Source organism: Balaenoptera musculus, chromosome 17 (assembly GCF_009873245.2).
Source record: "Balaenoptera musculus isolate JJ_BM4_2016_0621 chromosome 17, mBalMus1.pri.v3, whole genome shotgun sequence".
Lineage (NCBI taxonomy): Eukaryota > Metazoa > Chordata > Mammalia > Artiodactyla > Balaenopteridae > Balaenoptera > Balaenoptera musculus.
Window position 1 is genome coordinate 40,062,540 of NC_045801.1, and position 288,358 is coordinate 40,350,897.

The window sequence follows — 288,358 nt, forward strand, 5'->3', positions numbered from 1 at the left end:
AAAAGTTTTTTAAGTAATAAAAAAATAAAAAGAAAAGAAAGAAATAAAGAAGAGAGCAACCAAACCAAAAAAGAAATCCACCAATGATAACAAGTGCTAAAAACTATACTAAAAAAAAAAAAAAGGACAGACAGAACCCTATGACAAATGGTAAAACCAAAGCTATGCAGACAAATCACACACAGAAGCATACATATACACACTCACAAAAAGAGAAAATAAAAAAAAATATCATTGCTCCCGAAGTCCACCACCTCAATTTGGGATGATTCATTGTCTATTCAGCTTTCCACAGATGCAGGTACATCAAGTTGACTGTGGAGATTTAATCCGCTGCTCCTGAGGCTGCTGGGAGAGATTTCCCTTTCTTTTCTTTGTTCGCACAGCTCCTGGCGTTCAGCTTTGGATTTGCCTCTGCCTCTGCGTGTAGGTCGCCTGAGGGCGTCTGTTCTTCGCTCAGACAGGACGGGGTTAAAGGAGCAGCTGGATTGGGGGTTCTGGCTCACTCAGGCTGGGGGAAGTGAGGGGTATGGATGCAGGGCGAGCCTGCAGCAGCAGAGGCTGGCATGACGTTGCAACAGCCTGAGGCGCCCAGTGTGTTATCCCAGGGAAGTTGTCCCTGGATCACGGGACCCTGGCAGTGGCGGGCTGCACAGGCTCCCGGGAGGGGCGGTGTGGATAGTGACCTGTGCTTGCACACAGGCTTCTTGGTGGCGGCAGCAGCAGCCTTAGCGTCTCATGCCCGTCTCTGGGGTCCGCGCTGATAGCCGCGGCTCACGCCTGTCTCTGGAGCTCCTTTGAGCAGCGCTCTTAATCCCCTCTCCTCGCGCACCAGGAAACAAAGAGGCAAGAAAAAGTCTCTTGCCTCTTCGGCAGCTCCAGACTTTTTCCCGGACTCCCCCCAGGCTAGCTGTGGCGCACTAGCCCCCTTCAGGCTGTGTTCACGCAGCCAACCCCAGTCCTCTCCCTGGGATCCGACCGAAGCCCGAGCCTCAGCTCCCAGCCCCCGCCCGTCCCGGCGGGTGAGCAGACAAGCCTCCAGGGCTGGTGAGTGCTGGTCAGCACGAATCCTCTGTGCAGGAATCTCTCCGCTTTGCCCTCCGCACCCCTGTGGCTGCGGTCTCCTCCGTGGCTCCAAAGCTTCCCCCCTCTGCCACCCGCAGTCTCCGCCCACGAAGGGGCTTCCTAGTGTGTGGACACCTTTCCTCCTTCACAGCTCCCTCCCACTGGTGCAGTTCCCATCCCTATTCTGTTGTCTCTGTTTTTTCTTTTTTCTTTTGCCCTACCCAGGTACGTGGGGAGTTTCTTGCCTTTTGGGAGGTCTGAGGTCTTCTGCCAGCGTTCAGTAGGTGTTCTGTAGGAGTTGTTCCACATGTAGATGTATTTCTGATGTATTTGTGGGGAGGAAGGTGATCTCCACGTCTTACTCTTCCACCATCTTGAAGCTCCCCTCCTATAATCTCTTCAAATATTTTCTCAGTCCCTTTCTTTTTCTCTTCTTCTTCTGGGACCCCTGTAATTTGAATGTTGGTGTGTTTAATGTTGTTCCAGAGGTCTCTGAGACTGTCCTCAATTCTTCTCATTCTTTTTTCTTTATTCTGCTCCCTGGCAGTTATTTCCACCATTTTATCTTCCAGCTCCCTTATCTGTTCTTCTGCCTCAGTTATTCTGCTATTGATTCCTTCTAGAGTATTTTTAATTTCAGTAATTGTTTTGTTCATCACTGTTTGTTTTGCTCTTTAGTTCTTCTAGATCCTTGTTAAATGTTTCTTGTATTTTCTCCATTCTGTTTCTGAGATTTTTGGATCATCTTTACTATCATCACTCTGAATTCTTTTTCAGGTAGGTTGCTTATTTTCTCTTCATTTATTTGTTCTTGTAGGTTTTTACCTTGCTCCTTTGTAACATTTTTTTTTTTTTTTGTGGGTGTCCCTATATTCCTGTCTTGCTGGTTGTTTGGCCTGAGACTTCCAGTACTGGAGTTTGCAAGCAGTTGGATAGAGCCAGGTCTTGGTGCTGAGATGAGGACCTGGGAGGCCTCACTCCAACTGATATTCCCTAGGGTCTGAGGTTCTCTGTTAGTCCAGTGGTTTGGACTCAGCCTTCTCTGGCAGAGTTTCAGAAACTACCTTCCCCCCTTTCCTCTTCTGGCCCAGTTTGGTAACAGCTCCCAGCCATTGCTAGACCCAGAGTGCTGCTGCAGTCCTCCTTGATTCCCTTCAACTCTATCTACACAGCTCTGAATGATCCTTTTATTCAACAATCCTCAGTTACCCTGGCTGAGTGTGCCAATTGGATGCCTGTGGGAACCCTGACCAATACAGGATGTGTGTGCATATTTGTGTGTGTGTGTGTGTGTACAACATTGTATAGCAAATGGTAGACATTTTCTCTGTCCCAACTCATGTTATCTAAAGCCATTGGAAGTGCATAAATTAAACTTTGCCATGTCCAAGAAATTCAGAAGTATTCAGAATAGAGAGAAAACTGAGGGTATTTTTCTTTAAAAAATTTTTTTTTTCTCTACAAATGAGAGAAACTGAGTTTTAAAGACTCTTTCCACTTAAGGTTGCTTTTAGGTTTTTTTTCTAATCTTTTGTAGCATTATGTCCCACGATTTAAAAGGTGACCATTCTCCAAATGGGTTAACATTTTCTAAAAACTCCCATTATTTTAGAAAAAAACAGACTTCGAATGAACAGAGTTTTGAAGTACACAATCTCTTTTATTATAAAACAAGAAAGCACATTTCAACTTGGGGATACTGATTGCTTAAAACGACACACTTTTCAATAAGCCTATCTAAGTTTAATGAACTTTTCCTGTGATTAGTATAATTTACTGCAATTGTGTTCAAACCTCAAATTATGGGTATTATACACATGAAATACAGCACTGGTGTAAGGCATTTAGTTTAATCACTTTCCTGATGTGAAATGAAACAGGGACTCTACAGGGCAGGGCTGCCCATTAGCACATGATCTAAAGAGGCCAGCCCTCCTTATTGGTCCTTGCAGTGCAGATTCTTACTTTCTCACAACTGCCACTGCCCTTGCATGTGTAAGATGCACATTGTATGTTACAAAGCAATGCTGCATATAGTGGTGCTTGTTGCTGTTAATCAACATCCTCAAGCTGTGTAGTTCAGGCCTTCCTCATCACTCACCTGGACAACTGCCAATACACTTCCTCATATGATCATGCACAGGGTTCATTGCACAAGGATGCCTGGGCTGAAGCAGGGCTTAAATCTAGTACACTCTGTTCACCAAGCTTGTCTGCGCTGCTTCTATGAAGAAAAGTTGCCTTTTTAAAATTTACTCAAAAGTGGCAACAGCAGCCCTGTTGCTAGTGTCTCCTGACTGGGCTCACTTCCACTGGTCTTGCCTTCCTTTCATTATCCTCATTCAAGAGTAAACTTCTAAAATGCAGGTTTGAAAACATTGATGAAAGTAATTGAAGACACACATCAATGGAAAGATATTCTGTGTTTAGGAACTGGAAGAATTAATATTGTTAAACTGTCCATACTACCCAAAGTGATCTACAAATTCAATGTAATCTCTATCAAAACTCCAGTGGCATTTTTCACAGAAATAGAAAAAAAAAATTCTAAAATTGACAGGGAATCACAAAACCCCTGAATAGCTGAAGTAATTTTGAGAAAGAAGAACAAAGCTGGAGGCAACACACGTCCTGATTTCAAACTATATTACAAACCTATAGTAATCAAAACAGTATGGTTTCTGGCATAAAAACAGACATATAGACCAAAGGAACAGAAAAAGAGAACCCAGAAATAAACCCTCATATATATGGCCAGGTGATCTTCTATGAGGGTGCCAAGAACACACAATGGGGAAAGGACAGTCTCTTCAGTAAATGGTCCTGGGAAAACTGGATATTGATATGTAGAAGAATGAAATTAGATCCTCATCTCACTCCATATATAAAAGTCAACTTAAAATGAATTAAAGACTTAAATATAAGACCTGAAACTGTAAAACTTCTAGAAGAAAACATAGGAGAAAAGCTTCTTGACATTGGTCTGGGCAATGATTTTTTGGAGATGACCCCAAAAGCATAGAAAACAGAAGCAAAAATAGACAAATGGGATTTCATCAAACAATAAAACCTTCTGCATAGCAAAGGAAACATTGAATAGAGTGAAGAGACAACCTAGTGGAATAGGAAAAATATTTGCCAACCATATATCTGATAAAAGGCTAATATCTAAAATATACAAGGAACTCAAATAACCAATAGCAAGAAAACACATAACCCAATTAACAATGGGCAAAGGACTTGAACAGACATTTCTCAAAAGAAGACATACCAATGACCAACAGATATATGAAAAGATGCCCAACATCATTAGTCATCAAGGAAATGCACAAAGAGATATCACCTCAAACCTGTTAGAATGGATATTATCAAAAGACAAAAGATTAATGTTGGAAAGGATGTGGAGAAACAGGAACACTTGTACAATGTTGGTGGGAATGTAAATTGGTTCAGCCATTATGGAAAGTAGTATGGAGGTTCCTCAAAAAATTAAAAATAGAACTATCATATGATCCAGCAACTCACTTCTGAGTATAGTGTATCCAAAGGAAATAAAATTAGTATCTCAAAGAGGTATCTGCATTGCCATGTACATTGTAGCATTGTTCACAATAGTCAAGAACGGAAACAACCCAAGTGTGTCCCTCGATTGATGAATGGATAAAGAAAATGTGATATATATATATATCACATGTATATATAATATATGATATATGATATGATATTCAGCCTTTAAAAAGAAGGAAATCCTGTCATTTGCCACAACAGGGATGAGCCTGGAGGACATTATGCTATGTGAAATAAGATGGGCACAAAAAGACAATTCTATCTCTACTCATAGAAGTAGAGAGTAGAACGCTGTTTGCTGGAGGGGTGGGGTGGGGCAGTGGGGGAAATGGGGAGATGGGGAGCTGGATAAAACAATGAAGGAAAATAAGAAAAAAAATGTGAGTTTGACCATGCTGTTTCTGCTTAAACCATTCAATGGCTCCCTATTCTAGAGTAGCGGTCCCCAACCTTTTTGGCACCAGGGACAGGTTTTGTGGAAGACAGTTTTTCCACAGACAGGGGGTGGTGGGGGGAGATGGTTCAGGAGGTAATGCGAGCGATGAGGAGCTATGGGGAGTGGCAGATGACGCTTTGCTCGTGGCCCGGGGTTGAGGACCCCTGTTCTAGAGAGCAGTGCGTCTCACACTTCTATGTGCAACATGAACCACCAGAGGTGGGGTGGGGAAGTGGGGTGCATCTTGTTAAATGCAGATTCTAATTCACCGGGTCTCGGGATCTGAGGGTCTGCATTTCTAACAAGCTCCCAGATGAGGCCAATGCTTCTGGTCTGCTGACCACTCTGAGTAGCTGGGTTCTAGAGGAGCACTATCCAATACAAATTCCTACGATGATGGAAATGTTCTCTATCGAACTGTCTAATATGCTGGCCACTAGCCTCATGTGACTATTGGGACTGAATAATGAAATGTGACTATTGAAATATGGCTTGTGTGACTGAGGAACTGAATTTTATATTTTATTTCATTTTTATTCACTTACATTTATTTATTTTTAATTTATTTTTTATTGAAGTATAGTTGATTTACAATGTTGTGTTAGTTTCTGGTACGCAGCAAAATATTCAGTTATACATATATATATTCTTTTTCATTATAGGTTATTACAAGATATTGAGTATAGTTCCCTGTGCTATACAGTAGGTCCTTGTTGGTTATCTATTTTATATGTAGTAGTTTGTATCTGCTAATCCCAAACTCCTAATTTATCCCCTCCCCCCCCGCACTTTCCCCTTTGGTAAAAGTAAGTTTGTTTTCTATGTCTGTCATTCACTTACATTTACATAGCCACACGAGGCTAGTGGCTGCTGTATTGGACATCTCAACTGTAGAAGATACCACCCATGCTCCTCACTATGACATACGGTGATCTGTATTTTGTTCACTTCTTGCTCCTTGTTTCCTGCCCTTCCGTGTTCCTTATTTTGTATGGTACAACATCACTTAACAACCATGATTTTCCAAACAGACCAAGTGGTTTTATGCCTCTACTTTGCCCATGCTATTCCCTTTCCTTTGAAATGTCCTTCTCCATGTTTGGTGCCCAATAACGTCACATCGTTTTGCTGGTCCAGTCCCAGCACCAGCTCCTCTGTGAATCCTTCCCTGACCTCATCCTGCTAACAACATCATTTACCATCTACAGGTATTGAAGGCCCTTCATATACATTATTTCCTTCAATCTGTACATTAAGCCTGGTATAAGGAAACTGAAACTAGAAGTGGCTTGCCCAGGGTCACAGAGCTAGAAAGCAGATCATAAATTCAAACGTAGATCTGCCTGATCCTGAAGCCCATTCTTTTCCCTCCACGTCATGGTGCCTTCTGCTGGTGCGGTGCAGTGATACGCATAGCACTCATCACACAATGGTGAAATTATTTCTCTTCTCTACGGGATCATAAGCTCCTAGAGGTCACAGATGAGATATTTATTTCTGTATCCCTGGGGCCTGGCACATCATGAGTACTTGATATCTCTTGCAGAATCAATGTGTATGTTTCCGCTCTCCAGCTCCATTGTAAAACCCCTGAGTGCATCGAGTATGTTTATTTCACTGATGTGCTTGGTGCTTGACAGGCCCCTAGTAAGTGTCTGAATAAAAGAATGAATAACTAAGTGAACCTGTTGACTATGGGCAACATTGGCAAGGATTCTTTTAGGAACCCAAGGGTACAGATTTTTGCTAAGCAGCTTTTGGACTTCAAAATAAAACACTCATTTTCATTCTCTTCATAATTTACCAAATGCCATTTTTCTACACTATGTCACTTTCTATCTCTTGAGATATTTTGGATCAAAATTATACACTTGAATTCAGTTAACTTAGCTTATTTAACAAATGTGTGACCAACAAAACTCTGTGCTAGGCCCTAAGAGCATAGAAGAATATAAATTGAATCAGACATGTTCCTTACCTTCAAACCTGTTAAGACAATGCAAGAGAGAGATGGGTACCCAAATCGTGCCAAGGAGAAAACAAAGAGACAGAATAGAGGGGTGTGAGAGGGCTGAGGATGGAAGGAAACTGGGATGATAAAGTTTTGATGCATACTTCCCTTCAAATCTGCCTGATTAGTATCGCAGTGTTCTCCTGAATTAACATCTGGTAAGGTACACTTTATTGAGAATGTGAGAAAATGGAAATGCTTTTACACTGCCAGCAGGACCCAGGGGTATAAATTGGCATGACCTCTGTAAGGGTAATTTGGAATCCTATTCAAATTCTTTAAAAACATGCATACCATTTGTTCCAGTAATTCTACTTGTAGGAATTTACCCTAAGATAATCATCATGGCTATGGACTGAGTTTTATTGGCAAAGACATCACTGTAACATTGTTCATAATGATTAAAAAATTTCTAAACCAGAGGGAATTAAATAAATTACTCAAAATTCATATGATTGAATACTATTTAATCATAAAAAGTCATACAAATCTATATAAATTGATATAGAACAACATTGTTATATATTTTTAAGTGAGGAAAAGGAGGTTAGAACATAGAATATGCCATGTGATTTCCTAATTTGGGGGGAAAGTTTGAGGGTGCTTTTATATGCACAGATTAACAAAGACTTTAGGGAAAGACCCAGAGTCTCTGGGTGATGGGATTAGCTTATTTGTGTCTATGCTTTTCCTCTGTATGTGCCACTTTTTATGACAGACAAATACATCTACAAAAAACGAAGACACCAATCTGTTCAGTGGTGTCATTTTAGCCTGGTCTCTTAACTACAAAATATCTTCTTAAAGATCCAGGACACCTCACAGGAAATCCCCAGGGGGCCAACTGCTTAGTGAGGTCTCTGGCTTGGAGAAGTCCCGTTCTCTCCTGTCGTCATTCAGTGTCCTCATTCCTCAATTGCCAATGGCCTTGATTTTCCTGTCTCTGCTTTCAAACTCGGCCTAGATTGAAGCCATCTCATCTCTGTCCAGCCTTCACTTGATCACGGTGCCCCAGGGGTGGGCCACCTGTAGCAGGTGTAAGCCTTCTGCTGCCCAAAGGCTAGTGGCCCAGGCACATTTCTCACTGTCCGGTTTCCTTTGACATGCAACTTCTGTCACTGAGGTCTCTTGCTCTTGGTTTGGGGGCTGTTGTTGTCTTTCCTCTCCTGCGCTGTCTCTTCCTGAGCTTCCTAGATGGTGAGGAGTGGGGGTCATACACTAGACCTTAATGAATTGTCCCAGGAGCCCATGAGTCGCAAAGGAAAACAAAGAAGTAATGAGAGCCTATTCTAGCAACTAGACATTATTTGATCTATGAAACAGACATGTAAAAAGAGGGAAACAGGCTAAAGAGTAGCTTCCTGGTTTGTTCCAATAGCATAAGATAGGTTGAGAAGCCTTACATTAGCTCCTTCAAGGAAATTCATGTTATCATCTTAAAGAGTTCTTCAGCTTTACGTAAGGTAGGAGAGAGATTTTTAAGAGCAAAATTAGAAAATGATTCAGACTCATTTTTTGCTGCTTAAGGAGTGTGGCTTCAGCCACCTGCATGCGTTTTCACAGAACTTTTATAACGAAGTCTGACTCCCTGATGTCACTCTGCACAGCAGATTTGCGACAAGGGGATTCAGCAGAAAGCCAGGGTGTGAGGAGAGAGCCGTGTACGTAGGAAGTGCCAACAAGACCGTGGGGGTGGTGTGCACCGTGTTTCTGTTCACCATTTGTTCCTAGCGCCTGGCACACAGGATGCAGTCAACAAATGCTCGCTGAGTGAATGCGTGAACTCTATACCAAGTGCCGACACAGCGACTGCAGTGGAGAGTAAGATCCAGCCCCTGGCCTCATGCAGTTTTCAGTTTAGTGGGGAGACAGACAAGCAGACTGTTGCTGTTCAGTGTGAAAGTGCTGGGAAGAGTCTGAGCAGGGGTGGCGTGTTACCCAAGTGGGTGGGTATGACCCAGTCTTAGAGGTGCGGGAGGGGAGAAGGCAGGTGAGGTTTGGGGGTGGGGTCAGAGAAGGTTCCCTGGGGCAGGTGGCATCGAAGCAGAAGAACTGGTAGGTAGTAGGCGGGTGACGGCAGGAGGGAATTTGAGCACAGTCATTCCTGCCAAAGGGAACAGAGCCGAGACTTGAAAGGGAGTCAGGGACAAAGCAGCAGAGACCCACGGGGACAGAGACACACAGATGGGAGGGGCAGGCCGCCACGCTCAGGGTAGAGGCAGTGAGGTTTACCCCTGTCTAAATTTACCTCTTGTGAAGAGGGGAAGATACTGTACAAAGCCTCATCACACCGTAGAGACATCATCTATGAAATTGCTTTATGACAAAAAAAAAAAAAAAAGAAAGAAAGAAAAGCCTGGTTGGGAGGGCTCAGTTTGTAAGCAGGTGTAAGCCTGCATTTTCTGACTTCAGAAAGGCCCCTTGAAATGTCCCCAGGATCCTTGTTGATGAGAAGCCCAGGCTTCTAATTAGATGGGGCTGGATTCTGCTCAGGGCCCACGTGGCTGGTCACTCTCTCGGTGAGCTAGGCCTGCTGGTCAATGATTAGCAGTGAAGAGAATATTTTTATAACAGGATCTTTCTCCTCCTAAAAGCTAGCTCTGTTCTTGAAAAGCCCCAGTCCTGTGCCTCCACAGCGATGCGAGGGGAGGCCCTCTTTATTTTTTATCACCTTCCCCACACCTTAAGCCTAGCAGTTACCGAACATACCATCCAGGAGTGTTAGGTGCCCCCTTGAGCTCCCCACCTATTTGAGGGAAATCCACAGTATTTGCGTTCCTGTTGTTCCTGGAATTGGCTTAGTTGTACTCTTGAGAGGTACAGAGAAAGCAAAGACAGAGTCCTTAGCATCAAAGAGCTAACATCTAGTGGAGGATATAAAAATGTATGTATCTAAAGCAATTACGGTACAGTATTAATTAAAGTTCTTTTATTTACAGGCAATAGAAACCATCTCTTCCCTCTTAAGCAAAAGGGAAAAACTACTGGGTGGAGACAAGGTAATCACGCAAAACTGAAGGAGAGCTTGACAACCAGGATGCAGTGTGTACAGAATCCGGGGTGGCCCCGGGATCTTAGTAGTGGGAATGCGGACCTTCTCTGTTGAGATTTGTCATATGGGGTGTGCACTGGGGTAAATGGGAGTGGGGACAGCTTCTCTCATCTGGATTTTAGAAAACACTGGAAAATATAAAGAAGAAAATGAAACCCACACAATATCTTACCTCCCAGAGACACCCACTGTTATGCTTCTAATACGTATTCCTCCGGTCTTATATTCTGTGAGAGGGTGGGTGAGTATGTGTATTTCTCACGAAGTTGAGGTCCTCCTACACTTTATACCGTTTTGTGTCTTGCTCTCTTCACTTAACATTGTACTGTAAACACTGAACTGTCATTGAAAGCTTTTTTGAAAATATGACTTTTAGTGGCTGAATAATTTTATCATGTGGCTGCCTTTAATTTATTTACCAGTCCCCTGGTGTTGGACATTTCCAATATTTCATTGCTATAAACGACACTGTAATAAATATCACGGTACATTGAATCATTGAAATTTATGATTAAGAAAAAGGCTATGACCAAGCAGCTAAGATAGATCCTCACATGATTTTAAATACCGGTATCACTTGAAGGATTCTCCCCAGCCAGAGCTCAGTTCCATTACCTTTGCCATTCTAGAGGGGGTATCTTACTCTGCGTGCGCAGGATGATATTCTGTAAATCACTGACTGCTTATTGTTCTAAACAGATCAACAGTCACTGGAAAGAAGGAGTGACCTCAAAGTCTAATCAATAACAGGCCAATTATCTATTCTTGGTCCCCAGAGATGAATCTATGTTGTGGAAGTTAGGGAGAGTCAACTGATTGCCTTCTGATTTTAGTAGACTTTGCCATGGGTCAGGAGAGGAAGGATGCAGATGTGTCTGGAAGGCAGATAAAATTTAGTTGACCATCAGGGACCCCAGAAACCTCTAGTTTGCAATTTTTTATTTAACCAACACTTACCATGTGTCAGGCACTGTTCTAAGGGGTTTACTCATATTCAGTGACTTAATCCTCCTGCCAACTCTATAAGGCAGGTATTACTGCTAATGTCATTTTATGGATGAGGAGACTAAGTCACAGAGTCATAGTAAGGGAAGTGCTGGAATTTGAACACCACCACCACCTTGCTTCCATGAATATGTTAAAGTTTATATTCAGAAATTAGGATGTTTGAAAAATGCCCAAACGTTATCATCAAAGAGCATCAAGACAATGCGCCATTTTTTCTTTCACTGGATTTTAGTATTTCTGTGTTATCCTGTGTAACTCAATTACCAGCAACCTGAGTGTCCTCAGGTTTTCCTGCTTTTACTTTAATATCGTAAGAACTGGCTCAAACCCTAGAGTGAACACTGTGGTTGCTTCCCCAGCATCCATGCACCACCCCCCTTCCTCCATGTATAGAAGCCATTGATTTGAGTGGGGTTGACCCTGCCCCCAACCTCAGGGGTAGGCCTGTTGGTGTCAGCATAACCTTACCTCTCTGCCTCAGAGATGAGGAGTAACCAAGCTCTAAAAGCATCAGTGCTTTCCATTTCATGGCCACAGGGATTGGGTCAATCTTGCACAGTACCAGATTTTCTTTACTAATGGGGGAAGAAAAGAGCTCTCTTTTGCACCTCACCTTTCTCCTTTCTACTTTGCATCTAAAAGGTACCTAGTCCCTGTGGTGTTGGGAAAACTGGACAGCTACATGTAAAAGAATGAAATTAGAACACTCCCTAACACCATACACAAAAATAAACTCAAAATGGATTAGAGACCTAAATGTAAGACTGGACACTATAAAACTCTTAGAGGAAAACATAGGAAGAACACTCTTTGACATAAATCACAGCAAGATCTTTTTTGATACACCTCCTAGAGTAATGGAAATAAAAACAAAAATAAACAAATGGGACCTAATGAAACTTCAAAGCTTTTGCACAGCAAAGGAAACCATAAACAAGACGAAAAGACAACCCTCAGAATGGGAGAAAATATTTGCAAATGAATCGACGGACAAAGGATTAATCTCCAAAATACATAAACAGCTCATTCAGCTCAATATTAAAGAAACAAACAACCCAATCCAAAAATGGGCAGAAGACCTAAATAGACATTTCTCCAAAGAAGACATACAGATGGCCACGAAGCACATGAAAAGATGCTCAACATCACTAATTATTAGAGAAATGCAAATCAAAACTACAATGAGGTATCACCTCACACCAGTTAGAATGGGCGTCATCAGAAAATCTACAAACAACAAATGCTGGAGAGGGTGTGGAGAAAAGGGAACCCTCTTGCACTGTTGGTGGGAATGTAAATTGATACAGCCACTATGGGGAACAATATGGAGGTTCCTTAAAAACCTAAAAATAGAATTACCATATGATCCAGCAACCCCACTACTGGGCATATACCCAGAGAAAACCGTAATTCAAAAAGACACATGCACCCCAATGTTCACTGCAGCACTATTTACAATAGCCAGGACATGGAAGCAATCTAAATGCCCATCGACAGACAAATGGATAAAGAAAATGTGGTACATATATACAATGGAATATTACCCAGCCATAAAAAGGAACGAAATTGAGTCATTTGTTGAGACGTGGATGGATCTAGAGACTGTCATACAGAGTGAAGTAAGTCAGAAAGAGAAAAACAAATATCGTATATTAATGCATGTATGTGGAACCTAGAAAAATGGTACAGATGAACCGGGTTGCAGGGCAGAAGTTGAGACACAGATGTAGAGAACAAACGTATGGACACCAAGGGGGGAAAACTGCAGTGGGGTGGGTATGGGGTGTGCTGAATTGGGCGATTGGGATTGACATGTATACAGTGATGTGTATAAAATTGATGACTGGTTAAAAAAAAAAGAATGATGTTGCAGATAATTAAAAAGGAAATATCTGCATGAAAAAAATAAATAAATAAAAGGTACCTAGTCCCTTTTCCTTTGACTTACCTTCCCAAAGAACCAGTAACACAAGACAGAGTATGTAACAGATGGTTACTGTAAGTTAAGGATAATGGAAGTGGTTACAGACTACACAGAACAACAAACAACATAAGATATTGGCCCATTCTTCAAAGTCTCTGTGCTATCCTTCCAATCTGGCTCTCTTTTCCTTTTAAGTACCAGCATCCACCATCTTGTTTAACACCGCTTCCTCTGGTCCACCTTCCTTGCATCTTCTTTATTCTCCTCATCTTCCTGGGTCCCTCACCCTCTCCCTCTGTGCCCGCTCTGAAAAACTAAACCACTTTCATTTCCTTTGCAAACTAGTTCAGACTTCCTTTGCCCTAACTTCTTCTTCATATCAAGGCCTATGTTTATTCCCTTAACCTCCTAGAGAAGGACTCGAAGTTTTCTAAACAAAAACTTCTTTGTTGCTTAGGAAGAATTCTAAGGTAACCTCCAGCTTTCAGAATTTTTTTTTTATACTGGACAATTAAAGAAAATATTATCTACCCATCACGCACATAGACTTCTTCCCTGGCTTCACATTCCACATCCCATCAGCCATGACATTCTATTGATTCTGCATCCGAGAACACCCCCACGCTGAGCTCCTCCATTCCCACCTCACCCCACCCACGCCACTCTGCTGCTCTAGTTTAGGCCATCACTGTCTCTTCCCTAGACTGGGGCTTCCAAATATCATCCCACAGACTCTGATGAAGTTTGCACCAATCAAAAAACTCAAAAAATGAAGCTGGACTCTTACCTTACAATATATACCAGAATTAATTCAAAATGGATGAAGGGCCTAAATGTAAGATCTAAAACCAGAAAACTCTTTGAAGAAAACATACGGGAAAGTTTCATGACATTAGATTTAGCAACAATTTCCTGGATATGATTCTAAAAGCACAGGCAACAAAGGAAAAAAATCGATAAAAATTGGACTTCATCAAAATAGAAAACTTCTGTGCATCAAAAGATACTATTGAGAGAGCAAAAGATAACCCATGGAATGGGAGAAAATATTTGCAAATCATCTATCTGATAAGAGAGTAATATCCAGAATATATAAAGAAGTCCTGCAATCCAACAACAAAATGACTAGATTAAAAAATGGGCAAAGGACTTGAACAGATATTTTTCCAAAGAAGATATGCAAATGGCCAATAAACACATAAAAAGATTCTCAGTATCACTAATCATTAGGGAAATGCAAATTAAAACCACAATGAGATATCACTTCACATTCATTCAGATGGCAGTTATAAAAAATGAAACAAAACAGAACAAAATATCAACTGTTGGTAAGGATATGGAGAAAGTAGAACCCTTGTGCATTGCCCGTGGGAACGTAAAACTGTGCAGCCACTGTGGAGAATAGTATGGCGGTTCCTCAGAAAATTAAACATAGAATTATCAACATGGAATTATGATCCAGTAATTCCGTGGGAAAGAACTGTCCACTGACAGATAAATGAATAGACAAAATATGGAATATACACAAAAGGAATATTATTCAGCCTTAAAAAAGGAGGAAATTCTGACACATGCTACAACATGGATGAACTTTGAAGATATTATTCTGAATGAAGTAAGCCAGTCTCTAAATGACAAATATTATATGATTCCATTTGTATGAGGTACCTAGAAGAGACAGAAAATAGAATGGTGACCGCCAGGAGATGAAGGGATGGGAGAAAGGGGAGTTAGTGTTTAAGGAGTATAGACTTTCAGTTGGAGAAGATGAAAACATTCTGGAGATGGATGGTGGTGATGGTTACAGAACAATGCAAATATAAGTAACGCCACAGAATTGTAAACTTAAAAATGGTCAAGATGGTAAATGTTGTGTTATGTATATTTTACCACAATTTAAAAAAATCTATTAAAAAAAGAACTCACCTCTAATCTGAGATTGTCCTTCATATATTTTTGTTATGAAAATGTGTTTCATTAAAAATAAAATCTCAAATAATCTTTTTCCCCTTAATCCTTATTTAGCAAAAACAAAAAAGCTGACAAATTGAAAAAAATAATAGTTGATGATACTACTGTTATTACCATTACTGGTCCATGAAATCCTAGAGGTTCAGGAACTACTGTTCTAGTCTACCTGCTAACTTGCCTTCTGGTCTCCTCCACACCACTCCAGAATCATATTTCTGAGATCTCATCATGTTACTGTTTCAAACCCTTCAGAACCTCTTATTACTCACACTGCTGAAATCCAGGGGAGGTTGCATGCATCCCAAGTGTAACAAGATGATCCATGGGGTGCAAGAAGAAATCTAGAATTACAATTTCTATTAAATTTTCATTCCGTCATTAATAAGTATTTATTAAGTATTTTTCTGTGTCAGGGGCCAGCTAGGTACTGGGGATAGGCAGTGAATAAAAGAATAATTCCCTGCCCTCAGGGAGCTTATACTCTAGTGTGCAACTTATAACCCACCTGGCATATTAGTGCAGTATATCAATTATAGGTAAATAAATAAATAAATATACACTAGGGGTGTACCCTCCAAAAAAGATTTTTATTGAATAAAACTACACAATCAAAATGTTGGACATCCCTGTCTTAAAGCATAACATCCAAATGCCTTGATATGGGACATGTGTTTTTCATCATTTTTCAACACTCTCTACCTCATTAGTTATGGTCTAACTTTTCCAAATTGCTGGCCATTTCTTCAGCAGGCCCTTCTGACCCACAGATCTGCATATGCACACCTTCTGCCTGAAATGCCCTCATTCATCTGGCAAACCAATGCACTTCCAAGAGTCACTTTGATGACCTTTGCCTCATCCCCAAACACAGATTTAGTTGGATTTAGGCACTTTGCTTCCATGATAGGAACTGGAGTTTCCAAATGTCATGCCACAGACACTGTGGACACTATTATTGTATTATCTTGGCAGGTATTATGGATCAGATACTCAAAATCCCCTTTCCCCCTTGCCTATCTGTACAATAAAGCCTGGAAACTTAACTTTCTAGACTCCCTTGCAGCTAGATATAATCATGCAGAACAGTCTATCCAGTGAAATGCAAGTGAGGATCCCTGAGGAATCCCACTGGCATTTCCTCCAATAAACCTCTTGCACATCTAATCCCAGGTGGCATCTTCTTCTCAGAAGACCCAAACTAACATATCAGAAAATTTGAGTAATTTGCCTGAGCTAATGGCATGGGTGGAATTTGAACACATGTGTTTTTCACTCCAAAGACCAAAAAAGTTCTTTCCAACACACTGCATTATAATTTTGTATTGAGTTAAATAGTACCCTCCCCCGCCCCCCAAAGATATGTCTACATCCTAACTCCTGGAACCTGTGAATGTGACCTTATTTGTAAAAAGAGTCTTTGCAGATGTAATTAAGTTAAGTACCTTGCGATGAGATCATCCTGGATTACGTGGGTGGGTCCCAGAACCAATGACAAGTGTCCTTATAGACACAAGAGGAGAAGACATAAACACAAGGAAAAGGTCATGTGAAGACCAAGGCAGAGATTGGGTGATGCAACCACAATCCAAGGAACACCTTGAGCCACCATAAACTGCAAGAGGCAAGGAGATGTTCCCCTAGAATCTTCAGAGGGAGTGTGGCCCTGCCAACATCTTGATTTCAGCCTTCCAGTTCTAGAACTGTGAGATAATAAATTTCTGTTAAGTGACCGAGTTTGCGGTAATTTGTAGCAGCAGCCAAGAGAAACTAATACTAAATTTTTCTTGTTCTCTATCTTGGTACTAGCACAGAACCCGACACATAGTATATGTTTTAAAAGAGTGAATTAGTTAATAGATTAATACATGGGGATGATGAAACAAAGCTTGACATTGTTTCCAAGTAACTTGGACTGAACGTTATAAAACTGTACTTGATAGATTTCCAGTATGAGGTTATCTAGGAAGAGAACTAGTATTTATTGAGTGGCTGCTGTGTACCAGAAACCAAGATAAGTTTCATAAATGACATTACAGTAGGACTATTATAAATTATAGCGGTAAAGGCAAGGTTTTGGAGTCAAATTTGAACTCTGATTCTTATTAGCTGTATGACCTTCGGCAAATTACTTAAACTGTCTTAGCCACAATTTCTTACCGGAAAAGTGGGGAAATGAATCCTATCTGCCCACCCTGTTTTCGAGGATTAAAGGAGATAAATAGCTGAGCACAGTGCCAGGCACCCAGCAAATCTCAACAAACATGAGTTATTATGAGGGTAACATGGTGGTGGGTGCAGAGGGAGGTGCTGGAATTGGACCCTCACCTGAGAACAACAGGTGCTAAGTGCCGGCTTTCTGAGACGAGCCCTGTAGGTCACCTTGGCCTGTAGGAGGCAGTGTGGTTTAAGCTATCTTGCCAGTACCCTCCCCTTGGAAGGGCGCCTAGGGGCGGGAGGGGGCTCTCAGCTGCAGGAAGCTGTCGGGGCGGGGGTTACTTCCGGCAGAGGGCTGATTTGGAGGCAAGCTGAAGCCTCGTCTCCACGCCAGGGAGCCGGCAGAAGGAAGACCCTCACGGAGCCCTCCAGAGCGCGTAACAGGAGAGCTCGCATTCGGATGCCTGCCCATACACTGGGAACAAAGGGCCCGTCGGTGTCAAGTGGAGGCGCTGTCGTGACCAGCGGAGAGGGTTACGAGCTTACAAGCGACAGTCTCGTAAAACGCGACCGGCCTCTCCGTCCTCCGCCCCCCCACGCCGCAGCAGTGCATGCTGGGAAGCGGGAGGCGTTGCTAGAACGGGAAGAAGCCGGACCGCCCTCCGAAGCGCCGCCGTCAGCCCCGAGCGCACGTTCCGGTCCCTCGGGGAAACTTAAAAAAAAAAAATTCTTGGTATGCCCAGATATTCCGATTTAACTGGTCTGGAACGGAACCCAGGCATTGACATTTTAAATGAGCAGCCTGAATTGGGAACCACTTCCCTAAAGCCTGTGCTTGGGAGACGGTGGAGGGTTGCCAGATTTAGCAAACAAAATGAGAGGTACTTAGATGAAAACGTTATTTATCTAGAGGGAAGTTTTAAGTTTTGCAGTTTTAAGAGGGAAGGAAAAGTACTGGAAATGGACAGAAGGTTGAAATTTTAAAATGAACAGGGCAGAATCTTAAGGAACGAAAATAACCGTTTAATGATAAAAGGTGACTGAAACACTATGGAATTGGGCTGATCTGTCACTCAGAGGAGCTGCTACCCAGTGAGAAATGGGGGGTTTGAGAGTTTGGGAGCAATTTCAGGAAAAATAAACCGTTTCATGTTTATGACCCCAGTGAACTGAGATTCCCAGTAAACCAGTGATATCGCTCTGACCTTGCCCCAGAGATGAGCAAACAGAAGCCTGGAGAATTTACGTGATTTGTGCAAGTTCAACACAGCTGGTAAGTGACAGAGCCAGGATTTGAACCTAAGTTAACTTGGCTCAAAAAAAAAAAAAAGGAGTGGGTGGGAGTTAATGGAGTAGAAAGCTCTTTCTGCTGTGCCATAATGACTTTCAGAAGTGTTTTTTTTTTTTTTTGGTATTAGTAATATTAACAGATTGATTCCCTAAAACCATAGTTAACCCATAAAATAGCCCAGGGAAACCCAACTTCATTTGACGTAGGGGCTGGAGTTGTGCATTCTGGAGCCTTGGGGGCCCAGACCCTCTGGACTGGCCTGTTCCTGCCTGCCGGCCCTGCCCTGGGTGAGCAGGGTGAGGGGCTGAGCTGGGACATGCCTGTCTCCCGTCCTGTCCTCTCAGTGGCTGCTTGGATGTTTACTTTGCGGCGATTTCTGCTGCTCCATCATGATGCTGACTGCTTAAATTTCTGTATTTTAATTAAATGCCATCTCACTGTGCCTGTACTTGTTGTGCTGGAGTCCTGAGGCTGTTTTAGGAAAGGGTACAATTTTGTAAATGGAATGGAGAAAAATAAACAAAACCACCTGTTCTGCAAGACTGCGTGCTGCCCAGTGGAGCTCTCCCATCCGTCCCTCCCTCCCTGACTCCCTCCCACCAAAGGAGGGAGGTTCCCTATCCCCATCCAAAAGTAACCTTTAGATGGGGGCTCCCAGTCACAGGGCCTTGGCTTTGGGGGGCTGAGAACAAGCTGTCGTGACAGGCGGGGGCAGCGACTCACAGTGTGGGGGAAGGCAGGCTGTTGAGGGCGGCTGGTACCCAAATTGCCTTATGCTCCGATACGTGAAAGAGGCAAAACTTACTAATGAGTAATACCAGCCTTCGGCTCGCCCATTCCCACCACCTGTTAAAGGAAAATGTGTCTTTCCCCCCTCAGCTCCCCTCTTTCCTCACCCACATGCGGAATTCCATGTTTGCCAGCCTGTCTCCTGGGATTTTGAGTCGTGGGATAGAGGGATGGGTGCAGACAGGACTACAAGAAACAGGAGGGAGGAGAAAAGGAACTAAAGTGGAGGGGTTTGCGGACTGGGCTTTCAGCAACGTTTTTGGTAGAGTTGAGAGTAAGATATAAAATAAGTTTTAGGCTGGGAGAGAAAAGGTATTTTTTTTTCTAGATAATTTGTTGAGGTGAAATTCACATAACATAAAATTATCCTTTTTAAAGTGAAAAATTCAGTGGCGTTTAGTTACATTCACCATGTTGTGGAACCACCACCTATCTATCTGTTTCTGAAACATTTTCATCACCTAAAAGTAAAACTCTGAGAAAGGGTAGTTTAAGATGGTCGATATGGAATAGGAATTGGATCCCTTCATGTTCTTTAAGAGAAGTAAGTGAAAATCTCTTGGGGTTTGTTCTTAATAACTTGAGTTGTGGACTTTGGTAGGACTTTGACCTACCCAAACTAGGCCATAAGGTCCCTGAGGGTTATTGGGTTCCATATACACATACAGTGATCCCACGGTTACCCCATTGCCCCCTGGCAGGAGACCTGCAGGAACACTTCACCCTAAACACAGCATTAGGTCCTGCACATCCCAGACTATGGGTTCCTCACAGTGGCCTTGGTATTTGTCATGACATGATTTCACTGGGTCAGATGTTGGGAGGGACAGGAGGCATTCTCTGTGATGTGTCCTGTACCCACATCCCCTAAGGAGGGTCTGGCCTTAGTATCCCCCAGGAAAGGCCCCCACCAGCAGCTTTGGAGTTCAGACTTTGAGTATACCCAGAATCCTTGAGGTACCCTTCAGATAAGTGGAACTACTCACTCCCATCCATATATTCCCTGCAACTTCTCATTTCTTAGTCCTCTCAATATCCACCCCACCCGCCCTCTCCCCCAGTCCTTTACCCCAGATGACCAGGTGCTAATAGCCTTTTAACTTTTTCCATCTTCATATAATGATATAAGATTATATACACATAGATATATAGATTATATATCTATCAGATAGATGATAGATGATAAATAGATACAATCTCTGTATATGTGGGGTTTGGGGGAGTTCATTGCTTTCTCTGGAAAAATTAGATCATGGATTTTGTACATATTCTATTTCTCACTCAAAAATACCTTGTGGAAATCCCTCTGTCACCTGGTATGGTTCTAATTCATCGTTTTGTGTTGACTTACATAATAATTCATGATGAGACTCTTTCATAATTTATCCATTATTTATCTTTCTCTTGAAAGACTTTTTTTTGTTTGTTTTACGTTTCTGTCACTACAAACAGTGAAGCAATAAATATTCTTAAGCCTGTATCTTTATGTACTGATGCTTTTGCTTCTACCGAATAGATTCCAAGGTTGAAGGGCATGTGTATTTTAAAATTTATTATATATTTCCAGATTGCTTTCAAAAAGACCCAAACATCATATTTTCAGTAGTAAAATATGGAGAATGCTTTACCCACACCCCTACTAGCAACAGTCGCTATCACTCTTGTTTTAATATTTTCCATTCAGATCGTCGTAAAGTGATATTTCATTGTAAACTTAATTTGCAGCTTGTGGACTACTGGTGAGCTTGAGCATCTTTTCAAGTTTGTTGAGAATTTGGATTTGCTTTTCTGTGAATTATCTATTCATAGTCTTTGCCCATTTTTTGATTGGGCAATTTGTAGGAGCTCTTTTTATAGTATTGTTATTTATCATTTATCTGTCATCTGTAAAACTTTTTCCCTCCAAATCTATCACTTACCTATTATCTTAGTGGCATTTTCAATTTAAGTCAAATATGTCTTTGTTCAGAGGTTCTGGGTTTCCTGTTCTGAAAAGAAGATTCCCCAACCCATGTATTTACCTAGATTTTCTTCTAAGCTATTTATTGTTTTACTTTATACAAATGTAACAAGTCTTATATATGTCTAAAATTTGTTTTTCTATATAGCATAAGATGGGATTCAACTTGTTCTAGTAAGTTGAGCTAGTATCATTTATTAAATAATCTATTCTTTCCCTGCTATCTTGAATTATCATCTTTGTATTAAATGCTCACATGTACCGGGATTGATTTTTTTCATCCCCTATTCTGTACCTCTCACTGTTGGTCTCTTCCTATACTAATACACAATGATTTAATTACTATAGCTTTTTGGAGTGCTCTGATACTGATAAGGTTAGATGTCTCTTACTGTTACTCTTTTTCCTATTTTTCTTATCTTCTGAACATTTTTTGTCTGTGTAAGTTCTAAGCACATTTTATCCAATTAAAAAACAAAACCTGTTGGAGGCAAAGTAAGTTTCTGGTATTAGAAGTCAAGATAGTAGGTGGTTTCTCCTTGGTGTTGGGGGACACTGGAGGGGACGGGATGGGGAACTTAAGGAGTGCTGGTTATGTTATATTTCTTTATGGGGATGTTAGTTACATGGGCACACTTAAGGTTTGGCACTTTTCTGTATGTACACTATACTTCAAAACCAATTTACTTACAATCAAAAAATCTACTGGTGCTGTGGAGAGAAATCTAAATAAGATCTAAATAAATGAAAGGGGGACCGTGGCTGTGGATAGAGAGACTCAACATAGTAAAGATAACTAATTCTCCCCAAAGTGATATACAAATATAATGCAGTTCCTATTAAAACCCCAGCCAAAAAAAAAAAAAAAAAACCCACAAACTACTGGGATAATAATTGGCATTGTATTACATTTATATTTGCGGGGAGAAGGAATTTGTTAAGATATTAACTCCTCTGAACAAATTGTTTGGTGTTAAAATTTCTTCAGATTTTGTTTTGGTTTTTTTTCATAAGGTTTTTTTCCATAGTCTTATGTTTCTTTTATATTTATCCCTCAGTATTTTATAGATTTTGTCACTATAATTAGTTGAATATTTTTCTCATTTCTATTTTTAGATGAACATGCTATAGTATAGAGAAGTGATTAATTTTTGTATGCGTTTCTGTAAAATTTGTCACCTTACCAAATTCTTCATTAATTTGAGTGTTTTTTTAAAACAAGAGTTTCCTGGGTTTTCTAGGAATGCAGTCATGTGGTCAATGGAAAAAAATATTATCAAATATTTATGTCAGTTACTTAATTTTATGTTCTTATTGTATTTTCTAAAAACCTCCAAGGCAATGTTAAACAGGAACATTAACAGCAGGCATAAATCTGAAAAGAAGAGATAAAACTATGAGCAAAAAGAAATATTCCAATACTTTATTTCTTCTTTCACATGCTTGTACTAATCAGTTTATTTTCTTACCTTATGACATTTGTTTCAATCTCTGAATCTTGAAGAAAATGTTGAGTTGCAGTGGCAATAGTGGGCATTTTTGTCTGGATTTGATTTTAATTGAAGTGCTTTTGGTGTTTGACCAATGAGAATGATATTGGCTATTGCTTTTTGATAAAGAGACTTTATTATATACAACAACTATCATTTCATTCTTATTTTCCTTAAAGCTTTAATATGGATGGCTGCTGAATTTTATCAAATGCCTTTTCAGGAACTATTGATAGGGTATGGTTTTTCACTTTTAGTTTATTGATGAAAATATTTATGTTGATAGATTTCTTGGTGTTGTGCTTTGTAATCCTAGAATAAACTCTGCTTAGTTACAGTGTATTATTTTTTTTGCCACATGGCTAGATTCTATTTGTTAATTTTTTTTTTTTTTAAAGTGCCTTTCAGCTATTTGGGTATAGTATGAGTCATGTCCACTGGCTTTTTTTTTTTTAATTAATTAATTAATTTATTTATTTTTGGCTGTGTTGGGTCTTCGTTTCTGTGCGAGGGCTTTCTCTTGTTGTGGTAAGTGGGGGCCAGTCTTCATCACGGTGCACGGGCCTCTCACTATTGCGGCCTCTCTTGTTGCGGAGCACAGGCTCCAGACGCGCAGGCTCAGTAGTTGTGGCTCATGAGCCTAGTTGCTCCACGGCATGTGGGATCTTCCCAGACCAGGGCTCGAACCTGTGTTCCCTGCATTAGCAGGCAGATTCTCAACCACTGCGCCACCAGGGAAGCCCTGTTAATATTTTATCTAGCATTAAAATCATGCTTGCTTCATAAAATAAATTGAGAAGCTTTCAATTTTTTCCATGGTCTAGAATAAATTAATTAACACTGATATTATCTATTCTTTGAAGATTAGAAAGCTGAGCTGTTAAACCATCTGTCCTGATACCCTTGTTAATGGTTGATATTTAACAACCTTTCTTTTCTCTCCCACTAAAATTGTTATTCAGGTTTTCACTTGGATTAATTTTGGTAATTTCCTCTAGATCTTCAAATTTATTTTCATAGAATTAGCATATAATAAATTCTTATAATTATTTTAATCTCTTCTGTTTCTGTGATATGGCTCTTTTTTCACTCCCAATTTTGTCTATTTTTTTAAATTGAGGTATAATTGACAGAACATTATGTGTTTCAGGTGTTCTTGTTTATTTTTTATTTATTTATTTATTTTTTAATCGTCCAAAATTATTGTATTATTCTTTTTTTTAAAATTAATTAATTAATTTATTTATGGCTGTGTTGGGTCTTCATTTCTGTGCAAGGGCTTTCTCTAATTGTGGCAAACGGGGGCCACTCTTCATCGCGGTGCGCGGGCCTCTCACTATCGCGGCCTTTCTTGTTGCGGAGCACAGGTTCCAGACATGCAGGCTCAGTAATTGTGGCTCACGGGCCCAGTTGCTCCGCGGCATGTGGGATCCTCCCAGACCAGGGCTCGACCCCGTGTCCTCTGCATTGGCAGGCAGATTCTCAACCACTGCGCCACCAGGGAAGCCCTATTGTATTATTCTTAATTAGAGCAACGCTCTTGGGACCATTGATGTCATCTGCAGCTTTTGATCCAACGTCGGCTACGCGGCTGAGACAAATCTGGGACGTGGGGGGACGGGACGTGAGGGGAAGGGTGGGGCATCACGACCCAGCCCGTCCCTGAGCCCCTGAGTCCCTGAGTCCCAGGGCAGATGCTGGCGGGCAGGTGGCTCTGGGCTCTCACGTCTGGGGAGCATTCTTGTTTATTTTTTTGTTCTCACTTTTCTTTAAACAGACTAGGGAAGGGTTTATCAATTTCATTGAACTTTTTAAGAACAAGCTTTTGGATTTGTTCAGTAGTGTCTCATATGATTTTCTTTTCTATTTAGTTCACTCCGCTTTCATGTTTACTAATTCTCTTTTAGAAGACTTTATCTTCCTCCTTCCTGCCCCTTTCTCTCTCCAGAGGAGATATAATAAACGCTTTTGCTTTGTTGCCTCATCTGTCTCCCACTTCTGGGTTTTGCTGAGATACAAAAGAGTTTTTCATTCTGGATTATTATTATTATTAGAATTTCCTTGGAATGTTCCTTGCCTATTTCAAGAATCCTCATTTAGAATTTATATTACACATTCTCAGGCAACCTACTGTTATGGATTTAGATATTACACATATTTATATAAATAGCAAGCATCATAGCTCACTACTCTTTCCTTTTACTTATTCTTTTTTCCTGATCTTGAGGTCTCTGCTATGATTCATTTGTTGTTTAATTAGAGCCCTTTCTTTAGTATTTTCCCCAGATAGGGCGTGGGAATAATATATTCTCTGAATTCTTGCACGCCCCAAATATCTTTCTTTCTCATTGACAGAGGAAGGCTAACTTGGCCAGTAGAGGAATCCTAGGTTGCAGTCCTTTTTCTCAAAAGTCCGTAAATGTTACTCTCCTAGTTTTCAGTGCAACAGAGTTGAGTGCCAATGTGATTCTCCTTTCTTGTTCTTTTTACCTGTAAACCTGAAAGATTTATTGCTTTACCTTTGGAATTTGGAAATTGACCAAGATACACCTGGGTGTAGAATTTGGTGAAAACTTGTAAGACAGGTACTGATCTTTCCTCATCTGTACCAAATTTTCTTGCATCCTTGTTTGTTGCCTCTCTCCAGCTGTTCCTCCTTCTCCTTCTGGAATTGCTGTTTTCCCTATGGAAGCCATCAGTTCTGTGGTTTGAGTTGTTTCTTCCACTTGATCCTCTAGGCCCTGAATTGAGCCTCAACACTGACTATCGTACTCTTTACTTAACTGAATTTGTTTTAATTTGAAAATCACATTTGCCTATTTAAATTCTAGGCTGTCTTCTGCAGGTGTTTTAAAAATCTCCTCAGCACCTCTTATTACTGTTATTTTTTTGTATAGTTTGTAGACGATCTCCTCCAGTAGCTCTAAAATTTTACAAGTCTTTATTTTTTATGTTTTGATTGCTTTGTTTATTATTTCTCTCTCTCTAGCTGTTGTCCTTCTCTGATGTATTATTTTTCTTTGTTTAATCCTTGGGGTTTGGGTATAGTTGCTAAGAACCTTCTGCAGCATCACTTCTGAGAGTAGTGGAAGGCCCTGTGGTCTCTGTTGCAGGGGCTGCCAGTGGAGCAAACGGTGGGTTGTCAGATCCCTGTGAAGGCACCACAGGAAGGAAGCCTTTAGGTTTCCCATCTTTTCATGAGATCCCAACCTCAAGGATGAAATCAGTAACTTCCCTTTTCAGCTCTTGAGTTGGAATATACCAGTGGATACAGACATGCCCCGGGGTGGGCAGTCCCTCAGACCAGCTCCCCCAAGATCCTCAGTGTTCAGACCCTTTCCTGAGTCCTTCAGACACTAGTGGCCAGGCTCTTAGATGGCCCAGAGGGGAAAAAGTCATTTAACTGCACAGGCGCCCCCTTACCAGTTGCCAGCATCTGTCTGGATTAGGTAGGATAGACAGTCTGGAATTGTGGTTGGGAGGGAAGGGAGGTCAGAACATCTTCCCTAGTTCCTGCTCATTTCTACAAGTCAAAACTCTATCCATCCTTAAAGGTTGTTTTAAAAAACCACTTCCTTTACGAATCTCTTTCTGATCCTCATGTCCCAATGGCTCTCAACTCTGGCTGAACATTGGTGTCTCCTGAGGAGCTTTAAAAAAACACCAGTGCCTGGGTCCACCCTGAAAGATTCTGATTTAACAGGTTGGGCTCTGGGATTTGTAAAGCCCTCCTGGCGACTCTACCAGATACAGCCTGACTGAACATCACTCATCTCACCTGATGTGATCATTCCCTCCCACCTTCTCACAGCATCCAGTCTTTCCTGTGTTATACCTTTCAGGAATGAATTTTATCCTCCTACCAGTAAGCTTCTTGAGCTCACATTCATTTATTCATTCAGTAATTGTCATTTCTTTCATTCACTCATTCATATATTCATTCAACAAACATCTAGTGTCTATTGTACTCCAGGTGTCAGACCCTGGAAGATTCAAAGATGAATAAAGGTCTCTGAGAAAATATATTTACAGACTTGTGTGAGTTTAGTTAGGGTTTTTCAAAGCAAGAGGATCTTCTCCTTGCACTTTTCCCTAAAATAAACTGGGAGGGAACTGCTATGGACTGCTTGCCTGAAAAGTGCTTTTGTGAGAAAAGGTGCTATCACAAATTCAATTTTTAAAAATCCAGATAAATAAAGACCGCAGTGTCAATTGTTGACAGAGACAAGTGGGACGAGCCAGAGAGATCTGTGAGTAGGCAAACCTCAAAAGCCACATAGCACGTAGGCTTGTGTCACTAGCAGCTGATGCTTCCTAACCCAGAATCTAAACTCCGGGAAGAAATGATGGCAAAGTTATCTTTTCTTGCCACAAATTTCTCTTTTTTTTTTCCAGAAGTGGGTGTATTCAGCGGCACTATATGAATAACGTTTGCTCTGAGTCATGGAAATGAAAAAACATTTCTGACTGTGAAGTTTTGGGTGCAGTGTAATGTTTGCCGGTCCCCTGTACACACTGGTGAGGAGTGTTTTGGGGGTAGGACTCCCTGCCTGAGAACTGGGTGATGATGCAGTTCTGGCCCCTCTGGGACATTTTCCTCCATGGTCATGAGCACCCCTCACACACAACTGGGTGCCCAGGTGGTCTCTTTTCATCCTGAGTGAACGTTTGTGTGGACCAGCTTTCACAAATGGGCAGATGGAATGCCAGAGGAAGGGGTGTCTATGATGACAGGCTGTTTTAGGCTAAATTCTATAAGCCCCAGACAGAGTAAGGAAAATTGGCTTCTGAGTTAGAACCAAAAATGCCACAAAGTTAGAGTAATTTTTCCCTCTCTTATTTATTGCATTTAGAGTCCCATCTCACCTATCTGGAACCTAGCCAAGAACCAAGAAAGAAACCAAAAAATAAAAATTTAAAAAAGGCTCTAATAAGCGTAGCTGGAGATACTGGAAGTCCTACCATGTGGGCACTCAGGCACTTTCCATCTAGGAAGACCCAGCTCTCACCCAACAGCCATTTTCTTTTCTTTACATACAGTTTTAACAAGTTTGAGGATCTGGTTATCCAAACCTAGATGGATAGTTACACGCTGGAAGCGATGTAACGGATGCTATAGACGTGTGCACTGACAACCGTGAGAAGCAAGCAAGAGACAGAAAAAAGGAAATGTGCATACAGCGGCATGTCTCCATCTTTTCAGCCCACTCTACTTTCAATAAATGTGAACGTTTCGCCTCCTTCCAGAGTTTCTGGCACCTCAGGTAGATACACCCTCCCTCCTTGCCACACTGGCTGGCCTGAGAAGTGGACTCTTCAGTTGGAGGTTAGCACACAGGAGGTTTATTAAAAGAGTGAACATGGCATCCATGCTGTGGAAGGGAGGGCAAGGAAGTAGGAGTCACTTCTGGAAAAAAGAGAGGAATTTGTGGCGAGAGAAGGGAACTTTGTTGTTTTTTTTGTGGAGTTTAGATTCCAGCTTGAAAATTCAAACTACAGTGTAACCCGACAGTAGCCTTAGCCAACTCCAAGGAAAGAGCTGGAGCTAGCATAGTTCTTCTTAGTTGTCCTCAGTTGGATGAAGATGTCCATCTTATATTCCTGTATTGAAGGTCATTGAACATAAGCTGTCTAGGCTCCTTGGGTGCGGAGGATCTCAGAAGGGGCTGGCAGATGAAAGCTCTCTGTTGACAACGCTCTCTGCAGCTGAGGCAAAAGTCCTTCATGGAAGGAGACCTGGGTGGCACATCACAGTGTCCACCAAACTCCGTGACTCATCCCCTGGAGGGCTAGGATATTCTCACCTTCTCTGTGTCTCTAACAATTGTTTAAACAAGATAGATGTTTATTTCTCTTGAAGGACTTGATTGATGGCTATGACAGAGACTGCTAAGTATCCATCAAATATCCATTCCACATATTCTGGTAATGATAACAGGGCTAGAAAATATTATTTTCCTGTCATCCTCGTTAGTACGTATAGCCATTGGTTTTGGCCAGTGAGATATAAACATCAATATGTGTGGAGATCTGGAGAAGCCTTTGCAGAAGTTGATGGCTCAGCTTTCTCCCTTCTTCCTTTCCACTACCAGTGATGTGGACCATGTAGATGGGCTCTGGCAGCCATCTCGGACCAAAAGGTAACTTTAAAGACAGAAGCTATGTACTTGCAAGGTACATCAGAAGAACAGGAGGAACCTGACTCCCCAGTGACGCTGGAGCCGCCAGACCACATCTGAACGGATATGTCTGGACTTCTTTTTATAGGAGAAATAAACATCTATCTTGTTTAAACAATTGCTATTTTCAGTTTTCTGTTTTACAGCCAAATTTGACCCCAGCAGATTCAAGGGCCAAGCTCTACTGGGGATTTCTTATGGTTGAGATAGAGATTTTTGCTTCCTTAATAATTCTGGAATCTGTCTCCTCTCCATTGCCCCTGTCCCTTTAGTGGAAGTCCTTACTGTTTCTCCCTTGAATCTTCACCCCCTCCAATAAGTTGTCTGTACCGCTGCCAGAGGGATCTTCTAAATGACAAGTTTGATTATATCACTCCCACTGTTAAAAACCTTTCAAGAGGCTGGTAAGCTCTAACTTGTTTGTGATAGGATGTTTTGTCTTATGAATTGAATATTAGGATCTGAGCATGTCCTACTTCATATTTGTGTTTATTTCGTTATGCGGTTTATATCATGTGTCCGTATATATCCAAGGAACGTTGCTAGAAACATCACTGGAAGTTCCTGCAGGAGAGGAAGCCACTGGTGAGCACTGTATCCTACAATAGCCAATGAAAGAACATAAATTTATATGCTAGTAAGCTGGGCGTTGGGCACATCTAAACCCACTTAGGAGTCATAGTCCAGCAGCCACCTCTTTCCCCAACCACACAATCTTACTCCTTTTAGTAACATTTCATTGCTATCTGAGCCATTCCATTTTTCCTTCCTGTATCAGTGCTCTGAGCACTCCCAGGGTTTTTTTGGAATGAAAATGCTGATTACAGACCCACAGCTGAACCTTTAGTCATCTCTAAAGCTCCATAGGATGAATTGCTTTCATTGGTTTTCAGAAGTTATCAGTGGGTTCCATTGTGTTGTTCTACTATATCAATATTCTCCTTCCCGTGAAGATGTCTTTGCCTTTATTTTTGTGTGTGGTGCATTTAAAAAAACGTTTGTTCTGAGATCTTTGTAGATTCACATACTGTTGTGAGAAATAATAATAGTAATAATAATACCCTTCACTTGATTTCTTCCAATGGTAATATCTTGGGTAATTTTTGTACAGTATCACAATCAAGAGATTGACATTGATACAATCTGCATTAATTTAAAAAAAAATTTTATTGTTTTCCTTCTTTTAAGATACATTATATACTTAAAAGGCAGTAACTCTTGCACCATCAAGTTAGTAGAAGATATACAATGTACTCTTTTTACTTCTGTTTGTATGTATTGTACAGAGCCTGTGTGCTTCTTGTAATGTAAATAAAAAATTTTCAAGAGCTCCTTTTCCGCCTTGGGATAAAGTCTGGAAATCTTTACATAACCTTCCAGCTGCTCCAAGTTCTGGCCCTAACTCCTCACCCTTATCCATTGCCACTCCTTACTTGCTCCCCTTACACCCCGCTTTACAGATCTCCACTGCCTGAAAAACCCTCTTCTAACTGGATCTAGATAATTCCCATCCATCTTTCAGCTTAAACAAAGTCTGTAACTCCTCCTAGAAGCATTAGCTACCCTCTCTCTCAGGCTGGGTTAGATACCTTTTTATTTTTTACTTCCTTCATGCCTGGCACAAAGAAGATGCCCAATAAATATTTGTCGAATGAATGAGCAAATGAGTGAATAACTCTAACCAGTTTAAGAGAGTTGGAATAAACTGACTACCTTTTTTTCATTACCTAATTCTAGATTCCACTGTTGGGAGGACTCCTGTTTAATTGCCTTCATATGGGCAGCACCTAGCACAATGCCCTGCGTATACTAAGTGTTCAATATGTGATGGTGGATGACCAGAAAGGAGGTGGGAATTGAGACAAGAAGAGCAATGCGAGCACAGGCTAGGAGATAGTGTGTTCCAGGACACTGAGTGGACCGTTTGGCTCAGAAAAATCATTTTATAGGTCATTTAATCCATTTGACCAGCAAGTCTGGCTTATATCACTGGTTATCTTAATAACAGGCATTTTCCTGGTCCCTCCTGCTCCTGCACCACCAAAATAAAATATAAAAGAATCCGCAGCTTCTGCAGCCCTCAGTTCCGTGAACATCATTAACCCCCACAGGCTCAGTTAGCGCCTGTGCTCATCGATAGCTATTCCCGGGATCCTAGGATCCAGAATCAAAGGGAGTGATTAGTTAGATCTGCTACATTCACCTTCAGAAAGGTAAGATTCACCTGAATGCTCATGTAAACTTAAAATGATCTCCTGAATAGCTACACTATCGTTAAAATTTAAAGGGACACTCTCATTCTCTCAGTACAGTATTTTATTTTAGGGCAACGTGACGCTCCTGGAGCTGGAGTCCAGAAGCCAGTTTTGCAGCCGGTGGTTTCTCTGGGCACCTGCAGCAGCGGCACATGCTCCTGCCCGTGAGACGTTCCTTTCCAGGGTGTTGGGTGCACTCCCAGTGAACCAGAGACAGGGTCATGGGAGGAGGACGCCGCCAGTTTTGTACCCTGGTTCTGCTTCTCAACATGGATTTAGCCTCCTCCATTTCCACATGTGTAAAATGTGGAAGTATGATGGTCCTACCTCACTGGGTAGTTGTGAGGATCCTTTGGGGGCAATGCATGGGAACTTACAACAGGAGCAGGCACGTGGCAGATTCTTGATAAATGTTTTGTCATCATCGTTATTATAAAAGAATCACAATTGACCATGGAGTATGGGGGGCTCAGGGACAGAGGTGGGTGTTCTTATAGGCACCTCTCTTTGTTTTTCATTATGTTAGGTCAGTGGTGCATAGATATAATTAATATTAGGTTTACCACATGTGGAAAGCTAAATAATGCCCCATCCCAAAAGATATCTATGTCCCAATCCCTGGAACCTGTGAATGTCACCTTAAATGGCAAAAAAAAAAAAAAGACTTTATAGGTGTGATTAAGGGGGGAGATAATCCTGGATTATGCAGGTGGACTGTAAATGCAATCACATGTATCCTGATAAGAAGGAGGCAGAAGGAGATCTGACACAGAAGAGAAAGCAATGTGACCACAAAGTAATGAAGTCACAAGCCAAGGAATGCCATCAGCCACCAGAAGCTGGAAAAGACAAAGAATAGTTTCTCCTCTAGAGGGAATGTGACCCTGCTGACACCTTGATTTCAGCCCAGTGAGACTGGTTTTAGACTTCTGTCCTCTCAAACTGGGAGAGAATAAATTTCTCTCTACCAAGTTGTGTTTACAGTAGCCACTGGAAACTAATACACCACTTAACTATTTGGTTGAATGACTGCAATAGCTGTGTTTGTAATTTTTATTTTTCCTGTTTGTTTTTGAAGTTATTGCCCTCATTCATTACGTCTTTTTAGGAAAAAAAAAAGCATTAGAAATTAATGGACCCGAGTATAGGCCCTGAACCAAGATGGCGGAGTAGAAGGACGTGCTCTCACTCCCTCTTGTGAGACCACCAGAATCACAACTAGCTGCTGGACAATCATCAACAGGAGGACACTGAAACTCACCAAAAGAGATACCCCACATCCAAAGACAAAGGAGAAGCCACAATGAGACGGTAGGACGGGTGCAATCACAGTAAAATCAAATCCCATAACTGCTGGGTGGGTGACTCACAGACTGGAGAACACTTATACCACAGAAATCCACCCAGTGGAGTGAAGGTTCTGAGCCCCACGTCAGGCTTCCCAACCTGGGGGTCCGGCAAGGGGAGGAGGAATTCCTAGAGAATCAGATTTTGAAGTCTGGTGGGATTTGATTGCAGGACTTTGACAGGACTGGGGGAAACAGAGACTCCACTCTTGGAGGGCACACACAAAGTAGTGTGTGCATCGGAACCCAGGGGAAGGAGCAGTGACCCCATAGGAGACTGAACCAGACCTACCTGCTAGTGTTGGAGGGTCTCCTGCAGAGGCGGGGTGTGGCTGTGGCTCACCATGGGGACAAGGACACTGGCAGCAGAAGTTCTGGGAAGTACTCCTTGGTGTGAGCCCTCCCAGAGTCTGCCATTAACCCCACCAGAGAGCCCAGGTGGCTCCAGTGTTGGGTTGCCTTGGGCCAAACAAGCAACAAGGAGGGAACCCAGCCCCACCCATCAGCAGTCAAGTGGATTAAAGTTTTACTGAGCTCTGCCCACCAGAGCAACAGCTCTACCCACCACCAGTCCCTCCCATCAGTAAGTTTGCACAATCCTCTTAGATAGCCGCATCCACCAGAGGGCAGACAGCAGAAGCAAGAAGAACTACAATCCTGCAGCCTGTGGAACAAAAACCACATTCACAGAAAGATAGACAAGATGAAAAGGCAGAGGGCTATGTACCAGATGAAGAAACAATATACAACCCCAGAAAAACAACTAAATGAAGTGGAGATAGGCAACCTTCCAGAAAAAGAATTCACAATAATGATAGTGAAGATGATCCAGGACCTCGGAAAAAGACTGGAGGCAAAGATCGAGAAGATGCAAGAAATGTTTAACAAAGACTTAGAAGAATTAAAGAACAAACAGAGATGAACAATACAACAACTGAAATGAAAACTACACTAGAAGGAATCAATAGCAGAATAACTGAGGCAAAAGAACGAATAAGTGACCTGGAAGACAGAATGGTGGAATTCACTGCTGAGGAACAGAATAAAGAAAAAAGAATGAAAAGAAATGAAGACAGCCTAAGAGACCTCTGGGACAACATTAAATGCAACAACATTCGCATTATAGGGGTCCCAGAAGGAGAAGAGAGAGGACCAGAGAAAATATTTGAAGAGATTATAGTCGAAAACTTCCTAACATGGGAAAGGAAATAGCCACCCAAGTCCAGGAAGCACAGAGAGTCCCATACAGGATAAACCCAAGGAGAAACACACCGAGACACATAGTAATCAAATTGGCAAAAATTAAAGACAAAGAAAAATTATTGAAAGCAGCAAGGGAAAAATGACTAATAATATACAAGGGAATTCCCATAAGGTTAACAGCTGATTTCTCAGCAGAAACTCTACAAGCCAGAAGGGAGTGGCATGATATACTTAAAGTGATGGAAAGGAAGAAGCTACAATGAAGATTACTCTACCCAGCAAAGGATCTCATACAGATTCATTGGAGAAATCAAAAGCTTTACAGACAAGCAAAAGCTAAGAGAATTCAGCACCACCAAACCAGCTCTACAACAAATGCTGAAGGAACTTCTCTAAGTGGGAAACACAAGAGAAGAAAAGAACCTACAAAAACAAACACAAAACAATTAGAAAATGGTCATAGGAACATACATATTGATAATTACCTTAAACGTGAATGGATTAAATGCTCCAACCAAAAGACACAGGCTTGCTGAATGGATACAAAAACAAGACCCATATATATGCTGTCTACAAGAGACCCACTTCAGACCTAGGGAAACATAGAGACTGAAAGTGAGGGGATGGAAAAAGATATTCCATGCAAATGGAAATCAAAAGAAAGCTGGAGTAGCAATACTCATATCAGATAAAATAGACTTTAAAATAAAGAATGTTACAAGAGACAAGGAAGGACACTACATAATGATCAAGGGATAAATCCAAGAAGATGATATAACTGTCAGTCGCTGTTAGACTGAGGAACAAGTCCTGAGAGCAGGTGAGGGCATTAAGAAGAGATGGGGTCAGGAGGGTGGTGTACAAGCACACACACTTTATTCCCCATCAAAACTCTTTTTATAGATTGCAGTAGGCAATACATGTTTTTGTTAAAATCACAAGACAGAATCATCAGACAGTATTTCCTTAATGTTGAAGTTATAGTACAAAACATTCTGCGAACCAGAATATAAACATGCGTGAGAACAGACTGTGATTACCAAAATATGCCAAGGACAAACTATAGTTAGAGAAACCGCAAGCAACCTCACGGGCCAAGACTCATATCTTCTCTAATAACTCTTTCGGGTCCTGTCAGGAATTAAGCAGGACTTTGCCATGCTTTAAGCTGCAAGGACTGTGTCAGCTTGCAGCTGGTTCCCAACATATAACAATTATAAATATATATGCACCCAACATAGGAGCACCTCAATACATAAGACAACTGCTAACAGCTATAAAAGAGGAAATCGAGAGTAACACAATAATAGTGGGGAATTTTAACACCTCACTTACACCAATGGACAGATCATCCAAAATGAAAATAAATAAGGAAACAGAAGCTTTAAATGACACAGTAGACCAGATAGATTTAATTGATATTTATAGGACATCCCATCCAACCACAGCAGATTACACTTTCTTCTCAAGTGCACATGGAACATTCCCCAGGATAGATCACATCTTGGGTCACAAATCAAGCCTCAGTAAATTTAAGAAAATTGAAATCATATCAAGCATCTTTTCTGACCACAATGCTATGAGATTAGAAATGAACTACAGGGAAGAAAACGTAAAAAACACAAACACATGGAGGCTAAACAATACGTTACTAAATAACCAAGAGATCACTGAAGAAATCAAAGAGGAAATCAAAAAATACCTAGAGACAAATGACAATGAAAGCATGATGATCCAAAACCCATGGGATGCAGCAAAAGCAGTTCTAAGAGGGAAGTTTATAGCTATACAAGACTACCTCAAGAAACAAGAAAAATCTCAAATAAACAATCTAACCTTACACCTAAAGGAACTAGAGAAAGAAGAACAAACAAAACCCAAAGTTAGCAGAAGGAAAGAAATCATAAAGATCAGAGCAGAAATAAATGAAATAGAAACAAAGAAAACAATAGCAAAGATCAATAAAACTAAAAGCTGGTTCTTTGAGAAGATAAACAAAATTGATAAACTATTATCCAGACTCACCAAGAAAAAGAGGGAGAGGACTCAAATCAATAAAATTAGAAATGAAAAAGGAGAAGTTACAACAGACACCGCAGAAATACAAAGCATCCAAAGAGATTACTACGAGCAACTCTATGCCAATAAAATGGAAAACCTGGAATAAATGGACAGATTCTTAGAGAAGTATAACCTTCCAAGACTGAACCAGGAAGAAATAGAAAATATGAACAGACCAATCACAAGTAATGAAATTGAAACTGTGATTAAAAATCTTCCAACAAACAAAAGTCCAGGACCAGATGGCTTCACAGGTGAATTCTCTCAAACATTTAGAGAAGAGCTAACACCCATCCTTCTCAAACTTCCAAAAAATTGTGGAGGAAGGAAAACTCCCAAACTCATTCTATGAGGCCACCATCACCCTGATACCAAAACCAGACAAAGATACTACAAAAAAAGAAAATTAGAGACCAATATCACTGATGAATATAGATGCAAAAATCCTCAACAAAATACTAGCAAACAGAATCCAAGAACACATTAAAAGGATCATACACCATGATCAAGTGGGATTTACCCCAGGGATGCAAGGATTCTTCAATATATGCAAATCAATCAATGTGATACACCATATTAACAAATTGAAGAATAAAAACCATATGATCATCTCAATAGATGCAGAAAAAGCTTTTGACAGAATTCAACACCCATTTATGACAAAAACTCTCCAGAAAGTGGGCATAGAGGGAACCTACCTCAACATAATAAAGGCAATATATGACAAACCCACAGCAAACATCATTCTCAATGGTGAAAAACTGAAAGCATTTCCTCTAAGATCAGGAACAAGACAAGGATGTCCACTCTCACCCCTATTATTCAACATAGTTTTGGAAGTCCTAGCCTTGGCAATCAGAGAAGAAAAAGAAATAAAAGGAATACAAATTGGAAAAGAAGAAGTAAAACTGTCACTGTTTGCAGATGACATGATAGTATACATAGAGAATCCTAAAGATGCCACCAAAAAACTACCAGAGCTAATCAATGAATTTGGTAAAGTTGCAGGATACAAAATTAATGCACAGAAATCTCTTGCATTCCTATACACTAATGATGAAAAATCTGAAAGAGAAATTAAGGAAACACTCCCATTTACCATTGCAAGAAAAAGAATAAAAGAACTAGGAATAAACCTACCTAGGAAGACAAAAGACCTGTATGCAGAAAACTATAAGACACTGATGAAAGAAATTAAAGATGATTCCAGCAGATGGAGAGATATACCATGGTCTTGGATTGGAAGAATCAATATTGTGAAAATGACTCTACTACCCAAAGCAATCTACAGATTCAATGCAATCCCTATCAAATTACCAATGGCATTTTTTACAGAACTAGAACAAAAAATCTTAAAATTTGTATGGAGACACAAAAGACTCCAAATAACCAAAGCAGTCTTGAGGGAAAAAAACGGAGCTGGAGGAATCAGGCTCCCTGACTTCAGACTCTACTACAAAGCTACAGTAATGAAGACAATATCGTACTGGCACAAAAAGAGAAACATAGATCAATGGAACAAGATAGAAAGCACAGAGATAAACCCACACACCTATGGTCAACTAATCTATGACCAAGCAGGCAAGGATACACAATGGAGAAAAGACAGTCTCTTCAATAAGTGGTACTGGGAAAACTGGACAGCTACATGTGAAAGAATGAAATTAGAACACTCCCTAACACCATATACAAAAATAAACTCAAAATGGATTAGAGACCTAAATTTAAGACCCGACACTGTAAAACTCTTAGAGGAAAACATAGGAAGAACACTCTGTGACATAAATCACAGCAAGATCTTTTTTGATCCACCTCCTAGAGTAATGGAAATAACAACAAAAATAAACAAATGGGACCTAATGAAACTTCAAAGCTTTTGCACAGCAAAGGAAACCGTAAACAAGATGAAAAGACAACCCTCAGAATGGGAGAAAATATTTGCCAATGAAACAACGGACAAAGGATTAATATCCAAAATATATAAACAGCTCATGAAGCTCAATATTAAAAAAAACAAACAACCCAATCCAAAAATGGGCAGAAGACCTAAATAGACATTTCTCCAAAGAAGACATACAGATGGCCAAGAAGTGTATGAAAAGCTGCTCAACATCACTAATTATTAGAGAAATGCAAATCAAAACTACGATGAGGTACCACCTCACACCAGTTAGAATGGGCGTCAGAAGAAAATCTACAAACAACAAATGCTGGAGAGGGTGTGGAGAAAAGGGAACCCTCTTGCACTGTTGGTGGGAATGTAAATTGATACAGCCACTATGGAGAACAGTATGGAGGTTCCTTAAAAAACTAAGAATAGAATTACCATATGATCCAGCAATCCCACTACTGGGCATATACCCAGAGAAAACCATAATTCAAAAAGACACATGCACCCCAATGTTCATTGCAGCACTATTTACAATAGCCAGGTCATGGCAGCAACATAAACACCCATCAACAGACGAATGGATAAAGAAGTTGTGGTACATATATACAATGGAATATTACTCAGCCATAAAAAGGAACGAAATTGAGTCATTTGTTGAGACGTGGATGGATCTAGAGACTGTCATACAGAGTGAAGTAAGTCAGAAAGAGAAAAACAAATATCGTATATTAACGCATATATGTGGAACCTAGAAAAATGGTACAGATGAACCGGTTTGCAAGGCAAAAATAGAGACACAGATATAGAGAACAAACGTATGGACAGCAAGGGGGGAAAGCCGTGGGGGTGGGGGTGGGGGTGTGGTGAATTGGGAGATTGGGATTGACATGTGTACACTGATGTGTATAAAATTGATGACTAATAAGAACCTGCTGTATAAAAAAAAAAGTAAATTAAAAAAATTAATGGACCCAAGATTCAAGTTATAAGTAACAAATTTTGATGCCTTTTTATTTGCATTTATTGAGCTGTAAAGAGTTGTTTTGATTAATACTAATCTTTTAATGAGTTCTACAGAACTTCAGTACAATTTACATTTTAATACTTAATTTGTTTTTTAATAAAGAATCTGCATTTAGAGTTTTGCAGATCTGAGGTTTAGGTAAGAAGTTATTTTGTTATTCTCATAGTTGTTTAAAAAACCGATTACTTATAATGATGTTTCTAATAGAGTTAAGTGTTGAAAACAATTGGCTTTTACTTTACTGTGAAGTTTAGATTTCCCGTGGTAAAACCATATGCTGGAAAGCATTAAGATACTTGGTTGCTCTTTTTACTTTTCTGGAAAATGTTCCAGGGACAACTGAGCAGATTGTTGTAAACTGTGTGTACTCAGTGGAGGACCATGAGTTCAGGGATCTGGGGACTGGTCATTCCCTCCACCTAGTTTGTTGACCAAATAAACTCACTTGTTTGTGATGGTCAGAGAATTGCTGTAAAGAGAGTCAATCCTTTTCTCCTTGTAAAAAAGCAAATACAGTTGATTGTCATTATTCGTAGTAGTTACATTCTGTAGAGTCAGCACAAACACTGAATTAGCAAATACTGAACCAGGGCTCCTAGGGGAAATGCAGGGTTAGGTTGCTGCAAGCCCCTGGTCATATTTTCATCAACTGATCAATACATAACCTTATAGATATGTACTGTTGACACCTTACTGAGTATATGCTGTTTATTAATTAATATTGAACTCACAGCCAACAGTACTAAAACTCATGCCTGAATGAAGTTCATCTAACACAGGTATGCATCAGTGCTTCGATTTTTTCTTTGCTCTGCACATGTCTGTGAATGGCTGCAAAAGCGCTGGTGAGGTACAAATAAATTACAGTGAATAGGAAAATTTGAAAATACAGGATCTGTGCATAACGAGGAGCAAATGTATTCCACAGTAAGCTAACAAAGCAGGTTTTACCGGCAATGTAAAGTTTGATGTGAAGGGACTTTATTCACAAGTGTAAACTGAGCCTGTGCTCAGAGGAAGATGTATTTCGTGTTGTGAAGGAGCTTGGAGTCCTGCTAGGAAGCTGGGCATGGAAACAGATGCTTGCCCCTCTGATGCCATCACAGAGCTGGGTCTGACACCTCAGGGCACACCTGAGGGAGCCATGTTGATTCCTCACGATATGCTCCCTCATTATCAATATCAACAGAGTGGTGCATTTGTTACAGTCCATGAACCTACACTGACACATCACTAGCAACAAAAGTCCATAGTTTATATTCAGGTTCAATCTTGGTGAGGTATATTCCGTGGGTTTTGACAAATACATTGTGACATGCATCCTCCATTATAGCATCATACAAAGTAGTTTCATTGCCCTAAAAACCTCTCTGTTCCACCTGTTCATCCACCTCCCCCTAACCCTTGACACCACTGATTTTTTTTTACCGTCTCCATAGTTTTGCCTTTTTTAAAAATGTCATATAATTGGAATCATACATAATGTAGCCTTTTCAGATGGGCTTCTTTCACTTAGTCATATGCATTTAAGGTTTCTCCACGTCTGTTCATGGCTTTATTGCTCATTTCTTTTTAACGCCGAATTGTCTGGACGTACCATGGTTTATTTATCCATTCACCTACTGAAGGACATCTTGGTTGCTTTCAAGTTTTGAAAATGACGGATAAAGCTGATATAAATATCTGTGTGCAGGTTTTCACGTGGACCTAAGTTTTCAACTCCTTTGGGTAAATACCTAGGAGTGTGATGCTGGATTATATAGTAAGAGCATATGCTTAGTTTTGTAAGAAACTACCAAACTGTCTTCCACAGTGACTATACCTTCTTGCATTTCCACCAGCAGTGAGTGAGAATTCCTGTTGCTCTACATCCTCACCAGCATTTGGTGTTGTCAGTGTTCTGGATTATCACCATTCTAATAGGTGTGTAGTGGTATCTCATTGTTTTAATTTGCATTTCCCTGATAACATATGGTGTGGAACATCTCTTCACGTGCTCATTTGCCATCTATATATATTCTTTGTTAAAGCCTTTGGCCCAACTTTTAGTTGAGTTTTTTGTTTTCTTATTATTGAGTTCTAAGAGTTCATTGTATATTTTGGATACCAGTCCTTTATCAAATATGTTTTTTGCAAATATTATCCCCCAGTCTGTGGCGTGTCTTCTCATTCTCTTGACCTTGCATCATCTTTTTAGCACAGTGTAGATGCTCAATATTAATTAAATGAAAGAATTAGCTAATGAAATTCTGAAATTAAAACAGAAGCCTATGATTCTTTTTTTTTTTTTTGGAATTCCTTTATTTTTATTATTTATTTATTTATTTATTTTTGGCTGTGTTGGGTCTTCGTTTCTGTGCGAGGGCTTTCTCTAGTTGCGGCAAGCGGGGGCCACTCTTCATCGCGGTGCGCCGGCCTCTCATTATCGCGGCCTCTCTTGTTGTGGAGCACAGGCTCCAGACGCGCAGGCTCAGTAGTTGTGGCTCACGGGGCCAGTTGCTCCGCGGCATGTGGGATCCTCCCAGACCAGGGCTCGAACCCGTGTCCCCTGCATTGGCAGGCAGATTCTCAACCACTGCGCCACCAGGGAAGCCCAAGCCTATGATTCTTTTCTAGGCGCTGGTTACATGTGGGTGTTCATTCTGTTCATTCATCAAGATGTATACATTTTTCTCTATGCAGGTTATAAACTTCAAAAGAAGTTATAAAAATGGAGTCCACACGAAAGTACAATTTGAAAGAAAAGTGTCCATATTATATGAAGTGTCTACCTTTCTGACAGGAAACTATCAATAGAATGTGGAAGTGATCTTAGAAATAACCTAGTCCAATTTTATAGATGACAAAACTTAATTACAAAGGGACAGTCTGACCTGTCACTTCCACTTGGGCCTTTCAGTAGGAGCAGATTTCCAACAATAAGCCAACAGACGTAGAATCTAATAGACCTTCTCTTTGCACCTCCATTTCCTCATCTGAAAATGGTGATGATAATAACACACTGACCTCATAGGGTGGTCATGAGGATTAACTAAAAACAATGTGTGAGAAGCACTAAGCCTGCACCCGTGCCGAGTGTGTGCTCAGTAAATGCCGTGGCTAATGTCACTGCTGTTGTTACAGCCCCAAGCACAGGACTTTGCAAATAGCGTTTGTCTAATAAATACTGAGTTCCATTCTGTGTGGTTTTAGCATTGGTACCTAAGAACGAATAGGATGGCAACTGTTCAAAAAATTTAGAAAACCTGCTTTGAATCTAAAACAACTGCCAGCTACAAGAGTGTGTATTTGTAAATAAATGGATGGCATTACTTCCAGGATCTTAAAATGTTAATATTTACACAGTGAATGTTCAGCATTTACTTTGCATGCCAAGTCCCTGCCAGTCACTTTCCTGTTCATCCTCCCCCAGAAACCAGCCTTGCAGAAGACTGTCCAGTGGGGTGCGGGGGGGGACCTTAGAGTCCCATAGCTCTAAGGTAAGTATCACATCTCTCCTCCCAGCCCTTGACCCCAAGGCTGCTTCTCTGGGTGAGATCCTGGGGTGGGTGTCGGGTACGCAGAAGCTTTAGAGCAGGCTTGGAGGGAAAGTCAGCCCTGGGCTTATCTCTTGTGTCTTTTGTTCCTGAAGGCATTGCATTTTTATATTTTTTAATAAACGTTTACTAGTGTGAATTTGTTAAACCTAAACATTTAAAATATACCACATTAAAAAAAAAAACTGTTTGGCCTTTTCTCATTTCTACCAAGAGCTTAAAAATCTGAAAGTGGCTTAGAGCCTCCCTCAGCCTCCCCACACCCTGTCACAACGCCAACAGCAGCATGATAATGATAAATGCAGTAGCAGCTAGCACTTACTGAGCAGGAGAGCAGAGGCATGGTGAAGAATGTGGGCTCTGGCACGTGACTACTCACTTTCAATACCATCCTCCTTCTGGCTGGTGACCTCGGACAAGTTCCTGCAGTTTTCACTTACATCGAACATGAGGCTATTAGTAACAATGTCTTCTTAATAAGGCATATGATCCTCACAACTGCCTTATTAAGAGCAGAGCCGGGTACCTAATAATCACACGATAAACAGTCAAATACATAGAGATAACTTTTTTTTAACTTTAACGTGGTTTCCCTGGATGTATAACAACTCAGTGAGTTAGGTAGCATTATCATTCTCGTTTAATAGAGAATGACACTGAGGCTTAGAGGCATTAGGTAACTTGCCTGTGGTCACATCACTAGTAAGTGGCAGAGAAAGTATTAAAACACAGGCCTTTCTGATGGTCAAGTCCGTGTCTGTTACCATCCTGCCTTGCTGCATTGCTTATAGCAGTGGGAAATGGAAAAACAACCTAAAAGCCCAATAAATATGAATGGTTAAAGAAACTATGGTACTTCTGCCTGATGAAATGTAGCCAGTAAACACCACAGTTGTCAACTGGGCAGGCAGACTCCCAGCCCGCTTCTGGCACAGCAACACGCTGCGCCCTGTCTTCACCAGGCCTGGGCGCCCAGTGGCTCTGGCCACAGCGGTGAGTTCTAGCCTGTGAGACCTTCCCCGCTCTGACCCTCGTCTTGCTGCGGTTCTGAGAATAAAGCCCCTGAGGCCTGCTTCTCTCCATCCTGTTGTAGACAACCTCCATTCTTTCCAAAATCTTCTCCATCCTTCCTCCTCCTCCAGGACGTCTCCCCAACGACCTCGGCCCAGGAGTATCTCTCCTTCTTCTGTTCTCTTTCAGAAATTACTGGATGCATTTGCAATTTACTCTGGCACGAGTCTCATTTTCCCATCTCACCCAACCCCACACTAGAATGTAAGCCCTTGGAGGACAGGAATTGTGTCCTATTTTCTTGGCCCACTTCCAGGGCCTAATACAGTGTATTCAGTAAATATTATATAATAATAATAGCTAACATCCGTTAACAGCCTACTCTATACTCAGCCCTGTGCTAAGCATTCTACGTGCTTTCAGGAAGCCAAGACAAATAGAAGAGAACAGGAGAAGAGCCACGCCCTCCCTCAGCACCCACACCCTGCCGGAGAGGCCCCCGAACAAACAAGGAACAACAGAGTCAAGCCAGTTCTGGGCTAAATGCAAAGCATCTAAGGGGAGCTAAGACCTTGCCATGTCGCTTTAACTCCCTAACCCATGTTTGACCTCTCTTGGAAAATGAGTATAGTATTATACCCCCCTCACGGGGTTCATTAAAGTTTTCTGTTTAGCCCAGGGCCAGACACACATTAATTACTTAACAAACATTAGCAATATTTCTGGGGACATAGGGCAAGGGGCCTGATCAGGGCTGCAGGGCAGAGACAGGGACAGTGTGGGATGCCGCCATTTCTATAATCCCCACCTAACACCAGAAAGAGACGACAGGACGGTGTCTAACCAGCGTCCCCAAAATGCAGGCTGATGGCACAAGAGGGCACCAGCCACGGTTAAGAGCCGCCGTGTGTCCCCTCCTCCTCAGTGGTCCCGAGTAAGACACAGGACACACGATGACTGAGCTAAGGGGGCCTTGGACCTTCCCCTGGAGCAGTGCCGATTGTTCTGAACCTCTGTGGTTGATTCCCTGGCCCCCCAGCCTTTCTCACTGCCTAGGGGAGAGGTGGGCACAGCAGCCTAAAGGCCCCTGGCTGTTCTAGAGTTTTACTGGGGCCGAATTGAGGCAGGACAAGTGGGGAGAGGATGAGGAATGGGAAACCTCACAGTTTTTTGTTTTTTTGTTTTTTTTTTTTGTTTTTAATTATTTATTTATTTATTTATTTATTTTATGACTGTGTTGAGTCTTCGTTTCTGTGCGAGGGCTTTCTCTAGTTGCGGCAAGCGGGGGCCACTCTTCATCGCGGTGCGCGGGCCTCTCACTATCGCGGCCTCTCTTGTTGCGGAGCACAGGCTCCAGACGCGCAGGCTCAGTAGTTGTGGCTCACGGGCCCAGCTGCTCCGCGGCATGCGGGATCCTTCCAGACCAGGGCTCGAACCCGTGTCCCCTGCATTGGCAGGCAGATTCTTAACCACTGCGCCACCAAGGAAGCCCCCCTCACAGTTTTTTAAAAAATTTTTATTGGAGTGTTTATAGTTGATTTACAATGTTGCGTTAGCTTCTGCTGTACAGCAAAGTGAATCAGTTATACATACACATATATCCAACTTCTTTAGATTCTTTCCCCATATAGGTCATTACAGAGTATTGACTGGAGTTCCTTGAGCTATACAGTAGGTCTTTATTAGTTATCTATTTTATTAATATATATAGTAGTGTGTATATGTCCATCCCAATCTCCCAATTTATCCCTCTCCACCCCTTTCCCCCTGGTTTGATTGACTAAAGACCCACTTCAGACTTACTCTGTTCCAGTACTAAGTACATAACTCATATTAACTCATTTCATCCTCCTGGCCATGTGCACGAGGCAGGGACTGTCATTTCTATTAATGTTCTTTGGGAGGGAAGGAGGAAACTGAGGCACCCAGTGGCTTGATAACGTGGCCCAGGTCATCAAGCTGGTGAGTGGTGTAGCAAGGATCTGAATCCATAGAGTGTGGCGCCAGAGCCTGTGTTCCCATCCACCAGGCCATAGGGGTGTGTGTGTGTGTGTGTGTGAGACAGAGAGAGAAGGAGAGGACAAGCAGGTTGCGAGCCTGTCACCGGAGCACCTCACACAGTAGTGGCTGGGCAGGGTGACTTTCCAGTACGGGGCCCTGCCACTGTGTCCCGCGGCGCCGGCTCCTGGAGCAGAACAGGGCCCCCTCCCTCCCTCCCTCCCCTGCAACGTCCAACCCTTTCTCTTTCCCTTTGCCAGTCACTCTCCTTCCTATCCCCTCGCCTTGCCTTCGAGTTAGGGCTGCCCTGAGACAGAAAGCTCGCGTTAACACAAACTTCCCATGATTTTCACCGTGAGACAGTATTTTTCAGAGGCCACAATAACCTCAGGGCAGAAGGCAGGTCTGTGAAGTGGTTCCCACAGCCCTGGAGGTGCGTCTAAGGCAGGACGGCAGCCCCAAGAAGGGCTCCTGCAGTCTTAGCCCTAGGATAAACCAGCCACGCTAAGAGCATCTTTCCCAAGCCTTGGACCTCAGTTAATTATGAAGTGTTTTGCCAGAATGTAGTGGATTTGACCTGTTTTAGGTGTTGAGTCAGGACAGTAAGGAAACCAGAGAGCTGTGTCTGAGGTTTATTTGTGAGAAATGTTGGTTCCGTCTGGAGTTCAAGCTGACAGAGCTCAACAAATTTCCTGCTCGCAGCACCCTTGCAGGCCAGTTTCATAGCACGGAGTCCTCTGCTCTCATCACTGGGCCCGACTGGCTTTCTCTGGTGGCTCTGTAACCTCCCTACGCTCTTTCTTAGAAGAAGCAGAGGGCCGATGGGGTGGTAGATTTCAGGAGCAGAACTTGTGTTGACATCTTTTTACACAGCTTATCAGCAGGAGACAAATAAAATGTCCCACTGATTTAGGAGGACATGCCCTCCCCCTGCCCTGGGCAGCTGCTTAAAGACAGGTGCATGCTACGTGGTATGGAAGGGAACAGGAGGCTGTGCAGCTTTTGCCCGCAGGCCTTCTCTGGTGGAGAAAACTGGTTTTATCTGTACCCCTGATGTAAAGACCAAAAGCCTTGACCAACCCTCTGGCCAGTATAGTAAGAATTTGTCTACCTACCTTTGTCTACCTTGTCTACCTGCCTCTAATACCTACCTTAGAGCTAAATTCCGATCTATTTGCCCAATTCTTTCTTTTCAGCCCTTTCTCCTCCTAGGTCCCTACAAGAGCATAAAGGATCTTGTACCTGGTCCCCAGGCTAAAGGCAAATGTCTTCTTTCAAACTTTTTGGCCTGAGTACTCACTAGGGTCAGCAGAGAATATGCCCAGGGAGAGGGGAGACCTGGGGACACAGCAAGGATGCTTGGAATTCACCTGGCACCTCTCATCTTAGAAAGGGGAGAGGAAACCCAATTTACCATGAGCCAGAAAACCCAGTGTGGCCGCTCTTGTTTTAAGTTGAATCAGCCACTCCAAATATATTTAAAGTGTTTTTTTTAAATTATGAAATAGTTCAGATATACAAAAAGGCAGAGATATTATTATAATGACTAGTGGTTTACCAACTCTCCATCTTAAGAAGTAAGATATTACCAGGATGGTTGAAGCCCCTGGGTACCCCGTGTTCAGATCACATGCAACTCTCTGCACTCTGGAGGCAGCCCCTGAACTGGCTTTGCTGTTTACCATCCCATCTCATGTCCTTATACTTTTATTACATCGTTAAGAATCCCTACACAACACGTTTTGTGGTTTCACTTATTTAAAAATTTCTTTAAACGGGATTATTTGGTGTACATCCTTCTGAGATCTGCTTCTATTACTAAACTTTTTTAAAAAGATATCATGCTAATACATGAAGTTCTGGTTTACTTTATTTTATTGGTCTAGTGTATTCCATTGTATGACCGTATTACAATTTATTTGTTCATGTTTCTGTTGATGGACAATTAAGTGATTATGTTTTTGTTTGTTTGCTATGCCAGCCATTGCTTTGTGGTGGGCAGAGGTGCAAGAGTGTCTCGGATGTCTGCTGAGGACTAGAATCTCTGAGTCATAGAGTTTGACCATCTTGAGTTTTGTAAGATACTGCTAGAGGGACTGCAAAAGTGATTGGTACCAATGGGCACTCCCACCAGCAATGACGAGAGTTGGCATTTTTCACATTCTGTGGGGGAGTAAAAATAATGTCAAGATAAGAATTTGCACAAAATTCAGTTCAAGGTTTGTTTTCTGCTTCTCTGAGTCATTTGTCTGTAAGTTTGAAAGGAATTATCGAAAGACTCCTGGGGGCTCATCTAAAGGCTACAGTGTCTGGAGAGGGCAGGGTGAGAGGATGTACAAGGAAGCATGGAATCATCTAATCCCAGAGAGGGAAGGGCTCTAGGAGTAAATCTAGTCTTACCTTCCAGCTTAAGCCACACAGAAATCTATATGGAAGAGTCCCCTACAAAGCCTTTATTCATTCAGCGCATGTTCTTTGAGCACCGACTAAATGACAGGCCCCACACTGGATGTTGGGAAACAGTGGTGAGCAAAACTCTCAAGCCACTTATAGTTTAGTGACAAACTGTAGTGAAATACTCACAATAATACAGCTGCGAGTGGGCATAGCACCACCAAGGGATGGAAATGGGGCTCTGACAGTATGTAGGGTAGGGTGGGGCTACCTTGCTTCCTGAAGGCGTGGAAGAATATTCTAGGCCCTGAGGTGAGAAGGAGCCTGGTGTAGTCAGTGCCGAATGAGAGGAGGTTGCCATGAGCTGAGGCTGGCAAGGCGTGTGGAGACCAGCCACACTCAGGGTTGTGGGCCTTGTTAAAGGTCTTGGTCTTTATCCAAAAATCAGTGGAAGCCACTGAAGTTTTTAAGCCAGAGAGTGACACAATCAGATTTGCATTTTACAAAGGTCCCTCATCTACAGTATGGAGAATCAACTGGACTGGGCATGAATGGATGTGGGAAGACTAGTTGGGAGGCTATTATAAATGGTTCCCAGTGAGGAATTAGAGGCCTGGACTACATGGTGGCAGAGGTAAAATCAAGCTGAAAACCCACTGGGTGTTAATTCTATGTCCAGAGATGTACATGCATCATCTGATTTAACTCACAGTGTGAGACCTATGAGTCCTACTGTCATCCCCATCAGGTAACTGATGAAACTGAAGCTTGGAGAGGTTAAGAAACTCACTCAAGTTGTTAAGCTGTGGTTGAGGGTGGGAAAAAGAGGGGTGAAGGATGACCCAGCGAGCCCCCCAGACAGAATTTGAAAACTCCCAGGAAAAAAAAAAAAACAAAAAAACAGGCTGAAAGGAAATAGGATGTAATCTATGAGCCTGGACCAGGAGGCTGGGCGATCTGATTTGAATCTCAAATCTGTCACTTACCTTCTTTGTCTGGATGACATTCTTTGTCTCTTCTAACTCTAAGGCTCTAGGATGATTCTATGACTTTGGAAAAGTCATTCGATCTCTCAGCATGTCTGTTTTCTCCTCAGTAAAACAAGGCTAATACCTCTCAGCTGAGATGATACATATGCGCGTGTGTTGTAGACTTTAAAGAGATTTACAGATGTAAGTCATTACTAGAATGACGTCCGGATCCTCGGATGAGGGCAGTCCACTCATTCGGGGCAATTCTCCACGTCAGAATGGGTTTCTTCATCTTGATGTGTGTTGGTTCACAAACTGGCCTCTGTACACGTACAGCAAGGAGAGAGGAAAGACAGAGCAGACTGCTCCAGATTGCTAGGCGGCACGTTTAATAAACAAGGGAACGTACTTAGAAGGTTTGTCTCAGGCGGCTGCCAGATGAATAGATCTCTGCACCTGCCCACCAGAATCTTAAAGTTTATATAGAGGGCTTACTGGGCTCAGTCATGTACCCCTTCCAGATGGCCTCAGCAAACCTTACTCTTTCAAGGCCATGTCCTTGGAACAGCTTCCACTGTGGGAATGGTGGGCAGAATGTACATTCCAAGGACAGGGGAGGGGGTGAGGAGCCTCTGATTACCTGGGTGCAGCTTGTGGGTCAACCAGTGGTCACATCCTCTCCATGACCTCCTCCAACAATCTGAGATCAACTTCTCATATCTTCTTCCTTCCACTCTGATCTAGTTGCTGTTGCATGTTAAACCTGACCACACCGCCTCTCACTCATGACAGAGCTTCAAGCACTGGGGCAGCCACTCTGCCTCCGTTGGGCCGTCTCTTAATGCAGGACACCAGTCGCTCCTTTAAGAGCACCTCAGCTGGATTCTGCCCTTCGGCCCCTCTGGAGATTCTCTGGTTTTGAAGTGCCTGGGCTAAAATGTGGCCCTCAAAGACGAACACAAGACCCCTGCTGCTGTCTGACAAGCCCTAAGTATGGTGGACTCAGCTCCTACTTAGTCCCCACTCTCCACTGCTTCCCTTGCAGCATGCAACAGTTCAGATCACACACTACCAGGCTGGCAGAGGGCTCCGATGTGCATCTGAGGAACAAATTCATTTTCACATGACCTCCTCCTGCTTTCCCCAAAGGATGCATGCTACCCATTTTTACAAGATTTAAAGAAAATACAATGTATAAAATACAGGGCTTTTTAAATACGGGACCAGATGGCTTCACAGGTGAATTCTACCAAACAATTAGAGAAGAGTTAACATCTATCTTTCTGAAAATATTCCAGAAAATTGCAGGAGACTGAATACTTCCAAACTCATTCTATGAGGCCACCATCACCCTGATACCAAAACCAGACAAAGATATCACAAAAAAAGTTACAAGGCGATATCACTGATGAACAAAGACGCAAAAATCCTCAACAAAATACTAGCAAACTGAATCCAACAATACATTAAAAGGATCATACACCATGATCAAGTGGGATTTATCCCAGGGATGCAAGGATTTTTCAATATCTGCAAATCAATCAATGTGATACACCACATTAACAAACTGAAGAATAAAAACCATATGATCATCTCAATAGATGCAGAAAAAGCTTCTGATAAAATCCAACGTCCATTTATGATAAAAAAATCTCCAGAAAGCAGGCATAGAGGAAACATACCTCAACATAATAAAGGCCATATACAACAAACCCACAGCTAACATCATACTCAATGGTGAAGAGCTGAAAGCATTTCCTCTAAGATCAGGAACAAAACAAGGACGTCCACTCTCACCAACTTTATTCAGCATAGTTTTGGAAGTCCTAGCCACAGCAATCAGACAAGAAAAAGAACTAAAAGGGATCCAAATTGGAAGAACACGAAGTAAAACTGTCACTGTTGGCAGATGACATGATACTATATATAGAAAATCCTAAAGATGTCAGTAAAGAACTACTAGAGCTCATCAATGAATTCGGTAAAGTTGCATGATACACAATTCATATACAGAAATCTGTTACATTCCTATACACTAACAATGGAATATCAGAAAGAGAAATTAAGAAGGCAGTCCCATTTACCATCACATCAAAAAGGGTGAAATACCTGGGAATAAACCTACCTAAGGAGGCAAAAGGCCTGTACTCCGAAAACTGCAAGATGTTGATGAAAGAAATTGAAGATGACACAATCTTTCCACAAGATGGAAAGATATGCTGTGTTCTTGGATTGGAAGAATCAATATTGTTAAAAATACCATACTACCCAAGGCAATCTACAGATTCAGTGCAATCCCTATCAAAATAACCAATGACATTTTTCACAGAACTATAACAAATAATTTTAAAGTTTGTATGGAAACACATAAGACCCTGTATAGCCAAAAAGAAAGGACAGAAAGAAGAACAGAGCTGGAGGAATCATGTTCCCTGACTTCAGACTATACTACAATGATAGAGTAATCAAAAGAGTATGATACGGGCACAAAAACAGACACATAGATCAATGGAACAGGATAGAGAGCCCAGAAATAAACCCATGCACTTATGGTCAATTAATCTACAACAAAGAAGGCAAGAATACACAATGGAGAAAAGACAGTCTCTTCAATAGGTGGTGCTGGGGAAACTGGACAGCTCCATTTAAAAGAATGAAATTAGAACATTATCTAACACCTTATACAAAAATAAACTCAAAATGGATTAAAGACCTAAATGTAAGACTGGATACTCTTAAAATTCCTAAAAGAAAACATAGGTAGAACTCTCATAGACATAAATCACAGCAATATTTTTTTGCACAGCAAAGGAAACCATAAACAAGACAAAAAGACAACCCTCAGAATGGGAGAAAATATTCGCAAACGAATCAACAGACAAAGGGTTAATCTCCAAAATATATAAACAGCTCATGCAGCTCAATATTAAACAAACAACCCAATCCAAAAATGGGCAGAAGACCTAAATAGACATTTCTCCAAAGAAGACATACAGATGGCCAAGAAGCATATGAAAAGCTGCTCAACATCACTAATTATTAGAGAAATGCAAATCAAAACTACAATGAGGTGTCACCTCACACCAGTTAGAATGGGCGTCATCAGAAAATCTACAAACAACAAATGCTGGAGAGGGTGTGGAGAAAAGGGAACCCTCTTGCACTGTTGGTGGGAATGTAAATTGATACAGCCACTATGGAGAACAGTATTGAGGTTCCTTAAAAAACTAAAAATAGAATTACCATATGATCCAGCAATCCCACTACTGGGCATATACCCAGAGAAAACCATAATTCAAAAAGACACATGCACCCCAATGTTCATTGCAGCACTATTTACAATAGCCAGCTCATGGAAGCAACCTAAATGCCCATTGACAGACGAATGGATAAAGAAGATGTACATATATACAATGGAATATTACTCAGCCATAAAAAAGAACGAAATTGAGTCATTTGTTGAGACGTGGATGGATCTAGAGACTGTCATACAGAGTGAAGTAAGTCAGAAAGAGAAAAACAAATATCGTATATTAACGCATGTATGTGGAACCTAGAAAAATGGTACAGATGAACCGGTTTGCAGGGCAGAGGTTGAGACACAGATGTAGAGAAGAAACGTATGGACACCAAGGGGGGAAAACCGCGGTGGAGTGGGGATAAAAAAAAATAAAAAAACAAAACACCCCCAAACAAATCAGTTAAAAAATGGGCAGGTCCGCGAGCAGCAATGAAGACCCAGTGCAGCAAAAAAAAAAAAAAAAATGGGCAGAAGGACTGAATGGACATTTTTCCAAAGAGGAAATGCAGATGGCCAACAGGCACACGAAAAGATGTTCAACATCACTAATCATCAGGGAAATGCAAATTGAAACCACAATGAGATATCACCTGACCCTATCAGAATGGGGGGTCAGAAAGAACACAAATAACAAATGTTGGCAAGGATGTGGAGAAAAGGGAACCCTCATACACTGTTGGTGGGAATGTAAATTGGTGCAGCCACTGTGGAGAACAGTTTGGAGGTTTCTCAAAAAACTAAAAATAGAACTACCAGTTTTCTAGTCATAGACCCAGCAATTCCACTCTTGGGTGTATATCTGAAAAAAACAAAAACAGTAATTCAGAAAGATGCATGCACCCCAGTGTTCACAGCAGCACCGTTTACAATTGCCAAGGTATGGAAGCAACCTAAGTGTCCATCAACAGATGAATGGATAAAGAAGATGTGAGATATATATATGTGTATAAACACACACACACACACACACACACACACACATATATACAATGGAATCCATTTGCAGCAACATGGATGGGCTTGGAGGGCATTATGCTAAGTGAAATAAGTCAGACAGAGAAAGACAAATACTGTATGATATCACTTACATGTGGAACCTAAAAAATATAGCAAACTAGTGAATAAAACAAAAAAGAAGCAGACTCACAGATATAGAGAACAAACTAGTCGTTACCAGTGCAAGAGGGGGAATATGGGGTGGGGGAGTGAGAGGTACAAACTATTGGGTGTAATATAGGCTACAAGGATGTATTGTACAACATGGGGAATATAGCCAATATTTTGTAATAACTATAAATGGAGTGTAACCTTTTAAAATTGTAATTTTTTTTTAATTTTTAACAATTTTTAAAAAATTTTACAAAGAGAAAAAAATGCAGAGCTTTTTAGATGATCCAAATAAGTCATAATGAAAGCATACAGGCAAACTTCATCCTTCCCCTCATTGCCAAAGTCATGTGGCTTAATTTCATTTTTCAAAATTTCTCATAATTTGTGAAAGAAGGTTTTATTTGAAATTTGAGAATAGAAAGGTAAATTTGGGGCAGGGCATAGGAATGAAGAATGATGGGAAAAGTTTCAGCTGACTTTTATGGATAGTGGAAAAAGTTCATTTAAAAAATGTGATGCTATTTTCCAATATCACCTCAAAAATGAGTTCCAATGTTTGGAACTTCAAACTTAATACTGAGTCCTCAATAAAATGAATGTGTTGTCTAAGTCAAAAAATAAAAAGTGAGAGAACTCATTCCCTTGTTTCCATCAGAGAATTCCTTCTTTTCAACCTGAATTTGAGAAGGGAACATTTACGGTGTCCAAGTAGGTGGAAATACTTCAGATTTTTTTTTTTTTTTTTTTTTTTTTTGGTCACTGATGCTTGCCACAGATCTACTAACTAGAAACCAAGATATTTGATTAAATTTTTGCCCAATGGAGTCCTTAGGTAGTTATAGAGGAGGTGTACATAAAACCAACTGTAGTAGGCAGTACTTCTCACTACAACATAAAACCCAGATACAAGTAATGAAAAATTCCCTTTTGCTTCATTTCCCAACATGCTGTCTTCACATTAGGAGATTTTGTGTGTGCTTTCTCTTCTCCGCTGGTAAGATTATGACATTTTCTCTTCCATTCATTCAAGATTTAATAACTCTAAGTACAGTCAGTATGCCATTTCTGAGGGCAAAGGCTCCGTTTCATATGCTTCTGGCCTACTGAATAGACTTCTTGGAGGAGACGCCAAAAATGTGTGATGCTAACTCAGCTGAAATAAAACAACTGTCTCAGAAAAGTGAGCATAAACCAGTCCTTCTGGCCTTTGCAATTTAAGTTATAGAGTCACTGCCTTTGAAATTGGGCTGGGGAAGGCTGTAGGCCTTGACCCTTCAAGGTGGTTTTCCCTGGACAGTCCCAGAAAGGGGCTCATCAGGGAGAGGCTGGATTTCAGATGACCCCAAAGCCAAGTGACCCCCATTTCACACAGGGCATATTCTCACCAATAAGTTGGGTATTGGGACTCAAGCTACATTTACCCATAGAAACATCAGGACTAAATACCTAACTCATTAATTAATTAATCAATTCACTAAACACTTGCTGAGAATATATCATGGTCATCCTTTCAAAGCCCGTGATCCACAATGCATCTCATCTAGAACTGGAAGGGTTTTCAGAAGCTGTCCACACAGCTAATACTTGGCCAAGTCTCCCCAGGGGCCTAAGTGATATTTGAAGAAAGCTGCCGTGTTTCCCTTGTACCTTTGCTTTTTTAAGCTAAACATATAAAGGTAACCAACACGACAGTGGTTTTCAGACCCTTTTCTCAGTAGGGACGTCAGTCCTGAAATATGGAGGCTGGACTTTATCATAAATGCCCTGTACTAATGCAGAGAATGCCTGACCTTTAGTGCCCCTTCTCCTGGGACTCTGCTCTAGGAAGGCAGCCTAGAAACATGTGCTTCGGGATGTGACATCAGACTGTGGGAACACGTTCAGTTGGGCAACTCACACTTAGGGACACATTAAGAGCAAAATATCTGAGACGGCCCCCCAGTAGCTCTGATAATTACCCGTATCAAGGAGAATTCAAAATGTGATGATGGGAAAGGGAAGAAGGGAATAAACAGTTATTGGAAGTCTGCCATGTGCCAGGAAATCACGCTAAACACTTCAGGTACCTAACCTACTTTACTGTCACAGGGATCCTGGGAAGCAAGTATCATTTTAGTTCCTGTGGGTACCTGTTTTGAGAAGAGTCTGACTGCAAATAGCAGACAAACTGACCAACAAAGACTTAAAAGAGAGGGATCTATTTGAATTGCAACTTATTTTGCAAGCTTGGAGGTGGGCAACCCGGTGCTTGGGAACCCTGTGAGGCGATGAGAGGAGGGTTTTTCCTCTCTCTGTTCAGCCATCCTTAGTGTATAGGCTTCATCCTCATATTTGTCACCTTACGGTTACGGGGTGGCTTGCTGTCCCTCCAGGCATTGTACCCAGGTTCTAGGGGAAAGAAGATAAAAGGCAAAGGGAGAAGTTCATGGCAGCCCAGGCTGTCCTATAGAGACAACCTTCTATCAGCTGTACTCAGTGGTTTCTCCTTACAGCTCATGGCCAGTATCAGATGGGAGAGTGGAAATGAAAAATTTTATCTGGGCACTTTTCAGCTCCAAACAAAATCAGGGTTTTATTGGTTAAAAAAGAAAAACAGGAAATGGATATGGGGTAAGCAGCAACAGTCTGCTGCTCTGTGTTACAAATGAGAAATCAGACCAAGAGACATGAAATAACTGTTCACGTCCACACAGCTGGAAAATGGTTGAGCTGAGATTTGAAGGAGGCTCCTCCAGGTCTAAGCTCTCGCTCTTTCCACTGTGCCTCGTGGCCCTCGAACACAGTACAAATGGATGTCCCTTTCTAACACGGTCAGGAAGCAGGTCTTTTCTTGCTTCAGGTCATTTTACAGATAGGGAAATGGAGGCACAGGGAGGTTAGAAGATTTACATAACAGAGGGTTTGAACCCAGGCAGTCACTATAAAGAGGAAATGTAGTAGTAGCAGCATTAGTCTGAAAACTTAATGTCTCTAAGTACCAGAGAGAGAGAGGGCAAGAGAGAGAGAGAGAGAGAAAACAGGAGAAAAGGAAAGAAATGTGAATTAACATATTAACATGAGCAGGAATGAGAAAACAGACATGAAGAGGATTGATAGCAGCTCTACCTGGGCCATGAGCTGCTTCTAGCCACCAGCCTACCAAGGGGGTGGGTGATGGGGGTAGTGATCTTGACACTCAACCTGGGACTTACAAGAAAGATTGATATAAGGATATCGACTGATATATTAAAAATATATGTGGTTAATTATTGAAACCCTGTGAGTGGTTTCAAGGTTCTTCAGATTGTGTGCATTAAGTTGAGTTTCCAAAGAAACTCATGTTTGGCTTTAACATTTTCAATGTATTGACCCTTACAGATTTAGTTTAGAGCAGAAATACCAAAAGCTGAGTGGAGCCCACTGATCAATTTGTCCTCCAAAGTGGTGCCCATGCAGAGACAGATGACCTAGTAACAACAGGTGTTTATTTGGTGAGAACTTAGTGATCAATGCTTCACATTTGTCATCTCATTTCATCTTTACCCATCTCTGGGGAAAGATTTCTTGTTTTTCTCACTTTTCAAGTGAGAACGCTGAGGTTCAGTGAAGTGACTTGCCCCAAACGTACATGTGTGCCAGGGGCAGGGCTGGGGCTGTGATCTGGGGCCCCCCTGAACCCACCCCCAGCGGCCTGTCTGCGGGGAAATCGGGCGGGGACCAGTAGACTTACTAGTAGATAAACCCCTAAATGCACTCGTGCCGCTGAATTTTTGAAGCTAAGTGAAGGATATTACATTCCTTTCTCCTCATTTATATTTTGTTAATTCAGCCCAACATTTTAGCCAGTCGAGATATTTTTAGACTAGCACACCAGTGCAATTCTGAGGATTAAGCTACTCTAATTCCATTGCACTTTCCTACATCTGGCAGAGGGGGCATACCTTTACGTAAAATTAAAAGCCAATGAAAGTTTGAAAATCTTTAAAAAAAAAAACTGTCAGTAAATCTGTTTTCTTCCAGTTGTTCACAAATGAAACGTGCTGTGCTGGTTTCTGAAAACCAAGACGCCTGGAGAGACATTTATGACTTCAAAACAAAATTTAGAGGTTGAGGGATTTAGCAGTTTGCAAGGAACACAGAGCTAAGCCTGTGAGAAAGGCTGTTCAAAATGTCCTGGCCTGAAGGGCCAAGGTCTCTTTCAAAAGTCCCCGAAGAGGCTCGTAGGCATCTGAAAGGGTGCAAATGGGGAGAGAGCATTTTGAAGACATCTTTCCACTGGGAACTGGCGCTGGCCAGATTGTGCGTTTTCCCACACAAATGTGCTCACCCTTCTGTGAGCCAGGCATTTCCTGTGCACCGCGGGTTTTGTTATCCTTCCTTCTTCTTTTTTTCCTTCTCAGGGAATTATCCCAGATTTGTAGCCAGCCGTCTCTGCCATATTTTCTCTCAGAGCTTAGTCACACACACTCCCATATATGGGAATCCTTATCACATAGCTAACTCCCCAGCTAGGACATTTTATAGGAATTGTTTAGTGCATTGTGGGCTTTCTAAACTAAGTAATCCTCAGGATGGAATGGCAACAACAGGAGCAAGCATGGGTGTGTGTGTGTCTGTGTTTCAATAGCCTTTTTTGCTGCTAAAGCATATTTGACACATTTAAACTCAAGGTTTCATCCCCTTCAGTAGTTTTTGGATTGCAAAGTGAATTTTAAACTATTTAGAAAGGAATCTGCATTTATTGCCTAGGAGTAAAGTTGCAAGGCACGATGGGAGATTTTTTTCCCATAATAAAGGGTTTCAAATCCCCTCCACATTTGGACACTTTCTCTGCCTAGGCAGCAACAGCATACGGTTAGAGAGAATTACTCAGTCACAGGGTAGTCCAGCTTAAATAAACAGAAAAAAAATGAGCGTCACAGAGTGGTCTTTTAGCAGATTTTCTTGCCTTGTGAGGAGTGCAGAAAGGCAAACATGAAATGCTATGGCTCTCATACAGATATGCAATGAATTATGCTGTTCAGAGAATTTGCACATCTTTTTTCCCTTGGGCAACCTAATTCCTCTTACCAGAAACCTGAGATTCCAAAGGACAAGTCATTTGCTTGATGATACACAGCTAATAACACTCCCCATTCAAAAACTCCAATTGTTTTTGTTGTTCAAGTCCAAACCCCTTAGCACAGAATTTAAGGTTTAACAAACATTTAATAAGCATCTATACAGTCAGGTACCTGTGGTTATGCACCATGAGGGGCAAAGGTGAATAAGACTAGCTCTTGGAGAGCTGTAATATAAGGGAAGGAATCTGTCATCAAACAAATAATTAATTGCAGCAATATAAGTGTCTTAGCCAGCTCGGGTTGCTATAACAAAGTACCGTAGACTGGGTGGCTTTATTGGTCACAGTTCTGGAGGCAGGGAAGTCCAAGATCAAGGTGCCAGCAGATTCAGGTCCTGGTGAAAGCCTGCTTGTTGGCTTGTAGACAGACAGACACACTTCTAGCTATGTGCTCACATGGCCTATGCCCTGTGCATGCGTGTGAAGAGAGATTGAGATCTCTCTCTTTCTCCTCTTAAAAGGGCACTAATCTCATCTTGAGGGTCCTACTTTCATGACTATCACCTCTTGTAGGACCCACCTCTAAATACCATCACTTTGGTGGTTAGGGCTTCATCAGATGAATTTTGCAGGCCACAAACATTCAGCCAATCACAATAAGCAAGTGAATGAGGAAGGATGATCTGGGATAGAGATTTGAAAACCCATCCTTCCCAATGGTCCCTCACTTGTTCCTGGGTCAATGAATAGCTTCCTTCCCGTTGATGCATCAGGGAAACAAAAGGTAGAACATCTTACATCACTTAGATAGGAGGACATGTGCACGCTTGTCTGTTAGACTTTCAACCACAAGGTTAAAAGAGGGGCAGAGCTGTGAGTGAGGCTGGGGAGAAGGGGGTGAGGAGGGGCTGGCAGGGAAGACCAACACAAGGTCATTGACAATGACCCTGGAAGGTACTTCCCAAATTTCCTTCAGCGAAGACAGTCTGTTTGTACATTTTAATCAACATTTTGGACACAGAATATATGCTTTTTTCTGAGATGTCCGAAATCTTGAGACCCTCTCCAAAGCCAGATCCCCAGGGCCAGGGGGATAGTTAATATATAAGTGAGATTGACCTCCCGGAGTGGTAAGAACTCTCTTCTATAGTCAGTGCCAGGTTCCGTGAGTCAGGGTTGCCTTCCTGCCTGTGTGCTGTTGGCCCGGGGAGGAGAGTATTTGCTTTGCTCCAGGAGTAACTGACTCCAGGCCCGTCCACATGTGCAGAGTCCTGAAGTGGGCAAGTGTCTGTGCTCGGGGTAAAGCAGACGGACCCAACAGTTTGGCGGCCAGTCCCTCGGTCTGGAGCCTGGCCCCGCTAACGCCCTCAGGGTGCAGTGACGCCAACCTTTGGTGTGAGGACCCTTTGCCCCTTGTGCTCCATAGGCTTGGAGAGTTTCAAAAACAGTTTGAAATAGTTGGATCACCGCATACAATTTTTCTTGGAAGTAAAATGCTGAGAAATTGTACTGTTTGATCAAGTCAGAAGGACACAAGTTAGCTGTTTTCCTTGAAAGGCCCAGCGCTGTGTCCTCCATTCCTCCTCTCTCCCCTTCTTCTCTCCCTTCCTTTCACTTTGATGGAACACCTGCCATGTGCTGGCACGGCCCTAAGCACAGAAGTACACACTGAGGCATGGCATGACACCGCTCCTCTTCGTTCTAGAAATGTTTATCGTATGTGCCAGGCACTATGCTATGTTATGCATTAAATAGGAAACACAGATTCTGCATCATCAGTATATAGTCTAGTAGGACTGGTGTTGAATAAGCACTGAGGAGCATTGCAAGTGAAAAGAATAGGGTTCCGTGAAGGTGTATAACGGGGGACTGAATTGCATTTAGGGGATCAAGCAGTTCATGTTCTAGAGCAGGAGCATGCAGAAAGTGTTTAAAACATGCTTTTAAGTAAGTAGGCTCTGTTTTTTAGTTTACATTCCATCTTCCTAAATTTGGCAATCAGATTATTACTAAAAAATCTATTTAATCAAGTTATTTTGATTACATGAGCCAAGCAACCAGTCTGATAAATGAATTAGTTGCCCAAGAGTTAGGCAGACTTAGTCTTGGAATGATTGGCCTTTTGAAATAGGTCTACTCAAGACGGATTATTTAAACTTCCTAAGCTCATGTAGCAGTGGTAGTTGGCAGAATTCTAAGGGGGGTCCCCAATCCCCACCCTCCCCTCCCCCAGTATCTACCTTCTCCTAGTTATTCAGTCAAACACTAAGCTAGGTACTCTTGCAAAGGGATTTTGCAGATGTAATTAAGGTGTCAAATCAGTTGACTTTAAGATCAGGAGATTATCCTGGGGCCAGGACTGATCTAATCAGATGAACCCTTAAAAGGACCTGGGCTCTTCCTGGTGAAAAAGACTCGAAGAGTGAGACAGATTCAACACTGGCTGGCTTAAAGATGGAGGGGACCGTGTGGCAAAGGATGTGAGTGGCCTTTAGGAGCTGAGAGCAGCCACAAAAGAAATGGGGACCTCAGGTGTACACCACAAGGAACTGAATACTCTACAACCACGTGACTTTGGAAGATGACCTTGAGCTACCAAGGAGAACAAAACCTCGTGGACACCTTTTAACCTTGTGAAATCCTGAGCAGAGAAGCCAGTCGTGCCGAGCACAGCCTTCTGACTTATAGCACTGTGAACTCACAGATGAGGGCTGTTTTAAGCCGTTAAGTCTGTGATAACTTGCTGCATGGCAAGAAATAGAAAACCAGTGCAGCAGCTATGTTTCCCTGTTCAGCATCTTTTCCTTCAACTCCTAATAATATACTCAAATCTTCCTGACAACACAGACTGGGCAAACGACGAGGCAGACCATCATATTTCCTGCCTCTGGGCATGGTGACTGACTCAGGTGTCGGGCGGTGACCCAGGCTGTGCAGTCAGTGTCTTGACCTGACTTACCTGAAGAAGAGAGCTAATTTTCCTTTCTGGTCCTACGCTGCAGAAATGTGAGCCCAGAGCTGTCCATAGCCATGTTCCTCACGATATGGTGAAACTGGTCTAGCCCCTGACACCCAAAGGGCATGGAGAGTCCTGACGGAGTTTGAGTCCCTGAATCCATTGTCCTTTGTCACCTGACCCACGTTCTTTCAGCGATTTGGTTACATGAGCCAAGGCTCCCCCTTTCCAGATAAGCTAAATCACGTTCAGCTTTTGTCATTGGCAGCCAGAGTCCTGAACAACACAGCTAGGAGTCAAGAACAGTTAACTGGAAGATAACATTTCTGCTTGTTAGACAATATCAAAGCATAGAAATACCTCTTTGCACATAACCTGGGTTTTGTTTTGTTTTTAATCAGTGCTGAAGGTCATCACATGATAGCAAAAATACTAAACGCTAGCTCAATCTTTGTATTATTAGCTACCTTAGATGTCATCTGGTTCAGGTCCCTCATTTTCTACATGCAGAAGCTCAGGCCCAGAGAGGAGCAGCTAATTAGGAAGTGAGTGGGTCATTCCAGAATCACTGGATAAAAATGACCCAGGTTGAATGAAAAATGATGCTGCTTGCATCTAGTTTTTCTCTCCTGCTTTCCATGGTTACTTGGCTAGTTCTGCCACCATTCCAGACTGTTTTCCTCAAGTTTCAAAAAATTGTGTCTAGTGAATGCTGTGACTCTCCAGATCCTTGTGGTTTAATTTCAAATGAAACCTTCCAGTCTCTGAAACTCTGATGATATCTCAGTTGATCAGGATGATTTTTACTTGATTCTACTAAGAAAGGTGTAAAACTGCATCTTCCGGTACAGGCTGTTAGAAGCTTAGCTCCAGCACAGCTTATCTTTGTGAAGATTGTATGGAGATAAATTCATAAATGATTATCTCCCTTGAGTACAAATATAAGTTGTTTCCATAGATACCTGTTCACAAAACTAATGAAACAAGTGTTTTCCAAAACCTGCTTGAATGACACCTCTGACATATGAACTTATTAACTTCTTATTTCACTTGACTGCTAGAGCTGGCAGGGGTCTAAGAGATCATTAGACCCAGCCTCTCATTGTTCAGACAAAGACAATGGGCTCCAGAGAGGAGGAGGGTCTTGCTCAAGATCAGATTCTATTTTTAAAACATCAATAAGCAGTCTGCAATGCCTTTAAAAGAGATGAATGGATAGAATTTTTTTTCTTTAAAACTTGCAATTTCTGCATATACACCAAAAAAGGAGCAAAAAATATAAAGATCACCCACCATTTGGATTTTACAGCAACTTGGGAAAGATTTGTTTCCAAAATTAAGAAAAATCTTAACAATAAGATATAATAAAATGACCTATTTGTTATAAATCTAAACATTGGGAGAGAAGGATTGCTTTTCATTATGAAAATTGATACCAATTTATTTTTAAATATTTAGAAAATTTTAAACTGTAGAAAGAAATAAGCAGGAAAAATGATCATAATTTTCATTACTCAACAAAACCACACTTCAACATTTCCAGTGTTTTTTCTTTCAATCTTTTTTTTATATGTATAGGAAATTTAGGAGGATGACAGTCACAAATATTTTCCCATGTTATTACATCTTCTTTATAAATATCTGCTAAGTGCATGTGAAATGTTTTTCTTTTGCAACTTGCTGTTCTATTATGGAAATGCTGGGTTTTAAAATAACCTTACAATGAGCATCTTCATGTATAAATATCCTTTTCCATATTTAGGATGATTTTCTTATTCCTCATAAATGGAATTTCTGGGTCTGTCTTATAGTAGGTGCTTAGCTCAATAGATACTCATGAACAGAATGATATAAGTATATTAATCAAAATAGGTGAGGTGTGCCATGGTAAAAGCAGCTCTAGTATCTCAATGGCCTAACAAAATAAGAATTTACTTCCTAGACATACAAAATCATCTTTGGGTTCAGGTTACCCTCTGAAGCTGCCGTCTTCCTTCTGTGGATTCAGCAATCCAGGCTGTTCAGTCTTTTGGCTCCAACTTCCCAACGGGGGCCTCTTCTGTGATCACATCTTCAGAGGAAGGTTCCTAAGTGCTTCAGTCCAGAAGTAACACACATCACCTCTGCCCATAACCCAATGGGCAGAACTAGTTCCACAGCTAGTTCTGACTCCAAGGAGGTGAGGCAGCGTGAGGAGGTGTGATCTTCCTATGCCTAAGAAGGAGGTGGTTGCTTTCCTATGACGTCACCATCGATTCCCATGAGAAAGTCCTTTCACTATACTTAATTACTATACTCATTGGGTATTACTCCATTTAGAAAGTATTTGCTCTAGTGATGGACAAAAAAAATTTAATTTTCATTCCTTTGATTACCTCAAGATTGACTTTTTCTTGTATTAATTAGTTCATTCATTAAATCAATCATTCAACAAATATTTACTTAATAGGTGACTCAGCACTGACCCAGGCACTGGGGCTGCAATGGTGAACACACAGACATGGTCCCTTCCTCACGGTCCTTGTAATCAATGACTAGTGAGAGTTCCTCTTTTATGAATTGTCTGTATAATACCCTTGCCTGTTTATATTGAGTTCTTTGTGTTTTTCTCATTGAATTGCTTGACTTCTTTATACAGCGGAGAGAGCAACTCTTTATTGTATTTACTGCAAATGTTTTCTTCAGTTTGCCTTTCAATCTTAATTTTGGTGGTGTTTTCTCTTTTTTACAGAATTTTGAAATTACCTATTTAAATCTATTGGATCCTTTCCCTTATGATTTCTTCTCTTGCTTTTAGGCTTAGAAAATAAAGGTTAAAACTACTTATATCCAGAAAAATGGTTATTTCTGAGTTTTCTTATAATTTTTCTCTTGCTGGAAACCACCTTGTGAGAAAACACACACATATGACACATATAATTATATTTATAATTATAGCATAATAATTATGTTATTCTTTTTATCATTTCAACTGAATAGAATTATATATATTAATTATATTATATATCAAATATATGTATACCTGTTTTCTCACAAGAGAAAAATTATAAGAAAATTCAGAAATATATATATTATATATACTCAAAAAGACATATTACATATAATTATACATTTTATGTGTGTGTTATATATGATTGCATTATGTAATATATGTATGTGTGTGTTTTCTCATAAGGTGGTTAATATATATAATTGTATATATTAATTATATGCTATGTAATTTATAAACATATACATATAAAATTCAGTGCAGAATCCAAGATGCCACATGCAGATTATGAGCATAAAATTCCCTTCAGTAGATCCCATGCCCTCTCACCTCTCCTGTTTAGTACAACCTTTTCTCCTCTTGGGGTTCCTACTCTCTCTCACCTCCAGCTTCCCCACTATATTTCTATAGTGTTTTCCTCTCAGCAACCTGTCCCCTTTGAGGTATTAACTCACAAAAAATGAAGACCTTACTTCTGTTGGGGGGGGGGATTGTGTTTTAATTGGGGCTTCCAGCCCTTTAACTGACAATGATTAATTTTCAAAAGAGAAATTTCAGGCAGTGTGACAGTCATTGGGGGGGAGATTTTGAGCCAGGAACTCCTGACTTGTCTCTTCAAACCACACCACAAGATCTGCCTTAAGTGGCACCTACCAAAATCTCATGTTCTTCTCCCACGCTGACATGAAATCCAGAGTCAGCTGTCATTTGCTCACCCTGTATAAGGTTAGCTCCCCTCAGATAGCTGCTTTTCACATTATTTATCTTTTCCCCAAAGACTAGCTTCCTCTCCTGGCTACCATACTTCTATTATTAGCTCTAACACTGAGGCCCAGAATCTCAGTCACTTCCAGCCCCATGGTTCATTCACTGTCCCCCAACACCATTCAGACATCCCTGTGTGTTTCCGTACTCTGGAAACATCTTTCACTGGGACGCTGGTCCACTTATCCAGCGCCTTGCAGGCACGGTCAGTAGTAACCCTTGCTCTTCTGAATCCACAGAGGACCTGTGTCTGTGCCAGGGGTCTCCAAAGTGGGGTGTCTATGGCGATCCTTTGGGGTGCGAGAAAGTAGTGGAATTTTTGCTTATAAAATTTCAACTTTTAAAACACCCATTTTTTGTGTGTTTTTACATGGACATAGTATATTCATTTAGAAGTATATGACCAATTTTGGGGACTTTTCTGGTGGCTCAGTGGTTAAGAATCCGCCTGCCAATGCAGGAGACATAGGTTCAAGCCCTAGTCTGGGAAGATCCCACATGCCACAGAGCAACTAAGCCCGTGTGCCACAACTACTGAACCTGCGCTCTAGAGCCCACGAGCCACAACTACTGAGCCCACGTGCCACAACTGCTGAAACCCATGTGCCTAGAGCCTGTGCTCTGCAACAAGGGAAGCCACAGCAATAAGCCCGGGCACCACAACAAAGAGTAGTCCCCGCTCGCCACAACTAGAGAAAAGCCCATGTGCAGCAACAAAGACCCAATGCATCCAAAAATTTAAAGTAAATTAATTAATTAATTTAAAAAAGAATAAACAGTCCTTAGTCTGAGAAACAGCTGGAGACAGTGTATGAAGGTAAGCTGAAACATTCTGCGCGAGGGGATGCATTGATGCTTGCTTTGTTTCAATGAACTGGTCACATTATTGAGTCAGAGAGAAATCCTCCCTTCCCATGTTTAAAAGTTGGAAGCTTATCTCTATCTGCTTCTCCAAAAACTGCTTTAAACACATCAGTTTTAGACATGTCGTATGCACATGTTTGGTCCCAGAGATATGGAAAAGTACTAGAAAAAAATTCACGGGATAATTTGAACCTCCAAAGAAAATATTCGACTTCACTGGGCACATATGCTCAGTCTCTGCCACCTCTCCCATCTCTTTCCTGTTGGTGACTCCTTCCCCTCATCTGTACTGCTGTCTGTCTCCCCACCTTTGGATTCTGCCCTCCACGGCATTTTGCTGTTTTTGCTCTGGATCTGTAGCTCACTGCCAGGGGCTGGTGAACAAAGACTGTCCTCCACCTCCTCTGCTCAACTTGTCTGTGTTGCTTCAATCCTAGAACCCACTTAAACCCACTCAGGCCCTTCCTTAGCTGCCATCACCCACGGCTCTAGTGGGTGGGTGCTGTGAAGAAAATACTTCTTGAAAAGAAAGGAGCCCAGCGGCTGCCCTCGATTCTTGGTTTCCCAAGAAGAGCTCCAATATCAAGAGTCCTGGTGTAGATGCTGAGCCAAACTCCCTTTGGGACCCATTGGAAGATGTGTTTCAGACCCATGGAGAACAAGAAGCAGGATGGATACACTGTCCCTGGTTTATCCATCACCATTGCCAGAGCTCAGGAACGATGCTTGCCAAAGAGCACAGCATCCCATTAAAGGCTCATAATAAAATTCTAAAATTTACAAAAATAATAACGACTGAATTGGGTTTAAGTAACACTATCCTGTTGCAGTTGCTTCCTTCAGCTTCTGTTATATCTCAGAAGAAAAAGAAATCACAACAGAAAAGGACACACAAAATGTCCCTCCCCAAGTCTCTGTAGGGGAAATAGTACATGTGAAGGCTGCCAATGGAAACCTTAACTCCTTAAAGGATAAGTATGAAATAATCCCCCCTAAGTGTGGATCTTAGATTTATTTGTTTTATAAAGACAGGTTGTCCTGCTGAGGCCATAGGCAAATATGCACCATAGAAACTATCTTTCCTCTTGGCCACACCCGCAGCAGGCACTGTTAGTGGATCACCTACTCTTTCTTGCTAATCCTCAGTAGAATACTTTAGGAGAAACTAATGAATGTTGCCAAGGGAGGTGAAAGCTCTTTTCCTTTCTGACCTAGAGGAAGCACACACCCCTAAAGGAGTGGACTATTATCCAGAGAAGATGTAGCCCTTCATACAGAATCTGGAAACTTAGCAGATTCAGCCTACCGTGGGAGGGAACTCCTGTCTCTCTCTCCCTGTGGGTCTGTCTTGAGAAGTCTAGCTGTGCTGGAGTGCACCAAGTGCAAAGGGAGAGAGAGATGTGGGGATATGCCAGAAGCTAGGCAGAGAGACCCTGGAGAGGAACACAAGCTGGAGATGAGTAAGTTACACTTTGTAAGCCAGATTCCTTAGTTACAGCTAGCTTTCTGGGTCTGTTTTCTCTTTTGCTATCCTTGAGCCATAAGCAAAATTCATTCGTCCATCCATCCATCCATCCCATCCATTCATTCATTCATTTAACAGATATTTATTGGGCATCAATCTTGTAGCAGTCTCTGAACTATGATCTAGAATATGGGGATGAGTGACATAGAGACAGTTCAGGGAATGCAGACCAATGACAGCCATTTATGCTCATTTACACTCAAATGGCCCTTTATGTTGTTTGGGGGAAATGCTGATGTTATGGGATCACACAGTAGGGGAGCCCAGGCTGCCTGAAGTCTAAGTGCTCTGGTTAAGGGGTGTCTATTCTCCAACATGGTCTCATTGGATGGACTGGATACAGAGAGTAGCATTATGGGCAGGGCTTGGGCAGGAAATTAAAGAGGACCTCTTCCCTGGGAGTCGTGGCCATGAGAGTCAGGCACCTTATCCACATAAAGGCTCTTTTTCCACTGCCAGTCTTGGAGGACTGGGTGTGATACTAGCAGAGGTTTGATTTTTACAGGGTGGGAGCTAAATCTGGGATCTGCCAGTTTGTTTTTCTATTCTCTCCCAAAGGAGATTCTTAGAAACCTCCACTCTGAAGGCCTCTTGTCCTTCAATCAATCATCCAGCACATCCTCACAACTCCCTCGGATCACCCTGAGGCCACCCTTCTCACCGTTGACACCACTACCATTATTCCTGACACATGAGGCAGGATGATCCAAGACCAGAAGGTCATCATGATCAAGAGGTGAGCAGATAGTACTTAAAGGCAGAGAGGGTTGGGATTGGAGAGGAATTCCCTAACAGCTATTATAAATGGAGATACAGCAGGTTTGAACAAACGACCTGGAACAGGAAGAGGGGAAGACGGGGGAGTCAGGCAGAGATAATGCCAAGAGGGTATGCCTGGGCTGTGCAGGGACATAAAAGGGGCTCAGAGAGGGCTTAGGGAGCAGATCGGAAGGGAAGATAGTGGAGGAAGGTAAAGACTCCAGTCTTTGGCGTTCAGGTGTGTGGCTGGGGATTGTGAGAGACTGGATCAGGGAACTTGAAGGCTGGGATGTCCGCTGTGTTCTTGGAATGACTTCCTGAGGGCTTCGCATGTAACCAAATATTAGCACTCATTTACTAAATAAAAACTCTTCTGTCCCTGGGCTAGCAGGGAGTGGAGTGTCATGCCCCCCACCCTCATCACAAAGACAGGTCAGTCCCCGTCCCTAAGACTGTCACGACCTAGACCAAAAAGTGCCCCGAGAGCCTGGCAAGATCATCCTGGTGCACAGACTCAGTGTCCAGGGGTCCTGAGTGGCCATAGGACAGCCAGGGCTCCTGCCTCCCATAAATCCAAGCCAAGAACAGTAAAGCACAGAGAAGGGAGGTACGTAGGAGCAGGGAGGAGAAAAGTCCCAGAAATGCAGATTAGATTGTAAATAATAATAAAGCAATAACCTGGCTGAACTGCGTTCAATTCAGTTCAATTCACCAAGTACATGCTGAGTACCCGTGTGTGCCCGTTCTGAGCTAGTATGCTGGAGAGGAGGGCTACAAGAAAAAAATGAGCAGTTTGGTGGAGGTCAGGCATGCTAAAGAGAAGGTATCTTTTCAGGCACCAAAGCTCTGCCGTGCAGATGGCTGCCTTTGCATTGGAGGTCCCCTGACAATTCACAGGAGATTTCTCTCAAAGACCTTCCAAAGCAGTTCCTCTAAGACCCTAGTCTGTGCCCCCAGGCAGCCAGGAGTCTGTTCCATTTGATACAGACCAAGCAGACCCTTTCTGAAGTTTTTGTAGAGATGGAAGTGATCTGATTAGAGTAGGGAATTTTAAAGGTGAAAAGAGGGGCAAGGATGGAGAATGGATTGGAGGTGGAGAAAATGCAGAAGTAGGGAGCCAGTGAGGAGAATACGAATACTCCTGTTTCACTGAGTTGGTGGCAGTGAGTAGAGCAAAGGGACAGAAGAGGATGAGGACACAGAGGCTCTACCAACTGACTGGCTGTAGAAGACAAAAGAAAGAAGAGTTTGAGATGGCCTTGGGCAAATGAATAAGGAGAGTCAGGGGGCTCTGAGGAGAAGCATTTGAAGAAGGAAGGTAATGAGTTCAATGTTAGTGGTAATACAGGATTCCATCCTTCCTTCCTGGATTCTTCCTACTGGTTCCCCTTCTCTAGGCTCAGCCCTCCAGTTCCCTTTTCATGGGGTTTCTAAAAGGCGAACTTTACTGGATCATTCCCTACATCCAGCCTCACAGTGGTTTCCATCACCTTTGGTGAAAGCCCACTGTCCTGAGCACAGCATACGAAGCCTTGGAGCTCTGCCTTGCCTACATCTTAGCCTCGTCTCCTGCCACTCTCCCTCTGGGACTCAACACTCGAGAAATCCTGAAATATTTGCATTTTTTCAAAGAAGGCAGTTTCATGCCTCAGTGCCTTTTAACTGTAATGCCTCACCCTGGAAGTTCTTTCCCTCCTTAACTGCCTGGTGAACTCCTCACCATTTGTTCTCAGATGGCTTAAAATACAACAAAGCATTCCCCAATGGTCCTTCTCACCCTCTCAAAGGAGGTTTATTCAAAGAATGCAAGGCTGTTCAATACTTGAAAATCAATCAATGTATCCACCATATTAATAGCTAAAGAAGAAAAATCACACGGTCTTATCGACTGATGCAAAAAAAATTTTTTAACAAAATTCAACATGTATTCATGATAAAACTCTTAGAAGAAAATAGGAGTAGAGGGGAACTTTCTCAACCTGTTGAAAAGTATCTACCAAAAGCCTACAGCTAATATTACACTTAATGGTGAAAGACGGAATACTTTCCTCCCAAGATCAAGAACAAGGTAAAGGATGTTTGTTCTCACCACTCTTATTCAATATATTATTGGAAGTTCTGATCAAATTAATAAGACACAAAAAGGAAATGAAATGCATACAGATCAGAAAGGAAGATATAAAACTGTCCCTATTTGCAAATGACATGGTTGTCTATGTAGTAAATCCCATGGAATCTATAAACAAACAAACAAACATACAAACAAAAACAACCCAACTCCTAGAACAAATAAGTGAGTTCAGCAAAGTTGCAATATACAAGATAAACATACAAAAATTGTACACATTTGTATTTCTAGATATACAATTGTATATGCAATTGTTATTTCTATATATCAATGAATAGGTGGACATCAAAACTCAAAATACAATGCCATTTTCAATTACTCAAAAAAAAAAAAGAAATGCTTAAGTGTAAATCTAACAAAACATCTACAGAACTTCTATACTGAAAACAATGTTGAAAGAAACCAAAGATCTAAGTAAGTGGAGACATAGCATGCTCATGGATTGGAAGGTTCAACATAATTAAGAGGTCAATTCTCCCAAATGCAGGTTTAATGCAATTCTTATCAAAATCCCAGCAAGATTTTTTATAGGTATAGACAAAAGTATTCTAAAATATATATGGGGACTTCCCTGGTGGCACAGTGGTTAAGAATCCGCCTGCCAATGCAGGGGACACAGGTTCGATACCTGGTCTGGGAAGATCCCACATGCCGCAGAGCAGCTAAGCCCGTGCGTCACAACTACTGAGCCTGTGCTCTAGAACCCACGAGCCACAACTACTGATCCAGCGTGCTGCAGCTACTAAAGCCGGCACACCTAGAGCCCATGCTCCACAAGAGAAGCCACCGCAATGAGAAGCCCGCACACTGCAACGAAGAGTAGCCCCTGCTCACTTCAACTAGAGAAAGCCCGTGCACAGCAACGAAGACCCAACGCAGCCAAAAATAAATAAATAAAAATAAAAATAAATAAAATCTATATGGAAATGCAGATGAACCAGAATAGCTAACATCGTCTTGTAAAAGAATTATACAATGGAAGGAATCAGTCTACCTGATTTCAAGACAGAGCTGTGATGTTTACAGAATGATAGACACATAAACCAATGGAGCAGAATAGAGAGTCCAGAAACACATTAACACAAATATGCCCAACTGATTTTTTACAAAAGTACAAAAGCAGTTCAATGGAGGAAGGCTAGCTTTTTCAATGAACCTCAACTTAAATCTCACATCTTATTAAAAAATTAACTTAAAAGGATCATGGGCTTAAATGTAAAATGTAAAACTATGAAACTTTTAGAAAAGAAAATATCAGAAAAAAATCTTTGGGATCCAAGGCTAAGCAAAGGGTTCTTAGATTTGCCACCAGAAGCATGATCTATAAAAGAAAAAAAATTGAGTTTCATCTAAATTTAAAAATTTGCTTTGTAAGTATCCTGTTACGAGAATGAAAAGACAACCTTCAGACAGTGAGACAATAAATTTGCAAACCATACTTCTGACAAAGGAATAGCATCTAGAATACATAAAGATCTCTCAAAATTCAACAGTAAATAATAAAAGAAAACCAGTTAGATTTGGGGGAAAAGGCATGAAGGAACATTTTGCCGAAGAGGATATAGAGATGATAAATAAGTATGTGAAAAGATGCTCAACATCACTAGCCATTAGGGAAATGTAAATTAAAACCACAATGAGTTATCACTATATATCTATCAGAAAATCTAAAATAAAACATAGTGACAGCATTAAACCTGATCACTTATACATTGCTGGTGAGAAGGTAAAATGGTATAGCCACTTTGGAAAAGTTTGGCAGTCTCTTAAATAACTAAAAATGCAACTACTGTATGACCCAGAGTTTCAATCCCAGAGAAATTTTTGCAGAGAAATGGAAACACGTTCAAACAAAAGGCTGTACACGAATGTTCAAAGCAGCTTTTCTGGTAGCAGCCCCAAACTGTAAACAACCGAGATGTCCTTCAACAGGTGAACGGCTAAACACACTGTGGTACATTCATATCATGGAATACTTCACAGCAGTAAAAATGAATGAACCACTGATACACACAACAAGTTGGATGAATCTCCAAGGAGTCATGCTGGGTGAAAAAAAGCCAATTCCAAAATGTTACATATTATATTAAGACATTTACATAACATTCTTGAAATGACAAAATTACAGAAATGCAGAATGGATTAGTGATTGCTGAGAGTCGAAGATAAATGGGGGAAGGAGATGTAGGAGGCAAGGGGGCCTGGCTATAAAAGGACTACAGGATGTAGTGATGGTATTGCTCTGTGTCTTGACTGTCTCAATGTCAATATTCTGGTTGTGATCTCATACTACAGCTTTGCAAGGTGTTACACTTGGGAGAAACTGGGTAAAGGATACAAAGGATCTCTCTGTACTGTTTCTTACAACTGCACAGGAATGTACAATTATCTCAAAATAAAAAGTTTAATTAAAAAAATAAAGCAAAAACCACACCCCTTTATCGTCTCACAGATCAGAAGTCCAAGCATAGCACAACTGGATCTCCTGCTCAGGTCTCACCAGGCTGAACCCAAGGTGCCAGCCAGAGCTTGGGGGTCTCATCTGAGGCTTGGGGGTCTTCTTCCAAGTTCAATCAGGAGTTGGCAGAACTCAGTTCCTTGTGGCTCTAGGACTGCTCTCCCATTTCCTGGCTGACTGTCAACCAGGGACCATTCTCAGCTTCCTAGGGCCTTCCTGCTATTTCCTGCTATGTGGCCCTTCCCATATTCCCTCTCATGCTTGGAAGGGCTCAGATCCACTTATGGCCTCATCTGAGGTCAGGCCCACCCAGATAATCTCCCTTTTTATTAACTCCAAGTCAATTGATTAGTAGCTTAACCATGGGCGTGATAGTCCATCATATTCACAGCTTCTGCCTGCACTCAAGGTAAAGGAATTGCACAAGGCATGTACACCAGAGGGCAGGAATCTTGGACTATCTTAGATTTCTGCCCACCACAGACCATCTTAGCCCCAGTGCTCCGGGTGGGATAGACTGAGGTCTTTGTTGGGACTGCACCGCAGTGCAATTCTTCTCTCTGCTCAGTCCTTCTGCCTTCATTCCCCATAGTCATTGATCCCTAGAGCACTTGCCAATCAATTTTCTGCCTGTGAGTCTGTTTCCCAAGGAACCTGACCTAAGACAGTAGTGCTATACTAGAGGGCATGGAAGACAGATTGATAACATTTTAAAAATCCCTGAGCCAGGTATATGTGAGACTCTACTTAAAAAGGATGTTGACAGAGCTCTGGGGGGTTATCCCTAGTCTGTGAAGTCAGGAGCACCACATGGGTAATCGTTGACAATGACAACCAAGTCACTCAATGGTCTGCCTCTAGATTCACCTTAAACTCAGTTCTCCTTTAACAGCATCATCATTACTATGATATCATAGTTATCATAGATTGAGAGTTCACTCTGTTTCAGAAACCATGCAAAACATTTCGCCGACCGTCTAATGAGCCATTATAGCAGAGTGGTTGAGAGTACCAGGGGTTAGACGACTCAGCGTTGAATGCCAGCTTCTCCATTTGATAGCAATATGGCTCCAGTTAGTCCAGCTTTCCAAGGCTCAGTTTCCTCATCTATAAAATAAGGATGGTATCTGTTTTATAGAATAACCCTTCAGGTAGAACTCTTAATATGTGCTTGGTACAGAGCAAGCATTCCATAAATGTCAGCAATCTTAAAGCCTCATTTAATTCTTATAACAGCCCTGCACGAGGGTTTATAGCTGAATAAGCTGAGGTTCAGAGAGGTCAAGCAGCCTCCTAGTATCCAACAAACAGCTAAAAGGTGTCAGAGGCAGGATTTAAACCAAGCTCCTTCTGACTACAAGGTCTTAGCCCTTAACCATTATCCTGGCTTGCCTCACTTTGTGGGTATCCACGGGAGCAATGAAGCCAACACTGCCTTAAGCACAATGCAGAAAGAAAGAAAAAATGAAAAGACACACGCAGAGTCTTAAAATCCCTGGGAGGGAAATGCAGGGGGGAGGGAGTTGCCACTGGTTCACCTGAAGGACGTCAGGATTCTGAGCCTGAAGCTGTGTGCTGCCACGTGGCTCCCTAAATGGGGTGGTGGAAAGCAGAGTCTCTCTTCTCAAGACAGCTAAGCCCTTCAGGAAAATGTTATTACAGGTCCATGATCTCTTATTCAAACATTTTGATTCAGACAGCTCTGAATACCAAAAGTTTTTCATCATTCTGACTTGACCCAGATTGACCTGAGCTCTTTGTCGTCTTTGCAGCTTCACAGAGGAATGAATAGTCATACATTTGCTGCAGAAATGTTCGTGTGATCATTTCCTGAGGTGTCAGCTACTGAGTTACCTTTCTAAGATCTGAGAAATCCTGAATTTCGGATGAGGGCTTGGGGGCCTTTAATTATTATCTCTGACAATTTTTTGCTACTTACCAGAGCAAAGAACACAGACACACCAGATTTCATTCACGGAATGACTTTCGTGTAAAGAGCTTTTATCCAAGAGTTCTCCAGAGGATCCCTTGTTCCCCACAAGGAAGAATAACCAGCCCCAGGCCATGCGTATCCATCCAGCTCTACCTGAAAGCAGGCCGGGTACCCTAGGTGTCTGCTGCCCAGTCTACTTCCCAGCACCATGGTTTTCCACTCTGTGTTACAGAATTGTCCTGCATTGTTTTCCCGCCCAGAATGCTGATTCTGGCGTGACTTTGTGTTGTTTCGGGCTAAGGGGGTTGAGGTGGAGAGAATGTCGAGGCTGTGGGTGCAGAAGAGAGACAGGAATCGTGACCCTCCCCAGCCTCCAGTTCCTTTCCTGGAGCCTCTGGGGATAGTAGTCGTTTGCTCACAGTATTTTCCATATAATCCCAAAGTGTAAACTTGGCCTATTTTGAATGCATAAATTCCACGCCATCCTTTCTCCTTCTTCACTATTTAAATGAGGCAAAATATCCAATGAGATGCAGACTTGGTCTTATTTAAAATCACAGGTCTACAGCTGCGAAGGAATAGAGTCCCTATAAGGAATAAACGGGCCGTATCTCAGTATTTCTGCTGGGTCTATTTTCTACCATTGAAAACCACGTGTAGCCACTTTGAGGTGGGCTGAATAGGTGGGGCATCATTCTACCACCATTTGTTTAGCTGCACTTGGCAAATGTCAAGTCCAAGTCTGTGTATTTGGACAAAATGAGGTCAGCAGCCTCCTGATGGGCTTTCTGTCTGGCAGACAGCAACTCACCAGCCTCCTCTCCACTAGGAATTGCAGGACTCCTGGGGAAGCATCAAGTGATTAAGGTTCCTGGTTGCTTTCTTCTCTTCAGGATAAATATCAGAGATCAGCCAGTACAGAAGATATTTGCCGCTACTCCAGCTCCAGAGCCCACCCTGAGTGCAGACTCAGTGAAGACTTGGAGCATTTAAAGTAAAAAACAAACTAAAAACGGTTCTACGTTTGGTCACTTCCAAATTATTCTCATACTTACCGTCTATCCAGGGCCATGTCTCCTTCATTTCCTTCTCATCAGTTATCTATCTTTGGCCAACAAATCATCACTGGTGATTCCTTTTCCAATACATGGCTGGGAAGCAATGAGACAGAAAAACAAAATTGTTTTCTTGTTTGAGTTAAATTCAATTTTACAAACAAATTGAGTTTGTGCTAATGGCCAGGTATTCTGCTTGGTACTAGGGATAAAAGGACTGGGGATTACAGTCAAGTGATAGGGAAAAGACCAGTTGATTCCCAATGATGAAAAGTTAGCACAGATGCTACAGGAGACGTGAGAGTCACTCAACTTTGCCTTGGTGGGGGTAGTGGAGGATCAGGGAAGTCTTCCTGGAGGAGGTGACAGCCATTCTAAATCTTGAAGATTGAGTAAGAGTTACCCAGGCAAATGGGTGAGAAGGGGGTGAAGACATTGTATGCAGAGAATACTTCTGCAAAGGTTCTGAGGTGAGTACGTGGCATGAATTACATACATACAATTTAGTTTCAAATACTTCAGCCTAGACAGAGAGATGTATCTGTTACTTTTTTTCTTTGGATCTGTTACTTTTAATCTACATCCTAGGAGCAATTTGTTAACATCTGAAGTGCCCTGCTCAGGAATACACATTCCAGAGTGTTTGTAAGCTTTGATAGATGCTAACTGGATGTCACGCTCCAGAGGTACCTTCTACCTTCTACCAGAGCTTCGGCCATCTTTTTTCCTTTCCAGCTTTATTGAGATATTACTGACTTATAATATATTTAAGTATAAGGTGTACAATGTGATGATTTGATACATGTATTACAAAATGATGACTACAATAAAGTTAGTTAACACCTTCGTCCCCTCACATAATTACCATTGTTTTTTTGGGGTGATAAAATTTTAAATCTGCTCTATTAACAACTTTCAAATATATAATACGATATGGTTAATTATCATCACCATGCTGTACATTGGATCCCCTGAATTTATTCATCTTATTGCTGGGAGTTTGTACCTTTGATCAACACCTCTTACCTTCCCCACCCCCGGCCCTTGGCAACCATCATTCTATTCTCTATTTGTATGAGTTTGACTTTTTTAGATTCCTCATATAAGTGAGAACGTAAAATATGTTTTTCTGTATCTGACTTACTTCACTTAGCATTATGTCCTCAAGGTCCATCCATGTTGTTGCAAAGGCAGGATTTCCTTCTTTTTTACTGGTAAATAATGTTTGTATATATATATGATATATGTATATCATATATATCATATATATATGTATATCATATATATGATATATATACACATTTTCTTTATATAGTCTCTTTATATGGACACTTAGGTTGTTTCCACGTCTTGGCTATTGTAAATGATGTTGCGATGAACATGGGGACACAAATATCTCTTTGAGTTGGAGTTTTCATTTTCTTTGGATATATGCCCAGAAGGAAGGTTCCTGGATCATGTGGTAGTTCTATTTTTAATTTGTGTATCTTCTTTGGGAAAATGTCTATTCAAGTCCTTTGCCCATTTTTAAATTGGATTGTTTGGTTTTTTGCTGTTGAGTTGTATGAGTTCTTTCTATATTTTGGATATTAACGCCTTATCAGATAGACAGTTTGCAAATATTTTCTCCTGTTCCATATTTGGTTTGCAAATATTTTCTCCTGTTCTCCTTTGTATTTTGATGATTTTTCTCTTTTTCGTGCAAAAACTTTTTAGTTTGATATAGTCTCACTTGGTTGTTTTTGCTTTTGTTGCTAGTGCTTTTAATGTCATATCCAAAAAAAAAATCTTTGCCCAGACAAATGTCAGGGGCTTTCTCCCTATGTTTTCCTCTAGCAATTTCATAGTTTTGGGTCTTGCATTTAAGTCCTTAATCCACTTTGAGTTAGTTTTTGTGAGTGGTGTAAGATAGGGATCCAATTTCTTTCTTCTGCATGTGACGATGCAGTTTTCCCATCACCATTTATTGGAGAGACTATCCTTTCCCCACTGAGTCTTCTTAGCCTCCTTGTCAAAAACTAGTTGGCCATATATGCGTGGGTTTGTTTCTGGGTAGAGTTTCAGCAATCTTTATCTTCCATCCTCACTAGAAAGTTTGTTCATCTGTATAATGGGTTTAGAAATAATTTTCATTGTTTAAATGAATGGTGAAAAAGATATGGTGGATAGCTAGAAATACAATATGGGCTCTCCACGGTTACATGAACAGAGTATAAGGATTTTGCAAGCTCAAGGGCTTACACCCTTCATAATGGCTCGCCATGCCTAAGATTCCACCTAACCTCTGTGCCTCACTTAACAGATGAGGCTGTTGCCTGATTCTGACCAGTAGCCCAGATGAATTCTGCCACTAGAATATTGTCTCTTTATACAAGGTGTGTGTCAGACAGAGAGCAAACTTAGGAAAAAAAGATTGTGCATGTTTGTAGTGCCTGCTTATTAGTAAATATTTGTACGTATAGCAGAATTTCGTCTGGGTCTTGCTTTCGAGGCAACCTACCCAATGCAACCAACTCCTTAGTTGGGCAGTCGTGGTAGAGGATATCTACAATCCTCAGCTCCCTTTAACTATGGTAGGCTATAGATACTCTGCACAAAAAGCCTAATAATTATAAGGAGGCAAATTGGCCGGAGTCAGTTTCCTGCAGCACGATTCCTTTGTTTGTTTTTAACAGTGCTAGCCATCCTTCCCCACCACTCCAGCGGGGGAGGTATCCAAGGCAGCTCAGTTCAACCGAGTGGCAGGAAGGACAGAATCCCATGGAAAGGAGCCAAAGTTCTATCAGGAAGACAACACCAGTTCTGACAAATCTGGAAGGTGATGCAAGGACAAAAATAACACCACTTGGTGACTGGGAGCTGAGAGCAGGATGGAAAGGGGTGTGAGGCACAGGTTAGCAATGAGCAAGTCAGGACTGAGGCTGTGACCAGCAGGTGATTGCCAGTGCACACCTTTGTCATGGTGCCAGAACATACCATGCCTCTTAAAGGAGCCACATGCAGCTGGACACCAGTCAACTCTCCATGGTCACGCTTATTACCTATTGCTTCACCACTCACCTCCCCTGAGTACAATGTGTCTCCTGTGTTTCCCATTCAGCTAATGGTATCACCATCCACTTAAGAATCATCTTGGGCATCTCCAATATCATCTTCCCAATTTTAATCAATCATCAAATCTAAAAACTTCTATCAACTAAGTATCTCTTGACCCCATCCCCAGTCGCCTTGGTTCTGGCTCTCAACATCTCTCCGTGGGACCGTCGCTGCCCACACTGCAAGAGGTTCCTCTCCGGCCTCCTGCTCACAGCATCCCCTTCCTCTCTACCATGGCACAGCTGCCTCTCTGCCCTACACATTAAAACCTTAGGAGGTGCCCCATTGTCCTTAGCAGACCAAATTCCAGAGCATGGCATATTAGAGCAGTTTTATTACAAGTGATAGAAACTTTAGTAGGACTATTTGGGACGAAAGGGGGAAATTTATTAATTTAAATAGCTGAATTGTGGGAAATACACCTGTTGTGTCCCAGATATTTGAATCAGCGGCTTGAATACCATTGGAATTTTTTCTCTTTCTCTGTGTATTGTCAACATTGTCTTTGCCTTTTTCCACAAGCCTGGACCATGACCCCTGGCCCCTTGGAGCCCATATCTACCTAGTTGCTGGTACCACTAAAGTGGGTAAGGCCCCTCTTTTCTTCAATTCCAATTTGAAAATTTCCAGGGAAGAACTCTTACTGGTCTGGCCAGGATGATAGGTCCATCCCTGGTCTAATGAATACTGCTGGGATGGGGAAGGGGAAACCATGGTTACTATACATGTCCCTGGCTAGGGACCAAGAGCATGATGTACCATCAATATTGATGAAAATGGATGTCCTTAGATAATCTACCAAAGTTCTCTGATAATCTACCAAAGAAAACATGGTCCAAATAATTTTCTTCCTGGCCGGCTAACCCCTAGCGTTATGGTACAGGAGTTAAGCCCTTATGCTCTGGAATAATATAGACGTAGGTTCAAATCCCAGCTCTCCCAGTTCCATTAGTTGTATGACCTTGGGCAATCCAGTGAGTCTCAGTTTCCTTATCTGTAAAATGGGGAGGGACATATATATCAAGAGGTCTGTGTGAACATTTAAGGAGACAGGCATCTAGAGCACCTAGAACGGAACCTGGCTCACAGTGCGAACTAGGGGAGCTCTTCCTGCCCACATGAGTGGGCAGCCTTTGGAAGGCAGCAGGGCCTCAGGCTACTGCCTGCTGCCAGGAGAATGAGATCAGGGTTACTCAGAGGAACAGACTGACCTGATTCACAGCACTCCAGTGAAGGGACCCATCTGACACCCCAGAGAAGACAGTGCCAGGAAGAGGAGTTGCTTGGCACACGATATTCTCAAAAGCAGGGATGAGGGGTCCTTTCAAAGCACCCCGTCTCCCTGCCAGAGGAGGACAACGTCTGAGGGGGGGCACTTCTCCAGTGAGATGCTTATAATGCCGCCAGCCTCGCGGATTACAGCCTGGAATCATGTCTTTATTAAATAATAATTAAGAGGCCCCTGTAAAGGGAATCTGGGTATAATTACCTGACTCATTAAGCTGCTCAGTCGAAACTGGGAGGCCGTTTTACTTCAGTGGCCGCACTCTTAGGCAATTTTCGTGTTTCTGGAAGCTGCAAGTGGAGTCTCACTTTTGTGGGGGGCTCAGACTCAAGGTCATGTGTCCTCATCCCTTAAGAAGGCTCCAGCCAAGCCTATGATTCAAAGGGCGAGCCCTCCCCTTTCCTGTTCCGACAGATCTAAATTGGTCTTGGAACAGAACACAAGGAAGGGTGGAGGGACCAACTGGGCAAGGAGTCAGCTCATTAGTAGCCTCTATGGAGGTGCTGAAATGAAGCAAGTTAAAAGCATATTAGTTTAAATGAGACTTTTCATCAATGAGGGGAGGTGTTTAGGTAGGGAGCAAATGTAATCATTTTGTGATGGGGCGTAGTTTGGTAATTAATGGGGAAGTTGTCAGTATAATCTTGAGGGAGTCCCAGGAAATGAAGAAATCTATCTTTATTAAGGAAAACCCAGGAGAGAAAGTTATTGGAATGCAGATAATTCACCAGCAAGGCCCTGGTAGCAAGTTTTTATTAGATGCATGACTCGGGACAGTCTCTCTGCCCCATCTGTGTTTTGTCTTTGCCCAGACCCACTTCTTCTCCTTTTTTTTTTTTTAGTTGAAGTATACTTGATTTACAATGTTGTGTTAGTTTCTGGTGTACAGCAAAGTGATTTAGTTTCTCATATATATATATATATGTTCTTTTTCATATTCTTTTCCATATTAATTTATTACAAGATATTGGCTATAGTTCCCTGGCTATACAGTAGGACCTTTGTTGTTGTTGTTTTCTATTTTATATATAGTAGTGTGTGTCTGTTAATCCCAAACTCCTAATTTAACCCTACCCACCTTTTCCCTATGGTAACCGTAAGTTTGTTTTCTATGTCTGTGAGTCTGTTTCTGCTTTGTAAATAAGTTCATTTGTATCATATTTTAGATTCCACATGTAAGTGATATCATATGATATTTGTCTTTCTCTGCCAGACACACCACTTCTCCTAATGGAAATACAGAGAAGAAAAGAGAAGGTTGCAGGGGTCGTGAAGCAAGCACAGGCTCCTTTCTGCTTCTCAGAAGGGCTGGCCAGCGCCTCGGCCATGCTCCTCAGGAATGGCTGGGAAAACGAGCCTACCTGGTGGGCCAGCCAGGTTCCTGCTACCTGAAGCCCTGCCAGGGCTGTGCAGACTCCCAGTGGCTGGAAAAGGAGTCTGAGGGAAAAGTCCTACAAAGGCACCCGTAGCACAGTGGTTAAGGCAGGGCTCTGGGGGCTTCCCTGGTGGCTCAGTGGTTAAGAATCCACCTGCCAATGCAGGAGACACGGGTTCGAGCCCTGGTCCGGGAAGATCCCACATGCCGCGGAGCAACTAAGCCCGTGTGCCACAACTACTGAGGCCGTGAGCCACAACTATTGAGCCTGCATGCCACAACTACTGAAGCCCGTGCGCCTAGAGCCCGTGCTCCACAACAAGAGAAGCTACCGCAACAAAGAGTAGCCCCTGCTCGCCGCAACTAGAGAAAGCCCGCACGCAGCAACAAAGACCCAATGCAGCCCCCCCAAAAAACAATAAAGTCAAGGCTCTGGAGCCAGAATGCCCGCGTTCAGCTTTCTGCTCGGGGTCACAGTGGTGTGTGACCTCAGGCCAGCGACTCAAACTTTCTGAGCTTCAGTTTCCTCACATGTAACAGGGACAATAATTGTGTCTGTCTCATAGGGCCGTTATGATGATTAAATGAGTCATTCCACGGGAAGCATTAACAGCAGTACCTGGCACTTAAGGTCTGCTCAACAAGTGTTAGCTACTATCTAGGACTTTGCCGTCCAGTATGGTAACCACTAACCACATATGGCTATTGAGTGCTAGAAATGTGGCTAGTCTGACTTGATAGGTGCTGTAGGTACAAAGTACACACAGATTTCAAAGACTTTGTAGCAGAAAAAGAATATAAAATATCTCATTGATAGTTGTTCTGTTGATTAACTGAAGTTGATATTTCAATTGTATGTTGAAATAATAGCATTTTGGAATATACTGGGTTAAATAAATACATAATATAAAAATTAATTTTACTTTCTCCTTTTATTTTTTTTTAATTTTGGTAAAAAACACATAACACGTGACACACATTTATCATCTTAACTGTTTTTAAGTGTACAGTTCAGTGTGTTAATTATATTCACAAATACAGCTCTCCAGAACTTTTTCATCTGGCAAATCTGTAACTCCATATCCATTAGATAACAACTCCCCTTTTCCTTCTCCCCCCTAATCCTTGACAACCACCATTCTACTTTCTGTTTCTAAGAATCTGACTACTTTAGATACCTCATATTAGTGGAATCATATAGTATTTCTCTTTTTGTAACTGGCTTATTTCACTTAGCATAATGTCCTCAAGGTTCACCCATGTTGTAGGATGTGACGTGATTTCTTTCCTTTTGAAGGCTGCATAATATTCCATCCTTTTAATGTTTTTAAGATAGCTGCTAGAAAACTTAGAATTTAATTTGTGGCTTGTATTATATTTCTAGGATGGTGCTAGTTTAGAACCAGTAGTTCTTAACTCCATTAGTCCCAACCCTGCCTTATAACAACTAATTTGTAATACCTCCTTCACTCTCCTGAAAGTTACAGATAAAATAACTCATCTATATGCATAATGTAAAAAAAAATCAATATAATGGCCTAACTATAATGTGAAGGATAAAAGAAAAGAATCTACAGGGAAAAAAATGTATTTCAACTTATGGCTAGACATGAGTACTTGAAGACAAAATAATCAGATGCTTGAATACATATGCAGAATCGCCTTTAATGAGATCACTATTAATGCAGAGAACTAACTCAAATTGTAGCAACCATGTGGCCATCAGAGATGTGATTTTCTGAAATGGAACAACTCAGTCAAATGCCAGCAAAACAAAGTACAATTTTTTATTTTCACTCTTGTGAAACTGAGTATACATTTAAATGGCACAAAAAGTATATGTATATATGGAAACTGTAGTTAGATTCTAAGCTCAGAGACCAAAAAATTACTCTGGATTCCTCTTGATTTCTAAATATTGCATTGGATAGTCATTTAGGTGAAAAACCTATTTACAAGTCCATATAAGTTGTGCAGAACTGTCTCGTGCATGGTAGGACATCTTGTATCCCCGTATACCCTGTACGCCTATTGAAGACGGGTGGCCTCGTCCAGTCACTGGAACAACCGAAAACATCCCTTCTGTTCTCCCATGCTCTGCCTCAGAGGCAGCAGAGGCCCCCCTGCAGTGGTATTGTATTGTGAGAGACACAGGACGTTGGTCCCAAAGGTCCAGTGTCCAGTGGATTGCTCTGCTTCCTTGCCTGGAGGTCCCATCTATGACCTTCAGTACCTCAACACAAGGCTAGTCCTCTGACCCAGCCCTGGCCACTCTCCAGCAAGGACCAGGAGCCTAGACTGCAGTCCTTCCAGAACCTCAGACACAACAGACTCAGTATCTTTCCCTTCAAACCCGTGCCCCTACTTGACATCCACGTTTCAGTGTCCCCAAATGCTTTCTCAGGACCAGAAACTTCTTTTCCTCTCCCTCCAACATTACTCCTGACCCTCGCAGGTGGCAGAGTCACGAAAGCCTGTTCTTTCTTTGCCTGTGGTTCTCTCTCATGTGCCCCGTTTCCAGCTCACTGCCCCTCCCTTGTAGCCAGCTTTCTCGTGGTTCCTCATTGCTCTCCCTGACTCTAAGCTTCACTCCCCTGCAATCCACCCTAACCCTGTATTGCACCTCTATCCAAGCTCCACTCCTTATTAGCTGCCTATGGGCAAGTGTGTTAGCCTCTATGTAGCTCCTTCATCTATTCAATGGGATCACAACACCTGCCTTGCAGTGCTGTTACAGAGAATACCTGAGTGTGTGCCTGTAAGACACCAAGCCCTGGCCTGGAACATAGGAGGAAATATAAACAAATGCAGTGTCCCTAGACCCCATTTTCTCTTCTTTAGCCTGTTCCTTTTCTCTAGGCACCGAGCCAAGTATTTGCCTATTTCTCACATCATCCCAGCCAGGCAGTTGTCCCAGAAAAGACCACAGGGGGCTAAAACCTCATTAGAAATGCAATGAGATGAAGAAATTTATATTTACTAGAACACAGAAAGAGCACTTTGGATGGGTGGTAAGACTCCCAAGGGACATGAGAAGTTACAACTGAAGGTCACTGAGCAGGTGACCAGGTAACTGCACGGCTTTGGGCTTGCTGGGTGGGGTGGGCGAATTTGGGTGGAGTGGAATTGCAGAGGCGATAGAGGCCACGAGCCCTGCCCCTCTTGGTCCTGGACACCCTCTGCAGCGAGTCCTCAGTCTCTCTTCCAGATACACATCAAGCAAATATTTCTAGCTCGTCAATTCGAAGGAGTGTCCAACTGACGCCAGCCCAGGGGACCTTGTTTCTTCGTCTGGGTATGGTCACGTCCATACTCAGGCTGCTGTTCCTGGACTGAAGGGCCCACCTGCTCTGGGACGCTTTTCCTGCTCAGTCCGTCCATGAGCATCCTTCCTTTCTTGGAATACCCAGCAAGCACACTCCCGATAAACTTCTCACTTGTGTTGTTTTGTCTCCCGGTGAAATGATGCCCGTCTCATGAGCAGGGGCAGTACCTTCTGCTTCCTCCCATACCTCACAGTCCCAGGACACAGCTATGCTGAGAGATGATACACGATAAATGTGATATGAATGAAGGATAAAGATACATCTTGGCAAACTAAGGAAGAAATTTCGGCATGCAGGGCATGAGAGAGGTTATCAGGCAGTCCTGACGGATGGCTTAGGTGGTGGTCAACCCCGGTGGTGCCATGGCACCTCATTCATCAAGAGCTTTGTTCTTTCTAACACACATGCTGGGGATCTCAGAAGGATACATCCTCCTCTGGGCAGATTTTGCCACATATTATGAGGGAAGGATCAAAATTAGGTGCAGTCTCTTTTTTTTTTTTTTTAACATCTTTATTGGAGTATAATTGCTTTACAATGATGTGTTAGTTTCTGCTTTATAACAAAGTGAATCAGTTATACATATACATATGTTCCCATATCTCTTACCTCTTGCGTCTCCCTCCCTCCCACCCTCCCTATCCCACCCCTCTAGGTGGTCACAAAGCACCGAGCTGATCTCCCTGGATGCAGTCTCTTCTAACTAAAAAGTCGAAGACCACTTCAGAGTGCCTTAAGAAGATGGACTTCATCTATCTAACAGTGCCTATCAACAGCTGAAGAAGAAATCATTTTGGCATGAAAATCCAAGCATCCATTTGGAGACCCCCCTGCCTTAAAAAATTTAAAAGAGAAAGAGCTCATTCCTAAAGTTGTTTCTCCTGAATATAGAACCTGCTTGAAACAAAGTTGAACATTTCTGGGGTTCGAGTTCACTGATTCTTCGCATATACAAATTCAGCAACTTCTTTATTTCTACGAACAAAGCCTTCTTGAAAAGAAAAATATCTCTGAAGTGTTCTTGGACATCAAATAATTCTTCAGAGGAAACACTTTGATGAGTTACGTGTAAATGAGTAAGAAACATACGGATTAGATTTCTCATATAATACACATGGATTTCAGAATTAAGAGGAAAAATCTTTTTGGAAAATATGGTTTGGATTTTGATTCTGCCTACTCCACACTGATGAAGTTGAAGAATATGGATTTTCCCTGTGTCTCGCTCCCCACCTTCAGCCTTAGGCATTAGCCATCATTCTTTCTAAAGTGTACCATCAGCTTTCATAAAGACCAGGAAGGATTTTTAAACAGGCAATTCACAGATTACTATTTAAGAGCCAAATAGTTTTTGTAACAGATTCTCTTCCCATCAGATGGGTTCTAAAGCGTTTTTCAGAAATATCTCTCCGTTGGCCAGCGCAGCTCACTCACCAGGAGGGGCTCTGAGCCCTGTGTTTTGGTGACCTGAAGACACCGCCCTCTGGGAACCACCCTCTGTGGCCAGCAATCCCATTTCAAGGATGCCTCTTCCTACCCTTGGGTAGATGATTCTACCAGTGGTGGCCTTGATTCGACACTGTGCATATACCACGAGCTGAGCCTGATGGAAAATGCTTTCTTTTAGTCAGCACAAACTTTCACACAGTGTAGATAAGAGATTAAGTGGCATTAGGGATGTGAAAGCAGTTGACACCGGATGTGGCACATCGAAGGTGTGCATTATATGCTGGTTCTGTCTGAGAAATCTGAAAATATTCTCCTATGACCTCTGAGGATGGGAGCTGCTCATCCCACGCAGCCCCGCTAAGGGGTGGGCCTCGCTCTATGGACTAGGCAGCTCTGCTTCCCTGCCACTGGCCCACGCTGGACAAATGAGTCTCCATCCAGGGGATCTGAAATGGGGTTACAGAGATTTCTATTGTCCGGGAGCTGGGCTGGATGGAACGGAGTGTAAGCCTAGAACAGCCCCTTTTTTCCTCGTGCACGGAGAGGAAGGGAAATGAAACAAAGGCACAGAGCAAATAGAGAGGCTTCTCCTCCTTTTCCAAACCAGAGTCAGGTCCTGTCGGCTTGCGTCCCAATATGGGTCTTTTTTTTCAAACAGCTTTATTGCGATATAATTCACATACCATATAATTCACGCATTTAAAGTGTACAATCCAATGGCTTTTAGTATATTCCCAGATATGTGCAACCATCATCACAGTCAATTTTAGCATATTTTCATCATCTCAAAAAGAATCCCCACAGTTGTCTCCTCTCTTCCCATCATCCCCTCCCCCTAGCCCTAGGCAACCACTGATCCACTTTCTGTCTCTATAAATCTTCCTATTCTGGACTTTCATATGAATGGAATCATATAATATGTGGCCTTTTGTGACTGGCTTCTTATATTCAGCATAATGTTTTTAACGTTTATCCACATCATATCAGGACTTCAATCCTTTTTATGGCTGAATAATATTCTACTATATGGATATACTGTATTTGTTTATCCATCCATCAGTTGCTAGGCTTTTGGACCATTTCCACCTTTTGGCTATTATGAAGAGTGCTGCTATGAACATTCATGTGCCCCAAGTATGTCTTGACCCTGCCTTCTCTCCACCTCTCCTGTCTCCACGTTGGTCTAAACCATCGTCTGCAGGAATCCCACCCGGTCTCACCACCACCCCCACGCCCGCCTTCTTCCTCTCCAATCCACTCTCCACCTGACCTCCAGAAGGATCTTCTAGAAATATAAATCAGCTGATGTCACTCCCACTCCCTAGCCTAAAACTCCTCAACGGATTCCCATTGTGTTAGAAAAGAAATCCAAACTCCATTCCATGGTCAACAAGTTTCCATGTGGTCATGCCCACCATTACACACGTCTCTTTTCCAGCTGTTATTTCCACCTCGATCACCCTCCTCCAGGCTCATGGCCTTCTCTCACTTCCTTAGCACACCCTTCCCTCTGCCTGGAATTTTATGTGGCTGATACTTCCTTATCCTTCAAGTTGTGCCTTCAGTGTCATCTCCTCAGAGAAGCAATCAATGATCAATGATGGCAAAGTTGGGCACCCCCTCACCGCCCCCTCCATTATATTCTTTCTTACGGCATTTGCTTTTTCCTTCATACAATTTATAAACTTTGGAATTTCTTGTTTATTTGTTTATTACTCATCTTCCCCAGTGTAAAGCCTGTTTTATGTACAGTTGTATCATTAAGGCCTAGAACAGTGGTGCCTGCTGTTGACAGAATAAATGTGGGTTCTGTAGAGATAAAGAGGAGAACTTTGATTAACTCCAGTTTCTGCATCCAGTATTTCCTGAGGCCCCATCTCGGGTACCATGAGACATCCCTGTGTTCTCATAATAAGTTCCTCTTTTTTTGAGCTAGTTTGAGTGGCTTCTGTTCCTAACACCTCAACAATCCATGACTAATGACTTTTTCTGTCATTGTTAGGTATGACTTGCTTCTTTGTTCCACACATTTATTTCCCCAAATCTCCCCAGCAAACTTGTCCAAACTCTTAACTTCTGTATCCCTTTAAAAGCATTTCTGGGGCTTCCCTGGTGGCTCAGTGTTTGAGAATCTGCCTGCCAATGCAGGGGACACGGGTTCGAGCCCTGGTCTGGGAAGATCCCACATGCTGCAGAACAACTGGGCCCGTGAGCCTCAATTACTGAGCCTGCGCATCTGGAGCCTGTGCTCCACAACAAGAGAGGCCGCGATAGTGAGAGGCCTGCGCACCACGATGAAGAGTGGCCCCCGCTTGTCACAACTAGAGAAAGCCCTTGCACAGAAACGAAGACCCAACACAGCCATAAATAAATAAATTAAAAAAAAAAAAAGCATTTCTGTATTTGTATACCCATGTTCATAGCAACATTATTCACAGTGGCCCAGAAGTGGAAGCAACCCAAGTGTCCATCAATAGATGAATAGATTAACAAAATGTGACTGTCACACACGCACACACACATGCACACACTGGAATATTATTCATCCTTAAAAAGAAGGGGAATCCTGAGAATTCCCAGGAGGTCCAGTGGTTAGGACTCTGTGCTTTCACTGCCAAGGGCACAGGTTCGATCCCTGGTCGGGGAACTAAGATCCTGCATGGCATGTGGCACAGCCAAAAAAAAAAAAAAGAAGAAGGAAATCCTGTCCCATGCTGCAACATGGAGGAATACTGAGCACATTATGCTAGTTGAATTAAGCCAGTCACATATGGTTCCATTTATATGAGGCATCTAAAGTTGTAAAATTCATAGAAACAGAAAGTAGAACGGTGGTTGCCAGGAGCTAGAGGGAGGGGGAAATGGGGACTTGTTCAATGAGAGTTTTAGTTTCGCAGGATGAAAAATATCTGTTGCACAAAACTGTGAATATACTTAACATTACAAAACTTTAAAAAAATTTTTTAAAGAATTTGACTGCGTCGGGTCTAGTTGCAGCACGCGGGATCTTTCGTAGTGGTGCGCGGGTTCTTCATTGCGGCATGCGGGCTCCAGAGTGCGCAGGCTCAGTAGTTGCAGCGCGTGGGCTTAGTTGCCCCGTGGCAGGTGGGATATTAGTTCCCCACCAGGGATCGAACCCGTGTCCCCTGCACTGGAAGGGGGATTCTTAACCACTGGACCACCAGGGAAGTCCCCAAAACTGCACTCTTAAAAATGGTTAAGATGGTAAATTTTATGCTATATATTTTTAACCACAATTTTAAAAAAAAATTACAAAGCATCTTTACTTCATACTCCTTCCCTTCCTTCTTTTTCTCCCTCCCTTCGTGGTCGAGTATCTCCAAGTCTAGGCCACGGCCCATGATGGGCGAGGAACTAACCAAGGTGCAGGCCCTGTCGGGGATGCTGTCGGGGGCTCAGGGCGTGCCTGATGGACACGTCCTGTTTGCAGAGCACAACAACAAGAGGCAGGGCCATTTCCCAAGTGGCCACAGCTGGAGGCTCACTGGGTCTCCAGTGTAGGCTGACTGCACGCCAGGGGTTCCCCATGACAGTCAGGCTGTCTCAGACCAACTCTGACTTTGTCATAGATTTTTTGGCCAAGGTTAAATTGCCTCCACTTCAGTGTCTTCACTTTTGCTTATTTCCAGTTGATTCCTCTTTCCCCCCATCATGAATATTGCAAAAACTAGGGTAATAGACTTAAGTAGGCTTTGGAGCATGATAACCAAGAACACTGTTTAGGAGAAAAAAAATTTTTTTTTCTTAAATTATTATTTATTTATTTATTTGGCTGTGTTGGGTCTTCGTTTCTCTGTGAGGGCTTTCTCTAGTTGTGGCAAGCGGGGGCCACTCTTCAACTCTTCATCGCGGCGCGCGGGCCTCTCACTATCGTGGCCTCTCTTGTTGCAGAGCACGGGCTCCAGACGCGCAGGCTCAGTAGTTGTGGCTCACAGGACTAGTTGCTCCATGGCATGTGGGATCTTCCCAGACCAGGGCTCGAACCCGTGTCCCCTGGATTGGCAGGCAGATTCTCAACCACTGCGCCACCAGGGAAGCCCGAGAAAATATTTTTAAATAAGTATGTACAGGAAGAACCAATCCATCCCTAAGGCTCTTACTGTGTAGTCAGGAAACATCTATTTAAGTACTAAGTAGGTTTAAGTTCACTCTGACAGCAACTACAAAAATAATATCTATTTATTATACACTTAACTGTTTTTCTAAAGAATTAGAATGTCCTATTCATTCGCTCTCATAAAGCTATTATTACAAGAGAGTAACTTGCCCAAGGTCACATGGCCAAGAAGTAGAGCCAAGATTTGAACATATGCCTGTGTGAGTCCAAAGTGTGTGTGGTCATCAGACCATCATAGACCTCTCTTACTAGTCCATCAACATTTATTAAGTTCCCAATAAGGACAAATTCCTGAACTAGGCTGTAATGAGGCCATAAAATAAGAGGGAAAGAACCCATACATAGGGAAAGGTCAAAGAATAATTTTTTAAAAGTACACATAGTATCTATTCAATATATATGAGTGGGAGTTGAATATATATGAGTTGACTACCTATGGAAGAGAACAATAAACAGACTAGCTGAGAATTTGAATCATGGAATAGCAGAGCTGGAAGGCATCTGGGAGTCATCTAATCTCATCTCCCACCCAAAGCAGAGATATCTTCTATAGAATCTATGGTAGTTCCATGGCCAACCTAAAGGTAGCCAAGCTAATATCTTTGTTTTCTAGCTTTTGATTATTATGAAGTTCCTACTTTTCATCAGCCAATACCTCCCTTTGGGGAATTCTCCCATTGGTTCAGTTTTTCCATTGGATGTATATCAAATGTCACCTTTCTAAATGCTATGATTGCCCTTCTTCACATGGAGAAAGAGAAGAGAAGCATGAATTGACCACCTACTCTGCTCCAGGACCATCACAATAACCCCACTAAATGGAGAAGATGATTTCTTATCTAAGGGCTCTGAAGCTAAGATGTTGAGAAACTTGTCCAAGGTCACACAGCCCAGAAGTACTAGAGCAGAGATTTGAGCACAGACATCTCTTTTATACTATACTACACTGTCTCCCGAAGTCAGTTATCAACATGCCCCTTATCATCTTCTCTTCTACAGACCATCTAAATAGCCCTGGTTTCTGCAGAATTTTCTCCTCCGGGCACACGTTCTCCAGAATTCTCCTGATGTTCATCATTCCTTGAACATTTTCCAATCTGTCAATGTACCTCTCAAAATGGAACATAAGACCAGAATACAATTTCCAGTGTGGCCAAACCACCTTGGCTGACTTGTTTGCCTTCCAGGCCATCGTACATGCCCAGGGTGACTTTGGAAGCATGGTAGCCCTATCACACATTTGGCCTGGGCTGGTCTTAATGTAGCTGCAAGCCCAGGTCTTTATCATATGAGCCAGTTTCAAGTCAGAGTTCATCTATCCTTTATTTATACTATTGATATTAACAAGTCTCAGTAAGATTCTGTTTGATTCCTTTATTGGTTTTAAGACAATATTTCAGCGTGTTATATAGCATATTAACTGCCTCTCTCCCTTTAGGGTATCTGAAAAACTTAAAAGTAGGTCTTCCATGTTGTGATAAAATGTTGAACATTCCAGGAGACAGGGCAGAGCTTTGAGACATTACATTAGAGACCCCCCCTATAGGTGACTATTAATCAGTTAATTAAATGCTCTTTAGGTACAGTTGTCTACCTAGCTCTGATTCCAATAACCTATTTTTTAAACCCACATTTCTCTACCTCCTTCACAGTTGATATAATAAAAAACTTAGCAAATTACCTTGCTGAAATTTGTCTAAAACCTCCTTTTCCAAGTGTGTTTTGTGGATCACTTGCTCAATGGGATAATGTTAAATAGGTTCTTCAGTGCAGGACTTCTCAGAGCCTTTAATGAGTTAATGTTCACTGTAACTCTCAGAAAAGAACTATAATAGCACACTGGGTTTCAAAACGCTGAGGTGGGTATTTTTTAAATTTTTAATTCTTTTTTAGCTTAGGTGGGGTTTATGCTCTGAGATTTGCTTGTTTGTGATATTCCCTAGATCTCCCAATCTGGTAATCCTGTGAAAAAAGGACACATCAGCCTTGCATGGCTTGTTTAGTGAACCTCTGCTAATACCCAGTGATTAATGCTTTCTTCTGTAAGTATGGACACAGACCACCTTTAATAACCTGTTCTAGAACTTTACTGTGCATTAATACCAAGCTTGTTGATCTGCAGTTTTCAAAAATCTACCTCTATCCTACTGTTTTAATGACACTTTCTTGTTTCTCTGGGCTTAACACACAAGGCTGTGAAATTCAGCACCATGATATTTACATGACATTTACCTAGAGATGACATTTTTAACACAGTTAGGTGCCATCTTGGGCTTCAGTTCCCTCCCACCAATGCATATTCTGCCTTTTCCAAGTTGAATATCATTCTGTTGATGGAGACTATATAAATGAAATATAAATCACTCAGCCTCATGGTCAAGGCAGATTCCTAACTGACCCTACTTCAGACTTTCATGCTTCCCATTGACTTCCTGGATCTCAGCTAATTCATATCATTTCCTTCTAAATTTAGCTGGACCATCTATCACTTCATTCAAATCTTTCCTGACTAACCACATCTCTCCCTCCCTTTATTTTTTTGTCATGCATGTATTGACTTGTCCTGTTTTCTCTACCATCTGTTCATTAAAGAATTCATTCATCTGGGGACTTCCCTGGTGGTCCAGTGGTTAAGACTTTACCTTCCAATGCAGGGGGTGTGGGTTCGATCCCTGGTGGGGGAGCTAGGATCCCACATGCCTCGGGGCCAAAAAACCAAAACATAAAACAGAAGCAGTACTGTAACAAATTCAATAACGACTTTAAAAAATGGTCCACATCAAAAAATCTTAAGAAAAAAAAATTCATTCATCCAAAAAATATTTGCTGAGTACCTGTGGTGCTAGGTGTTAGATATCTGAGAGTGGGCAAACCAAAACGGTCTGGAAGTTAATAACTTGGCAAGGAAGACAGCTGTTGAGCAGGAACTAAGAGTTACAAAAGGAGATGGATGGTGCTATGGAGGGGATAATCTAGGTTGGGTGTTGATGAAGGTCCTCTCATCGAAGTGATGTTCTGATTGAGAATGAAAGGACATGGATGAATTTACTAGAGGAATAGTCGGGGATGGGATGTGATGGGGAAGACCCTTGATGAATAGTCAAGTAATGAAAATAGGTCAGAATGGCTAAAGTAAAGAGATTGGTGGTGGGGGGGGGGTGGCGGGCAGTGCACAGGAGGGCCTGAACTTGACTTATGAGCCAAAATAAAGAGTAAAGAGAAATCACAGAAGGACCTGCAGCAGGAATAATCATCAGATTGAACTCTTCTTCCAAACAGTGGACGCCATTCTTTTGTTCTCCCCTTCTTGTCCTACATGTGACTTTCAAAAGCGCTCCCCACCTTCATTTGAAAAATTGCTCTCAGCACTTTCTAAACACCTCCAATCACCCCAGGCTTTGGCCACTGTGGATACTCTACTTTTACGGGGTGTTGCCACCCTTTTAGAAGCATCCTTGGCTATGAGCACTCTATTTTTGTATATGCCCTTTAAAATTCTGAACCTGTTAGTCAGTGATAGAAGGCGTCAGAGAGTGAAGCTGGATTCTGGAGGTGAGAAATGTGCAGTGATGGGGCAGGGGAAAAAAAAGTTTGGTAGAAAGGACAAATCCCCTAAATGCATGAAGCCTGAGCAGCTGCACAAGCCACACAGGTCCGTCTTCTTCTTTGGTACTTGTGTACTGGGGCAGGAACATCGCAGCAGGGATCTAGAGACAGCCGGATCCCTGGCTCTGGTATAGCCAGCTGTGTGACCCTAGCCAAGTTGCTTCACTACTCTGGGCCTCGGTGTCTTTCTTTTTTCTCTATGTTTTTTCTAAATTGTGGTAAAATACACATAAAATTTACCATGGTCATTATTTAAGCATACAGTTCAGTGGTTTAAAATACACTCATTGGGATTTCCCTGGTGGTCTAGTGGTTAAGACTCCATGCTCCCAGTGCAGGGGGCTTGGGTTCTATCTCTGGTCAGGGAACTAAGATCCCGCCTGCTGCGTGGTGTGGCCATAATGGATAAAGTACACTCAGAACGTTGTGTTACCGTCACCACCATTCATTCACCTCCATCACTCTTTTCATCTTGTAAAACTGAATTTCTGCATCCATTAAACTCTCCATTTTCCCCTTTCCCTCAGCCCCTGGCAACCACTGTTCCACTCTCTGTCTCTGTGACTTTTTGTCTACTCTAGTATCTCATGTAAGTGGAACCATACAGTATTTGTCCTTTTGTGACTGGCTTATTTCATTCAGCATAATGTCCTCAAGATTCATCCATGTTGAACGTATGGACACCAAGGGGGGAAAGCGGCGGGGGGAGGTGGTAGTGGTGTGATGAATTGGGAGATTGGGATTGACATGTGTACACTAATATGTATAAAATAGATAACTAATAAGAAACTGCTGTATAAAAAATAAATAAAATAAAATTCAAAAATTCAAAAAAAAAAAAAAAGATTCATCCATGTTGTAGCATACTGCAGGATTCCTTCCTTTTAAGGCCGAATAATATTCCATTGTATGCATACCAAGATTCCGCTAATCTGTTCATCTGTCAACAGACGCTTGGGTTGCTTCCGTGTTTTAGCTACTATGAATAGTGCTGCTGTGAACATGGATGTACAAATATCTCTTCGAGTCTGCTTTCCATTCTTTTGGATGTATACCCAGAAGTGTAATTCCTGGAGCATATGGTCATTCTATTTTCACTTTTTTGAGGATCCTCCATACTGTTTTCCAGCAGCTGCACCATTTTACATTCCCACCAACAGTGCACAAGGGCTGCAATTTCTCCACATCCTCACGAACACTTGGTAGTTTTTGTTCTGTTTTTATTTTTTGGATAGTAGCCATCCTGATGGGTGTGAGGGGGACCTTGGTACCTTGACCTGTGAACTGTAGGGGTACAACCACAGGCTGCCCCTGAGCCCCTTCTCCAAACGTCTGTTTCCTCTATGTGTGTGTGTGTGTTACAACATGAAAGTTATGTCATGCGGGCTCTGTGTCATCCAGCCCACAGCCTCCTTCTTGAACAGTTTGCGAGTCAGAAGCTGGACTGAAGAAACAACATCTGGGAGCAAATCTCTTTAGATTGGAAAGGAGGTGAAAATGCGCTATTCTCGGTCATTTCCTCAGCCATCTTTTAATACATCCCAGTCTTTTGGTTTCCATTAGCAGAGGGGCTCTGCTGGCTGATCACGGGATTGTAATTTTGCAGAATGAAGGTTGCCCTCTCCCTGCAGCCAGGTGAGTGATGCATTTTTGGCTCAGTTAACCCCAGAGAGGAGTCAGATTCACGTAGACACTTGCTCAGAAAAGGTGGATGCTCCACATGGGGGTGGCTTTCTTGAGGAAACATAGTTTCAAAAAACACATAAGTGCTCTATTCAGGGGATAAAACACTTTACTCAATGGTCTGTCATTGCCTGTTTGGAAAGCTTGTGGTGAGCAGATGCGAGGGGGAAGAACATTTGCATTCAAAAGCAAAAATAATTCCCCAAACTAAACTGGTCCCAGCAGGATAAAGTTAGCTGGTTGAAAGATAATTTTTTCAATCTGGGGAGAACCACCAATGGAAGTGCGTTTTCTCTGGGGCTCTTTCCTCATTAAAGCAGTCACCAGGCCTTGCAAGATACAGAAGGAAGGACATCTTTCCTAGACACACAGCAGACGCAGCTCCTGGCAGTCCAGACCCTGTGGCTCCGGAAAGAACCCCCATGAACACCACTGTCACCATCTGAGAACCAGAGGGGCTGTCAGGAAGGAAGCAACACATATGGGAGCAGGAACTCCTCTGTATATTGGCAGATATGACTAGGCAGATCCAGGCAGCTCCTCATGGGGAAAGAAGCACAGAGCTGGGATGGGGGCCTGCTTCTGCAACCTGGCAAGGCACCCACTTGCAATACACTTTATTTGCAAGCTGTTCCCAGCAGGAGGGGACAGAGCTGCAGAGAGGGCAGGAGAGGGGCTGAGAGCTCCATGCTTTCCTTTTGGGGCAGTGCTCATGGGAATCTCCTGGATGGACTAAAAGTTGGCCATGGCGGTGATGGATGCTGAGGCCCCAAAGGAAGACTCATCATGAGGGAAAGAGGGGCCTGGCTGGTGAACTTGGTTCCAGGGGGACAAGAGTTGGGTCTGGGGCAGGCTGTATTTGAGACTTGAATGTCTAGTAGACTCCCTGTCCCTGGCACAGTCTCCTGCTCTGAGAACGGCTTTCAGGCATGGTGCCACCTGGCTGCCCAAGCGGGGACACTGCTACTACGGGGTGGGGACTGACAAAGTGTCATGGCCGAGTAGACAATTGTTCACCAGCCTGTGAGGCAGAGTACCTGAGTCAGAGTGCTCCAGGGTCGATGGGACTGCCCAGTTCTTGGACTCAGTTCATGGAACAAATCCTTAATGTTCTTGGAGAGTTTGGATGGGATGGAAAAAAGACTCAGGGGGAAAGGCTACACTTCCTGCTGATAATGGCATCTTGCAGTTTGAGCAATGAATTGGAAGAATCCGAGATGTGGTTTATTTGAACCTGCAGCAGGTGAATCACAATTCGTCCAGGTTCCAGAGGAGGCAGATTCACTGCAAAGTTAGTGACACTTAACGCTTTTGAGTTCCCTTTCACTTGGCCTCTTCCAAGCCTCTGGGAGGTAGCCTAGCATTGGGGCCATACGGCATTTGCTTTTTTAAAAATCAAATTTCAAGAGTAAGAGCTTTTTATATTATTTTTTCTTCAAAAGGACCTCTACAGTTTTGAACCCCAAATGGAGGGCTCTACCAAACTTGGATGAATCAGGAACCAAGGGAGAAAATCAGAGCATTTTGGGGAACCTTACAATATCAAAACGGGTGCTGGGCAGGAGAGTGATTGCCTTTGGTACCTGTCCCAGCCCTTGTGCTGAGAATCAAGAAGTGGTCCCTAGTCATCACCTTCAAAGGAAAGCTGTCCTAAGAAACTTGAAAACAAGGTATTTTCTGATTAACACTCCAAAGGGGCTCTGCCAATTTCCACTGCTGGTGGAAGTTTAAGAGAAAAAAAAAAGGAAACAAGACAGCCCTCCGAAATGCCCGGGTGTGGGCCCAATGCACACAGGTAAAAGCACAGGCTGAAGAAGTAGAGGCAGGTCTATCACACCTTCAGGGAAATGCAAATTTAAACAACAACAAGATACCACTAAATACCTATTAGAATGGCCAAAATCCAGAACACCGACACCACCAAAACGCTGGCAAGGATGTGGAGCAACAGGAACTCTCATTCTTTGTTGGTGGGAATGCAAAATGGTACAGCCACTTTGGGAGACAGTTTGGTGGTTTCTTACAAAACTGAATACACTCTTACCATATGATCTAGCAACAGCACTGCTTGGTATTTACCCAAAGGAGTTGAAAATGTATGCCTACACAAAGACCTGCACACAAATGTTTACAGCAGCTTTATTCATAATCGCCAAAACTTGGAAGCAACCAAGATGTCCTCCAGTAAGTGAGTGGATAAACAAACTGGTCCATCGAGACAACAGAATATTATTCAGCACTAAAAATAAATAAGCATGAAGGAATCTTAAATGCATATTACCAAGTGAAAGGAGCCAATCTGAGTAGGCTACATACTGAATGATTCCAACTACACGACATTCTGGAAAAGGCGAAACTATGGAGACGGTAGAAAGGTCAGTTGTTGCCTGAAATTCTGGGGTGGTGGGGGGGCAGGGATGAATAGGCAGAGCACAAAGGATTTTTAGGGCAGTGAAAATACTCTGTATGATACTAAAATGGTAGGTATTTGTCAATTATACATCTGTCTAAACCCATACAGTGTACAATACCAAGCGTGAACTGTAAGGTAAACTGTGGACTTTGGGTGATACCAATGCATCAATGCAGGTTATCAGCTGCAACAAATGTCCCACTCTGGTGGCGGATCTGATAATGGGGGAGGCTCTGCATGAGTAGGGGCAGGGGGTATGAGAGAACTCTCTGTATATTCTGCTCAATTTTTCAGTGCACCAAAAACTCCTCTTAAAAAAAAAAACTCTTAGATAAAGAGGGGGAATTCCCTGGTGGTCCAGTGGTTAGGACTCCACGCTTCCACTGCAGGACTGCAGGGGACATGGGTTTGATTCCTGGTCGGGGAACTAAGATCCCGCATGCTGCACAGCCTGGCTAAATAAATAAATAAACAAGCAAATAAATAAATGTCATATGAGATGGACGATGGTATCATTTAAAAAAATAAAAACAAAGAGTGGAGGCAGCAGGACTTAACTGCAGACCCAACTGCAGGCCAACGCGCAGCTGGGCCGGAGGACCCCATGCGGGATTCCCGTGGAAACAGAGGGAAGTGGAACAGCCGCCCACACCTCGTGTCCATCCTGGAAGGGGTGGTCCTTGGCCTCTGTCCCACAGCCCCACTCAGTCACGTGCTCATTCAGAGCATTTACCGGGCACCTGCTCTGGCCTGGGTGTTGGGGATGGACACTGCTAGGAGCCTGGGCTGAGTCCAGGAGACCTGAGACAGAACTGCCACTCAGAGGTGGATACAGCACACAGGGAAGGAGCACGTCCATGCCCATCAGGGATCAGGGGAGTTTCACAGAGCACAGGGCGTCTGAGCTGAGATTTTCAGGACGATGAAACTTACCAGGCAGAGTGCCGGGGGCAGACGTTCCAGGCGTGTCACAGACGCTGTGGAGCCTGGAAATGTGGTGTACTTGGTGGGCCATGGAAATGGCGGGCGGGGGTCCCATAGCGCTCTCAGTGGGGGGTGGAGGGCACGAGGGGGGGCAGGGGGTGAGCAGGACCTGATGCTGGACACATGGCTGAGTCGGACCTTGCTGATCCGTGAGACGCCGAGGAGTGTGGGCTCAAGCCCGCAACTCCTTCCTTGCTCCTCAGGTACCAGCCCCACTGCTTCTCTCTGTAAAGCCTCTCCAGTCTGTCCTCCAATAAGGATCTCATGAGGGACGGATCAGATGATCCAGGGAAAGCACCAAGCACGGTGTCCAGCACATAGTTAGCATTAGTTTTTACTATTAATTGTTTTGCCACGTAGGGCAAAAACACTACCTACCAGTCACATTAGCGTCTCAGCAGAAGAGCAGTTGGGTGATGCCAACACACTAAATATAAAGAAATTTATTTGGAAAAACTAAACATTCTTTTCCCCCTCTCTCAGTCTGAGCAGCTGCTCATTAAAGGGTTTTTTTTTAAACAAGATACAACTAACTGTTTGCAATGATTTTTTAGACGAGATCGGGTGCATTCAGGGTGGTATGGCTGTAGTGCAATGATTTTTTAAAAACCAAGGGTCAGAATAGGACAGGTGGGAAAGGTTGAGGCAATGAGTCCAATGTATGATGTGGACTTCTGTTTTTGTCCTTGGGCCACTCTATTATACCCATCTGGGGTAGATTTCACGGCACTGGCCATCTCCGCAGCAGCGTACCAGAAGGTGTATGTATGCCCTTGTTCTAAACTTAAACGGCAATTCTGCTGTTCACGGCAATGTTATCTGAAAAACCAGTGGCAATACAAGTTGATTTACAGGCCAGCAATCACATTTTGGAGCATTCATTACTCAAGGACTCCAATTTTCTCATTTCCCTTTATAATTTTAACTTACAAACCTTAGTCTAAATATAAGCCTGGCTGTATTAGTCAGGGTTCTCCAGAGAAACAGAACCAACAGGAGAGATACACACACACACACATACACACACACACATATATATGTCTATACATATGAGGAGAGCTATTATAGGAATTGTCTTTCACAGCTATGGAGGCCTAGAAGTCCCACAACCTGCTGTCTGCAAGCTGGAGAACCAAGAAAGTGGGTGCTGTGATTCAGTCCAAGTCCAAAGGCTTAACTGTGTGTATGTAGTGGGGCAAAGGGGGAGCTTAAGTCCTAGTCTGAGTCTGAAAGCTGAAAACCAGGAGCAACAATGTCCAGGAGGAGAAGAGGGATGTCTCAGATCAAGCAGAGAGAGAACAAATTCACCCTTCCTCTGCATTTTTGTTCTATTCAGGCCCTCAATAGATTGGATGAGGCCTGCCCACACCGGGGAGGGCAATCTGCTCTTTACTCTGTCTACTGATTCAAATGCCAATCTCTTTCGGAGACACCCTCACCGACACATCCGGAAATAATGCTTTACTAGCTGTCTGGACATCCCTTGGCCCAGTCAAGTTGACACATAAAATTACCCATCAGTTGACGTGTACATATTCTATGGCCATCACCGCTGGGCTTATCTTCACCTTCTCTTGAAATTACTTAGATGTACATACACAGAACCTTCTGGCAGAGACACAATTTTGAGGAACGGACCTGCAGCTGAGGATATCCTGGTAGTCAAAACGTACACGACATCCACTCAGAGATTCCTGAGAACCTTGGCCCTCTCCTCCACGCCCTACATGTGGTCGGGATAGTCCCATGCTGAAGCTGAGCCTGGCATTTTGTGAATCAAATGTGGTCCAAAGAAAATGACAGGAAGACATGAAGGCGAGCGTAGGAGTGAATAGGTGCTTGTAAGCCTATATATTTCTGTGGGTGGACACGCCTGTGATCTCAAGCATCATGTTCTCATGCACCCTCCTCTGCTGTCAGCACACTTCCTGACCACACGAAGAAAAACACAGACCCATCAATTTTAATAGATGCTCTGGCAGACTTGGGCTGTTCTAACAGTAACTTGGGACCCTGGGTGATTTTGCAGCTTTCACCCATCATTTTGAACTGGGACGAGGTTGGGTTTAAGGGCAAAAATGCTGAAGGCCAGCAGAATGATCTCAGGTACTGGATTCTGTGGTCAGAGAAGGGCAGCAGGAATTCACCTGGTGACCAGCGGCTCCTTCCTGCCTCAGAGGAGCAAGCAGCTGCTTCTACCCCGCGTGTGAAATCTAAGCCTGGAGCTGACCCACCCCTGGAATGAAAATTCAAACCCAGCCGCCGTTTGGTCTTCAGGATGAGTTTGCAGTTCAGGATGAGTCTTCAGGATGAGTTTGCAGCTGCTTGCAGCAGCGGTGCAAGTAGAAGTAAGAAGTCTGTTTCCAGTGAGTGAGCAGACCTTGACTGCTAAGAGGGACAGGAAGAGAATTTCAAAACATCTTACAGGAGAAACCTCCTCCTGGAAAGTCAAAATTGGGGGTGGGGTTTGCTAAGTGACAACACCAGGGGTTGGTCTGGAGCAGAGCGACCAGATCGGCAGGCTGATGACTGTGGAGGTGTCACTGTCACCTAGAGTTCTATCCCTCTCCGTGAAGAGAGGCATTTCAGTCTTGGGCCAGTGAGTCATCAGAAAATGCTATTTCTCGTTTTGGAAAAAACACTCTAACCCAGTGGGATATTTCACTGTTATCTGTTCTCCTTAGAAATATGGTGATGGTGGCAGGGGGGGGGGAATGCAGGCCCTTAGAAATTAAAGCCATATGGATACCATATTTAAAGAAAAAAACACAAAACACAACAACCCAGGCCGTTACATTATTGCTGACCATAGGAATTCAGTATTTATAATTTACATTCTTTCCCATACTTTTTGCTGTTTTTCAGAAGTGGAGAGCAGAGGTTTATGGCCTCGCCAGATAGTAAATCAGATTCCTGAGGGCAGAGGGAGCTGCTACGGGCAGGAGGAATTGCCTTCTGACAGTTTGCAGAATGCACCAAAACACCACGAAAAGAACCCAAATGGGGAGAGATGGAACCCTGCTTCAAGGAGCATGAGACACCAGTTATTCCTTCCACCAAGCGTGCAACCAGCTGAAATCACACCGAGGATCAACATCTGCAGTGGCCTGGAGGTTTGGCCATCGCTAGTAAAGCGAGCACCAGGGCTAGGGGAGGCAGAGGCGTGGGCGCCCCCAGGGGCTCCTCATCAGCCATTTGTTGGGGCTGTCTGGGAGCAAGGCAGGGGGATAGGTGGAGGCTCGGGTCCAGTAATGGGGCTTAAGACATGTGCCCAAGAATTAAGACACGGAGCCTGGAGTCGGAGAAAAAGCATAAGGCTCTGGGTTGATCTGACGTCCCCTAGTGGCGGTGTACTCTTGGGTCAGGTACTTAAGCCTCATGAGCCCGGAAAACAGGGATTAACAGCAAACTCACAGGACTGAAGAACACACATACATCCCAGGGGTGTGTGTGGGGGGGGGGGGTCACAGGGACCCCCTTTCCCTGGAATTAGAAGTGCTGCTCTGGCACTTGGCTCTCCAGCAAAGCCAGCTGAGTGCTATGGTGGCCACTGGGGAGACACGAGGGAGGGAGGGGTTTCCCAGAGCCCCATCCAGAGGTCTTTCGAAGGATCCCAGTCCTTCAAGCGCCTTTGGAAGATTTGTTAGCGGTGGCCCTAGTGAACTCATCCCTCTGTTCTTGGCCTGGATTTCATACAGTCTAAGAGAAGGTAGAGGATTCTCAACATTTTGAAGCCTTTCCCAGGTTGCATCCATAAAATACCTAATCAGCCTGTGAATATGCAGTTGGACTGATGAGAATGAGTCAGGCAAGTGGTAACAAGAAGGTTTACAGTCCAGATTTTCCAGTATGGATTGTAACATAAATCCTGACTGCAATTAAGGCTATAATATGTATACTTCAGACATGAGAATGCAGTATTTTAGGTCTTTGGTCTCAGGTTTATCTACTTTTCTTTTAAAGGCAAACAAACCTTATTTCCTGTGCTGTAAAGCCACACGAGTCCCCTTTACTCAGCGTCCAGAAAAGGGGTACACAGGAACACTGGTATCTGAGGCCCTGGGGAGACTGTGTGGAGGGACACGAGGCCAGGAACATCGGAGAAAACCTTCCTGCCATTTGGGGCATATGGGTGTCCACAATTTGCAGGCCCTTGGAGAACGTTTTCAGAGCATTCCAATAACAAAACAAGCAAACAAAATTAACACCTGGGGCTCAGGAGGTTCAAGCATGAGCCCAGAATGGCTAAGGAGGTTGGGTGGTTGGTTGCCATCAGCCGGGAAAGCAAAACTCTTCAGGCAAATTCTATTTTCTGAATGATGTTTCTGTCCTCACTGGGTTTATGAGAAGGGGATGGAAGAAAGGGAATGTCAAGGCAGACAAAACTGCAGATGAATTTCTGAAAGGGATTAAAGGTGATCTTTAGTAAACATAGGTGACAAGGAAAATTTTACATTTCCGCATTCCCACAGACTAAAAAAACAAAAACCAGAAATATACACATCCAACTCTTCTCCCCGTTCTTTGGTAGACATTAATACATAATTCCTCTAAATTCACAGAAGACAGCAAAATAAAAAAGCTGTAGGTATTTATTGCATCAAAGGTAATATCCGAGTTCAATTAAAAAATTTTGTGACCTTCACCTGTGACAGTCCTAGCATCAGGTTTAGAATAAAATGTGATAAAGCGAAATGTTGTAAAGATCTATTATGGGCTAGGAGCCAGACTCTGAAGCCCATTGGTCTTAGCCATACTAATGCTGAAACTCACAGAGAACCAAATCTCAAATATAACCCTCGCAATGCACATGCACAATGAAGGCAAGAGATGCACCTGTAACGAAACACTGATGAACAGAAGTCCTGGCTCTCCTCACATCTTGATTTCAATCATAAAAGTGGGAAATACATTGAGGATTGCAATTACCTACCTGGGGGATACCTGGTTTTCACAGCAATAAGAACTCTGTAAGTGAAGCCCGCCTGGTGAACACGCGGGTAACACTAAGCATAATTCAAAGAGCACAGAGCACACAAATTAATCCCCCCTGTTTAAAGTGCTCACTTCCTCTGGTTTCCAATGGTTAAATTTTTTCTTTTCCACCCTGCATTTAGCTCCCCCTGTAAGGGCCTGACTAACTGTGCTATTATCAACAAATAAGGCAACCCAAGGGTCCAGTTCCAAAGGGAGACCCCTGACAAAAAGAGGTATCACTTAGAGATGATGCAGAGCGGCTTCAGACGGGAGACCAATAGGGCTGAACCTGATGTATTTGGTAAAGAATTTTATTTTATTTCTCCTAGGTGAGTACTTTACTCATGAGCTCACTACAGAAGCAGTCATGGTGAAAATAAGACTGGCAGTTATAGGATGTCTTTTATCATCAAAATGCTTAAAACAGGTCAATGAAGTGTCCTAGCATTGCTGTGGGAGCAGTTTGGCCAAGGCTTTTACAAATGGTGAAAACAGACACAAGAAAGGCAGGGAAAGGCCATGGAAAGACCAAGAATGACAAAAAAGAAAAAGTACTCAACACTCCATGCCATGCTACATACAGAGAAATATACGTCAAGAATTCTTCGCACATTACTTCTAAAACAATGGTGCCTTTTAAGAGGGCAGTTTGTAAATGGCAAATGTGAGATCACTTGCAATCAAATCGTTTCTGATACTAAATGACAACTCTGATCTATTTTCATCAATGTGAAGCCCATTTGCATAGAAATGAATGGAAAAAGTAGACCAAACCCAGCAGCACAGTTTCTAGGAGGAATGGCAGCCGCGGATCTGGCTGGCCAAGGAAAGCACTAGTTTTGGAAACACTGTAGTCAAGAGCTCTTACTGAAAGGGAAAAAAGAAAGATTAAACTCAAAGAAAGGACCCGGGGCTTCCCTGGTGGCACAGTGGTTGAGAATCTGCCTGCTAATGCAGGGGACACGGGTTCGAGCCCTGGTCTGGGAGGATCCCACATACCACGGAGCAACTAGGCCCGTGAGCCACAATTACTGAGCCTGCGCGTCTGGAGCCTGTGCTCCGCAACAAGAGAGGCCGCGACAGTGAGAGGCCCGTGCACTGCAATGAAGAGTGGCCCCCGCTTGCCGCAACTGGAGAAAGCCCTCGCACAGAAACGAAGACCCAACACAGCCATAAATAAATAAATTAAAAAAAAAAAAAAAAAAGGACCCGGAAAGCAGCTGAGGACTTTCCCGGCCGTTCCGTACAAAGCCACTGAGGAAAGATTGTCTCACGTGCACGCTGCTTTCACGTGACCCAAGGAAATCCAAGTCATCGCAGGTGGGCGGGTGCCTCCCCTAGGCCGGCCTTGGAGAAGGAAACGTCTTCTTCAGCTGCACCTGGCTATCGATCAGAGGAGGGTTAAAGCGCCAGAAAACGAACTTGGAGACACTCAGGGAGGTGGCCCAGCACGAGGAAGTGGAGTTGAGGCCAACCATGTACACGGTGTCCGTGAAGCACAGAAGTGCTCGGAGAAGCAAAACGAAACAAACTCACCTACTTTCAAAGCCACACAGATTTTACATTGTACCTCTGTTTAAGAAAGGCCTCTCTGATGGGTGATAAAAGAGCACGTGGGTCTATGGGACAAGCACCTCTTTGCCTCTCTTCAGGACTATCACGGGAAGGATGGGGCCGCTGCTGGGACCGCACGGGCGCACCAGCCCGGTGACTGGCGACACTCACCCCTCACCCCGAGCACAGCAGGTGATCCTCGCTTTGCGTGACTCATTTAACCCCTTCACCCTGGGATTCTTTTGCAGGAAAAGAAAAACATGACACTTCTATGGGTAAAGACTTCCTTAAAGGGGGAAAAGACATCGAAACCTTTGTGCTCTGTGAAATGAGGGAACAAAAGCGTTGCTTTCAGCAAGTTTATATCTGCAGGAAAATCAACTGGATACCGGCCACTTGTTAGAGAAAAAAATCCAACTTGGTTGATGTAACCGTTACCCTAGTAAGAAAACAATGACTATCTTGTTCATTTCCTATTGATCACTTGGGAAGGTTAGGAAAAGGGACATGTGTCTGTAAGCCCTCTAAATTTTCTTTTCTTTTCTTCTCACTATGTAAAACACATACACATTCATATTATCCTAAAGTCACTTGAAAAATACAGTGATTGCTTACAAATAGTGGAAAATACCAATAAGAGGCAAAGAAATGAGCACTTTACAGAGACAGAATTTGATGGGCTTTAACGTGAACCGTTTTATTTAAAACAGGGATCCATCAGAAGTGGTGAACTATCAGGGTCAATGTTCTAGAGCATGGCACGGATGGATGAAAGGGAATACTCACCAGCACCTCACAGGGGACTAAAAGACAATGTCAGCAACACACCATGGAAGGAAAACAAACAAAATGGAAAAGGCACCTGGCGGGGAGGGGCCGCGGTGAGCACTGCCTCTCGGCAGGTCCACGCCTGTGCACTGTGGATAAGTCTGGACAAGCGACATTGGAAAGGGAACAAAAAGGTTCCGATCTGAAGCCCAGGATCCTACGTGGGTAGCTAACCTTTCCTCAGCCTGGTTTCCACCCACCGCTGTGTAGTTTCAGGTCCTAAAAAGGGGAGAAGGCTGCTAAAGTGTAACACAAACTCTCCCCCCCTTTTTTTCCTCTAGAAAAAAAGAGAAACCTCCCCCAATTTAACTTCAGTGGTGGCTTCTGAAGGCCTGTAAGCATCCTGACATAGAAATAAGAAACGACAAAATAAAAGACAGATAAGTGGCCTGGACTTAAATCAGTCAGTCAGACGGAAAGGCAGATTCAGAAAAATGAAACCTGGTGACCAGTCCGTCAACTGGCTGGCTGGTGCCCTGCCTCAGTGAAGATGTTTAAACTGCATCCACAACACACGCAAGCACAGAACTGCTTCTGGCAACTGAGTAAATAGCTACGCTCTCCTTTGAGCGCTGTCCTGCTACCGGTGACCACGTGCCAAGTGCTGAAGTTACAAGAGACACCCGAGTGGCGAAGGACCCCCCGCAATGGTCTGCCCCGTGTGGCCGGGTCTGTGGGCAACAAGACTTATGCTCTCAAATAATGACCCCTCCCAGCCCCCGCTCCTTCCCGTTCACGCTATGCGTTTCCACCTCCCCCCAGGGAGGTCCAGCCGATTCCGTCCCCTCCCAGTTCGAGGCACTCCCTGGAACATCTTTGATTAGCCAGGGTCTTTCATTTCTTTCCAACTCCGTTGGTGACTTTTGACTTGGAATGTCGATTCCTTCTTCTGGAAGAATGGCTCTCGCTGTTGCCTGGATGCTTGGGTGGGCCGTCTTCAGAACCTGGCCAAAGGAATCGGGACACACCGTCACGGTGGGCTGTGGGCTCCCGGCTCGGGCCTCTGAAGCCTCCGATTCCGGCTCTCCCTGCCCGGCCGCCCCACCGCTCCTCCACTGACCCTTGTGCGCCATCTAGTGGCCTCGTCAATGAATCAAGGCACAGAAACCCCGGCGCTGAGCTAGCACAGCTGGGGCCAGGGTGTGCAAGTCAGGGCTCCACAAAGACAGGAGCGTCCCGAGGATGTTTACATTCACACCGTAGGGTGGATCGTGGTCATGGTGATGGGGACCAGAAGTGAGAGCACAAATAACATCGAAGCACAAAGGAGAGACAATGAAAACAAACCACGTGGGTGTCGAGTCTACCTTAGCAATCAAAGGACGCATCAACTAGGTGTCCACACCTTGACCAGCTACACACCACTGTTTCTAAATCCCTAAGTTGGAATGGGTTCTTGACTTGGCAAAAATCAAAGATATTACATGCCCTCAATGGTTTGATCTGGAAGCCACCTTTACAAATCAGGCCCCTGCCGCTGCAGGGACGGTGTCGTCTGTCAGGCTCTATCATTTGTGTGGGAGCTTAGAGAAAGACGTCTACATTGGCTGAGTGCTGGGCAATCAGCAGGCATCACCCAGGTGGAGGCTGGAGCCAGGGTAGTGGTGGGGTGAGGGTGGGCATTCCGGGTAGGGGTGTGTAAGGCCTGGAAGGTCATCGGAATTTTCTGGCATTAGGCTGGCTCTGCCCTCGGGCTGAGCACGTGGAAAGCCTCTGGCTTAGCAGCTAAGCCAAAAGGTTCTCTGCTCCAGGGCTCAGATTTTTTTTTAAACTGTCTATCTTTCATTTAAATATATCTCTACCATTGCTTGTTTCTTTTAATCTTTTCAGTGGAGAACCCGGAATTGCCACGGACTGATCTCTAGGATGGTTCTGAATAAGGGAGCCCTGGGGAACCCCTGTGCCTACCTCCATCAGCATTCTATATTAGGTAGCTGATTCAGGAGAAACCATCTCAAACAGGGTGACCAGCACTCGCTAGTGTTTTCCCCAGGGACAGCTGTGATGAGCTTCACCCCAAAAGGACTCAGGAGAGCAACTGCCTCAGCAGTGCTTTCCCCTCCCTCGTCCCCGCTTCTCTGAGCAATTCTGTGGGTTAAAATTCACGGGCTCTGACATTCAGTTCTCTTCCTTCGGTCAAGCCCACAATCAGCTCATAACTGACATGGAATTACTATCCAGTGGAGCCTCCTCTGGGTCACTGTTCTACAAGTCAAATTCTTTAGGATAACCAGGTGGCCCCAAATCTTTCCAAAATGCTCCTTGGAGAGAGGCCAGTGGGAGATCCCTGACTACACTGTTGAGATCCCTCTTATGCTGGTCTATCTCTTGAATAAACACGATTAAGTCGATCCACCTCTTTGGAAAGGTTTCTCCTCCTGGCACACGACTCTTCCTAACGCTTTTCACTCGCGATGAAAGCCAAGAGGAAGAACATCCCGATCAGGATGCCTGAGACAGTGGGATCTCGTTACGTTTTCCTGTCTCAGAAAAGGCAGAACCACGTGGCACCTCTTCTTACGAAGCAAGTTTCTTGAGCAGAACCTGTGAGCACTTTGCATGTTTCTTAATAAGTAACAGGAGACATGCGTTGAGTAGGTTTGAGACCCTTCAGGGCATATATTTATCAACATTCGGAAGATAAGTATTGATGCTAAATCCCTTTCCTGGGCCTTGGGAGGGAGAGGACCCAGGAGAGTTTTTAACAATGAGCAAGAGAGAGATACCTTTTGTACCTTTCCCGTGAGGCCAGGAGATGTCAGGGCTGTAGGTGCCATCTTCACACTCTGAGTAGGTCTAGGGAGAGAGGCAGGCTTAGTGGTGGAATTTCAAGTGGTCCCGGGAGGAGGGGGGCCAGCAAACAAGCGAGGCTGCTCAACCCTGTCCTCTCCCGGGCTGGGGATCCCCACCAGCAAGTGCAGGACCACCTCACGCTTATGCTCTCAGCTATAAGATCAAGGCTATATCCCAGGTGATGCAGAATAGATCTTCTAGAAAGCGCCTTTAGCTCCTTAGACTAAAAGTATGAATAAAGGATGAAAGCTGTTATTTTTACTTAAAAAAAAATTACACTTGACAAAGACTGCTACAGCATTTTAAGCCCACTCACATCTATCCTCTACCTTAATCTTCATCTATTATGAAGTGGGCAGGGCAGGAGTTTCCGAATGGGAGCTCCAGGCTGGGATACAGGAAGAGGCCTGCACAGAGTGAAAGACCTAGTTTTTCAAAAACTGCTCTGGGGCTTGCCATGCAATTTTAAAAAATATATATATATAAACAAATAATTAAGCTTTAACCCCCTTAAGAAATGAGGATAGAAGTCCTGACCTATTGAATAGGGCAGTCACAAGCAAGGATGGCAACTGATAGGAAGTGAATTCTGAACTGGCTACGTTTCTAAAGCGGGGAGGCTGACACCCGGCTCTCACTGTGCCGTACATGCCACATCCTCATGTGAATGTGCTCTGGGCTAAAGTGCCAAGCAGGACGTGGTTAGTTTAAATAAAAGACCATCTCCACCTTCCCTTCTATACCTTTTCTCGGTGACCGTAGTGCTCTGCATACCAAACCATGCCGTACAGACACAGGAAGGTAGTGAAAGCCTGGAAGAGAAAAACAAGCACAAAACCATTTTATAAGTGAGGGTGCACAAAAAATTCCCATTTCCCGGAACTTCAGGGTTTCAATGGGAATTCATACACGATGGCTCGATGCATTTCTGCCTTCTCTCCCGGGATGCCGGTTACAGAAGGGCTGGATGCGGCAGAGGTGAACCCCGGGGGGCAGCAGGGGGGGCACCCCTAAAGCTTTCGGCAAGAAGAGTTCCGATGAGGCCACAGTTACCACTGTGACTCTACTGTCAGAGTGAAGATCATTTCTAGATGTGGGATCAGGTGGGATGCATTTTCTGAACAGCTCTGCAGGTTCTACCTAAGAGGACGTATAGGACTCTACATTGTATTTCTTTTTTTTCCTTTTTGGCCTGATTTTCACAGCCCATCCTCTGCACCCTGCCGCCCATCACTGGAAAGAGTTAAAAGGACTTAGCTTGTCAGCTTCTGAGGGGAAGAGGATTTCTGAATGAAAAAGCAGTTTCATTCAGTCTGGGGTCACAGTGGTGCCGGAGGGCATTGAGGACATACACCCATGTGTAGGTGTTAGAGCCCAGCGGGACACCGCTGCCCTGGGCTTGGCGCTGCTTTTTAGTCTCAGTGGCCCTGCTCTGACCCCAGTTCTGGCTGCTTTTGTTTTTCTCAGTTAAGTAGATAGGAAACTAAAGAGAAAATAAAAATGTCTTGTGAGCCCTGGTGTGAAAAGAGAAGGGCGTGGTCCACCGGTACCCAGAGGCCAGGATCACCTCCGCTTCCCCCCGAGTGTGCCCCACTGGCCCCCCTGCACCCTAAATTATACTCTAATTTAAGGAAAAAAGTAGCACCTAAGAATCCAAAGTTTAAAAATGTGTCAAAAAACTACAAGTCGGGGAAAACTTCCTGACTGCCTGGACTCAGCAGTGTGTTGGGCCAGGCCCTCCAGCCAGGCCTCCCCTTCCCCTCGCGACTGTAAGTGAATCACCAAAACCCAACCAAACCAAACTGCCCGTCCTGCCATGACATTTCTTCAGAATTCCTTGATTTAGGAACCCATTGACAGTGAATCCTCCTCAAGGACTCCTAACCTCCATCTCTTCCACTGCATTTCCTCTTGGGGACCTGTCACCTTGACCCAGTCATGGGAACAGTTGTGAAATCATGATGGACTCTTCTCTTCTTGAATAATTTTAACTCTTTCTAAGAACCATAACTTTAGATCTAGAGGCATTGCCTCTAGATCGTTAATTTCAATTCCCCTCATTTCACAGCAGAGGAATGAAGGCTCAGAGAGGCGACTGCCTTCTCAAAGACACACAGCTAGAGTGTGGCAAGACTGAAGCCAGAACACAGGTCTCTTTATATCCCTGGATCAAATTTCAGGGATGGCTATCGAGATAAATACTGATTTTATGTCTACACTTCTTTATATCTCTATTGATCTGTCCACTCATCCATTCCTGGAGGAAGAAAAGCATCATGGGAAGAGCCAGTCCCATCCCATCCCTCTGCACAGCCCACAGCCTGGAGGGTAGAGCCAAGACCGCAGGGAAGGCCGGGCTGTGCGTTCTCATCACCGCAGCTTGTAGTCTAGCCCTGGCCCAATTCCTCAGGTCAGTGACATTCACTGAGTGTCTGCTGGGCGCACAGAGTCACCTTAAGTCTCAAGAAAGAAAGGAGTCCAAGCGCTCCAGCTGGCCATTCTCCCTCTACATCAATGAAGTGGGAACAGCGGCATGGTGGAGAGGTAACATGAAATATAAGATGACCCACTAGTTCATTTTATATTAAATCCATATGCAAACTGGTATAAATTAGGAATTTTTTAAAAAAGCTCATATCCCCCCCATCAAAAAATTAGGCAATGAATGAATATATTAAAATTATAGAATGAAAACTACTTCTAATCTTTAACATATTCCAGTACTTGTTCAGATTTCTAATATACAACCACTATTAAATGTACGATTTTCACGGCATGGCAAGAGTGGGAAGACTAGAGCATCCGCAGTGTGTAAACCTACGTGTATGTCAGCTCCTTGACAAAGAGCAGAACAGGTCGGCCTAGGTTTCACACGGAGGGCAGGGAGGACAGGTTCCACCTCCGTGGACCAGTCAGTGGCTGTGCAGGGTTGGGGGTGGGGGGGGCCGCTAGACCATGGGAGCAGTCAGGGCTGGGCTGGCTGTCACTGTGCATCCCGCCCACCAGAGGGCAGGCGTGTGGGGCTCTTCCTCTTCCTCCCTCAGCTTCCTCCCTTCCCCGGGGAGGGCAGGAGGGCAGCTGGGGCTGCTGTAGCAGCAGACAGCTGGGCAGAGCTGGCTTTGCAGCGGGGCAGGCAAACACTGGCAGGTGCTGGGAGACAGATGCTTATCATCACGATCGCCATGCAAAGGGCCTGCCACAGCTGCCAAGTTTACCACTTCACCTGGGTACAAGAGGCCCCTTTTATACACTTGTCCCAGGAGACAAAAGCTTGTAATTTATGGGTTTGCAATCACACCTGTGGAAATCTAGGCAAGTACCCACTTAAAATGTCAAGGCCTGGATTTAAAATGACAATTGTACGGATTTTGTTTAAATAAAAGGAAGAAAAAAAGAAAGAGAAAAATGTGAGGGCTGAGAGCCCCAAGGCAGCACAAACCCCCCGGTGTGGCTTCCACGCTATGGTAAGGTGTGCTCAAATTCACCCAGACTGATCAGACAACTGGTGCTGGGGCAGCTTCTTAACCAGCATATGGGAGCTTTACTTCCACACTGATGTCAAATTCTGTGTACGTTCTCCTACCAGGCAAGGCGAATAATTGGGGGCTTTGTTTCTCTTAGTGTGGAGGCCTGGTGTAACTCAACGCTCTCTTACTCAATAATGTTTGCCTCACTCCTAAGATTGAGACCAATCTTGATCTCTAATAAAGGCCATGATTATAAAAACGTGCCAGGACCTTATTTCCACTCTTTTTCTCTAACTGGTAAATGTGCAAGGCAGTGGGGACCCCTAATCATCCTAGCCAAAGGCCTCTTTTCAGGCCAGGTCCCCCCTCCATGGCATTCATCACTGCTAACACTAACTGGGGGATTCTGCTTATCTTCAGAGTCCTCTTTCCTGTGGCTGTTTCTTGCCCTTGGCTTGGCCTCTAAAATGTGGCTGTTCCCCAGACGCCATTCTCAGCCAGCTTCTCCTTCCCACACTATGTTCCCCGACTCTAACCGACCCAACGGCTCCAACCGTACCCTACACACGGATGCCTCCCACCTCTTTCACCTCCACCGCCGACCGAGTCTTTCCAGGGCTACTGGACAGACCAGAATTTCCAATGACACAAGACACCTTCACCTGTAAAATCTAAGGGTCCCTCACACCAACTCATCTCCTTTCGAGGGGCTTCTCTGATATCCTCCAACCTGTTACTAGCACCAAAAGCCACCAGTGGCACAGATAGGAAAGCCTGGAATTGCCCTCCCCAGCTCTCGGAAGGGGACGGCGTCTATCGAGTCGGGCTCTTTAGCTCTCGGATTCAGCCCTCTCTCTGCATCTTCAATGCCGCTGCCTTGGATAGGTTCTCACTGAGGTCCCTCCAACACCCTCAGGCTCACCCCTTCTCCAATTCCCCCCCACCCCCCATACTCTCCCACTCTCCAGCTGCCCCGTGAGACAGTCTTTCCTCTGAAAAACCTTCGAATCTCCAACCAGGACACACAGAGCCCATCCTACGCAGACGATCCCCTCCGCCTCCAACTCGCTCTCATTCTTGCTCCCCAAACAGGTCGCCGTCCTCTTGTGACGCTGGCACTGGCATGGCTTCGAGTCTTTGGACGTGCTTGTCTCTCAACCTGCCTCTGTGTCTCCCGGTCTTTGTGCCTTGACCTCAGTCCTTTCTCCTCCCTGCGTTTGCCGAGTGTTTCCTGTGCATCAGGCACTGTGCTGGCGTCCGTGGGGACAAAAGGACAATGGAAACTTATTCTTTGTGAGCAGGAAGTGCCATGTTGAGGAGACCGATATAAATACCCCAGATTACATCTCACTGGGGCTGAACTCAAAGAAACATGTACCAAATGCGACTGGTCCCCCGAGGAGGGAGTTGTCTAGTCTGCCTTGCAGGTTAGAGCGTATTTCATGGAGGACACGGATTTAAGTTTGGTCTTGGCATTAAGATTCACCAGGTAGAGAACGCAGGGAAAAGCACTCAGATCAGGCAGAGGAAGCCTCCTGGGTGAAGGCAAGACAAGTCTGGAAGGACGGTGGGTTGAGGTAACTAGGAATAGTTTGGCGGAGCCCGAGCGCAGGGTACAGGGGGTGGGGGTGGTGAACGATCCAGAGAATGACGGCCCTAAACACACAAGCAGGACTTCCTATTTCAGCTGGTAGGTCTGTGATGGGGATGAGGCTTCCTTCTTGCTGTTTCTGTCTACACAGAGGGAGCTTCCCTGATATAACACTCCTGCCTTCCCTCACCCCTCGCCCCTTCCCCAGGGAGGCGAGTAGCTTAACTGCCTAGGGAATAACAGATAAGGAAGCTGGGCGTCTCCCGTCTTTCCCTCTGGGTGCGAGGCCACCAGCGCAATGCGGGGGGGCCTGCTTCCTGGGGCTGCAGAGGAAGCGTGTCTGCTTCTGGGGTTCACTATTCCGAAGCCCCTTGTTGGCACGCACCTGAAGCTGATACTGAAAAATGTGGACTCTCAGTAGTAAAGCTGCCGTTCTGTCTCCATAGCCTTCGTCCATCCTGACTATCTCTAACTGCTCTGAACCTGGTGGGGGGAAAATGTTGTACTGTTAGGCCCTCTAGGACCCAACAATAGGGAAAATGATTCTACGCAGGGCAAAGGGATTCCGATCGGAATTCTGGAAGATCACTCTGGCAGCAGTGTAGGCAATGGAGGTGAAGGGCAGAATGGAGAAAATGGGTGTCTAGAGGGCAGAGGCAGTGGGAACAGAGAGGAGGGGATGGAGCTGGGCCACCCGGGTGAATGAGTAGAGCCGGAGGGCTGACTTGGGGGCTGACAGAGGAGAGGAAGCAGCCGCCTGGGTCTTAGGCTGGGGCACGTGAGGGATGGGAGAGCCGTTCACTGTGATCCTTTGTGATCCTGAGCACACATCACCTCCAGGAGCTTCGCCCCAGCTTGTCTGCTGCTCTCTCCAGGGCTCCTCTAGCTCCGTGCACACACATCTTTCTTTTTTTTTTTTCACACCTTTATTGGAGTATAATTGCTTGACAATGGTGTGTTAGTTTCTGCTGTATAACAAAGTGAATCTGCTATATGTATACATATATCCCCATATCTCCTCCTTCTTGCGTCTCCCTCCCACCCTCCCTATTCCACCCCTCTAGGTGGTCACAAAGCACCGAGCTGATCTCCCTGTGCTATGCGGCTGCTTCCCACTAGCTATCTATTTCACATTTGGTAGTGTATATATGTCCATGCCACTCTCTCACTTCGTCCCAGCTTACCCTTCCCCCTCCCCGTGTCCTCAAGTCTGTTCTCTACGTCTGCATCTTTATTCCTGTCCTGTCACTAGGTTCATCAGCACCGCTTTTTAAAATTCCACATATACGTGTTAGCATACGGTGTTTGTTTTTCTCTTTCTGACTTACCTCACTCTATATGACAGATTCTAGGTCCATCCACCTCACTACAACACACACATCTTTTATGATGTTTGTAATATAAGTAGTTTGCATGTGTAATTCCCACGTAGACTTGGAGATCCTCCGAAGGGGGACACCCGTGGAGGGGGAGCAGGAAATCTCCAGCCAGACTATCTGGGTTTGAGTCCTGGCTCTGCCACATGCTACCTGTGTGACCTTAGGTAAGTTAGTGAACCTCTCTGTGCCTTTATCTATAAAAGAGGGATAATAAAGTACCTCCCCTCAAAGTGTAAAGATCAAATATGCAATTCATGAAAAGTGCTTCAAACACTGTCTGGCACCTCGTAAACATGAATAAATCTTCACCATCACCTGCCTGTGTGGCTCCAGCACCAGGGCCGCTCTAACAAGAACGTGGCAACATGACAGACTTATAAGGGACTATGCTAAGTGACACAGAGACTGAGAAACGGGTCATGTCCTCAAAATAAGCTACCGTCATACAGACACCAAGGCAGATCAAAATTCACCAACGTAAGGAGGCATATGCTAAGGGTCTAATCAGTAAAACAGAGTGAAAATCTCTAAAACTTAGAGAGAGACTGGAGGAGCCCCACCGGCTGGGTGACTAGAGACGGCTCCTTGGACACGGCCTTGGGGAGACCTTTCTGGCTGCTGATGCCCCAGGGGGAGGCCCACAGTGGGCCGTTGTGAGAAGGGCCTTTGGCCCACGTCCCAGGAGTCCCGCCTGCCTCAACCTCCTTGTGGTCCCAGCGGCGCCAGGTAAGGGCTGCACCCACACCTGCCCACCGCCATGGGTCATGCTACAATTCACAGAGCTGGGGTGCCCACGCCAGACAGAAATGTGAGGTGCGCATGGTGAGATCTTCTGGCCCATCTGACACACTGCCCCTAACCAGTCCTTATATCTAGTCACACTGCAACAGAAAAAATACATCTGAGCATTAATTCCGGAGCCTGAGTACAAAGGAGATCATTATTCCCTTTCGTTGTTCAAGATAAAACAGGACAGAACAGGCTCAAGGTGCCCTGGCACAGTTAGGATTTCTAGCAAGTAACCCTAAAAATAGACACCATAAAAGGCAATAAGAAGAGTTTAGTCTTGTTCCCCCTCCCCACCAATTAGACCTGAATCTGATTAAGCCTCTAGATCCAGTTACCAATTTACAGAAAATACAGAGGACAAAGAAATCTGTTAAATTACAGTAAGGATGGAGTCAGTAAAACCAGACTGAGGGAAAATCTAGAAGACAAAAGGGCTTGTTTCTTCAATGTAAAGGTGAGAGCTGGAGACAGAGGGAAAACTGTAGATTAAGAGAGACCTTTTATTAAAAGGCATGCCAACCAATTGCAATCAGTGGATGTTGATTCAAATAAACTGCTAAAGAATACAAAATGTAAGGAAACGTTAGAAATGTGAACTTTGATTAGCTATTTGACAGTATGAAGGAATTAATTCTTTTTCCGGTGTGATAATGGTACGGTGGTTGCACCAACCAAAAAGCATTCTTATCTTCTTTTAGAGATACATCCTGAAATAGTAAAGTGGGTCTGCTTCAAAGTAACCCAGGGTTGGGGATAATGAGTATGGAATATAAGGACATAAGACTGGCCATGGGTTGATAATTGTTGAAACTGGATGATGGGTGCATGACGGGTGAGCGACCCCCTATCTACTTCCACATATGTTTGAAATTTTCTATGATCATTAAAAAAAAAAAAGCCTAAGTTAATTTTCTGGACCGAGTAAGTAAAAGGGAAGAATCTTAAATGATTCCCCAAAGTAACAAAACAAATTAAGAAGCGCAATCACAGAATTTTAAGCTAGGCAAGATCTTGCTTCATTTGAAAGATGAGGGAAAAGTCCCAGGACAACGGAGCTGGAGGCCCCCAGGGCTCTTCCCTTCCGAGAGGAAAACACATCCTTCACAGGTTTATAATGTCAGCCCCACGGGGAGGAAACTGTATGGTCTGATTACCTCCAAAAACACCTCACATGGCCTATAAACAACAGTCTGTCATTTTGTACATAAACCCTTGGACAGTAATACTTATGTTACGGGACACTGTAACCATCCTTATCCCCTCATGGCAGGCCTGACATTTTCAGCAAGTGTAGATGAATTCTCATAAGCGAAATAAATGAGAGTATGATACACCTGCTGAGGGCATTTGACCAGAACCTGCAAAGGTGACCAATTTTAGGTGCCATGTGGTCCTATGTATTTATTCTTGAACTTCAGACTAGTGGCCAGTCTTGCGTTACTACAGTAGAATGTCCTGTCTATAAATTTCTAAGGAACCTTGGTACACAAGAGTGTTTTGTTTTGTTTTGTTTTAGAAGACACCATGGGGACTTTAACTAACACTTTTGGGTAAAAAAGTAATGACTTACCACACAAAGAAGCCAAAGCACAACATAGAGTATTTGGGTCTTAGAGAAGAGATCTTGTCCAAATTTTATGCAGACAATAGCTTCCAGGAAACCAATGACCCTGTTAGACAGAACAAGAGGTTAAATACGAATTCATCTTATCAGAGCATTATGCGTTACCAGAAATATGCATAATTCCATCATAAAGTTCAAGTGGTCATAAGATTTCTGCCCCAAACACGGGAAGCAGGTCCTCAACAAAATGACACTGTGCTTTCTTCAGGAATAATATATATTATTATATATACATACATATTTAGATTTAATTAAAAGTTTATTGTACCGTCACTCCTCTCTTCTTTTCTGCAGACTATTTTTTTTAGAGCAGTTTTAGGTTCACAGCAAACTTGAGGGGAAGGTACAGAGTCCCTATAGCCTCTGCCCCGACACATGCACAGCCGCCCCCGCTGTCAACATGTGTCACAAGTGACGAACCTGCGTTGACACACCACCCAAAGTTCATAGGTTATGTCAGAGTTCACGCTTGGTGATGTACATTCTATGGGTTTGGACAGATGTATAATGACAGGTATCCACCATTAGAGGGTCATACCGAATGGTTTCACTGCCCTGAAAACCCTCTGTGCTCTACCTCTTCATCCTTCTATCCGTCGCCAGAAATAATCAAATATTCTTTACATCTTCCTTCCTCACAGACTACAATCTCGACTCGTACGTCTTCATAGCCGGAGGCTGCCTGGTATCATCTAAGTCGGAGCTTATCACAACGGGTGGACAGACGCCCCCTTGGCTGGGACCCTTGCAGGGCCAGGGAACCTACTACCTCTGTGGGCAGCTGCTTCTGCTGCTCAGTCTCTTTAGCTTTTGGGAAGTCATTCCTTGTCTCCTGGTATCTGCCAGGAGGCTGGTATCTGCCTCCTTCCACCCCTGGTCCTAACTCTGCCCTCCGCAGTCGTATAGGGGAGTGTGAGCCTTCCAGGTGAGTCTTTCAATAACTTGAAGGCAGCAATCACATTCCCTCCCAGCCATCTTAGAATTTCCAGATTTAATAGGCTCCAGTTCTGCTGCTGATAAAAACCCTTTATCCTCTGCATCTGTAAGCAATTTTGCTGAATACAAAAACGTTGGAAAAAAAACCTTCCATGTTTCCCTCTTTAATTAAAACATGAAAGAAGAAAGCTAATCTTGTATAATACAACTTCATCTATGAATATTAAAATCAGACCTTTATTAAGGTTCAGAGCTTGAAGGTAAGAACAGATGAGGTGAGGGTGACATAGCTGGTCACGTGATCCCAAAGACTGCCCAGGAACAGCGATTTCAGATAAGGCCACCTTAGGTGTGCCTTGCTCACGACGGAATCTAGAGGGACTGGTCTTGTTGCACAGATAATCTCTAAAAGGGCAGGAAGGGGCCCAGAAGGCCCCCGGTCCCCTCCCTACTGGCAGACACAGAGGTCACTGCCATGGTCAAATGGATGGACGGCTCTAAACAACGGAATGCCCAGAGTCAGAACCACCTGTGCAAAGCAGAAAGTCTCCTGGACACGTCTCTAGAGAATCTGGAGCTGTCTTGGCCCACAGCCCCAACGAAACAAGGTTAGGAGTGGTCGCCTGAATCTTTACAGAGCACCCCCTCCTCCTCCCTACCTCCCGGCCACAACAAAGGTCGGCACGTTCGAGAGCAGGGCTGAGGTCGACTGTCACACTGAAGTCGAGGTCGCGAGCCGACACTAGAAGGCAGGGAAGCAGCGAGGGCAAGGGTGCCTGCCAGCGGACACACAGAGCGTATGCTGCCTCTTGCTGGGACCTCTTGCTGGGATGCATCAGAAACTGTTAAGCCCAGGAAAGAAGTGTGCCTACCTGCCCTTAACCAGACAGAACACCCAGAGCTTACTGTGACAGGTTTCTGGGTATTCAAGTCGACTGAGGCAGCTTTCAAGAGCTTGGTGACCAGCAGACTAGAGCTGTTTCTCCAACTTCTGTGATCTGAGACCCACGGCAGGAAGCATATTTTTCACTGTGGCCCAGTACACACACACACACACACACACACACACACACACACACACAACTGAAACAAAAGTCACACAAGACAACTGTCCCCTGGCTCTGACATCTTCCTACTCTATTTCATTTTCAGAAAATGCTGTTCAGGACCCAGTCTGTTGACTTCATAACGACCTGAAGTTTGCCCTAAAGACCAGTGTTTTTCAGTCAGGAACTTTAGGATATGACTTGACCCCACGTGCTGAGGAATCTTAGCTGAGCTGTTGTCCGTGAAGGTGACCTTGAGCAGAGACTGGGGCGGGGGGGGGGGGCGGGAGGGGGCCAGGAGTGAGGGGAGGGGGCAGAGCGAGGTCAGGGTAACACGGGTCTTGAGGGCCACCCCAGAGCTTGGCTTTTAGTCTGAGGGACACGGGAGCTCCTGGGGGGTTGGAGCAGAGGGTTGAATGTGATTCACTCTACGTTTTAAGGTGATCGTTCTGGCGGCTGAACTGAGAACTGCGGTAAGGAGCAGAGTGGTGCAGGGGCGCTTTTTCTAGTCCAGGCCGAGGACCTGGGGGGAGATGTGGGGATGTGGGAAGCGGCAGGAGCTGGCGTGCATCAAACCCAACAGTCACGTGGACCCTTTACCCACCAGCCATGGCCCCTCACCATCATCCCTGGCCCTGAGGAAGTGATAGCTGAGCTGAGCCTTAACCACATAGAAAGCACTTTCAATCATGCTCCATGGAATGTCCTGACTGCCTAAGAACCCCCGGGACAGGATGGAGAGGGTGAGAAGGAGGTAAAGGGTCCTGGGTGGGGTATCCAGAACCATTCTGCTCGATTGTTTTGCTGTATGTTAGGGTCTGGAGCAAGATGTCCTTGGAGGAAAGGGATTTTCTAAAAAAAAATTTTGTGACTACCGCAGAGGCTTGGGGCTGTCAGTGCAGGTGTTTTTGAGCAAGGGAGCAGAGAGTGGCAGGAAAAAGGGTAGTCAGTCTGGAGGAGGATGGGATGAAGGGGAAGATACCAGAGAAAGGAAACTGGCAACGAAGCTACCCTTGCAGTGTGAGCGCTGAGAGTGGGAAACAGGCGCGTGGGCCAGAAGAAAGGCGGCGTGAGAGGCTGTGAGCAAAGGTCAACGGGAGGATGGCGGTGACCGGGCGTGCTGGGGAGGTTGGAGGGGTCGGGTGAGGCCTCCTCCGGTTGTCCGTTCCCCTCTGCACACTCCCTCCTCCTAGAAGGACCCTGTGCTTCACGTTGTGTCTACCCTTAAAAAATAAAAAAGGAGCCTGGAAGAACAATGGCATGATTACAAGAAGCTGCAGAGGGCAGAGGGGTGGAGGGGAAGCCAGCAAAGGAAACTGAGACGCAGCAGAAAAGGAAGCGCAGGGCAGCTGCTGTAGAAGGAAGAGAACAGTTTCAAGACGGCAGACACCGCGGAGAAGACAGGAGAGATGAGGGTGGAGAAGGACGTGCTGATGTGGAGCTGACCTTGGACGGGACAATCTGCACAGCAGCAGAGGCGGCAGCTTACCGTCAGGGGTCACCAGTAGGGCTGGGATAACACGTGCCAGGAAGCTAGTGGGGTGAGGGGCGGTTCTGAGAGCAACTGGGCCCCAGGCACCGCTGACTCTGACCCAAGCCCTGGAGGCCCAGCAACTTTCCGGAGGAGGAAAAGTGACTGCTCACTCCGGTTACAGCCAAAGCTCGGATGCCTGCCTTCCAGGGCCAAGGGATCCAACAACCTTTCTTCATAAACCAGCCCAGTTCTCTCCTTTGGAGGCACAGAAACTCAATTATAATTGGGGGGAGCTGAGTGGGGAGAAAAGCGAAGATGAAGATGGTGCACACCTGGGGAATCTGTCTACCTCGCCCTGGCCCTGACATGCCTACGGAGCTGCAGTAACAAGAAGAAGCTGATGGCTTCCCTGGTGGCGCAGTGGTTGAGAATCCGCCTGCCAATACAGGGGACACGGGTTCGAGCCCTGGTCTGGGAAGATCCCACATGCCGCGGAGCAACTAGGCCCATGAGCCACAATTGCTGAGCCTGCGCGTCTGGAGCCTGTGCTCCGCAACAAGAGAGGCCGCGATAGTGAGAGGCCTGCGCACCGCGATGAAGAGTGGTCCCCGCTTGCCGCAACTGGAGAAAGCCCTCGCACAGAAATGAAGACCCAACACAGCCAAAAATAAATAAATAAATTAATTAATTAAAAAAAAAAAAAAAAAGAAGCTGAACTTTCCACACTCCTGCTTCTCCCCGGTGGGTTCCCATTCCCCGGCTGGATAGAGTCCTATCTTGGCTGGGCTCGGCACGGTTAAGTATAATATAAAAGGCTGTAAAGTTCAGATCTACGGCACAACTGCAGGAGGCCACATTGCAAGTCTGTTCTTCCTTACGTCAGCGGCTGTTAAGGCCAACTTTCTGAGGGTGTAACATTTACAGGGGAGGAAAGTGCCCTCTTGAGGAGAACACAATGTGGGGTGTGGGCATGGTGGGCAAGCAGCCTCAGGTGGCCCTGCTCACCTCCCCCCCGCCCCGCCGGCTCCCCAAAGGCAGAATACGACCGTCACTACACGGGCTCCTACTCTGTTCCCTCGCATCTCCACACCTCGATAGAGCCAAAGTCATTCCAAAGTGAGTGAAAAGAAAACTATAAAGCAGGGACTAGGTGTTAAAGGAAATCAGACATTTCAGCGGTTGTTGTTTGATAGAACACGAAAAAAAAGACAAAGCGAAGGCAACAGGGAAGCCTGGGGAAGGGAGGGGCAGAAGGTGGGAGGTGGTAGGCTCCAAGGGGCAAACACCAGAGAAGAGACTGGAGGCCGGGCCTCCTGTTTCACCGTCACGGGCTGATCGTGCTGACCGCCCAGAGGCAGCTCCTGCCCCTGTTCACGCGCCAGGCAGGTCTGCCCTGCTTGAGTTACGAAGAGGGACTTGCTCTTTTTCAGCATGGCCCACTAGTTCTCAAGGTTCGCTAACCTTGATATCACCATTCTGGGCATCCTCGAGTCTCTATAATAAAGCATCCTAAGTTAGCCAACTGACCTCTGCATCTCAGATCATTTGCATTTTACTTTCTTTCACCACTCTTCAGCAAGGTGCAGCTTTCTGGAGTGGCGTTTGCCACCACTCTCTGGCCTTGCTCCTCTCGGCCATTTCTCCCTCCACAGGGATTATATTTTCAGACCACCTGATTAGAAAAAAACTTTGTTGTAACACTGCCTCTCTCTCTGATCCGCCATCTCCTCTTCCTCAACAGGTAAATAGATAGAGTTCTGTGGCAAATATACCCACTCTCCGTAGAGTAAGACTGTGGCAAGGACTTGTAAACGTGAAGAGAAAAATGCCCGTGGAAAAAGAGGCATGTGGTGGAAGAAGGAAAGGCAGGAAAGATCCCCAGTCCTTGGACAAGACAGTAGGAAGGCAGCCCACCTTCCTCCTTCCTGTGACAGAAGTATGTTAGAAATCTGGTAGATGTGTGAATTCTCTATCCCGCCAGATCAGTAATCAATGGAAATCCATCCTATCCATAGTATGGAAATCGAATCCATCCTATCACCCTTTAAGCTACTTTGTGTAGGAAAATCAGCTTACATCACAGAATTTATGAGAAACAGTGACAATGGCCCTTGGAAAGAAGGCAGTGGGAAACTTGCCTAGATCAAACTTCACTAACTCCCCAGAATCTGGAGTGAGAGCTCCAGAGACACACACACACACACACACACACACACACGCACGCACACACGCACGCACGCTTGGAAGGAATGACAATGCAACGTAAGCAGCAAGTATCTCTAAATAGTTGATGTCTTTGGATGATGTTTAGTTTCTTTTTTTACATTATCAATATGCATGTAATACAGGGAAAAAAAAGTTACTCTGTTTAAAAATCTGTTGGGGTTTTCATCAGATTATCTTTATGCTGTCACACGCCATTTAGAACCTAGGTTAGGTCCTGAATGTAAGCTCCCTGAGGGACTGAACTTCACCTACAGGTGTGCTGGATGTCTCTGGAACTTCAGTGGCTAAATGGCATGGTGAGATGTTGATGGTATTGAAGCAGAAGAAGCACTTATCTGAGACACTGAAGAGTATCTCACATTTAATATTGGGGGTTAAACTGGATGGCCTCTGCTTTCTTTCAAATCATTTAAATAATTGTAAATTCAGATACAGCATTTGTATCTGTAGTGAGACAATAAATTGTCACCATGTGTTAGTTTTCTTTGGGACAATAAAATTAGACCCCAGTAGACAGCAAGCAGCCGCCTTGTGGGGTCTTTCTGGTGTGAAAGTAATGTAAAATGTGGTTAAGCCCATCACGATATGTTGTCCCAAACTCACCATCAATTTCACAGGGAATTCAAATAAATCATTTTCTAATTTATTTCAAGAAACAAGGTCTCCAAGTTCTACATGGGAATTATCTTTTGATTTCCTAATATTTTTTAAAAAAACAGTTTCTACATCCCCTTTGTGTAACTTGCCAATTAACTCTTCTAAATTTAAATCAGAAAAGGAATGTTAAAAATGAAAGACACACAAAAACAAAACTGCGCTGAAAGGCACTTAATGTAGGGTTAAGAAATAACCCAAGAAATTCAGAGGCTAAAGTGGTTTTATATGTCCACGATAAAAGATTACTCACCCAAACACCCAGCACTGTGTTCCCACACGCTTGCACTGTGTGTCGGTGAGGTAAGCATAGTACTGTCTGAAAGAACAAAGGTGGAATTCACTGAGAGCTTCTGGAAGACCAGCAAGTCAATATAGAATTAAATCACTTTGACAGGGTGAGTATAAAAAATGTCTGCCTTGTTCCACATACTTGAGCTGCCTGGTCTAGTTCTATTTAAGGGAATAGGAAGCCGGTGCCTGTTGAAACCTTCCTGTAAGAGGCTAAGAATTTGGATTGGGCTGAAGGGGGATGGTTTAAAGAGCCAGATTATTGGCAGAGGCGGTCTTGATTCAGACACAGACTCCCACAGCCTTGAGCCAAAGCCACCCCAGGTGGGGTGCCTCAGTCTCTCTCCATGGAGGTGATTCCAGAAGGTCTCCTGTATGGTCACTGTCTCCTCTGGCTCTTTCCAGGATAAAGGTTGCTGATTGTAACCAGGCGATAAATATATACATTTGTGGCTCTCAGAAACTGGAATGGGACTGTAGCTGCGCCTCACTGTCACTGAGGCCGATAACTTTGAATGTTACTGACATGATCAGAAAAGAGGCGATGACACGGAGTTGAGAGGCTTCGTGCAGCAGTCACACAATAGAAATACAGTATGAGCCTCAAATGCAATTTAAAGTTTTCTAATAACCGTGTTAAAAAAGTAAAAAGTATAACTCATTCACTTTGTTATAAAGAAGAAACTAACACACCATTGTAAAGCAATTATACTTAACCGTGTTAAAAAAGTAAAAAGTACAACTGATTCACTTTGTTATAAAGCAGAAACTAACACACCATTGTAAAGCAATTATACTCCAATAAAGATGTTAAAAAAAAAAAAGTAAAAAAGGAACAGATGAAATTCATTTTAATAATTTATTTATATATAATCCAATATATTGAAAACATTATAAAGAAGCATTTTATGCTGTGTTTGCACTAAGCCTTCAAGGTCCAGTGTGTGTTCTACACGTACAGCACATTTCAGGATGACTGGCCACACTCCCAGTGCTCAGTAGCCACACGTGGGAGAGGCTGCCTGTGGGACAGTGCGGGCTTAGAGTCTCATTACTGCCCCTGAAACTTAACCCATCATCTTCTGGGGGGGGGGTGTGTGTGGAGGTGGGTCACAGACTCCTTTGAGGGTTTGATGAAAGCTATGATAAAGGCACATAAAACATGCACACAGAATTTTGCATTAAACTTCGGGGGTTTCACGGATGCCTGAAGCTCATCCATAAACTATCGCCTCTGTACCCCAAAGTGAAGAATTGTAACTATAAAGAATTCAGGTTTTCCTCTAACTTCCCATTTTCATTACCTAATTTGCTTTTGCCAGTTCAGCTACTTTACTAATTGTGTCCCTGTCCTATACTGCACATTATATTATTAGATTAAAAGAATGTTCACTCAAATATCTTCTCAAAGCAGAGTCATGTGAAAGTCTAAAACGGAAGAAAACGGAGATCTGGTATGTATGTATGATTTATACTGAAGCCTATGAGCTTTCTCTCCCTTTTAGGGCCTGGCATTTCCTAATTGGGACCTAAAACCCATCAGAGTACTTCCATCTTTCCAAGAAGCTTGTCAAACCATCTCCTTACATATGAATAGCCTCAAGTGGTGTAGGAACACAGAAAGTGGCTAAGTTCTAAATAAAAAAGAATTGTGTGGAAACCCATAGGGTTTGGCAAAAATTTTAAGGAGCTCTCGAAAAGTCTGAACACTGGATTTTTAGTCTCTGGTCTAATCTCTAGTTTTTGTTGTGAAATGTTTAACAATATTGAAATTTTCATGATAAATCACATGTGATTTGCTGTTCTGTTTTATAAGACATTTCTTTCCCCGCTTATTGACTTTGTTGATTGCTCCTAATTTTATGAAGAAACTGCTGCTAATCTTTCCTGAAAATAACTGGAAGCCTCAAATTAAATCAAATTTTAAATACAGTAGGGAGGCTCCAACCCACCAAAGGAAAATTGCATTCCTGAGATAACTACTTCGACAGACCACTGGTCTATAAAGTGACAAAAGGCTGCGGTTTACCAGCTGTTACTTTCCTGTTTATATATATATATAATATATATATATATATATATATATAATATATATATATATATATATATAATATATTTGTAATAACGAATGAGGACAAGAAAAGGTGCTAGCTGGCGGTGAGAGCTATGTCTGACCAAGGAAAACACCCACTCTCCCTGGCAAGTGAGACTTTCTACTTGTGTAGTTCACAAGTCCATTACAAATAATGAATTAAGTTATCCTACAGCTTCTAAAGAGCAAACCCTTTTATCTGCTTGGTTTGTATTTATATCAGCTGTGCAGAGATCTTGGGTGTTTCTGCTGATCAATGCCGGTCCTCCATACTAGATATAAAACCCCAATACCATTTCCAAATAGGAACAATGAAACAAATGCAAGTGTTTCGCTTTGAAGTCCACTGGGATCGGTCCACGTCGGGGACAGTCTCTGAGCACTGCCACATCTCTAAGGCCCTACCTGAGTCATGAATCCGGGAGAAGGATGGCATGAACACCCATCCTTGTCCCTGTTGTCCTGGAGGACCACAGGAAGGACATTTTTAAAAGGAAATTAACTTAACTGGCTCTAAAAGAACTAATAAAGTCTCATTCTAAAAATAACATAATTTATTACTTCAATCCACCATAAAAACGGTTGTTATTTTTCAATAATCTCAGGAAGAAAACCTTAGCATTTCTGTTACTCATTTTGTTTTAAGTAGGATGGTATGGGGGGAAAAAGAACAGCAGTGAAGATCGTAAAGGGGTTTGAAAATAATGGTGTGGTGCTGGCCTTCATGTTACTGAGGTCTGAGAGGCAAAACGTTTTCTTCATATTCTGGATGTATAAGTCTTTTTTTTTTTTTCCCCTGGATGTATAATTCTTCAGAATGACATTTTCATGGAAAGTCTGCTAGTTTACGTGACTTCGCTTATGCTACATAGGAGAATACAAAGCAGGTAAACATGCCAATTGACGGTCAGGCTAACACAGAATTACCTCACTGTGGGAGCCGTGATGCCACCAATAAAGAGAATTCTACACCAACTTAATGGATGACCGGCTTGGAACACAAAGATGTGTTTCAGGAAGAAGGTATTCAACTCAGTCAGCTGCAAAAGAAGGAGGCGTGAGTCAACGTGGTGCTTCGTGCTAAGTCATGAACATCTATTCCTTCAATGGACATTCTACAGCTAAAAATAACTGGTATGTTCAAAGCATTTCCAGAAAAGATACCGGGTCTCTAAGAGTTGCTGTTTAAGCCCGGTAACAACCAGTACAACACAGGCACCAACCAAGCAGGGGTCCAGGGGAGGTGCTGTGTGTTGAGAGGGGCACAGGGGGCTTCAGCCATCTGTTGTGTTGCCAGATTCATGTGACTGTCACCTGGCTCACGTGTGTGAGCTGCTGGGACAGTCGGGAGAGAGATGCTTTAAGAGCGAAATGATGAAAACAAATCTGTGCCATGGAACACCTCCGCAGCCCGACAGAAATGAGGCCAGGTTGAAAAGTCTGACAGCAGCAAAGGAGGCTCTTCAATAACCAAAAGAAGCTTGAGGCGCGTGTGCATGACTGAGAGATGACTGTGGACTCGGTCAGCTCGTGCCAGGGACCGAGCAGACCCTCAACCGAAGGCAGCTCTTAAAAGTGGGCGTGGGGTTGGTCCAGGCTTCACCTGGCAGTGGGATTGCTCCCTGAGGGCGGCGCCCAGTACCGCTCGTCCCACGACCCGTCCTGGCAGCACAAAAGAGATGGCCACCAGGAAATCTGTGCTCAATGCCCACAGGCGACTGCATTTCCCCTCCAGATTAAGCAAGGGGCAGAGATTAGGAAAGGTCACTGCTTTAAGAGCACATCACGTGGACCAGCAGGTTCATTTCAGTGACATAAAATGTGCATCTTTCCCCACAGGGCTGAGTTTAAGGATATAAAATAAAAACGGTTCACTCCTCACCACATAAGGAAAGCTGATCACTGCACAATGCTTACGATCAAGGGGAAAGTGGGCCCAGTGGAATTCTGCCGTTCTAGGAGCACATTCTGCTCTCTCTCCTGGGCAAATCCAAATTCCTCCTAGGTCCTCGTAATAAAAGAAAACCTCTACCTTCCCTGGCATTGTCCCATAAGGTAAAACTTAATCGCGCTCCATTGACATACACACTGACTTCCCCAAACCATGGTGACTATATAACTATTCACAAACACTTCTGTAGCCACAAACTCCATTTATTGACATGATCATTATTATTCTCCCTCTGTGGACAAGGACTGTCTATCTTTAAAGCGACACACGCCCATTTTCTCCTTACGTTGGGAGTATTTTGTGCATATGTGTTCAAAATATGTCTGATGATTCTGAAAGACCCTTCAGGTGCAAGCTGGTTTCCCTCAGCTAGTCTCCCAAAGTTGTGAAACAATTAACCTGGGGGCAGGAGGGACAGTAAAAAAGGCTGCCTCTGGAAAACAGAGTCGTTGGGTAATCCCTTTCCAAGACCCCTGGCTGTCTGAATCGCTTCAGTCTGCTTGGAGCGAGAGCCTCTCTCCACCGCCAACGCCACTCTGGAGGACCCAGGTCCCCAAAGGGCTCCAGTCCCCACAGGTAGCAGAGGGCTTCTGTATTTAGCGTTCTACAAATTACCCAAAGTGGTAACAGCTGAGGCACAATTTTAAAACTCAAATACTGAATTTGGACTGTGAGAAAAAGCCTTACGTTTGTTGCTGTGGTCCTGAAAACGATCATTCGAGAAAGTAATCCAATGCCTAACTCACTGGGGGATAGATGCCGAGCACAAAGTTTTTACAGGGAATTTTAATCTGTTTCCAATTAGTAATTCAAAGATCCATATTTTAAAACGTCTTCACGACGAAGCAAGACCTTAGGTGTAACAGCATCTCTTTGTTTAATTATTCTCTATGTCAGCTGCAGAATATTGCATCTTCTAAAGCATCGAGCTGATAAGTAATGTCAACTAGCATGAACCCTAAATTCCTGGATGGTTTTTATTCTGTTTTTGTTTTTTTTTCCCCTACTTTTGAGCATTTGAAGAAATACCTGCCAGATGATCATGAAAAGGTATATTCCAGCCACTCTCTGAAATGAAGATTTGGGGTCAAACCACCGGACGTAGGTCCAGCTAGCAGGAGTGAACTGGAGCACGGCTCTTTTGATTTTGCCGGTGGTGGTGTGGATATCCCTGTGAGAAGAAAACAGCTCCGGTGAAAATCCAGAGAGATAGGAGGGGGAAGAAACAAAAAAGCAAAAGACTGTAAAAAATGCATTGACTCTCTTACAAGCATTGACTCTCTTACAACCAATGCTCAGAACAGAAAGATTTCTTTCTATTTGAACGTCTCTCCAACAGCGGCCTCTATTCACAGGTGATGCGCTGAGAGCGGCAGGCCAGGTGGGGAGCATCAGTGGACTGGCCACGCCAGCACAGGCCACAGTTTGTGAACTGGCGACAAAAGAAGCTGAGGTACATTAAAGACAGCCACCTGGAACTAGGCCAGGAAGGACACGACTCCCACCCATGCCCCCGCCCCCGGGGCGCCCTGATAAAACAGAGCACATGCTGCATATGTGAGGTGACCCGCAGCATTTCCTCACTCTACAGCTTCCTCAATTAAGTGAACAGTTTGGAGTGACGGTGATTTTTAACCTTTCTTAGTTTCAATCCTAGAGATCACTCAGTTTCATATTCCTGTGATAGAAACAAATAGTCCCACGGTTCACAAATGAGAACATTGAGGCTCCGAGAAAGGGAATGGCTGACGCCGGCTCACTTTGTAAACCTCAGAGCTGGGGGTAGATTCTGGTCCTCTTGTGCTAGACCAGGAGAGCCGAAATCCAAGGTCATAGTATTTAATAAACGGTAAAGATTTTTTTAATTCAACAAAGATGTATATCGAGGACCTTTAGGTCGTAGACACCGTTTTAAAGTGCTGACGGCATAAGGATAAACAGGCCAGGCTTTTTATTCTTGGGGAGGGAGGCGGGGGATGGGAAGGGGGAGTAGAAGGAAACCAGGTTTGTTCCTTCACTCACTCACCCACCCATCAACAAGCATGCAGTGAGAAAATCTCCCAGCAAGAAGATTTGAGGCACAAGGCCAACAAAGAAACAGACTATCCAAAAATAAACAAGAATGATGAAGAATCTGTATATAAAAAATGGTGAAACGTCACGGGAAGAGGTAGAGGAAGATGGGAATAAACAGAGATACAGCGTGATGGAGAACTGGAATACTTAATGTAGTGAAAAGGTTAATCCAACCTGATCTATATACATTCATATGTTTAATGTAACTTAAGACCAACAGGATTTTTTTGTTCATTAGTTGCGCTTACGTCTTGGGAACTTGACAGGATGATTCTCAAGTTGAATTTGAAGCATAAATGTATGAAAATAGGGAAGCATTATGGAGTGTTTAAGGACCCAGACAGCCTGATGTAAATTCAGACTCTACTGCTTGCTTGCTGGGTGTCCTCGGGCAAATTACTAAACTGAAGCCTCAGTACCTTCGACCCTAAAGTGAAGAGAATGGCAGTGTCTATCCCTAGGATTGATGTAAGGCTCAAATGAGATACTGCGTATGAAGCTTGCTTGGAGCAAAACCCAGCACTGCTACAGATTTTGTTACAGTATATACTGTATGAAATATATTAAAAAGTGTCCTTTCAAGTCAGGGGCCAAAGAAAGGATTATTCATGAAAGGGATGGGGAAAACTGGTTAATCAAATACAATAACGTTGTGAAATCTCCCCATTATACCACATAACAAAATAAATTTGAGATAGAATACATAAGTGACTTATAATTGCCAAGCCTATGGACTTTGTCCTAAGGCCCATGAGAAGCCACCACAGGGAAATGACATGATGGATGTGACGTTTCTAAGAAGATCATTCAAGCAATGGTGGCAGAAGGCTTAGAGGGGTTAACCTGGGGACAAGGGGCTGATCAATCCAGCCATGGGAGTCTGAATTCAGGCTGAGGCATATGGATAAAAAGGAGGGGATGGATTTGAGAAACTCGTAAATGATTTAGCATTTTCTGGATCAATGCCTGAAACTGGGTTTATAATCATTTTTTGAGTTCCAGTTACTAATGCATAATTTATTCCTTATCATCAGAGAACGTACTCGTGTTGCGTGCTACTGAGGCAGTTAAATCTACATTGTGAGAAACCGTGACTCAGGGCCCAGAGGAAGATGACTCACTTGAAGCTTGCCCAGTGGTAAGTCCTCATCTCTAAAAACCGGCAGACGACCATGCCCAGCCAGATGCCACCACCGTTGCACAGCAGGATGTCCAGAATGACTTGGTCCCACCAGCACTCGGCGAAATTGGGCAGAAGGTGCATGAAGAAAAGCTGAGAAACACAAGCGATGACGAAAAAACAAACGTGAAAAAAACAAACCCGGGGTACCACGCAGAAAGATAACTTTCCTTTTTAATAGTACATTCTCTTAGCAAAATGTGTTGACATTTTAGGTTTTCCTGATGTATTAAAAAAATAAATAAAACCGAGGTCTGTAATCAGGTTCTTGTTTATTTTGCGGATGGTTTGCAAATACTGCTACTCCAAACAGCTCGCTCCCCTTTTTTCTGGACACAGGGCTTTAAAGAAATGATGACCCATCTTGAAAAATACTACCAGTAAATTACCTTGGCTAATGACAACACGACATGGACCCAGAAGAGGGAAGAGAGCAAAATGTTCCTAATTGCCTACAGAACACTGGCAGAATCCTCAAAATTAGCAGCTTGAGAATTTAAGCTGCGTATTTTAGAAACGGTCTATAGATAGTTGGGAAAAACAGTGAGTAAGCGGTAAATTAGCTTAATAGGAAATCTCACACTAAGTGATCTGCAGCGATAATCTTTTATTAAGTGCCTACGATGTACAAGGTGGTGAGATAAAATGGATCAAGGTTCTTGATCTTAAGGGCAGAGGCCAGACGCTTATTCAGAACGCAAAATCAGGTATGCTGTGGCAAGTGTTACAATAGTGCCGTAAATCGAAACAGCAGGGACGCTAAGAGATTCATTCTGGTAGATGGCAATGGCGGTAGACTTCTGGAAGGAAGACAGGGTAGAGTGGGATCACTAAGGACAGGAATGACTGATTTCAAGAGATGGAGACAAAGGTGAGGACATTCCAGAAAAAGGGTACGGTGAGATCAAGGGTGGAACAGAAGTCTTTTACGGAAAGAGTTTTGTCCAAAACATAGGACCCATCGGCTGTATCGAGCAGCATGGCGTGCTGTGTGAAGGCCCGCTTTAAGAAGGTCTGAAATTACAAAGACAATGCCTGACGGTTCTCTGGAAAGCGGCAACCCCATGATTATAAACCTCTGAAGTAATATAATAAATGCTACCAGTTAAAACTATTCACGAAAGCATTTCATAGATTGTAAAAGAATACAAATATTGTATGAGGAGTTTGCCTTCCTGATGCTCCTGCTTCCGAGGAGATACTGAACAGCTCCCGCATGTGACAGCGAGGGGCTGTGTGCTGACCCCCAGCGGGCCACGTACCACCCGGGACTGCATTCCCAGGTCCAAGCCATGACATGGAGCATTAACTCACACGGGGCAGAGAGAAACTTCTGCAGAAGGCAACAACAGACTTGCTGAAATAATACTGGGTAGGGGAGGTGGAGGACATATGTCCGCCCGAGGAGCCTTTCTGGAAAGTACCGGATTTGGGGGTGAGACAGCCCAGAGAGAGCGGAGTCGGGGAGCTGGAAGGAGCCACATTTGTTCACTCCCTAGGGATCTGGGAGCGTCTGCCTGTACGTATGAGGCAGAGCGCTGGGGTCTGGGACCGGGCAGACATGGGCCCTGCCCTCTTGAGGCATAACGTTTAGCAGAAAAGGAAACATCTATCAAGTACTTAACCTATGCTGAGTGTGTCAGAGGAGAAGAGCCAGGTGTACAAACATGAGCCCAGCCAGTGCAGGCAGCAGGGCAGAGAGGGAGGAACTCAGAGGAAGGCTCCGTGGGAGGAAAGGACGCAGCATCTTTGAAGGGAAGAATGCAAAGCTGGCTGGAGCAGAGGGCAGGTGAGAGGGTTCAAGGAGGCTGGGGGGGTGGGCTGGGCCAGCTAACACCAGGCCTCAGGGGCTGGTTCAGAAGCCACCTGGATTTTGTCTTAAGAGCAATGGACCAACAGGGAAGAGTTTTTAGTAGAAGGATGTGATCGGGCTGAGGGGTGAAAGGTTCACTTTGGCCAAAGATAGTGTGCAGGGAGGAGATGGGAAATTCAGATGAGAGAGGAGAGCGGAGCAGAGGGGTGAACTGGAGAGGTGTTGAGAAAAGAGTCACCAGGACTTGGGGACGACAGGATTGTGAGGAGCAGGAAAGGGAGGCGCAAGAGGCCCAGTGGGGGGGGAGGGGGGGCGGGCAGGGGAGGAAGCAAGGGAGGCTGCGGAAGGCCAAGTGCCCTGCACAGGTCACACGGCGGTGAGGTCCTGAAGATGCCTGCAAGTTAGAGGGAGCCCGTGGTACGAGGGCAGGAGCACGGGCCGCGTTCCCCATCAAGCACCTCTGGATCCACTCCTGGCTCTGAGCTCTGGTTCCCATCGGTACACTGGGAATACACACTGCCCTTCTGGGTTATGGTGAAGGTTCAGGATGATATATGAACAGTGCTGGGTACTGTTGTGGGTTGAATCGTTCCCCCTCAAAATCCATACATTGGAAGTCCTAAGCTCCGGGACCTTATAATGTGAGCTTATTTGGAAATGCAGTCACTGCAGATGTAATAGTTGAGAAGGGGTTGTACTGGAGGAGGTCGGCCCCTAATCCAACATGACTGGTGTCCTTATGAAAAGAATGCCATGTGAACGCATGCAGGGAGAAGGCCACATGAAGATGGAGGCGGAGATTGGGGTGATCTATAAGCCAAGGAACACCAAAGATGACCAGCAAACCATGAGCAGAGGCCTAAGAGAGGCTTGGGACAGGTTCTGAAGGAACCAACCCTGCCCACACCCTGAACTCGGGCTTCAGGGCCATGAGAGGAACATTAATAGAAGCGAATATCTAACTGGCATGTTTTGCTAAAAGTTAGGGTCACGACAATGACTGGTATCAAGAAATAACTGGCCAAATTTTGTTCCCTGGGAATGATTAAGAATAACATAATAACTGAACAATAAATGAATTAGTTCCCAAAATATCATTTCGGTAATAGTTTTTCAAGAATATATCTCTGGGCTTCCCTGGTGGCGCAGTGGTTGAGAATCCGCCTGCCAATGCAGGGGACATGGGTTCGAGCCCTGGTCTGGGAAGATCCCACATGCCGCGGAGCAACTAGGCCCGTGAGCCACAATTACTGAGCCTGCGCATCTGGAGCCTGTGCTCCGCAACAAGAGAGGCCGCGATAGTGAGAGGCCCGCACACCGCAATGAAGAGTGGCCCCCACTTGCCACAACTAGAGAAAGCCCTCGCACAGAAACGAAGACCCAACACAGCCATAAAAAAAAAAAAAAAAAAAAAAGAATATATCTCTTTCATTCATTGAATGAGACAAACTTTTGATGACCGTGGTATTTGAGCTATACTGGGAATCCATTTTTAGGTGACAAAATGTCCTGGATGGCCTCATAATTCCTAAACACCATAATTCTATTTAACTGGAAACTAGTTAGTGGGTAAACTACCTATTAACTTCTTAGCAGATGTCCTCATTGCCACTGAATTATCTTGCTTAGGATTTTAACTTCATTCTTTAGCTTGAGTCCATTCATTTCTCTTTAAGACTTGTGAGACAAAGCAGACCTTAAGTTGACAAGGAGTTTCTCAGTTTGTTTGACAAAGGTATAAAATATCCCTTGGGGATGTAAATAGTTTTGTACCACAGGAGCTGCAGAATGGATTACTTGACTCTTAACTGATGGACTATCTTCCTCCTGCATATAAACTGTCCACACTGTAGCATCTAGATAGCAGCCCACACCCCCTTCTTACCTCAGTCAGCTCCCAGGTAATACTGATTGTCCAGCAGAGACCATAACTACGGATCAGCAAGGCCTTCATAGCCCAGCCCCAGAAATGTCCAAAGGCAAATATATCAAAATGGCTGATAATCCTCTCCCAGGTGATAACATGGCAATTCACAGCATACTCCTGTTTAAAATAAAAAGGAAATAATTAGTAATACTCTAGAAATCAACTTGTTTCCAGGATTTGGACAATAAAATGAAAAGAACTGATATGATCTTGATAATTAATATATGTCCTGCCCAATAAAAAGTTTTGGTAACTGAAGATGCTTGAGGAAAAATGGACAGCATTAGAGTTTATACACCAGAATTGCTTTGCCCTGAATTGCAAAAGCTTGGTTAAAGTGGGAAGCAAAACCATTTTACAAAGCCTTAACTCATCTTAAAGAAGTGGTATCGGGACTTCCTGGTGGCGCAGTGGTTAAGGATCCACCTGCCAATGCAGGGGACACGGGTTCGAGCCCTGGTCCGGGAAGATCCTACATGCCGTGGAGCAACTAAGCCTATGCACCACAACTACTGAGTCTGCGAGCCACAACTACTGAGCCTGCATGCCACAACTACTGAGCCCGTGTGCCTAGAGCCTGTGCTCCGCAACAAGAGAAGCCACTGCAACAAAGAGTAGCCCCCGCTTGCCACAACTAGAGAAAGCCCGTGCGCAGCAACGAAGACTCGACGTGGCCAAAAATTTTTTTTTAAAAAGATAAATGAATAAATAAATTTATAAAAAAAAAAGAAGTGGTATCCGGAACCTAGAAAAATGGTACAGATGAGCCAGTTTGCAGGGCAGAAGTTGAGACACAAATGTAGAGAATGGTCATATGGACACCAAGGGGGGAAAACTGCGGTGAGGTGGGGATGGTGGTGTGCTGGATTGGGCAATTGGGATTGACATGTATACACTGATGTGTATGAAACTGATGCCTAATAAGAACCTGCAGTATAAAAAAACAAACAAAACAACTAATACTAAACTTTCATTGGGTTATTTGTATGGAAATATGTTAATATAAATGTTTCAGACATTACATGAAATTTCTAAAAATCTTATATTTGTATTTGTATGGAAATATGTATGGAAATATGTTAATATAAATGTTTCAGACATTACATGAAATTTCTAAAAATCTTATATTTGTATTTGTATGGAAATATGTATGGAAATATGTTAATATAAATGTTTCAGACATTACATGAAATTTCTAAAAATCTTATATGTTCTGGTATAATGTTATAAGTAATAATCCTAGTTATTACTTTAAAATGTATATCTCAGAAATAACTAATTTTCTTGTCAACTGCATTATTATGAACTTTCATCAAATCTTTAACCGTGGTCATTTTTAAGTCTTTTGTCATTTACAGACAGTCCTGGGTGTACTCTGATGATTTTGCAAATATGTTCCTATAAAAGGGTTTCATCTTCAAGAAATTCATGGAAAAGACTCTGACAAGTACAGGTTTCTGGTAACTGACTGTACTGCTGAACTGAATGAATAAGCATTTTCAGAACTCTAATGAAAAACTGATGAACTCATAAAAGTGCTAACAAAAGATCAAGATGAAAAAAAAATTAATTACATGGGACTGAGTGAACTGATGAGGATGAGTATAATTTTTGTGACTTTCTGTCTGAATTTAAAAAAAAAAAAAAATCCCACAAGGACTCAGAGGCAAAGAATATACAAATCAATTTTCACTGCAAAGTAAAGGAGCTGTTACAGTGGAGGATTACTGGACTGAATGTCAATATTATGACATAGTATGAGTGTGTTTCATGTTTGGTAATTGCAATCATTGTTGCTTTTGTTGTGGTCATCCATGTACAATGCTTGGTGTCAGTCTATTTATGTCTTGTAAAAATAAAATACAGTGTGTGTGTGTGTGAATAAAAAAAAAAAATTATAGCTATAGAAAAAAAAAAAAAAAAAAAAAGAAAAAAAAAAAAAAAAATTTATAAAAAAAAAAGAAGTGGTATCATATAGCCCATGTCACTTGCCCATAGGGCAACTGTGTTAAAGCCATTAACAAAAACATAAATAGAATCCCAACAAATAAAGAATAAATAGAAACCCAACAGGTTCAGAAATTTTAAAACGTATCTCTAAATATCATGGAGTAAAAAAGAAATCATAATAGGAATTTAAAATATATTCAGTATTAAATGATAATGAAAACATTACACATCAAAATGATGAGATGCAGTTAAACAGAAGTTAGAGGAAAATATAAAGCCTTAAATGTTTTTATTAGGAAAGAAGAAAAGCTGAAACATCCAACTTCAGAAATTAGAAGAAAACAGGATTACTCCTCCACCCAAAAATGTATCAAATATTACATAATTTAAATATTAAAACATTATAAAGCTTTTAAGAATTTAGGTTCCACTTCTAATCTTTTTGTTTTTAATATACTTTAAAGTAATTTTAAATCAACTTCCTTATATTTCTGTGTTTATTGTGAAGTAATTATCATATGACAACATTTCTCAGGAAGCGCTACATTTCACATTCTTTTTTCCCCAAATTAACCTGATAGGAAGGAGTAAGATTTCAGCCAGCTGACAGAATTCCTATAAAGTATAATATTTTCAAATTTTAGAAGCAATACTTTCTGAGGGAGCCAAAAGAGCACCATGGTGCCCCTCTGTCTCTTCTGAAACCCACCGCATCAGACTTCTGGAGCCTTTCTCAGACCTAATCCATTTTAATTTGCAAAGCTGAAAGGACATTTTTAAAAATTGTATTTCTTTGAGAAACATTCTGATGTGGTATTATGATGTGTAAGTGGGAAATCTAGAGAAAAGAGGAAAAAATCAATAGGGGTGAGTCAAGATAAGGCTTAAAAAAAACCAAACTGCACTGCAATGAGATGAAAGTTCTCTTTCCAGGCTCTGGAGCACGTGCCCGTCACACGAATCACAGACGGACAGAGAGGAACACCCTTGGGCTGAAGCAGTAACATGTTAGGTTAAGGAGAGCTTAAAGGTTAAGGAGAGCTTAAGGCCCCATCAACCCCAAATTCCTCACCCGCCCTACCCTCTTATTTACTCCGGAGTGGGCTGCTTAGGGTTAGCTAAGAAAGGGCTAAGTTCTGTTTTCAGAAATCTGTTCTTAAGGGGATCATGGGTTGAAGACCACTTTGGAGGCCTTTCTACTACTCTCTATGAGAATATTTATGTGTTCAACAAATGTAAAGGCACTTTGAAAACCATAAAGAGCCAAGTGTGTCTACTGGCATATAATTATTAAGAACAAATCTGCCAATAATCACACCTGGAAGATCCCGAGACCCTGGTGCTGGGAGGGATGCAGGACACCGTGGTCTAATGCAGATGGGGAGCGGCACACGCAGGCACGAACCCCTGGAAGCGGGAGGACAGGGCATGGAATGAGGACACAGAGGTGGGGAAGCCAAGTCTGGGGAGGTGGAAGTAAGCAGTAGGTAAGGACAGATTCTGCCCACCTCCCAACTGGTGGCTCGCTGATCTGGGCGGCTCCACCCTCTCCCTTGCTTGCCCAACACTTAACCAAACACCAAGTCCTATTCATTGTACCTCCCCAAGTGTTTTTTCCTCCGTCTGTCTCACCACCACTGTTATTTCTTGCCTAGATGCCTGCAGTAGCTTTCTAAAACTATGAAATGTATACGTGATGCTCCGATAAGCACCTGACTACCCAGCTCTAGCTTAAGACTGCAGATTTTAACTGGTCTCTCTGTAATCGATTCTCTACATACAAAATGATTTTGCAGATCACAAATCAGACCATTTTGGGTGTGTGTGTGTTTGGGGTGGGGGGCGGTGTCTGGGAAGACAGCCTTCCCAGTGTGGAAGGATCTCTGGGCCTCCTGCCCTGCTCTCTCGCTCCTTCCTCCCTGGGGAAGGTGGTGACCTTGGAGGCAGAAAGAACACATGTACTCCACCCTCTTTAGGGTCCTCTCTATGGAAATTATTCGCCCACAGACAGCACAGGTTCCCATCTGTTCTTTCAACCTTGGAGGAATTTTTGTGAGTCAGGCTCTGCCTTGTGGGAAGAAGCCCGTGGTTGTCCAATGGGACAGGGGAGCAGAAACCTAATTTGGGGCGGGATTAGCACAACCTCGTGGCCCAGGTCTAAAGCCATCTGCTTCACTGAGCTTCAACCAGGAAGACATCAGCTTATACTGTACACCTTTTTCCCCCAGTTTCAACACCGGACTGGAGATGGGCGTAATGTTTACTGACCCGCTAAAGCACCAATGGAGATCGTGTACCTCCTCTGCTTATAAACCTTCAGGGTCTTCTATTACATTCACAGTGTAATCCTAACTCCTCACCAAGGTCTCCCCAGCCTCAGGAACTGCCCTCCTCGGCCTCTAATTCCTACTCTCCTTCACTCTTGACTGATCCCAGCTCCCAAGTTGGGGCCTCCATGCAGGCTGTTCCTTCTTCCTGAATAATGGCCTCGGCCCCCTACTCCCACTTTGCTTGGCTAATTCCCACTCATTTTTTAGTTGTCAACTTAGACATCAGCTCTTACAGAGGCATTCCCTGACCTTCCCAGACTAGACTGGGGTTCTTTTATAAGTTCTAATAGCACCCATATCTTTTTCTTTATCGCACTGCACTGTATACTGAAATCATTATGCTTTCATTCTTATTTTTTTTTAGCTATTTTATTTTAATTTTTTTATTACAGAAGAGTTGCTTTACGATGTTGTGTTAGTTTCTGCTGTACAATGAAGTAAATCAGCTATATGTATACATATATCCCCTCTTTCTTGGACCTCACTCTCCCAACCCGATCCCACCCATCTAGGTAGTCACGGAGCACCGAGCTGAGCTCCCTGTGCTACACAGCAGGTTCCCACTATCAATTTTACAAATGGTAGTGTGTATGTGTCAATCCTAATCTCCCAATTCGTCCCACCACCTACTGTCTCAGGCACCCTGTGTCCACACATCTATTTTCTACATCTGCATCTCTATTCCTGCCCTGCAAATAGGGTCATCTGTACCATTTTTCTAGGTTCCACATATATGTGTTAATATATGATATTTGTTTTTTTCTTTCTGACTTTCTTCACTCTGTATGACAGACTCTAAAAATCACATCTCTTAAAAATGACCCAATGTCATTCCTTTCTATGGCTGAGTAATATTCCATATATAGGTACCACGTCTTCTCTATCCATTCCCCTGCCATTGGACATTTAGGTTGCTTCCATGTCCTGGCTATTGCAGATAGTGCTGCAATGAACATTGGGGTACATGTGTCCTTTTGAATTGTGGTTTTCTCAGGGTATATGCCCAGTAGTGGGATTGCTGGGTCATATGGTAGTTCTATTTTTAGTTTTTTAAGGAGCCTCCATACTGTTCTCCACAGTGGCTGTATCACTTGCATCCCTGGGATAAATACCACTTGATCATGGTATATGACCCTTTTAATGTGTTGTTGGATTCTGTCTGCTAGTATTTTGTTCAGGATTTTTGCATCTATGTTCATCAGTGATATTGGCCTGTAGTTTTCTTTTTTTGTGATATCTTTGTCTGGTTTTGGTATCAGGGTGATGGTGGCTTTGTAGAATGAGTTTGGGAGTGTTCCTCCCTTTGCAACTTTTTGGAAGAGTTTGAGAAGGATGGATGTTAGCTCTTCTCTAAATGTTTGATAGAATTTGCCTGTGAAGCCATCTGGCCCTGGACTTCTGTTTGTTGGAAGATTTTTAAATATAGTTTCAATTTCATTACTTGGGATTGGTCTGTTTATATTTTCTATTTCTTCCTGGTTCAGTTTTGGAAGGTTGTACCTTTCTAAGAATTTGTCCATTTCTTCCAGGTTGTCCACTTGATTGGCATATAGTTGCTTGTAGTAGTCTTTTATGATCTTTTGTATTTCTGTGGTGTCAGTTGTAATTTCTTCTTTTTCATTTCTAATTGTACTGATTTGAGTCCTGTCCCTTTTTTTCGTGATGAGTCTGGCTAAAGTTTTATCAATTTTGTTTATCTTCTCAAAGAACCAACTTTTAGTTTTACTAATCTTTGCTATTGTTTTCTATTTCATTTATTTCTGCTCTGATATTTATGATTTCTTTCCTTCTACTAACTTTGGGGTTTTTTTTTTGTTCTTTTTCTCTAGTTGCTTCAGGTGTAAGGTTAGATTGTTCGAGGTTTTTCTTGTTTCTTGAGGTGAGACTGAATTGCTATAAACTTCCCTCTTAGAACTGCTTTTGCTGCGTCCCATAGATTTTGGGTCAACATGTTTTCACTGTCATTTGTTTCTAGGTATTTTTTTTTTTATTTCCTCTTTGATTTCTTCAGTGATCTCTTGGTTATTTAGTGGCATATTGTTTAGCCTCCATGTGTTTGTGTTTTTTACAGTTTTTTTTGCTGTAATTGATATCTAGTCTCACAGCATCGTGGTCGGAAAAGATGCTTGATACAATTTCAATTTTCTTAAATTTACCAAGGCTTGATTTGTAATCCAAGATGTGATCTATCCTGGAGAATGTTCCGTGTGCACTTGAGAAGAAATGTATTCTGCTGCTTTCAGGTGGAATGCCCTATAAATATCAATTAAGTCTATCTGATCTATTGCGTAATTTAAAGCTTGTATTTCCTTGTTTATTTTCTGTCTGGATAATCTGTCCATTGGTGAAAGTGGGGTGTTAAAGTCCCCCACTATTACTGTGTTAGTCAATTTCCCCTTTCATGGCTGTTAGTATTGCCTTATATACTGAGGTGCTCCTATGTTGGGTGCATAAATTTTTATAATTGTTATGTCTTCTTCTTGGATCGATCCCTTGATCATTATGTAGTGTCCTTCTTTGTCTCTTGTAATAGTCTTTATTTTAAAGTCTGTTTTATCTGATATGAGTATTGCTACTCCAGCTTTCTTTTGATTTCCACTTGCATGGAATATCTTTTTCCATCCCCTCACTTTCAGTCTGTATGTGTCCCTAGGTCTGAAGTGGGTCTCTTGTAGACAGCATATACACAGGTCTTGTTTTTGTATCCAATCAGCCAGTCTGTGTCTTTTGGCTGGAGCATTTAATTCATTTACATTCAAGGTAATTATCGATATGTATGTTCCTATTATCATTTTCTTAATTGTTTTGGGTTTGTCTTTGTGGAATTTTTCTTCTCTTGTGTTTCCCACCTAGAGAAGTTCCTTTAGCATTTGTTGTAAAGCTGGTTTGGTGGTGCTGAATTCTCTTAGCTTTTGCTTGTCTGTAAAGCTTTTGATTTCTCTGTCGAATCTGAATGAGATCCTTGCTGGGTAGAGTAATCTTGGTTGTAGGTTTTTCCCTTTCATCACTTTAAGTATATCCTGCCACTCCCTCTGGCCTGCAGAATTTCTGCTGAAAAATCAGCTGATAACCTTATGGGGATTTCCTTGTATGTTATTTGTTGATTTCCCTTGCTGCTTTTAATATTTTTTCTTTGTATTTAATTTTTGTTAGTTTGATTAATATGTGTCTCAGCATGTTTCTCCTTGGATTTATCCTATATGGGACTCTCTGCACCTCCTGGACTTGGGTGGCTATTTCCTTGCCCATGTCAGGGAAGTTTTCGACTATAATCTCTTCAAATATTTTCTCAAACCCTTTCTCTTTCTTTTCTTCTTCTGGGGTCCCTGTAATTCAAATGTTGGTGCGTTTAACATTGTTCCAGAGGTCTCTGAGATTGTCCTCATTTCTTTTCATTCTTTTTTCTTTCTTCTGCTCCTCCACAGTTATTTCCACCATTCTATCTTCAGGCTCACTTATTTGCTCCAGATTTGCTATATTTTCTGCCTCAGTTATTCTGCTATTGATTCCTTCTAGTGTATTTTTCATTTCAGTTATTGTGTTGTTCATCACTTTTTGTTTGTTCTTTAGTTCTTCTAGGTCCTTGTTAAACATTTCTTGTATTTTCTTGACCCGTGCCTCCATTCTATTTCCGAGATTTGGGATCATCTTTACTATCATCACTCTGAATTCTTTTTCAGGTAGGTTGCCTACTTCCTCTTTATTTATTTGGTCTTGTAGGTTTTTACCACACTCCTTCGTCTGTAACATATATTTTTGTCATCTCATTTTTTTTGATGGGTGGGGCTGCGTCCTGTTTTGCTGGTTGTTTGGCCTGAGGCGTCCAGCACTGCAGTTTGCAGGCAGTTGGGTGGAGCCGGGTTTTGGTGCCGCAATGAGGACCTCCAGGAGAGCTCACACTGAGTAATATTCCCTGGGCCTGAAGTTCTCTGTTAGTCCAGTGGTTTGGATTCAGTGCTCCTCCCACAGGAGCTCAGGCCTGACACCCGGCCTGGGAACCAAGACCCCCTGCAAGCCGCACAGTGACACAGAAACACAACAAAAAAAGGGCAACAAACAAAAAGGAGCAGAACAATAACAAAGAATAAAAAATAAAATAAAATTACAAAAATAAAACATACATTAGAAAAAATAAAAATAAAAATGAAACAAGAACAAAGCAAAACAGAACCACAACAGAAAAAAAAAATAATAAAAAGGCCAGAAGAGGCTCTGGGGGGCGGGGCTTAGGCTCAGGACCTCTGCGGACAGAGGGGACCCTGGAGGGCAGAGTTTCAGGCCTGGGGCCAAGCAGGCGGGCGAGACGCTGGCTGCGTTCCCCTCCGATCCCCCAACCCCCCGAAGGTCTCTCCCTGTCCACGCTGATTCCCTCACTGTGAGTGGGCCCTTCCGAGCGTCAGAACCCCTCCTCTCCCCCACATTGTGCTTTCTTGATTCTAGGACACATCTTTTTCACATTTAGCATTTTAAGAATTGGGTGGATATTTCAACATATTACAATGTTTGGTGCACATATAATATAAGGTTTCCCTTTTCCCCTTCCCAAAGTCATACTTGTAATTGATGGTGCATCTTACAATTGATGCTGACCTCCTGACCCTATGATCAAGCTTAATGTTATAAAAGAGAGACACCTAGACACCGTGTGGCTCTTAGTGTGATACACAGCAACATCTATGAGCAGCCCTGCCATGGAAACTGGACTGGAATCTGGACCCCATCCAGCCTCTACATCTAACTTCCAGTTTATAGGAAATACAGGGGGACAGAGAGATACGTTAACGACACCCTGGAAATGCAAGCTACAAAATCCAGACTCGAGAAGCTACATAAAATAAACAATGTGGCTTCTTTGACAAACAAACTTCAAGGTTGAAAAACGGTATGGAGGGACTGCAGATTAAGAGCTGCAACAAAGGCAATATGGGGACCTTGTCTGGATCCTAATTTGAACAAATCAACTGTAAAAAAAAACTTTACGAGGTGCCTGGGGAAATGTGAACACTGCATACTGTTACCTTTAAGTGACTGAAAATGGCATTGTGGTTATGTTTAAAAAAATCCATATATTTGGATATAATGTCTGATAATGCAAGATATGTGTGTGCTGGTGGTGGGGGGAGGGTGGAATGAAACAAGATTGGGCCTGTGTTGATAAAATTTTAAAAAATTATTGGAGTTGTCTTAGACAACTCTCTTAGAAAAAGAGCCAACGATAATTTGTTTAATTTGCCTTCTTGTAGAGTCTAAGCTCCAAGGGGACAGGGAGCGATTGGGCCTACGCTCTTCCCCACTACCACCAGCACGGTGTCTAGCACGTAGGAAAAGCCCAGTGAGTATTTACTAAACGGAAGACCGCTGCTCCAGACCACCCAATCTCCAATTCGGATGTGCTCACAAAGCTCGTCTGAAGCTTAGGACACATATTTTTGAATAGAATAAATATTTAGGAACATAGCAAAGTTTCCAATTATACAAAAAACTGCCTCTAATAGGATTCCAATGACTGTCCCCCCACCCCAACTCCAAGTTATAATATTAATTTTAAGGGAAAAGGGAGTCTGAATTTCAATGTGCGATACCAGGCACGGACTAGAGCCCGGTACCAGGATTAGGAATAGGTGGCAGCTGAAGAAATGGGGAAGGCAGAGGACTCCTGGAGCCAGGCAACTAAAGGCTTCTGTCTTGTATAAAGGCGCTCCTCCTTACCACAGGTTCTAACAAGGAAATGCGTTTCTCTAGAGCCATCAATGAACAGGTCCTTAGAACTGTAAACGATTCCTTTAAGGAAGTAAAAAGTGATAAGGGATTGGAGATGGAGAAGACTGAGGCTGGTCTACCACCACCTGGAACTGCAGAAGCTGAAAACAGCCTCAGGCTTTGTTTGGCAAGAAAGAATTAGCCAATCCTTGAAAACTAGTTTTAAATGCCGGTTTCAGCTCTTTGGGGGCTGTAATTGTGACTATCGGATGCCCCTGTGATGTCAAATTCCTAAGGAAGGCAGATGTCAAAGTATTATTAGATTCAACCTCCCCCCACTGACTGTGAGAACAAGACTGAGAGACACAACAGCAAATCCACCTGAAGTTAGTTTACTTCATAATATGACCAATTTTGCTTAAAAACCCAAGAAACTTGTTGGGAGAAATATAATCTGGGATATCCTTCTCCCGATCTCCATTTTGTAAGATGCCTGTGAGTGTCAAACACTTGTTATTATAATAACTATATGCTGGAGGCACAGGCCTAGGGGGAAATGTAGGTTTTGGACCCAGAGGGATCTTATATTAAGCTTCTATTTCCTCCTTGGTAAAATGGAGACAGTAACATATAGACTGTATATAAACTGGCAGAGCAGACAATCCACAATGAGCAACTGCTGTCAACCTCACTGTAACTGTCATTAACAGCATCATTAGAAGCTGTACATCACCCTGTACCGTTCTCTTTCTTAGAGGAAGAAACTCCAAGACAGACTTTTCTCCTTGACACTTTTACATAAACTTTGGCATTCTTAGTTTTGTCTTTAGCTTGTCCTTTATAAAAGATAAAGATAAAATCTGGAAACACCATTCCAAGAAGGGTCTGACCAATCTCAACTATGCTATAAGGAATGATCACTTCTTGGACAGTTTATTAAGTCCCTCTGTTTTGCTTTTTTGTTTGTTAAACAAGGACCCATCTATGGTCCAAATGCCTGTTCTCCTATTCTGATCATCACTAGGTGTTTCTTCAATCTGCACTAAATGGTAGGCACTTTAAAAAAGTGAAAAAGGAAAGGAACAGTATTACAGTATAAAATAGTCTCTTCACTAAAAGTCAAAGTACAGAGTAGTTTTAGCCCAGAATAAAAGTATTTATTGTCATTTAATAAAAATAATGAATGAAATGGCCTCCATCATTACAACTGGCCCCTTCATGGCAAGCAAGCGGGAAGAATCACAGCATCAGGGCCGGGGTCAGGGAGCAGAGGGGCCAAGGGTGACACTGACGGAGCAGGAGTAGCCGCCCTCAGAGGACCTGGTGTGTGCGAGGCATCGTGTTAGGCCTTCGTTTAGTTCACAATAAACTTCCAAGATAAGTATTATTTCACTTAACAAAAGAGGGAATAGGCTATAAGTTCGTAGCCCAAGGTCCTACAGCTTACAAGTGTCAGAGGCCCAATTCCCACCCACGGCTGCCGGATGATAATATTCACATCTTCCTACCACCCGCTTTGGGCCAGGAGAGGATTCATTTCCCTGGACTGTATCATTCATGGAACCACGCACTGCACCAACCTGCCCAGAGACCTGGTGTTTAGATATCTACGTAGGAAGTATGGAGAAGGACCAATTTAAAACGTGAAGTCAATTACCTCCTATACCCAAGAGTCAACCAGTTTCTCTAAGACACAGCAGACAAGTACGTACCATGATATCTGCTTCCCTTGTGGCGTATCGAAGGTTCGGATCTAGCCAGTACATCAGGGATTTAACCTGCTCAAAGTTCAGGAAGAGGAGGAACACCAGGAACAGGAAGTAGAGCACGCTGAGCCCTGAGGGAAATAGAAACATCCTCAAGTCGGGGAGAGAGCCGGTGTCAGACGCACAACACACGCTGTACTCAAATTGCTCATGGCCCAAAGCGGACACTGGTGCTGTAACATGGGCTGTGGAGACCCCCGTGACAAGCTGGTCTTTCCTGTGATGAGAGTCTGACACACGGTCCTAATTCAGACCGAGAGGAGTCAGTAACCCTCTCTGAGAAGGGTTGACGCTGATGCTGAGAGCTGGAGGAGTGGCGGACCACGGGCCAGAGCGTGGAGGACTGGACGCGGCATTCAGGCAGGGAAGGCAGGCAGAGGCGAGCAGGCAGGTCCCCGGAATGAGGTCTGGGAGCCAGCACGTGGCTGGGTGCTGGCAGAGAGGGGCACGGAGCAAGGCGGCTATGAAGCGATGGTCAGGGCTCGGGGCCACGGCGAAGACGGCAGACTTGATCTTAAGTCAAAGAAGGAGCACCTGACGGGTTTCAAGTGGGGAAATCAGATGATGTAGGTAACATTTCAGGAAATGGACTCTGGTCATTGGGTGCAGAGTAGACCGGAGATGGGCGAAGCCAGGCGGACAGGCCAGTTTGGGGTAGAGACAGAGACAGGTGTGGAGGCGAGAGGTGGCCCAGGGTCACTCATCCCCATCTTACACCCCACCTTAGTCCCTGTGGGCATCACATTACTGTCACATCATATCGTAATTGGTATCCTAATAATCACCCCATATCGTTTAAAAAAGACAGTTAATAATCTACTTTAAGATGGCAAAAGCCTGTAAATACATTTTAGAAAGACTTGAGAACCAGCCACCAGTGGCTTTGTCACTTCTTTTCCTGCTAGAATGAAAATGCGTATGTAGGACATCTAGACGCTGTGATACAAATGACCTTGGACCACAGTACCCCATCCAAAGTGGGCTGGCACCAGTTCCCAGGGAGCTGCTCCAGAGGAGAGAATGTCCGTGGCTGAAATTCTCCATAGCGGCTACAGCACAGGCCTTCAGAAGGGGCCTCTCCCGGTCCTCGGGGAGCTCGGGGGGCCTGCGAGTAGCACGGCTGACTCAGTCATGCATCCCGGGGCCCAGGGCACATGTGTTTTTAGGCAAACTTATATGATAACCTTCTCATATATTATGTACCAGCTACTTTTACTGATTTTCACTTCAAACACCCCCTACTACACCCTCTTGAAATAATTATTTTAAGACAGAAAGAAAGTGTTTGTGCAGCAGGAGCCTCTTAACCTAGAGTTCACAGTTGGTCTTCAACATCCCTGAAGCCCCAGATATAATACACAGAACTCTGTGTGTGTGTGTGTGTGTGTGTGAGCATGTGTGTACTGGGAAAGGGTCTATAGTTCTCATCAGGTTATCCAAGTGTTCCATGATCCCAGGGAAGAAATAAAACTGCTCATTACTTATGATGGACCATTTGAAATCTGAAAAACTCAGATGTAGCCAACTAGCTAAAAAGGACACAACTTCAAGCAGCAATATTAAGTCCATGAGCTATAAGTATAATGCACCCAGGACTATCTTTTAAGAAATGTAAATGAATCACGCACTTCTCTGAAAAAAAAAAAAAAATTCTCCCATGACTTCCTCCTGCCCTTCACAAGCCCTGTGGGGTCCCATCTGTGCCCAACTCTGCCTCTCTCACCACTCCCAGGCCTGCTACCCTCCGGCCACACTGACTGGGGACACACCAAGCCTCTTCTAGCTGGGGACCACTTTGGCAGTCTTGCCCTTAGCCTGGCCTTCCTCCCTGCATCTTTGCCTGGATCCTTCTTTGCAGGCGGGTTTCTGCTTAAGCACACTTCCTTCAAGCCACCCCTCACCTGAAAGTGAAAGCAGCTACTTAGTCACTATTGCATCTTGTGGTTTTAATAAACTTCCTAGCGCTTCCTGACATCAGCTACTTTTTGATTATTGATTTGTTTCATAGTGTGTTTGCTATAGCTGCCCTCCCTGCCCGGGGCCCCTCCACCTGCAGCCTCGGGGCCAGAGCAGCCACCCATGCAGAAGGACTCGGTGAACACCTGCTGAGCGAACGACCAAGATTCATTACTAAATTCAAAGAGATTTGCCTATGATCTCTGAAGGGTGAAAAATAAACAAACTTGAGCAAAATGTCCATTTTTCGGTCCTTTTGCATAAGATTAAATTTTCTGAACCTTGAATAATTTATTTGATGATTATTTAGGTAAGGTGAAGCCAATATCTGAAGTTCTGAAGATATGCTTTAAATCCACTCAGGTGGTTTTAGTCTTTGGACTAGAAATCAAGTAACCATAAGAGATCCAACATTTATATGAGATGCTTATCACTAAACCTTAGTTCAAATCAGGGCTCTTTGCTAAGACTTCTCCTTTTCTAAGTTCTTTCCCATTCACAACACTGGGGAGTTTGCTGGGGTTTCAGTCTCTCCTGGATGCTGACGAGACAAACGTGCTCATACGATGCACGTGAGCTTGCACTAGCGAAGAGCAACGTCAGGAAGAACAAGCCACATTCCCTCATGTCAAATCCTGTGCATTAACAGACAACAGCATGGGGGCGGGGTGGTGAGAGGGGTAGGGGCGGGGGGTTGAAACAGTTCACGTGTTTGAGAATTTCAGCTGTCACCAGCACTTTTTTGTGGCAGAGCATTTTAATAAAAAAATTGATATCAGGAACACCAAAAAGTAAAAAGCTATTAAGTTTTACAGTAGAGTGGTAAGGAAAACTGCTACAATATACAGAAAAAGATTTGCTTCAAGTAGAATGGATTTTTAAACCGACTAATAGGTAACTCACCAAAAACCATTCGCCACAAGGCCGGATGAGGTCGAGTAAACGGACCTGCAGAGATAACATTACAAGGTCAGAACAGACTGCTTTCAAACCAAGACTAAAATAAAGACAGTGATGCTGATTTCCACAGAGATAAAGGGTTAAAAAAAGCTCTCCACTGTTCAATTTTTTTTTCTACATAAATACTCTGGGGTCAAAAGTCTAGGTTGAAATGTTTTATCCACATTGTAACAACCATTCCCCACAATTGTAACAGGCACCAATCTCACCAGAGGCTTTTTTTTTTTAAAGCTTTGTCTTCCGAACTCAGATCCTAATTTCCCGTGGACACAATGTTATAACAGCGACTAGGTCACCAGGCCAGCCTTTAACTGTATGTAATACTTACTGGACATTAACAAGAAACCTCACAGCCCCCCAGGAGCTAGTGGACATCCTGTGTGTCTGTGTGTGTGTGTGTGTGTGTGTGTGAGAGAGAGAGAGAGAGAGAGAGAGAGAAAGAGAGAGAGAGAGAGAGAGAGAGAAAGAGAAAGAGAGCGGACACTGAGGGGCTCTGACAATAAAAGAGAGAAATACCGTGCCTGGAAAACAAGTGCAACAGGGAGTGACACTGAAAGCAAACCCTTGGAGCAGTGGAACACGCTGGTGCAGGAGCTTTTGATGACCTGTGGTAACAAAATACCTTTGACTAGCTCAGATACACAGATGCAGATTCCACACGAGGGAAACCAAAGTTTCACAGGATGAAATTTACTCTTACTCAAGTGATACAACAATACTCTGTCTTCTGTTTTATTTCATTAAAAAATAATAATAGAAGAGGAACGCAAGTAAGCTGGGCCTTGGTCTGTTAAACTGATTTACCACCGACTGAAGGGTTACAGCTCGCAAATATTGACCATTGTTCTAGAGGGCACCTGACCTATTTGGGGCTGCCCACGCTCTCCTGCACTTGGAGGATTTCTAGCATTGTGATCCCACGTCTCCAGGAGAGATGCCAGAGCTTGCTGCTCAGCTTTTTTGTAAGTGGGTCCTGGTCCTTTAGTCGCACCCACGCCAGACAACATCAGGAGCGGGTGACAGTGGAGGTAATTATGCAGAGCTCTCCTCTCCCTCCCTCTCTCCCCTTGGCCCTGGCCAGCAGGGACACTAGTGGGAGGTGGCACTCCTCACACTGGTGAAGGTGGCACTGGCGACTGTGGCAGAGGCAGTTCCATTTAGAGTTGTCTGTACACGTGATGCTGGGACAGACCGTAGCCAAGGCTCCCTCATGAGACCAGGCCTGGGTAATGTGCCGCCAGATCCTAGAAGCTTAGCCTGGGGCCTGGTTTCCTAGCCCTCCTAGGACTCCTCCAGCCGGTCAGTATCGGAGAACAGGCTTTTGCATCAGCAGAGTCAGCTTCTATTGCTTATGACCAGGAATCCTCTCTGCAGCAAACATTACACTGTAAATTTTATTCTGGGACTCATTCTAAAGGGCCCATCTCTTCTTAAAAAGACCACACTGAAACATTCTAACTGCTTTCTTTGGAGGAATCAAGTTCATTTCAGTAATATCAGTTACAAGTACCTCTACCCTCCAAATTGATTCAGTTTGTGAGTTTAAATGAGGAGAGATCAGAAGATGAGTTAAGTTTGCGGGACTCTACTTTATTCAAAATAATATGGTGTCTGAGTTTTGGATGGCAAGTTGAGAGAGCTCAGATAAGTGAGGGATTTGTCTGAAAGTTTATCTGTGCCTGTTCGATTTCTGAGTTCTGACAGCAGAGGCTCAGACAGCACGGGACACCTGTATTCTTTTTAATCAGCTGTTTTCTCAAAAAAGGCACAGCAAAGCATAGAAACCAGAATCCCCTCCCAGGTAACATAACCTGGTTAAATTTCTTCACAAGTTATTGGAAAACTGATGGCTAAATTTGTCTTCTTTTAAGTAATTTTAATAGTTTGACTTGTCACCAGGAATGACTTGTCTTATGGTAGCAGTTTGGTTTGCAAGCATTACTTCATCCAAACTATTTTTTTTTTAACATCTTTATTGGAGTATAATTGCTTTGCAATGGTGTGTTAGTTTCTGCTTTATAACAAAGTGAATCAGCTATACATATACATATATCCCCTTTATCTCCTCCCTCTTGTGTCTCCCTCCCACCCTCCCTATCCCACCCCTCTAGGTGGTCACAAAGCACTGAGCTGATCTCTGTGCTATGCTGCTTCCCACTAGCTATATAGTTTACATTTGGTAGTATATATAAGTCCATGCCACTCTCTCACTTCGTCCCAGCTTACCCTTCCCCCTCCCCATGTCCTCAAGTCCATTCTCTACGTCTGTGTCTTTATTCCTGTCCTGCCCCTAGGTTCTTCAGAACCTTTTTTTTTTTTAAGATTCCATATATATGTGTTAGCATATGGTATTTGTTTTTCTCGTTCCGACTTTCTTCACTCTGTATGACCATCCAAACTATGGAATTAACCCCTCAGACATAACGTGGGACCCCAGCTTTCTCTATGATTTCTTCTTATAAGGTGAAACTCTGAAATTTTATGATCTATTATTTGGCTCGCAACAGAATTCCATGCCCAGTCGGTACTTGGCAGTGGGGTGGTGAGAGGACCACCATCATTCTCATTTTATAGATAAAGACACTGGGGCATAAGGAACTCACCCAGGGTCACAGTGCTCACAGGACTCCACTTCAGGTCTGAGAGCCCATGTGCACTTTCCCATCAACTGTCAGAACTGGGCCAGCTTGGGAGGAGGAGGAGGGGGGAGGGGAGGAGTTGACGGTCTGAGCCAGGACTGTCTCGGGGCCAGGAGAGGGGCAAGAGAGAAGCAAGCTAGTGAGGGGTGTTTAGCGCTGCCGCGATGTGGAATTGATAAGCAAGGTGAGGGAGAGGGCAGGGAACTGATACACGTTCCCGCGCCTCACATCCACCAGTAGAAAGGCCTCCAAAGTCGTCGTCGGCCTGTGATTACTTTAAGGGCGGCCTCTGGAAAACAGAACTCGGCCCTTTCTTATATCTAACCCTAAGCAGTGTGCTCCAGAGTAAATAAGAGGGTAGAGTGGTTGAGGAATTTGGGGTTGATGGGGCCTTAAGCTCTCCTTAACCTAACAGGTAACTACTTCAGCCCAAGGGTATTTCTCTCTGTCCGGCTCTGATTCCAGAGACAAGACACACGTTCCAGGGCCTGGAAAGAGAATTTTCATCTTACTGCACTGCAGTTTGGTTTTTTTTTTTAAAAGAATCCTTTTTTTTTTTTTTTTTTAATTTACTTATTTTTTGGCTGTGTTGGGTCTTCGTTTCTGTGCGAGGGCTTTCTCTAGTTGTGACAAGCAGGGTCCACTCTTCATCGCAGTGCGCGGGCCTCTCACTATGGCAGCCTCTCTTGTTGCGGAGCACGGGCTCCAGACGCGCAGGCTCAGTCGTTGTGGCTCACGGGCCTAGTTGCTCCGCGGCATGTGGGATCTTCCCAGACCAGGGCCCGAACCCGTGTCTCCTGCATTGGCAGGCAGATTCTCAACCACTGCGCCACCAGGGAAGCCCTGCAGTTTGGTTTTTTAAAGGCTTATCTTGACTTGCTGCTATTGAATTTTTTCCTCTCTTCTCCAATATCCCATTTATACATCATAATATTACTTCATAAATGTTTCTCATAAAATACAATTTAAAAAAAAGTCCTTTCTGCCTTGCATTTGATCTGAGGAAGGCTTCAGAAATCTGATGCGGTGGGTTTCAGAACAGACAGCAGAGCACCAAGGAGCTCTGCCCTGAACCAGGTGGTGAGAACAGATCACTGGGGCCTTTCGCCTACAAAAGGCAAGATAAGGCCCTGGAATGTTAGGTGACCTTTCAGTTGCTAACTTTAAAACCCAATCCAGGCCTTACTTCAGTCATCCAATCTGTCCTCTGCTTTCTGAGAAGAAATTCTGAATGCTTTCATGTAGTATTTCCAGAAGTACATGCCTGTAGCTTTACTCACAAAGAGTCGCCTCTTCACCATCAAAGACAATAATATTGCTGAAAATACTATTTTGCTTTTTAAAATATCAAGGATGAGGCTGGTGTTTTCCTGTATGAGAAGCCTTGATACTTACGCTCACTAGGTCACCCACACTTGGTTACTCTGGTCAAGTCACCCTGAAAGCCTCCTACAGCATCCACCTGCCCAGGTGAGTCTAGCCTTCCTGGAAAATTTACCTCATCCCAGTACCTTCCCACAGGTCTTATTCCCCAGCAAACTATTTTCTCGGTGGTCTTCCTCTGCCCAGTGTTATGGCCAGGACATCAGTAGGGGTGACCCGTCTCACGGTGGGCTTCTTGTCTATACTTCTTATTTGGTAAAAGCTGCCTGGAAGAGTCTGGGTCTTCAATTCAGTTATGCAGGAGAGATGGGGAAGGTGTCTCAGGGTGGTGATGGAGAAACAAGTGCTGGTTTTATTTACAAAGGTGGTTTTCTTACAAGGCACATTGAAAAATTACATGTTTTACTTTCTCATCAGTCCCTATGTCTAGAATACATCATTTTCAATCAGATATTAAGAGCAAGTTTTATTTCAAAAGAAAATAGAAACCAAACGACTCTGCCTTGAGAAAGCAAGCATTTAAAACACTTCCTCAGAAGTCAAAACATAAGATCTCAGCTTGACTAGACAGCAACCTAATGTCATATCCACGAATAACGGAGTTCCAGGGACCAACCCTAGGGAGGCAGGACCCTTTTAACCAAAGTCAGAAGCTGCATCTTCGCAGCTGCACGTCTGTGCCCTCAGGTCCTCTCAGGCTGCCTCTTCTCTTTATTATCTCTTTTTCAGCTTTATGTGGTATAATTGACAAATAAAATCACAAGATATTTGATTTGTATGATTTGAAAGTTTAAATTCCTCTAGGAAAGACCTAGAAAAGGTGAATAAAATTATCTCTAAGCAAATTTCAAACCTAAGAAAGAATTTTTCTACAAGAAAAAGTAGTGGAGCAGGAGACAGAGAATGGGGGGACATAGTACCTTTTTTTTTTCTCATTTTTATCACCTTCATGTGTCAAGGAGATGTGATTCGCACTATCTCAGCTCAGAGAAATCAGAAGAGGCCGAAGGACAAAGAGAAGGATAAACTCAGGAAAATCAAGAAATATTAGTTATCTCACTCTCTTCAAAATACCTTGAAGAAGTGCTGAATGGCGCTCCTCTTGCAGATGAGGAAAGGAAAAGAGAGGGCTAATTCTGTGAACTTTTTTCCTGGCAGATTCATTCTTAATTCAACATATATTTACTGAGAGGCCACTCTGGGCTGGGCGCTGGGGGTACAGGGTAAGGCTGTGGTGGTTTGGGTCGGGGCATGGGGGAAGGGCAGGAAGAGTCCATGGAGGCCCTCAGGAGCTGGAAAAGCACACAGTAGTCACCTGTTGAAAGAAATCTCACAGCCAGCTGGAGATGCAACAGGTTTCTAAATTTCACTCCAGTGACAGAGTGATGCAATTGTAATTACACTCCAATGACACAGTGGCATAGTTAAAATTACACTTACACTTGAGTGTCAGTTACTATAAGGAGGTGGACGTGGCATTTAAAATAGTTTTTTCAAGGGAACCAAAAGAGAGAGAATGGGAGAGAAGACAGCAGGAAAGAAGCGGGCGTAGGTAACAGACCCTCTCCCTCCAAGGTCTCCCCTCAGGGTCTCTCTCCATGTCTGTTTGTAGGACTGAAGGAAGGAACTCTAGACTTCACCCCGCCACTCACCCTGTTGACTGTCAAATGAAATTCTGAGTCTCCACTCCTCCCCCATGTAACTCAGGGGTAAATTCTAAGCCAATGGAGGTTATCCTGTTTCTCTTTTATTCTTTCAGATCTACTAGAGATCTATCATGTGCCTCTGATGTCCTCCAGCCACTGTAAACGCCTGTCCTCAGGTCTGCTTGGAGCAGAGGCATGTGGCCCAAGCCTAATCAAAGAGGAGTGAGGGCAAGTGTGCTGGGGGGTCTCTAGAAAAGGCCTCTTCACTCTTAAAAAGATGCATCGGAAGACATGACCTCCTCTTCTGTTGGACACTGTCTGTGACTACATTTCAGCAGTGCAGCAGCTGTCCCAAGACCATGAGGGCAGCAAAGCACAGGCATCTTGCTGAAGATGGTGGAGCAGAAACAGGTAAAGAACCTGGGTCTTCACGCATCACTGAGCTGCTGAATTAGTCAACCCTGAACCACTCTATCTCAGAACTTCTTGTAATGTAAGAAAGCAAACATTTTATTTATTCTTTAAGCCATTTTGAAAGGGGTTTCGTATTACTTGTGGCCAAAAGCATCCTGACTGTCATAAACCTCATGGAGAAAGTCAAGGGCCTTCTTTGCTATCTAGACTCTGTACAAAAAGAACCAGAGGGCCCCTCCTGTAGGAGCTGATCAATTCTAGCACACAGAGAGCATATGTAAACTCACACATACGAGACATATGGACACAACCAAATATAGGCCTATACTTAAACATTCAGGGCAGCCTTTACTAGGTCAAGGATAAATGCGTTTGAAGTTGCCAAAACAGAGCCATTCTGGGAATGCCATCCACTGCGGGCAATTCCCCAAAACTGCCTTTCAAGGACAAGGCAAATGCTGGGCTCCACTGCTCCCATTCATTCCATTACTTAATTTGAGAATTTGTGCCAAGGGTGGGGAGAGGGGAAGAGAAGGTGACGAGATTGGAACAAGAAGAGTCGTGTCCATTCCACTTGGAGAAGCATCCACCTAGCATCATGGCTCCTGCAAAGGCTGTAGTCTGAATGCCAGCTGTGGGGGGCAGCCACATGCCCAGGAGTACCCTTTCCCGGTGCCTGCCAGCTCCCCCATCATCTCTATGGCACCCTCCAAGGCCACCCCCAATTTAAAAAATATTCAATAACAGCATTCTTTAATGTGGAAAACTTAGTTTTACTAATCTGATGTAGAGTGTGAGCAAATGGCTCTTTAGAAAACAAGGCTGACACTGTGTTTGCTTTGTACACGTGGCTGCAAGACAGTCCCTCCAAGCACTGCTTCCCTAACGCCCTAATCCTTCCTGCACAGAATGCTGAAGGGACTTTGTCCTTTTCTAAACCTGAGCCCTTGGTTTTGGTGGCAGAAGGTTCAGATCAATCTGCGGGCTGACATTTGGGATCCAGAGGAGCAAAGGCACAACCACCGCCGCTGGGCCTGGGGTCCAAAGCACACTAGGCACAGGCCAACTCAGGCCCTAAGACTGCGCTCCTGGGAAAAAGAAAAGCCAGAGACTGACAGAGAGAAGCAGCAGAGGGAGATAGAAACATGTAGAAGACAGAGACGAAACACCTCACGATGGGCCTCGTATGAGAAAAGGCCAGGACTCCGCCGAGTACAGGAATGTGTGGGAGCTGGAGCCCTAACATCAGGCTGGCATCAGTGCCCAGGTGGCAGCTCAGGGGTGACTGACGGCCTTGGGTTCAGCTTTCCGAGCCGTAAACGGAGAAGGCTGAACTACATGAGCCCTGTGGGTCCTCCCCGCTTTGTGTGTATCACAAAGTCCGGGCAGCCAGGATAAGAAAAGCATAAAACAAACAACTTTTATCTTTCCAAGAGGAAAACAAAAGCCCAGTCCCACCATGAGAGACTCAGCCAGGTAAGTGGACATTGAAGATTAGATGTCTTCATGAGAGAAGAGAGGAAAAATCAGCAGAAATCATGCAAAATGTCACGTCCAACAGATTTAATCCCCCAACCTTCAGGGCTTTTGGAACCTTAAGAAAAACAGCTGCTAATGAAGCCCCAAAGCCCAGCTCCTGCCAAAGCTCCACAGAAGGGATATCTGTAAAATCATGGTTATGGAGGGATTGATCTTTGAGAATCCTCAAACTTCCAAAATGGCTCTCAGAAATAGCAAGTTTAAATTTTTAAAAAAGCAGAAAAGAAACCTTTGAAGCTGTGAAGAACTAGGAAACAATTAACACACAGCCAAGGAAAGCTGGAGACTTGAAGAACAGACATACCTTTGGATTGATCCGTTTCCTGCACACGTACTATGTTCTGATTGACTGATTTAAAAATAAAAATTTAAAAAAGGATGGTAGGGCACAGACAAGATGAGAAATAGGAATAGAGGGCATAGAACAATAATGTTCATGGCATCAAGTGATGGCCGGGAAGTAAGCAGCAGAACTTCACAGGATACAGAAGGTAGAAGGCTGAGGGGGGTGACGGTGACCACTACCTGAACTGTCACCTACTCACCTTCCCTAGGGACCCTGGTGGCCATAGACCTTGTGTTGGTATCAAATCTGAGATGCAGCTCATCATCTCCTCTTTCTGGGCTGTATTCTTACTCCATCTTTGTAAAGCCAGGTTCTAGAGCTCAGGGGGGCCACCCATAGCCTCTGGTATTTTCAGTGTGTGTAAAAGGCTTGATGCCCCAAGTGGCCACTTAAGTTGCACTACAGCACAGCACCCTCGAAAGAAAGGATGGGCTCCCTAAGGTCCAAGCTCTCCCTAAACCTAACATCCTGAGATTTTATGTGAAGGAAGTGGTAGGAAAAAGAAAGTTGGCAAATAGCTAGAAAAACTGTTCAACACTGGGGACTTTTCCTAGAAAGCGAATGCCATAGCGACCAATCCCCCTTCATTCCCTGACCTATCTATATTTTGAATATTTTATCTTCATACTCCAATCACTCTGCATTATCAGAACTTTCATCATTGTGGAAAGGCCAAACTATGTTGGTCATACCTGCATAAGGTATGCAGGTGCTGTGCACTGAAGGTCTGTGTCCCCCCAGAATTCATATGTTGAAATTCTAACCCTGAAGCTGAAGACTGTTGGACCTCCTGGACCCTACAGGGCCAAACCATAGAGCTACCTGACTGTGAACATTTGCTATCCTTTAAGACATAGGAAGAAGGACCCCAAGGTGGCTCAGAGATCATCCGGGCTGTCATTTCCACCACAGGGCCATGGGGGGAGGGGAGGAGGACTGCCTCCACCTTGGTTTCAAAGGGCAAGACCAACACCTGGCTCTGCTGGGGCAGGGGACCGGAGCCCTGGGGATTCAACCCCCACTGGGAAAGCTGTGGCGGCAGACTACTGCTCCAGTGGGTCTGGAAGGCAAAGCATCAAGCCGAAGAGGATTATTCTCGAGCCTTTAGATCTCCTAGAGTTTGCCTTCCTATGTTTTGGACTTGCCTGGGGCTTGTCACCCCTTCCTTCTTTCCTGTTTCTTCCTTTGGGAATGGGAATGCCTACTCTGTGCCTGGCCCACTATTGTATTCTGAAAGCACAGAACTTGCTTGATTTCACAGGTTCACAGCTGGAGAAGAATTCTGCCACAGGATGAATCTTCTGCTGTTTAAGCCGCTCAGTCTATGGTATTCTATTATAGAGGCCTACACTAAGACAGAGGTTTTCATATCTTGAAAGGTTTTCACTAAAAAAAAAATAATAACATAATAAAAATAAAATAAAAGTACAATTTAATCTAAAAGCTTGAGTGGTTAGAGAGCTAAATGCAGCTGCCAAATAACTTGGCTATCTAGAACAATCCATTCCCTGAAGGATTCAGAATCATGGTTTTACTGGTTGGATTATTATGCTACCAGCAGAACCCACAAAAATACAGAACGAAATTCCACTGCCAACATTTTGGAAGGCCTAAAGGACTTGCCATGTGTGATACTGTGATGTATAAGAAGTAAGTATTTGGTCTTTGTCCCCTTCCTGGAGCAGAATCCTAAACTCCTTGGAAGTTCCTAAGCGATGAGAGTGAGAAGCGTCTTTTGTTATGTTAATGAGGTGACTTTTGGGAAGCGGCTCAGGATGGGGGTCAGTGAAGCCAACAATGGGATTAGAGGGTAGGAACCCTCAGTCCCACCCGCCCTGAACTCTGGGGAGCAGGGAGGGGCTGGCGGTTGAATCAATGGCCAAAGATTTAATCAATCACACCGCCATAATGAAACTTCCATAGAAAACTAAAAGGATAGGGTTTAGAAAGCCTCTGGGTTGGTGAGGGCGTGGAGATTTGGGGAGAGTGGCGCGCCTGGAGAGGGCTGGGACTCTGCTCGCCCCTCCCCACAGACTTTACCCTGCGCATCTCTTCATCTGGCTTTTGATTGATATTCTCAGTTATCTAGTGAGCAAACTGGTTTCCTGAGTCCCGTGAGCTGTTCTGACAAATTAATCAAACCCAAGGAGGATTTACAGCCATTCGGTCAGAAGCACAGGTGACACCCTGGACTTGTGATTGGCATCTGCAGCGGGGGCAGGAGCAACCCTGTGGGACTTAACCTGTGCAATCTGATGCTACCTCCAGGTAGACAGTGTCAGAATAGGGTGGCACTGTAGGACACCCAGCTGATGTTCAACTTGCTTGTTGGTGCGGGGACACCAACCCCCCGCCACGCACACTGGAATGGGTATTAGAATCCTATCACCACAGTGCAGCTTCAGATAACAATCAGTAACGTTCATGATGAGCTCCTAATATTACACACTATATTCTACGATGGGAGGATGGAGAAGAAGCGCATCTTAAATCATCATATTTAAAACCTGAGCAGGGCCCATGAAGCATAACTCATAAAAAGAGACTGAAACAGTTACAAAATATCCTAAGTGTAGAAGAAACAGGAGGGACTTCCCTGGTGGTCCAGTGGTTAAGACTTCGCCTTCCAATGCAGGGAGTGTGGGTTCGATCCCTGGTTGGGGAGAATGCCTCACAGCCAAAAAACCAAAACATAAGACAGAAAGAAGCAATATTGTAACTAATTCAATAAAGACTTTAAAAAAATGGTCTACATCAAAAAAACAAAAAAAAAACAACAAAAAAAAAACTTAAAAAAAAAAAAAGAAACAGGATATAAAAAGTGAGCATTTAGAAATCACTCGCAGAGAATAAATAAGAGAATATTCCAGGGAGAAAGTACTAAAGGGGAATAAGAAAAAATAAAGCAACTCATAAGGGACAATTCAGAGGAAAGGTATGAATCTTAAGTATGGCAAGATACCAAATTAGTTTTTAAACCAAGGCTTTTGCCTCACTCTATAATCATGATGGGGGAAAATTTCACAGTAATAATTTTTTTTTAACCTGATAATGAAAATTCTTATCCCAACAAAGTTTACAGTTAAGACAACAATTATTTAAGTAATACCCTTTAGAGCACTGACCCTATCCTTAGCATAACTGAACAGTAATTGAGTACTTTATGACTCGGCTGATAGTAACAAACACAGCAACAAGAACAATAGTTGACATTCATTGAGAGCTTACAATTTGTCAGTCACTGTTCAGAGTATTTTACTTGTTTTAATTCAGTTAACCCTTACAACTGTACTTCTCTCCATTTCAGAGAGAAATGTCTTAAAGAGGGACAGAGCTAGGAAGTGGCAGAAAGGGCAGTCTGTCTCCAGAGCCTGTGCCCCTAACCACCATACAACACTCAAGAGTCTTTTTTTATTCCACCCTCTAGTTTCATCTTCCAGATGACATGCATCTCAAAAATACCAACAAGGGCACAATGCACAGGAGAAATGTGATAAAGCATTACATCACTTACCATTGGGGAACGCTAGTACACTGATGATAAGAAAGAAGAAAACTACGGAGAGGATACCCCTCCAGATGTTGTCTTCTGGGACAGAGTCATCCCTGAAAATAGAAAAGGAACATTGAGTATTCATTTTTGGATCTGAATAGTCAGCCTAGAAGGAGTAAGAGTTCCATGTTCTAAAAACTGGGGGATTGCTAACTTTATTTTGCTGAGCTAAGTCATTACACACACTATTTACTATTCACTATCATTTCCTAAAATAATACAGTGTCATAGTCAAGTCCAGTTCTTGTGAGGAAGGCAATTGGCAATCTCACACCCCAACACACATTCTGCTCAGACAAGCATTTGAGAATCCCTGTTCTTTAAAAAAAAATTTAAAATACCCAGGATGTCAAAAGGTAAGGTTTATTTTGGAGAAATACCTTTTGGTTTTAAGACTAACTAAAGATGACCTTTACTACATAGACTGTGGCAGAAAAATTGTTCAGGAATCAGAAAGGAAGCATAAGATTATAAGGAATAAGGGTATAATGCAATGAGATTATGCAGTCGCTTGTCAAATATGGGCAGTTGGCTATCTAAGGGATGAATAAAAATGGGGCAGTGTAACATAATCAGAAAGCACCAGTAAAAAATGTTAAAAGAAAAATTAAGAGCGTATGAATATGACTGGTTCACTTTGCTGTACAGCAAGAAACTAACACAACATTGTAAAGCAACTATACTCCAATAAAAATTAATAAAAAAAAAAGAAAGAAAAATGAAGAGAAATCAAAATACAAGATTTAAACTCAGAGCAGAAGCAAAAGAACTGTAAATAGGAGATAAGCTTCCCCCCTCTCCTGCCTGGTCATTTCTAATGTATTACTGTGTTTAACTCCTCTATAACCCCAGTAACTGAAATGATTACATTTGTTGGTTTATATGTTGTCTATCTTCTCTGTAGAAAGTAAACTCCTAATGGCAGGGAATTATTCACTAATAGGCCCTCAATATATTTCTGGACTGATGATTGATTATGGAAGAAAATTTACTGTTTTAAAATGAAGTAAAATTTCCCAAATGGAAATTTTCTTAACATTGATGGTGAAGAATTTAGGTTTTGACAGTTTGCAACAAAAAAGAAGATTCTAGTAACATATCTGGGGCTCAGAGAAGCAAACAAAAGTGGGAAAACAGAAATACACGACAGTAAAATTTTCTGAAGTATTGATAATTATTGAGAAGCTTGGGAGAGGGAAGTTCAGTGTTTCAGTTTCAAAAGACGCAGGATGAGTAGACAGAAAATATGAGATGAAACAGAATGGAAGGAGATAGTTTAGAGATGATGAGACTGGTAGCAATAAATCCTAAAATGATAAAAGAAGTTGGGTTTATCTAGAGAAGGACTGTAGTGAAAGAGTTTTCAAAAGACAAATATTGAATTAAGATTAAATATTACTAAAGGAAAAGAAACAGGTCAAAAAAAAATCTTAGAAGAAAACCAAGCTTGCGTAGAAAGAAGTTCTAGACCATCAGAATACATACATGAAAAGGTAGGAATGAAACAGTAATGAATTACCTAGTTAAGGACTGGGTCCTGGGGTGTTGGTTTAAAAGCAGAAGTTAACTTAGATGCCAACTTCTGTTTAGGCTGCTCAGTTTCTGCACCCAATGAAATGATTTCCAGACTTATGACAGGATTGAACATAAGGTTCTGAAATAAGAGATCATACAGATCTTAAACATTTCCTAGATCATCATATGGCCAAGTAGCCGTAAACTAATGCTGGACAAATAATGCTTGGCTGTTAACTTCAGAGATCTGATTACAAAACCAAACTACAGAATCAGACAGACTTCCTTCTGCAGGAAGGAAGTGCATTAAAAAGTACAATCTTATTTTAATGGCCATACTAATAATTAAACACCTGCCCAGAGGTTATGAACACAACCTAAAAATGCCAGCCCGACCATTACCAGGGCACTTGCCATGCCCTCTGGCTTATGCAGGGAAGCCCCATATCCAACTTCCAGGAACACCAACTTTTACCGAAGGATGGCTACACACAGTGAGGGTAGGAACACAGTGTCCTCATTCAGACCAAATCACACTGCTGATATTGCTAATAATGACAGCAACGATAATAGCTCCTGTTCATCAAGTGTCTACTGTGTGCCAGGCACTGAACAGGCAGTTTCTAGACATTATCTCTAATTGTCACAACCCATTGGGCTATTATCAACCATCTGAGGTAACAAAGGCTCAGATAGGTTTAGTAACTTGCCCAAGATTGTGGAGGTAAGAAGTTACAGAGCCAGCATTCAAAACCAGGCCTGCTAGACTCTGAAGATGATGATCTTTCCTCTTTGCCAAACTGCCTCATGAAAACTTATCTGTCATCCTAAATCAACCTGACTCATGGTAGATGCACAGGGATGGCATAAAAGAGTTTGACAGGGCATGCAATTTGTAAGTTACAAAATAAAAGCAAGGCTAAAATGAATAACTGTGGCCTAGGAAAAGAAGATGGAGTCCCATAACTCACAACTTATACCAAAATATATTCTGGATGATTCAAGAAACTAAAAGTAAAACCAAAACAAAATTCTAGAAGAAATGATGGGAGAATTTAAAAAAAACCCCAAAACCCCTAAACAAGACACAACAATCTCAGAGTGAGGAAGGCCTTTCCAAAGTACGATACAAACCTCCGAAGTCGTAAAGGAGAAAGCTGACAAATCTGCATGGCAAAGAAATCAGTAACAAAATCATAAACTTGGAAAAAATATCTGCAACTCATATGAAGGCAAAGGGTTAACTCCCCTAATTACAAAGCTCTCCCCCCAAATCAATTAACAGAAAGAACAAATGGACAAAGAAAAGCAAATAGAAAAATGGACAAAAGATATGAAGGGACAGTTCACAGAGCAGAAAAATCCATTGGCTCTCAGGCAAGTGAAAAAAAAGATGCCCAACCTTGTTCATGGTAAGAGATGGGCAAATGGAAACAACACAAAGAGACCATTTTTATCTACCTTATGGACAAAGGTAAAAATTTAATGACTGAGCTGGTGAGGCTATGCAGAAATAGATAAACAGGCATTCTCACATACCACCTTTATGGAGCGCCATTTGGCAACCTATTAATTTACAAATGCATATACCCTGTGACCCAGCAATTCCATGTATGACAATGTATCTCACAGATATACCTTCATTTATGCAAAAATGACATATGTACAAGGTTGTTCACTGTGGCATTATATTTATTAGCAAAACTTGGAAACAACTAAATGTCTACCGAAAAGGGACTGATTAAGTAAATTATGGCTCCGTCTCAAAATGGAGTACTAGGCAGCTGTAAAAAGAATGAAGCTTTTAATTAATTAACTGATACAGAATAATTTAAGAGATCATGAAGTAAACAAAGCAATTTGCAGAGCAGTGAGTATAGTAAGCAACTTTCTATGTAAAAAAGAGAGCGTGTGTATGTATATATAACTTGTAACTTCTGCTCGTGGCTGCATAGCATGTCTCTGGAAATCCATCCGAGATATGGTGACACTGGTTTTCTCCAAAGAGGATAAAAGAAGAGTGAGGTGAGACTTTTCACTATATACCCTTTGGGGTACTTTGGATTTTAAGCAATGTAGATATGTTACGTTTCAAAAAAGTCAATTATACATCAACATTAAATTTGTAAGAACTTGAGATCAGTGATAAAACAATGAAACTGCAATTTTGTAAATTTTGAGCCATTTTATTAGAAAGACAGGATCAAAAGAATGGCCTAGTTTCAGAAGTAAAAAAAAAAAGCCAATTAAACCTGAATAAAACAGCAGCGAGTCTGAAAAGCTGGCCGTTTTATACTTGCCTAATTAGAAAAACAAAAAGTATCAAAGATGGACAGCAAGATCTTTGGCAAAACTGAAAATATATAGTAGAGGAAGATCAAACTCCTGTGATCGAAGATTGAAGGGTAGGCAGGTGAGCGAAAGAAGAAATCTTGAGTCCTATCAGACTAGCAGCCCCAGATACACCCTCTGGCTTTCCTGAGGGTAGGAAGGGTGTACCCTCGGCATCCAGCACAGTCCCTGCAAGAGGTGGGCGCGCAGAAAGAACGGAATGCATGACTGAGGAGGCTGCCCACCCCACCGGCCTCCTGACAAGCTGACCACACAGGGCCATTCTGTAAGCTCTGGTGTGGCCTCTTCTCTCTCCGCTCCCAGCAATCCAGAGACTTAACCATATGCCGAGGGACACAGACATTTTCCATAGTTAATCATGAAAAGCAACTTGGCTGCAAAGGCCCCAAAGACCACACTACTGACTCCAGAGACCCTCAATTAGAGGACAAGAAGGGTTTAATCTGTGGACATCCACTAGATCTGTGCCTCACTCAGAAAGCTAGCTAGCTGCTTTGCATGTTAGCTCTCTTAATCTTCCTAACACCCTCAAAGGGGGAAATGATCATAATCTGCATTTTACTGACTCCAAAGTCTAAGTTTTTCCCCCTTTAGGAGGCTGTTTGGTGCAGTGACAAGGAAGACAGGCTTGTGGCCAGACTGCGTGGACCAGAATTCTGACTTCACACTTATCAGCCTGTGTGACCTTGGGCAGATTACTCAACCTCTCTGTGCCTTGGTTTCCTCCTCAGTATATCAAAGGGTAATAATAGTTCTACCTCACAGGGTTGTTGTGAGGATAAAATAACATGTGCGATGGACTTAGAACAGTGCCTGGCACAGAGGGTCTGTCAGTTATTAGTTTACAATGTCTGTCCACCCATTCCGTCAGCTAGCTGACACCTATCGTTGGGGACAAAGATGAACAAACTTGGTCCTGATTCTTGCGAGAATCATGATGAAAAGCACAGTAAGACATAAAAATTAAATTATTATCTTAGTATAACTTTGGCCTGAGAGAAAAGTTTTCAATTCGCTGGCACTGCCTCTGATTAACCTGATAAAACACCCCCAAAACCAAAAACCCACCTCGATTGTTCACACAAGACTGGCCCCTGTTCGTGGGGTTGTTACCATCTCCTCAGGCTTTGAGGGGGCAATGTAGTTCTCACTTCCCAGGGGAGCTCATAACCTGCAGTCAGGGCTGCCAGACCCCCATCTTGACTTTTCCTGGCCTCAGGATTCTTGCTCAAATAAGACATTTTACTTTACAGCCACAAAAAATAAAAAGACTTCAAGCTTTCAACTGTGATGCCGTGGCAGTGCCCTGACCTCTTTCCTAGGTCCTCTTGAGGCTCTAATAACAAGCGCCTCGGTCTCTGGGGCTCTGAACTTTCCAAAGACCTTTCCCAGCTGGCATTTGATTGAACTGCTCCACAGTTCTGTGGGGGAGTATTATCTCTACTTGAAGGATGAAGAAAATAAAGCTCTTGCTTTATCTTGCCCACAGTTACAACAAATAGAGCCAGAGTGAAGTAGATGCCAGGGCTTCTGGAATGCTGGCTCTAGGTCAAGACTGCCACCCTTACCGGTATGATACCGACAAGCTTAGGGAGGCAGAGTCCTTTTCCCTGAAGTTCTGCTAAATTTAGGAGGAGCTCCAGAAGCACGCTGGCGTAGCCCTGACCATACACAGTGAAAATACTGAATGGAGTAGAGTAAAATTGTAATTTCAGGCCCCATCTCATTCACCCACTGTATCTCCAGGGCCCAGCACAACGCTTGGCACAGAGCAGGCCTTCTCAATGTGGTGGGTGCCAGAAAGAGCAAGAGGCCAGGGCTGAGCAGGCCCGAGACCCAGGTAACATGAGGGGGAGTCACGGCCTGGGCCCACAGGCTCCACTGCACTTTCCCGCCCCAGTGCTGACCAATCAAGTACTCAAACATCTCAACTCCTTCTGTCACCCCTGTTTGAGTATAGGTAACTACCCAGGAGAGAACCCTAAAAGCAGGACAAGTATAAGGAAAGCCCTGAGTTTTTTTAACAAAGGTTTGAACTCAAAAAGTTTTGGACTCAGATTCTTAAACTTGAACAACAGGCTACAGGCAAGGAGACCGGGAAAACAAACTCCATTCACTCACAGACAATCTTTAGACAAGGCTGTCTCCCTGGGGCCAGGAAGGTAAGAACTCTATTCTGACTCCTAAGGCTGCAAAGTTGATTGTCCGCTCTCCCCCTCCTATCTTCTCCTTTCCATCTCTTTAATAGGAATCCTTGAAACTGAGACCCACAGGTAGGCTCATGTTTATGAGGCTAGCCACCGTTAAGGATCCTCTCTCCCAGTGGAAAACTCAGTCCCGGGTTACAAGGTGGACCGATGTTAACTAGCTTTGAAGACTACATTCGTTTCATTTTATAAAAAGTTAGGATTCTTTTTAAGAATTACAGCTGACGTATCAACTAAAAGAGAAGAGTGATAGTTTTTGAAAGTTCACATTGTATAAATGATTTTTTTTATATTTGATTCATTTAGCATTTACTGGGTGTGTATTCTGTGATGATTAAGATATCTGGCCTCAAGAAATTGATATAGAAACAAATACTACAACAGGAGAGATACAATAATAAAAAAAGGGGCTTCCCTGGTGGCGCAGTGGTTAGGGATCCGCCTGCCAATGCAGGGGACACGGGTTCGTGCCCCGGTCTGGGAAGATCCCACATGCCGCGGAGCGGCTAGGCCCGTGAGCCACAACTACTGAGCCTGCGCGTCTGGAGCCTGTGCTCCACAACAAGAGAGGCCGCGATAGTGAGAGGCCCGCGCACCGCGATGAAGAGTGGCCCCCGCTTGCCGCAACTAGAGAAAGCCCTCGCACAGAAACAAAGACCCAACACAGCCAAAAATAAATAAATTAATTAAAAAAAAAATAAAAATAAAAATAAAAAATAAAAAAATAAAAAAAAATGTTTGGAAGTATATAAACATTTCTTCCTCTGAGCCTTCTGGAACAATCAAGAAAGGTGGCTGGAGGGGGACCATCCAGGTGCGTTGCCAGGGATGCGGTGGGCTCATGGCAGGAGAGCAGGAGGTGCTCTCCAGTCAGAGAGAGGTGCCAGCCTGGCATTAGGTGCAGAGCCAGGGAGCTGTCTGGGCCTGCTGCGTGTGCCGTGTACAGGTGTGGGGAGATGTAAGGCTCTGTAACGAAAGAGCTTAGGGTCCAGCGAGCACGTGCTGTAGGTGATGGGGATCCAGGGAAAGAGTGTAAGCAGGGGACGGATGAGATCACGATCTTGATTTCAAAAGGTCATGAGGAAAGCAGTGTGGACGATGGACCGGAGGGAAATGGAGCCAAGGCCTGGGAGCGTCTATCCCAGAGATCAGGGGGTTTGCCGAGCCAAAGCCTGGGCATGGGCAGAGGAGGACAGCTCTGAAAGCTACTAAGGCCCAACTGGACCTGGTGAAGATAAACTAGATGAACTCCAGGATGGTGGAGACCTGGGCTGGGTGGAGTGCGGACTGTTGAACTAAATTAAATGTGATGCCAGGACCTAGGGCTCAGGAAAGCAGTCCTAGCTGCCTGGACGAGTCCCTGGCTTCCAGATTTGCTGCGACTAAAACGCTGATAACTTCCCTATAGAAATCTGGGGCTAGAGGGATTATATCACAAGATAAACTATACTACACTTGGTAATAGAATTATACCTAAAATGCTAAACACTAGGCAGCAATACTAGGCATGTAAACTCTCTGAGGTAAGCATCATGTAAACCAAATAAATATTTGAGTCACTCAGATGCTTATTTACTACAGAAGACCCCAAAGAAATATGACACATTTTCTCCTTCAATAAACGTATAATCTTATTAAGGACATAAAACACCAGAAATAAGGATAAGAAAGGATAATTAAAAGGTGCTTATTTATTTATGGCCGCACCACGGGGCATGCGGGATCTTAATTCTCCGGCCAGGGATCGAACCCGCGCCCCCCGCAGTGGAAGCACGGAGTCTTAACCACTGGACTGCCGGGGAAGTCCCTAAAAGGTGCTTATTTAAATCCAATAAAAATTATGATTCAAATAGGAAGTGAGGAAGACAAATGTTAAGATGGCTGTTGGGCTTCCCTGGTGGCGCAGTGGTTGAGAGTCCGCCTGCCAATGCAGGGCACACGGGTTCGAGCCCTGGTCTGGGAGGATCCCACTTGCCGCGGAGCAATTGGGCCCGTGAGCCACAGCTACTGAGCCTGCGCGTCTGGAGCCTGTGCTCCGCAACAAGAGAGGCCACGACAGTGAGAGGCCCGCGCACAGCAATGAAGAGGGTCCCCCGCTCGCCGCAACTAGAGAAAAGCCCTCGCACAGAACCGAAGACCCAACACAGCCAAAAATAAATAAATTAAAAAAAAAAAGATGGCTGTTAACTGGACCTCTTTAGATGGCGCCACCTAACACAGTGCACTCCTTCACCTCCAAGGCTGGTGTAGCCCCAGTACACAGCCGACATGGAGGATCATTTAACATTGCTGGTGTCCTGGAACAAGGACAGCCAGGCCTTCTGTTATTGGGAGAGAAAGAACATGATGTACATAAAGGAAATAGGCTCAAGACAACTGAATCGGCAGGATCAGGAGTTATTTTCTAATGGGAATTGATATGGTCTACAGGGAAAGAACAGGGAAGGCTGGCAGGCATCCAGGAGGGAAGAGACACAGAAGGTGGAACTATGGCTCCGTAATAAGATGAAGAGCTGGAGCTCCAAAGCCACTGAAGGAAATGAAGTAAAAACCAGTATCACCAACAAAGAAAAATCAATCAATCAAAAGTCTGTCCATTTCCCTGCCCTCATCCGCCTCCTCAGTCCCATATCAAGGAGAAACCATAGGTAAGCAGATGATTCCTTAGGTACAGGAAGCAGCAGGAAGGCAATCTCTTCTGGGTAAGTGATGATTTTTGCTGGACAAGTGTCACTGGAGTGACTGACTCCACTGTTTTACTGCCAGGTGCCTCTTAAGGAGAGAGTGAGCTGCTACGAACGTCATTTCGTAAATTTTGGTGTTTTCAAATCTAAAGCCTGAGTGTTTGAAAGTGAGGCCATTCAACGTTTCCAAGTTTACCAACCTATGAAGCAGCGTAAATATGAGGCACTCTGAGCTTAAGAGAAAGGCTCTCCTTGCCCTACTTTGGCTGAACAAACTTATAAGACATATGCCAAAGCATTTAATTTCTAAAAATACTTATCCTAAAATGTGGCAAAGTGAGCTTTTCCAATCTTAGGGGGAATGATTCAATAACATCTGGCTTTATTGTTAGTGATAGGGACTGGAGATTTAAACGCTATGATTTAACAGTGAGTTGGCCTAGTTGTTATTTAACAAAAGAACTGCTTGATAAGTCCAAACTTGTCTCAGACTTCTGTGACAGGCATCTAATCCTTGCCAATCCTAAATTCTTGCTGTGTCTCTGCAGCATGTGACATGACCCAGGTACTGTTTCACACATACGGGTAATCTGACACCCCGAAAGTATTCTATCCCTGGCTCTCTTCAACTACTAGTCTTTGAAAAACAAACTTTAAGAAGTAATTACTTTCAGTCTTTATGGAAGAAGACAGAGCTATCACTGTAATGTCTCAGTTTAAGGGGTCACAAATCATTACAAAAAATGAGGAAGACACAGTAAGTACTAATTGTACTAATGGTGCTTATGATTTTCTATAACATGAAACTTGTTATTAAGTAGTTCTTTAATATGTGACTTCTGTCTCTTTGAAATTAGTGGAAGAAGTAAAATTATTATCATTTTTGGAAAAGGCCATAGCCTGAGGTTCAGATTATGCCTTTTCTATTACGTTTGACAAGCTGTTAAAATTCATATTCATTTCTTAGAGTTTCACTGCTGTAATTTATTGAATGCTTTGGCAGAATATGCTGTAAAAGGGAAATTCCAGAAGAATGTGACTTTCTGTATTAGAAAAGAGGAAGAGAAATCTGTTCTGAAAGGGTCTAGAATAATATTAAAGATAAAAGGCTGAAACTAACTGCTCATTCTTGCTTCTCATTATTTAAAATAAAATGCCATAATTACTTTTCTAAGTTCCAAAGAAACTCCTGCACTAATTCCATCTCTTGCCAACCCACACGAGATGAAGTGAAACTGAAGTTAATATGAAACAGGGATGTATGTTATCCGAGCAAAGCACTGTCCATTTTTCCAATGTCTTTATCCCTTTTCTTAATTATAGAGCACACCACACTCTCACTGAATGACAAACATAATTTAGAAGGCATTAACATACAATGAAATGATGTAATAATAACAATAGCTAATGTTTACTGAGCACTTACTATTTGTCATGCATTGAGCTAAATACAGATTATCTAAAAAAATGAATTGAGCCCTTATAACAAAATCCTATCAGGTATTACTAGATATTTTCACTTTACATACAGATAAGGAAACTGAGGCTTAGCAAAATTAAGTGGCCACACAGCTACTAGGTGGTAAAATCAGATGACATGATAAGTATTTGAGGGCAACCATAAATAGGGACAAGACTGATTTCTCTCCAAAGCTAGAAATATGTTCTTGGTTGGATACTGTGGAAAGATCTGGTCTTATCCCACTGCAGAGCATTAGCAGAAGATTTTACAATAATAGTAGCTGTTTCCCTCAATCATTAAGAGTAATTGTTTATATGCTTTATGGCTTTAGATAGAGTCATGCAAATAGATAAACAGTTACAAAATAAGAATCAAGAGTCAAATGGATTGTGGAGATAAGGAACAAGTGTGATGTAGGAGGACATTATTAGTTTTAAAATCTGAAAAAGCGCATTTATTTTCAAGGGAGACACCATTGGCACTTGTGTGTATACAAGCGTGTAGGTGCACATGTGTGCCCGTGTGTAAGGGACAACTCTTTGTCGTACAATGCTATCCCTTGAGTTATAAACATTTAGCATCCTTAACCTCCACCCACTAAATACCAGAAGTTCCCTCAATGCTTGTGGCCACTGAATATAACCCTGCAGTTTCTGCGGATCGGGGCTGAGAACCATTGATTGTTGGATAAATATACTAGGAGAGAAGTAACTGACATTAATTATGCATCATGTGCCAAGTACTCTGCTAAGTGCATTCACACATATTCATTTAATCCTTATAACTCCATATGAGGTAAGTACATGTTCTATCCCCATTTTAAAGGTGGATCCTGAGTCTCAGAGAAAGGTTAAATAACTTAACCAAGGTCACACAAATAGTCTTGAGACCAACAGTGTGGCTCCAAAACTCCAGTTCTCTGGGTTGGTCTTTTAAGCATGGTATAGGCATACCTTTTCTTTCTTTAAAGAGATTCATTCAGAAAACATGAATCCTTATAAGTAGGACCCAAGGTGTGCCTATCATTTAGGCATGAATCAGTTCCCTGGCTTGGGGTTGAAGGGCCACATGTTCAGTGAGGTAGAGTTATAAACTCTGGGCTGACGAAAGTTGGGCAGGGTTAACTCCTATGCACAGGTATATATTAGAAGTGCTTTGAGTGTGTGTTTTCAGGGGGATATGAGAGTTGTGCTACAGTGTGTGAGGTTTGTGCGTTTTATTTAACACTTTCCATAGCATTTATGATGCACCAGGCACTGTTACAATGGCCTGACAATGTCTCATTTCAGCATGTATGTTAGGTGATGAACAGAACAGAGCATGCACTGTGTGATGTGTGGTGGGTTGGTGTCTGTGTGGCAGTGCTGGAATGTCTGCTGTGATGTGTGTGTCCACGGCCGCAGTTTCTGTTGTGGTACAGACAGTGGTGTTTGAGGCTGGGGGAAGGGTTACGCGAGATGATCTGCGTGCAATGCATACAGACTGGAGTGCACCGCACGTGTGCATTTTGTGCACGCGGGTAGTGCCGAATACTGGAGGAGTTCCGCGGGAAGGGGTCTGGGTTGTGTCCTGGGCCTGTGGATGGTGCGTGGAAGACGCTGTGGACAGGGGTGTTTTCAGTGTGAAGAGGTATGTGCTGAAAGTGGTGCATACCCGATGATTCATGCGGTGTGCTAGGCAGGGACGGAGGCCGGAGAGGAGGGGGCCAGTGTCGTGATGTGTGTGGGGAGCGACGCTGAGAGCCGCGAGAGAAGGGGGGGCGGAGATCGTGCTAGGTGACCCACGAGTGTTCCTTACGTGGCCCGAGGCGCTGTATGGGGAAAGGTGGTATGGAGAGGGGTGGCGGTGGCGATGGGAGTGGGGATGGGGGTGGGTTGGAGGGTAGGGACGAACGCCGGTCCAGAGGAGCTGTCGGGAAGGAAGCTGGGTGTGCTAGGTGACATGCCCGCCGGTGGAAGAGCGTGTGCGTGGAGCAGTCAGCCCACTTCCTCACCCGGCCATGCTCCCCGCCACGGCCTCCCATCCGCCCCTTCCCTTCGCCCAAGGGCGCGCCCCCAGCGCAGCCCGGCCCGCCTCACCTGGTGAAGGCAAAGTACATGAGGCTGACGATGGTGAAGCTGAGCAGAGTGATGGTGTGTGGCCGGTAGAAGAAGTCGATGGTGATGTCCTCCACTTGCTGCTCGTTGATCATCCGGAAATGCATCTTGTAGTTCACATCATCTTTGCTCAGGGTCCGGCTCCCCACGCAGGACGCCATGGCCCGCCTCCCCGTCCTGCGGCGGCGGCGGCCCCGGCCCGTGGAGGCTGGGACCCCGGAGGTGACGAGCCGCAGCGAGAAAGCGGCTGGACGCCGGGACCGGGTCTGGCGAGGAGCAAAGGCAGGGAGCAGAGGGAAGGACAGGCGCGGGAGGGCGGGGTCGCGGCGCCGCCAACGCAGCCTCTGGCGGGGGGCGCCGCTCGCCGGGCCCCGGCTGGCGTTGGGGGACGTGCATCTCTAGGGACTCGCAGTGGCTTTAGGTTCCAAGTGGAAGAGTCTGGAGGGAGGCGGCGCGCAGGAGAAGGGAAACTGTGGCCCTTGGCCGGCTCTGTCCCCCGCACGCCGCCCGCTCTCCCCCCGCGCAGCCTCGCAGATGGTCTGGCCCACTCCGGCCTCAGCCCACGTGGGCTAGGGAGCTAGGAGCAACCGGCGGGCGGGCAGACAAGTGGGGTAGCTGTGCTGCGGGGCAGTCCGCGCGGCCCGGCCAGTCTGGTGGCCCCTGCGAGAAAGACCACGAGGCATAGGCCTCGCCACAGGTAAAGCGGGAGCCGCCGGAGCGCGAGGGGCGTGCTCCCTGCTGGGGTTCGGGTCCGGCCCTATCCTGGTGTAGGCCGCGCCCGGGGACCACTTGGCCTTTAGGTCTTCAATTAAGGGTGAATAATTTCGTTTTGTTTTCTTGGCTGATGAAACGAAAACGCAATCATGTTTGTTTATTCGCGCGCTTTGCGGAGGACGCGGAAGGAGGTCCAGCATGTCAACGGCCTTCCTCCGGAAGTTCGGTTGGGGAACTAAAATGGACTTGTTAAAATGGCCTAGGGAGGGCGTCAAGCAGTAGATGAGAGGCCCGTTATTACGAAGCCATCCTCCCACCCACCTTTCATCTCCTGATTTCATTTATTAGCCTTACACAGGTCGAAATCTTGAACCCTCGCCAAAGAATATTTAAGTGCCAATTCCTATTCCTAACGAAATACTAAGGCACACAGTTGAGAACTAGTATATGACATATTTTAATGGACTTCAGAATTATTACAGGTTTTTTTTCTTTAACTTTAACCTTCCTGATGAAAAGGGTCGTGTTAGAGGGCTGATCACGGGGTAGGGTTTTTACACACATGCGCAAATGCCTTACCGGGTTTAAATACTGTGTAAGCAGATGAGCTAACCGTAGTTGCAACTGATTCATTTCCGTCCATAAAACACTGGAGCAGCGCAAGGCTCTGGGCTAGAGAGAATAGTCACTGGGAGGGTGGATCCAGAGATGAGACCCAGCCCTGCTCTCGTGAACGAACAGTTAATCAACTGTTAAGAGGTATACACAACGATGAAATGATGATGTAGTGAAGATAGTGCGCTTGTAAATAAAAACAGAAGGATAAACATTAGTTGTTTGTTTGCATAAAGATCTTTTAATGAATATGGATAGAATTCAAAAGCAAATCGTTCTAATGTGAGAGGAGTTTTAATTTGAGCCTTACCCTAGAGGCTTCAGAGTGAGTTTGGGATTTCAGGAGTTTGCTTTAAAGTAGGACATTGCTTAGACAAACTGAGAAGTCAAAACATTTTGGAGCTTAAGAATCATCTTATTGTACCCATAACCTTTTTAAAAGTTGTCATTTAGGGGCTTCCCTGGTGGCGCAGTGGTTGAGAGTCTGCCTGCCAATGCAGGGGACACGGGTTCGAGCCCTGGTCTGGGAAGATCCCACATGCCGCGGAGCAACTAGGCCCGTGAGCCACAATAACTGAGCCTGCGCGTCTGGAGCCTGTGCTCCGCAACAGGAGAGGCCGCGATAGTGAGAGGCCCGCGCACCGTGATGAAGAGTGGTCCCCACTTGCCGCAACTAGAGAAAGCCCTCGCACAGAAACGAAGACCCAACACAGCCAAAAATAAATAAATAAATAAATTTAAAAAAAAAAAAAAAAAAAAAAAAAAGTTGTCATTTAAAGAATGGTTATTGAACCCCCCCATCATGGGCCAGTCGTTGTGCTGCATCACGGTGAAAAACATAGTCTTAATGCAGCATAACAGGTCTTCTGGCTTCCAGCTCAATGCTCTTATGACATTGCTGTGCAGAGAATGAATATTGTAGGTTTGAGGGGAAACACGGCAGATTTGGAGGCTCATTTCCCACCAAAGTTTAACAAAAGTCACCTATCCCACAAGGCTATCTATTGTAAATACTTTTTTCCTTTCTAAGATCATTTCAGAATGACAGTGAGACATTTCACTTTTATAAATTCCTTTCAGGAGACTTCCCTAAACCACAAATCTCTAAGAGGAGGTTAGACCCTCAAGCATTTATCTGGTCTAATTCAGAGCATAAAACAAGCTGAATTTCAGAATAGAGAGAAATCAAAAAGTTGTATGCAACAGTTAATTCAGAGTTCGTTTATGTTTGGTTGTGTAATCAGTAATAATATTGATGATGATGGCTAACATTTGTTGGGCATTTTGCATATGCTAGACTCTATGCTGTATTTTATGTGGATTGTCTTACTTAATATAAAATAATATGCACCAAATTTACCCTTTAATTAAGCTGGCTAAATATAAAAGTCCTTTCCTGATAAAAGTCTCTTTAAAAACAACTGCTTTTTCAGTCAAAATATATATATATTCATTGCTGGTTGCTTATTGTTTCTGTCTGTTCATTTTGCTTATTAGTTTTAATCCTTTTTTTAAAAGGCTTTTTCTTTTTTCCTACAGTCAAACAGAATTTGGCAAAACTGGTTTTGTTTAGTTCTCTTTTGAGGAACGGCTTTATCTGTGTAATAATAGTGCTCAACCCTGAGAATGAAGCAAGAAACAACCTTCTAGATAGCAATGATAATATTTTATGATTCATTTAAGACCAAGTAGAATTCTTCCTATTTTTATTTTGTGATGAATGTACGTACATAAAATGCATCTGAATAATTCAGTGTTATTTTGATCAGCAATCTTCTTCTTAAATGTCCTTCAAACCAAATTTCAAGAGCACTTAATTGCATCACCTGTTTTCTTTAAATATTAACAGGTTCAGCTGTAATTTGAACATTTACGGATTTTTGTTTTAATTGTTTTTCTTACGCCACTGATTTTGCTTTTTGTTTTTAAATTGCAAAGTATATCTTTATTTTTCCAGTTCAGAAGTTCCTGTCTTTTGGTTTGTAACTGAAACTGCCTTGTTTTTGGCTTTTCCTGAGCTTAAAAACATCTGACTGCTTTAGGGATCTAAATTTATTAAACACCTTTTAATTAGAAAAAAATAATTTCCAGTTTATCTTTTTGTTGTTTGAATACTGTTTTAAACATTTAAGTAAAATACGTTTCTCTTTTTTGATAGTTATGTATTTCTTTTGTAGGCTACTTCAAGAAAAATGGCCCTGCTAGCCCAACAGATACCCAGATGGCTCAACTCAATTAAGTTGAGTAGCTCCGTTACTGCTACGCAACTCAGAAAATGTTTTCCGAGAGCAGGAAAAACATTGTTGCCTGGCTTTTTTGCTCAGCCTCAGCTGTCCTCTGACGATTGCTTTCTCCGGTCGGGGTTTAAGACTTATCGGACTTCCTCTGTGTGGAATAGTTCCCAGTCTACCAACTCAAGTGGGCAAGAGATTAATTGCGCCCAAAGCACTCTGCTTCCTTCTGTGAATGAGCCATCACAGAAGTCACAAAAGATACCCAGCTTTGATTCTGAACTGTCTCTAGAAGGTAATTTTCAAGTTTCAGAAAATTCCCCTTTGCCCCACTTCGGTAGATTGAACGACTACCTGTTTACATTTTGTTAGCCCATTTCAAGTCATACTTTGTGCCAGGAAAGAAAAAGAACAATGCCGCTTCTATTCATTTGCTTCTATTATGCCTCTGTTTTACTGACTAAGAAAAAAGTTTAGAGATTAATATGTATAAGAACGTTTTGTAGCTGTATGAATAACACTTTCTAAGTTCGTTATTTAGATTCTTTAAAAAAATTTTTTTTCTGGTGGTAATTAGGTTTATTAGGATTTAATTTACCCTATTCTATATACCTAGTTAGGGTATAGTTTTACCCAAGTAACAGTCCTCCTTTTTGGGTATACGGTCTTATGAATTTTGACATAATGCTTTTAGTTGTGTAACAGCCACCACAATCAACAAATAGAACAAAAAGAACAACAAATAGCACACTCCAAAAAGCGCCCTCATGTAGTTTTTTTTAGTTAGTGTTCTCCATCCTGTGCTTCTTGTTCTAGGCACATTCCTATGCAAGGAATATTTCACCGTAAATGAGATAATATTAGGTTAAGTAGAAGATGAAAGCAAGCAAGCTGGGGGGTAAGGGCAGGAAGGGGAGGCTGGCTATGAGAAATGAGAAAGGCTAGTGATTAGAGACCAAAAATAGAATAAAAAGTCACGGCCCTGATTCCTTAGCCTAAGGTAGGTTACAGTTACCAGCATCTTCTATACTTAAGGGTTTGACTTAAGACAAACCAAACCTCAGACTCAAGGCTGTACTAGAGAGGTCATGTCCTTGGCAAAGGATTGTAGATGATAGAAGCAGAATCATAGAAGTCCTCTTACAGACATATTTGAGAATACCTTGGAGGAGAAGGGATTGGATCAAAGTGAAGACACTTCAGGATGTGATGACTTGAACCCGTACAATTCAGGCTGGTATGTTGTACTTTTGGCCAACTTAACAAGCTGTGGTAAACTCGATCTCTTTCTCAAAACGTACTTGAAGGTCAGTTGGTCTTTAGCATTCATACCTGTTGATTACAAGTGAAGGAAAGGAATTTTGTACTGGACTTCACCAACAGATTTCTTATCTTGGAGGAATAGTAGTTGATATCTCTCAAGAGTCTTAACCTTACCTCTTAGAAGGTAGAAAATATATGGAATTTTGAGATGTTTAATTCAGAAATGATGCCAAGATTCAAAAAGAAGCAAACTAGGCAAGTGGCTGTCTTTGTAGAAGGAGCTTCAAGTGTACAGATTGGAGAGCTAACTCGCTTCTCCTTTTCCATATCCTGGCTGCAAAGGACTGGACGATTTGCCTCCATTGTCTCCATTGCAGCCAATTTCCGAGGAGGAGGCCATTCAGATTATTGCGGACCCTCCACTGCCCCCATCTTCATTCACACTTCGAGACTATGTGGATCATTCCGAGACTCTGAAGAAGTTAGTGCTTCTAGGTAAGTCTCAGTACCCTACACTTATTTTATTGCCTTACTTTTAAAATTAGCAGTTTTAATCTTTATCAAAATACATACACATGCATAGAAGTCGAATAGTGTGAAAAGGCTTCTAGTGAAAAACCGTACTCCCAGCTTCATCCTTCCTGACTTCGCACCCCGTTCCCTAGAGTATCTACTTTCCTAGCTCTTTCTGTTTGTATTTAACCTCTAAATGTTCGTGTAATTGCTTACGGTGCTGTTGCTTGGTTCATCAATTTTAGACATCAGTTAATCTCTTATATATACACGTACTTTTCCCTCTCATTCTCTTCAATTCTCCCAATAGGCTATATTAACAATTTTGAGGTTAATCATTAGTCACTGATTTCATTATAATTCTAAATATTGCTCGACGGCCGTCTAGAAAGTGTGCTATGATTGTTTTCCTTCCTTTACAACCTTTCATTTCCTTGGAGTTAACAATTGCTTTGTTTTTCATTTGATTAGTTTTCTTTAAATTTTCCCACAACTTCCAATGGCCTCTCAGGACAGTTTTTCCTACAGTCAAGCCTATCAGATGATACATTACTTCCATTTCCCTACTACCCTGACCTTCCTTCTGGAGCCCGCTATCCTCCTGATGTGGACGGTTTCTCTCTAGGCCTGCGCCATAACCATCTTAGCTTGTCGGCTGGTAGGTTGCTCCTAGTTCTGGATGGTTGAAGGCAGCCAAGAGATCTCCCTGCAAACTTAGGTTAGTCCTCTTACCAATATTTTCAGTCTAGCACCTTATTGCTACTTTCTGCTTTTCCCATTATCTCTGGACCTGGCACTTCTCTTATTTGATTTTCCCAGATAAGAAACCTCCTTTGGGCGATTGAGAAGAACGGGATGGGCAAGGGATTATCTCAAATTCACTGCTTCTCTCCTTGCTTAGTCACTGCCTTAGTTTTCAGTGAAAAGTTCGGAGCTTCCGAACTTGATAGTCTTCCTTTCAGCAGTACTGCCCTGGTAATCTCTCTAACGTTAGTGCTCTTTCTAAAATGCAAATCTGCCTATGTCAGTGACCTACGTGAAATCCTTCTAAGCTCTTCCTGGTCTGGCCCTTGCTTTAGCCTTTCAGCTTCACTTGCTTGCCGCTTCCCTCCTTTTTGCTGGCCAGGTCTGACAGCTGGAGAACTTAACTCAAGTTCAAGTAACTTCCCAAATGTCTTCTCTGACCCTCCAGATAGGGTGACCCTCCTCTGGGCTCTTTGCATCACCCCCTGCTTACCTCAGTCCTGGCAATAATAGCACTATTATAATTGTTTACTCATCTGTCCCTGTGCAAGTTACTCAAATGTATAGGGAATGGCCTTTGTTCTCAAGAAGCTTCAGGTCTTCAGGAGCATCTAAATACACATACATAAGAATAACAGAAATCCAAAAATGAAAGGTGAAGTGATAAATTCCACACAGAGATACAAATAAAGTGTTCTGTGGGTTCAAAGGAGAGAGAAAGATGACATCTGCTGCAGGCATGAAAGCCCAGGGCTTACCCAGCCCTGTGAGAGGTGCTATGGGTAATGCCAGATAAACGTAAGACCCATGTGGTCCCTACATTTAAATAATTCACAGTATACCTAGAGCTTTGAAATATGTTTCAGCCATTCCTTCATCTGTATGCTGATACTTCAACAGCACGTCTTGGCAGTAACTTAAATAACAGTACCCTAGAGGAGCCATGATTGCTTTGTTAAACAGTATTTTTGAGGACTCAAGTGTCCTGGTTCTTCTCTGCTTCTCAGATCTGTTTTCTCCCTTTCTCTGCTTGTTCTTTATCCCAGGAGGCTAACTTCTGCACTCGGCCTCCTTTGCCAGCTGGCTTCTGGGCAGCTTCAGCAGTGGGGGGCACTTGTAGGAGAAGAGGGAGGGCAGATGGGAGTTTTTTTTCCCTTTTCCCTCCCAGCCTTGGGTCATGTAACTGCCTTGCTCCATGGCAACAGCTCCTACTGAGCAGCCCTTTCTTTATAGCTTCCAGCTCCCTCTGGGTTCCCATAACACTCTTTCCTCCCTGTCTCTGTAGCGCTAGGGATGCCCTTGTTTGTTCCCTTGACTCTGCTCACACCACTGTACAGAGTCCCTTCATTAAAGTTTTTTTCGTTTGAACTTTCTAGGACAACTACTGTTGCCTGCCAGACCCTGATTGATGCACTAAGTATGTGTAACCATAACTGAATACAGTGGTAATTATAGTTACTGAACTGATGGGGTAAAGCCAACTTAGGCTGTGGTCACCTAGAAGTTAGAATCATGTATTACTCATTTTTTATATCCCCATAAGTGCCTTGTCCATGAGAGGCATTCAGTGACTATTTTTTCAAGTTAATGAAATCGTGAGTAAGCCCAAGTATTTGTGCTGACAGCAGTGTGCTCTCCTGGTGAGATTCTGCTCTCCTGTTGCTGTTAAGAAGCAGCTTTTCAGGAATTCGATTTCGGCACAGTCAGGGTGTGACGGCGCATGCTGAGTGGGGCACTTCAGCACATGTCAGCTGTAATATTGAGATAAGTTTGGAGTCCGAACCCTTTATGTTATTTTCAAAGCATCCCTTCCCACACTTATCACAGATTTTGGGGACTAGTTTCTATCTTATTTATCCATCCATCGGATAATTTATTTTTCTATTAGTATTACTTTTAAATTATAAAAGAATTACATCTAGTTGTTAAAAGTGCAGACTGTTACAGGAGAGAGAACTCTTACCATCTCTACATTTCCAGTTCCACTTTCCAAAGGTAACCACTGTCACCAATTTGTTGAGTGCAAATTTTCTACCCAAATACATATATTACCCCACCTTTTTCTATGCAAATACATGTATTACAGAAAGCCATACAATGGCTTATGTAGTCATACTTAATATTATTTTTAAAATTCTGTGTTTTCTTCTAGTAGCTTTAGAGTTAGTACATATTTAGATTCTTAATCTATCTGAAATTAATTTTTGTATCAGACATAGAAGGAATTATTATTTTTCAAATATATAGCTAGAGGTCCCATTATATTTTAATGAATAGTCCATCTTTTCCCTCATTGATTTGAAATGTCCTTATTGTATACTAGATTTGTAGTTCATCCTGGATCTGTTTTTGGTCTTCATTCTGTGTCTTCATTCTGTGTGTATGTGTGTTTGTGTAATCTATTTTTCTGTTCATGATCATCTTATATCAATACCTGTTTTAATATCAAGAAATTTGGGTTTGGAATTATATTTGGATCTAATAATACATGGAATTATAATTTATTTTTCTGGTTGTAGACACCATTAAAAAAAAGTGCTTTTATTTCATTGTTTTTATATTTAAGACTGTAAAGTTCCATCTAGAAATCGGTTTGAGAGTTACATTTTAACCTGAAGAAATATTTTTAAGAATATAAAATTTAAGTCTAAACTAAAGTTTTACATTATTTTCAAATGTTTATTTTAAAGATAAGGAATAGGCCTTTCCTATTCATGTTTAATTTTTTAAAATCAGATAAAAGGAAAAAAGCGAGAGAATAAAATGCTTAGTTTTTTTGTTTTTTTTTTTTTAATTTTATTTATTTATTTATTTATGGCTGTGTTGGGTCTTCGTTTCTGTGCAAGGGCTTTCTCTAGTTGCGGCGAGTGGGGGCCCCTCTTCATCGCGGTGCGCGGGCCTCTCAACTATTGCGGCCTCTCTTGTTGCGGAGCACAGGCTCCAGACGCGCAGGCTCAGGAGTTGTGGCTCACGGGCCTAGTCGCTCCGCGGCATGTGGGATCTTCCCAGACCAGGGCTCGAACCCGTGTCCCCTGCATTGGCAGGCAGATTCTCAACCACTGCGCCACCAGGGAAGCCCAAAATGCTTAGTTTTAATGAGAATTTTGAATCAAAGGTTACGTTGATTCCCTGCCTAATTAATGTGGACATCTAATAATATCCATAACCAAAGTCAAATAACAACTTGCTTTCTCCCCTTCTTAATCTCTCCTGTCCCTTGTCTCATTTACTTAGATTACCTAAGATTCTAAGGATATGTGAAGGCGGAAGGTGGTATACTTTCTGCTTCATTTTGTACTTGAGGGCTGTGTATGTTCACCTGCTTCATGCAGACATTTCTTGAGCTCCTTCAAGGTACTTGTCTTTATGCTAAAGGCCTGGAGAATACAATGAGTAAGACACAGGGTAACTTTTATTCCTTCTGTGGAGGCGATCATAAACAAATTTTTAAAATAATGCTTATAATTAAAGAAATGATAAACTTCAAAGAAAGTAACAATTCATAGGGTTTGTTACCCTGCAGAATTACCAGTTAAGCAGTTACTGTGGAGATCATTAGGGGCTCATAAGCATCCTGCAAACAATATTCAAGAAACCATCGGTAAAGATGATGATCCTAGGTCAATATGACGTAGTGAATTTGTTTTGGGTGGAAATTTAGCCCCAAATGCACTGTTTTCCTTTATACGTGGCTTTGAAATAAGTACTACATTTTTTTAAAATTTATTTTTATTTCTGCAACCAAATTAGTTTAAAAATATTTAGAAGTTTCTATTGGCCTGTCTCAGATCTCCTTGGGATGGGTTGTTGATCTCCATCAGTAATTTCTTGTGTTTCTGTATATAAAGTTTAATGACTCAGCCAAGCAGTTATCTTCAAATGGTGTTCGTAATTTATTCCAGGAGTGGATTTATCCAAGATAGAAAAACATCCGGATGCAGCCAACCTCCTTCTGCGACTGGATTTTGAAAAAGACATTAAGCAGATACTCCTGTTTCTTAAAGATTTGGGCATAGAGGATAACCAACTGGGAACATTCCTGACGAAAAACTATGCTATTTTCTCTGAAGACCTTGAAAATCTTAAGACCAGGTAGGGCTTTTAGAATGATTTTCACGTAATCCTAGAAGTGACTATGAAGAAATATATGGGTAAGTTATTTTTTTAAGTCTCAGCAGCACAAGGATCTACTGAGGTAATTAATGAATGTGAATGTTATTTTTTTGTTATGGACCTTCTTTGATCAAAATTAAGTTTCTAAATCAGTTCTTTTGTTCAACTACCCATTATTATTTTTATGTTTTCAACTTAATGCTAAGTCAATCCTTTGGAAACTGGGATAAGTTTTTTAAAACATCCATTATCAATGGCTAAATTATCTGCTAGTACACTTAAAATTCTGAAAGCCTGATCTTTTCTATTGTTCTTTCTGGACAATTTTTGATGGTAGACATGTGACCTTGTTTTGGCAAATATTGTATAATTTGCTTAATCATTTCTGTCTATTTTGGTTTTTCCTTTTGTTCTTCTTTAAATAGCACTTTTATAAACATCTTTGTACTTCATTCAACATTCAAAGAATTTATTGCATCTGTGAGAATTGATACAGTGAGATAGTATTGATCTGTGAGGTAAGAATCCTGCCGGGCATTGGGCACACCAGAGAGTGAGACAGAGTCTGTGTCTCGTAAGTTCACATCTTGGATTTATCATCACCCCCACCTCTCACGTAAATTAGGTCTTCCCGGATTGCCTGAATGAGAGCGCTGTTCACTCCGCTGCCCAAGCAGAAATACCGGTGTTAACTTTGGCTTCTCTTCTTTTATCATCCACATCTAATAACCTACCAAGGCCTGTTGGTTCTATTTTTATCGCTCTCAAATCAGTCAATGCATTTCTCTTAATCTTCACTTTGAATACTTTACCTCGGGTCCCCATCATTTCACGTGAAGAATACTGCAACTGTCTCCCAACTAATCTGCCTCTAGTCTTCTCCCCCTAAACTATTCTCACACTGGTTTCAGAGAGCTTTGCAGTTCCTTGAACTATCAGAGTCTAATGTCTCTGAACTGGGAAAAAAACAGAACAAAAAAAAACTACATTTCTTATATTGAATAGTTTGAACCCTTATTATATATGCAGGGCACTTAGATAGACACACACTCTCCCTTCATGTGACTTACAGTCTGGTGTAATATAGACAGGCTATTACAATACAGGGGAGGGAAAGGATGATTCTAGGGGACTCAGTCTGACATGTCCAGCTCTGCTCCTCCTGACTGTCTGGAACACTCATTCTCTCCCCATTTGAAAACCAACTTGCCCTTTTGCTCAAGATTTAGTTCAAGAAAGAGTACATACCAGGAGGTGGAGATCATTGGGAACTGTTTCAGAGGCTGCCTACTGCACCATTATTATTAATCTCCCCATTTTACAGGAGAGGCACAGAGAGGTTAAATAATTTGCCCAAGATTACCCAGCTAGTATAAGTGGCAGTGGGATTCAAATCCACTTAGTCTACCTCCAGAGTCCTGGCTACTACACTGTACTGTCTCCCTAGTTTTAATTCTATGAAGGAAACATAAGCTTAAAAGCAGCTTAAGTTAACTTGCTCAAGATCACACATGCTCCTAACAATTAAAGAATACTCTCATGTAATAGTATAGTCTAATGTTTCCTAAACCTGGCTGACTGCCAAATTAAAGTGGAGCATTTTAAAAAGTTACTTGGAATTTTGTAATAGGTAGTTTACCACATGTACTCAAAAGGGTATACAGTGAAAAATAAGCTTCTCCTGGAAGAGGCAAAGGTATGATAATCTTTTTTGAACTTACCTTCTGGCTCTGGTATGTACAGCAGTCTTATTTTCTAGAATTTCTATAATAGCACTGATTGCATATACTTGTTTTCTTTTCAATGAAGAGAATTTGAAATGTATTAAAAAGTTGGTTGATTCTTTTTAAGAATTTTCAAATGAATAATCTGCATTTAAGTTATTAGAAATTTTCTTTCGGCTGGGCCTTATATCTTAATTTTTTATTGGAAAAGTTATCACAGTAGATAACAGTTTCAATAATATTTTAATCAGATATTGATCTTTCCTGTATCCAGAAAAAAGGAAAAAAATGGTAATTCTCCTTCCCAACCTACATATTCCTATCCCTCATCAGCCTTGCAAGACCCATCTATGGAGGGAGCTACTATTATCAAGTTTTTTGTTCAACTAGCTAAGAATGTTCTATCATATACAAGCATGTATGTGTATCTGTGTATACACATACACAAGAACACATGTACATACAGTTTGTAGCATTTTTGCATACCATTCTGCACCTCACATTCTTACCTTAACTCTATGTTGGAGATAGTTTTTATTGGCTCTGCCTATTCTTTTTAACCCTTTTATAGTTCATACTATGGATGTGTCTAGTCCCCTTTTGGTAAACATGGTGGTTGTTTCTGGCTTTACTATCACAAAGAAGCTGCAGTGATTCCTCTTATATATACATCATGTCACACATATTGGTGTATATCTGTAGGATACATTTCTAGGCATAGAATTTCTAGGTCAAAGGATATATGCATTTATAATTTTAATCGATATTGACAAACTGTCCTTCATACAGGTTTTCCAGTTTACACTCCCACCAACAGTGTACAGAAGTGCCAATTTCCCTGTTATCCACACTAATACAGTGTCATCAGACTTTATGATTTCAGTTCATTTCATAGATGAAAACATTGCCTCATTGTTTTGGAAATGATGTTTGAAGCATCAGATGTTTGGAGGATCTTTTCTTTTTTTTGAGGATCTTTTCTTATGTCGAACTTCTGTTTACATTTCCTTTTCTATAAATTATAAGTGTCCTTTGCTATTCTTAATTGGGCCTTTTTCTTTTTTTGGTAAGCATTTTTTTATATATTAACAAAATTAGTTCCTTCTCTGGGACATGTTGTAAATATTTTCCCAGACTGTCACTTGTCTGACTTGGTTGATGATTTTTTTTTGCCTTGCATTTTAAATTTTTATGTAGTTAAATTTATCAATTTTTTTCTCTCATTGCCTCTAAGGGACTGGTTTAAAGGGGTAACGTAATAGTCACTGAGTATAAAATATAATAAGTTCCAATATATGGTATAAAAATATTGTAGTCATTAGAAGTAGGCATGCCTGAGTTCAGGTTTCAGCTTTGTCATTAATTAGCTGGTTGTCTAAGACAAGTTATTTAAATCTTCTGAGTCTGTGTTTTTTCAAATGCAATGTGGGAAATTTACCTGGCTCACAGGGGGTTTTTTGTTTTTTGTTTTTGTTTCTCTGATGACAATTAAACAAGATAATGTCCTGGAATATTTTAGGCATTTAATTAAACTGCCTTTTACTATGTTTATAGATTTTAAAAAATCAATAATGTTATTTTATAGTCAAACTTCCTGTATATTGCTACCTTACTTTGTTTCCCAGAAATTTAGCAGGAAATTTCTCAGTTGTTAGCAAAATACATATTGAAGGACCACAGTAAAAATTATTTATGAAAATACATTCTCAATAAATGTACTAAAATAAAAAATTCCAGGAATTCCCTGGCAGTCCAGTGGTTAGGACTCCACACTTCCACTGCCGGGGGCCTGGGTTCAATCCCTGCTTGGGGAACTAAGATCATGCAAGCCGCAGAGCGCAGCCAAAAAAAAAATTTCCTCTTTTCAGTCTTAGCCATGCTTGATGGTCTTTCTTTGTAAAAAGAGTTCTGAATCTCTTCTTAATTTGTGTGTTTTCTATTCTTAGCAAAAAAAAAAAAAAAAAAAAAAAATTAAAAAAAAACTATTTCATTTTTTTCTACCAACTAATAAAATAAGTCAGATTAACTGAAAAGGGAATCTGTCTATTAGTGGATTTCAGAAATATTTTCTGCTTCCAATTATAAATGGAAACCATTCTAGAGTTGGATGGATGCTTGTTTTGTTTTAACCATATTTGGGGCCATTATTATAACCATATTTGGGGCCAAATCTATATTATTATAGATTTCAGAAATATTTTCTGCTTCCAATTATAAATGGAAACCATTCTAGAGTTGGATGGATGCTTGTTTTGTTTTAACCATATTTGGGGCCATTATTATAGAATGTTTTTACTTAAACTTTTTTTTTGGTGTGGGAATATGACACTAGTAAATATTTATCATATGTGCATGTATTTTGTTTGTTTCTCTAGGGTGGCTTATCTACTGTCAAAAAATTTCAGTAAAGTGGATATTGCACAGATGGTCAGAAATGCACCATTTTTGCTGAGTTTTTCAGTGGAAAGACTGGATAACAGATTGGGATTTTTTCAGAAAGAACTTGAACTTAGTGTGAAGAAGGTAAAGAGAAGGGGAGAATTTGTATGTTTCCATGTCAGCTACATTTAGTAACTGTTAAATCTCATGTTTCTAACAGATACTTGGCCTGTATGAATTCTATAAACGCCTGATATTTTCTGTACAAGAATGAATTACCTTGCTAGGTTAATCATATAGCTATATCATTTTGTAATAATTCCATCAAGTTGGTTTTTTAAGTTTTATTCTGAGCATTGGTTTTTTTTCCTCAAACAATATTAAGTTTATGTATTTCTGGGTTCCTTAGCATTTCTCTACTGGGTCATATTTTAAATTTTAGTTTTGTATTCCTAGTAATGCCTTGTTTTTTCCAACCTAGTTGAATATGCATACATATTAATAATAGATTGTTTTATAACTGTAGACTAGAGATCTGGTAATTCATCTCCCAAGGCTACTAACTGGAAGTCTGGAGCCTGTGAAGGAAAACATGAAGGTAGGATGACTGTTAGTTTTTGAGAAATCAGCTTCTTTAAGTGGTTAAGTCCTCTGAAGAGGATAGATTTGCTCCCATCATCTTAAAGAAAACTAGATTGTAAAAGAAGTTATTTCTAAAAAGATAGACACAGGAAATGATATAATAAATCTCTAGCAAGCAGTTTATCTTAGTTTATAATTTTTTCACATGTCAACCAGGTGTTACCTGAGTTAGTCTCCTTGCAGACACTGGTACCCCTAATCCTAGAGGAGCAGGTTAGGTATCTGGATGGGACCTGGAAGCTGCTTCCTTTGCCCAGGGTGAGGGTCTGCGTCTTCGTCCCCTAGGCGGGAGATGAGCTGTGGAGCCTGGAGCCAGAAGGCTTCTTTGAAGAGAGTAGTAGCCAGCACTTTGCTCTCCTAGAACCTGTGCCAACTGCCGGCTCTAGATCTATCACAGAACATACCAGACACTCTTTACTGCCCTCCCTCCAAGAGAATAGTATACAACCAGGGGCAGCTGACCTGTTTGTATACAAAGCTGTCGGAGTATTTGAAATTAGTATATTAAGCCTATTTTCTGAGGTGCCTAAAGTGTTTCATACTCAGCCGTTGAAGAAATGTTTACTGAGCGCCTGCCCATGCCCTGTGCTGGGGAGACAGTCCCTGCCATTGTGGAGCTTACCGTCCAGTGGGGGGATCTCCTGCAGAGTGATGAGGGCAGTGGATTGGTGAGGGAGCATGGGATACTATGAATGCACACAGAGGACCTAACCTACATTTGAGTGTTTTTTTTTCAATCATCTCTGTTTAGAATTCTGACATGTAGTTTTTCCAGATGACATGCATAGGAGTGTGCTTGGGAGCAGAGGCTCAGAAAGCACTTTGAAAGTCTTACTGTTGGTCTGTGTGGTGTAGGGCCCGTACAGATAACCTGACCAGGCCTCCTGTGAGCACCGTTACTCTTATTCCGTAATTATGCTAGCTCCTTTTGGTGATCTTCATGGTGGTCGTCAGGCTGTGACTAGCTCATCCTCAGGAGAGGGGTTTAAAATTCAGGTTACCCCAGAAGCAGGAAACTATGAACCCTTAAGGTCACTGGAATAGCCATCTCCAGATTTTAATGTCCTTATTTTAAATTTTGAGAGAATCAATGTGTCCTCTGGCATATTACCAAAATAACTATTTCTATCTTTCTTTTAGGTTTATCGGCTTGAACTAGGTTTTAAACGTAATGAAATTCAACATATGATCACCAAAATCCCAAAGATGTTAACTGCAAATAAAAGGAAAGTTACCGAGACTTTCGACTACGTGCACAACGTGATGTGCGTTCCGCACCACATCATTGTCAAGTTCCCGCAGGTGAGGAGCGCGTAGCCCGCTGTTCTGTAAGAGCTGTCGTCGCCCTTCATCCGGAGCTGCTCTCCATGTTCACAGTCCGCTCGTGAAAACCCCTTGCTGTTTGTGAAGGAGTCAGGCCAAATGCAGCATAGTTCTGAGAGTCGTGTTAAGGTCACATTTCTCTTTGCGCGTCTTTTTAGCAAGACCACATCTAGCAGCTGCAGTAGATGGATCGCTTGTGAAAAGCTGACGTCTTCTAGGGCGTTCATGTACATCTCCAGAGGAGAAATGAGTGATGAATCTGTTTCCCTGTAGTTCGTAACCTAGTCCTCATTCTGCCTGTTGGAATCTAACATACTCTCTTGTGCTTTTCTCCCTTTAAATTTGAAATAGATCACTTCCCTTAGAGGTACTTTCAATTCTAAATGTACTTTTCCATTCACATTCTATCTAAATCCATTAGTTAACAAGCCACGTTATGATGATCTCCTACCAAAGCATAAAACAGTTCCAGTTAGCTGTCATGCCAAAGCCATAATTATATCTTCTAAGCTAATTAGACTTTTTCCTGTTCTTTACTTGGTGAATGACATTATCTGCTTGTTCACAAGAATGTTAACTTTTTGAAAGCAGATCTTGTCTGATTTATACACTGCTGAATTCCCAGAGCCTGGAACTATAATGGGCCAATTAGTAGGCACTGGATAGATATTTGTTGAACACATGATTGACTGAATCTCATAAAAGTCATCCTTCTTTCCTGTTTGGCATGTGAATAGACACTCAGTGAGTATTCATTGGATAAATGAAAGATTGAATTTCATTAAAGTGATTCCTCTACTCCACTTGCCAAATGTGTTCTTGATGTAAAGGTGGGCAAAGAACTATGACTTTAATATAACTGTCAGAACTAGACTTCATTTGGTGCAGTTCCCTCACAAATAGTAGTGTTTATTTACCTATCATACTTCACTCTGAATGGGCCCTTAATAGAGCATTTTTCTGTTTCATCAAATGCATGTGCATTCATTATAAAAAGTGTTAGAAGCCTGCAGTGGTGAAGATTTGGCTTATCGAAACATTGTAAAGTAAGTAATCTTCAACTAAAAAGCAATGACAGTTAGTTTTCCACTGGGTTGATAGATAATTCAGTGACAGTAGAGCATGATAAGAGAATATGATTTGAGGATAGAAAAATCAATGAGTCATGGTCTGTATTCTTGTGGAACTCATAATCTAGTGTGGAAGACAAGTTTTTAAAATGTAATTGCTTTACATAATGTTAGAGTCTTAACAGATATTGTATACAGCTATTGATTTAATTTAGGAGAGGTAGGAAAATCATAGAAATAATAAGTTATTGATTGTTCATTTACTGTGTGCCAGCTCTGTCTTTACTGCTTTACTTGTATTAATTCATTTAATCTTCACAACAACCATGTGAGGTAGGTACTGTTATTGTCCCTATTTTCCAAATGAAGAAATTAAGCATAAAAAGATTCAGTAACTTGTCCAGGGGCCAGAGCCAGGATTAGAACTCTGGCAGTCAGTTTGAAAACCCATGCTCTTACCTAAGATATACTGCCACTCTAAGAAGTGACATTTGAGTTGTCAGTAGAATGAATTGGGGTTAACAGTGGACAGAAACTTTCCAAGTAGAGAAAACTATAAACTTGACTGGATGCATCAAAATCAGTTGTTTAAAAACACAGATTTTAGGCTCCCCAAATCCTAGCTTCTGGGAAGCCTGGTTATAGACCTGTGGCTTCCATATTGGGAGGATTCTCAGACTCTTAGGGTTCTGGGTAGGATTGCTTTAAAAAAAAAAAAAAAAACCTCATTGGGAATTCCCTGGTGGTTCAGTGGTTAGGACTCAGTGCTTTCACTGCTGGGGGCCTGGGTTCGATCCCTGGTCCGGGAACTAAGATCCCACCAGCTGCGTGGCACAGCCAGAAAAAAAAAGAACAAAAACAGCAACAAAAAAACCTCATTAATGGAAAAATACATTAACTGACAGTGAGTGAATGGATGTAGACTTAAAATTTTTGGCTGGAGCTTTAAAACCTTAGTGCTGTGAAACAGTTTTCTCATGCAGATAACAGTTCTGGTTGGTACATAATTTTATGATTAATTAAAAATTGGGAAACAATTATAACTTTAAAACTACGGTTAGTCATTTCAAAGCAGTGACCATGGTAGGCAAAGGATAACAAAAGCAGTGAGGGTAATGAACATGAGGAAACCACTAGTTCAGGAAAGAGGCTATTATATTCAGGATCCCCTGAAACCTTGTTTCTCCTCTTTCCCTGTGGGTTTCTGTGACGGCAGAGCTGGAGTCTACATTAGGACAGGAGGCGATCAGTAATTCTTTTTTTTTTTTTGAATGTTGATTTTTTTTTTAAACGTTTCTTTAATTAATTTATTTATTTATATTTATTTTTGGCTGTGTTGGGTCTTCGTTTCTGTGCGAGGGCTTTCTCCAGTTGCGGCGAGGGGGGGGCCACTCTTCATCATGGTGCGCGGGCCTCTCATTATCGCGGCCTCTCCCGTTGCGGAGCACAGGCTCCAGACGCGCAGGCTCAGTAGTTGTGGCGTACGGGCTTAGTTGCTCCGCAGCATGTGGGATCTTCCCAGACCAGGGCTCGAACCCGTGTCCCCTGCATTGGCAGGCAGATTCTTAACCACTGCGCCACCAGGGAAGCCCCAGTAATTCTTAAGTTAGGGGTTTTTTTGGTGTTTTTTATTTGTTTTAATCCTTGAGAACTTAACGGATCATTGATAGGATGAAACTTTTCTGACATTGCAAAGTGGCCCCTGGTGGTCAACAACAACAAAAAAAGAGAGAGAAACTCAATCTGAGCCATGACTTTTGGACTTGAAAGATCACACAAATCTGTGATAATAAAGTCACTTTGAACCACTGGGAAAGTAATATCTGGTCATAAGATGTATAAGTGCTTCAAAGTGTTACTATATTTAGGAAATATAGCTTGGGAGCTTCAGAATCATTTGTGGCCTTGTCCGTATGTTGTATGATAATTTTGTAAGTCGAGAGTCGCTGGAAGCGTAATACTTCTAAAGAAATACATCTAAAAGCTTCTTACATCTTTTGACCAGTAATAATGCAGTAATGGGAATTTAGTTACCAAAATGAAGGCAGGGCAGCACATAATTTGTTTCTGCAGAGGGAGTAAAAGATGTTTTGTTCCAAAAGCAAGCCAATCCCATGTTGAGTTAGCACACTATATTTTTTTGGTCACTGTTCTCAAATTACTTTAGTTTTCAACAATGTTTTTCATAATGTCCTTTCCAAGTGATCTGTTATGATTTTGTCTCCACTCGAATATAAAGAAAGACTCCTGGAGGTTATGTGCCATGTGGAGTGTCCCCAGTGTATCTGACATACAGTCAAGAGAAGGACCTGAGACCTAATACTGAATGTGGGTTCATTGGGCCTTGCCAGGGAGCCTCACAGATGTCTCTTCAGCTTAGGGCTCTATTTCAAGTCTGTCCAGATCCCCCAATTCTCCCTTCTTCCTTGCAGCTGGCTTTAGGGACTTAGCCTGCTTCTGGCTCCCTTTTAAAGTTATTGTATTCACTCTATTCCTCAGGAGTTTAACCCTAAGGCAGGATCATTTGAACCCATGAAGTCCAGGTTCATTTCATTTTGATACTAGTCAGAGAGAGCAACAGGAATTAAGAAAGAAAGAAAGGAAAATAGGGAAGCTTCACAGATTATGAAGTCGTACACAATTTTTGATGCCATAAACTTTGATCTCTGACTTTGGTTCTCCAACTTGGCAGGCATCAGAATCACTTGGAGGACTTGTGGGTCCCACTCTCAAAGTGTCTGATTTGGTAGCTTTGGGGTGGGGCCTGAGGATTTGCTTTTTCAACAGCTCCTCTTGTCTCCCTGGATTAGTCTGGTCTCTGCCTACAAGGTAGCCCTTTATTGTTTTACAATTGTTCTGCTTGTTAGTTTTGAGTCCCTTTTAAATCGTAATTTCTTAGCAGAAGGCAAAGGGTTTAAACCATCTAGCATTTATAATAATTTTTGGGTTTTTTTTATTTTTAACATCTTTATTGGAGTATAATTGCTTTACAATGGTATGTTAGTTTCTGCTTTATAACAAAGTGAATCAGTTATACATACACATATGTCCCCATATCTCTTCCCTCTTGCGTCTCCCTCCCTCCCACCCTCCCTATCCCACCCCTCTAGGTGGTCACAAAGCACCGAGCTGATCTCCCTGTGCTATGCGGCTGCTTCCCACTAGCTATCTGTTTTACGTTTGGTAGTGTATATATGTCCATGCCACTCTCTCACTTTGTCCCAGCTTCCCCTTCCCCCTCCCCATATCCTCAAGTCCATCCTCTAGTAGGTCTGCGTCTTTATTCCCGTCTTGCCCTTAGGTTCTTCATGACCTTTTTTTTTAGATTCCATATATATGTGTTAGCATACGGTATTTGTTTTTCTCTTTCTGACTTACTTCACTCTGTAGGACAGACTCTAGGTCCATCCACCTCACTACAAATAACTCAATTTCATTTCTTTTTATGGCTGACTAATATTCCATTGTATATACGTGCCACATCCTCTTTATCCATTCATCTGTCGATGGACACTTAGGTTGCTTCCATGTCCTGCTATTGTAAATAGTGCTGCAGTGAACGTTGTGGCACATGACTCTTTTTGAATTACGGTTCTCTCAGGGTATATGCCCAGTAGTGGATTGCTGGGTCATACGGTAGTTCTATTTTTAGTTTTTTAAGGAACCTCCATAATGTTCTCCATAGTGGCTGTATCAGTTTACATTCCCACCAACAGTGCAAGAGGGTTCCCTTTTCTCCACACCCTCTCCAGCATTTATTGTTTGTGGATTTTTTGATGATGGCCATTCTGAATGGTGTGAGGTGATACCTCATTGTAGTTTTGATTTGCATTTCTGTAATGATGAGTGATGTTGAGTATCTTTTCATGTGTTTGTTGGCAATCTGTATATCTTCTTTGGAGAAATGTCTATTTACGTCTTCTGCCCATATGTGGATTGGGTTGTTTGTTTTTTGATATTGAGCTGCATGAGCTGCTTGTATATTTTAGATATTAATGCTTTGTCAGTTGCTTCGTTTGCAAATATTTTCTCCCATTCTGAGTGTTGTCTTTTCATCTTTTTTATGGTTTCCTTTGCTGTGCAAAAGCTTTTAAGTTTCATGAGGTCCCATTTGTTTATTTTTGTTTTTATTTCCATTTCTCTAGGAGGTGGATGAAAAAGGATCTTGCTGTGATTTATGTCATAGAGTGTTCTGCCTATGTTTTCCCCTAAGAGTTTTATAGTGTCTGGCCTTACATTTAGGTCTTTAATCCATTTGTAGTTTATTTTTGTGTATGGTGTCAGGAAGTGTTCTAATTTCATTCTTCTACATGTAGCTGTCCAGTTTTCCCAGCACCACTTATTGAAGAGGCTGTCTTTTCTCCACTGTATAGTCTTGCCGCCTTTATTAAAGATAAAGTGACCATATGTGTGTGGGTTTATCTCTGGGCTTTCTATCCTGTTTTCTATTGATCTATATTTCTGTTTTTGTGCCAGTACCATACTGTCTTGATTACTGTAGCTTTGTAGTATAGTCTGAAGTCAGGGAGCCTGATTCCTCCAGCTCCATTTTTCTTTGTCAAGATTGTTTTGGCTACTTGGGGTCTTTTGTGTTTCCATACAAATTGTGCAATTTTTTGTTCCAGTTCTGTGAAAAATGCCATTGGTAGTTTGATAGGGATTGCATTGAATCTGTAGATTGCTTTGGGTAGTATCGTCATCTTCACAATGTTGATTCTTCCAGTCCAAGAACAAGATGTTGAGTCTCTCCATCTGTTTGTATCATTTTTAATTTCTTTCATCAGTGTCTTATAGTTTTGTGCATACAGGTCTTTTGTCTCCTTAGGTAGGTTTCTTCCTAGGTATTTTATTCTTTTTGTTGCAATGGTAAATGGGAGTGTTTCCTTAATTTCTCTTTCAGATTTTTCATCATTAGTGTATAGGAGTGCAAGAGATTTCTGTGCATTAATTTTGTATACTGCTGCTCTACCAAATTCATTGATTAGCTCTAGTAGTTTTCTCGTAGCATCTTTAGGATTCTCTATGTATAGTGTCACATCATCTGCAAACAGTGACAGTTTTACTTCTTCTTTTCCGATTTGGATTCCTTTTATTTCTTTGTCTTCTCTGATTGCTGTGGCTAAAACTTCCAAAACTATGTTGAATAACAGTGGTGAGAGTGGGCAACCTTGTCTTGTTCCTGGTCTTAGAGGAAATGGTTTCAGTTTTTCACCATTGAGAACGATGTTGGCTGTGGGTCTGTCATATCTGGCCTGGATTATGTTGAGGTAGGTTCCCTCTATGCCTAGTTTCTTGAGAGTTTTTATCATAAATGGGTGTTGAATTTTGTCGAAAGCTATTTCTGCACCTGTTGAGATTATCATATGGTTTTTATCCTTTGGTTTGTTAATATGGTGTATCACATTGATTGATTTGCGTATATTGAAGAATCCTCGCATTCCTGGGACAAACCCCACTTGATCATGGTGTATGATCCTTTTAATGTGCTGTTGGATTCTGTTTGCTAGTATTTTGTGGAGGATTTTTGCATCTATGTTCATCAGAGATATTGGCCTATAGTTTTCTTTTTTTGTGACATCTTTGTCTGGTTTTGGTATCAGGGTGATGGTGGCCTCGTAGAATGAGTTTGGGAGTGTTCCTCCCTCTGCTATATTTTGGAAGAGTTTGAGAAGGATAGGTGTTAGCTCTTCTCTAAATGTTTGATAGAATTCGCCTGTGAAGCCATCTGGTCCTGGCCTTTTGTTTTTTGGAAGATTTTTAATCACAGTCTTAATTTCAGTGCTTGTGATTGGTTTGTATATATTTTCTATTTCTTCCTGGTTCAGTCTTGGAAGGTTGTGGTTTTCTAAGAATTTGTCCATTTCTTCCAGGATGTCCATGTTATTGGCATATTGTTGTTTGTAGTAATCCCTCATGATCCTTTGTATTTTTGCAGTGTCAGTTGTTACGTCTCCTTTTTCATTTCTAATTCTATTGACTTGAGTCTTCTCCCTTTTTTTCTGGTTGAGTCTGGCTAATGGTTTATCAATTTTGTTTATCTTCTCAAAGAACCAGCTTTTAGTTTTATTGATGTTTGCTATTGTTTCCTTCATTTCTTTTTCATTTATTTCTGGTCTGATCTTTATGATTTCTTTCCTTCTGCTAACTTTGCGGGTTTTTTTTGCTCTTCTTTCTCTATTTGCTTTAGGTGTAAGGTTAGGTTGTTTATTTGAGAATTTTCTTGTGTCTTGAGGTAGGATTGTATTGCTATAAACTGCCCTCTTAGAACTGCTTTTGCTGCATCCCATAGGTTTTGGGTCGTTGTGTTTTCATTGTCATTTGTTTCTAGGTATTTTTTTATTTCCTCTTTGATTTCTTCAGTGTTCTCTTGGCTATTTAGTAGTGTATTGTTTAGCCTCCATGTGTTTGTATTTTTTTACAGGTTTTTTTCCTGTAATTGATATCTAGTCTCATAGCGTTGTGGTAGGAAAAGATACTTGATACAATTTCAATTTTCTTAAATTTACCAAGGCTTGATTTGTGACCCAAGATATGATCTATCCTGGAGAATGTTCCATGAGCACTTGAGAAGAAAGTGTATTCTGTTGTTTTTGGATGGAATGTCCTATAAATATCAATTAAGTCCACCTTGTTTAAGGTGTTATTAAAACTTGTGTTTCCTTAGTTATTTTCATTTAGGATGATCTGTCCATTGGTGAAAGTGGGGTGTTAAAAGCCCCCTACTATTTTTGTGTTAACTGTCGATTTCCCCTTTTATGGCTGTTAGCATTTGCCTTATGTATTGAGGTGCTCCTATGTTGGGTGCATAAATATTTACAACTGTTATATCTTCTTCTTAGATTGATCCCTTGATCGTTATGTAGTGTCCTTCTTTGTCTCTTGTAATAGTGTTTATTTTAAAGTCTGTTTTGTCTGATATGAGAATTGCTCCTCCAGCTTTCTTTTGATTTCCATTTGCATGGAATATCTTTCCCCCCCCACTCACTTTCAGTCTGTATGTGTCCCTAGGTCTGATGTGGGTCTCTTGTAGACAGCATATGTATGGGTCTTGTTTTTGTATCCATTTAGCCAGTCTATGTCTTTTGGTTGGAGCATTTAATCCATTTACATTTAAGGTAGTTATCAATATGTATGTTCCTATTACCATTTTCTTAATTGTTTTGGGTTTGTTTTTGTAGGTCTTTTCCTTCTCTTGTGTTTCCTGCCTAGAGAAGTTCCTTTAGCATTTGTTGTAAAATTGGTTTGGTGGTGCTGAATTCTCTTAACTTTTGCTTATCTGTAAAGGTTTTAATTTCTCCGTGGAATCTGCATGAGATCCTTGCTGGTTAGAGTAATCTTGGTTGTAGGTTTTTCCCTTTCATCACTTTAAATATGTCCTGTCACTCCCTTCTGGCTTGCAGATTTTCTGCTGAAAAATCAGCTGTTAACCTTATGGGGATTCCCTTGTATGAAATTTGTTGCTTTTCTCTTGCTGCTTTTAATATTTTTTTTTTGTATTTAATTTTTGATAGTTTGATTAATATGTGTCTCAGCATGTTTCTCTTTGGTTTATCTGGTATGGTACTCTCTGTGCTTCCTGGACTTGATTGACTATTTCCTTTCCCACGTTAGGGAAGTTTTTGACTATAATCTGTTCAAATATTTTCTCAGACTGTTTCTTTTTCTCTTCTTCTTCTGGGGCCCCTATAATTCGAATGTTGGTGCGTTTAATGTTGTCCCAGAGGTCTCTGAGACTTTCCTCAATTCTTTTCATTCTTTTTTCTTTATTCTGCTCCCTGGCAGTTATTTACACCATTTTATCTTTATTCTGCTCCCTGGCAGTTATTTCCACCATTTTATCTTTCTGCTCATTTATCCGTTCTTCTGCCTCAGTTATTCTGTTATTGACTCCTTCTAGAGTATTTTTAATTTCAGTAATTGTGTTGTTCATCACTGTTTGTTTGCTCTTTAGTTCTTCTAGATCCTTGTTAAATGTTTCTTGTATTTTTTCCATTCTGTTTCCAAGGTTTTGGATCATCTTTACTATCATTACTCTGAATTATTTTTCAGGTACGTTGCCTATTTCTTCTTCATCTATTTGGTCTTGTAGGTTTTTACCTTGCTCCTTTGTAACTTTTTTTTTAAATTAATTAATTAATTTATTTATTTTTGGCTGTGTTGGGTCTTCGTTTCTGTGCGAGGGCTTTTCCAGTTGCGGCGAGCGGGGGCCACTCTTCATTGCGGTGCGCGGGCCTCTCACTGTCGCAGCCTCTCCCATTGCAGAGCACAGGCTCCAGACGTGCAGGCTCAGTAATTGTGGCTCATGGGCTTAGTTGCTCCGTGGCATGTGGGATCTTCCCAGACCAGGGCTCAAATCCGTGTCCCCTGCATTGGCAGGCAGATTCTTAACCACTGCGCCACCAGGGAAGCCCCTGTAACATATTTTTTTGTTGTTTCATTTTTTTTTTTTTTTTTTTTTGATGGGTGGTGCTGTATTCCTGTCTTACTGGTTGTTTGGCCTGAGATGTCCAGCACTGGCGTTTGCAGGCAGTTGGATAGAGCTGGGTCTTTATGCTGAGATGAGGACCTCTGGGAGGCCTCACTCTGATTGATATTCCCTGGGGTCTGAGGTTCTCTGGTAGTCCAGCTGTTTGGACTTGGAGCTCCCACCACAGAAGCTCGGGCCCTACCTCCAGCCTGGAAACCAAGATCCTGTAGGCTTCGTGGTGCAGGAAAAAAAAAAAAAAAAAGGAAGAATGAAAGAGAAAAAGGAGCAGTACAATATCAAGGAATAAAAAACAAAATAAAATTAGAAAGATAAAAAATATATTACAAAAAATAAAACTATAATTGAAACAACTGCAACAGGTAAAATAAAACCACAGCAGAAAAAAGAAAAAAAAAAGGGGGGGGAGGGCAACAAGCCAAAAGGAGAGATCACTAACAAACCATAAAGAATAAAATGAAATTAGAAAAATAAAAGATTTATTAGGAAAATAAAAATATAAAAGAATCAACAACAATGAATCAACAAGGTAAAACAGAACCCCAATCCAAAAGAGGAAAAAAGGAAAGAAAAAAGGAAAAAAAAAAAAAAAGCCTTGGCTATGGGGGTGCAGTTTAGATGGGGGTGGAGTTTAGGTGGGGGTGGAACTTAGGCAGGGGCGGGGTTTGGGGGGCAGGACCCAGGCGGGTGGGGGGGGTGACATTTGAGTGTGGGGCGGGGCCTCTGCTTAGGACGTGCGCAGAAGGGGAGAGGCAGCGCATGGGAAGGAGGGCCTCTGGAGTGTGGAGTTCCGGAGTTAGGAGGTAGGGCCCTGAGTGAGGGTGTTTGGGTGGGGTTTAGGCCCATCTCGTTGGAGGGGGCTCTGAGGGCAGAGGATTAGGCCTGGGAGCCCAACAGGCTTCCCGGTGCCTAAGTGGACAGGGAAGGCACTGGCCCCGTTCCCTTCATTCCTTTGCGCCACCCCCCCGCCCCCACCGACTCCCCCAGGGTCTCCCCCGTCGCTGCTGGACCCCTAACCGTGGGCGGGTCCCGCTGGGTATAGGAAGTCCTCCCCTCCCCCAGCCACCCCTCAGGGGTGCTGGCCCAGGAGGTGCAGCCTTTACTTTTGCTCCCCCTTCCCTCCCTCCCACTCCCTCAGGACCCTTGCAGCTGGACCTCCTTGGTGAGCAGAGGATCAGGCCCGGGATCTCAGCAGGTTCCTGGGGGTCCAAGTGGGAGGGGGAAACCTGGTCATGCTCCCTTTTGATCCTCTGCCCTCCCAGTGGTTCCCCAATTTCCCGCTTCTGGCGTGGGAACCCTTCCCTTCCCCCAGCCGCCCCTCAGGGGCGCCAGTCCCATCCCACCTCCACTTCTCCTCTCCCTTCACTCCCCCCACGCCCCACATCCTACAGGGTCACTGGGGTTTCCTCCCGTCCCCTTAGGTGTCCGTGGTCCCCCACCGGTGCCTGGTAGGTGCCCTAGTTGTGAGGAGACATGAATTCTGCATCCTCCTAGTGCGCCATCTTGACTCCGCCCCCTCAAGTCTTTATATTTGTTAGCCTATTAAAATTTTAGCCAGATAAACATTTTTATAGTTCATCTTTCAGTGCACAGTGTTTAAAAACTTTTTTTTTCTTTTCTAGGTATTTAATTCAAGGTTGTTTAAAGTCAAAGAAAGACATTTGTTTCTTGCCTATTTAGGAAGAGCACAGTATGATCCAGCAAAACCTAACTACATCTCTTTGGACAAATTGGTATCTGTGCCTGATGAAATATTTTGTGAAGAGATGGCCAAGGCCTCAGTACAGGACTTTGAAAAATTCTTAAAAACTCTGTAGTTTTTGATAGATGTTAAAATGTAATAATGTAAAGTGAATGTACATATGAATAAATATATTTTAAAATAAATACCTCAAACCTCAATTGATATCGGAAACAATTTCTTAATATTATAAATTTGGGAACGCTTCTGGTAGATGTTTCTTACAAGTTCCTGGTAAGTTAATTCGTCTTTGACTCAATCATTTCCTTCTTGGGAAGAAGAGAATTAAAATATAGCAAGCTTAGAGAAAGAGAGTCAGTTTACTAGGCTGGTGTGTTGTCCTTCTGGTGAAGATGAGAACAGTGGAAGATTTTCCTTTTTATTTTCAAAGTCTTTTAAAGTGGTTTCATCACAAGACAGCTCTATTTTCTTTGAAGTGTTAGGAGTTTCTGGAGCAGGCTATATTATCCATCTGATATCTACTGCTCACTTAGATTATGCTACAGAACACATTCGATTTTGGATTATCTACACTGTTACATTTCTGAGCAAAGATAGTCAAAGTTGCCCATAGCTGGCTACTGAGAATCAGGAAAGGAAAAGGGATAGGGAGAAAAGTTGTTTGAAGGTGAGCAATGAGACATAGTAAAAGGCCATAACAAACCTTTGACTTTTTGCCAGTGTGTAAAGATTTGAAGCATGCATACTGTTTTTGTTTTTTCCATTTACCATTTAGACATGTAATCCTGGGCAAATGATTTAACCCGTGCGTCTGATTCTTTATTTGTAAGGTGAGGCGTCCTGGCTTCACTTACCTGCCTTAGGATCATGAGATTGAGTAGACTGTTAACACTGGTGGCCCCCAAGGAGCCACCCCTGGTATTTGCGCTCGCACCGTAGCCCCCTCCCACACTGACTCAGCCGGTGCGCTCTGCTTCGTGGGACACTTGTGCATCTGTGCTTGTCCTCTTGGAACCCTGAGCCAGGATGGAAAGAGGTCTGGTGACTCTTGGAGAAATGAGGTGGAACAAGACTCCTGACCAAACCTCAGCTATTCTGGCTCTGCCACCTGAGCACCAGGTAAGGGAGTGAAGAGGCCGTCTTGGATATTCCAGCCTCAGCAGATACCACACGGAGCAGAGCTACCCGGTCGAATTCAGAACTGGGAGAAACAAAGTGTTTTAAACCACTAACTTTGGGGGAAGTTTGTGTGCATTAGGGTTTTGTGTACTGGATATCCTGAAACCTTGTGAGAAACTAAATTCATAATTCGTCAGGGCCTTCCTGTTGGTGTATTTTATTCATTCGCTCAACAGACATTTGAGTTCCTAGAATACAGTGGTGAGTGTGGCATGGATATGTGCCTTCATGGAGTTCTCTAATGGATGAGATCAATAAACAGGGAACAAGGAAGAAGGTTCAATCAGGAGGCAAAGCATGGCACCATCCTGCCTAGTCTTTCTATGGCTCAGAACCTCATTTTGCCTTTATTATCAACCCACTCAGAACAGGCTAGCTGTGCTGCTGTAATGAACAGCCCTAAAACCCCAGAAGTTTTTACTTCATACATGTCCAACTTGGGGCCAGAAAGTTTCTGCTGCACATCATCTGAGTGGCAGAGGTTGATGGAGCTTCCACCATGTCTGAAATGTAGCCAGTCTATGGAAGGGGAAAGGAATGTGAAAAATTGCTCTTAAAAACGTCTCACATTTTTCTTGGCCAAAGCACTACATGGCCATGCCTAGCTTTAAGGGGGCAGAGAAGTGCCATCCTGCCATATGCCAGAAGGAAAACCAAAAATAATTTTTGAATCAACGCTAATGGCTACCAGCAAACATCCAGGCTCTCTAGGCTTAATGCCTGTAGGAGCTGGATTTTGTGACAGTCCTGGGTATAATCCCTTGACAAGGTCTTCCTTTTCTTTCCACCTTCACCCTGTAACCAGAAAAACTTGAAGGGTAAGGAGGGAGGGAGAAGAGTTTACTGAGTACTTCTTTTTTATTTAATTTAATAATTTCTTTAAAATTTATTTATTTTGGCTGTGTTGGGTCTTCGTTGCTGCGCGCGGGCTTCCTCTAGTTGTGGCGAGCGGGGGCTACTCTTTGTTGCACTGCGTGGGCTTCTCATTGCGGTGGCTTGTTGCAGGGCACGGGCTCTAGGCGCATGAGCTTCAGTAGTTGTGGCACTCGGGCTCAGTAGTTGTGGCTCACAGGCTTTAGAGCGCAGGCTCAGTAGCTGTGGCGCACGGGCTTAGCTGCTCCGCAGCATGTGGGATGTGCCCGGACCAGGGCTCGAACCCATGTCCCCTGCACTGGCAGGCGGATTCTTAACCACTGCGCCACCAGGGAAGTCCCTACTGAGTGCTTCTTCTAAGGCGATGTGCCAACTTACAAATGTACTGCATTTCTTCATATCTTCCAACTTCACTTTGGCTAGTGTAGTCTGGGAGCAGCCATTCATCACCTTTTAGTACTGCGTATAGCGCTGAGTAATATTGAGAAGTTGTGGTGGCACAGAGAAAAAGAAGAAGGCAGAAGGCAACAGAATTTTAGAATTGGAACGTGGGCCTCCTCGCTGGTGTCGGCGTGGGGCCCGCTACGGCCCGGCGTCCCCGGCCTGTGCCGCCGCCGGCCGCCCAGGGGCCTGTGGGCGCACGCACGGCGGCTCCCGGAGCTCGCGGGGTCCGGGCGGAGCGTGGCCGCGGTCAACGGACCTGGCGCCTCGGGCACTGACCGCTACTGCTTGGAGCTGCTGCGGAAACGAGATTATGAAGGCTATTTATGCTCCCTGCTACTCCCTGCAGAATCCAGAAGCTCTGCTTTTGCACTGAGAGCTTTCAATGTGGAACTGGCTCAGGCTGGTTAAGGACTCCGTCTCTGAGAAAACAATTGGACTGATGAGAATGCAGTTCTGGAAAAAAACTGTGGATGATGTATACTGTGACAGTCCACCACATCAGCCTGTGGCCATTGAACTATGGAAGGCTGTCAAAAGACATAATCTGACTAAAAGATGGCTTATGAAAATCATTGATGAAAGAGAAAAAAATTTGGATGACAAAGCATATCGTAACATCCAGGAACTGGAAAATTATGCTGAAAACACACAGAGCTGTCTTCTTTATCTAACACTAGAAATATTGGGTATAAAGGATCTTCATGCAGATCATGCCGCAAGTCACATTGGAAAAGCACAAGGCATTGTAACTTGCTTGAGAGCAACGCCGTATCATGGTAGTAGAAGAAGAGTATTCCTTCCCATGGATATTTGTATGCTGCATGGTGTTTCACAAGAGGATTTTCTACGGAAGAGCCAAGATAAAAATGTGAGAGATGTGGTATATGACATGGCCAGCCAGGCACACTTGCACCTAAAGCATGCTAGGTCCTTCCACAAAAGTGTTCCTGTGAAAGCATTTCCTGCTTTCCTTCAGACAGTTGCTCTGGAGGACTATTTAAAGAAAATTCAACAAGTGGATTTTGATATATTCCACCCATCTTTACAGCAGAAGAATACTTTACTTCCATTATCTTTGTATATTCAGTCATGGAGAAAAAGATATTAAAATAATTTCGTGGCAAAAAAAAAAAAAAAAAAAAAAAAAAAAAAAAAAGAATTGGAATGTGACTAAGACCATTAAACCTTTTGGACTTAGAATTAGATTTACAATTAGCCATTTTATACTGTCCCAGGTCTCAGGACGGAAAAAAACAGAAGTAGATATTGGTGGGTAGTTGCTATGGACTGAATTGTGACCCCCCCCCCACCCCCAAATACATACAATGAAGCTCTAACCCCCAATGTAATGGCATTTGGATGGGGCCTTTGAGAGATAATATAGGTTTAGATAAAGTCATAAAGGTGGGGCTTTCATGATGGTATTAGTGTCCTTGTAAGGACACAAAAGAGCTTGCTCTCTCTCTGCCATGGGAGGACACAGTAAGAAGGCAGCCCTCTACAAGCCACAGGGAAAGAGTTCTCAACTAAAACTGACCCTGCTGGCATCTTGATCTTATGCTTCTAACCTCCAGAACTGTGAGAAAATAAATTTGTTTTTTAAGCTACTCGGTCTACGGTGTTTTGTTACCATAGACTGAGCTGACCCAGACAGTAGTGGTGGCAGAAGTTCATCAGTAACTGCCTAAGCATCAGTCATGCTAACTTGGATTGTTTTCTGTCCCTAGAGTGGTTTTTTTTCCCCAACTTTTGAATCTCTTTAATACACCTGGAGTTTATTTTGATGAAAGGTGTAAAGAGGGGGTCTGACTTGTCCCCTCTCCCTGCCTCACCCACTAACCAATTACTTTGTTCTGCATCCTTTAGTAAATTCTCCTCCCTCAACAATTTGTGATATTGCTGTCCCTAGGTTTTTATACCTAGACTTAACATGTTGGGACTGAGACCTTAAAAATGTACTTTTACCTAAAAATTGCATTCGAATTCTGCTATACATCTCAGATTTAATATTAAAAATTTTTTCAACTAACCTTCCACTATAATGGCTTGAGGTAGAACTTCACCTGGAGGAAACAAGGCGAGAGAGGGTTAGTGCCTTCTGGATTAGTGGTGTAGCATATAGCCCTAGAATTAAGGAGTGCCAAAGTTTTATCTGGATTCTCAGATTCTGGAAGATGAATCCGGATTCTTCCTAGCTTGTGTGCCCTTGGACAATTTATGCAACCTTTCTGAACCTCAGTTTCCTCTTCTCTACAATGGGTACAATCATAGTATTTATCTTATAGGTTTAGAATTAAATGAAAATATGTCCATAAAACGCTTAGCGTGTTGCTTGTCACAAAGGGCGCAATTTATACTGCCCAAGTTCTCAAAGCTCGTCAGCAACAGAACCAGGCTGAAGACCGGGTGTCCTAATTCCTTCCCTAGTGTTTTTTCCATCTTGTCACATGGAATGCCTCTTGGAACCAGGGGCGGGTCCAAGCCTATGGGACTGCTGTAATTCTTGCGGAGAGGGGCGCGGGGCAGGTGCCGAACGCCGGCCGCCAGAACTGCGCCTGCGCGTGCACCCTCTCTCTCTCTCTCTCCCACTCCCGCCCCTCCCCGCGACTTTGACGTAATACGCCTGCGCACTGGGCCTTGCGCGACCTCTAGGACTTACCCAGCAGGCAACGGTTCTGTCTCGGGTTAAAATGGCGAGTAGGCCTGCCGGTAAGTGAGCGGTGTCCTGCTTAGCGGGCATCGCCGTGCTCAACCTTTTATTCTCGCAGCAACTTGCTCGTCTTCCTCTGCTCTCTCTAAATGGCCAGGTTTGCGGCAAAAGGGAAGGCGGCGGCTCCAGGCCGCCTGAAGGAGGCCTTGGCCTCACGCCCTTGCTGTCTCCAGGCCTGGCTCGTTTGGGGATGGGATCCGCTGTTGGTGAAGGTGCCCGCGGTGGCTCCCACAGCCCTGGTGTTCCGGCCTGCTCGAGCTCGGCAGCCCTTCCCCTCGGCCTTAGAAGAGTTCAGGGGTACCAGGAGATAATTAGTGGCTGACTTTCAACCCAGGTGAACTGAGTGCTTACTGTGAGCCAAGCGCTGTCATGTGCGTTATTAGCTCGATAAACTCTCCTGCCAGCGCGAGGAAGATGGTGCTAGTTTCCCTTTTCGGCTGGTAAGATAACTGAGGTGAAGCGACCGGAGGAAATAGGATTGGAAATCTCAATCTCGTTCCACCTTTCGCGCTTCTCAAACTGGGAATTAGAGGCAGCTGAGCAAGGGTTACAGCGAAGCTTCAGTTTAACCTTGGCTTATCTGGAAAGTCAACTTGATCTGTGGATTTGGAGAAATTTGTATTTATTCCAGGCACTGGAACAAATGTATTTATTATGGAATAGGATGCAGAAATTACCGGAATACTTAAAACAGAACGTGAAAAAAGTACAGTTTTCCCTGTGGGGGGGGTTTTTTTTGTTTTTGTTTTTGTTTTTTGCCAATCCCTGCCCTCTGGCGGTATAAATTGGAATAGCTTTAAAAATTTTTGGTCCCTTTCTCCCTGCCCCCAGCAATTGTGAAGCTATTAGGAAACATCAGATTGCCAGAAAAATTCGTTAACCTAAACGACATTGAGCTTTTGGGGAGTGGGGGAGAAATTTAAGAATTCATTATTTCATTAACTTGGCAAATACTGTAGGCGTTCTGCTTCTGCCCTGTGTTTGGAAACTAGATAGACCTGGCCTCAGCCCTATTACTAGCTGCCTCTGATCTTGGATGGGATAATTTATGTAAGCCTTATTCCTCTTCTGCAAGGATAAGCGTGTTGTAAATAACTCTAGCTAATGATGGTAAAGCAAATAGAATAGTGCCTGGCACACAGTAAGTGTTCAATGAATAGTAATCATTATTACCATCACCGGTAAATATGTTTACAAATAATTTGTCTCCTATAAGTATGTTTGTATATTGTTGACTCTGGTTAGTTGTTTTTCCGGAAGTAACGTTATACATAGGGCTTAATTTCCAAGGAGATTCACCAAAGCTGTGATGTACTAAGGAGAGGTTGAAGTAAAAGGAGAGTTTGTTTTCCTTCTTTGGTAAGGGGCTAGCCCTAAGACAGAACTTTAAAAGAAAATTTAAACTTGCCATACCTCCCCTTCTGTACCACATGTGTCCTGTAAACATCAGGTACTATCATGTTGCCCTTAGGTCCTACTGGGTAACCCATCCTTCTCAGTCCTGTTCCCCAGAGAGTTTTAACATTGCCTATTTTTCCTCATCCATTTTCAAGTATCCATTCCCTCAGCGGAAAGTTAACTGCTTGGGAGTAGGAAAATGTGCTTCTTTTACTAGTCCATATTAATATTAAATGACGGACTAATGGTATCAAAACCCTCCCAGAAATACATATATTTTTAAAGAGAGTAGCCAAGTGAAATAAAGGTAATGTAGAATAAAAATTTTGGAGGATGGGGGTCATTTAGATTTGCCAGTGTATGCTGAAATCTCATCTTTTCATACAACTCCAACTCCCTTGAAAAGTTTACAGTTATTTCTTGTAACCCATTTCTGAAACTACAAATGATGGAGAAGTTCCCAGTTTCTTTTTCATCCCCCACCCCTCAATTCTGATGGTAGCAGGGGGACAAAAAGGAATGGGATGCTTGACTTTGAGAGGCTGGAGTGGCCCTCCGAATTCATGGGTTCCACATTCGAGGATCCAGCCGACCTCCTGATGGAAAATATTTGGGAAAAAAGTTCCACAAAGTTTAAAAAAGCAAAACTTGAATTTGTTGCTCTCAGGCAACTATTCACATAGCATTTACATTGTATTAAGTATTATAAGTAATCCAGAGATGATTTAAAGTATACAGGAAGATGTGCTTAGGTTATATGCAAACACTACACCATTTTATGTAGGGGACTTGAGCCTCTCGGATTTTGATATCTGAGGGGGGTCCTGGAATCAATCCCCTGAGGATATCGAGGGACTGTAATTGTACCTACAGAGCTTTAGTACATTAAGTGTTTGAGTTTATCCTTTTTTCCCCATGACTTAATTGCCCAATTTTTTTACCTGCAATACTTTTGCTCATAGATAAAATAAGCTTTTTTTATCTACAATATATAGGGTATATGCTTTTAAATGAAATTCCTTCCTGTGTTTGCATTTTTTAACTGGTTGCTTATGTACTATATAAGTGAATTGTTAGCAGTTAACAGTGTGACAATATCAGTTGCAGCATCAAGCAAGTGGCTGGAGGGTATTCGAAAATGGTATTACAATGCTGCCGGGTTCAATAAACTGGGTGAGTATTTGTGCTTTCTTCTGTTTTTTTTTTTTTCTTTTTCTGAGAGTAGTGCTTTTGCAAGAGTTATCATGGATCCCAAAAATACGTTAACTAATTGCACCTGTGTACATTAGAAATCTTAAAATTAGGTCACATTTTATTGTTAAATCCATTTCGTTTTTATTATTATGAGAAGAGAGGGATGGAATTGACTCAAATGTATGAGCTGGAAATGATTTATGTTCTTGAAATATGGTAGCAGGACATTTTCCTTATTATATGTTCCCTCTCTCAACTCCTCCGCTTAGCATTTTAAAATTTAAGTTGTATGAACTTCGAAAGTAGAAATTTTTCAAATGTTAAAATTGTCTGACATCTTTACAGTTATTTGATGCCTGAACTATTTTTTAGAACTTTATACTTTGCCATGAACTTCATCTTTTGTAATTGAAGCATGAGGGAAGCATCATTAAATGTTACTGGTTCCTTAGTACACTATCATTTTAAGATTCTTTAATACCTTGATCTCAGAATTAAAGTATAAGAAAGTAGAGATATAGTCTATTGATATGTGTTTAAAAACAAAGTAGACATTTTAAATGATTTTAAAATTGCTGTAGATAAAATGTGAATTTTGTGGCAGTGGATTTTAAAAGACTCATATTGTTTCCACAGTACCATTTAAGAAATAATCCATTAAATAACCCATTATTGTGTGTGAGATGCATTGAGTTTCCATGATACCTAACTCTTCATATTACCACCCAAGTTAAGTAAATGACTTAGGTTATAAGTCATAATTTTACTCATTTTTTAGAAATTCCTTAGTTTTGAGATGCATATTCAATCTTACTCTCTTGTTTTTTATCATAGGCTTAATGCGAGATGATACGATATATGAGAATGAAGATGTAAAAGAAGCCATAAGAAGGCTTCCTGAGAACCTTTATAACGACAGGGTGTTTCGCATTAAGAGAGCACTGGACCTGACCATGAGGCAGCAGATCTTGCCTAAAGAGCAGTGGACAAAATATGAGGAGGTAGAACAGCTCTTTTATATCTGATAATGTTGGCCGTGAAGGATTGAGTATTAGAAACAGAGAACACATTCATTTGTATAGTGCTTTAGAGTTCTGAAAGTTGTGTCAAATCAAAATCCTTATGACAATCTGGTGAGGTTAGTAGAGCAAGTGTTAGCTCCATTTTAGAGGTAAACACATTGAGACTTAGAGATGAAGTGACTTCCAGAATCATTAAGCAGGCCGCTGATACAGAGATCCAGGACTAGAATCGAGGTCTTCTGCCTCCCAGGCCATTGTTCTCCCTCTACACTCTGCTTTCTGCTCGGATGAAAAAATGGTGGTGGTCATGTGATCGGCCCATTGAGTGGCCTTCTAGCTCCTGGGAAGGACGCTGTGAAGCAAACCCTCACCCCTTGAACTGCATTGAAACTGGGCCAAAGCTTGTAGACTCTCATTCCTTTTTCTTTTCTGACAGACTTCTCTCTAATAACCTATCAGAGTAACTTATTACAATATCTTTATGGGTTTTTACATTTTAGAAAAGCAGACAGTTTTTAGTCTGCTTGAGAATATATTTTCTTAAGTTGGAAATTAATTTTGATAGATTTCTTTTGTTGTTTAAGACCTATTGAGTATTGGGGGTATGTATATTAGTATGTAATGGTAGCATATAATATTTTTCTTTTATTCATTCTTTAGGATAAATTCTACCTTGAACCATATCTGAAAGAGGTTATTCGGGAAAGAAAAGAGAGAGAAGAATGGGCAAAGAAATAATCATGTAGTCTAAATCTGGATGCAGCTATCCTAAAGTATTTTTATGAAGTTGGTTAAACCTGAAATGTACAATGTAGAACTATCTGGGCTGTAAATGTATTACTTTAAATAAATCTCTATTATAATTATTGTTGGAGTTTTGGAATTTTAAACCTTATTCCGAATAACTACTGAATTTACTTATCTGTTACAGTTTTTTCCAAACTTGTAAGATATTTTTCAGTTAGTGGTTAACTGCCTCCTGGAGCCCAGAGAAGCCACTTGAATCAGTTTAAGTAGAATGGTCACATCTGGATTGTTAGCAAGATACTTAGAAACCCCAGCAGGGCCTCCCTTGCAAGGATGGAATAGAGCAAGAAACAAGCACCAGTGAGTTTATTTTACCTGAAGCAAACAGCACAAGCAGACTGGCTCTCAGACTTCAAAAGTTACTGAATGAAAGGAGAGAGGATTCACCCCTTAGTTTGCCAGGATTGGGAAACAGCCTTTTTTCAACCACTGTTGTCCAAATATAATTGCTTTTGCATCCTATCTTTTAAAAAAAAATTATGTATACAACCCCAATATGAGTCTGTATAAGTTATATATATGTGCTCCTGTGTTCATATGTGTATTAGAAAATAAAAAACAGACATTAGAAAAATAGTCAAAAATATAAAGACAGATCATACTTTCTTCCCAGATCCCAGTGACTTTCCACTTTGGAAATGATTATTAAAGTCTATAATAAGCGTTGGATAGTAATAATATTTAAAAGTTTTAAGGCGATAGTCTAATTTTTTAATATAAGTTAGAACCATTCAATAATGTCATCATTCCCACCCCTAAATTCTAAAAAGATTTTTTGGTGGAAGCGAGAACATGGAACCCCACAGCGAGGGGGGAAGGAGCTGTGTGGAACCTGCAGTCTACACAGTGTCCCACAAGCCACTGCTGTGTGTGGTGGGAACGTCTGACTGGGGTCTTACCTTGAAGAACAAAGCAACAGAATGTGAAGAACAAGTTTTGTGTTATAGAGAGATACTGCAGGTTCAGTTCTAGACCACCACAATAAAGCAGATACCAAAATAAAGTGAGTCACTTGAAGTTTTTGGTTTCCCAGTGCATATAAAAGTTACGTTTATAACTGCAATTAAGTGTACAGTAGCATTGTGTCTAAAAAACCAATGTATACCTTCAGCAAGTTGTAGTAATAACATCAAAAATCACTGATCACCATAACACACACAATAATAATAAAGTTTGAAATATTTCGAGAACTGCCAAAATGTGACAGAGACATGAAGACTTGCTGGACACAGGGTTGCCGCAAACCTTCAATTTGTAAAAAACACGATATCTGTGAAGCCCAATAAAAGGAGGGATGCCTGTAGTTAAAATTCCTAAAACAGAATCAAAAGCTGGTGTGTACATTTGGCATGTATTTTTTCCATGGAGTGTGATAAGATTTTGGCAAACATACGTTTGACTTTTGCAACGTGTACATAGTGTCTTTAAAAGTTTGCTAAAATATTAGGAAGCCTCATTAAATTCCCTAAGAGCCTATCTTCTCTTTGATACTCGAAACATCTATCCTGAAGTCATTCTTGTCAGTTTTTCGGGGTCTGTCCAAGTTGCCTAGATCCTCATTTGATAATGGTTTTGATCATGATAAGAGCAGTTCTTTAACATGTTTAGTATTTTTGTGATTTTACTTTGTAATCTGAATTACACTTTTGGAGCAGTATTGCAAATCACAGAGAAACAAGAAGATGTAGGTAGATGCTGATGTTAAGGGACTGTTCGCTTAAGGGTCTGTTGATTGACTTCTGTCATGATGCTTCCCTATTAGACCTAAGTAGGTAACTAAGATAAATTCTCAGACAACCAAGGACATCCCAGTGTTTCAGTGCTCCAATTTCTTTCTTTTCTCAGATCTTTTCAAATAAATTTGAATCCCATACATTGCTGGTGGCTCATCATCCTGTAGACAGGGTAGTAGAATTAGTCAGAGCCAATTCTGGGTTACACAGCCCAGATCTGAATCCATTCACTTACCGGGTAATTTTAGGAATATGGTTTAACCTCTCTGTGGCTCAGTTTCCTCAGCCCGAAGATAGGGCTAATGATAACCTACTTTAAGGGTTGTTGTGAAAATTAACTGACTTCATTGTATGTCAAGCTCTTAGAACAGTTCTTGGCACATAGTAAGCACTATTCTGACTTGCTAAAAGATTCAGTAATAAGAATAAAAACTGGGCCAAAGCCCAGATTTCCTATAGCCATAATAATTCTCTATTCACAAACGACAGTATCTTGTTAATATAGGCATCCCCATTGCGTGACTTTGAAAATAACCAAAATAGAATTTAAAGGTTAGGTAAGCATAAAACCTTAACCAAATCCTTGACAGCCTGGTGGGTGAAATGCAAATGGGTTTACCCATTTGAGCGACATGAATATTAGGAACCACAATAACATGAATACAGTTAAAGGGTGAATGAGATGATACAACAGGAAAAAGGTCCCTTTATTAGAATGAGGTACTAAATTCAGCCACTAGGTGGTGATGCACTACAACTTTCCTACTTAGAGGTGCACTGCACCAGCACTTCTGTAGATTTGTCCATTCTCTGCCCCCACCAACTCCTTCCCCTTCATTTTTCAAGTTGACAACACCTTAGAGGTTTATGGCCATCAGGAGGATTTACTACTAAGCTATATACTGATGTAATGAAATCTAATATATGCTGTGCAATGAATTATGAGATGTTATTTAGTTTCAGGATTTTATTACTTCAATCGGTTTTGACCGTATTTCCTTTTATATGATTGCTCACTCTTTAAACATACCAGATGACTGTATAAGGAACACCTAATAAAGTCTATAGATGTTAAAATATATATGTTTTAATTTATTTGCCATAATTTGTTTAAATTCTGGTTATACTGGTATTCATATTAAAAGCCATAACATGTTAGAATCTGAGATCTCAGGTCGGATGGTGCCTCTGAATTATATTTTGCTAAGAAATTTCATTGTATGTATTAACAACTGAGCAGGGAAGAAGAACTGAATCATTACAAGGTTGTTAATTTTTAGCGTAGATTCCAGAAAGCTTGTTAATATTTGAGTGGCTTATGTATTATGGCAAACTATTTTAAATGTTATTCTGGATTCTGGCTATATCTCTCCTACAGTTGAAAGAATGTATTATTTGTTTAACTTTGTATTTTAATACATTTGCCTATTTTTGCATAAAATGCCAAAAATGTAATTTCAAAATAAATCCCTGTGAAACTTCTGGTAACATTATTCAATTGAATCATCGTTCTATTAGTATGCTAACTATTTTAAAGAAAATTGTATACATATATATGAACTTGTATTTATAAGTCAAACAAAAGAAAAAGATAATTATTTGTTTTACAAGAGTCAGCTTTTAATTCCTTTCTTATGCATGCATTTAAAGTATGGTTTGCCACTAAACTAGAAACTCAGATCTGATGCCAACAGTTTAGGCTAGTCATCCTTTAAAGGCTCGGGCTCCTCAGCTATAAAATGAAGCGGTTTATGAAATGAGTCGTTATTTCAGGACCAAAACATCCTGGGTCTGTATTTTTAATTTATGCAATTATTGTTAGGATGAACTAATATTGATGGAGTATCAACTTTGTACCAGGCACTGTTCATATGTGGTCCCTTTTAATCCTCCCTGCAACCTTCTGGAATAGATATAATTACACCCATTGTACGGAATAAGAAACTGGGCTTGTTCATTATATGTATATTTTTTTTGGTGTGTGCTTTTTATGTTTCATGGTAGGCAGAAGCTAGGCGTAGGATAGGGTTTCTGAACATTGGCGCTATTGACATTTGGGCTGGGTAGTTCTTTTTTGTGGCGGCTTTCCTGTACATTGTAGGTGTTTAGCAGCATCCTGGTTTTCCCCCAGTTATGACCGCCAAAAATGTCTGCAGACATTTGCTAAATGTCCCCCTGGGGGGACAGAATTGCCTCCAGTTGAAAACCACCAGTACAGGGGATACAGAGAGAGAAACCAAGATGGTGGAGAGTGATATGTAAATAGGTATATAAACATGTAAATATATGTAAACAAATGTGTAAATTATCTGTAAGCCTATATACACTGGGTGTTACGGAAACATGGAGAAGGGAAAACTAACTCAACTTGGCAGGTGATCAGAGAAGACCCTCTGACAACTTAGCTAATTCCAAAAGAGTAAGCAAAGCCAGCCAAGCCAAGCAGAGGGAAATCAACAGGAAATGCTCAGAGGCAGGAATGTGCAGGCATATGCCTAGAGAAGAATGGGTGGTTTCACATTGATGGAGTGGCAAATGTCAGCTGGGAGGTGGGGAAATGAAACTTGGAAGGTATATGCCACATTGAGATGCGTGCACTTTGTGAGCAGGAAAGTGTTTGAATAGGTTCTAGCAAGTAAAAATTCCCAGAATTTTCAAGTTGGGTTAAGGGAGATTAATTTTAAAGTTTCTCAATACTGAGCTGCCAATTTGCTTTTCAAGACTGTAATAATTTATACTCCTCTAAACAATTCACGAGGGCTCTTTTCAATGCACCCCTGCCTGCACTGAGTATTCTCATTAAGAACAACCTTTGTGAATTTGGTTGGAGAAAGGGTTTCTTGTTCAAATTTGCGTTTCTTGGACTGGGTAGTTAAACATTTTTCCATATGCTGTTATCAGGTTGTTTTTCCTCCTTAATCAATCTTGTTCATGTCCTTTGCCTATGTGTCTATTTTTATTTTCACAGCATTTTCCTTATTTGTTTAGTTTTCTTTTTAGTTCCTCCCTCTGCCCCCAATTTGGGTCAGTTCTTATCTATTTGTATAAGACCTTTATATATTTAGACAGTACTCCTTTTACTTAAATTTGCTGAAATGATATTTTCTTATTTCGTTGTTTGAATTTTGTTTTGGTTATTTTTTGATGCCTTTTCAACTTTGTTCATGGTGGTTTTTGTCAAATGAAGTTTCCAGTTTTTATGTGGTACAGTCTATCAGTCTTCTCCTCTGTGATTTTGCCTTTAAGGTCATGTTTGAGAAGTCCTCCCTTTACTCCATGGTTATATAAATATCCAGCAAGGTTTTCATCCAGTACTTTTAGCTATAAGAAGTAAAACCATAAACCTTTAATCCCTATGGAATTAGGTATATGGTGTGAGCAGAGTATATTTTTTGAGAGATACTAGGAGGTCCAGTTGGCAAGGCTGGTTGATCAATTACACGTGTAGGGGGTGGAGGTGGGAAGTAGAGAGGAAGGTGAGGAGGGGACCCACTAAGGGGGATCCCTTCAGGATGCAGGCTGATGACCAGCCCCTTCTGTGGGCTTATCATTCTGTCAGATTGTTCGCTGTGCTGGGCATTCCAGATCCACTCTCTGCACACCTCCATCCCGTTCTGAGCCCCAGGGGCTGACCTGTATGGATTGCATCAACGGACACCCTTGCCCTCTGGCTTCCGGCTTGGGCTTGGCCAATGAGAAGTCACCTGCAGAAGAGGGCAGACAAGCAGAGAGACTAGGGTATGTGTTCCCCCAGCCCACCCTGGCTACAGGTTGGCAGTCCCTCTCAGGACTCCTGCAGCATTCTCCCTCCCACACCCATCTCTTGCTGGTTCCCCTTAACCCTGCCTGCCCTTTGTTAGTAGTTCCTTCGTTGAATGTTCCTTGGTTGCAGGAACCTGAAGGCAACCCAGGACCTTGACTCACACAGAGCTGGGCTCCATCCCCCAACCCTAGGTAGTTGGGGGTTTCCCATGGGAGCACCAAGGGCTGCAGAACTGGTTTGTGGTTTGTCCCTGGGAAACCTTACAAGCTTGCTTCTTTGAGGGTGGCTAATTCATGGCCCAGAGTCAGCCTCCAAGAGGCCACGCCAGTTCCTGTCGAAGACAGTGTCTCCCACCACCCCCACCTCTCTGCCTCTACGCCTGATGGATCTGCTTCCAATCAGAGACTTGCTCTCCGACACAATTTAATTCAGGGAAATGCCAGTGCTGAAAAGATGCTGTATGACAGAAAACAGAAGGTTCGCCCATCCTGACATACTGCTGCACTGTCATTCTGGGCAAGCTCTTTCCTCTTGTTTAACTCCCTCTTCCCCAAACGCACTCTGCAAAATTCTACCTCTGATCTTTGTCCCTCCTGTTCCCTGTCTCCTGGGATGCCACTCGCAACCCTCACCATTCTCTCCGCTTGCCCATATTCTAGCTTTACTTTAAGGCAAAAATTAAATTCTACTTACTTGGAGAAGCCCTCTCTGATCCCCAGACACTTGACATTTTCTATTTTCTTGGAATTCTGAAGCATTACTGCTTCAAAAAATCATTTTGTTACTTAACAATAGCTAATACTATTTACCTAGTGTTCATTATGTGCCATGTGTGGTCTTGTTATTCCTTAAAAAACTCTTCAAGGTGGGTGTGATTATCCGCTTTTCATATAGGCTCAGAGAGAGTGGGTAACTGCTACAAGATCACAGTTAGCAAGTGAGCAAACTGAAATTTAAATTCCATCTGCCTTTATATTGCTCTGTTGTCTTTTCAGTGTATGCCATCTCATACTTACCATCTTTAAGTTTACAAATTCAATTTCATTTTGTACTCATCTTTTGCTGATATGTTTCTTTTTCAACTCTACCAGTTATCGATCTTAGGTTTGAAAAGTAGTGTAATCATCCTTTCTCTGAGGAGGTGACATTTGAACTATGCCCTGAATGTTGGAGAGGAGCCACCAGGTGAAGCCACCCTGGTTCTCAAGCTGGGCTGTTCAGGGAATCACCTGGGAAGCTTAAAAACAAACAAGCAACCCAAACCAAAACCACTTTGGTGCCTGGGTACCACTCTGGAGATTCTGAATTGATGCCTGGGTACCAACTCTGGAGATGCTGAATTGATTGGTTTGGGATGTGGCCTGGAATGCAGATGGTTTTACTGTGTGACTAAGGCTGAGAAACATTGGTCAAGGGAAGAACATTCCCAGCTGAGAAAACATCAAGTGCAAAGGGTTTGTGGTGGCAGCGAGCGTGAGTGGGGAGCAGCGAGGGGACGCTGATGGAGAAGGCCATCCTGCTGAATCCGAATGGAGGAGGGAGAATGCAAACTCCAAGATCAGAAAGACAGGCACAGCCCCCCATGGAGGGCATTTTATCCCGGGGAATAAGTTTGAATTTTATGTAAATGCAACTGGAAGGCCTGAAGGGTTTTGAGCAGAACAGTGAACTATGATTTTGAAGCAAGTACTATGTATAAAACTACCTCATTCTTTTTAAGGAAAGCATAGCCCTCCAGATTATGTATGTCCCATAATTTATTCAACCACTTTCCAGTTGATTGACATTTGGGTTGCTTCCAATGGAATGCTATTACAAATAGAGCTGCAGTGAAAATCCTCGTGCACTTGTGCTTTTGCATTTTTGTAGGATAGAGTCCAAAGGCTTAAAAAATTTAGACAGGGAACACTGTGGTGGCGGGGGGAGAAAATCCTTTAAAACTCCGTGTCATGCAAGGGAGAGAGATCTCATAAGCCCAAGTGTCTCAAATGTGTGTTCCACACCAGCCTGGATAAAGCCAGGTTTAGCAGACCATCAAGATTTTGCAAACAGCCGCTGAAGTGTCCTACAATAATACTGAAGTGTGACAAACATGGACACGCCTGGCGTTACTGAAACGGACATTTCATTTCCCCTTAGGTTTTAATAATATCATAAATTGATTACATTCGCTCTGCTTTCAGTCCTATCCAAGTGATTTAGCTAACATATTGTATGTTTAGTGTTTCATGTTCACATGAAAGTCAGCTTTTTAAAAATCCTGTCATAAATCAGAACAGAATTTCCCTTTTAGATAAGTACACCATTTTTTATAATTTCCATTGTCTATACAAAAGGAGCCTAATACAAAATGTTTCTCCATCGATTCAAATCTTTTTTTGTTTTTAACTTCTCAAGGCGTTTTCACCTTTCTGACACATTTGTGTACAAAAAAGTTCTGATCTGTTCATTTCACTAACGTTTATTCATAGGTTGTGCTAGCTGCTGGGCTCCAAAGATAGAGCAGGCTCAACCCTCGTGCTTGTTGAGTTTGCAGTCTGGAGGGGGAGGTAGCCCAGCAGGTAGGGAGTCACAACTCAGGGTGAGCCGGGCTTCTCCAGGGAAAGCAGGGGATGATGTGGGAGCACAGAGGATGGACCAAACACCGTGCTGAGGGCTGGAGGGGGGTGATAAGCAACTGGAAAGGACTGTGGCTAAATTAAGCAGACATTTGTATTGGGAGAATATCATGATATCAATGGAAGGTGTATGAGTTTCCTATTGCTGCTGTAACAAATCATGGCAAACCTAGCTTAAAACAACCCAAATTTATCGTCTTACCATTCTGGAGGTCAGAAGCCCATAAGTCTCAGGGAGCTAAAATCAAGGTGTCATCAGGGCTGGTTCCTTCTGGAGGTTCTGGGGGAGAATCTGTTCCTTTAATCTTGCAGCTTTTCGAGGCTGCCAGCATTGCCTGGTTCATGGCCACATCAGTCCAATCTCTGCTGCTACCAACTCACAGCCTTGTCCTATCATTGACCCTCGCCTCCTCTTGTAAGAACCCCTGTGATTACATTGGGCCCACAGATAATCCAGGATAATCTGCCCATCTCAAGATTCCTTTTTTTTTTTTTTTGGTTATTTCTGAGATATACATTTTAAAGTAATAACTAGAATTATGACTTATAACATTGTACCAGAACATATAAGATTTTTAGAAATTTCATGTAATGTCTGAAACACTGCCGGGGGCGTCATCCTGGAGGAAGAGAGGCCTGGGTTGGAGGCCTGAGGAAGTTGTAAGCGTAACTCAGGTGAGTTCTTCTGTCCTTCTTCTTCAGGTAGCTCACTTAAGGACACTTGGGCCCTTTATCAGGCTGCCATTTTAAAAAAAATTTATTTATTTTATTTATTTATTTTTGGCTGCATTTTTCGTCTTTGTTGCTGCACGCGGGCTTTCTCTAGCTGTTGCGAGAAGGGGCTACTCTTCATTGAGGTGTGCGGGCTTCTCATTGTGGTGGCTTCTCTTGTTGAGGAGCACGGGCTCTAGGCGCGTGGGCTTCAGTAGTTGTGGCATGCAGGCTCAATAGTTGTGGCTTGCGGGCTCAGTAGTTGTAGTGCAGGGACTTAGTTGCTCCGTGACCTAGGGGATCCTCCCAGACCAGGGATTGAACCCATGCCCCCTGCATTGGCAGGCGGATTCTTAACCACTGCGCCACCAGGGAAGCCCCAGGCTGCCATTTTCCAAAAGAACTTTACTAATAAAAGACTTGAAAAGAAATCAAAGACGCACAGTCTGTTCTAAAAGCACACCAATAAAAAACTAGAGTCACTCACACTTTAATACACTCCTGGTGGAGGTGCAGATTGACAAAAATCTTTCCCAAAATGAAGAGATGCCAAGAGTCTTTCAAAGGACATACCATTTGACCCAATGATTCTGGGTCATCTCAGATACATCTCAGATTGAGGGGAAAAGGAAATAGACAAAAATGTAGAGATTTATGTATATGGCTGTTAATTCCAGCATTGTTTATAGTAGCAAGTATGGGTAATATCACTGTCCAACAAGGTGGGGGATGGCTGTTGGAATTTTATTCTTTCTTTACAAGTGATATTCTCAGAGGGTTCATAAGGCTATGGCATATTAAGAATATGTCTTGTTAACTAAAAAAAGGCAATCTGAAAACAAAATATATAATATGCTACCAACATTTTAAAAGCCATGTATATGCTTAGGGGAAAAATGGCACAGTCATTTTCCATAAATTTTCAGAGGTTTAGACCATGGACCCTCTGAAATCCATCTTAGGGTTCTAGATTTAGATACCCTGGACTAAAAGGGATATCTCTGGCTAATGGGTTTAGAGAAGATTTTAGTCTTTTTATGTGCACTTTTTCAAGTGTTCCAAATTTTCAGTGAATTGTTTTTATAATCTGAACATTTCCTTTTTAACTTAATGGCATTGGAAAAATTAAGCTGTGGTTTAGGAGAAAATAAGGAAGAAAAATGTGTATGCAGCACAAATTTTCTTAACCAGGGATGTGTGTGTTAGAACCACCTGGGGTGCTTTTTCCACAATACACATCTACCCCCCACCCCAATCCCACCCCAGAGATTCTGATTCAGTATGAAAAAAAAAAAAATCCTCAGAATCATCAGGGCACCCCTGCTTAAAGCTCATCAATTTTAAATATGTACGTATTTCCCATATGAAAAAGCAAACTCCAAACCTCCCTCAGCAGTAATGCCTCTCTCTCTTCATTTCTTCATAATTAAGATATTTGATGATTCTCCGGTACTTAGCTTCATTTCTTCACCTCTCTTTTACTTCTTAATAGCATGCATCTCACCAGAAAGCACTATTCTAACTTAAATCTTGGAACTCTCTCACCCTTTAATATGTCTTGTGTCACTGTTATCATCTATAAAGTATTTTGGATCATACTTGCTGGCAGAGCTCTCAGTATATAAGCCATTGCTCCTTTGCCACCATTTCAGTGATGTTCAATACCCAACTAGGAAAAAGTTGTTTTGTAGTCCTTCCTTGGAAATTTGCCGACAGCGGAAAGACTAAGTCCTAATTGCCCTCCAAAGCAAGGGTCAAATCTTAATACCCTTAACTGGAAAATTGCAAGACTCAGTTACTTAACTTGGTGAGCAGAACTTGGCATAAAAGCAACACAATCAGATGCCTTTTTTCAGAGGGAGAGCTTTCTACTGGAAATTGATTGAGAAGACGAAGAACATGCTGACCCATTGGCTGGAACTTTTCTCCGGGGTTAGAGAGAGTACCTTATGTCTTTATTTTACTCATATATTTACAGCACAAATGGGTGAGCCAAAAGAAGGAACAGACATTTTTGGGCAATGGTTCATTCTTTCTGTCCCCCAGTTGCTTTTCATTCCAACCTGCATTGAAATTTTGATATAAGATTTTGTTGGTTAACTAACTCAAGTATCAAGACCTTAAAACATAGCTTAGCTCACTGACCCACATTTTAATCTTTTAATTGTTGAGACTGTTATCTGAAGATCAGGAAAAAGTAAGAAAATCGATTTGCCGATGAACAACTGTTTCAAATTATGACTTGGTTAACTTAAAAAGCAAAATATCAACATTAGACCTTAACACTTCAACTTGGAACTTGGTCCTGGGGCTTGACTGAATTTATAACCTTAATTCCATACCTTCATCATTCCTAGGAGAAAAGGGTCTATGGACTTTGGTCCAGAGATTTAAGATAGGGGTTTAAGAGTAGAGAGATCGATGAAGGCAGCTGTTTAAATATTTGAAGAGAGTCTTTCACTAGACAAACAAATTTGTTTTTTAAATGTAGGGGTTGTGACTAAGATATAGAGATATAGTATTTTTAGGTTTCTCTCTGATAGTTTGGAAAATCTTTAAATTCATCTTGACCCAGTATTATCTTTACTCTGGAAGCTTTACTTCCTTTCAGTAATGAAAATACTGGCGATAACTACAAATTGTAGCCACCTCTGCTGTGAGTCAGAATCTAGAGACACTGTGTGAGGTTTGGACCCACTGGAAGTTTCGGGAAGAAGGTACAGATGGACCTTGATTACATGGAGCAATGGGAAAGTCTGAGTAACTGAATTCGACAATTCTAGCTGATTACTTCTATATTCTAGGTAGTGGAATATTGGGGAGACAGTATAGTGACACAGTGATTACAATGGGTCAATTAATTAAACTTTCTGGCTGCATGAGGGTTGGGTAGATGTGCTCATCTGTGAGGCCGAGCTCTCTCTGAGCTCGGTTCAGGCCTGTGCATTTTCTGTGTGTGTGTGTGTAATTTTTAATGGTGCCGATGAAGACTTATAGGATGGCATCTGCTATGGACCAAATGTTTGTGTCCCCCCTAAATCCGTATGTTGGAACACTAATTCCCCCATATGATGGTATATGGAGATGAAGCCTTTGGAAGGTAATTAAGTTATGAGGGTGGAGCCATCTTGATGGGATTAGTTCCTTTATAAGAAAAGATACTAGAGAGCTTTTTCAGCTCTCTGCCATGTGAGGATACAAGAAAATAGCTATCTACAAACCAGGAAGTGATTTCTCACCAGACGCTGTCCTTCTGGTACCCTGATCTTGGACATCCTGTCTGTGAGAAATAAATGTTTATTGTCCAAGCCTCTCTATGTCTGTGTATACTATTATAGCAGCCCGAGCTGACTAAGACCACAACCAAGAGAACTTTTGGTTGTATTATAACCAGCAGGCTGTTTATTTTCTAGTCCACAAACTGAATCCAAGCTACATATCTTTGGTGGGTCACCAGATGACATACAAACATACATCTATCTTATATACACATAAAACGCCAGTATTGGCACATCAATCTCATTCACGTTGGAGGGCAGTTTGCTGGCTTTGCCTTCTCTCCCATCCATCACCAACAATGTAGTGGTGAGGCACCTCTCAGCCCTCTCTGAGTGCTTGGTTGGCATCGTGGCATGCAGGGGCCCTGCGCCTGGCTCACCACAGTGATCCCTGTATTCTCGTCTGGTCCGAGGAATCAGGGCTGCTGCTGTCCTCTCCTTGTGTGCTTCTCTTTGCCCTTCCAGGCAACCCTGATTTGCTGCCCTTTATTCCTGGAAATAAGTGAGTGTGTGTGGGAGTGCTTGGGGGAGTGTTGTCCAGGACGCTTGGCCATTGGTCACGTACCTTTACTCAGGGGACAGGCCAGGCCCGTGTGGGGCACTGAAAGGGCATGGGCTCTGAAGTTAGACTGCCTGCGTTCAAGTGCCAGCTTTGTGACCTGAGACCAGTTGCTAAGGCTCTCTGTGCCTCTGTCTCCCCATCTATAAAAAATGGAATGATGATAATATTACTCATCTCATAAGATGGTGTGATAAGTAGGTAAACGTGAAGAACAGTGCTTGGCACTTAGTAAGCACTTAATACGTGGTGCCTATTATGATTTCACAGGTGTTGACACAAAACTACTTACCTTGGCCTTTCCATTTCCAGCACTGAAACAGATTCTTCTCCACATTTAGACTCTTTTGTTTTTCTGTGAGGGGAGGTGACAATAGTGGGAAGAGAAAAAGGGCTTCTTTTACTGACCTGGAGTAAAGCAGCTGCAGGGGCCCATGACCGGGGAGCAATGCCAGGAAAGCAGATCTGTGCCCCAAGAAGTTGATACCAAGTCTCCCAGATTGACCAGCCGGTCTGTGGATATCTAGGCCCCTGCCCCCTCCCATTTACCCTTACTTTCTTGCCCTTCTATGGGTGCGACTGCCTGTGAGTAGCTGAGGATGAAAAAAACAGGGAGAAGAGGCAGGGGTCAGTTTGGGTGTTTATTAACTAAAGATCAGATCTTGACCTATCTATGGATTCTACGTGTTCATTCTACCTGCACATCCATCCTGCCTTCCCCTCCCCCACCTAGCCACTGGTACCAAACTATCAACAAAGGATTGCTTGTATGTTGGGTTTTTAAGGAAAGAAAAGTCCTAGATTCGCACATTTGTAAAGAAAAAATTATCTGGCCCATATCTTTGCCTGCCGTTGTCAACAGCAGATCAGTGGCTTCCAAAGTTTCCCCAACCACAAAAAGCTGATCTTCCCAGCTCCAGCTTTCCGAGTAAGGTGAGACTGACCTCAGAGTTTTGTATTTATCATTGGATTTTGCCAAACAAGCCAGCTTCACGAAAAACATGGAATTGAGACCATCTTCACGGGCCAAAACCTGAACAGTAACAAGAACAGAAACTTGGCGATTGGGGCTCCATTTGTTTCTGAAATCCTTCTCTTGTCCTCTCCCTCCCTTCCCCCAGGAGTGTTTAAAGCGTTGAATAAAGATTTCATTCAAAGGGAACTGATTGGCTCTCGCACAAAGCGGGTGGGAGATGCGTCATCTGGCGTCAGCAACCTCACCGAGGGGAGGAAGGTGGTATTGCTGGCACCTTTTATGTCAGGAGATCAGCTTTCTCTTTTGGCTGACAGTGTTTTGTTATTAGAGTTTGTTTAAAACTGGAGTCCTCAGGGTCCCTTTCTGAATAGCACCATCAGCATCTTTCTAAGCAGCAAAGATGTTTCTTTCCCTACTTCAGATCTGGCCTTAAAAAACCAGACCCTATCTGTTGGCTTGCTTTGGTCTTTTAGACGGCAGAGTTTTCAGACTTTTTGAAGTTTTAGAAATTTCACCTTAAAAATAATGAGAACCTTGATTAAAAGATGTTTCAAAGATATAAGGCAAATATTCATAAAGCACAAAGTACAGCTCTTTGTAGACGATAATCTATGTTAAAAAGGGACCCTAGGAGTGATAACTTAATGAAATATTAGGGTGGTAAGTTTGGAGATGGAGGTTAAGGGGCTGTAATAAAATTCTTTATTTTGTTTATTGCGATTTTATTGCTATGCTGTTGCCCCCCAGGGAATTGTGAGGACTATGGAGAGAGAGAGAAAACAGGTATGACTTTGGAGTTGTAAGTTTTAGCAGGTGGTGGGATGGCGGTGTCTTTAGTTGGAAAAGAAGGAATCGATTTGGGGATAGAGGATGGTAATAAGATATTGGACACGTTGAGTTTATGTGCCTGGATGACATTCTACACCCAAACATAGACTCCATGGAGGCAGCAAGACATCTCATGTATGTTTGTATCTAAACACTTATTACCCAATAAATGTCTGATAAATAGTTGAATTAATGAATTCATGATGTCATGTGGAAATGTTTACCACACAGGTGGGAAAGTAAATCTGATGCTCCAGAGAAGACCGGGATCTAATGATCCTGAGAAAATCCACAGAGAGATTACAATTGGAGCCCTGGGAGCAGATACATTGGAGAGTGAGTGTGAGTGAGGAGAGAAGGGTGCTGAGAACAGATTTGGGGGATTGCTTATGTTTCCCTAGGGTCAGCCCCCTGGGCATTTCTAAGCCTTCCAGACCACTAGGGCTGCGGTTGGCCTTTCACAATTGCTGGACTAATTTGGATAGAAGTCTGAGGACCAGAGGTACATGAGAAGTGTACGGTCTCTCCTACAAAACATCTCCGTCAGGAGGTATGTTACAGTGGAAAAAGCAAGTCTCAGAGGATGCCACACACGTTTATCAGCAGGTGCAGAAAAAGTCACACAGTCAACATTTTCTTTTAAGTTTGGTGGCGTCTGAGATTTCCAGCAATACTTGGCATGTAATGTTCTCTTGAGGCAGATGTGACAACGGTGGGGGAATCAGCTTCTAGGCTAATAGGATGAATCCTCCTTGAAGAAGGAACACGCAGGACCAAGTGGAGCCCTAGGCCTAGGGAGCCATGTGGTCTAAAATCAAGGGCCCATATGTTGTGCTGCCTTGGCCTCTTGTAAAACCAAGAGGGCCTTGAATGGCCTAACTGCAAGTTCCCCTTCCTGCTCTGCTCCAGTGGATAAGATCCCCCAGCCAAACAAACCTCCTTGTCCCCGGGACCAGCACAGTTGCTGCTTATCCCTGAGTAGCGGGCTTCAGCTCCCTGCCAGCCCACAGAATTACTCAAAGAGGCCAACCACATCCTCCCGAGGGGGCCAGGGGCCACTTCCCCCTCTTGGTGCTGCAAAGCCTGCCTCCCACTGTCCCTGGCTGTTCACTCTGTTCCTGAGTGCGATGCCCGTGTGGCCCCGTGTGGCATTCGGGGTCCTCTTCCCAGGCTGTGAGCATATGTGACTAATAAATTGCTGTCCATCTTACCTGTCCAGTGTAGAGTGTCACCTGTTTGGTCATCTCCATAACCAATGGGGTGAATAGGTGGTGATTGAGACAGGCCCCCCCAAAGGCATTCAGCTGCCGGACCCGCCAGATTTGACATCCCACTCACGCAAGGTGCGTGTACAGCACTTCAAGCCGATTCCCATATCTTCAGCACCACTCGTGTCCATAGTAAGATATTCTATAACATTCGTAATGCTTGTTTACAAACCTGATTGTAACATTGAAACTCCTGGTGCAGCTGTTTCTACTAATGTGCATGTAAAACTGTTTCTAGAGTGTAGATACCTAATACGGTCTTCCAAAGGCTAACTGTATTTCTGACAGGGTATTCCCAGAGTGCTAGGTTACATCTGTATCACTGCCTTTGCTGAAGTAGTCTAAATTATGTTACAGATGATATGAGTGATTGTTTCCTTTCATACTGAAATCAATTGGCTTGAACTTCTTTTCATAAGGTAGGTACCTTGGTACTGTCTTTTTCCAGATCTCTGGGGATTGGTTGGGTGGACTTACCTCTCTCCTAGTCAACTGCCCTCTCTGAATTTACAGTCTCTTGTGTGTGTTCTCCCTTCCTCAAACCCTTGGCCACTTAGGGCACCACCCTGGTTCCCTCACTCCCCAGATCACCACTGATTGTGAGTAGCAGACATTGTTGAAGGTGCAAAGTAAGGACAGGCCATTCACCTAGACTGAATACTAACGGGGTTGCCAGATTTAGCAAATAAAACTATAAGACTCAATTAAATTTGAGTTTCCGATAAACAATGAGAAATTGTTTAGTATAAACGTGTCCCCAGTATTGCATGGTAACCTGTATTTTACCTGTCAGTCCTAAATGCTAACCCTAAACACTAAATCCTAAAAAAAATCACTTCTTACTCCAACAAACAGAAATTACCCCCCAGTGGCTTTTCCCTTTTGCCAGCCGAGGGGCATCATCTTGTCAGAGACGAACACATGGCGTGAGGTGAGCGCAGGCAGCGGGCTGGGCACGGGGTGATGGTGGGTGAAGGGGTGAGGAAGGTGAAAGGAGCCACCAGCCTGGGCTTTGTGACTTTTGCAAAAGCAATTCCAGCAGGTGTTGGGAGGAGAATGATTTTAAGTGATGAAAAAAAAGACCAGGAGAGACTTTTTTTTAAAGTTTGGCAGTGAAGTGGCAAGTGGATACGAACTTGAAGGGGATGGAAAACCTCAGAATTAAAAAAAAAATTGAACGGGTTTATATGTTTTTGTGGGCGGAAGAGAAGGAGCCACTAAAGATAGGCAGATTAAAGATGTCAGAGAGGAGTGAAGTATGGATCAAGCATTTAAGAGGAGGGGAACCCTTTCTTTTGTCAACTGTCTGATGGAGAAGTAGTGTTATGGGCTGAATTGTGTGCCCCCAAATTCATGCGTTGCAGTCCTCACCCCCAGTGCCTCAGAATGTGGCTGTATTTGGAGATAGGGCCTCTAAAGAGGTAATTAAGATAAAATGAGGTCCTATGGGAGGGCCTTAATCCAATATGACTGAGTGTCCTTATAAGAAAAGGAAGTTAGGACACAGACACACACGGCAGGGAGGTCATGTGAAGACACAGCGAGGGGACAGCCATCTACAAGCCAAGGAGAGCGGCCTCAGAAGAAACCAACACAGACCATATCTTGATTTCAGACTTCCAGCCTCCAGAACTGTGAGAGAATAAATTGCTGATGTTTAAGCCACACAGTCTGTGGTGCTTTGTTATGGCAGCCCTAGCAAACTAGTACAGTGGTATTTGTAGTCACTGAGCACACAGGCCTTGGGGTCAGACAGGGTAGGTTTGAAGCCAGGCAGGACTTCTTTCTGGCTGTGTGATCTTGAGTGACTACTAAACTTGGAAGCCTCAGTTGCCCCCTCTGCAAAATGGGAATAACAGTTTGCATCTTGTATTGTGAGAATTAAAATGAGGTAATGCATATAAGACCCTGAGCAAGTAGTTAAGTGCTTGATACCTTATTCCTTCAGCAAATATTTACTGAAAGACTATGTGCCAGACACTGTTCTAAGTGCTGGGGACATAGTGAATTAGAAGAAAACCCCTGTCCTCAGGTAGTTTTCATTCTGGTGAGGGAAGACAGACAATAAACAATTATGTAAAATTGATAATAAGTTAGATAAAATGGCAAAGTCTACAATATAAGTGCTGAGGAGAAAAAGTAAAGCAGGGAAGGGCTAAATGAAATGCTAGGGGGTATTTAAATTTTAGATAAGGTGACCAGGGAAGACCTCACTAAGAAGGTAACTTCTGAGCTAAAACCTGAAGTGGAGGAAACAGCATTCTAGCAGAGGAAACAGCAAATGCAAAGGCACTGTGGCAGAAATTACCTTGGTCTACATAAGGCACAGCAAGGAGGCCAGTGAGTATAGAGAGGATCAAACAAGAGAAAGAGAACAAGAGATGAGGCCAGAGAGGAGACAAGGGCCAGTCATGCAGGGCCCTATGGTGACTGAACGATGGCCCCCCAAAATATATGTCTATGTCTTAATCCCTGGAACCTGTGAATATTCCCTGTTACTTTATATGACAAAAATATGATTAAGGATATTGAGAGGTGAAGTTTATCTTGGATTATCCAGGTGGGCTCTGAATGCAATCACACGTATCCTTATAAGACAGACACACAGAGAAGGTGATGGAAAGACAGCAACGAGGGGATGAGTCACAAGCCAAGGAATGCTGGCAGGCACTGGGAGCTGGAAGAGGCAAGGAATGCCTTATCCCCTAGAGCTTCCAGAGGGAGTGCAGCCCTGACGACACCTTGACTTTGACATCTGGCCTTCAGAACTGTGAGAGAATAAATTTCTGTTGTTTTTAAGCCACCAATTCATGGTAATTTGTTATGGAAGATCAAGGAAAGTAATACAGGCCTTAGAGGTCATATTAAGGAATTTGACTTACCTTCTGAGCGATATGGGGGACCATTGGAGAGTTCTGAGTAGTAGAACAACATGATCTGACTTTTGTTTAAAAAATCACTTTGGAGACTATGTTGGGGTGTGAGGCACAAGGGACAGAAACAAGGATATGAGTTAGGAGACAACAGTTGGAGTTCAAGTGAGCTATGATGGTAGGTAGGATCAGGGTAGCAGAGTGAAGTTGGGGAGAAGGGGCCAGGTTCAGGATATATTTCAAAGGTAAAGCCAACAGGATCTCTGGTAGACCAGATGTATGGTGTGAGAGAAGGGAGGAGTCAAGGATGACTCCAAGATTTCTGTTTTGAGCCATTGGAAGAGTAGAGTTGCCGCTACTGAGATGGGGCAGACAGCAGTAGAAGCTGGTTTTGGTGAGTGAGGTGAAGGGCCAGTTAAGTGCTCAGTTTGGGATGTGTTATCTCTGAAATGCCTATTAGACATCCAAACGGAGATACTGAGTAGCAGCTGACATATGGATTCAGAGTCCATGTGAGGGGTTCGGGCTGGCAATGTAACTGACAAGTCAACAGCACACAGGTTATATTTAAAGCCAAGAAAAGTTAGCTCTTAAAAAGTGCGGGCAAGTGCTTGTTTCATTTCGTGTTGTTTCGTTTTAATTGACAGGATGACCACACTGCAAAGCCTTTATTGAGTCAAAGCAGCACAAGCAACTGCCTCTAGATGTCTGCACTCAGCTTGGTTGGCTCCTGATATGTCCTTAGTTGACTCTGACCCCATGGACCACAATCACCAGGATAATGGCATCATCTGGCAGTGGTGCTGACTACAGACTTAGGAAAACGCAAGATATTTAAAAATCAGTTACTTTATAAAAATCAGTCCAAGCTCCACTCCTCTTGCAAAATACCCCCAGTCTCCAAACAGTCCTTCCTGAAAAGAGTTTGAACAAGAGCTCTGCCTGGAGCTGCCTTCTTGCTTCCACCCCAGAAGGGCACATCCCAAACAGCCACGTATAAGAAAAGGAAGTCTTTCACTGAGACCTGGGGAATGGAATGTGTTTGAAAATCCCTTGGTGTTTTTAAGCAATAAATTTAGGTTTAGTTTGAAAGAGCTGCACAGGCAAGTTAATTTTTCTGAGAAAGATGTGGCTAATTGGAAAGCAATAACAATGACTTTAGCCTCACCATCGTTGTGCTTTATACAACACTTTATATTCACAATCGGTTTCGAGGACTGTCGTGTTTACTATCATAATCACTTCCATTCTATTTCCTCTTGAAAGGAAAGCTGAAAATATCACTGATCTATGCGAAAAATAAATTTAAAAATCAGAGGAAGTAAAATAACTTACTTAGAAAAAAGTTTTCTAAATTTTCTACTTTGATTTACTTCATGAATTACAAGACTGTATATGAGTCAAATATCCATTTGTTTGAAGGTAGCCAGTGTCTCAGGAGAGGCAAGGTGGAGGAAGGAATAGAGGTGTTGGTGTGAGAACTGGGTTCGAATCCCAACTCCGCCCTTCATTAGCTGTGACTCTGGGTAAGTCGCATTCGCTCTCTGACACTGAGTCTCCTCCCCTCTTAGGTGGAGCCATAGCAACTACCCTAGGAAGTTGTGAGGATGAAACAAAGCATTATACACAAGGCACGTAGCAGAGACCTGTAACAGGGCAGACATTCGGGAAAGGCCAGTTGCTTTTCTGCACCATGTACCTCTGATTTGCATCAGAAATCAAGAAACAAGCTCATGATTTGTCATAGGCCGACCATTACTAGATGCTGGAGGTTAAAGGGTGCGTAAGACACACTCCTGGCTTTGAGGCTCTCACGATCCCTCAGGGAAGTCCTTCCTTCTTTCCTTCCTTCCTTCCTTCCCTCCTTCCTTTCTTCCTTAACAGATATTTATTAAGTGGTTATTATGTGTCAGGCACTGTTCTAAGAGAGCATAGACAAAATTTCTGTCCTCAAGTAGCTTACATTTTACTGGAGGTGACAGTAATTACACAGACAAAGAAGTAGATAATGTCAGACAGGTAGGGGTCAGTGCTATGAAGGAAACTGGGGCTGGAGAATAATGGTCAGGGTTGCTATTTTGGTAGGATGCTTGGGGCAGCCTGTCTGAGGAGGTGACCTTTGAGAAGAGGCCTGATGGAAGTGAGGCCGTGTGGCTCTGGGGGAAGACAGTTTCCAGAAAGTACAAAGCTCTGAGGGGGGAATGTGCTTGGTTGAGAAATGGTTGGGAGGCCAGTGTGGCTGGAGCAGATAAAACAAGGGAACAGTAAAGGAGGTGTGGTTGGAGGGACAACCAGGGGTCAGATGGCAGGGGACAGACAGACACTCATTTCTCTGGAACATAAATGTTTTGCTGGTGGTACCAATGAGGTGCTTTGGAGACACAGAGGAGGGCTTTGTTAGCTCTGCTTTTGGGTGAGAGGTGGCAGGTGGGTTGGTGTGAGGGAAACCTTCTCAGAGAGCTGGGGATGGAGCTGAGCCTTTATCACAGGCTCAGGCTCTGCTAAATGCTGGGGGTAAAGACAGCAGACACAATGTTGGTCCTTCAGGGGTTTACAACCTATTGAGATTATGAAACAAAATACTTGACCTGACGAAGCCTGAATGGGGTGCCGTGAGCCCCGCAGAGGAGGAGGTCAGCCGCCTGTGCTGTGGGGTCACCATATATGGTGGACTCATGGGGGCCAGAAAAGCCCTTTGAGTGGTAATGTGATTGGGTCACACAGTGAGTGGTGTTGAAGGTGAACTGGAAGGGGGACAAAGTGGGGTAAAAAAAATAGGCATTTGCTGAAATTAATTTGAAGATACACATTACACATCCTCTACTCTGTCCAAAGGAGGTCTTTGCCAGCATGACACAATATGCCTTATCTTGTCCCAGGGTTGTCGGTGAGTGCAGCTGTTGGTGTCTTTTAGAATCAGGGGGTTTGCTCTTCTAATTGCAGCTGTGTTCCCTCATGATTTTGGCCTCCAGCTGGGAAGCCGTTCTGCAGGCCTCTGTCTACAGCGAGAACTATAAGGAAATGTAAAGGGACATTGTTTCAGGGGATGACCATGTGTCTTCTTGCACTGGGCCACCCTGTTAGTATGGGAGATGGGGAGGAGAGAGGGGCATGGTTAGTGGGTCTGCTGAGAGACTGCAGGCAGAGAAGGCCTAAGGTCAATCAGGCAAATCCAGGTCTGATTTCCAATTCCGCCCTGAGACAGCTGCCTTTGGGCCAGTAACTGAACAGCTTTGGGCTTTATTTTGCTCACCTGTGACCTGGGCTGATAAGTGTATAAATTTCACACTGTTGTTGTGAGGACAGCCACACATTAGGTTGTCAATAAAGGTTAGCTATTTTTTCTCATTGCAATACATCTCATTAAAGAGGTAGAAATGACCTCAGTTCACGTGAACAGTTTGAATTGTTTGCACTTCTTACGGTGGACCCATGGCAGCCAAAAAAGCTCTTTGAGCAATAAAGTAATATGATTAGATCTCACAGTAAGTGGTGTTGAAGGTGAGCTGGAGAAGGGACAAAGAGGGGTAACAAATAAGGCAGTAAACATTGGTTTCTGTTTCAAGCCATTTGGTTGCAAAGGGAAGGAAAGACCACTTGAGGGGAATTTTTAGGACAGACTTTAAGGGAAGGTTGCAAATCTAGGCTGATACAGCTGCTGTGACGTGCCCTACCGTGGACACCATTCACGTCCAAAGAGGTGGGTTTTGTCCTTTACTCTGGCCAAGGGGTTAGTAGAGAAAAAGAATAAAGTCATGGTCATTCTGGGCTGGTACCAGAAGAGTGGAACAAGGATAGAGCCCTTGCTCAGACACTACCCATTGGGCTCCAATAAGCATCTTTGTCAACACCCATTGTCATGGGGACAGCTTTACCCATAACCCCAAAAGACTTTTACTCTTTGCGTAGTTCATTTAGGGGAAAAAACAACCAACCAACACCCTCACCACCCTTCACCACACCTGGCACATCACACATACCCAACAATTATTTCCTGGCTGCATAAACCAATCTATTTTTTCCTCTAATCAAAAACTAAATCATAATCTATTATTGGATGAAGTTCAAATTCAGCCTGATGGCTAAATCTGATGATGAGATTATCTGGCCAATGAAGAGTCAGTTCAATTCATGGTCATAAACTAGAAATACCTTGCAAAAAAACTACTAAAGATTTTCCAGGTCACATGCATTTTATTAGTCCATGTTTGCCAGAGAAGTGACACAGATGGGACAATAATTGAAGTCAGCCTTTTAAATTTGGCTGTTGAAAGTCATTACTCACTCTGGGCATAGAAATGGTAGGAAGGCTATGTAGCATTTGAGAAATGTGAGACACTAAGACTTATCTGCTGAATTTTACAGCTGGAAAAGTGATGGCATATGAAGGTTAAGTGGCTTGGTCAGTGTGCCAAATGTAGGAACACACATTAGGGATTATTAGTGATAACTTTGCTATGAAATTCATCAACAGACACCCAAGCAAATATTATTCCATTGTTCCAACACAGAACTCACTAGAAGGGAGAGGTGGCAAGAGGAGGATGATTAAGCAATAAAACTCTTTCTAGAGGAAAGTGAAAATGTGTCCAAAGTATATAGACAAGGAGCAATATTAGAGTCAGCCAGAAGAGACCCAAGGAGCTACAACTGTTTAAATAAAATTGCCATTTTATATTCACAATGGGCCAGATTTTATCCCGGTATAGCTCTGCAGGAATTCTTTGGAAAGTTTCCTAACTCTAGAATTACTTGGTGTGAGTGAATTGGGGCCCTATGAAAATGATACTTGGTGATGATTTTATGCAACTGCTTTTTAACCACCTAATAGACATAGAATTACTTTTTTCCTAGTCCCACACTGGCACAGCCCTGGGATGAAGATTCAGCAAATCCCATTATATGTGGATTTGACTTTTCTTTCAGTTTGATAGCTTTGGGGAAAGAAACTCCAATGAGCTGTGTATTTGTACAACTAACTCAGCATAAATATTCATTTCTACAGAAAATGTGCACTCTGCAAAGTTGGCCCAGTCGTTTAAACTTATAAAAGTCCAGCACATGCTGTAAGAATCACTTAAGTAATGAGAATAAAAACCCCAGCAATGTCTATACCTAGAGAATCAGATTGCTTCTACTGTTGCCTGTTCCCTTGCTACAGGCAGCAAATACCAAGAAAGTTCATTCTGTTCCCTCCTGTCTCTTCTCTCTGTTGGTCCTATTGTAATTACATTCTTTCCTCTGATATTTTAAAATGTTCCAGCCAACTTAGTCTTTCCTTAAGTTGTCTCCCACTTTTGGGAACTGCTACCCTCTTTCCTTACGTTTCGCTGTCCCAAATTCATCGTCTATGGAAAACCTCTCTCTCCCTCCCTTTTTTTCTCTTCTAAGCTCCCATTGATATGGTGACACAAAGATGAATAAGTCACAATTTTTGCCCCTGAGAAACTCATAGCTTAGTGGAAGGCAGAAATGTGGTGATCAAGAGAACACATGGGAACACTAAGTAGAACTGTATTTGCCAGCCTGGAAAGAAATCCAGGAAGGCCTCCAAAAAGAGGTGGCATCTAAACGGAGTCATAAGGTATGAATAGGAGTTGGGGGTGGGTAGGCAGAGGATGGAGCAGGAAAAAGGGATCCAGGGCAAAGGGGTCCATGTGAGCAAAGATAAAGAGGAGGGAGATAGGAAAATGGTGATGTGGGGTCAGAGGTGGAGGACTACAGGTCCTCTGAGACATCTGGCAAAGTAGGTGGCAGGCAGTTGGGGAGTTGGAGCTGGAGAGGTTGACAATAGCCACATCATCAGGCCTAGTCATGCTTGGAGGTCTCCTTCCAGAGCCCTTCTGTGCTAAAACTTCGAGAGTTCTATTCCCAAAAGAGAGCCTGCTTTCTTCCAGTCATGGCTCCATAACAATACATGGTCAGGGGGATGGAAGAAGGAATCACTGAGAAAGCATTTTCATGGTGAGACTCACAGAGTCACGAAGTAATATGTATGAAATTCCTGAATGCAGTTCATATCCAGAATTTGGTTCCTGTGTAGATTAGTTTAGACTCACAATCACTTTGCTTATTGATTTACTCAGCTTTTATTTCTTACATTATTACCTACAATGTGCCAAGTCTTGAGCCAGACACTAAGGATATGAAGGTAAATAAGACATCAGCCCCAGGGTAGAGTGTTCTCCTTTGAAGGTATGGCCTAAGAAAAGTTCCTGCCTTCATGAAATTCATGTTCTGGGTGCAAAGACAGACAGGAAAACACTGTTTAAGTGCTGTGGTCGAGGCTTGCCTTAAGCAGGGTTTGGCGAAGCCACTGATTTACGAGTGAAAAGGCGGTAGCATGTATAGTAGAAAGATCAGGAGCTGGGAAGTCAAGACTTGATTTTACAGACTGTACTCTATTACCAGCTGTGTGCGACCTTGAAAAAGTTATTGAACCTCTCTGAGTTTGCTTTCCTATCTATAAAATGCGGGTGATAACAACTATCTGATAGTAGTTTCCAGTATCACATGAGGCGATATTTGTGCCTGGAGCAGTGTAGGTGTAACAAATTTAGTTTCAACCAACATTCCTCCAACATGCAATTTGTATTCAAGTCATATACTATTTCTTAATCCTCAAAACTCTAAGGATTCAAAGATGAATATGAGAACTGCATCTACATTTCTCACCTTTAAGGAACTCTCCATCAGGTGTTAGCTTTCTTCTAATTAATACAGACATTAACTTCTATTTTCATGTCTCAGTTTCTCATCCAGGAAATGAGGTTGGTTTTCTTGCCTCCCTCCCCTCCTCCGTAGAAAGCCTCAGGACCTAATAGAACTTAAATACGCATGCACACGTGGGCACGTGCATGCGTGCACACACACACACACACAGTGTGGCATTAAGCACACATTCTGGAAATAACTCACCAAACAAACAAAGCTTCTTTATGCCAGGAATTGTTTGGGGCTGGGGCTGCTGGCTCATAGAGCTGTAGGTTGCAGCACGGTTAGTTCTAGGACATAGAAATGTGTAGGCAAGTTTCTGGCTTATGTCCAGAATCCCCTTATGGCTCCTTGGTGAGGAAAAGGCAGACAAAGTCACAGGAGCCTTGGGTTCTAATACCTCTCCCAAATGCCAGTGCTGTCACTGGGCAGGAAAACAAGAATTCCACATGCCAATTGCCTTTGGATGATCATGATGAGGTTGGGGGCTTCTTTCTTTAGGATTTTGTTTCTTTCTTGTGATGTGTTACACTTGTTCAACTGTTCCATGTGTCCTGTCAGGCAGCAGCTGTTTCTAAGTTATATGGGCCAATCCACAGGGACACTTAAGCATCTAGAGAACATTAGTGATAATACACCAGATAAATCCATTTCTGTTACATGGTTTTCCTGCAGAGAAACAGGGAAAAGACCAGCATTCTGATGATATTCTAGCTTGTGAGACACATCTGCCACACATTAAACAACCATTTTAGGGATTCATTTCTGAGAATGATTTCCTTTCCTTTTGGAAGGACAGCTACAGCTGTGTCTCCCTGCAGCTTATATTCTATCAAAGGCAGCCCAAATGTAGGAGCTGTTGAAAATTTCAATCCCATTCAGTGATGTGCCAGTGAGTTTCAGTGAAGCAAAATCTGTCAAATGATGTCATTGTGTATATTTTTTCATTTATTCCTTCCTTTCTTCTTTTTTTATGAAAATGAATTTTTCTAGGTGATTCAATTGACTTCTAACTCATCATAAATATTGTCCCAGAGTCAAGAGAAACCAGTGAAATGCATGATCTGACTGGAAACTTTTGTAGTTCCTCTGCAAAAAAGATGGTTTTAGGAATCTAAGACAAAGATCAAAATTTAAAAGTAGAATTTGAAAAGTACAGTGTGGCTGACCTGCATGTGTAAAGCATGGTCTGTACCCACCTTGACCAGAGTATATAATAAAGGAGATTTCAAGTATCTTGTAACTCTCAAAGTTCAGGGTAATTCTAGAGCAACCTGGTCAGTCTACTGTCAAAAATAAATCAACAAGAATGTATTCAGTCTCCCCTCCTCTTCTTGTTTGTCCCAGGACCCAACCTCATATCTCTCGTGCTAGCTCCTGTCAGGATAATTCAGGGGAAATGAAACAGAAACTTGATTTTTTTTAGTGGAAAATAGGAGGAACTCCTGGTGAACTCTGATTGCAGCTTTATGGTTACAAGGAATGGAAACTCAGCGCACCTGCAGAGATGGGGGATTCCTGTAATAAAGACTGAACATCAGGGAAATCACAAAACACTGTGGCATAAGTAGGACTTGGGGAGCCAAAGATGGCTCAGAGCATCTCTGAAGCTGGGGTTTCTGAGTCTTCACTCCTGTCATCACTTTTGTGGCTTCAGCATCCATATAGATAATCCACTCAACACTCTGGCCTCAGCCCCTTGACCTCATCACTTCTCATGCCCTTTCCCTGCAGCCCCTGTTAACTGCCTACTCCTGTGGTCTTACCCTAAATCTCGCCATTCTCAGTAATTGCCCCGCCTCCAAAATTGTGATTTCCAGCATCCCACATTCATTCCTTTGTTTATTATTCCCACACCAAAATTTCTTTATTCCTATCAGCACCTCAAAACCACTGGCCTCACCACTTTTTTACTGTCCCTCACCACTGCCTCTTTCTCTTCCAACTCCCTCATTTCCCTCTTAACCCAGCATGGACTCTGTAGTCCATGATGGTAGTCACTCTCTTACATGTGTCCTCAAATTCTTGGTCTTTCTTTTCCTCCATGATACTGGAAAAACCCCAATTCTAATTAAACCCAACTCTCTGACTGCTCTGCTCTGTGCCTGCGCTGCAGCAGTTAATTCAGCTGGGAGAAAACACACAAGTATGCTGATTTTTCCTTCTTTAAAGTTATTACCAATAAATCTCAAGTGGGCCCTCTGTACCACCCAGTGATCTTACCTTCTTTCTCTCCTCAATTCATTCTTTTTTCCCCAAGACAACTATTTTATACCTTCTCTTCTCTCCTTAAGCAACTGTCCTCCCTTCCCCTTCCTCATTCTTCCTGAGGACCTCTAAACTCACATCACTGGGAAGAGAAAATAGAAGCAGTCAGAAGAGAACTACATCTTTCTACCATTAGAACAACTACCTGTTTATACATCTACCCACATGCCCTGCCTTCCCTCTTGTTATAAAAGACAATCTTTTGTTGTTTTTTTTCTGTTTGTTTGTTTCCAATCTCAGGTGAACCCCTCCACTTGTGCCACTTCTCACCTACCTAAGAACTTTGCTGCTGATGTTTTCCCCTTTCTCTGGTTCACCATTCTCTTCTGCATACCAACATTCTGTAACACCTTCCATGTTTTAAAAAACTGTCCCTTCACCCAACTTCCCCTTCTGGATACAGCCCCATCTTTCTTTTTCCTCTCTGGCAAAATTTTCAAAGGAGTGTTTACACTCACTGTTTCTACTTCCTCATTTCCCACTCTTTCCTGAATTCTCTCTAATTTTAGGGGGTCTATTACCATCACTCCTCTGAAATCCCTCCCAAAAAGCTTGTCAATCACCTCCATGCTCCCACAGAGGTCCACCTTCAGTCTAAATCTTCTCTTTCTCTGCAGCATTTATCCTAGTTGGTGACCCCTTCCTTCTCAAACACTTAATTCACTTGGTTACCACATCCTTCCATTTGCTTCTTTCTTCCCAACCTCTACATGTGGCATTCTCCTAAAATCATTCCTCTTTCCCTCTCTATCCATAACTCCCTCAATGGTCTCAGTAACATGGTCTAAAAAAATAGAAACACAACATTTATACTGATGGGTCCTCGAATTATAGCTCCAACTCTAACCTTTCTTTTGAGCTGCACATTAAACATTCCTCCTTCTCCATGTGAATGTCTCCAAGCCATGTCTAACTTAACACATCCACCACCAAAAACTAGGAAACATTCTTAATTCCTTCCTTTCCCTGGCAGTCCTCATCCAATCCATCAGCAAATCTATCAGCTTTAACATTCCTGGGCCTCAGTGTTCTCAGCTGCAAAATGACAATGTCAGGATCTACTTTATAGATTGGCTGTGGAGATTACGTAAGGTAAGAGAGACGTGCTTAACACATAGTAGCTACTCAATAAACATCAATCTCCCTTCTCTTTCCAATAACCTATAACAGTGGTGCTGCCCCTGTGTCCATTCCACACCTCCATGTGGCATTTGAGGCTTGTCATAGTCTGGCCCCACCCTATCTCTCCACCCGTTAGGCTCAATAATTATATTTCTATTATTATTTTTACTTCACAGAGCTTTTTAAAAATTTTATAACTTATTTTTTAATTTAATTTTTTAATTTTTAAAGTGAATGAATGAATTAATTTATGGTTGCTTTGGGTCTTTGTTGCTGTGCGCGGGCTTTCTCTAGTTGTGGCGAGTGGGGGCTACTCTTTGTTGCGGTGCGCGGGCTTCTCATCGTGGTGGCTTCTCTTGTTGTGGAGCACGGGCTCTAGGCACGCAGGCTTCAGTAGTTGTGGCACTCGGGCTCAGTAGTTGTGGCTCACGGGCTCTAGAGTGCAGGTTCAGTAGTTGTGGCACACGGGTTTAGTTGTTCCGCGGCATGTGGGATCTTCCTGGACCAGGGATCGAACCCGTGTCCCCTGCATTGGCAGGCGGATTCTTAACCACTGCGTCACCAGGGAAGCCCTCACAGACCTTTCTGACATATCTTATTCTTATCATTTCTATAAGAAATAGGTATTATCAACTCCATTTTAAAAGTTGGAAAACTGAGGGAGATGCTATGTAAATTGCTAAAAATCATCAGCCAGTCAATGTGAGATCTGGAAATGCAGCAAAGAGCTTTCATTATGAGCTGCCTTGCTTTTTCTCCCAGGCCATGCTGCCTCTCCAACACAGAACTTTATCACCCTCACTTACCTGAAATCCACTCCATGCCCTTCCCTACTCTGCTTCTCCTTCCAAGAAGTCCCTCTCTTCCTTTCTTTTCCTTCATCATTCTTCTGATGGACTGAGTGTCCTCATCCTGCTGAGGACTTCAGTGTACAATGGTCTCTCAGATTACCAGTGTTTATTGTTTCACTAATTCACTTAGTCATTACCTTCCTCCTTCTCTCACTCATCAAATATTTAAAGAGTATCAACTCTAGGCAATTCTCTGTGCTGAGGATGGATTACAAGGATGAAAAGGACTCCGACCTTATGACTGAGGAGCTCACAATTTAGGACACATGTTCTTAGCAGGGTAATAGCACACCTCAGGGGGTGAAATTGGTTCTTGGGGGCCAAAAAAATTAGTACAGTTCTTTGTGGCCCTCCAAAGCTCAACTCTATTTGACAAAATCTTATTCCTTACTACTTAATTTCTCTCGTTGGGTTTTCTTGGGTACCAGCACTTTGGACATTGACTTCATGGAAAATACACAAAATGTTTGGAAGATCAGTGCTACAAAACTGTGGTGATTAGATGGCTATGACTGGAGGTCTTTCTCTCAATTGACTGCACCATCTTGGAGTTGCATTTGGAGAGGTGGCCTATATGTTCATGTTGGCTAATACTAGCTGCCTTGTGAATATTGTTTGTGTTTGCTCTTCGGAGCCTTTGTCTTGGAGAATTAAATAAAATAACTGAATGAAAGTATGTTTATTGTTTAATTTTACAAAAATTAATCCACCGGTAATTATGTCAAGTGCTGAAAAGAAAAAAATTCTACAATAACAAATGAATATCTAGCAGCTAAAGCTATTTTCGCATATTGAGTTAAAATTAAAAGTTAAATTCACTGAAAATAAGTTTAAGAAATTAATTTAATTTCCAATTGTTTTACTTTTGTTGGAAAAATAAGTCTGAATGATATTTTTAAAAATTTGATTACACTGCTATTATATATTTATATCAGTTGATTTTCCCAGGTAATTTTATATATTACAATTTATTTAAGTAAATGACATTAAAAGTCACTCAGCAAGAGTAGTTATGGCAAATGTTAATGGTTTTTAATTTTTAATTTTTAAAAATTCAACATTTTATTCAGTCACCTTAATTTTGCATTGAATAAAAAGTAAGCCTTGTACTTCTTAAACATACACACAGCATTAGACACTGTATATACTGTATGTATATTTGTACACAGCACAAACATGTGCAAATGTTTGCTGTGTACTAATATATATATGACATATCTGTAATGCACCCTCCACTTCCTCTCCCAGAACGTTACAAACAGGAAGAAGTGGCCGTGGTTAAGTATAGTGATCCTTAGGCTGAAAGGGACCTGCCGTGGGCTCCAAGGTCTTACTTGAAAGCGTTGTGGCGATTTATAATTACGCACAAGAGAAGGAAGATGAGCTGGCCTTTCAGGAAAAAGCCATTGTTTGTGTCATCAAGAAAAATGATGATGGTGGGTACAAGGGAGTTATGAGTGTGCTCTTTCCCAGAAATCATGTTGTGTTTACCAGGCATTATTCTGAGCAAAGCTCAGCAGGGGATAGGCAGACCCTTCCAAATTATTAAAAGGCTTTGGAGATTCCCCTCCAGTGCAATGAAGGAAAGATACAAATGATAAAAAACACTTATTTTTTTTGGTTTACCCCCAGTATCAAGACAAACAAAAAAAACAAGCTAATTCTGAACTAATGGATCTTTCTGCTGTCATTTGTACTATACTGAGCCATCTGGATTGAAATAAAGGGACCATTTCCAAGCATGTTAAAAAAAAAATATGACATATTTCATGGAAAATACACACACAAAAATAAGGCACATGTACAAATATATGTGCAGCATATAAATACATGGTAAATCTGTGGTGTTAAGCTACCACATGCTGATGAGGCCCATCCACAGCTCGGTCAGCACTACCCAGCTGCAAGTCAATCGTGTTTTTGTGACACCAAGCGTCATTATATGTAGCAATGTATAAAAGAGCACTATGGCACCGACAGTGCAGGAAGAAATCGCAGCAGCCTGGATTTTAGATCCAAGCGCCCCACTTTCCTGAGCTGGTCCATCAGTTCCTGACTCAGTGATTTGCTTCCAATGAGTTAAGCCATTCCCACCTCCAGGCCTTTGCCCTCGCGGTTCCCTCTGCCTAAAGAGCTCTCTCTGCCAGAGCAGGGCTCTCTCACTGGAGTCAGGGCTCTGCTCAAAATTCATGCCCTGCTGGCTCCCACTCTCCATGATTTACTCTGTTCTTTGTTTGTTTGTTTTAACTTATGATGCCTATCACCACCTGACATCATAGTATGTGTCTGTTTGGTTATTTTTTTGTTTACTGTCCATCTCCCTCATTAGATTGTAAGCTTCATAGGACCGGGTTTTTGTTTACTACTGTACCTCTGACGTGGGGACTCAGTATTGGTTGAATGTGTCAATGAATGCATGAATGAATAAGGGAGCCCACTTTGATTTTTGGCTTAAACGGAGTACAGCTTGAACGTTCCTTTTTCATTATTTTAAGCAACCATTCCTCCTGATAGTGGTGGCAAAGCACCTGAAGAAAACAAACATCTCTTTCTCTCTGTAGTTGTTTTTCTCTCTTGTACATCCCCCCTCCTTCTCCCTCTCCCCCCCTCCCATTCACTTTTCACATTACAAATGGCTGATACGGTCCAGGCCCTGTGGGAATAAATTCCAGTGTACTCCCTCCTAACTCCTCCTCCTCTCTCTGCCCTGCTTAGAATAAGTCTGTAAGGAAGTGTCCTGGGCATACAACATTTGAAGGTGCTTTCTTCACCTGGTTTCAAAGGGAGAGACACCCATCACTTAGACACATACCACTGGGATGACCATGGGCCCCTTGCCCAGTCCTACTTACCAGGTCCTGTTGTCAGGTGTGAATTACTGTGACCTCCCAGGTCTCACCCAAGAGTGATGACAGTCTCCTCCAGGAAGGCCATGCAAAACATTTCTCCTGGGTATATTGCTCTAATCAGTTTCAGACCTTGCCTTAGATGTCCTCGAGGCTTCCCAGGAACTATCTGAATATACATTCCCATGAGATTCTGGACCAGGACACCAGAACACTTTGAAATTAAACTGTCTGATGAGTTTAGACATTGCTATGTACATATTTCTGGGGCGATCTGAAAACACAATGAAATATCTATTGCGGGACAGAGGGTTGTGTTTGTCTATTATGTGAAATGGCAGAAAACGAAACACATATTGATTCTTGCAAGTGTATACTTTTTTATAGTCTCTAAAGAAATGAAAGAAATCAGAGACTTGGTTTACTATTGCCATATGGAATATAGTGTGAGAAAAATTTACCAGCCTGCAGATCTACCGTTTCTGGTCTTAAATCTTACCTATGAAGTGTGTTTTTCTTCTTACATATGGAAATCCCTGAACATTTAGATGGGGATTCACTTGCTTGTCCCCTGAATTATATAGTTCAATGCAGAGACTCTTTGCACTGGATTAGACCATTTAAATCCCTCTAGCTATGAAAGTGTTTTTCCTTGTCATCTATATTTCTTTCAGGAAAGTGAGTAGGTCGGGAGGAGAGACACCAACCTGACTTAACTTTTGTGTCATTGACATGAGTAGTACAGCATCCTACTAAAAGGCTGAGCTTTGAAGTTGGGCAGATGTGGAAGGGAATATTGTGTTCTTCACCAGCTCTGTAATCAGGGCAAGTTATTGAGAGAGGTGGTACTGAAAGGTGGTTAAGGACATGAGCTTCTAGGTATGACAACTTGAATTTGAATCTTGGTTCTGCTACTTATTCTATGATCTCGGGCAATTGACTTTACCTCTCTGAACCTCAGTTTCTTCTTCTGTAAGCTAATATTTACTTTTCTGGGTGTTTGTGAGGATTAAGTGAAATAAAGCATGTAAAGCTCTTAGCATAGTTTCTGGCACATGGTAAGGGTGAAATCAATGTAAGCTGTTATCAGCATCAGCATCTATGATATTAGTAATTGTGGTGTTAGTTAAGATCACACAACTAGTTAATGATGGAATCTAAAAAATCCCTAAATGCCTTATTTCCAGCCAAGTGATTTTTGTGTTCTGTCAAAATTTGTAGCCTTGGGAGAGGAAGTGGCAAGAAGTTAAATAAATGAGCATAGAGATAAGGATGATGAAGATGTTAGAAATGACAGTGATCGCTTGAAACACAGCTTTCTTTACAGCAGTGGTCCTCATCCTTGGTTACATGTTGGAATTACCTGGGTAGTTTCAAAATACCAATGCCTGAATTTCACCACTAAAGATTCTGATTTTAATGGTTTGGAGTGCAGCCTGGGTGATGGGATTTTTAATATATCCCCCTAGTAATTCTAATGGATAACCAGGTTGAGAACCCCCGGTTTAGAAGCGCCTCTTGCAGCTTGCAAATCCTAGTGACAACGGTTAAGATGAAGCTCTGATGCCCCCATGGAGGAAGACCAACAGAAAAGCATTGTTCCCTGGTGCCCAACTCCCGCTGCTACAAGATCGAGAGGGCATGAGCTTATTGCACCTTGCCGGGCGTCTAGAGGGGGAACACGGTAGCTGGCTGCCTCCTCACTGGAAAGCAACAACCCTGTATTCTCTGTGGGTGTCTCTCCCTGCACCCGGCTGTCAAAGGCTAACTCAGAAGCAGAAAATGCACCCACATGCAGACCCACACATGTTTAAAAGCATAGTATCTTAGAGATTGCTATGGAATCTCAAAATGCTCGTGTGTGCACACGTGTGTATGCATGCATGAGTGTGTGTGTGTAAATGGAATCACTACAATCAATTTCAGACTCCCTTATATTCAACCAGTCAACATAAAACAGCTGAATATTGTTATTCTATGGTTATTATGGTTATGGTTGTGGTTTTATGGTTATGTTATTTTATTCTTTCATGGTCTTGAAAGAAACTTGAGATTGTTCTGAACCACCAGCCGGCACCATGTTGCCCATCTGGCTAACGGCCTTCCATTTAAGAGGGTTGGTCAAGTCCACTTCAGGATTCGTGGCCATTATTCATCAGTACATATTCCCCCTCTACCCAGGGGTGAGTGATGGGAGTAAGGCTAGCCCTGCTTGAGCAGATCTTGCAAAGCTGACCTGATGTCTCAATGCTGGGATGTGTCCTGCTGGAGAAAAGAGACTCAGAATCATGTCCTCGAGGAGTGGGGAGGGGGAGCTGGGGTAGCAAACCCCAGGGCCAGGGTTCTGGAGCAGGAACCAAGGTGAGGAGTCCAAAATGGGTGTTGTGATACCAGGATGGCAGAGGATGAAGATTTAGAGTAGCTAGAGAGGTGGAAGGTGTTTGGGAGCAATGCTGGTAAAATGCACCAAGGCACCTTCCTTTTTAGGAAAGCAGGGGCTAGAGTGCAGTGCACAATTATAATTGTCTATGCATCTATTATAAATTATTTGTCTTTTGAAACCCCGGATACTTCAGCTAGATGAAGTTGGTGAGTTTCTCAATCCACCAATCTCTTTTAAGCCACTGTGGGGTCTTGTTCATGGATGCCGGGTCCTTCCGGAGTCCTTGCCAACCTCCGTTTAGTTACCACTTCTCAAGCCAACCTGCCTTTCTCCCTTCCAGGTGTATCTTCCTCTGAGGAGCCACTCCTGCCCTTGCTCTGATCAGGGCCCACAGCATGGGACTGCCGTCTCTGCTCTGCGCCCTGATCATTAGGCAGCTGTGTCCCAGCACAAAATTCACCCCTGTGACTAGCTTAGAAAAGCTAAGTCTGTTACTCTTTTCTCTAGGGTATTTGCATTCTTATAGGGAAGGATATTATAGGCTGAGGAATTTTAAAATAGAATTGCAGGTGCTCGTCATTATACCAGTAACAGATGATTCAAGATACTTTTGTAAGAAAAAAGGGTTTATCAGAATTTAAAAAATTCTCATGGCCACTTTGTATGCTTCTGAGACAAGAACTGTCCAAATTTAGTTCCATTTCTCCCACATGCACGTCTGCACAGAGGTCTGGGTAGGTGAGGCAGTGACGCAGGAAGAAGGAGCTACATGTAGAATCCGAAACCTGGGCCTGAGCACATGCTGGGCACCAGAAGTTTGTGGTCCTGGCAATGGACCTGGCCTTCCTGAGCCCTGGGTCCTCATGTGAAAAATGAGCTCAGTCACCATAATTGAACACCCGCTAAGTTCCAGCGAAGCTTGGGGATCGAGGAAAGCAGCAGTTACTGAGGGACACTGTGCCCCACGACAGTGCTTTTCTAGACGTGCCTACGAGAGGAGTGGAAGAATTGTATTAACTCTGCAGGGGGAGCTAGGGGTGTGGTCACAGAGGAGAACTTCATGCTGGAACCAGCACTGGGGACTGTGTGACATGGGGGTTAGGAGCTGTGACACTGGTGTCTTAGAGCTAGCTCGAATCCAGGCTCTGCCACTTACTATTGGGAACGTTATCTGAAAAAGGGGGATGATAATCGTATACATCCCATAGGTGAGAAGTAAGATGATACAAGTCAGAATGGTGCCTGGTGCCTAGGAAATGCCAGTCTTCATCATTTACTATTTATATATTTAATATATATATCATATATTTATAATATATATACATCATTTACTATATATAATATACGTTATATATATTTATAATATATATACATCATTTACTATATATATATTTTATATAGCTATATACACTTTGGGCACGCTGCAGCTTGTGGGATCTTAATTCCCCAACCAGGGATTGAATCTGGGCCCTGGGCAGTGAAAGAGCAGAGTCTCAACCACTGGACTACCAGGGAATTCCCTATCATTTACTAGTTTAAAAAAAATTATTCATTTATTTATTTATTTTGGCTGCGCTGGGTCTTAGTTGCGGCATGCGGGATCTTTAGTTGCAGCAGGAGGGCTTCTTAGTTGCGGCTCGCAAGCAGGATCTAGTTCCCCAACCGGGGATCAACCTGGGCCCATGGCATTGGGAGCCCGCAGTCTTACCCACCGGGCCACCAGGAAAGTCCCTCATTTACTACTGAGTAAACAATAAAGAGGAGAGAAAAGATATTGGGGCAGAGCATTCTAGATGTAACCTGAGGCAAGGCAGAAATACAAAAAGGGAATGAAGTGCTTGGGGAGTAAAGGAGACGACAGGAATCGAGGGCCTGGGACCCGCGGGGAGAGGGTGCAGACAAGCCTGCAGAAGCAAGTGGGGGCCAGACCTGAGCAGGCCCAGCAGGGGCTCCGAGGAGGGGGTCTCTCTCCGGAGAGTTAGGGGAAGCCATTCATGGCGGGTGGGAGGGTTCTAGGAGAAAGACATCTCCCGCGGCTCCAGGGAGGTTGGGCTGAGGAAGGGAGGCTGGTGACAGGGTGTGGGAAGATCAGATGGGATCATGAGTGTACAAAAAGTTCATGTGAGTGTGCAAAGTGCAAGGTGAATACGAGTGGTACGGAGAGACCAAGGCGGGTCTGAGAGCCTCCCTTCCGGAGAGAACCTTGGGCAAGAACTATTGTTTTCCTGCCCTAGGGGGAGGGGAGAGGGGAGGGGGAGGGGAGGGGAGGGGGAGGGGGAGGGGAGGGGAGGGGGAGGGGGGAGAGGGGGAGGGGAGGGGGGGAGGGGGGGGGGGGGGGGAGGGGAGGGGGGAGGGGAGGGGAGGGGGAGGGGGGAGGGGGAGGGGAGGGGGAGGGGAGGGGGAGGGGGGGAGGGGGGAGGGGAGGGGGAGGGGGGAGGGGGAGGGGAGGGGGAGGGGGGAGGGGGAGGGGAGGGGGAGGGGGTGGGGTCAGCCTCCCACCTCCCTCAGCCTGCGCCCGAGCTGGTGGCGGGTGGCTGCAGGCCACGGGACGCAGAGCAGAATCATCAGAAAGGACCCCTCTCGACTCAGCCCTCCTACCCTACCGCCCGCACACAGTCTCTGAGATGCAAAACTCCCCGGAAGTAGGCTAAGGATCAAGGCCCTAGAGGCAGCCTGAACTTGAATCTGCTTCTCTCAGTTGCTAGCTCTGTGACCCAGGCAAGTTGCTTAACCGCATCTTAACTGCCTTTGGCTTCAGTTTTCACGTCCATAGGATGGCGTTAATAATACTACTCACCGCATAGGATGGCAATGAGGATTAAGTGAGTTAGTATGTGGAAGGCACTGGAATGGTACCTGACACACAGTAAGTGCTAAATAAGACTTTGTTCATTAGAATATGTAAAATGGTAATAACTGATGCCGCGCAGCGTGGCCAAGAAAAAAGAAAAGATAACTGTACCTACTTCAAAATGTATCGTGAACATTCAAGTATTTGGGGCAATGTCTGGCATATCATAAGCCCTCAGTTAAGTTAGGGGCTACTATTACTATTCTAAGGGATGCCCCAGAGCTCAGGGGAAAACCAGGGGGCAAGGTAAAGGTATGCAGGGGAGGATATTTTCCCCGTTTCAGACAATCTACTTGAACATGGGCCTGTCTTTGTTGCACTTCTACTTGAAATTTACTTTGGGTGTATTTATTTGTTAATCATTTTTTGCATTTATAGATTCTCCCCTATACAATCAGCAAGTTCCATCTATGAAGAGATATTTAGCCTCCATTCCTTGCGGTAGGACCAGGTCTTTATCCACCTGAAGTTGTTTGAATCCCCTACTGCTCTGAGGCAGAAGGATGGAATAATGAACTCCTCTCACCCTAAAGGTTCTTTTCGTGAAAGGGATGTGACAGGTTGGATTTCCTTCACTGTCTCACACATCGCCCCACACCCCTCATCGCATTCATCTCAATGGTTTTGCAAGATAAATGTGGGATCCCTTCTCAGTTTCCTGGGGCTACCCCTGGGTTTGAAGAGAGAAGAACCATAGGGATGGAGCCTCAAGGAGAAGAGAAGTTGATCGTTTCGCAAAAGAACAGCGAGGAAACCAGGCTAATGGAAAGCTGGGGGTATTGGGAGGGAGTATTGGGACACTACGGCCGTACAAGGGCTTGTGCCCCGGCCCTCTTCCACGAAGAACAGCGCGACCACCTGCAAGAGGGCTGGTTTCCTCGGGGAAAGCCCAACTGGGGTCCCAGCTCCATCTCTTGAGTTACAGGGTCTGGGGCTACTTACTTAACCTCTCTAGCTTTTTCTCATCTGTAAAATAACAACAACAACAAGAATATGTCATGATCAGTTATAAGGATTCTTTCTTTCTGTTTCCCAGACGTGCCAAGCTTCTTCTCACCTCGGGGCCTTTGCTCGGGGCCCTTCCTTGGCAGAGGGCTCTCCCACCAGACTTGTGTGGCGAGTTTCTTTTCCTCATTCAGGCGTCAGAGCAAATATCCTCTCCTCAAAGAGGTCTTTTCTGACCACCCTATCAAAAATGGCCATCCCTGGACACTTTTATCCCGCTGCTTCATTTTATTGTTTACATAACACTTATCACTACTTGAAATGATCTTTCCTTGTTTGTTTACTTGGTTATTGTCTGTTTCCCCTGACTAGGAGGTAAGTTTCACAAGTACATGTTCACTGCTGCATACACCATGCTTGGCACATTCGATGAATGAATAATGTATTAGAAGCACCTGTACTTTCACTTAAAACTCAATGATGGGCTTCCCTGGTGGCGCAGTGGTTGAGAATCTGCCTGCCAATGCAGGGGACACGGGTTCGAGCCCTGGTCTGGGAAGATCCCACATGCCGCGGAGCGGCTGGGCCCGTGAGCCACAATTACTGAGCCTGCGCGTCTGGAGCCTGTGCTCCGCAACAAGAGAGGCCGCGATAATGAGAGGCCCGCGCACCGCGATGAAGAGTGGCCCCCACTTGCCGCAACTAGAGAAAGCCCTCGCACAGAAACGAAGACCCAACACAGCCATAAATAAATAAATAAATAAATAAATAAATAAATAAATAAATAAATAAACCCCAAAAAAGTTAAAAAAAAAAAACTCAATGATATTAGTATCATTATTATTATCATTAATTTCATTCCCAGAAAAGGATGTCAGTTTGACTATTCCTTTGTTTTATTTCTAAAAATCCAGAATTCTCTAGGCTTTGATCATAGACAATAACGTCAAACTCTGTCCTATTCAAGTCTCATAAAAACCCATCTTTGGTGAAAAACACCTAAAGAGACATACCATTCCTTCATTTTTCTAAACATTCCAGATGCTACACCATCAGAAAAACTATAAACTTGCCCTTTCCAAAGAGCAGCTTAAACTAAGGCTTTCACTGAAGGATGCTATGAAAAAAACCACCTTAAGAGTCATTAGCTGTTTGAACATTATTAGGTAGATGGTACATTACAGTCCCAGGAGCAACTATGAGAAACTCTAGTGTGAGAAATTCCTTTCAAAGTTCAACCCTTAACAAAATATTCACTTCCTTTGGGGAACTAGTATGTATTTTTGTCTTCACAAGTTGGGTAACAGGTTGTTTGCCTTTTCACTTTAGCTGCCAGGAAGCTCAGGGCCAAATATTTAACTCATATATAGAAGCTATATAAGCTTTAATGGTCTGCATATTTACATCTCTCTTTTCCTTCATCTTTACCTCACACTCTATATTCATCTTCACTATGATTAATCTCTGGGAAGATAAAAATTTGGCTTAGAAAAGGGCAGGTACCAGTGGAAGCTGGATAGTCAAAACCACAGCCCAATCTCATCGCAGAGACAACCTGGGAGGACACTGCTGCCATGGCCTCAGGACTCAGATGTAGCGTCCTTAGTGGGAGCATTCACTTGGACAAGACCAGTCACATGTGCAGAGCAAAGCGAGTATCTGACCTCCTAGGCGTCTGTATGAGAGACGGCCCTGCCTGCCACCCAGGCCCATGCCATAGGGAATTCCTCAAACAGAAAAAGGGTTCAGATATTAGACACCCCCATAAATAACTGTTCATTAGAGTTTATTTTTATTTGAGGGATTTTTTTTCTTATCTACCTCAAAGCCTTTGTGGAATGAAGGGGGATAGGAGGAAACCAGTAACTACATATAACAGATGTGAATTGCTCCATGCCACAAAGTGAAAGAAACCTTTCATTTCCTTACTTTTCTAAATGAAAACTTGCTCTGGGCTCCATTCTCCAACATGGGTGAGAAGTTCAGTGTGTTACTTGCGGCTCCTTCCTCATTCCCTGGACCATGAGAGTAGCTGCAATTTTCAGAACAACTGGACGGGTAGGGTCCATCCTGTGGTGAGCTCTCCCTGTGGTTGCCGTGAAGATGCCCACTGCCAGATGCTGGGGCCCATTCTGGGGTGGGCAGTTCCCCTGGTAGCACCCATTCTGCCTGGGCCAAGCTCACGTGCTGCGTCTGCTGCTGGCGGGGCCACTCTTGAGGTGAGGGTGGAAGGCTTACATACCTTTTGATGGGTAGAATCACTTCCGAGCGGGAGGAGGTCAGGCTGTGCACTGGATTCCCCGTCGTACAGGCACATGGAGGCCAGAACACACTGCTGCACCTCACTTGTGGTTCTTCTCTCCCCAACCCCTCCCCATCCCAGACCCAATGTTTGCGTGCTTAACCACTTTACACCCAACAGAGTGGTACACGCTACACATTCTCTTCAGCCTCGTCTCAGCGGGGATATGAGGGACATGCTGAGTGTGGGTCCTTGCGGGCATTGTTCTCTCCAACGCGGGGGAGGGAGTGACATTCTATATTTTTAATCATAACAGGAGACTGGTTTGACCTTACGGCCAGCAAATCCCCAGGATGATACTGGGCTACCAGGCGAAGTTTCCTGGGCAGCAGAGTTGGACCCGCCCCGTTTCAGACAAGAACAAGACAAGGTGTATCGAAGACTGTATCTCTCCTGGCGGCATTAAATAGTATTCCCTCCCCCTGCCCAGGGCATCCAGGATTTAAAAGGCTCACGTCGATGTCTGAACACCAGAGGGCGCCATTAGCCTGGTTTCTGGAGTCGCTGCTGCTCTGATCAGAGTAAGAACGTGTCAGGTGTGACACAGTGAAATAAAACCTAATATTTTAGATCCATTTTAGAGCGAGTAGGTAGCTCATTGCTGTGAATTAAGGTCACCAACAGTAAAATAGGTCAGAATTTCCTTGATTCCTTTCTGCCCGATCTCAAGATAAGTTCCTAGGGGGCTGATTTAAATGGTTTCCAAGGAACTGATAACTCCAGGCATAAGGGCAAATAATGATTCTGGGCACGAGAAGCACGTAACGTTCTATGGAAGTTGAGGAAGGCTTTAAAAAATTTCAGTAAGAAGCTTTTATGGGATCTGCCACTTCATTCATCTCGAAACCAAGCGGCAGATCCTTTTCCTATCTCTGAAGAGCCACTGCGCCTGTCAGGCGACCCCGAGTCCAGTGCTGTTTCCAGAGCCTCCGTTTCCAAGTAAATCACTGTAGGCGTCAATAGCAGCCAGCAGGGCTCTTCCATTGGGAGATTTTTTGAATCTGCCTGACCCAGAGTAGGCTTATGGAGAAAGCACTTGTTAAGCAAATGAAAACTACAAAGATCTCAGGGGCGTGTGATCAAAGCTTTTGGTCCACAACTTTTTTGTTGTGTGTAAGTAGATTGCATTTATAAATGAGTCTCACAGGGCCATAAAAGCTGGTCTCAGCAGGGCATTCACTTGGAAACACTGGTAGCAGTTATGGTTTTGAAAAACAACGAAAACATATTTTAAAAATCCATAATTCAGACTCTCTGTTCATTCATTCACCACCCAATTAATTACTTTTTAAACACTGGCTGTTTTCCACTGCGTCCCATAGATGCCCCACTGGGAGATGAACTAGGTGTGGCCATTTGCCCTGGGCTCTTCATTATCTTGTGGAGAATAAATATATGTGAAAGGGAATCGCTGTACAGAAGGGTAAGGACTAGAATGTAAACAGTGCTCCTGGACATGGGAACAACTCAGAACGACTCAGTCTGGAGGGTGAAAGACACCTCTGTCCTTCAATCGTGCACTCATTCATTCTACACACGTTCATTATGTGGCGTCCGGGTGGCGGGCACTGTGAGGCAGTGAGCACACCCAACAGCAGGTGAGTGCACAGGGATCCATTACAAGGTCAGAACAGCCTGGAGAAGTTGGGGCCCTATAAGCTCTCAAAACTAACCAGCCAAGACTCCTGTGTAGGACAAGTCCCTCACTGAGGAGAAACTTCTGGGAGACTCCCCCTGCCCACATGGAGCTCACCTGAAAGAGAGGTGTTTCTTTTTCTCTTTCTGATCATATTCGTAGAACCAAATGGGTCGTAGGTCTCTAGAAGAGGAGCAGAAACTTTTTTTCCTCCTAAGGGGGACTGACTCATGGAGATATTGAGGAAAGAGGAAATGAATCCAGAAAAGTCAAATGCAAGGTTCAGAAATCCAGCTTGAACAAGCTTAAACTGAAATTGGGATCTGTCAGAATGACTGACACTTGGTATGGCTCGTAGAAGCAAAAGAACATCTGACCATGCTGGTCTTGGGATTAGGTCTGGGGACCTCAGTGGTTGGAAGCAGCTTTTGCATTAGTCAAAACTCTTTTGATTGCAAGCAACACAGACCCGACCAAAACTAGCTTCGGCCAAAGAGGGCAGGGGTGAGTCACAGATGGGTGGCACTAGAGACTCCTTGCCCTCAAGACTTTCTCTCCTCCTCTCTCCTTTGCCCTTCTGGGATGTGGGCTCCATTCTCTCCTCCAGAGTGCTAGTTTTCTCTGAGGGTCTAGGACCAAAGTTGCTGGCAGGTCTTTGCTGACATCTTTTCAACTTTGCCCATTTAGTGAAAAGGGGTCATCTTCCCCAACTCCATTTAGAGGAATCTTGGTGTAGGTCCTGATTGTCTCAGCACCCATCTTTCTTCACCCCCAGACAAATCACAGAGGCGTGGGGCAGGTAGAGTATCATGGCTGGCCCAACCCCGTCCTATCACTCCTCCTTATGTCTGGGATGAGTGTGGGGAAAAACAGAGTTCCCAAAAGAATGAAGCCTTATTACCAGAAGAAAGGGTAAAGGGCACTGGGCAATAAAAAACAGAAAACTGCTACTAGAAGAATAGATTGGGGAGGCAACTTACAAATTTACAGAGTTTTATTAAGTGTCAGACACATGCATTATATCTCACACACGTTAACATTTGTATTTGAATGCCAAATTTATTTTATTAAGAATTTCTCCCCCAAAGCTTTCATGTGAGCTATAGTTGGTCCTATAGGAAGAAAAACAACAATAAAGACTTAATGGGGAAATGTATTTACAAATATATGTTTTTTTGTTTTGTCTTTTATCAATTTATTTATTTATTTGTTTATTTTTGGCTGTATTGGGTCTTTGTTGTTGCGTGTGGGCTTTCTCTAGTTGCAGTGAGCAGGGGCTACTCTTTGTTGTGGTGTGGGGGCTTCTCATTGCGGTGGCTTCTCTTGTTGAGGAACACAGGCTCTAGGCATGTGGGCTTCAGTAGTTGTGGCACGCGGGCTCAGTAGTTGTGGTTAGCGGGCTTAGTTGCTCTGTGGCATGTGGGATCTTCCCGTACCAGGGCTAGAACCCATGTCCCCTGCATTGGCAGGCGGATTCTTAACCACTGCACCACCAGGGAAGCCCACAAATATACATTTTTAAAAACATAGTCCGATGAGAAGGAATTTAACTTGTAACTTTTTATTACGACTGGTTTGTTCAGCAAGAGAACTTGCTTATTATTTCTTGAGTCTGTCACTTCGGAGCATATCTTAATTTGCAGGGGAAAGTCACGTGGACATTCCTCAGATATTTAAATGTGAGTGCTCATTGGCCTTGGGTAGAGGGGTAGGTGTAATTGGATTTTTTGTGGCCAAGCAAAGATGCTTTTCCCAATACTCCTTAATTAGTAGAGCTGGTGATTTGGGAGGAGGATGGGAAATGTACAAGAGTTAAAGAAATTTCCTAGGAGAAGAAATCAAGACTCAGGGCCCTTCCTTTGTGATTAGAATCTTTATGATGGACTGAGAGGGTCTCAACTAAAGTCTATGGCAGAAAGGATCCCAAAGACCCTTGAAGAGAATGCACAGGAAGGAAAGGGGGAGGGTCAGTGTATATTTGAGTCTGGGAGTCACTCTTAACTCTGCCAGCCTACTAGAAAGGCAGAGTTGAGAACAATGCCAAAGCACAAACATAAAAGCTTCAACCAGAGAACCCAAATGTGGAGCATCCTTGGTTGAGAGTAAAATTCAGAAGAGAGAGGGAAAGACTGGCTCCTTTGGACTCAGTAAGTCTCTGAGGTTCTCGGACCATTCAGCTGGAGGTGGCAAGGAGGTAAGAGGAGAGAACAAGAGAACTGGTGGTCTGTTAACCGCAAGTGATTACTTGAATATTAAAAAGAGATGAGGGGGCTTCCCTGGTGGCGCAGTGGTTGAGAATCTGCCTGCTAATGCAGGGGACACGGGTTCGAGCCCTGGTCTGGGAAGATCCCACATGCCGCGGAACAACTAGGCCCGTGAGCCACAACTACTGAGCCTGCACGTCTGGAGCCTGTGCTCCGCAACAAGAGAGGCCACGATAGTGAGAGGCCCGCGCACCGCGATGAAGAGTGGCCCCCGCTTGCCGCAACTAGAGAAAGCCCTAGCACAGAAACGAAGACCCAACATAGCAATCAATCAATCAATCAATCAATAAATAAATCAAAAAAAAAAAAAGTAAGCAGAAACCCATAGGAAAAAAAAAAAAAAAAAAGAGATGAGACCTTATTTGGATATCAGTCAGTTCATACTAGAAACAGTGAAATGGTAAAATTATAAAAATATAATAAAAACAGATTTATAGTCCACTTCAGATTTAGAGCATGGACTTTTAAAACAATTATTTTTCAGGAATAAGATTTCCAATATGGAACCTAAGTTACTGCCTTTAGGGATCTTAATGCCATTTTATCCTAACACAACTATTGTGAAAAAAAAACTATTAACTGTTGGGTTCTCTCCTTATGGACCACGTGTAATTAAACAGAATAAACTCTGAACCAAGTCCCCTAATGCTTCCTCTAAAATATCTAGTGAGGACAATTCAAGAATAGAAGCAGAGAAACTGGAGTATCTATCCTGGAATTCTGCTTAGGTTATGTGTACCTGTGTACATCGTCCTGTCCAGTTCTTACTTTTTGCCTTGAAGCAAACAGTCCAGCCAAACGTTGAAATGTACACCCAACTAATTTAGCTAAAGGCTCATAGACTCAGCCGAAGCTGTTGATTTACGGAGTTTTCCTTTAGCCAAGGGGAAGTTACCCATTTGCTTCGCCCTGAACTTCCTGCTGGAGGTATGGCTGCGCTGGCAATGCCCTGGCTGGTCTGTATCACCAACAATAGCAGCAAAATGATGCATTGAAGAGTCTTGGAAGTCTGAGCACATAGCTCCTTGCACAGAAAATTCCTTCAACATGGTTTGTACGAACTCTAACCGTCGCATGTCTTAAAAATCAGTTTCTGAGTCAAGAAAGTTTATTAAATATCCATAATAGTGAGAAGAGGGACAATGCTATTAGAAACAATTTTTTACAAAATTGGTACTATTTCTGCATTTAAAGATTACATATTTCAGACCAAGGTAAGGATGCCTTACCCAAGAATTGAGCCCAATTAAAAAAAAAATTAAGGTGTAAATTTCAACATGTTTGCAGGCTTTTATATGTAATGGGTGGAGGTGCTTTTGCAAAGCGTTGTAATGGGTCTTGTGTCTTTTGAGCACCCATGAGGGAGGAAACAGGAGTTGATTTGATTTATATAATAAAGAAGTGGGATTTTGAGATTCCCAGGACAATCTACAAAAGAAAGGGGGGGGGATTGTGAGGAAACAGGGCAGCAGCCAGGGGGATGGAGAGGAGAGAGGACCCGTGAGAAGGTCTCAGAGGTGGGCTCTAGTGAGGACTGTTTAAGGACAAAGACCTCTAAAGTTGCCTTATACGTCACCTTCCTGGCCGTGCGGCAGTGTAACTTCTCTACACCTTTGGTGTAGCATGCCTGCCATACGTGGCATCCTGTGTGCTGTGGAGAACCAGAGGTCAAAGGTTGATAACCACATTGAAAGCAAGATGGCAAGAAGAGACAGTCAGAGGAGGACAGAGAAGGTGAGAATTCAGCATGAACAAGATCCTGGAATAAGAGGGAACTGGGAAAACCTACTCCTCCAAGATTCCCCAGAAACATTGGGAGCAGGAAAATGCTGGTTTTCCCAGCATTTATGTGAGATGCAGCTTCCAGACATTTTTAAGGTGAATTATTAAAGACAGGATGCTCCCACAAGGCAGCGAGGTTTGCTGGCACCCAAGTGGTTGGCCCTTCAGTCACACGACCATCCCTTGGGCTCTCTGCTAGGAATTTCTCACAGGTTTCTTCATTAATTTCCTTAGAGACATTCAACTATCTGGTTCTAAAGCATGTTAGTGTACCCAGAGGATACCTGGCATGGATTGAGTTTTCCTAAATGAATGAATTTCAGAAACAGTGATTTGATGGGAGCCAGGCAGAGAGCCCTGAACAGCCAGGTTAAGTTTGCTGCCTATGTATTTGTGTTTTATAAAAGAGAGCCTCAAATGAAATAATCACTTTGGACAGTTGCTGCAAAGATCTCTTTCAGTTTTCATGTGGGGGAGAATGGCAGCTTGAATTAATTGGCCTCAGTTATTGGTTTTCTTTCATCTGCAGCCACGTAAGAAAGATAACCCCAGGACTGTGGTAATTGTAGAGTCACTGGAACGATTTGTTAAAGGTAAACCTAGCTGGTGGAGTACTAGGGATTCTGTAAACATTTTGTCAGTTTGCACATTTTGCAGACAACCTTTAAAGAAACATCTGCTTGTTTAATTGGCTTCCTTGGGTGAGCTCTGTCCTAGGAGACACTGACTCCAGCTTTTAATCCTCTTTGAATTCAAGCTGATGCCTCTAATATTTTCTTCAGCCATCAATCATGTGACCAGTGCAACAGGTCCCACTGGAAACTTGGAGTCTATGGTTAGGGCTGGTCCTGGATGGTTTTTCTGGAGAATGGCGGCCATGAACAGCCCCTCCCCTCCCCTCCCCTCCCCCCCCCATCCCCTGACTCCTCTGTTCTCCTGTTCTTTTTTTTTTTTTAATAAATTTATTTATTTTTTATTTTTATTTTATTTTTGGCTGTGTTGGGTCCTCGTTGCTGTGCGTGGGCTTTCTCTAGTTGTGGCGAGCGGGGGCTACTCTTCGTTGTGGTGCACAGGCTTCTCATCGTGGTGGCTTCTGTTGTTGCAGAGCACGGGGTCTAGGCGCGGGGGCTCAGTAGTTGTGGCTCGTGGGCTCTAGAGTGCAGGCTCAGTAGTTGTGACACACGGGCTTAGTTGCTCCGCGGCATGTGGGATCTTCCTGGACCAGGGCTCGAACCCGTGTCCCCTGCATTGGCAGGCGGATTCTTAACCACTTTGCCACCAGGGAAGCCCTCTCCTGTTCTTTTGCCTGGAATGAATGACATCGTTGAAGTAGGCGAGCACCCAGGCAAAGGAATTAGTAGAAAAGGGCATTTATTCCAAAGGAATAGTTGTATACCTCGCTATAAAGTGTTAGAGAATACTTTCTTAAAAGAAGTATTTTAAAAAGTGTTAACCACATCCCTTAGAATTTTACAGGGACAACCCACAACACACACACGTACGCACACACACCTCAAACAAAAGTTTTCCAAGAGAATATTTGTACTATGCACAAGACATACTGATATTTTCTATTCTATTCTATTCTATTCTTTTTTTTAAAAACATCTTTTTTGGAGTATAATTGCTTTACAATGGTGTGTTAGTTTCTGCTCTATAGTAAAGTGAATGAGCTATACATATACATATATCCCCATATCTCTTCCCTCTTGCGTCACCCTCCCACCGTCCCTATCCCACCCCTCTAGGTGGTCACAAAGCACTGAGCAGATCTCCCTGTGCTATGCGGCTGCTTCCCACTAGCTATCTATTTTACATTTGGTAGTGTATATATATGTCCATGCCACTCTCTCACTTCGTCCCAGCTTACCCTTCCCCCTCCCCGTGTCCTCAATTCCATGCTCTACGTCTGTGTCTTTATTCCTGTTTTGTCCCTAAGTTCTTCAGAACCATTTTTTTTTTTTTTAGATTCCATATATATGTGTTAGCATACGGTATTTGTTTTTCTCTTTCTGACTTACTTCACTCTGTATGACAGACTAGGTCCATCCACCTCACTACAAATAACTCAATTTCATTTCTTTATATGGATGAGTAATATTACATTGTATATATGTGCCACATCTTCTTTATCCATTCATCTGTCGATGGACACTTAGGTTGCTTCCATGTCCTGGCTATTGTAAAAGAGCTGCAATGAACATTTTGGTACATGACTCTTTTTGAATTATGGTTTTCTCAGGGTATATGCCCAGTAGTGGGATTGCTGGGTCATATGGTAGTTCTATTTTTAGGTTTTAAAGGAACCTCCATACAGTTCTCCATAGTGGCTGTATCAATTTACATTCCCACAAACAATTCAAGAGGGTTCCCTTTTCTCCACACCCTCTCCAGCATTTATTGTAGATTTTTTGATGATGGCTATTCTGACTGGTGTGAGGTGACACCTCATTGTAGTTCTGATTTGCATTTCTCTAATGATTAATGATGTTGAGCATCCTTTCACCTGTTTGTTGGCAATCTGTATATCTTCTTTGGAGAAATGTCTATTTAGGTCTTCTGCCCATTTTTGGATTGGGTTGTTTTTTTTTTTTGATATTGAGCTGCATGAGATGCTTGTAAATTTTGGAGAGTAATCCTTTGTCAGTTGCTTCATTTGCAAATATTTTCTCCCATTCTGAGGGTTGTCTTTTCATCTTGTTTACGGTTTCCTTTGCTGTGCAAAAGCTTTTAAGTTTCATTAGCTCCCATTTGTTTATTATTGTTTTTATTTCCATTTCTCTAGGAGGTGGATGAAAAAGGATCTTGCTGTGATTTATGTCATAGAGTGTTCTGCCTATGTTTTCCTCTAAGAGTTTTATAGTGTCTGGCCTTACATTTAGGCCTTTAATCCATTTTGAGTTTATTTTTGTGTATGGTGTTAGGGAGTGTTCTAATCTCATTCTTTTACATGTAGCTGTCCAGTTTTCCCAGCACCACTTATTGAAGAGGCTTTCTTTGCTCCATTGCATATTCTTGCCTCCTTTATCAAAGATAAGGTGACCATATGTGCGTGGGTTTATCTCTGGGCTTTCTATCCTGTTCCATTGATTTATTTTTCTGGTTTTGTGCCAGTACCATACTGTCTTGATTACTGTAGCTTTGTAGTATTGTCTGAAGTCCAGGAGCCTGACTCCTCCAGCTCCATTTTTCTTTCTCAACATTGCTTTGGCTATTCAGGGTCTTTTGTGTTTCCATACAAATTGTGAAATTTTTTGTTCTAGCTCTGTGAAAAATGCCATTGGTAGTTTGATAGGGATTGTGTTGAATCTGTAGATTGCTTTGGGTAGTATAGTCATTTTCACAATGTTGATTCTTCCAATCCAAGAACATGATATATCTCTCCATCTGTTTGTATCATCTTTAATTTCTTTCATCAGTGTCTTATAGTTTTCTGCATACAGGTCTTTGTCTCCCTTGGTAGGTTTATTCCTAGGTATTTTATTCTTTTTTTTGCAATTGTAAATGGGAGTGTTTCCTTAATTTCTCTTTCAGATTTTTCATCATTACTCTATAGGAATACAAAAGATTTCTGGGCATTAATTCTGTATCCTGCTACTTTACCAAATTCATTGATTAGCTCTAGTAGTTTTCTGGTAGCATCTTTAGGATTCTGTATGGATACTGTCATGTCATCTGCAAACAGTGACAGCTTTACTTCTTCTTTTCCGATTTGGATTCCTTTTATTTCTTTGTCTTCTCTGATTGCTGTGGCTAACACTTCCAAAACTATGTTGAATAATAGTGGTGAGAGTGGACAACCTTGTCTTATTCCTATCTTAGAGGAAATGGTTTCAGTTTTCACCATTGAGAATGATGTTGGCTGTGGGTTTGTCATATATGGCCTTTATTATATTGAGGTAAGTTCCCTCTATGCCTACATTCTGGAGGGTTTTTATCATAATGGGTGTTGAATTTTGTCAAAAGCTATTTCTGCACCTATTGAGATTATCATATGGTTTTTATCCTTTGGTTTGTTAATATGGTGTATCACATTGATTGATTTGCATATATTGAAGAATCCTTACATTCCTGGGATAAACCCCAATGATCATGGTGTATGATCCTTTTAATGTGCTGTTGGATTCTGTTTGCTAGTAATTTGTGGAGGACTTTTGCATCTGTGTTCATTAGTGACATTGGCCTGTAGTTTTCTTTCTTTGTGACATCTTTGTCTGGTTTTGGTATCAGGGTGATGGTGGCCTCATAGAATGAGTTTGGGAGTGTTCCTCTCTCTGCTATATTTTGGAAGAGTTTGAGAAGGATAGGTGTTAGCTCTTCTCTAAATGTTTGATAGATTCGCCTGTGAAGCCATCTGTTCCTGGGCTTGTGTTTGCTGGAAGATTTTTAATCACAGTCTCAATTTCAGTGCTTGTGATTGGTCTGTTTATATTTTCTATTTCTTCCTGGTTCAGTCTCGGGAGGTTGTACTTTTCTAAGAACTTGTCCGTTTCTTTCAGGTTGTCCATTTTATTGGCATATAGTTGCTTGTCGTAATCTCTCATGATCCTTTGTATTTCTGCAGTGTCAGTTGTTACTTCTCCTTTTCCATTTCTAAGTCTATTGATTTGAGTCTTCTCCCCTTTTTTCTTGATGAGTCTGGCTAATGGGTTATCAATTTCGTTTATCTTCTCAAAGAACCAGCTTTTAGTTTTACTGATCTTTGCTCTTGTTTCCTTCGTTTCTTTTTCATTTACTTCTGATGTGATCTTTATGATTTCTTTCCTTCTCCTAACTTTGGGTTATTTTTTTTTGTTCTTCTTTCTCTAATTGCTTTAGGTGTAAGGTTAAGTTGTTTATTTGAGATGTTTCTTGTTTCTTGAGGTAGGCTTGTATTGCTATAAACTTCCCTTTGAGAACTGCTTTTGCTGCATCCCATAGGTTTTGGATCGTTGTGTTTTCACTGTAATTTGTCTCTAGGTATTTTTTGATTTCTTCATTGATCTCTTGGTTATTTAGTAGTGTATTGTTTAGCCTCCATGTGTTTGTGTCATTTACAGATTTTTTCCTGTAATTGATATCTAGTCTCATAGCGTTGTGGTCAGAAAAGATACTTGATACAATTTCAATTTTCTTAAATTTACCAGGCTTGATTTGTGACCCAAGGTATGATCTTTTCTGGAGAATGTTCCATGAGCACTTGAGAAGATAGTGTATTCTGTTGTTTTTGAATGGAATGTCCTATAAATAGCAATTAAGTCCATCTTGTTTAATGTATCATTTAAAGCTTGTGTTTCCTTATTTATTTTCGTTTTGGATGATCTGTCCATTGGTGAAAGTGGGGTGTTAACGTCCCCTACTATGATTGTGTTACTGTCAATTTCTCCTTTTATGGCTCTTAGCATTTGCCTTATGTATTGAGGTGCTCCTATGTTGGGTGCATAAATATTTACAACTGTTATATCTTCTTCTTGGCTTGATCCCTTGATCATTATGTAGTGTCCTTCTTTGTCTCTTGTAATAGTCTTTATTTGAAAGTCTATTTTGTCTGATGTGAGAATTGCTCCTCCAGCTTTTTTTTTGATTTCCATTTGCATGGAATATCTTTTTCCATCCCCTCACTTTCAGTCTGTATGTGTCCCTAGGTCTGAAGTGGGTCTCTTGTAGACAGCATGTATACGGGTCTTGTTTTTGTGTCCATTGAGCCAGTGTATGTCTTTTGGTTGGAGCATTTAATCCATTTACATTTAAGGTAATTATTGATATGTATGTTCCTATTACCATTTTCTTAATTGTTTTGGGTTTGTTATTGTAGGTCTTTTCCTTCTCTTGTGTTTCCTGCCTAGAGAAGTTCCTTTAGCATTTGTTGTAAAGCTGGTTTGGTGGTGCTGAATTCTCTTAGCTTTTGCTTGTCTGTAAAGGTTTTAATTTCTCCATAGAATCTGAATGAGATCCTTGCTGGATAGAGTAATCTTGGGTGTAGGTTTTTCCCTTTCATCAATTTAAATATGTCCTGCCACTCCTTTCTGGCTTGCAGAGTTTTTGCTGAAAGATCAGCTGTTAACTTTATGGGGATTCCCTTGTATGTTATTTGTTGTTTTTCCCTTGCTGCTTTTAATATTTTTTCTTTTTATTTAATTTTTGATAGTTTGATTAATACGTGTCGGCATGTTTCTCCTTGGATTTATCCTGTATGGGACTCTCTGTGCTTCCTGGGCTTGATTAACTATTTCCTTTCCCATATTAGGGAAGTTTTCTACTATAATCTCTTCAAATATTTTCTCAGTCCCTTCCTTTTTCTCTTCTTCTTCTGGGACCCCTATAATTCGAATGTTGGTGCATTTAATATTGTCCCAGAGGTCTGTGAAAGTGTCCTCAATTCTTTACATTCTTTTCCTTTATTCTGCTCTGCAGTAGTTATTTCCACTATTTTATCTTCCGGGTCACTTATCTGTTCTTCTGCCGCAGTTATTCTGCTATCAATTCCTTCTAGAGAATTTTTAATTTCATTTATTGTGTTGTTCATCATTGTTTGTGTGCTCTTTAGTTCTTCTAGGTCCTTGTTAAACATTTCTTATATTTTCTCCATACTATTTCTAAGATTTTGGATCATCTTTACTATCATTACTCTGAATTCTTTTTCAGGTAGACTGCCTATTTCCTCTTTATTTGTTTGGTCTGGTGGGTTTTTGCCTTGCTTCTTCATCTGCTGTGTGTTTCTCTGTCTTCTCATTTTGCTTAACTTACTGTATTTGGGGTCTCCTTTTCGCAGGCTGCAGGTTCATAGTTCCCATTGTTTTTGGTGTTTGCCCCCAGTGGCTAAGGTTAGTTCAATGGGTTGTGTATGTTTCCTGGTGGAGGGGACTGGTGCCGGTGTTCTGGTGGATGAGGCTGGATCTTGTCTTTCTGGTGAGTAGGACTGTGTCTGGTGACGTGTTTTGGGGTGTCTGTGACCTATTATGATTTTAGGCAGCCTCTCTGCTAATGGATGGGGTTATGTTCCTGTCTTGTTAGTTGTTTGGCATAGGGTGTACAGCACTGTAGTTTTCTGGTCATTGAGTGGAGCTGGGTCTTAGTGTTGAGGTGGAGATCTCTGGGAGAGTTTTTGCAGTTTGATATTTCATGGAGCCAGGAGGTCTTTGGTGGACCAATATCCTGAACCCAGCTTTCCCACCTCAGAGGCACAGGCTTGACACCCGGCCAGAGCACCAAGACCCTGTCAGTCGCACAGCTCAAAAGAAAAGGGGGGGGGGAAAGAAAGAATAAAATAAAATAAAGTTATTAAAATAAAAAGTTATTATAGATTAAAAAAATTAAAAAATAATAGAAAATGGAAAAAAAGAAAAAAACAGAAAGAAAGGAAGAAGAGAGCAACCAAACCAAAAAACAAACCCACCAATGATAACAATCGCTAAAAACTATACTAAAAGAAAAAAAATGGACAGAGAGAACCCTAGGACCTAGAAATGGTAAAAGCAAAGTTATAATGAAAAAATCACACAAAGAAGCAAACACATACACACTCACAAAAAGAGAAAAAGGAAAAAAAAAATATATATATATAGGGAAAAAATATATATATATCTTTTGGGAAGTCTGAGGTCTTCTGCCTGCATTCAGTAGGTGTTCTGTAGGAGTTTTTCCACATGTATTTCTGATGTATTTGTGGGGAGGAAGATGATTTCCACATCTTATTCCTCCGCCATCTTGAACGTCATTCTATTCTATTCTGTTCTCTTCTATTCCATTCCACTCTGTTCTTTCAATTAAAAAAAAGCTGCTGGCCATTACTCATTACTCTGATGTGATAGCCCACTAATGTGTTACAACTGACAGTTTGTAAAACACTGTAATCTAGAGCATTTGACATTGGGTCACAATATTAAAATTGTCCATTTGTTTTTAATCCAGCATGGCTGGAAAGTGATTAGAAGGCATTAATAAAAATCTCTGCTCCCTGAGCAGTCCACTTTCTGATCTAATGAATCACCCTTTAAAATCACTCTGAATTTCACGAAGGGACATCCCCCTTTCTCTTGCTTGGCTGAACGGGAGTCAAGAGGACCAGCTCTTCTCCGAGCTCTGCCACTAACTGTGAGACCCTGCCCAGGATCCACCTCAGCCTCTTTTCTCTAGTCTGTAAAATAATAATATTATTAATAGCTAAGATGTTTCTAGTGACTATGTGCTAGTCACTATCCTAAGTGTTTTCTGTGCACGACTTCATTGACTCCTCACTGTAAATCTGTGAGTGAGATGCTGTGTTTGCTCCGACATTATAGCTGTGGAAGTCAAGCCCAGGAGAGGTTTTGCTAAGGTCTATGTGCTGAGGCTGTAGACCTGCAACGGGAGAGCCAGGATTTGTGCCTGGGCAGCCTGTACCATTACTTTACACCCTATTTGGGGCTCATTAAAATAGGTGATCTCCCAGGTCTTCCTCGAATCTGACTTTCTGTGTTTCTCCTTGTCATGGTGGTTGGGAGTTTCTCAAAGATTCAAATTAACCTCCTTGTAGCTTTTTGGAAAAGGTCTGTGATATATGGCCCTAGAGCATTATTACCTCTATAAGATAAACCCCAACCAATGTTTCTTATTCTAGGAAGAGGTGTCTGTGTGTGTGTGTGTGTGTGTGTGTGCGCACGCGTAGGTGGTCAGGGAACATGGAAGGCAGGGAAGCTGGTAAAATCACCCAAGCAGGTTTCTTGCTTCACCCTTCGCATCCATACCCACGATGTCCACATCAGGGGCTTGGTAGAAGCAGGCATCATGAAACTGTAACTATTACCGCTAAGAGCAGGTGTAGAGAGAACGTAGGGAGGCCTGCCTTCCTGATGGGGCCTGTGCCTGTGCACGAAGTAGGAGGTTAGGAAACACAGGCAGCGTCTGAAGGATCCAGGACACCAGGTGTCAACACAACGGCCAGGTGTGCGCTCAGGGGTGATGGGAGACGAGGTTAGGGCTGGGCTGCAGCAGGCCTTGAATGCCGGGAGAAGTCAAGATGCTTATAGAAGAGACCTTTAGCAACTAAAATCATAATTTCAGGTATTGTTGTGTTACACTCCTAAAGCATTATTCTTGGCAAATTGGGCACTACCTAATGTTGCTAAAATATGAGCTAACTTCTAAGAGAGGGTGAAACAATCCCCGGCAGCCATTTGAACCTTGAAAAAAATGCAGCAAGGGAATCATAGTGTTGGCTCTGCCCAATCATAAAAATGCACCTCACAGGGAAGGAATCCATATTTATTTGATGCTCTATTTAAACAAATATCAAATAATAAAATCCTCATGGAGGAGACAGGGTTCTCCCCACCCCCCCAACACTTTCAGGACCACTGTGGGAAAATAAATCTGTCAAGGGACACGTTTAAATAAAGGGAATGTAGATTAGTTTCAAGTGGTAAGGTTTTTGGTTTTCTTAAAGTGGAAAATATAAGGGTTAATTCATTTGGTGCTTTAATTAGGATCAATGTGAAAGGAAAGTTTTAAAACGTGCTTCAGTCCCCAATGGCAGCTAGTTAAAGGAGATGACTAGAAAGAGTGAGTGATGGAATGAGGAAGAGTAAAACAAAAGGCAGGGAGAAAGAGAAGGTGGCAGGGATGAAAAGAGAGACTCAGGGACCAGGAGTGGGGACAGTGAGAGTCGATCGCTGAGCTGAACAGGAAGAGCTCAGGGTGAAAGGGGCTGTGATCCGAAAGTCTCAAAGAGGCAGGAGTGGAAATAACTGAAGGCAAAGTGAAATGATCTTATTTAACAAACAAAAAAAAAAAAAAAAGAAGAAGAGGAATTTAAGACTGTTCCCATGATATAGTTGAAGAGGTGAAGAAGGGCTGGATTTTAATCCTAAAAGAACTAATACGATTTTCCATTTGACGTTTGTATAGATAGGTATAAATCCACTCTTGGTTATGCGTATTAACAGGCTCTGTGTAAAGGGCTTAAAAAGCTAAAATTGTCTACAAAGCTATCTAGAAAGTTTTAAGCATACAATTTTACAAATGGGCATTTCTTGAATTGTTTTATTAAATCTTTGTACTTTTTTATTGTGGTAAAATATACTCAACAAAAAAGGGACCATTTTAGCCATTTTTAAGTGTACAATTCAGTGGCATTAAGTACATTCACATTGTTGTGCAACCATCCCCATCATCCAACTCCAGGACTTTTTCTTCTTCTCAGATTGAAACTTTGTACCCATTAAATGCTAACTCGCCATTCCCCATTTCCCCCAGCCTCTGGCAACCTCTATTCTACTTTCTGACTCTGTGCTTTGTATTTTAAGACCAATTCATTATAAGTTGTAGCTGTGGCGTTTCATAATCGTAGCATGTGAGAAGCAAAGTCATGGAGGGAAAGCTTTTTGAGGAAAGGTAGGGCTTACACTGATTTTTCAAACTCTTAAATCCCATATTTATTAATTTCCAAATGAAGTTTCCACCATTTCTCACATTTAAAGTGTTCATTTAATTAATTCTAAAAGAATAGGCAACAAATTTGTCTTTATTTTTAGTGATTCCTAGGAATGGATACATTGAAGTATTTTCAAAAAGGACATGAAATTAAATTGTCATTACACCAATCATTTCTATTTGACTAGAATCTATTGAAACTAGTCAGTGTAGGCTCATGCCCTAAATATTAACAAAATATATGAAATTGTTTCTATAAAGATTGAGAAAGCATTCACCACTTTTGATGGAGTAGTTAACCGTTCTTTGCCATTTCTATTACAAGTAAAGCCTGGGATATTAACAAACAGACAAGAGAGCAATAAACAACAGATACTGCGATCATTTAGCTAATTCTACTTAGAGTTCTGAAGCAAGAATAGATTATGCTACATTGATAATAAACGTGACATTCTCAGCACATGTAAGTAAGCCCTGAATTTGAGAACATCTGTTTTCCCAGAGCCCTAGTAAATACACGTTTAACAGAGATCTCATGTAAAGTAGCCATATGCTTATAATTATCCAAATATTGTAGATCCCCTGTGTGAAATTTCACATCTTTGTTGCTTCTATTTTAATGTTGACAAAGTTGGTAGTAATTTTTAAAACCAAGTCTGATCCTAAACAGGAAAGACAATTTCCTATGTAATTATAATTTTCTATGCAAGGTTTGGCAAAGATCAAATTGTTTGTAGAATTTAATCATCTTTACTCTCATAAGCATCCTAGATGCTCATTTGAGAAGGCACTTTGCTCAATTTAAGTATCCCAATACCTACTAGCGAACTGCAATGTGTTTTTAATCTAGATGATTTGGACAAACATAAAACATGTCGAATCATTATAGAAGAAAAGTGTTGCCACAGATTCACAGTGAAATACAGTAAAAGCTCACTATGTCAAACAAATTTAGCCTTTTTAGAGAAGTTACTTAACAAAAGAAGTTCTTAAGAGAATATGAGAGCTGGTTAGATTGAAGTTTGAAAATGTAATTCCAGAGCAAAAACATAAAGATTGAGAAATAGTAAAATTACCAGGGAATTATCTGATATTTAAAACATCCGAATGGTTGAGTAATTAATGGTCGCCATACTTACATACATCTGTAATAAGAATTTACATAAGTTGTTGTATATAATCTGCATAAAAACCCCAGAGGGACGTATTCTTACCTCCATCTGAGGTGCCAAAACTAAAAGTAGAAGGTTTTGAATTCATAAAGCTAAGAAGTGACAGAGCTGGGATTCTAGTCATCTGCTCCAAACCCCTCCTCTTTCATTAGCATCCATAGTATACAAGAAGGTGTCTACAGTCTGCTTCATCCTGATATGGATTTTGTCTCCTTTCCAGGTTCTAAACGGGCCCAGCCCTTTTTATTTTTAGAAATCTGGCCAGATTAGCCACAATTTGACCTGATACGACTAGGTGATTAAATACACCTTGTTCGCATGGGGAATGAAAATTATTCGCTCATTAGGAAAGAGAATCATTCATTTAAGAATAAAGTTTCATACTGTGTGTTTCCTTTACAACTTTCCCTCAAAAATCAAAGCATTTCTGGAAGTTCTTGGCAGGTAGCTTGTCCCTATTTCATGGTGAAGACCAATGGTTCTCAACCTTCAGCCTGCATTAGAATCTGCTCAAGGGCTTGTTAAAGTATAGATCTCTGGGCCCCAGTTTCTGATTCCGTAGATCTGGGGTGAGGCCTAAGAATCTGCATTTCTAACAAATTTCCCGGTGATGTTAATACTGCTGGTCCAAGGGCCACCCTTCAAGAACCACTGGTGTTGGCAAACTACATCATGGCTGGACGTCTGCGTGCCCCGTGGTGCAACCAAACAAGGAGAGCAGTGATTTGGTCGTTTTGACACCCCTAGTGAGTCTTCATGCTTCTTTCAATATCCAGAACTGGAACTCGAGTTCCCTGCCAAACTCAGTACCATCGCACTGGTGCCAGGCATGGGGCTGACCTACCGGAAGTCCGAGTCACACCCGTTCAGCTGATAGAGTGGGGAAACAGAGGCCCAGAGAAGTTAGATGTGTTATATTATCGGGCACAACTCTTCATTGCATTTCATTTAACTTGTCTGCGAAGCATCCCGCGAAAGAATGGGAGTGCCAGAGCAAACAGAGCAAGTGGCATAATAGGTCTCAATATTACATCGGGGAAGCAGGAGGAATTAGGGGCTGGTACCTCCCAGGCTAAGTTGTGAAGGAGCAGCTTTATCTTCATGTGCACACTTTCCTAAGAGCCCTTTTTTTTTTTTTTTTTTGCCTCTTCCTCTGCCTCTCCAGAGCAGTCCTCACCTTTCTCCCTGTCGCTCAGGGCTCCATTCATTTTTCACCCTTGACCCCTTTCGAGGAAGATTACTTAGTACTCTAAGCTTTTTTTTTTCTTTTATGAGGGACTTTTTCTTGCAGATGAAGTTGTATGGAAAGGTCAAAAACATAGAGCAGGGCTGCTCAGCTTAGAGAAAGTGTGGGACACAGGAACCTCACCTGGTAGGTTTCCTTCTCATTCCTCTTGCCAAAAGCTCTAGAAGCTCAAAGGAGCAGACTTTTAAACCCACTGCTCTACTCCTTTTTGTCCTTAGCCTTCTTTTAATCAAAACCTGCCAGTCTTAGGTCTCATTTCTCTTGGACCATATAGGTGTCAACTAGTTAATGTTCTCAGGTTATCAGTTTGTCAATTTATTCAGAATAGTATAATAGTGGTAGTAAAATATGAATAAGGATCGTACCCGAGAACGTTTTTGTTTTAACTGGGACCTTATGAAAACAGTACTGCAAACTAAAGAAATGATTACATTTGTGCAAATTTCAGGTGTTAGTCTACCTTCCTAGGATATATTTCCAGAGACTTTACAGAATGGTTATGTCATACTAAAAGTTAAATTATTTTTTATTTATTTATTCTAATTGAAGTATAGTTGATTTACAATGTTGTGTTAATTTCTGCGGTACAACTAAGTGATTCAGTTATACACATATACACATTCTTTTTTATATTCTTTTCCATTATGGTTTATCACAGGATATTGAATATAGTTCCCTGTGCTATGCAGTAGGACCTTGTTGTTTATCCATTCTATATATGTATCCCTAGTTTGCATCTGCTAACCCCAAACTCCCACGCCATTCCTTCCCCACCCTGAGATAAACTCTTTTATTTATCTAAGAGAATCTTCTCTCCCTGGGTTAGTATGAAATAATACTTTGAAGACAACAATAGCACAGATTTCAGAGAGCAAGGGCAATTCTGTTTGCTTTTGATCCTGTATCTCTGGGCAGGTAGAGCTCTCTTTATGGAAGTTTTGTGGCCAAGTGCCACACACATCTTATATATGACGCTCTCATTTCTCAAACTAATGTTAATATAGGTGTCACTATTCCTTGCTCATCTCGCAAGCCCCTGAAAACTTTCCCGCGTCCAGCCCTGTTTTGGTTCTCCACGGGTAATTCCCTCAGCGTCCACAGGGGGGCAGGACACACCATACTGCACAGTTGTCTGTATTTCCTTCTATTTGGGGGGAAAAAAATCTAACCATGAAAAGAATGCCAGTTAAGCTGCTAAAGGTGCCTACACCAGACCTTCTCATTTCAGCTCAAGAACCTTTCACGCTTTTTGACATTCTTCATAGATCAAACAGCTGAAGAAATTCCAAGAGAATCTAAGGCTGGACTGAAAATTTCTATAGCATTATTTCAAATTCTCAAAACATTCTGAGAAGGTCTAAAGGCAGAGTTTGACTCGTAGTTTGCTCTCGTATCTTTGTTTTTACAACACACATACCCACAGAGCAAAGGCCTTGGTGTGTCCTTGTTAACATTGGGGTGGATTCCTACTTGAGGCATATCTATGAGGGAGGAAGAGGTACGGCTTTATACATGACTGGGGATCATTGTCATAATATTTGAAATATGAAATGCTTTTTAGTATAGGGAAAGCATTGGATTAAGTGTCAGAAAGACTTGTCTCCTAGTTGTGAATAGATTCCTGACTGGCTTGCGACCTTGGGCTCTGTCCACCGAGTTTGTGCATCTGCTCACCTGTGACATGAAGACTGCAGCGCTTTCAGGCAAAGGAGAGCCAGCACCTTCCTTGCTTGGACTTGAGGCTGGTAGCAATGAAGGAGGAGAATATCTGCCCCAGGGGAATCCTGACGGGGGGAGGACAGACCACATCCTCTGTGGTTCCTGTCCTAGTGTCATTTACTCTTACCCATGACTACATTCAGTGCGCTGAGCGCTCCTAAGCCACAGCAAATAGGCTCATTACTTTGTTTCCTGTTTACTGATAACTTGTGGCAGATAATAATTGCCGTGGGCCAAAAGAAGAGAGAACATACAGGACTGCAGTTGCAGGGAGGAAGCCTTCTTATTGGCTGGGGGGTCTGAAACCATGAATCACCATTAACCAGACTCCATACTGATAGAAATTAAAATACTGATAACACAAACCACAAGGGTTCGTTTCCCCCAGGGAAGGGATGGAGACAGACGGCAAGGAGGAAGCCTCTCCCGGATGACACCAGAGAAGCAGACATACAGAGCTTGCAGGCCAGGCCAGAGCAGACCATGTGCATCCCAGGGGTGACAGGTAGGCGGAAGGGGAAATGTTACTTCTTCAAGTGAGAAACGAGGGGTTTCGAGTTTGTGGTTTGGCAGAGAGCTGTTGAAGACCTGCAGAGGGGGCAGAAGGGCACAGAGGAGAGCTATCCAAGAAAACAACCTTGGCAGTAATACAAAACTAAACCAAAAAATGAAAAGAATGACCAGCAGACATGCTTTGGACATAATGTTAAGTGACAAGGGGAGGGTACAACATAGCATCTATCTCTGGATTGCAATAACATGTACACAAAAGACAGAGACAGATTGGAAGGGGACCCATAAAGGCAAACACATTTTGGTCTCTTGTAGTGGCAAAAATCTGAAAAACAATCTTTTTGTTCAGTTCCATTTCCTTTTATGTTGTTAAGTTAGTAAAAAACAAACTATTTTAAAGCACAGTGAGAGGAAGGAAGAAAAGGTTATGGTAAAGCAGCTTTGAGTCTAAAGTCTCAGAACTTGACAATCTTGAAACCAAAACTAGGGGCATAAGTATGCTTGGGATAAGGCCAGAAGGGACATCCATGGAGGAGATGGAGAGGAGAGAAGCTGGCTTAATAGCCCAGCGGTTAAGAGCTCAGACTCTGCAGCAGTGTGAGCTTGGGCCTCAGTTTCCCTATCTGTAAAATGGGGATAATCCAATCTTTATCTCATAAGGTTGTTTTGAAGATTAAAGGAAACAAGGTCTCTTGGGTGTTTGCCATTACCTGGGGGAGGCCAGTGCCAAGACCTTAAGGAAGTTCCGGAATGAAGGGAACAAAAGCAAAACTGCCTCTTCCTGCAGTCAGGTGACTGGTCCCTGCAGAAGGAATGAAATAGCAAAAGGGGGAAGGGGGAAGAAAGTGAGAGGGTGGAGAGTATGGAGACTGGGAACACACACACACACTCAAAGCAGTGTGGGGAAGGAAATCACCTGAGAGCAAATAAAACCATAAAGAAAAGAAAAAGCAAGAATGAAATAGGGACATTGGCTCAGGGATGATTCCTCTTTGCTGGAGAGGGAAGAGCACTGGGTCTGGAGTCTGAGCCCTAGGGTCTGTTTCTGGCTGCACATCCTCTTGGCTGAGTGTCCTTGGAAAAGTCATTTATCCCCTCTCAGACTCATTGTTTAAATCTGTGAAAGTGAAAATAGGAAGGCCAACATCACAGAAGGGCTGGGGGTGATTCAAGGAGATCTTTTTACGGTTGGTGGCTGAGCACGCAGTAAATGCAAAGGGAAACTCGACGTCCACAGCGTTAGGGCAAGGAGCATGGCGGGAGAGAAGCAGCCCTCCGTCTCGTCTTCCAGCCTTCAGGCCCGGGAATGAGTGAGGCAGTAGGCGGGGAAGACAGGCACGGAGAATCTGGGGACAGATAAAGGAAACTCGTGATGGGGCGAGGCTGGGCTGAAGAGAAACAGATTGGGGGAGAGCTGCAAAGGGAGGGGTCCACTGAAAGGGGAGGGGGGAGTCCGGGGAGGGAGAGGGTGGGAAGGCCGAGAGAGATGGGAGGGCAGTGTGAGAAGAAAAGCAGGCTGGGGAAAGAGGGATTGGAATGCAGAAGGAACTTGGGGAAGGAGGAAGTATTGAAGGCGGGAGGGAAAGAAGAGAGGGAAAATGGGGATGCCGTGGAGGCGGGGGCCAGGCCGCGAGAGGGAAGAGGATCCGGGGAACAGATGGAGGAGAAAAGAATCGGCTAAATCCAGCGTCAGAAGAGGTTGGGGACCGCGAGAAGAGAGGCTGGGGCCTTCGGGAGAGCGCAGCAGCTTTTAGCATCCGTCCAGACTCTAAAGACTCGTGGCCTTTGCCTGACCTCGAGGGTCGGGAACAGACGCCCTGTCTTTGTGGAGAGCGGTACCCCACCGAGAGAATGGGGCTGTTCTGGGCTGGGCCGTACGCCTGGCGCGCGGCGAGGCTTCCCTGGCCCTGGGCTGGCCCTTGAGGGGAGCGATCGACTGGCCTGGAGGTTGGGGCCGAGGAAGGAAGGTACCACCGCCCGGGGCCCGCGCGCAGTCGGCTGCTGAGGCGCCTGCTCCGAGCTGTCCCTGGGGGGCGCCGCCGCCGCTTCCCTCCTCCGGGGCCGCACGCTCCCCGCAAAGTGGAGGAGGCTGGGGAAGACCGAGAGCCGGCGGAGCGCTGCGGAGGGACCGAGCTTCGAACAGTGCTAGGGGGGCTCTGGCGCTGCGGATGCCCCTGGCTTCCTCGCCGCCGGCGGCCTCGCCCGCCTACCCCTGCCCGGCGCTCCAGGCCCGCTCTGCGCGCACCGCCTGGCAACCCCGCGCGCGTCCCGCGGGGGCGCTGCGTCCCCCTGCCACCCCGGCCCCCAGCGGCCCCTCTCCCCCACACCTCCTGCCCGCACCACCCAGCCTCTCCTCCCACCCTCGGCTCCCCTCCCCTCCCTCCCCTCCCTCCTCTCCCCTCCCCTCCCGGCGAGGGGCGGGAGGGGGCGTGGCAGGGCCGAGGTTTGTGTGGCTGGGACCCGGCTCCTCGCACTCCGAGTCCGCCCGAGGAGCCGGGCCCCGGCCGCTGTCCAGCCGCTCCGCGCCCCTCGCGACCCGCGCCGCCGCCTCTCGGGGAGACGCTCGCCATGGATACCCCCAGGGTCCTGCTCTCGGCCGTCTTCCTCATCAGCTTCCTGTGGGATTTGCCCGGTTTCCAGCAAGCTTCCATCTCATCCTCCTCGTCGTCCGCCCAGCTGGGCTCCGCCAAGGGAATGCGAAGCCGCAAGGAAGGGAAGATGCCGCGGGCGTCGCGAGAGAGTGCCACGGCCCGGGCGCCCCTGGAGCGGCAGGAGCCACAGCCGAGGCCGCAGGAGGAGCCCCGGCGGCGGCCGCCACAGCAGCCCGAGGCTCAGGAGCCTCCGGGCAGGGGCCCGCGCGTGGTGCCCCACGAGTATATGCTGTCAATCTACAGGACTTACTCCATCGCCGAGAAGCTGGGCATCAATGCCAGCTTCTTCCAGTCTTCCAAGTCGGCTAATACGATCACTAGCTTTGTAGACAGGGGACTAGGTAAGTGGCAAAGAAGACGCCCGACTCCTTTCTCCCTGGAGCTCCGCAGCCAGGGCACAGCTCCGGCTCTGGCAGGAGGCTGCATTTGTGAATTCCCTTCCCGCTCTGGCTACCTACCCCCTTTCTTTTCTTAAACAGTTTTTCTCAAGCCTAAGTAAGTTTCCGAACGCGGCTGCAGATTTTATTCCAGTATGCAATCCTCCCTGCCTCGCTTTCTTCTTTTCCTTCCTTCCTTTCTCTCGCCCTTCCTTCCTTCTTCCTCTTGCCTTTTGCAGAAAGGAGCGTGGCGGCCGCACGTCTGGTGGCTGGTGGAGGAAGCGTGGAGGGCGGGAGGTGGCGGGCAAATGACCGGGGCTGGAGAGGCGTCGCGACGGGGACTGACGGAACCCGTGGCAAGGGGTCACTAGTTGTACCGGGTGCGCGGTCCAAGGCCGGAGCTGCCGTGGCGGACCGAGCGGCCCAGGGGCCTGAGTGAGCGCTGGAAAGCCCTGAGCTCCCATCCGCTGCGGGAAAAGCCGGCAGAAGAGAGTTCCGCGGTCGGAGGAGCGAGTCGGCGAGTGGCGTCTGGCAGTGCCCTGGCCCAGCCGCTGCCCAGGTACCCGGCTCGTCCCCGCGCAGGACGTGGGGATAGTCAGCCGCGTAGGAACCCCGCGACCTCCGGTTTTTTTTTTTTTTTTTTTTTTTTTTTTTTTGCTCCTGCAGCGCGCTCTCGGCCACTCCGGGGCCGCAACAGAGTCATTTCTGCAGAGGCAGCGGCAGCAACTGGCAGGGCGGGCCGGGGGCAGGGGCAAGTGAGCTAAATTTGGGGGTTTGTTGGTACTTAACTCACACGGGTGCCTGCGTGTGCTCGTTCACCTTTCTGAGCTAGGCACCTCTCCTCTCTCTGCGCTTCTACCAGGGGCCCCATCTTTGGTCCCCTCTGTGGGCGCGGGTGCATGTGTGGGAGTCTGCGGAAACCCCTGCGCCCCCTCCTTGCCACCTGCGTTGGTCTGTAGCCTTGGAGAGAACCTCGCGCTGCAGGCGCCGGGAGCTCAGTTCCTAAAGAGAAGAGACAATACCGTAGAAGGAGGCAGTAAGGAAGGGAGAAAAAGCAAAGGAAGGGCAAACGGGAGGTAGGGGACGAGAAGAAAGGACGGAGGAGATAAAAGAGATTTGGGCATCTATCCACTCCGCCACCCTGCCCAGACTTAGCTCCTCGGCTCGGACGCCTTCCCTGCCTCCCACTTCCAGGTCAGTGAAAAGTGGGGTCGCCCAGGAACCGGCGAGCATGGGGGTTCGGACTGGGAGGGCTGCTATGCCCCGGCTGCCTTGGGGGCACTTAAACGCCCTCGAAGCTTTACAGAGCAGGCTAACGGCCCCGAGCCTCGGGCTCTTCCCAGGCTTCAGCCCCCGAGCCCCCTCCCTTGCAGCCGCCTTCCTTGCGGGCATGGGTCCTGCCCACGCTCGGTTCGCGGCTGCAGCCCGAGGTCAGCGAGGTTCACGAGCTGCTGAAAAGTCTGGGCGGCAAATTAACGCCAGGTATTTTATGGTGATTTTACAACTACTAAAGTCACCCTGGCAAATACAAGCGGCTTCTTCGTAGCTCTGCACCTGGGGTCCCGGCCTCCCTGCTGCCAGCGCAGCTCGCCTTCTCCCCACCTCCACCCCTCTCCCTGCCTCTGTTGTTTCTCTCCCTCCAAATCTTCTGTTTATCGTTCGCCTTCTCTAATACCCTAATCGAAGGCTACCCTAGACTTGCCTAGTCGAGAGAGTAAGGAAGCAGAGAGAAAATTACTCTAGAGGCCTTTCCCCAAGGGAAGAAATCCCGCAGGCCCAGGGTGGCGGGCGGTTGGGCGCGCATTTTCTTCTCCCCACGGGAAGTGGCCAGAACCTCTGCCCTTCCCCCAAGCGGACACCCCCTAACTCGTAAGCTGCGCCCTGTGAGTTTGGCACGGGACCAAGGGACCCTGCGGGCGGCTGGGAGGCGTCTACCGAAGCCTGCGGCGTTGGGGCAAGTGTGGGAGGTCTCTGGGGGCTCCAGGTCCGGCGCAGAGGCTGGCTCGCTTCACCCTGGCTCGCGCTGCAGCAGGCTGTCCTCGGGCACCACGCTGGGCGCCCCCGGGGCGCCGGAGGTAGGGAGGGGACTGGCTGCGTGCCCAGGTTGGGGGGGGGGGGCCTCAGTTCCCGAGTCAAGCTCTCTAGGCTAGCCGAACCGAGATCCAGACGTCCGGCTTCCACTCCCGAACGCGGTCCCCCGCCGGAGGAGGCGCGGCGTGACCACCTGGACCGCAGCTTCAAAGGCGCGGTCTCCTCCACGCCCTCCGCTTCCCAGAAAACGCGAAGAAAGGTAGTTAGTTGACCGCGAAGGCTGTGCGGCTGGTAGCACGCCGCGCTGGGGCGAAGGAGTGCGAAGCCGCAGGCTGGAGGGCGCGCGCGGAGGAGGGGGTATGTTGGCGGGCCACAGCCCCAGCTTGATAAAGGGAAAGCCTCACTTTCTCTCTCACTGATTTTGATTTGATGTGTCACCGGCGGTGACCTCGGGCTGGACCTTCCGGGGCTTGCTTAGCATCGGGCCCCTGATTGGAGTGTTTCAACTCAGCGATCTAATTGAGGGTTCATGTCATAACACATCAAATGGTGTCTAGTCTCCCGTGATGGAAGGGACCCGCCAGCCGCGCATCCCCGACTCCGGGCGAGGACTTCCGCCCCTCTCACGTGGGGACTCTTAAACCGCGCCAAACCTTCCAGCATCCCCTCCCCCAGCCGTGGACGGCAGGACAAGGAGGAAAGAGCGGCGGCCAACCGAGAGCTGGGCCAGCCGCGCTAACTTGGCGCCTTGCCTCGGGGATGTTTAAATCGCCGTCGAGTGTGGCAGGCTTGGCTTCGAGAAGCAGGGGTCCCTCAGGGGGAGGAGCAAAGAAAACGGAAGGAATCCTGAAACCCTCTCGTGAGGCATGAACTACTTAAGTAAAGTAAAGTATTTGTAAAAAGCCTTCCTCACCCGGGGACCCCGGAACCCTAGAAATTACACCTAAAGCTTGCGTTTAAGAGTGGGAGAACGGGGTAAACTCTGTCCATTGTGAATGAATGAAGAGCGCTTTAGGTCTGTAAAGACTGCGTGTTCTGTACTGCCTCAGCCCCTGCCTCCTTCTCCCAACCCCTATGAGGAGGAGACCTTATTGCAAGTTAAAAAAAATATGTCCCCCCTTTCGCGGGGACATATTGTTGTTTCCAAACAACTAGGGGTAGTAATAATAACTAAGATATATTGACATGTTGAGCACTTACTGTGTACCAAGTACTGGGCTAACATTTGTTCCATGAATTATTTCATTTAATTCTAACAACACCACCCCCACCCCGGGGAAGAAAGTGCTACAGTCCCTGTTTTACAGGTGAATTAAGGAAGACAGAGAGGTTAAGCAAGTTGTTCAAGGTCACACAGCTAGTGAGAGCTGAAGCACATATCCAGTTCTAGCCCCTGCATATTTACCTATGGCACTACATGGGTAGGGTAAGTGGTGGGGAGGTTTCTAAAGGATGGTGGCAAGAAGCAGAAATGGAAAAAATTGACAGATTTTCCACCCCGTCTAATATTCCTCTGTAATCTCTTAAGACCCAGTTAGGAGTTGGAGTGAAACTTTGGATTCAGGGGTCTAAAACTGTGCTGTGCCTTGCTTCTTCTTTGTACTCCCTGTAAAAGGCACGAACTGCCTTATCCCTGACCTTTAAAAATGCCTCCATATTGTGCTTTCAAGATGATTTTGGATCCATAAAGATGAGAAAGTGTGTGAATGTTTGTGTCGGTGCGGTCATAGGATCAGGATGGACCAGGCTGGATATAGAGAAATTACAGTTAGCACCTGATAGAACTCATTACAAGACCACTAGTACAGGAGGCTTGGAACTCCAACCCTGGGGCCTGGGAAAGGCAGGCAATGAGAACTCCTGTGAATTCAACATGGCTGTAAGATAGAGGCGGGGGGCGGGGGGGGGGAGAGAGAGGCAAAACTTGGACTTTAGTTTACGTAGTGAGAAGCACCATGTAATTCCAACAAGGGAGAAAAAAAAAAAAGCCTCTTAAGGATGAAGAAACCAAAATGAATCTAAGAATATTGCTGTGAGTTAGGTTTCCAGATGATTTTGAAATAAGAATTCTCTTTAAATATTTGTTGTTATTGTTACAATAGCACTCTCAGAAAGGAGGCAGCAGGGAAGAGATAAAAAACAAAAAAACAAAAAACAAAAACACCAAAAAACACTCACACACACAAAAAACCCCAAACGAGATCGGAACATCCTTGAGGAATTTGACACCCTAGAAATGAACCTCGGGAGAGTTTGCCGCTGATTGTTTGTTGGCTTCTAGGTTTACCTTCTGGGTCACGATTGCCAAGGGGGCAGGGCAGGACAGCTAACGGGGAGGACATTCTAAGAGCGGCATAGTTCCCTCCTGATTGAAGTTCGTCTGGTGTGGCATGTTTATGCAAAACAGCGTGTTTCTGGGTGGACCTGGGCCGCAGAGTGGTGCAATCAACGCAGTGGTGCTTTTGCCCGGACCCTGTTGTCGTTGGCAAACGGAAAATGAAATATAAGCAGGGAAGTATTTTAATGGGGACGGAGGGAATTCACAACTGTTAATTATTTGGTGACCTTGTATTCGATTTGTTTGAGTCCCTTATAAAAACACTAATGCAGACCAGACGGCCAAGTGAGGAAGCCGGCAGAAGGTTCCAATCTAGGCTTTATTTCCCCGGAAAGAGGGAGCAGCCTTGGGAAAGGATTGCTGAGCTTTCAAGTGCGTGCGTGTGAGGACGCGCCGGTGTGAGCACCGCGCGGGGTTTGCGTCGCGGTCCAGATTCAGGATCCTGCTCAAACCTGGTGAACTGCAGGTCCTGGAAGAAACCCGGGGTAAGGGAAGGAAGCCTTAAACCAGAAGTTTGTTCTGCTCTTCTGGTTGGAATGATTAAAACATTTTTCAGGCCACAAACCAAACCCTTAGCCATTGGTTTGTTGTTAAATAGCAGTTAATGTCACTCCCACCCCTAAGGCCTTAAGGGTTGCCTTACAAAGGCTGCCTTAGCAAGAAGCTACAAACACCTAGTGTCTTCTGCAGCGTGAGCGCAAGAAGCGCCGGCATTCTGGGGCGGGCTTCCTTGGCAGGGGAGACTAATCTGAGAAGGACACTGAGCTTTTTCCTGGCGCGGGAGGCTCTCGAGCTCTGGGAGTTTGCGCGGTAGAGTTGCTGGTGGGGGAGGGGATCGAAAAACGTGCTCAAACATCCTTGTCGTTTCTGCACATTAAAAAAAAAAAAAAAAATTACCTAAGCCGCAACCCACGACAGGCCTTGGGAATCCCTTCCCGCGCAAACTGAATCAAGACCTGAAACCTCCCCCTTACGACCAGAGGGGATGCGTGTCGTCTGGACCCGCGGGGAACGCAGAGCGTTGCATTGATGGAGGCCCTAGTGCAGCTCGCTTTTTCCCAGCTGGAGTTCTCGGGGTTCTGGCGGCTCACCTCCTTGAAATTGGTGACGTCTTCCTGGGGCGGCGTGGGGAGAGGGAGAAGGGAACTGAACAGAGAGGTGGGGGCAAGATGGTTTGATAGAAATAGGGCAGAACGAAAACTTTCGTTTCCTGCCAGGACTTCTGCTTGCATCAAACGACCCAGAGCAAATTCACGATAATCCCTGGGGACTTTTGAGTAAAGTGAAGGACAGTAGTTCGATAACTCTTAGGGTATGGAATAACCCTGGTCAAGCAATGCTCTCTGGACGCGGGAAGGGCTCCGAGCCGAGGCCGCGAGGCGTGGCAAGCAGGAAGGTGGAGCCACAGCGCCACTTCTTTGCTTGGCATCTACCACCTCCCTCAAGCCCCCATCCCCCGCCCTTAAAGCCTGGCTGTTTATTTTTAAGCTCAATGTCGGTTAAATGGTGTCTCCTGTTTACAGGAATTAAATAGGTCCTCGTCGGCCTAATGGGTTTCCAGGGTTGCTGTTCCTTGCCCTCCAGGACAGTCCATTAACGCTGCTGGGGGCCGAGCGTTGGGTGCGCTGGGAGTGGGCGGGCGGCGCTGACCAGCGTTAGCAGAGAGGCGCGCGCTGCGCAGCGAGCGGCCCGGGCGCCTGGGGGCGGGGCAGGGTTTAGGGACCCTATAGTGGGCTTGCAGTGGAGGAGAAGGGCGGGCCTCTGGCCCAGGCTGGCGCGGGTCTGCCTGCTGGAGCGGAGCGGAAAGCAAGAGCAGAGGGTTGGCTTTGGGGTCGGTCTGGGGTGGCTTACCCGTCCCCCTTACCCCCTAAATAACGTAGGAACCGAAGAGAACCCGTGCGCCTGTTTTGCAAATCTGGCTTCCAGGCAAGTTGGTCCAGTTCCGATCCCACTTCCCAGCTGACCGCCGCTCCCACGCCCAGTGGGGAGGGAAATTGAACGATGCCAGGCTATGGCCCGTAACTACCACCACGAATCTCATTTTGCTAGGACGTTATTTCGGGAGTCAGCCCGAGGTGAACACAGGGGAGCTGAGTTGCCGCGATCCCTTCCTCAGAAGCTGCGTCCGGCCCAGCACTTTAAAGAACACATCACTGAGGTTTCTCCTGCGCAGGACCCCTTGACACCGAGGGTCCAATATCCTGCCCATGACCACATGCCAGTCTGAGCCCGTCTCCCCACCAGCAACCTCAGAACTGGTCGGGGAGGGGAAACAACATAAAATGGGAACCTTTTCTTCTACTTTTCATCTCCAAGCTCTCAAGTCAAAAGGCTGCGATCATGTTCCAGCCCAAAGGGCGGTTTCAGGGCTGTGATACCCTCCCCGCTGGGCCTGGGTTGCTCCCCTGGGCTCCCAGGTGACCCTACAGGTCGACATTGCAGGGAGGGCGACCTCGGGCAAATCAACCAGGTCCGGGCCCTGCTCCCGAGGTTCCAAGAGAAGGCAGCGACCTGCGGGGATGCCGCAGCTGAGGACGCGAGGCACAGGCTGCTTGGCTGCAGCGGAAAGGTGGGGAGAGAGGCTCCAGCGTGAGGGGTGTCACCAGCTTCTATTTGGATTTCATCTGCAGTGGTGTCAAATTAAGATTTGGGCCACTGTGGTCAAGAGCCCAGGGTGGGATGCCAGAGAAAAGAGTCGCCTGGTGAAGTGTCCTTGATCTGGGCTTTGCATCTCTGGCTCTTGAGCCCCTGAGAGGCCGTGAGAGTTCGCACCAAGTGCGTGGAAACTACTTTGTAAATGAATCCGTTTCGTCCTAGAAAGACAAAAGGAGTCTCTTGGAGGCGCCTCCGGACTCCTGCTGGGGGTGCCCAGGGCCCAGAGCTCAGACTAGAGGGCTGGCCCATCTCCTGCCAGAGAGCTGCGTTACTGAAGGCTGTGCTGTGGCTCCCTAGGAGCGTGGAGTTGTTCCCAGTCGGGTGGAAATCGGGGTTCCCCTTCTCTCCCCTTCCCAGCTGCACTGGGTTGCCGCTGGCTGAGTCAGAACTTGCCGTGGGAACTTTGAGGTTTCTCTGTGGGATCCAGGCAGACCACCAGACTCGATGAATTCTGTGTGGTTCACAAGCCCAGGCTCGAGACAGGGAGGAAGGCAGGGATCCGCCAGGCTTTGGAAAGAGGTTGGAAAGTCCTCTGTGGAGGACTTCCCTTGGGCCTTTCTGGTCTTTGAAAGGAGGAAAGAAGCTGGGAAATTCAGGGCAAGCTATTGGGGAAAACACTGGGGAAGCCAAGAGACCTAGAAAGAAGTGGGGCGGTGACTGTATGGTGGGAGGCACCGGGCCCGGGAACTTCTGTGGGGCTGCGATGCCGCCGCCCCTCACACCGCAGCCCGAGGGGTCATTCACAGCTACCACCCCGCTCTCCTCCAACCTGCAGGCTGAAAAACTTAGGGAACACACACCCCCCCCCCGCACCCTACAATGGCTCCATGGACAGTTCCTGCCCACGAGGGTGCCAGTGGAGAAGTGGGACAGGTGAGGCAAGGAGATCAGCCACCAGGCCTCTCGGGGCTGCAGCTGCCCGGAGCCAAAGGGGTTCGCATATGGGTTAACCCCAGAGGAGGGACCCTTCGAGGAAGGCCCTGTCCTTGACGAGGTTCTGGCTGGAGGTCGTTTGTTCACTTAGCATTGTGGGAGGGACCAGAGCAGTGGATAAGGCCTGGGGAATGAGAAGGAGCAAGGTGATGGGGGTGAAGCTGGAACCCCTATGGGCCTTGTCCTTTGCTGGAAGCCCTTGCTTCTCTCTTAACCCCTCTGCCCAGCACCTTTCCTCCACTCACTTCTGCAAATCCTGTGGAAAGAACTGGATTGCATCTCCTCAAAGAAGGCCAAGAGGAGGACAGGTGTATCTTCCCCCCAGCTGGCCCCCTACCTGGCCGTAGGCAGTTACAGTAATATTGGCTGCATTCACTGGGTGCTTCTGTCTGTCATGCACAGCCTGCTCTGGTTGCCTTGACTCTGATCTTTACAATGACTCTGCAAAGTGGGGGTCATTCTCCCATTTTACAGATGAGGTATATGAGGCTGGGAAAGATTATGTGACCCAGTCCATCCAAGGCCACCCAGCCAATAAGTTACAGGGCAGGACTCAGACTCAGGATTCCTATGCTCATTCCATGTTGTCAGTAGTAATTAACATTTGCACACATCTTCAGATGTCTTTCCTACTCTATCTCATTTGCCACCCTTCCCTCAGTGACTGTGAGCTGGCCTGATATTCTCATTTTGCAGATGAGAAAATTGTTTCCTTGGAAATTCTCATTCAAAAGTCCAGATGTTGGCATCCCTTCAGTTCTGCTGATTAGGAAGTGACTGACACTTGGAGATCAGGGATTGATGCCCTCCCCAAATTCATAGGCAGCATGAAAGAACTGGAGCCTTCTCAGGGTTTCTACCAGACACAGAGATCAGGGGCTGGGATGTCCGGGGTGGTGGCACAGATACTGGAACCAGAATGCTGCATTTACCTCTATCTTGGACAAGTTACCTTGAGCTCTCTGTGTTTTAGTTTTGTGATCCGTAACATAATAATGATATCTTTTCTTTTTTCCATAGGTCGTTTTGAAGCTTAAACGACTTATTATAAGTTTAGAATTTAGATCATGCCCAGCACATAGTAAGGACTTACACCAGTGTTTGCTGTTATGATTATACTGGATGTGAGCAAAAACACCCCAGAAAGGGTGAATTGTGTGGGTGGTCTCCTTATTCTGCACCTCAGGGGGATGGTCAGCAGTTTGCAAGACTCAGATCTCAGTGGATGGAGGCAGGGCGCAGGACAAGAGTACAGGGGGATGCCCAGGAGATCACTGTCCCAGAAGAGGGTAATAGTTGGAGCACAAATTACTCAGAGACCTTCATACCCCAGAGGAGAGAGGGCTGGTGGCTCATTTTTACTCACCCAGTACACCTGACTCTATTTCCAACTTGTGGACTTTGGCGCCTCAGGGCACCCTCAGGGCTGAGGGACCTAGGAAGAAGTGACTCCAAACCTAGCTATGAATTCCCTGCTTGGAGGTCTTCTTACTTCCAGTAAAGGAAAAAAGAATTCCTGGCAGAACCCAGCTCCCTTTGCGTTGACGGCGTTGGTGATGGATGTGTGTCTGGTGTCCTCCCTCCCTCTTTGCTCCACCGCCAAATCAGAACCCTGTGAGAGGGGCGTGGCCTCAGGTCTGAGGGCCTCGGTTGGAATAAAGACCTTCAAATCGTGTCCCTTCCAAGCTGCAAGACATTGGGCAAGTGAAGACGCCTCTTGGAGCCCGCTCCGTCACCTATAAAAGAGTGTAACAGTACGACGGGCCTCGGACGCTCTCGGTGAGGATTCACGGACCGAGGCCACCCGAGCCCTGAGCCCGGCACAAAGGCACTCCCAGAAGCGTTCAGGGATGCTTTTGAGGATGGGGGAAAGGCTGAGCTGCAGACGTCTGGAGTTTCCTTTGCGAAGACGGGTGATTATACTCCCCTCCTCCATCCCCACCTAGGGGAGTAGGGGTGGGAGAGCCCCCTTTCATCTCGGCTTTCTGAGCCGCAGCCCTTCGCTGGAGGATGTGCCTTCGGAGGACGTGCGGCGGGACGCGTGGAGGGGCGGCGGGTGGAGGCGTGTGGGGCCCGGCCAGGCGCCCACGAGTGGCCGCTCAGGTCACGGCGAATTCAGAGGACGCGAGCGGAACACACGCTTAGCAGCGTTGGGGAGCCCAGCGTCTGGGCGCGAAGGGCCTTGGGGGTCGGGCGAGCTGGAGCTCGGGGGAGCCCTCGGGGCCAGCGAGTGACACACAGTTCAACCAGGACTCTCAAGAGGGACCTCAAGCTGCGTACGTGTCTCAAGACTTCTTGGGGAAAAAGGCAGTACGCGGCCTTTCCGCCCCAAACCAAAGGACGATTCGGGTTTTCGGAAGCCGTCTGCAGGGTGGCGCGGAGGAGCCGCCCCCAGCTGGAGGGGCGCGTGTGGGCTGGCGAGGCTCGGGCCCTGCCGCTGAGCAACCCTAACCCTTACGCCGCCTTCCCGGGGCGCGGTTCCCGGGGTGTCCGGGCTTAGGCGCCGCGGGCATCCTTTTCTTTACGATCTGGTGTTTGCTTCTCAGCTTCCTCCAGCCACGTACCTTTCTAAGCCAGTTTCCTCATTTAAAATGGGCGTGATAGTCCCTACCTTGAAGTGATTCGTTCTCGTTCCCTTATTTGCTTTCCTTTTAAATTTTTATTTTATTTTTTTAATCAATTCCACACCAGATGTATATGTTTGAGGTGCTCCTAACCTTTAACCGACTTGCCCTTAACTCAAAAAAGGCTGACCTATTTATGAAGAATTTTCTTCAAATATGAAGGTGGTTTGTTCTCTTCTTCTCTCCGCCCCTCCTTCCTCTGCCCAGCCACCAGAGCAAGCTGATAAGCACAAATCCAGCGATTATAACTTGAGGGGTCTCTATGTCTAATGCTCAGCAAACACTGAATTAACCTGGGTGTAAGCCAAGCTGTAACAGACCAGGTTGATACAAATAAAAAGCAAAAAAGATAGCTCCCATGATTTATTACTGATCAATTTCAATTTAAAGGCCTGATGCATAGGATTGACTTCCAGGATGTAAGAAGGTGCCACCAACAGATTCTGAATTGAAAACTACCTGTTTCTAGGCAAGAGGATGGGAGAGAGTGTCGCTTGATGACATCAGCTCTCTTTTATACAGGACTTAATGGGAGAGGAGGCTTGTGGGAGAAGGTGTGAAGAACTGGCTTCCTACCCACAGATGGCCATGGCAGCAGGGCCAGGCCTTGTGATGCCAGGTCAGCAGGCAAAGTGTCTGCAGGGTCACAGTGGATGGTGTGTGTACTCCCCAGGTTGGATGCCTCCTCTGGGCTATTTCTGCGATGCATGCCTCCAGAGCAGGTCCAGACAGGTGGAGAATGTGGTCTGCAGGGGAGCTGCACAGAGCAGCCACACTCATGCGTTAGAGGTTCTGGAAACCCAGTGAGAGTACATGTGGCTGAAAGAGTGAAAAAACGTGGAGGTGGCTGTGAGGGGCAGGAAGGAGCATGGAGCAGTAGGGACTTGGTTCTTGTGAGCATTGCCTTAGATCCTGTCTTGGGCCCAGTGCTTTGGGGCCCTAGGGCCCTGTTTTGTTCTCACCTCCCATGGTGCCCTCCCCACCTGGTGGAGAATCTGAAGAGTCAAGGAAATGTGCTTATCTAGATTCGTGGTTCTTATAGTGGGGTCCCCAACCAGCAGAATCAACATCTCCTGGGAACTGAGGAGAAATGCAAGTTCTGGGCCCTGCTACAAACCTCTGGGGCCCAAGAGAATTTGCATTTCTAACAAGTTCCTGTGTAATGTTGATGATGCAGATTTAGGGACCACTGCAGGTTCACTGGCTTTGAGAGCTACTACTCTAGTCTGGTACCTGAGCCACAGAGTTCTTGCTCAAATAGCCCTGAGCCCACTTCCAGGGCCTGGGCAGCTTCTTCTTTGGGTCTGTCCTCCTAAGGGTGTGTCACATCGCTGATGTGTGCACCTGTAGACTGGGAAGCTTGTACCTGTGGGCAAGGGTGTCCACATCCGTGCAGGTAAGACCCCTCGAACTGTGGAATGGAGCTGGCATGGGAAGAAAAGAGAGCAGGATACAGGCTGAAGTCTCATTTGCACTTTTTCCTCAAGCCCTGGGAAGAGTAGGACCAGGCTGATCTTGCTAGAAAAATCATGCGAAATCCCAAGGCTGCAGAACCAGTGGAGCCCTCTTTTTACAGATGCTTTCCTCTGTTTTGACCACTCTCGAGGGCTAGAGAAATGTGACTCAGCTGTGCAGACCATTTATTAGCCCACACTTTAAAAAAAAGAATGAAAACAAAAGCAGGCTGATTTCTTCGTGTTGCATGAGAGAGAAATAAATAAATCATCCTTCACACCTGCCTAATGCTCTCCAACCAGTGACAAACTGTCTCAAGAGTTATGTAAGCAGAGATGGAAATGATTTCCTAAAGGAGCCCAGGTTTTATTCCTAGCAAGCCCTGAAAATACAGTTGGGACTGTATCCTCCATCCCTTGTACCCTGGTCACTCCTGGTTGCCTCAGCTCCAGGACTTGGACTCTAATGGACAGGCAATGGGGCTTACAGGCTAAATCCTCCAACTCTGAAATTAAACGGACCTAGGTTTGGGTCCCAATACCACCAT

General features: G+C 43.4%; 5 protein-coding genes and 1 long non-coding RNA gene across 11 annotated transcripts in view; 5 read left to right on the forward strand and 1 right to left on the reverse strand.

Moving 5' to 3' along the window:
- Positions 1 to 17,548: 17,548 nt before the first annotated feature.
- Positions 17,549 to 81,388, forward strand: LOC118883676. Of its 3 annotated transcripts, XR_005017073.1 has the most exons (6): positions 17,549 to 18,461; positions 42,090 to 42,156; positions 67,697 to 67,874; positions 78,147 to 78,289; positions 79,090 to 79,154; positions 81,066 to 81,388. It is a non-coding gene; the product is annotated as an uncharacterized LOC118883676 (long non-coding RNA). The 3 variants fall into 3 exon arrangements; XR_005017072.1 differs by having other exon boundaries at positions 78,147 to 79,154; XR_005017074.1 differs by lacking the exon at positions 42,090 to 42,156 and having other exon boundaries at positions 78,147 to 79,154.
- A 24,640-nt stretch (positions 81,389 to 106,028) lies between these two features.
- On the reverse strand, positions 106,029 to 174,277 carry PTDSS1 (phosphatidylserine synthase 1). The gene is made up of 13 exons (XM_036830731.1): positions 173,975 to 174,277; positions 161,638 to 161,729; positions 150,100 to 150,144; positions 147,187 to 147,311; positions 135,453 to 135,611; positions 131,696 to 131,847; positions 129,528 to 129,669; positions 127,475 to 127,587; positions 124,418 to 124,483; positions 117,775 to 117,874; positions 109,722 to 109,790; positions 108,912 to 108,981; positions 106,029 to 107,129 (listed from the first exon to the last, which is right to left on the reverse strand). Exons 1-13 carry the CDS (start codon positions 174,151 to 174,153, stop codon positions 107,020 to 107,022), a joined length of 1,422 nt encoding a protein of 473 aa, XP_036686626.1. The 5' UTR covers positions 174,154 to 174,277; the 3' UTR covers positions 106,029 to 107,019.
- Positions 171,104 to 201,714, forward strand: MTERF3 (mitochondrial transcription termination factor 3). 4 transcript variants are annotated; one of them, XM_036830732.1, is made up of 8 exons: positions 171,105 to 171,191; positions 177,499 to 177,847; positions 179,158 to 179,310; positions 183,975 to 184,164; positions 188,285 to 188,432; positions 188,815 to 188,886; positions 190,071 to 190,232; positions 201,431 to 201,714. In XM_036830732.1, the coding sequence occupies exons 1-8, from the start codon at positions 171,114 to 171,116 to the stop codon at positions 201,623 to 201,625; spliced, it is 1,347 nt and encodes a 448-aa protein (XP_036686627.1). In that variant the 5' UTR covers positions 171,105 to 171,113; the 3' UTR covers positions 201,626 to 201,714. The 4 variants fall into 4 exon arrangements, with proteins under 4 accessions (XP_036686628.1, XP_036686627.1, XP_036686630.1 ...); XM_036830735.1 differs by lacking the exon at positions 171,105 to 171,191 and adding an exon at positions 174,551 to 174,689; XM_036830734.1 differs by lacking the exon at positions 171,105 to 171,191 and adding an exon at positions 174,580 to 174,806.
- A 2,553-nt stretch (positions 201,715 to 204,267) lies between these two features.
- LOC118883515 (NADH dehydrogenase (ubiquinone) complex I, assembly factor 6-like) lies at positions 204,268 to 205,122 on the forward strand. Its single transcript, XM_036830435.1, has one exon. The coding sequence runs from the start codon at positions 204,389 to 204,391 to the stop codon at positions 205,112 to 205,114; it is 726 nt and encodes a 241-aa protein (XP_036686330.1). The 5' UTR covers positions 204,268 to 204,388; the 3' UTR covers positions 205,115 to 205,122.
- A 1,499-nt stretch (positions 205,123 to 206,621) lies between these two features.
- On the forward strand, positions 206,622 to 211,197 carry LOC118883516 (cytochrome b-c1 complex subunit 7). Its single transcript, XM_036830437.1, has 4 exons — positions 206,622 to 206,715; positions 209,216 to 209,287; positions 210,143 to 210,309; positions 210,991 to 211,197. The coding sequence occupies exons 1-4, from the start codon at positions 206,697 to 206,699 to the stop codon at positions 211,066 to 211,068; spliced, it is 336 nt and encodes a 111-aa protein (XP_036686332.1). The 5' UTR covers positions 206,622 to 206,696; the 3' UTR covers positions 211,069 to 211,197.
- Positions 211,198 to 275,315: 64,118 nt separating this feature from the next.
- Positions 275,316 to 288,358, forward strand: part of GDF6 (growth differentiation factor 6) — a 16,355-nt gene continuing 3,312 nt past the window's right edge. The window contains exon 1 of the mRNA XM_036830886.1: positions 275,316 to 275,739. Within this exon, the coding sequence (XP_036686781.1) occupies positions 275,316 to 275,739 (424 nt within the window). The remainder of the gene's footprint in view (positions 275,740 to 288,358) is intronic.

Coding starts and splice junctions, on each gene's coding strand:
- LOC118883515 (XM_036830435.1), top strand. CDS start 204,389: ATGTGGAACTGGCTCAGGCTGGTTAAGGACTCCGTCTCTGAGAAAACA.
- LOC118883516 (XM_036830437.1), top strand. Junction 209,288..210,142: donor TGCCGGGTTCAATAAACTGG/GTGAGTATTTGT, acceptor TTTTTATCATAG/GCTTAATGCGAGATGATACG. Junction 210,310..210,990: donor AGTGGACAAAATATGAGGAG/GTAGAACAGCTC, acceptor TTCATTCTTTAG/GATAAATTCTACCTTGAACC.
- MTERF3 (XM_036830732.1), top strand. CDS start 171,114: ATGGAAGAAGACAGAGCTATCACTGTAATGTCTCAGTTTAAGGGGTCA. Junction 179,311..183,974: donor GAAGAAGTTAGTGCTTCTAG/GTAAGTCTCAGT, acceptor AATTTATTCCAG/GAGTGGATTTATCCAAGATA. Junction 188,887..190,070: donor CTGTGAAGGAAAACATGAAG/GTAGGATGACTG, acceptor TCTTTCTTTTAG/GTTTATCGGCTTGAACTAGG.
- PTDSS1 (XM_036830731.1), bottom strand. CDS start 174,153: ATGGCGTCCTGCGTGGGGAGCCGGACCCTGAGCAAAGATGATGTGAAC. Junction 127,588..129,527: donor TTTTCATGATCATCTGGCAG/GTATTTCTTCAA, acceptor CTTCTTTTGCAG/CTGACTGAGTTGAATACCTT. Junction 107,130..108,911: donor TCACGGGAAAGGTACAAAAG/GTATCTCTCTCT, acceptor TCCTTTGGCCAG/GTTCTGAAGACGGCCCACCC.